The sequence below is a fragment of the Phascolarctos cinereus genome, unplaced genomic scaffold (genome assembly GCF_003287225.1).
Source record: "Phascolarctos cinereus isolate Bilbo 61053 unplaced genomic scaffold, phaCin_HiC Scaffold_7;HRSCAF=346, whole genome shotgun sequence".
Taxonomy (NCBI): Eukaryota; Metazoa; Chordata; class Mammalia; order Diprotodontia; family Phascolarctidae; genus Phascolarctos; species Phascolarctos cinereus.
The window spans coordinates 57,191,925-57,480,282 of NW_027556180.1; the positions used below are offsets into that span (position 1 = coordinate 57,191,925).

General features: G+C 37.6%; 3 protein-coding genes across 4 annotated transcripts; 2 read left to right on the top strand and 1 right to left on the bottom strand.

Moving 5' to 3' along the window:
- The first annotated feature begins 13,784 nt into the window (after window positions 1-13,784).
- Window positions 13,785-180,103, top strand: SPHKAP (SPHK1 interactor, AKAP domain containing). Of its 2 annotated transcripts, XM_020970972.2 has the most exons (12): window positions 13,785-14,077; window positions 65,088-65,190; window positions 98,850-98,957; window positions 143,695-143,754; window positions 146,288-146,422; window positions 153,401-153,656; window positions 155,173-158,977; window positions 166,891-167,082; window positions 169,568-169,654; window positions 172,090-172,142; window positions 172,230-172,414; window positions 178,022-180,103. In XM_020970972.2, exons 1-12 carry the CDS (start codon window positions 14,046-14,048, stop codon window positions 178,163-178,165), a joined length of 5,160 nt encoding a protein of 1,719 aa, XP_020826631.1. In that variant the 5' UTR covers window positions 13,785-14,045; the 3' UTR covers window positions 178,166-180,103. The 2 variants fall into 2 exon arrangements, with proteins under 2 accessions (XP_020826631.1, XP_020826632.1); XM_020970973.2 differs by lacking the exon at window positions 169,568-169,654 and having other exon boundaries at window positions 13,786-14,077.
- A 3,684-nt stretch (window positions 180,104-183,787) lies between these two features.
- On the top strand, window positions 183,788-186,255 carry MBLAC1 (metallo-beta-lactamase domain containing 1). The gene has a single exon (XM_020970942.2). It carries the CDS (start codon window positions 183,884-183,886, stop codon window positions 184,631-184,633), a length of 750 nt encoding a protein of 249 aa, XP_020826601.1. The 5' UTR covers window positions 183,788-183,883; the 3' UTR covers window positions 184,634-186,255.
- Window positions 186,256-206,245: 19,990 nt separating this feature from the next.
- On the bottom strand, window positions 206,246-254,809 carry DAW1 (dynein assembly factor with WD repeats 1). The gene is made up of 13 exons (XM_020970976.2): window positions 254,707-254,809; window positions 250,113-250,185; window positions 241,747-241,891; window positions 237,583-237,641; window positions 236,027-236,149; window positions 233,707-233,806; window positions 219,957-220,064; window positions 216,924-217,030; window positions 214,812-214,914; window positions 213,923-214,037; window positions 212,732-212,808; window positions 209,470-209,632; window positions 206,246-206,651 (listed from the first exon to the last, which is right to left on the bottom strand). Exons 1-13 carry the CDS (start codon window positions 254,786-254,788, stop codon window positions 206,617-206,619), a joined length of 1,290 nt encoding a protein of 429 aa, XP_020826635.1. The 5' UTR covers window positions 254,789-254,809; the 3' UTR covers window positions 206,246-206,616.
- Between the last annotated feature and the right edge of the window lie 33,549 nt (window positions 254,810-288,358).

Sequence of the window (288,358 nt, forward strand, 5' to 3'; positions counted from 1 at the left end):
GAAAGAAATCCTATTTAGGAAAAGGCACAAAAAATAAATTAAAGAGGAGGAAAAGGGGAGGCTTATTTGGCTAGGAGGGAGAGAAAAGGAAGCAATTAAAAAGAATCAAAACTACAAAACTAGACAAGAAATAACAAATGGTGTAGGTGGGCCTGAGGGTGAGAGGAGACTAGCCAAAGAGAACAGAGTTGACTTAAAGCAGATTAGGCTAAAACAATGAAAGAGGAAAAGTACTGTGTTTATAGAGAAAGAGGGGAAAATGGTAATTCAGAAAAAAACTACATTCAGACAAATGGAGGAAAATATAAGCTTCTCTTAACTTTAAATATAAATGGATTAAACAATCCAGTAAAATAAAAAAGAGTGATAGATTGGATAAGAAAACAAAATCCCAGGTTGGGAGCCAAGATGGCAAAGTACAGGTAGCAACTCAGATGAACTCTCACAACATTCTCCTTCAAACGACTTTAAAATATTCCCTCAAATAGACTTCTGAAGTGGCAGAGCCAACAGGATGAGACATTTTGGCAGCCCAACACAACTTAGGAGGTCAGCAGGGGAGGTCTGTGAAACAGGGTGGGGGTGAGCCCAGAGTGCAACACATACCATGGCAACAGTAGCAGCAGCACTTTTGGGAGTTCTCAGAGCAGAGATGGTGAGGGGTTGAGACAACTGGTCAAAATGAAATAACGTAGAACCCTTTTCTGGCACAGGGAGCAGGACTGTGTTGGATTGCCTATATGCAGTTTTGAGTCACAATTCCAGGGCAAACAGAAGCACTAGTGTTTGTGAACACAAAGGAGCAAGAGTCCTGGGCACAATTTCAGTGCCAAGAGGAGCAATAGTCCTTGCAGCTTTGGGGGAGTAGGGGCCCTGAACATAGTTCCACAGCCAAAAGGAAAGCTAGCATTTGTAGGTGCAGGGGAGTAAGGTCTCTTTTGGGTAAAAATCACAGCACAGTCCAGAAGAGCAGGGGCCACATTTCTCCTTGATCACACCACTTTAGAAGCATCAAAAATTCATAAACTCCAGAAATAGCTTTGAAAACAGTAGCTCAAAAAAACATACAGCTTGGAACAATGTCCTTACCACCCCAGGAACAGGTCCCAATTTTAACATAAAGTTAAAAGTCAAGAAATAGGCTGGAAAATGAGCAAACAATAAAAGAACTTAACCATAAGAATCTACTATGGTGAAAAGAAGGAGTATGACACAAACTTAGAAAATGTCAATATCAAAACAGCTACAGGAAAAGCCTCAAAAAGAAAAAAAATGAACGTAAACCCAATAAGAATTTCTGAAAGAGCTCAAAAAGGATTTTAAAAATAAAATGGGAAAATTTGGAGCAATAAGTTAAAGGTGCAAGAAAATTATGAAAAGAGAGTCAATAGTTTGGTAAAAGAAACATGAAAATATACAGAAGAAAAACAGAATTGGCCAAATGGTGAAAAGAGACCCAAAAATTTCCTGAAGGGAAGAATTCCTTACAAAGCAGAATTGGCCAAATGGAAAAAGAGGTACAAAAGTTCACCAAAGAAAATAATTCCTCAAAAATTACAATGGGGCAAATGAAAGATAATGACTCCATGAGACATTAAGAAACAATAAACTAATTTAAAGGAATAAAAAAAATAGAAGAAAATGTGAAATATTTTGTTGGGGAAAAATTGACCTGAAAATAGATAAGAATAATTAAAAGCCATGATCAAAAAAAAGAACCTAGACATCATATTTCAAGAAATTATTAAACAAAATTGTCCCAATTATCCTCGAATCAGAAGTAAAATAAAAATTGATGAAATCTACTCATCACCTCCTGAAAGAGATCCCAAAATTAAAACTCCCAGGAATATTTATAGCTAAATCCCACAACTCCCAGGTCAAGGAGAAAATATTGCAAGTAGCCACAAATAAATAATTCAAATTTTATGGACTTGGAATATGAAATTCCAGAGGGTGATGGAGCTTGAATTACAACTGGTAATAACCTACCCAGCAAAACTGAGTAACTGTGGAATCCTTGGGGGTGTGAAGGATAGATATTTAATGAAATAGAGGATTTTCAAGAATTCCTGATGAAAAGACCAGAGTTGAATAGAAATTTTGACTTTCAAATACAAGACTCAAGAGAAACATAAAAAGGTAAACATGAAAAAGAAATCATAAGGGGCTCAATAAAGTTAAACTGTTTACATTCCTATGTGAGAAGGTGATTTCTGTAACTCTTAAAAATTGTATCCTTAGTAAGGCAATTAAAAGGAGTAAACATAGACAGAGGGCACAAGAGTGACTTGACTATGATAGGATAATCTCAAAAAAATGAAGGAGTGAGAAGAGGGAATGTGCTTAGAGAAGGGGGAAGGAAGAAAAAGAATGGAGGAAATTATCTTCAGTAAAAGAGGTGCAAAAGGAAAAGGTTTTAGAGTGGAGAGGAAAATGGGGGGAGGGAGGATGAAAAGTAACACTTGAACCTCACTCTTATCAGAATTGGTTCAAAGACAAAATAAAATACACACTCAGTTGGGTATGGAAATCTATCTTACTCAACAGAGAAATAGAAGGGGAAGGGGATAAAAGGACAGGGGGATGGGGTGATAGAAGGGAGACTAGATTAAGTTAAGCAGTGGTCAGAAACAAAATAGGTTTTTGAGGAGAGACAGGGTAACAAGAGAAAGAAGGATAAATGGGTGGGGGGATTGGATGGAAGCAAACACAAAGTTAGTAATTATAACTGTGAATGTGAATGGGAAGAAATCATCCATAAAATGGAAGCAAATAGCAGAATTAGAAACCATAATCTAACAATGTGTTGTTTATAAGAAATACACTTCAAAAAGAGAGAGACACTAGCAAGATTACAGCTATATAGCAGGAAGATCATATACTATGACTAAGTGGGATTTATACCAGGAGTGAAGGGCTGGTTCAATATTGGGAAAACTATCAGCATAATTAACCATGTCAAAAACAAAAACAACATAAATCATATGATTATTTCAATTGATAGAGAAAAGGCTTTTGACAAAATACAACATTCATTTCTTCTTTAAAAAAAACACTAGAAAACAGGTACAAATGGAGCTTTTCTTAAAATAAGTGTTACCTATCTAAAACCATCAGCAACAATTATCCATAAGCTAATATAATAAAATGACAATCCTACATAAATTAATTTACTTATTCATTGTCACACCAAACTACTAAAAATTATTTTATAGAACTAGAAAAATATAATAACAAAATTCATCATATTTTTCTAGTGATCATGAAAACAACCTAGTACTAGCTAAAAGAACAGAGTGATAGATCAGTGGAATAGATTAGGTACATAATACACAGTAGTATTTGTTTGACAAATAGTAGTAGTAGTGTTTGACAAACCCAAAGATCCAAGCTTTTGGGACAAGAACTCACTATTTAACAAAAATTTCTGGAAAAACTGAAAAGCATTTTGACAGAAGATAAGTATAGACAAACATATCCCATCATGTAACAAGATAAAGTGAAAACAAATACATGAATAGACATAAAAGATATCTTAAGCAAATTAGGGAAGGATGGAAAATTTTACCTGTCAGACCTAAAGATAAGGGAAGAATTTATGACCAAACAAGAGATAGAGAGTATTATAGGATATAAAATAGATAATTTTAATTACACTAAATTAAAAAGGTTTCACACAAACAAAATCAATACAGTTAATATTAGAAGAAAAGCAGGAAAATGGGGGGGAAAACATTTTACAGCAAATTTCTCTGACAAAAAACTTATTTCCCAAATATATAGAGAACTGAGTCAAATTTACAAGTCATTTCCCAATTCATAAATGGTCAAAGGATATGAACAGTTTTCAGATGAAGCAATCAAAGCCATCTATAGTCATATGAAAAAAAATGTTCTAAATCACTATGGGTTAGAGAAAAGCAAGGTAAAATAACTCTGAAGTATCACCTCACACAGATCAAATCAGTTAATATAAAAGAAAAGGAAAATGACAAATGTTGGAGGGGATGTGGAAAAATTAGACACTAATTGCATTGTTGAAGTGGTGAACTCATCCAACCACTTTAGAAAGAAATTTGGGATGATGCCCAAAGGATAAAACTGTGCAAACCGTTTGCCCCAGTAATACCACTATTGGTCTGGATCCTAAAGAGATCAAAGAACAAGGGAAAGGACTTATATGTACAAAATTATTTTAGCAGCTCTTTTTCTGGTGGCAGAGAATTGGAAATTGAGGGGATGCCTATCAATTGTGGAATGGGTAAACAAATTGTGGTATGATTGTGATAGAATACTATCACACTATAAGAGATAACAAGCAGTCTGGTTTCAGAAAAATCTGGGAAGACTGACATGAACTGATGTTTAGGGAAGTGAGTAGAATCAGAGAACATTGTAAATAGTAAAAGCAATATCGTACAATGATCAACTGTGAATGACTTAGCTATTCTGATCAATACAATGATCTAAGACAATTCCAAAAGACTTAATGATGGAAAATGCTATTCACCTCCAAAGAATAACTGATAGAGTCTGAATGCAGGTTAAAGCATAATTTTTTTCAGTTTCTTTATTTTTCTTTTTTGCAACATGACTAATATGGAAATGTTTTATATGATTTCAGTGTATAAGTGATATAATTTTTCTTGCCTCCTCAATGGGAGGGGTGAGGAGTGGGAAGAAGGGAAAGAATTCAGAACTCAATTTTTAATGAACATTTAAAAAATAGCAAACTTGAAAAATAACATAAAATAAAGCCCCATTCAAATTCACTGTCTGGGAAATCATAAAAATAAAAGAGAAAGATAAAATCCTACAGTCATTTGTTTTCAAACCAATGGGTAGAATAGAAAAACTAGAATCTGCAATGGCAAGCTTCACCAAAGAAACAAGAGAGAATAATAGATTGGGAATGCAAATATACAGAAGTGAAGGCCAATCTATAAGAACAGAAGCAAAATACAAAAACAGAAAGTGTTAAAAGAAAATACACTTACCATACAAGCAAAACATACTGATCATGAAGAAAAGATGTACAGAGATAACCTAAAGGTTGTATGTCTTTGAAAAGAACAGAATAAGACAAACCACTTGACTCATTATGTGCTTCCAGACAAAGCCCCTGAATTGGTAAAGAGGTATATATATATATATATATATATATATATATATATACACACATATATATATACACATATATATATATACATATATACACATATATATATATATATATTTAATTAGTTGCATTGGCATTCATGTGATAACCATTAAGTAACAGAAGTTATTACAGTAGAAAGAGCATTAATTCTTCTTCTTCTTGATCATATGATCTTGGATCAATTACTTAGTTTTTTTAGTTCACTGTTTCTTAATCTGTAAAATGGGCATATAATATTTGCACTGCCCATTTCATAGGATTGCTGTGAAGAAAATGCTTTGTAAACTGAAGTACTAACAAATTGCAGCTGCTATAGCTTCTTAGTGACAAGCATTGTGCTAGATATTGGGAGAAGTAAAGAATTAATTGATATATGGTCCCTGCTGAATGAGAGAGAGAGACAGAGAAAGACAAACAGACAGAGGCTAATTATATGGGTCATGAATCAGAAAATAAGATTTAGAGTAGACCGAAAGAGGAGAGATAATGAAGAGAGTGAGAGAAATCCTTTACAGAAAAGAGTGCAAAAGTAAAATTTTAAAAACTAACAAATAGGAGTAGTTGAAAGAGAGAAGAAGCGGTAATGTACTTGAATGAGGGAAAAAAGGAAGGAAGAGTTATATAATCAAACAAAAGTAGGAGATTAAAAGGAACTAATAAACAAAACACCAAAAGAAAGGGATAACAAAATGAGAAGAGGGGATCAAGAATGAAGAGAAGAGAGGAAGTGGGAATGAGGCCACCTTAAAAAAAATGATTAAAGTAACTAAAGGAATATAATACTGTGTTACAGGAGAAGAGAGGGAGAAAAACCATAACTTGGAAAAATAGTCAATATTAAAGACAGAGGGAAGAAAATATAAACCTAACTCAAATAACTTTAAATGTGAATGGAGTAAACAATACAATAAAATGAAAAAGAGTGATAGATTGGATATGAAAACAAGACCCTACAATCTATTGCTAATGCGAAACAAATTTAAAAAACAAAGACATGCACAAAATATTACTGAGGGGGTGGGAATAGTCACTGTTGGAGGGCTTGTGGAAAGATAGACATGTTAGTGCATTGTTGGTGGAATGGTGAATCAGTACAATTTTAGAAAGCAATTTTACTATTTTATCAAGCTTCTCAAAAGTTCTGGCTGTTCGTATAGTAGTTCATTTTCTGTAGTACATGTTCATTTTCATTTTTAGGAGTATAGTTATTGTAGTATTTTTCAGTTCTGAAGACTTTTCTTTTTGGCTAGGCAATGGGGTTAAGTGACTTGCCCACAATCACACAGTTAGTAAGTGTCAAGTGTCTGAGGCTGTATTTGAACTCAGGTCCTCCTGATTCCAGGGCCAGTGGTCTATCTACTGTGTCAGCTAGCTGCCCCTACTTGCCTTTTTCTCTTAGCCTATCCATTTCTTAGTTGCATTAGCTATTTTTAGTTTGCTTATTTCTCTGGTTATTCAGTCCCATTGCTCCTCCTACCACTATGTTTTTGTGAGGTCTTCCTTGTGAAGATTTTGTTCCTTTTTCTCTCCTCTTTTGTTGATGATCTTTTACTTTATTTGCACATTTCTTGTTATTTTGAAGTGAGGAAGAAGTGCCTCAGTTGAAAATAAATGCATTAGAAGATTGTACATAGTAACAGCCACACTGTGTGATGACTAACTTTGATAGACTTAGCTCTTCTCAGCATTGCAAGGACCTAAAACATCTCCAAAAGTCTCATGATGGAAAATATCATCCACATCCAAAGAAAGAACTATGGAATTTGAATCCAGATTGAAGCATACTATTTGTTCTTTTTTTTCCCTCTTCTGTTTTGTTTTGTTTTGTTTCTTTTTTCTTGTGGTTCATCCTACTGGTTCTAATTCTTCTTTACAACATGACTAATGTGAAAATATGCTTAATAGGAATGTATATGTAGAGCTTATATCAGATTGTGTGCTGTCTTGGGGAGAGAAGTGGGGAGGAAGGGGGAGAAAACTCAAACTCAAAATCTTAGGGAAGTGAATGTTGAAAACTAAAAATAAATTAATTAAAAATAATAATAAAAAAACCCCCCAAATGCATTCTCATACATCTTGTCAAAGTGCAGTAGTTTCCAAACCAGCCTCACAACTGTTAGTATCTACATACACACACACACACACACACACACACACACACACACAGTTTTAGCATTGCTTCTAGACTACTACTTATTCACAGCTCTGCTAAGGTCATTGCTCTGCTCAGGAGACTTCAACAGCTCCCTATTACTTACCGAATAAAGCAAAATTCCCTAGCCTCAAGGTCCTCTACACTCTGGAAATAATGTATCTTTTACTCTTCATAAACCTATTACTCTGTGTGATAAGATCCTGCTCACTCAACTGTTTGCATTTACCTTGTGTTTTACCACAATTGCTTATGCTTAGAATGGTTCTTCCCTTACCAGCCAATTTCTGCCTGTTGAAATCCTAATCACTTTACAAGATCCAACTCAAATATTTCATCTGCCTGAAGACTCATGACCTCCACAATCAGCAGCTGAGATAGTCTTTCCTTCCTCAGACTTAAAGTAGCATTTACAACTTCTCTTCTACACTTATTATATTTTATCTTGAATTACTGTGGTTATACTATTATTGAATTATTACCACTCCTATGTTTGTGTATTTTATCTCCCATGGCTCTTTATCATTAGATTGTCAAATAGAAGTGGTGACAAAACATTCTTATTTCATCCCTAATTTTAGTGGAAAAAATTCTAATTTATTCTCATTATTATAGTGGTAGTTATATACTATATGGAGAATACGTACTAATAATTTTAAGGAAAGGCCTATTTGTTCCTATTTTTTCTAACATTTTTAACAGAAATAGATGTCATATTGTACATACCCTTTGGTCCAGCAATACCACTACTAGGTCTGTATCCCAAAGGGATCATAAAAAAAAGGGAAAAAGACCCACGTGCACAAAAATATTTCTAGCAGTTCTTTTTCATGGTAGCAAAGAATTGGAAATTGAGGGGATACCTATCAATTGGGGAATGGCTGAACAAGTTGTGGTATATGAATGTAATGGAATACTATTTTTCCATAAGAAACGATGAGCAGGCAGATTTCAGTGAAACCTGGAACTGATTTGTTACAGGAACTGATGTTGAGTGAAGTGAGCAGAACCAGGAGAAACAGTAAAAGAGACGTTGTGTGATGGCCAACTTTGATAGACTTACCTCTTCTCAGCAATGCAATAATCTAAGACATCTCCAAAGGTCTCGTGATGGAAAATGCTATCCACATCCAAAGAAAGAAGTATGGAGTCTGAAAGCAGATCAATGCATACTATTTGCTCTTTTTTGTTTGTTTGTTTGTTTTCTTTCTCATGGTTTCTCCCTTTTGTTTTGATTCTTTTTTCACAACATGAGTGATGTGGAATATGTTTAACATGGTTATACATATATAGTCTATATCAGATTGCATGCTGTCTTGGGGAGGGGAGAGCAGAGAGAGGGGGACAATTTAGAACTCAAAATCTTATAAGAGTGAATGTTGAAAACTAGAAATAAATTAATTTTTAAAAAAGAAATAAATGTTATATTTTGTCAAAAGTTTTCTTCTCACTCTATGGATAGAGTCATAAGAATTGTCATTTTGTTATAAATATGGTTGTTTATAGTTTTTCTAATATTAAAACAACTCTGCATTATAGGCATATATCTAACCTGGTTGTCATATATAATATTGGTGATACATTGTTCTCGCCTCTTTGCTAATATTTTATTTAAAATTTTTGCCCCAATTTTCATTAGGGACATTGATAGCTTAATTTTGTTGTTGTTGTTTATTCTCCCTGGTTTGTGTGTATCAGGATCATAATCGTGTCATAAAAGAAACTTGGTAGGATCCTTTCTTTTGAAATTTTGCAAGTTGTTAACATTGGAATTAATTAATTTTTGAATATTTGATGAAATTCACTTGTGAATCCATCTGGTCTTGTTTTTTTTTTCCTCTACTAGATCATAAACCTTCATTAGAACAGGGACCATATCCCAATTAACTCTGTACTTCTCCCAACATCTAGCACAATGCTTTGCACCAAGCAATAATAGCAGCTGACATTTATTGATACTTTGGTTTACAAAGCATCTTCTTAACAACAATCCTATGAAATGGGCAATACAAATGCTGTTATGCCCATTTTACAGATTGGGAAACAGTGACCTAAAGAAATTAGGTAACTGGTCCTAGATCATATGATCAGGAAGTAGAAGATTCAGTACTATTTGTACTGTAACACACTCTTAAAATGAATGCCAATGAAACTAACAAAAAAAATAGAAAAAATCCTCCTTACCAATAAAGGGGCATTATATGAATGCACATAATGAGGGGAGTGGTTGTTGTTGTTTTGCCAATTAATTGACCAGTTTGGGTATATGTTGACAAGTAAACACACCGACTACACCATTTCTTAGGAAGGAGATACAGGTGGGCTTCTAGCACCTCTGTCACTTGCAGGTTCGCTTTTGATCCTGTCGGACTGGAAGACAGGAATGGAGTCATAATAAGGGGTTAATTAAGCTTACTTTATTCTAGTCTAGTCTTCTCAAAGCGAGTTTGCTGATAATGGGAGCACCAATTCCTACAGCATGCCTAACAACCCTTCCTGAAGAGGCCTGCATGAAGGTGGGGGGCAACTACCCCTCATCTCAATGGGGTCAGTTGAGACCAGCACCATTTGTGCTCTCCCCTAAATCCCCTAAAGTCTAAATGGGAACCAGTCGAGACAAACACACAGATTTCCCCTCCCAAGCCTTGATGGGGGTCGATCAAGACATGCACAGCATTCAGCCTACACATTCACCTCTATGGGGGTTCCCAGTCACTGACCAGTACCCACTTGCTTTATAGGGCAAGAGACAAAGAAGGCACATTGCCAGCAATAGCCTCACAATTCTATATCACTTCATCCCTATATCTACTGCACAAGTGTGGTAGAAACTGTTTTGAACCATAATTGTGAGAACTCATATCTAACACCTGGGAAGTAGAGATTGTTATGGCTATGGATCTGGGAAGAAAACTCTAAGAAAAAAAATAACAAAAAAAAATCCACTTTACACACACTAAAATTCACCTTACTTACAGTATGCAATTAAAAATAATCTCTTATTTAATTAGTCCTTTAGATTCATACAATACATCATTTGATGGTCACAATACCCTCCATAAGGCAAGTGGCAAAGGTCTTATTCTCATTTTACAGATGATGAAAATAAGTCCCAATAAGGTTATTTTTCTAGGATTATATGACTAGCAAGTGATGATGAGACAGGAACTCAAACCCAGATTATTTGACTCCAAATAAATTGTTCTTTCTACTACACTATACTGTGTCTTTATAAAATGAACTGGTCTTATCTTTTATGTGCCATTAGTTGTTCTTATATAAAATATAGCTTTACCGTTTAGGTCTTAATCTTTTTTACCTCATGGATCCCTTTGGAAGTCTGTTGAAGCCTATGGACCCTTTCTCAGAATAATGTTTTATTTTTTAATATAATTAATTTATTTACCTTTAGTTTTCAATATCCACTTCCATAAGATCTTGAGTTTTAAATTTTCTCTCCCTCTCCTTATCCTCCCTCCAAAAATGGTGTGCAATCTAATATAGGCTCTACTTACACATTAATATTAAGTATATTTCCTCATTAGTCATGATGTAAAGAACAATTAGAACTAATGGGAGGAACCATGAGAATAAAGCAATAAAACAAAATAACAAAGGAAAAGGAGAGCAAATAGTATGCTTACATCTGCATTCAGATTCCATAGTTCTTTCTCTGGATGTGGCTAGCAATTTCTATCATAAGTCTTTTGGAGTTGTCTTAGATCCTTGCTTCAGAATAATGTTTTAAATGCATAAAATGAAATTCAGAGGATTACAAAGAAAATTAATTGTATTGGAAGACAATTATCAAATTTTTTTTTAAATTCACAGATCTCCAGATTAAGAATCCCTGGTTTCGGTATTAGGACCTTAAATTGGATTAACAGAGGAATTCAGAAGGTGAATAGAAGAGCCCAGATTCCGCATTGTTTTAAATGATCATTTGGGCTCTGCAATTGGGAATGTCATGGAACCCCCCATATTTGGGGTATTCATAGATTTTTACTGCCTCTTGGCAAAGTAACGTTCTACTACATAGTAGGCAAATTATAGATTGAACCCACTACCACGGAGTAATGCCATATCTTTCCTGCTATTTTGAATTTTAGTTCTTTAGAAATATGGAAGGAAATATACTGGGGCAGACATACTTTGGGATTAAAACTTTAATGGTATTTTTATGATTAGTAGGGTCCCAAGGGAACCTGGGACTGGGGGCAATTTTCATTCATGGACTAAAGAATTGATGTATTAGAGTGGAAGAGAGGGAAGAATAATGAACAGTTTCAGCTTTTCCTGAATGAGGAAAAGCTTGAGTTTAGGGTAGGAATTGGCAGCTTTGACAGGCATCCTTGGCTCCAAATGAGGGTGACACAACAAAGGAAAAGTAGAAGCTATAAGAGATTGGAGAAGAATGGGAGTGAATTCAGCAAGTGGGGCCCCTTAACACAAGATCTAAGATTTAAAGCTGGAAGATGGTATAAAGGTCTTCTAGTCCAACCCCTCCTTTCCTCAAATGAGAAAATGAAGGTTCAGAGAGTTTAAGTGATTATCTCAAGGTCATACAAGTAAGTGGCAAAGCCAGGATTTAACCTCAGATCCTCTCATTCCAAATCCAGCAGTTTTCACTGTATATTCACAAAGGATGGAGATCCTGAAATACTCCCAACTCATTTTCACAACGAGACCCAGTTTAAGAACCAAGAAACCCAGACACACCACTGTGAGAGAAAAAACTACAACTACCACCACTGAGAGAGAGAGAGAGAATGGAAAGAGAGAGAGAGAGAGAGAGAGAGAGAGAGAGAGAGAGAGAGAGAGAGAGAGAGAGAGAAGAGAAGAAGAAGAAGAAGAAGAAGAAGAAGAAGAAGAAGAAGAAGAAGAAGAAGAAGAAGAAGAAAGAGGAGGAGGAGGATTTAATAAGGATGAGATAATAACCAGGATGAGAGTATCTTATTAAGAAAAAGAAAGAAAGAGAAATATAGTGATAAATAATACAGAGTGTGGGAGGGAGTTCAGTTATAATGATTGAAGGTTCCAGAAGGAGTAGCAAGATGATACGGTGCAACATCTCTAATGGAAATGTTCCTTGAAAGAACAACTCCATCCATCTCTTTTAGGTTCCACTGGCTGCCCTGTCCCAGTCTACTAGTTAGAGGTATTTATTTAGAAATACATGTTTTTCAATGGGCTTTTAACATTTTGAGAAAGTACCAAATTCCTTTATCCCCATGGAATTAATAATTCCCTTTCCTCTACACTCATCCCCAAAATGTCTTTGATCTAGTTTGGGGGTTTAGTTGTTATTGAGGTTTTTTTGAGATGGATAATTCAAAGATGAAAACTAAAAATAAATAATGATGAAGAGATGAAAGAGAAACATGTTGTTATGGCTGAACTGCTAGAGGCTGAAACAATAGGTGCAGTTGCTAACACTTATCAATCAATGAATCAACAAGCACTATATGCCAGACACTAGGTATTGGGAATACATAGATAAAAATGACAGTCACTGGCTTCAAGGACTTACATCCCATGGAAAGAGAGGGATACGTACACATATGAATAAACACATGTGTGTGTATTTATTTATTTATTCCATGTAATTTCAAGAGGGGAGGCATTTAAGCTGAGACCTGAAGAAACTAGGAATTGGATATGCTAAAGTAGTGTTTTATTTTGTTGTTAGTGAAATAAGAGCAAGGGCATGAATTTCTCAAGATGATTCTGGTCATTGGCCACTAAAAAAATCTTTCTAGAAAAGTCTTTTTTTTAATGAGAGGTTTGTCATTTTTATAGAAAAAGGTATTGAAGTACACAGATGGGGGACCATGGAGTCAATCCTCTCTTTAGAAAGGGCCTTAGAACTGCTTCATAGTGGCCCCCTCAAGTATTCATTTTTACCCTATAGTCCAAAGCTATTATTAATGACCTAATAATTTTTACAAAAAAAATGAACATTCCATCAGGAAATGGACGAGATCCAGATGGATAACTGAAGAAACAGATGATCTGTCAGTAAAGGCTGGAGAAAGCAAAGGGGGGGAAAGTTAGGTGGTTAAAAAAAAGAAGAAGAAGAAGAAAGCCCAGAACACAGTAATCCAACCAACAACATTCCTTTAGATGGCAGGCAAAGAAAATTCAAAAGGGGATGGGGGTGGGGAGGAGAATGATGTATGAAGAGTCAGTAAATGTAAATATTGATAGGAGACAGTGAAATAAAGAGGAAGGACAAAGCATTTAAGGACTTTGGTTAAGGGTTTACATGAGAAAGAAAAAGGATGGAGAGCAAGGCAGAAAAAGAAAAGGGGGAAGAAGAGGGGCAGTCACAGGGGCAAGAGAATAGGGGATTGCTGAAAAATAACGACGAGCTCCTGAGACTGAGGAGAGAGGACTGGACAGGGGAGACACACACACACACACGCACACACACACACACACACACACACACACACACACACACACAACCCTGCGAGTCAGCAAGAGAGCTTGTGGGAGGAGAGGGTAATGAGAGGGAGGGATTTCGAGATGAGTATGGGATCAGCAGGAGCGTGAGCAGCTGGGTGGAGAGCAGCATAGAGCTGCTGCAGGGCCATGGGAAGAGGACAGCCCCTGGCTTCCCGGCTTTTTCTCTCCACCTCTCTCATGACACCGCCATTCCAGTGAAGGATTCTTGCTCCTCCGCCTGACTTCACAGTCTGCCTTCCCCGCCTCTCTGTTCACTCTACGATGGCTGGTAATTCCCTGCTGACAGTTCCGAGGTAGGATCCTTATCCCCTTGCTGTACGGGTTCCCTAACTCTTTTCTGAAGCTTCTGCCTCCGGTGTAAACTTGTCGGGGCAGCAGGGTAAGGCACCTTCGCTCGCTCGCTGGCAAGCTTGCGGTTCTTTCCGAGTGAGGTGCACCAGGTGGGGCTGGAAACTGAAGGCTCCAATACTTTCAGCTAAGTTCAACTCTGGCTGAGCGATTCGGCTATCAGGGGGTTTTGCTAATACTATTTATTGCCTTCAACTTCCTAATACAGGTAGGTGCTTTCGCTGGGAGGGGCGAGGTGAATGAACATCCTCCAGGTGGCGAATACTTGGCCGGGCTTTGGAGTTTCCAGGTCTGAAATTCACTTCCCCGAAGAATAGAGGAAAGGGCCTGAGGAGCCCCTAAATTGGTGCAGCACAGAGACTAAACTGACCCTAAAATCGTTAGGGTTTCTGGAGGAAACGAGGATAAGGAAGACAAGGGCAACTGGAGGCGAGAGGGAAACTCGCGGTATTCCTCCCCCTCCTCCCCCACGATGTTGGCACCCATTTGGGGCAGGGAAGTAGGCTTCTGCTACAGAGTGGAAAAGGGGCCCGTAGACCAAAGACAACAGGGACTTGTGTCTCTCATGACTGATTTAACTAGGTGCCTATCCAAGTACCAGGGCAGAAACCTCCCTTTGTCGATATATGCCACAGGCGATGTGCTATAGTGAAAAACAAGAACAAAAACAAAAACAAAAACCGGTCCATAGGTTACTAGGAACTGGGTTCGAATCCCACTTTAGACACTAAGTTGTTTAACCTTTGGCAAATTAACTAACCTCCCTGGGCTTCTGTTTCCTCAACTGCAAAATGTGGAGGCTGGATAAAGGATAGTGTTAGATTTGAAGTTAGGGAGACTTGATTCGAATCCTGCCTCGAACAGGGACAGGTAATTTAACATCTCTCGGGATAAGTTTCCTCATATGGAATAATAATAACACTTCCCTCTCAGGTTTGTTGTATGGATAAAATGAGATAACATACATGAAGAGCTGTGAAAACCTTAAGGTTCTATAGCAATGCGATGATGATGATGATGATGATGATGATGATGATGATGTCTCTGATCTTATGAAGTCCCACCGTATCACTAATAAATAAAACCACAAATACAAGTCTCACCATCACCATCCTCTTGTCAGTGATACCCAAATTTCGCCTGCAGTTGAGTGGGTTGTTGGGTCATAATAGACTTGGGGGGAGGGGGAAGCGCTGTGTGTAAATGCTTATTATCAGCCATAGCTTCCTCTTCCCCTGTCCTCCCCTTCCTTACCCACCAACCTCCTCCCCAGTATACACACACACACACACACACACACACACACACACACCCCACTCCCGTCTCTGTCTCTGCTCAGCGCCCTGGTCGTTCAGGCTCAACCCTCTGTTGAATTGCTTTGCTCTGCCCTCCAGTTCCGTCCCAATCAGCCCTTGATCAGTGCTGGAGCCCTCAAGAATTTGTGGCTGCACTCCAGTCAGGACACCGCTGAGTTATTAGGCAAGCAGCCTAGTTACCGCCGGCACGTGGGGCTGAGTGATGGATGCCCGGGTGTGCAAGTGGGAGGCGAGCAGAATCGTACTGTGGAGCCTGATGCGAGAACCGTAATACTACTGATCTCCACCCTCTCAGCCCCACCTCCCTTAAGAAGTCTGGGGTTCTGTGTAGTTGTAGGCCGTTGCAAACCTAGCCGCCCGCCCCGCCTTTTTCCCCAGCAGAAACTGAAGTCAGCTTCTGTTGGGGCAGCTCAGACTTTCCTGGGCATAGAATTTCCTTTATTTTGAATAAGGAATGGTGGAAGAAGAGATTTGCAGGTTGATGCACCCCGATGGTACTGAGATAATACCATGCCCCACCCCCAAAGCAGAGGCTTGAGCCAATTTGAGGTGTGGGGTGATGCAGACTGAGGTAGAGGGTGACCACTGTTACACCTAGTCATCCACAATAAATTCTTTGTAGCCCAAAAAGCTCCTTTTAAAAATCGTCTTATTTTTGTCGCTTGTTTTGTTTTGTTTTTACATTTCATTATAACGCGTAAAAAAAAAAAAAGAAAAAGACATCTGTTGTCTGGGGGCCTTGCCCTGCCACTAAGAACCTCTAAATAGGCCCGTTTTATTTTTAGTTCATTGTGAAAACAAGTGCTTTAATTTTTTGGGGGGCGGGTAACATTACTTTCCTAAATCTCTAGGCACAGGGTATCCTGAAGGTGAAATGAGTTGGACAACCCGTTTATTTCCCTGACAAAAAAAAAAAAAGACCAGGTAGTAGTATCACGATGCAATTAAAAGCACTTTCAGTTATTCACTGATCATTTGTTTTTCATCCATTTGTATGAGTGCCAAGCTAGCCTAGATTGAACCAGGTTTGTTCAGGCAAATGGGACACTTTTTGAAAATAATGGGAATGCCCTTTGGTGTCAAAACACAAGCTGTGTTTGAGATTTCTGTAGCTGGGCTAGAAATTGTTTTGGCAAAAGCCACCAGACTGCAATGGAAGTAGACACAGTGTATCATGTACAAAGCAGTGAGACTTCTCAAAGACTACTGACAACTGCAGTAAATCACACCTATTGCATCAAGAAATGAATATTCACAAGATACAATCTATTTCTACTTGTCACTGTGGAAAGACTTTGTTTCTATTTAAAAAAAAACCTTCAGTTAACTGCAATAAATTAATTGACTCCAATTATTCTACATTTTTTAATCTAAGAAACCAGATATGCACTAGGATGAACTCTGATTGGAGTCAGATTCTGATTTAAATCCTAGCTCTGTGATTGATGATCTGTGTGACCCTGGGCAAGTCATTTCATTTCAATGGCCCATAGTTTCTTCATCTATAAAATGAAATGGTTGGACTAATTCATTTTTTCCTTAACACATAGTATTTTCCCCTGGATTCTAGATGAAAATCACAGGATTTGTCATGAAACTTTAATTATCGTTAAAAGCAAGGTGGGAGAATATGGTATGTAAAAGCAAAATTCTTGTTTCTTAAATATGTCTGCATTTTGTTGTGAAAACTCAGTTTTAAAAACTAGGTATTTAATTTTTCAAGGTCTATTATAAAAGAAACACCTACAATTATTGAATAAGCTCTGTATAAATACAATCTGAAATAAATATATAATAAATAACTCAATATTAAATTAAGTCAAAGTTAAGTTACCAATTTTCAAATTCCATAGGTGAATTTTTGTGTTAAGAATTAGGAAATGATACAAAACTTTTGTGGTTTTATGCATTTTAAGTAATAAGAAAAGAAAGAATACAGTGTCCTAAATAATACTCTGCATATAATACATGACTATTAAACCAATTCACCTTTTTTAACCATTAAAATGTCCCATACACTAATAGAAATACACGTGTAAAATATATTTAAGGAAACTGTATGTATTACATATAATTATTAATTATGTAATATTTGATACAGGATTATATGTAATCATTTTTATTGGTAGCTTTTTTAAACAAAAAAAACCCCACAAATAATTATTCTGGGGAAAACATCTGGTTTGATGGCTCTCTGGATTTGGAGTATAGACCTGGAAGGGCACTGAGAAACCAACTAATCCCACTCCCTCATTTTATATATAGAAACTGAGGCCCAATAAGAGAAAGTGACTGGCCCAAGGCCACCCTGATAAATAAGTTTCAGAGGCAGGATTTGAATCTGATTGCTTTGATTACACTTTCCAATGGTGTACCCCACAGTCCCCCTATATTCCTTAAAAGAAAATGTGAATAGACAAGACCTTAGATATGCTTTTACTTCAATAAATAATTCTTTTTTTAAGCTGTAAAATTTAAATTTCCTATTAGGAAGAAATACACAAACAAAAAATCTCAAGATGTGAATTGTAAAATGGAGTCACTCTCACTTAGTCATGAGACAGTAAGCCAGATTTTTTTCTTGGAAAAAAATAAAATTAACTACATTAAAAGCTTATTTAAGCTGCCCACTAAGGGAATGTAGTAACCTGGGGTGGTCCCATGCTCTGGTTAGTTTACAGCAAAGCAGATATTTCAATTCAGGTAACTGAGAAAATTCTAAATCACCTTAGTCTTGACCTCCAGCCCTGGTAACTAACTTGGTAACTAAGCATTGTAGGAATCTAACTGAGCATTTCCTTGATGACTAAGGATCTTGCAATGCTACACTTCGGGTCATTTCTTTGAACACCAGTCTTCATTGTAAATTCCATGTAAGTACAGGAGATTAGAATGTACTGAACTGACCACAAGACAGATCATAGATAGAAGGTACTTTTTAAAAAAAAAAATACCCCACTGCCAGGGGTGATGGCAGCCTAGGAGGAGGCTGAGGCTGAATCTCTTTAACTTGGAAGTTCAGAGCTGCAGTAGGCCTGCAGATGGGTGTCCTTGATAATTTTCACATTAATATAGTGGTGAGGAGGGGGAACAGAGAAAGGATACTGGTGTTAGAAACGGGGTGGCTCATGCCTCCATGCTGGGTATAGCCCACGAATAACGCCTTCATTCCAGCCTAGCAGAGATAGGAAAACAAAGTACTTTAAAAAAGTTAATTGCCCTCCCTCCATAATTTTTCCCCAAAAAAGGAGTACCAGGGGAAAAACAAAAACAAACACACAAACAAACAAACAAAAAACCCTTCAGACTGATTAGGTGATTCCAATTATTTGATTTCTGCCTAAGCAGCATTTTATTATGCTTTCAAAATCTCCAGAGTGTTGAATGTTTTACATGAAGGCACATTTACATAAGTATACTCTAGAAACTTTTATATCCACTAAAAAAGGTTGGTTTTTTAAGTCCTTTGAGTGATTTTTTTTCTGCTTTTGCATTATATAATACTGCCTCAGTAAACCTACAAACTCATTTGTATTGAGTATTTTCTTTTTGGTGAGGCAATTGGGGTTAAGTGACTTGCCCAGGGTCCCACAACCAGTAAGTGTGAAATATCTGAGGTCAAGTCTGAACTCAGGTCCTCCTGACCTCAAAGCCAGAACTCAAGCCATTGTGCCACCTAGTTTGCCCTGAGTACTCTTTTTTTCCAATAAAAGATTATGTCATTTATGTTACAGATTGGGAAACAGACCCAATGTTTTAGATCTGGAAGAAAACTTAGAGATAAGCCAGTGAAGCTCCTTGTTTTACAGATAAAGAAATTGAAGCCTAGAGGAATGCAGTGGTTTTCCAAGATCACCCAGGTAGTTAGTAATAGATCCAGAACTAAGGTCAACATCTTTTGTTCACTGTCAAGGGCTCCTTCCTTCCACCGTCCCATACTTTCTCAGGTAATATAGATTTCAATCCATCCAAGCCTGTGGGATGTTTATCCCTATCCCCAAATAACCTTTCCACTGGAAGTCCGTCCAACATACTGGACTTCCTCTTTTAGGTCTCTTGCCATTGGGAGGATACCAATGGAATACATGGGCTCAATAATGCTTATCCTTCAGTCTCTACCTTCCTAAATTTTCATGAAACTGAGTAGCCTTTTTTACTTGAATTCAGGAGGTTTTATGTGTTTGCATTAACCAGCTAAAAGTGAGCATAGGGTGAAAACATATTTTATAAGCAAACAATCGTCATTCCATCAGAAGGCTGTCCCTGGTCACAAAAACACTGATGCAGTAAGAAACTAGGAGATGCATTTTAAATTCAGCTAGATCAAGAGTTCTTCACCTTTTCGTGTCCTGCATCCTTTTGGCAATCTGGTGAAGTCTATGGACTCATCCCCAGAATTATGTCATTTAATGAATAAAATAAATGCTAAAATAAAATAGAATAGATTTATAAAGGAAACCAATTATATTGAAAACTGATTGAATATATGTATATACACATATGTATGTATATATGTATGTATGTGTATATATGTATGTGTGTGTGTGTGTGTAAGTATGTATGTGTTTGTGTGTGTGTTCATATATGACAACCAAAGCTAAAAACCTGGAGCTAGATCAATGGCAACATAAAACAAATAAACCATCTTCTTTGTAGCTGACTGACATGGAATAGATTGCCCTCTGCATGAGGAAAGAATTTGTTATCTTAACCTTAAAAACACTTGGGAATAACCTTTCAAGGAATCCTGCATCACAAAGTTTTTCATCCTCTAAGTCTTTCCATGACAAGCTAAAATATAGTGAGTGGTTTTTTTTATATATATTTCTTCCTAGTTTCCTAGAATACCTAGAATTAGTGCACTCAGATTATTTTCTAAAATATTTTCCAAATGCCTAACAATGTCTTATGTAGAGTAGGAAAAATTTCTTTTGGTTTGAAATATTTGACTCTTAAGTATTAGTTTGTTTTAGATTTTGAATTAAAAGAAAAATTAAGCATCCTTGGGAAATAGAATGCATGGATTTTGGTTCACTTTTCCAGTTTGGCCCTTTCCTGACTATTTTGCCAGTATTTCATTGAAACAGATCAAAATCTATAATTTAAATCAATTAAAATGATAATTCTAATAGATATAAGAACAATTTTATGTCATCAACAAGATCGGTGAGAAATTAGGGCTAACATCAATATTCTAATGCCAGTGATCCTCCATTAAATGAATGAAATTGCAGAGAATATCAAGTATCACCTACACATTGCAAGTTGTCTCTAAAAAATTGGCATTGACAGATATCCAAATAAAAACTTTATTGTATAAACTCAGCCTTTGATTATTTGGGGAAATGGGAGCTCAAGATTTCTCTTAGATAGACAATCAATTTTTTTTTAAAAGTATGTTCTTTCAATCAGTTGCTGGGATATGATATAGGAGATAGCAAAAGTTTGTAGAGAAAATGCCATTATTTGTAGAAGATCCTGCAAAACCCTTACAATTTAGGCAGATGTTGGAGGTATGAGGAGCAAATAGTTGTCTGAATTAGCAATCCATTGTTCATTCATTTCAGAGGGGTCTGATTTTTTGTGGCCCCATTTAGGGTTTTCTTGGCAAAGATACTGGAGCAGTTTGCCGTTTCCTTCTCCAGTCAATTTTACAGATGAGGAAACTGAAGCAAACTGGGTTAAGTGACTTGCCCAGGATCACACAACTATTAAGTGTCTGGGTCCAGATTTGAACTCTGGAAGATGAGTCTTGCTGATTCTAGGTCCAGCGCTCTATCTACTGTACCATCTAGCTTCCCATAATCTTAAATATAGAATATTTTTAAATAAAAAAAGTTACTGCTCTCAAGTGCATAATGTAACTTAGTCTGAAAAGCAAAAGATCACTTAATAGGTACTTAATGAGACTTGCTTCAAATAATAAAATCAGAATTGTTTTATATAGATAAGAATTGTTTTATTTTTAATAATTTCTTATTTTTAATAGATTGGATAATTTTCAAGTGTCCTAAGTAGAATAACATTCTACCCTGCAGTTCAGTCCAGACTATTACTTTGCCTTGCTTAGTCTCTACACAAACTATCATGTGTTACAAATTAATGAAATAGTAGTTAAGGTTTTCTAAATGGAAAAGAGACAGCGATCTTCATACCCTTTCATGAGCTAATACATGGATAGTAAGTATTCTGTGAACTTTAAAGGACTCTACAAATGACTTGTTGTTGCTGCTATGCTGAAAGAAGAGAAGAAGAGAGGAACGGAGAAGAAAAGAGAGAAAGCTCTCAAGACAAATATGAAAAAATGTACAGTGAGGCTATTGATTATCTGTAGGACACTATTGTCAAAGACTACCATAATTGGTTGAAGTATAACAGTGTTAAATTTTGTCACATTCACAGGAAATGTAAAATAATATCCTTTGAAAACACATAAAAATAATTCAAGGCCTGGTGATTTTGCCAGGAAATAAATATATGAGCTTTGATAGCATCTGGTGATCTTGATTTGGCCTCACAGTAATATCATTCCCATAAATGAAGCTGTCATGAAAGACAGTATGCTCATCTAATGACAGTTTGCTAGAGAAAAAATTCAACTTGATGGGCTATTGGAAGGAGTCAAATTGGACCAATTTGACCACCATAGAGTATCTGGGTCTAAATAGAACTAGAATTCTAGAAAGTGTCTTGTGCTTTTTTCTTTGCAATACCTGCCTGAGATATGCCAACCTTTACCTGGGACAGCTGGTCATTCAGCACGTATGGAGCGTAGGGAAGGTACAGGGCACTGTGCTAGGTACTGGACAGCATGTACTTGTAATAAAGAGAAGATACGCCAATGAGTTTAATGTTTGGGAATTTCTTTGAGAATGAATGATAAAAGATCATTAGGGGAAAAGTTCCTAATTTTCGAACTTGGTTTATAAATAAAAATAGCTAGAATTTATGTAGCACTTTAACATTTGCAAAGTGGTTAACACGTTATCTAGTTTAATCTTTGCAACGTCACTATCATGTAGGCGTTATTATTATCTCCATTTCACAGATGAAACTGAGACTAAAGCTAATGGTCACACAGATCAGTGTGTAGGCAGGATTTGAACTCACATCTTCCTGACTCCAACTCTAGCTCACCATCCAGTGCCACCTTGCTACCTGAATAAAACAAAATCTGAGAAATGTTATTACCACCCACCAAATCAATACTTGTCTTGTTTCAGGATGGTATTGATTTATTCATGCTTTGCCATAAGTATCTGTTGTAGTTGTTCAATCACTTTGACTCTCTATGATCCCATTTAAGATTTTTTCCCCCAAGATTCTGAAGTTGTTTGCCATTTCCTCCTCCAGTTCATTTTACAAATGAGGAAACTGAGGCAAACAGGATTAAGCAACTTGACCAGGGTCACATGGCTAAGTATCTGAGGCCACATTTGAACTCAGGTCTTGACCCCCAGGCCTGGCATTCTATCCAATGTGTCACCTAGCTGCCATATATATACATGCATACATACATACATACATACATACATATATACATACACATACACATATATGTATGTATAGGTATACATATATATCATAACAAGAAAATTGTAATACATTATAATGAGCTTCTATTTTCAAGCAATCTTCATAGATGTTAATGTAGAGATGACAAGATAAGGTGAGACATGAGAAGGCTATTAAACATGGCCAAGGAAGGCAGTGAGAAATAAGAAATTCTCCATGACATACCTTTATTCCAAAGCAAAGCAAATCATCTTAATTCAAACACAAATGTCCATCTACCACAGCATTGTTGAGTATACTGCCCCATTAGACGTGACATGCCAACAGATACTTATTTCGCTTAATATGTTCAAGACCCTCCTACTGAGCCAAGGTCTTCTTTTTTGGAATCTGGCATTTAGCACAATGCTTGGTACATAGGAGGTGCTTAATAAATGTTTATTGATTGAATCACCAAAAGGTTTGAGTCTCTTTGGAACACCTTCACTGCCTCAAAATTTCTACTTTCTGCAATAAATACATCAATGAGAATCAGAAGATATTAAAAGAGCTTAAGACTTGGCCAGTAACAAAGAATAGAAATCTAAGAACAAAATGAATGGAAGCCGACGTGTGTCTCTGGATCCCAATGTCTTTGCGTGTCTCTACTGTCTATGTGCTGACTAATAGTCCCCACGACCTATGCTGACAATTTATATTAGTGCATGGTCAAAGTGACTATACACAAAATAAATATCTCACTTGATATTCAATTCCAGATGGAATGAGTGGGAAGAGGCCAGATGTCACCCTACATCTTACCCAAAAAGCAAGAATGATCGTTCTCCTATGTTTCTCTAGTAGAAATGATGCACAATTTGCTCAACTTACTGACTTGACATGTTTGCCCTCTGATTTCAAAAAGTACTACTAAGAACATAATCAATTTCTATAGACAGCCGCCAGGGTAACCTGTTAAAAGCCAGATGTCATAGATGTGGTTTTAGATTTGCAAGTTGGTACACTTAAAATTTTGCTTATGATATGTCTATACTGCAGTGAATGATAGGGTAATTTGACATGCCATATAACTTGGTATTAACGTAAGTCATCAAAAATGCTTTGGATGACTCTTAAGTTCCTTCAGGGATCTAATGGGCTGGGGGGTGGGGGGAGGGAAGGGGGAGGAAAGAGATGGGTAGGAAAAACTGACCCCCACTCCAAGTCCAGAATTTCCCCAAATAATTTGCCCTAAACCTACACTGGAAGACATCCAAGAAGGCAGTTAGATTCCAGGTACTTCAGGTGTTACACTGTTCTTAAGGATTTCGTAGGGGTCTCAGTTGAGTAGGAATCTTACTTAGTGACAACTTAACTGGCTTATTAAAATTTCTTTATGGGAGTGGGAATATGGAGAACATTTCAACTCTGGCTTCACCTCATATTATGAAATAATTTTGACTCAGTCTACCAAAGGTCAGTAATCACAATTACCAATGCATAATTAGTTCATTTCGAAAATGAGCTTTTATTTTTCAGATATGTCTAGCGGGTTTGAGTTGTGCCACTGTTTGGCTGTGGGTTCATTCAATTAGCTGGATGGGAAAAATGCTAACTTGTGAAACTGACAGGCTAACAAGAATATTGAGACACACTTTACATTTTGTGGAATAGGATTTTCAAAAATACTAAAATCCACCACTCCTTAAATCTGCAGTTTATTGTTGTCCAGAGATATTATAGGAAGTTGCACATTTAATAAATATTTAGAGATCAATTTTTGCTAGAAACTCCTAGGCATCTATTATTGTCAACATCATTAAATATTTACCAAACCAAATGATTCATGTTGTTTATTTATGACATCTTGTTTAAATGAAAGTTGAAAATTGGCATTCAGACATATTTAGTTTCTTGTATGCCAACAATATAACCTTCATTTTAATGTTCTTTTCAAAGTAAGTGGATAAAAAAACCATTAGTGACATTTTACTAAAATGGTCATAGATATTTTATGGAATTTTATTTTCCTATTAAGGGATACTAGTGAAGACAATCTTAATCCTATTTAATTCACTCTTAAACAATCACAAGGCTGATTGCATCTCCTCTAATAATAATGGAAGAAAAATAATAATGGCCAGTATTTATAAACCTCATTCAGGCTTGGAAGGAGCTTTACAAATATTATTTCATTTATCCTCATAAATGAATATCTACCTGGTAGGTAGATACTATAATAATCTTCACTTTAAAAATGAGGAAATTGAGGCTGTAACAGTGATTGAGTGAAATGCCTAGGTTCATACAGGTAATAAGCTTCTGTGGCCATATTTGAAATTTGAGTCCAATTTCAGTACTCCATCCACTGTACTACCTAGCTACCTAAGAAAGGCAACTCTTAGAGAAGATCGCCAAAAAGAAGTTCACCAAATAAATCCAGGAGAGTATCTTTATAAAGCTAGTGTTGGGGGACAGGATTAAGGACTATTACAACATGTTTCTTCCACATGTAGTTAGGCTGTTAAGGATATGACCTGCCCTTCTGAGTGAAGTGAGCAGAAGCAGGAGAACATTGTACACATTAACAGCCACATTGTTTGATGACTAATATTGATAAACTTAACCTTTCTCAGCAATACAAGGATCTAAGACATCTCCAAAAGCCTCGTGATGTAAAATTCTATCCACATCCAAAGAAAGAACTATGGAGTTTGAATGCAGATTGAAGCACACTATTTGCTATTCTTTTTTCTTCTGTTGTGTTTTGTTTCCTCTTTCTGGTGGTTCCTCCTATTGGTTCTAATTCTTACTTACAACATCACTAATGTGAAAATATGTTTAAAAGGAATGTATATGTATAGCCTATATCAGATTGTGCGCTGTCTGAGGAGGGTGGTGGAGAGAGAGGGAGAGAAAAATTTAAAACTCTAAAGCTTATGGAAGTGATTGTTAATTCAAAATAAATTAATAAAAGAAAAAAGAAAAAAAAAGAGGATATGACCTGAGTTGTCTGAATATGCAAAATAATCCAAAGGATATTGTCATACATTTTGGACTTTCTTTAATGACAGTTAATAACCATTGATTAAGCACCTACTATGTGCCAGGCTTTGTGTTAAGCTCTAGACTAGTAGACCATCCTGTTCCCAGAGTTCTCAGAGTAAGTGCTTAGTATATTTTTGTTAATTATTATAGGCAGCCCAGTAGGAAGAGTGTTCAATTTAGAATCAACAGACCTTGATTTGGACCCCAGTACAGGTACCTCCTATTTGGATGTGTTCTGGGCATCAGTTTCTTTAACTGTAAAATGAGTGGTCATGGTCCCATGAATGAATGAGTACAAAATTAAGAACTAGGATGTTTTCAGTGGATGTCTATTAAAAATTATTTTGTTCATACAGATGCTTTTAAGAAGATGTGTTTTTAAAAGGTTATTTCCATTGCATGAAACAAAGCCCTCAGTGAATAACAGTTGATCCAGGCATGATTATTTGTTACATATTTTGCCCCATTCTTAAACAGATGGTTCTTTTCATTTAGGTAACTATAACTGTGAACAGAAACTAAGATTCTCATTGACTTTCACTGTTTTAAAATTCTGTAACTCTCTCCCCAGATAAAGTGCTTTTTCAACATGGTTTAAGGGATGACTACTCATTTGGAAATAATACTAGTAAAAACTGACAATGACTGAGAGTCCAAAAGCCCTGCACCTCCTTCGATTTTCATAATAACTTAGTGGGATAAGTAGGTCTTATATATTAGGATCTATTTTACAGATGAGGATACTTGGGTATAGAGAGGCTAAGTGACAGCTATGGTTAAAGGCTAATAACTGGTAAGGTTAAAACTTAAACCCAGGTCTTCCTTTTCTAAAATTAGGATTCTTTCTATTCTATCTTATGGCTTAGAATTATTATCTAATGTTGCTTCTGTAAAGTGCTATTTCTTTAAGATTCTTTACACTTGGAGCCATTTAGTACTAAAAATGGCAGGAAAAAAAAGTTTGTTTAAAGGAAAAATGGAAATCAATTGGTAAAGGCCATAAGATATTACCACTCTTTTGGATGGAAAATTTGATGATTCCATGCAAAACACATCTGAAAACTCTGCTTATATAGATGTGATTTGAGGAATTTGGAGACAGAACTGTGGCATAAATATAATAACTTAAATCACTTTGTGAAAGATTTGAAATTATTCCCTATTTGTATTTGGGTGGTTTACTGGTTTAAAGGGACAAATGAAGAACTTTCATTTATTACAAACTGGGGGAAAGCATGAAGAAATAGTTTCAAGTGTACAAAATGAGTTGTTGGATCAAGTTGAGGACTTCAGCACTACAAAGCATTATGGAACTTCAGTTCATTTGCATCTAACTGTTATAGCTTCAGAGAGCAAAACTAAGAAAAAGTGAGAGAACATGCAAATATTTGGAGACTGATTTTAAAAGGACTGATGATTTCTTAAAGGAAATTTGGTGAGTTGTTATCTTTTAAATGAAAGCTGGTTTGGTTTGGTTTGGTTTTGAGCCACTGAAGTAAATATAGGAAGTAGAAGAGATTAGAGATAGGAATGGCTAAAGGGGGGAAGGTGGGGCTGAAGAGTCAAGAAGGGTAGGAGTGAAAGAAACAGCAGTGTGCCCAAAGTAATTTTGTTGGAGCTGTTTGAAGGGACAAGCTACAGGAGCAGTCAGAAAAAAAAAATCTTTGGCTCCTAGTTCCTGATTGACCGAATAAAGACTGCATTTATAGCTATTATCTCTCAGCTCCACCTATAGCTTAAAAGAGGTGAAGCCTCTCAGAAGTGAGTAGACCTTTTCTGCCCTCCTTTTGTTTAAGAGGAAAATGAGAAAGAAAAAAGATAAGTACTTTGGTTGCCTTGTTGTATGAGAAGTAGCTAGTCTGGTTTGCCCCAAAAGTCAAACTGGGCTGTTTGTTGTTCTGAATGGACAAAATGGAATCCTGGTGGGTGTATAGTTAGCTAGTCTTTGAGGCATAGTCCAGGGATAGGTAGACTGATTTGTTTTGCAATTCTGTGACTTACAGGGGAATGTTATTTAAATTAAGAGGTATGCCTTTCTTAATGTCTTTTTAAGGGTAATTGTAAGTAGAAAAAGATTGTAAATGCTACCTGAGAGTATAGAAATGCCAGCCAAATCTGGCCACTGCTTGTTTTTGTAAAGACTAGTAAGGTAAGAATGTGTTTTGTTTTGTTTTTTATATTTTTAAATAAAATTGTTTGTTTGTTTGTTTATGTAAAAACCTTTCTTAGCTCATAGACCATACAGAAACAGGTGGCCCTTAGGCCATAATTTGCCAACCTTGGTATAGAGAATAGAAGAAAAGAAACCTTGGCCAGCATGTAAATGATGAGGATCAACAAATAGGTGGTTACGGAGAGAGTGGATTTATAGAGTACAAATCTTTCTGGATGGGCTAATAACATTAAAGCTCACCTGCCATCCAGAATTATGAGTTAACTGAAGAATTCAGGTTTTTCTGCCATGTTTACTTCCCTACTAGATTCTCATAAGTTTGTGCTCACTTTCTCCTACAAGGATTGAGTGTATTAGTGAAAGCATAGCTTGGGTTTATGTGTGGATTGTGTTATATTTATCACTTGTGTCCTTGCTTTAATGTAAGTACCTATATCTTTTGTACTATTGTTAAATAAATAGTTCTTTTAATTTAAGTAACTTTAACTATGAATAGAAACTAATGAAAGTTATGAAAAACAAATTCCTACTGACAAATCAATTTTAACAATAATAAAAATACCTCATTTGCATAGCACTCTAAAGGGTACTTTTCTCATAACATTGTAAAGTAAAGCATAAAGGGATTATTATTCTCATTTGGCAAATAAGGAACATTAGAATCAGGGAAATTAAGTGACTTGATCATGGTCACATAACTTAAAATATCAAAACCATGATTTAAACTCAGCACATCTGATTCAAAACCCAGTCCTTTTTTTTGGTAAGTCAATAGGCTGCCCCTTATAAGCACTATACATTTTTTTTTTGGAGTTCAATAAATACTTGGTAGTAGATTAACATTGTAAATAATTTTGTTCAATAATGTATAGTTATATTAGTCCTTCAACTTTGTCTACATAGGAAATAAGTTAAACAAATTAGGTAGATAATTTGGAGATGAGAGTAAACTTGTAATATTTCTCAAATGAAAGCCTAAATCTTATATACTGTGCTTGTTGCTGACTCTTGCAACTCAAAATGACCGGAAATTTTTTATTTTAAATAATTTTCTGAACGAATCACCAATACTTCAAAGGTATGCATACTCCTCAATTATGAAATTATTCACAGGTTGGTGACCTGACTTGCCAATCTGCTGTTCCCACAGCCTTAGTTTTTGAAAATGTGAAAAGAAATGTTGACTTCCCGAGAAGCTGAGATCGTTAAGTGTGAATCACACTCTACAAGAAGTCACTGAGCTCTTCCAAGAGAAGAAGCTGTTTTACTAATGGACATAACATTAGTACTTAAAAGTCATGTCCACTCTATCAAGGGAAGGAATGAGGGTGAAATATCAATGATAAAAGCCTCCTTGGTGTCACTGCTATACTGTCAATATTCTCACTAAACTGGTTTGGGAGAAAGCATCTATTTTTCATGAGATTTTCAAATACTTGGGTGTGAGTGAGAAGCAGAGAAAGGAGACATACAATTACATTCATAACCCAAAACAAAGCTCTGAGAGTTACTAGAAAATGTAGTATTATGAGGTACATTCCATAACCTGATTTTTTTTTCACTAGTTAATCCTGGTATTGGCTAGCTATTATTTCCTTCAGGAGTCAATTCAAATCAACAAGCATTCATGAGATACCTACTCTGTGCTGGGTATCATGTTAGGAACTGGGAATACAAAGACAAAAATGAAAACAGTCTCAATCCTTAGGGATCTTTCAGTCTACTGGCTGAGATAAATTAATACAAATGATTTCAAGCTGCCACCATTATTCCCTGCTTCCCAAGGTGTCTAAGTTCTAGTTCCATTGTGGGGAGAACACAAAGGTTGTTTTCACCCTGACACCTTCCTATGCTCCTAATAAGAGCACCTACCTCTTAGGTGTTTGAAGGGCATTTACTATGAAGCACTATAAGAGAATACTCAGGAAAGGAGAGAACAGTGATAGGGTGAAGGAGGTAACAATTGAGTTTATAATACATTCATTTGCCACTCTTCTTAGCTCCCTCTTTCTGTTAAATCTCATTCTTAGTTTAAACTCAGTTCTGCTATCACATCTATGGGACCAGCTGGCCAAAGCCGCTGCCCTTCCCAAGCTTCTGGAATCTGTTCCCCCTAAATTCACTGGTGAAGTGGCCTCAGTAGGGAGTCACTTTTCATTGCTTTCCAGTTCTCTCTTTGCAGCAGTCAACTTACCTTCAACCAAATGGCCAATATTTGGGCAAGTCTATACTGGTCCCCTTACTAAATTTCCAGAAAGAAATGACTCTTCCTTATCTGGGTCCCAGAACTACCTTCCAGGTATCAGGCCTTTTTTGCCTCCTTCATGCTAGGTTAAGGGGTCTAGATGCTCTAGCTCCTTCAGAGACTGATTGCCTCACTTTACCTTTGTTTCTGGCTGGTCCCCTGAAGCAGATTTATAGGTGAGATATTTCTGCTAGTTCAGGCCATATTCAAAGCCTTGTTGAACCCAGGCCCTCCATGATCCTGAACAACTAGAGGGCTCTTGAGCCTATTCTTCCCCATTCAGTGGTCCCACCAGACTTCAAGGTTCAAGGGAGTCCTTTTAATTAATTTAAATCCAATTCATTTGCAAGTCATGACATCTTCCTGACGTCATGGTCCTCTTTGAGAACAAAGGACAAACAACAGACAATGACTATTAGCAGCTGCCCCACTGCGGACCCAAGTGACCAATTCCAGTTGAGCAATTCTTCCTTCTTTTTTTTTCTTCTTTCCTTCCCTCCCTCCATCCTCTCCCTCTTCACCCTCCTCTCCCTCTGTCCACACAGGGAATCATACCCTTACCTGCAGGTGTTCTGCCCAAAGGAATATAAATTCTGGTCACTGAAACCTAGCAAGATATCTTGGAGTTTATGGGCTAGATTTCTTTTTTTATGGGCTATGCCTTAGACCCAAATCACTCTGGCTTTCATTGATTGGCCAGCAATGGGTTTCAGCCCAAGCCTTTCTTGGTCATTGTTTATATGCTGATGTCTAAGAATAAGCAAAAATAGCAATTGTTTCTGTTTTGGCCAGAAATCCTGAGGATCCTCCCCTCTCAAATTGATTTTTTTTTAACTAAGTAAAAGAGGCCAAGTCCCTAGGAAGATTCTGAGGGCTAATCAGGTTCAAGCCATGGTCATTACCTGCGTGAACAGGTGTTGATAGTTCTGCTGGCCAGGTTCAGACAGCACTTATCATTATAGCTGAAACTTAGAGCCCTTTCATTCAAACTTTCTTCCTGCATAGTCTTCTGTGAATCCCATCTCCTATAGCCCACTGAAGCTAATGGACTCAGAGAACATTGAGCTGGAAGGAATTTTAGAGATCAAAACACTTAGAACAGTGGCTGGCACATAGCAAAACTTATGTGTTAGTTGTTGCTGTTTTTTGTATTATTATTATTAATTATTCTTATTGTTATAACTGACCTTTAGTTTACTGAAGCATTGCCCCTTCTCAGTTCTTAATTGTTGCCCCAGGCCTTCTGTTATATTTTTCATTAGACATTATAGAATCTCTGGGGACAAGGATTCTGTCTTGTGTATATTTTGCATCTGTCAAGCACTTAGCACGGTATTCTGGTGCAATACATACAATATAAAGGTTTATTATATTGTACAATTAAGGAAACAGGCCCAGAGGGGTAAAGTCACTTGGCCAAAACCATAAAAATTAATGGCAAAGCTGAAACTAGAAATCCAACTCTCCTGACTCTCATTGAAGTGTTCTTTCCACTCCCCCAAAGCATGGACACTTTCCCCTAGATCTTAAAAATTAATCACCTCCTCATCTCTGAGTCACAAGCCACTAGCGTTTCTAGGACATCTCCCCTATGAGAAAGGAGATTCCTAAGTACTACAATAACTTTATGAATACAATACTTGATGAATATAAAACATCACTAAAGTTCTGATGTGCCTTCACTCCTCAGTCCAGTGAGTGCATGGAACCTTTTCAGAAAGTTCTAGAGTATGTACGTAGTCAACTAGTACCTTGCATTTCCAAAATATCTTGCAGTTGCACATTCAATATTTCCCATGTTGGACATGACCTTCACAACGAACCATTAATATAACTAAAAGACCCATGTGATTGAAGCCATTCGGCATTCCTTCAGGTTGTGTCAGCAATGGCTAGATCATTCCTAGGACAATGAGGTTTAATAAGCATATGCTTCTTGAAATATTTTCTGCAAAGCCTTTGAGCAATCAAGTTAATGGTGCCATTAGAGCAATGAATTTGGTCTAAGAGTCTTGGTGGGAAAATTGTAGGTAGATATTAAAAACTAATGTGGTCTTGGGCTACATTAAGAGAGGCAAGGATTCAGATTGGAGGAATAAGGAGATAATGACTTTGTAGCATTCTAATCACATTTGACATGTTGCGTTCCACCTGGGCACCATTTATTAAGGATATTGATAAACTAGAGAATATCCATAAAGGGAGAGCAAGGATAGTGGAGAGTCTAGAATCCAGGCTACACAAGCTTTCAGATTTATTTCAGGTTCCTTATGAAGGTCATGACCCATAAGGAGAATATTGTATGAATGATTGCAAGACATTTTGGAAATGGAAAATGCTAGAAGTTCTTACAGGAGCCAATTGCTATATTTTCAGTGTGAGCAATTTTATCTTAGAAATCAGCAAATACTACAAATCAGGGCTTGATTTATTGTTCTGTTGATTGTCTAGACTTAATAAAGTAATGGAGAAAATGCTAATAATTCAGATTAAACTTCAAAGTATATCCTGTATACTTTTTTATGGGGTAGGGGAGGACAGTTAGTTGTTAACTTTTACCAGCACACGCTTGTATATGAGAATTGGTTGAAGGAACTGGGGATGTTTATCCTGGGGATGAAGAGATTTGTGATAGCTGTCTTTAAAAATTTGAAAGGCTATCATGTGGCAGAACTGTTAGACTTATTTTGTTCAACCTCAGAGGACAGAACAAGGGGCTATGGGTAGAAATTTCAAAGACGCAGATTTAGGCTCACCTTCCAGAAAGACTTACCAACTACTAAAGCTGTCCCCAAGTGGAATGGGCTACACAGAGAGATGGCAGATTCCCCTTCCTTAGACATTTTCAAGTAGAGGCTAGATGGCTGCTTGAAATGTCATGGTGGAAATTCCTTTTGGGTAGGGATTACACTAGGTAGCCACTGAGGTACCTTCAAATTCCCAAAAACTGATTCTCTGAATTCATTTTGACAATGAACAAATGGATAGATGGATGGATGGATGGATGGATGGACGGATGGATGGATGGATGGATGGATGGATGGATGGATGAAGTATTTATTAAGTGCTTACTATGTGCAAAGTACTGTGCTAAGCGCTGGGGATAGAAATAGAAAAGTAGGACAGTCCATGGTGAAGATAACACATATTGGAAGGTTTCAGCTATAAGTCAAATGAAAGGTCCATTGGTTCTTAAGATGCTATAGCAAAGCAGATGCTAATGCCTTATTACTTGTACTGATAAAATTATATCAGTATATAATGTTGTGCCAAGGACTTTGGTGGCAAGAACTTTATTTTCTGGGTCTTCAGTGAATGTGTCCGTAGCACCTGTTGGAACATTTGCCAGGCTGTATCTCCACAGAGCTTTCTTGCCAGAATTATGGCTACAGGCTCTGTCTTAGAAGCACTGCTATTCCCAAAGTCTTTGGGGTTCAGGGTCCTTGGGCTTTCTTCATCAAGGTACGAAGGAAGAAGGCAGTCAAGGCGTTGGTGGTGATTTGACTTTCCTTACACATGCTGCCTCCCATCTCTCCTACAGGATGTCTTATGGCTTCAGCTAGGCTGGTTCCCGCCCTCTGTGTGGCAATTGGTGGGAAGTTAATGAGGATGGCTGGACTCTTCTCCATAAGCGTTAGCTCCCTGGATAATGGCTGTGATGACTGGGCTGAAAGCAGGACCTATGATGAGGAGGGCGCTGCCACTCTTGAGGCTCTTGTGCTTATCTGCCTGTTGGTGGCAATCGGTCAGCAGTTGTTGCTGGTGGTAGCGGTGGGAAAAGAGGAGCTCTCTTCCACAACTGTCTCTTCCCTCTGCCTTTTCTAATTCTTATGTCTCTCTATCACATAGCACATGTTTCACGCTTAGCCAACATTAACTGAATTGAATTGAGTTTCTGGTCAGTACCCAGAATACTCTGTTTGGCTAATTAGAATGCCACCGTTTAAGAACAGATAAACTGGAGCAGGTTCATAGAAGGGAAATCAGAATGGTAAAGGGCCCTATGTCTATGCCATATGAGGATCAGTTAAAGGAAATGTGGCTGTTTATCCTGGGAAAGAGAACAATCAAAAGAGATAAAGGAGTTGTCTTCAAGTATCTTCAAAAGCTATCAATTAGACCTGATTTGTTGGAATCCAGAAAGGGAAAAAAAACATGAGCAATGAGAAGTCACATTAGGCTTGATGTTAAAAGAAAAAAAAACCCCTTCCTAACAAGTGAGCTATCCATACATGGAATGGACTCCCTTGGAAGAAGACATTGGAATCCCTTCAGTAGAAGCCTTTGGGGGAAAGCTAGCATGAGCAGTCACCAAGGGTATTATAAAAAAAAAAGAATTTTGTTGGGGCAGCTAGTGGTGTAGTGGATAGAGCACCAGCCCTAAAGTCAGAAGGACCTGGGTTCAAATCCTGGCCTCAGACACATAACACTCATTAGCTGTGTGACTCTGGGCAAGCCACTTAACCCTAATTGCCTCATGGGGTTGGGGGGAGGAAGAATTTTGTTTAGGAATGGATTAAACTAGATTGTCATTGTGGTTCCTTCCCACTCTAAAATCTATGATTCTATTTGGAGTATAAAATGGACTATGAAATGTATTGATGCTAATGCTATCTTGGTGATTGCAAATAATTTGACAACAGTCTCTAGAGAGTAAATATAAGACCACACTGTATATGAGTCTTTCTGGTGAAGAATGAAGCTTAAACCTTTTGTCAAATACTTTTGACTGAGTTGCAAAGGTCCTATTTTCCCTAGCCTGCATAAATAAAATCTTTAAAAGAATGAAGTTGTTTTAAAAAAGGATAAAAGACATCAAGTTTTAAATAGTGTTGCTATATTAAACCACAGAATCATTAGCCTCCTGCAGAATTGCAGGAGACATGTATAGAAATGCCAGAAACATCCCTGCATGTCAAGCTTTCCAAGGCTATGCATGACTGATAAGCTTGTGAAAGGTCAAAGAATATTTGTCAGAATGGACAGCACACTCCTCCTTAACTTAGATCATATCCTAACACAAAGCAAAGAGGAAGAGTGAAGCAATTATCTGGTGAGTTTAATAAATGCAGAAAGTCAATTAGGATCATTATTTTAAAAATTCTTCTTTATTTGCTATGCCCATGTTATCCATTATAGGTTATTTCCATATGTAGGCCTAGCCTTTCTCTCTGTTTTAAATGCTTTATGAACAGGGGGTTATGATTGCTCCCCAGGGAATATTTTCAAATGATTATCCACCACCAAAACTTCATTGGCCCCACTAAATTTTCCTTGTCTTTAATCACATCTCTTCATTAGAGTCCTACTCCTCATCATGGAAGATATGAAAATGGCACATCAGCCCTGGCTGATCATATTGAGATGAAAAGACTTCAAAGGACAGTCTGTATGCCTGTCGTCCAAGAACTTGTTGTTGTTGTTTTTTAATTTATTTCTATCATTGACTAAATAATCATCAACCAGCATAGACATCGCTATCCACAAAGGCTCAAAAAATGGAGATGGTACATGGAACCAAGTCTACTCTATATGAAGCTCCTAAGTTTAGAAAACATTATCATTAGGCCAGCTATGACCACAGTAAATTTTAAAGGCGATCTGCCAAGTTATTGGCATTGTGATCTGCATTTGTGGAGTGAAAGCCCAAATGGATATTACAGATTCTTAAAGTATTGTCCATACTTGTCACATAGACTCACCAGCACTCCTTCTCCTTCTTCCCCTAGTCCAGTCATCTCCACCTTCTTTACTCCTTTAATTGATTCCCATAGCAATAGGCTAAAATAACACTAGTATCTGCCTTGTGCAAAAAATACCCATTTCCCTAGAAACATCAATTCCCATAATATATAAACCAGCCAGAAATGGAAAAAAAGAACAGGAAAGTATATTCAATTGCTCATCAGGACAGCTGCTTCATAATCATTAGCTAGAGTCTGATTTCTTTGTGGCTGTGTCTAGAGAACACAAAATTGTTTGGATGATTCAGGCAATCATCTGGATGTTTTCTGAGCCTGATGCCAAATATCCAGATATTTGGAAACATCCATTTATTCTTTGGCATTGTGTGGGCACAACCTTAGGTTTTAGGAACAAAGGGCAATACTATCCTCCATTATTTGTCCAGTGTATTTTCTGTTGATTTCACTTTTGCTTTATTTAGCAACCGTTTAGGAAGTAAATCCTCTTGATGATCAGACTTTTAGGTTAAAATTAACTTATTTGTAGAGATACTACATTAGGAAATGGAAATGTATTGGTAAATCTGAATTGATAAGAGGTTTCATGATATATAACAAAAACTGTTTCTATATGTTCAGTAGCAAAACTATGCCAAATATAATATTCCATTGAAGTTATCAACACATTCCATCTCCACAGGAACTGAATCAGCAGAGACTTGAAAAATCCAGCAGACAGATTACAATGCCCTGCTTCTGTGTTGGTGGAGCAGAAATGTTTGAAAATGAGAATTTTTGAGGTCAAAAGACCTGCATAAGTCTTCCTACAATCCCTTTAAACAGTCCGATCCCTATATTTTTTTTCAGAGACATAGGAGCCTTATAAATATGAAGTGGCTGGCTCCAAGTCACCAGCTGGACAGAGCCAAGACCATGATTAGTCAAAAAAAAATAATTGAGAACAGTAGAGTAAATTCCCCACTTGGCTCCTAATTCTAGTTTCATTCCCCTTTCCATTCTGGATAGACCAATGCCTCAGATTCATGCCTTTTTAAATTATACTTCATGGCTAAAAGTGAGGTTGTAAGACATTATCCCACTTAAAGAGTTGAAGGCCCCAAATAGAAGTTCTGTTTTGTCAATTAGTTACATTTCTATAGCCCCATAACTATGTCTAGAGATGCCCCTGGTAAAACGCTTTTGCATATGGCCCAGGAAAAAGACCATTTCCCAGTTGTAGATACATGGACACAAGGGGGACACCTCAGTTGAATATGTCAGACATGTAGCATGCGTATAAGACTGCTGACATTCATTTTATCCATGGGTTTTCCCCAAGTTGTTGAATTTCCTTCTCTGACCACTCAAAAATGTGACCAGTGGTGAGGCCACTTCCTGAGGCCACAGGGCTGGGGAACCTGCAGCCTAGAGGTCACATGTGGCCCTCTGGGTCCTCAAGGGTGGTCCTTGTGAAGTTTGGATTCTCTCAAAGGGCCACACTTGAGGACCTAAAGGGCCACATGTGACCCACAGGTTCCCCACCCCCACCCCTAGAGAATACAAACACAAAATCCACCTTCCAAGCAGCAAATTCAAGTTATTTAACTCATCAGAAAGCTACAGAAACCAGCAATATACCATTGTGACAGCATTTTCCCACAGCAACAAAGACTACTACCAAATCTCTCTGGAACATGAACTGCTCTGCTCTGTTCCCTGTCACTGAAGAATGGCCATGAGCTAATTTCCAAATCATTTCTGGTCTTTTGAGAATAAAGCTTGAATTAAAATAAATACCTAGTGGCTAATCACCACATACTCTTCAGTGCTATTCCTTAGAGGTGTCTTTCTCAGGAGTCAGCACCTGCTTCCTCTCTTTCTTTTGCTCCACAAGGTACGAGTGTCTTGGCATCCCTGCATGCTGCTAACATCTGGGGAAGGAAGAAAGGAAGGGAATAAGTATTCATTAAGTGCTAAGAAACTCTGCTGAACACTTTGCATATGTTATTTCATTTGATCCTCCCAACAATTCTATTTTGCTTTGTTTTTTTACTGGATTAAAATACATTTATTTTGGTAATTTTCTATACAAGGTGTATTTTCAGTTTGGTAGCTACACCTTAAAAACTACATTTTATTTTCACTAACCTCTAACTGAAACTTCGTATGTCCTTCCAATTTTAAAAGCATTTTTCAGAGAAAAGGTCCATAGACTTTAGCAGAGAGCAAAAGAGGTACGTGACACACATATGGTTAAAAATTCTCTGCTATTATTAGTCTCAGTAAGAGCTAAGCTTATAGACTCATTGTTTCTCTCAAACTTAGACTTCAAAATGCTACCAATAATTCTGCTAAACAACTCTGGGAGGTAGGTACTATCATTATCCCCATTTTAAAAGAAATTGAGGCAGACAATGGTTGAATGACTTGCCCAGGATCTAGTAAGCTTCTAAGACTGTACTTGAACTCACCTCTTCCTGACTGCAGGTGCAATGCTCTGTCTGCTGCACCACATAGTTACTACCCAACCAGCTGGAAAATTTGACCATTAAGAAACAATGTTCTTCCCTCAAAGAGTCCCCTTTCCCAGGATTATCTTGACATGCGTCAATGCAACATCTTTCACTAGTAGAGTTATTTTTAAAGAATTGGACAAATCTTAGGTTTCATTCTGCTTCATCAGATAAATGAATTTCATGACCTTTGGGGGATTCTAACCTCAACATGAGGATGCTCCAGTAACAGTCACTCTAAAGCCTGAAAACTGCACCTGATCAGGTCATAAATACACAGAAACTTCTATTTTAGTTAGATGCTAACTTATTAGATTTGTATGCAAAGGGGGTTGATAGGTCTCTGAAACCTTTTAAAGTTGAAATGTAGTGACTGAATTTCAGTCATTCTGACCAAATTAGGCCCAGGAAATTCTGTTCTTGAATGCCTCCACTACTATTTGCTTGCTTGCTGCTATTCTTTGTTCAATCTTCTCTGTGGCACATAATGAGACATCTGGCCTAGGCCTGACATGACTTTAGCTGCATTATTCTAATCATGATGAAACATGCTCATCTGCTCAGTGAAATTCTGGGCAGTGAGCTATGGAAAATAATGAGATGTGATTTCCAAGAAAGCAGGTGCCTCTGGGAACCTGACTACTAGAGAGTGCATTAACTCACAAAGCCAGAAATGACTATTTTAATTGCATTTGGTTTGTGTATTTTTTCTTTGATACTTCTCAAACTTTTTGGAAATATATTAAAATGACTGGAGGCCAGGAGTGGTGGAGCACACCTCTAACCCCTGTTGCTGGGGGAAGCTGAGGCTGATGGATCCTTTCAGGTTGGGAGTTTTGAGCTGCAGTAGTTAAAGCCAATTGGGGTCTACCTGTGGTACTAACATAGTTAGCCCTCATAAAGGAAGAGCCACCAAGATACCAAGGAGGGGAAAATAGTCTACCAAAATGGAGCAAGTTAAAGATTGGATACCAATAAGCATTGGGATCAAGCCATGGTAAGTGGAAAGTGTATTTCCAGAGTGGGGGGAAATAAGGAGAGAGAGAGAGAGAGAGAGAGAGAGAGAGAGAGAGAGAGAGAGAGAGAGAGAGAGAGAGAGAGAAGAGAAGAAGAAGAAGAAGAAGAAGAAGAAGAAGAAGAAGAAGAGAGGAGGAGGAGGAGGAGGAGGAGGAAGAGGAGGAGGAGGAAGAAGAAGAAGAAGAAGAAGAGGAAGAGGAGGAGGAGGAGGAGGAGGAGGAAGAGGAGGAGGAGGAAGAAGAAGAAGAAGAAGAGGAGGAGGAGGAGGAGGAGGAGGAAGAGGAGGAGGAGGAAGAAGAAGAAGAAGAAGAAGAGGAAGAGGAGGAGGAGGAGGAGGAAGAGGAGGAGGAGGAAGAAGAAGAAGAAGAAAGGAGAAAGGAGAAAGGAGAAAGGAAGGGTAGGGGAAGGGGAAGGAAAAGGAAAGGGGAAGGAGAGGGAAGAGAAGAGAAAATTTACTGATGATGTCTCATCTCCATTCAAAATTGGAATCTGATTTGTGTGGGTGTTTATGGATTGAGTCTATTGGACTAACAATCTGTATTCTGAGTGCAGTCTTTCCTCCTGGTCAGTTTGCAAACGTGGAAGGTTTGTGAGGAATGAACGTTCTTATCTTAATGATGCTACTTCATCTGAGTTAATCATCTTGTTCAAATACCAGCACTATCTTTTCCTTTAGAATAACAAAATGTGAAAAGTAAATGTTAAATGGGAGAGAGGGAAGTCTCTAGATACTTTACAGTTTCTAAATTTTGAAAGGGAGAGAATGATAGGAGCTTTTATTTAGAATTTTCACATTTACAACCAGTCTGTCTCACAATAACCCTTTGGAAACTAAGACCCAAAGAGATCAAGTTAAAAGAGATAGCATCTATTATAGACAAGGATATATTTGTATTTCCTTCACATTCTAGAATAAATGATGGGATCCTTGTCCTCAAAGGGCTTATAATCTAATGGTAGTTATGAGAAACATCCATAAATATAAGCTGTTAAAGCTGAAAACTTCACTAAGACTTTTGGGACCCTCTCTTTCTCTCTCTCTCTCTCTCTCTCTCTCTCTCTCTCTCTCTCTCTCTCTCTCTCTCTCTCTCTCTCATATATATATGAGAGATACAAACACATATATAGATATAGTATAGATATAGAACCTTTAGTTATTATAAATCATCTACTCTCTGGAGCTCAGTTTTTTTATTTGTAAAATGATAGGATTAGACCCAATAATCTAGAAGGTCCCTTCCAGCTCTCAGATTCCCTGATCTCTAAGAACTTTATTCATTTAGGTGACAAGTTCTTTGTTCATTGGCAGAGCAAAACTAAACTTTAGCCTAGTTCAACCCAAGTGCGATAATCACACATTCTTAATTCAAGTCCAAATAAATGAGATTTCCCTGTATTGCTTACAGGAATAAATTTTCATTCAAGTTAATTGCTGCTGATAATGACAGCATAATCTCTCTAACATCCCTGGTTAAGTTGTGCTCTGAATGGTGATGCAGCTCAAATATTCTGTGCTTGAAATGGAAAATACAAAGTGCATGTCCCAAAGCCTGACCCAGTCTGTCTCTCCCAGGCTTAGGCATTAGCAGTAAGCTGGGCCTCAGCGATGAACCTTTCTCTTCTGGCTTCTTGTCGGTAGAATGAGTCATGGAATTTGGGATAAAGGAAAATGGCTTGTTTATATTTTCTTTCTCTAAATGTATGTCTAGCATCTTACTTAGGAACACAGCTGCCAATGGGGAAGGCACTTTGCATGCTAAAGCCTGATCATTTTAAAGTTGTTTTAACTGCAATAGAGTAAAGAGTCACAGAAAATTGTTCATTCTGCTTATCTCTCACTAACATATTGTGTTTTGCCCAATTACTTCCCCAAGAGCATCTCAGCATTCAGAAAATGTGAATTGTGGTGGGTAAGCAACTCAATTCCTACAAAGAGGTAATTTTCTTCCTATCTGCCTTCCATATTGATTTCAACCCATTGCTAGGTATAAGGGTGTTGTTTTTTTCTTCCTCCTGAAAAAATGAAACCCACCAACATGGTAGTCTGTTCTTTTTGTATTTCTTTTGTAATACACATCTTTAACCTTCAAAAAAGGAAGGAATAAACGTATTATGCATTCTGGGAATTGTTCACTTCTGTACATTTTATTAGGAGTTGTCTTATGAAGATTTTGGGTCTACACCACACATAAAGTTCCATATGATATCCCACTTTTCACATCTAAGTAAATTTCAACTCATCACTATGTACGTTTTTGTGATTTTCTTCTTTCTCTAGCCACATCCTTCCATTTTCCATCCCATTTTCCTATTACTCCATTCCATATACATTTGACTATCTAATACTGCCAGGGGAGATATTAAGTACTCTATGTAGAAAAGCAGCAAGGTGTAGTCACTGTGGTTAATGGAGGTCCTGGTTATTGACTCAGAAAGACATGGATTCTGCCTCTATGAGGAAGTCACTTAAATTCTCAATTTTATTCAGTCACGTCTGACTCTTCATGACCCCATTTGGGATTTTCTTGCAAGTATACCACAGAAATTTGCCATTTCATTCTCTAGCTCATTTTACAGATAAAGAAACTGAGGTAAACAGGGTTAAGTGACTTGCCCACTGTAACACAGGTAGTAAGTGTCTAAAACCAGATTTGAACTCAGGTCTTCCTGACTCCAGGCCTGGCACTCTATGCTCTATCTACTGTACCACCTAGCTGACCAAACTCTTAATTAGGCCTAGGAGAGATACAAAATTTCAGTGACAGGATTGGTGTTCCCTACTAACTTTCAGGGAACGTGGTGGAGGTGGGTATTACATATACATAAATATATATTATAAATGATAACATTTGATAAGTACAACAAAGAAGTGTGAGCATACTACTATGTGGAGTCCAGAGGTGGGGAAGTCATTACTCTAGAATTCCTTCATATGCTCATAATCCATCAGTCGATAAGAATTTATTAAGCACCTACTATCTGCCAATCATTATACTAAGCGCTTTTACCATTCCACCTTTTCCTCTGCTTTATGACCTCAAATTTTTCATCTCCATTGACTTCCATTCCCTCCACCTTTCAGTTCTTTCCTAGACCATCAGTTGATGCAATAGCTGCTTTCTCCTCCCTTTCCTACCTAGACCATTCAGTGAGCCAATTGAACTCTACACTCTCCTCTACTCTCAAATCCCCTTCCCTCTTTGCCTATTGCTGATCATGAATTGTCCAGACCCACAAATCTGAATTATTACTACTGAATTATTATACTATGATTATATAATATATAATAATAATTATATATTATGTATAATGTATAATAACACATTATACATAATCGTTATTTATAAATAATATATAATGACGTATAATTGTTATATATAATAATGATGTATAATTATTATATGTAATAATTATACATAATTATATAATAATTATTATTATACTACTGAATTATTACTCAGTATTCAGATGCTACTGAGTAAAGCTAGAAAAAATTGTGAAACAATACTGGGTCCACTACACACTTATGTTATCTAACCTTAACTTGGACCTAACTACAGCAAAGCAATCATTCTATTCATCCCCAGTTGATCCCTCATCCCATTCTCTGTTGAGTCTACTTTATATCTCCTTTTTCTTCATGCTTCACTCAGTACCCTGTCCACTTAACCTCTCTAAAGAAGACTATGCTTCCTAATACACACACACACACACACACACACACACACACACACACACACGCCTTGCATTCTCTCCTCCCCTGCTCCTATTCCCTCCGATATCATCTACCCTACCTCCTTCATTCCAATATGAGGTGATGAGGTAAAGCCAACCCCTCTATATGTATCCTGGATCTTATTCCATCCCATCTTCTCTTGCATATGATGTCTACTATCCTCCCCACTTTCTTTCTTATCTTAATCTCTCCCTATTTAATGGCTCATTCCCTGCTGCCTACAATGTCTCCCCAATCCTTGAAAACCTCTATGTGATCCAACTGCTTCCTCCAACTCACTATTTTCTCTTACCTCTCCTTTTCAGCCAAATTCATTGAGAAAGCCATCCTCACTAGATGACTCCACTTTCTCTCTCCTCACTCCCTTTTAAAACTTCTGCAATCTGGCTTCCAATTGAACTAGCTTTCAATTGAAATTGCTCTCTCCAAATTTACCAATGATATCTTCACTGCAAAATCTAATTTTTCTCAGTATCTATTTTCCTGACCTCTCTGCAGCATTTGACATAGGAATTAATGACCTCCTCCTCCTCCTAGGTACTCTCTAGGATTTAGGATCTCCCCACCTCTGGACTCCACATAGCAGTTTGCTCACACCTCTCCTTTGTACTTATCAAATGGTATCTTTTATAATACATATTTATGCATGTGTAATATCCCCCTTCTCCAAGTTCCTTGAAGGTAGGTAGGGATCTCTCTCCTCTCTAGAATTTAGTAACACTTATCTCTCCTAGTTCACTTCCTACTCGTCTGACCAGTCAGACTCCTTGCTAGTTCTTCAACCATGAGACTCATGTGGGTCTCCCCCAATGTTCTATACCAAACTCTCTTCTCTTTTCTCTTTATAATCTCTCACTTAGTGATCTCATTTTCTCCCATGTGTTCAACTATCATCTTTATCCAGATGACTCTCAGATAATTTATCTAGCCCTAGACTTTCCCCAGAGTCTGCGTTTTAGAGATTTTGAACTGGATAGTTATTTCAAATTCAACATGCCTTAAACAGGAACATTATCTCTATACCTCCTACCTGACCAGCCCTTCCTCTTCCCAATTTCCATCTTACTGTCTTATCAGACACCCAAGCCTATGATTTCAGTGTCATCCTCAACTGACCTCACTAACCAACACTGTACATTGGTATAACTAAGATGGATTAATTCAGGCTTTATCCCGGACTCCCAATATTTTGTGGGGAAATGGATGCTTTCTCCCCAGAAGGATATATTTTCTCCCTGAGATGGCTGTGCCCTTATTAATCTCATCTAGCAGTGTTCTACCTGCCGGTATTCCCTGCCTATTCCCTCTAGGGTCATATCGCTGAGGTGCCCATGCTATGGGATCAGCTCTCTGCCATAACCCCTATAGATAGAAAATTCAGACTGCCCCCTCTCTAGGTACAGCTGCACCCATGATCAAACTCTTCTCTCTTCCACTCCACCTTTCCTCTCAAACCACAAAATCTATTCAATTATTGTTTTGTCCCAAGTGAAAATATGCCTAACTATGGCTCTGAATAAGATCTTTTGAATCTTTTTCAAAATACATTTTTCATCATAAAAGTTAATCAGCTAACCCTTCTTGTGTGCTGCTTTGTTCTTAGTGGCCTTAGTTTGTTTTTAAACAATAGCTAACATTTAATTCTATCATCCCATAAAAGTTTCTACCACTACTTATCCTCCAAATCTGCTGATAGTTTTAAATCCTTTGAACTAAATATTGGTCCTCCATACCAGCCATATGAGTAGCTTAATGCCCTGCCTTCTTCTGACTTACCTTTCAGGAGCCATGTCCAAGAGATCTAAGTTGGTTGTGGGATGTGGGAGGGTAAGAGTTGAAAAAGCCAAATTTAGTAGTCATGGAGGTCAGCTCTAAGTATAGGTGTCAAGCAGATCAGGGTTTTCTGCACAACTCCATCACCTGCTTTCATTTAGTTTGAACCCTCGACGTCTACTAGTTACTCAGGGCCACACTGACTGGGCCTATGCTCTTTGTCCCTACTCCATTTTCTTCTTCCATTCTTTTCCATTCCCCCAAGTTCCCAAAGTGGGTAATACCACCCCCTGGAAGGTGCTGCAATGATCCAGGAGGCAGGAGTAGTTCAAAAGGACTCAAATTTTAAAAAGTTAAGGAGTTAAAGAAAGTCGATTTCCAGGGAGACTTGCATAATTTTTTTTAAAGGGGACAGTAAGCCAAATAAGTTTGGAAACCTCTGCCCTAGGGCCTTTTCTCCCAGAAAGTGGTAATAGGTGATGATGGATTAATAAGATTATCAGTAACAAGGATTTTTTGCTCCCCCTGGAGGATTTTGAATTTAAGCTCAAACTGGATGAAAAAGTGATTTTGGGCCAAGTGAGATTATTGTTGTTGTTATTGCTTGTTTACTCGAGGATTTTGCTTTTTCAGGAAAAAAAAAAGTTGGTTTAGAATAAAAGACATCGTACTTTGGCTTTAAGAACCAAACATTCAAATCCCCTCCTTTACTCTCATTAACCATGTGGACAAAGGAAAATCACTTTACCTCTCCAGGCCTCAGTTACCTCATCCAGGCATATAGTTATACTACCTACTTCACAGGGCTACTTTCAGGAAAGTACTTTGTAGACCTTTAGGACCTATATAAATATGTGTTATTATTTTTCCTGGCCCCTGGGATAGCACCAGGTAGACAGCCTCCTTTCCTGCTTGTACTGAAGCCCAATGTTGTGTCCCAGATTCCTTGTCTTTTCCTTATCTTGATTGAAATGGCTGCAACAGAAGAGCAAGAGTAGCCAGAGAGTCCTCTGACAAAGGACTCTTCACTGCTATTCTCTGCATATGAGATTCCAATATGTAATAGCAGCATCTTGAAATTACAGCACTATTCATGGAATAGCTATTTATGTTATGCACATGCATATTTTTCCGATGAACCTGAACTTAATGAGCATCATTCAGGGTTGGCCATCCTTGCTGAATTCCCTGATTTCCACGGTGCTCTACTAGTTCTATACCTCTTTGCAGAGTATAATTATAATTGACATCAGCTGTGTCTTGACAGCAACCTGGAACAAATTAGTCTGAGCAAATTTGCTTCCTAAAATTTAACACCGATCATCACTGGCTTTTGTTATCGCTGACACTGATTTCCCTAGAATTTCAAATCCCCATTGCTATCTTCAGTTCATTAATTAATGGGGAGGTGGGGAAAGTGCTGTGATTATGTGATACCTTTGACTGGCAATCTGGGGCAGAGGAGGGAGTGCTGAATGTGGAATCAGAAATCCTGGGTTCGAATCCTATCTCTGCCACTTATCATGTGATTTTATTCAGATCACTTCCATTCACCTGGCTTCAGTTTCCCCCTCTGCAAAATGAGAGATTTGGAGCTAAATGAGGTTCTAAATTTTTGATCAATGTATATCTATGACTATCAATATTCAATTCAGCCTCAAAATAGAAGTCTATAATGATTTCAGAACAAAATTACAGAAGCATTCTTAAAACCAAAACAAGGGTTCTTAACCATTGCTGTGTGTCAGATCCTTTTGGCAGTCTGGCAAAGCCTAGGGACCCCTTCTCAGAATCACGTTGTGGTTTTTAAAAATAAATTACAGTTGAAAGAAATGCTAAATATAAGTTAGAGTTTAGTGGAAATAAAGAGGTAACTATTTTTTTCCTATCTTAGTTCCCTGACCCCCTGGAATCTATCAACAGATCCCTCATCTGAGGTTGAGTGATTTGTCCATGGTCACTGAGTTAGTATTTAATAGAGGCAGATGTGAAAATGAGTTCAATGAAAGGAAGTAGAAGCAAAGAGGATATAGTGAGAGTAGGACTTGCATCCAGGTCTTTCTTGCTCCCAGGCTTGCCCTCTATCCATTCTATATTCTGTCTCTGCTTTTCAGGGAGGCCCTTTCCCTACTCCCTCCAGGTCCCTGAGCAGCGGCATTTGCAGTGGCTGTAGTGGGACAGGTGGCTGCTTCCCCACCCCCAACACACACTTCCTGGTCTTCATGGAAGAGCCAAGGAGGCAGGTGCCACGATAGAAGCTACAGCTAAAGTAGGCAAAGGTATAGCTACAAACATGAAGGAAAATTAATTCAGGTGTGAAACTACAGCTCAAAGAAAATGAATAAAACATTGGATTTCCCAGAACAACCACCCTTGACATCAGATATTAAGATATCTGCAGGGCAGGTTTTCAGGAGCTGGTCTCAAAAACACCCAAAGGAAGTAAATCAACAGTGTGTTACTTTCCATGAAAGCAATTTCAGGAGTAAGGGTAGGAGCCAAGAGCTTAGGCAGAACATAGAAGGCTGTTTTGATATATTTCACACCTGGAAATTTCCTCAAGGAGAATCTTCCTCAATGAGAAGATGCATCCTGAAGATCTATTCTCCCATATAGATTAAGCATACTCATAATGAAAGAACAATATGAAAAGCTGCTGTTCATTAGTATGATTTCTAAGAAATACAATGAAAACAATGTTCATATTATATAAAATAGCTTTGAATAAATGGAAAAAAAATTATTAGGTATTTTTATGTGCGAAACACCATGATAAGTGCTAGAAAAAACAATACAAGAAAGTAAGATAGCACCTGCCCTCAAGGAACTTACATTCTAAAAGGGGAAAACAGCAAGAGTTAAAAAGAGAGTGGAAAGTATGGAGATGTGGGGAGGTGGTCAAGAAGTGACATCATAGGTCTAGGGCCCAACCAGAGCCTACGATCCCAGAGGCTGTGGGAAATTTCAGTGGGAGAAGTCCATAGGGTAGGCAAAAGAGCTTGGAAGAGGCAATGTTGTATAGTGGATGGAGGGTCAGGTTTTGGAGTCAGGAATGTCTGAGGTCAAGTGTTGACTCTGACATGAGCAATACTACATGTGTTACCATGAGCAAGGCATTCAACCTCTTGGTGCCTCAAGCAACTGTCTCAAATAAGGGTTCTCAACCTGGGCTCTGTGAATTTGTTTATTTTTTAATACTTTGATAATTGTCTTTCAGTATAATTTGTTTTCCTTGTATTTTATTTTACGCATTTAAAAATAGTACTCTAGAAGGGACTCATAAGCATTGTCAGACTGCCAAAGGGAACTGGGACATTAAAAAGGTTAAGAACACTTAGTCTAAGAGACTACAAGTTACAGATGAGTTCCCTGTCTACACTGGGAAAGTGGGAGTGCTCTATATTAATGAAATCACAAGTCTAAAACCACAAAAATACCTCACATTACATTGTGTTTTGAAGTCTGCAAAACTTTATATGGTACATTATATCATTTGATACAACAAACCCAGAAAGAAGTTGCTATTATTAACCTCTTTTGAAATATGAGAAAACCGAGATTCAGAAAACTGATTTGCCCAGGGTCATACCCAAATCCAGCACTCCATCCACTATTCCCAGCTATGCAGGGCATGGGGAAAGGTGCTAGATTTGGAGTCAGAGGAACTGGGTTAAAATCCTGATTGCTACTTACTAGCTATGTGATCTTGAACCAGGCAGTTCACTTTGGACCTCAGTTTTCTAATCTGTAGAATGGAAGGTGAGAAGGTGTGTGGCCAAGTTGATTTCTTCTCTTCTTCTTCCAAATCTGTGATCCTATGGAGAGAATCCTTTGAGAGCTTCCCAATAGCTGTGCTAAGATAAATATACATTAAACTGTGGCATTGAAGAAATGGTTTCCTGCCTGACAATTACTATGTTATCAGGTATCACCTGGGCAAAGTTCAGCCAGATTTTAGTAATAATTTCTAATCCCCTTCCTTCAGGCTGAGTGGGATATCAGTTTCTTTTGAAAAGCATGCTCAGTCTTTGGACGTTCTAAATTACCAGTGAACCAGCACTCAGTCCGTTAAGGCAATTGAAGAAACCAAAAAGTCATTAACTCAGGCCCCTGGATCTCCTTTCTCCATCAGTGATAGTTGCCCCTTTCCAACTGATTTCTCTGCTGTTTATGGACTATTTCTCTAACCCAGAAACTCCATCTGGAGCCTCCTTCAATAATTTAAGTAAATCTCCTAAAAGCCACAGCAATGCAGAATTATTCCAGAGGATTTCCAAGCCTGCTGAGTTGACATCCGTTTTGCAGTAATCTCCATTTCACTTAAGTGCTCTCTGCGTAGGCTCTTGTCTAAGTAAGCCCCATATAGTTTCACAACCAAGTTATTCCCCAGGAGAAATTAGGGTTCCCAGGAAAGGGATGCAAAGATAGAAGAGATGAATAAACATCATCCTTAGTAATATCAGTGCTTTTGACAGATGGATAAAGCATTTATTAAGTACTTACTATGTGACCCACACACACCCCATTCGAACTAGTTTCTTTGCTATTCATAGCACATACTATGCCATCTCTCCCCTCTGTACTTTTGTGAGAACTGTTCCCCCTTGACTGAAATACTCTCCCTCCTCCCATCTGACTCTTGGAACCCCTTCAAGGTTCAGCTAAAGTGTCACCTCCTTTAAGAGATCCTTCTTGACTTTCTCATTAATTAATGCAACCTTTCCTCACCTGTATAAATCTTTGAAATCTATAGTCTAAATTTTGTATTTTTCTATCCATGAATATAATGAATCCTTCTCCCAATAGAATTCAAGCTTCTTGAGGGAAGGTATTGTCACATTTTTTTTCATTTGTATCCCCGATGCCCAGCATAGTGCCTGGCACACAGTAGGTCCCAAATAAATGTTTTTTGACTTGTGGATCATCTGTTGTTATCACTCTGCCATCCCACTTACTCTTCTACTTTACCTCTATTTGTTGATGTCTAGGGCTAGCAATACATGGCAACCTCATCCTATGTCCTTCCATTGTCCTTGAGTCACCTGAGCCTTTTATTATTCTAAGGCTGTGGTGTTCCATGCTTCTCAGAGGAATACAGAATGTAAGTGTTGAATAAATGCTTGTTGATTGATTGGTATGGACAGAAATGCACATGCAGTATACTGACTCCTTGCCTCTTGTGGGAAGGCCAACAAAAGCCTAACACTGAAACTGCAACTAGATCTTGAAGTGACAAATCATCACTCTTTTCAGAGACAGAAGAGGAAGAAAATGTGAAATCCAGCAATTCCTAATATAATACCTTTCAATGTAATTTTGAAGTTGGAATATTATACATATGTATGTGTATGTGTATATATGTATATATACATACATACACACACACATATATGTATATATATACATACACACACATATATATATATACATACATACACATATATGTATACATACATACACATATATGTATATATACATACACATATATGTATACACACATACACACACATATATATGTATACATACATACACACACACATATATGTATACATACATACATAATAAAGACCACAATACTTCAAGGAGCACATACCTGTAATTCCCTACTACTGGGTAGGCTAAGCGTGGTGAATCACTTAAGCATAGGAATTCTGAGCTGAAGTAGGGTTAAAGCCAATTAGATGCCCACATAAAGTCTACTACCAATATGATGAACCCCTAAGAGTGAGGAGGCCACTAAAGGATGGGTGAACTAGCCCAGGTTAGAGGTGAAACAGATCAAAGCTGATCAGCATTGGGATCAGGCCCACAAGTGACCACAGCACTTCTAACCCAGGTGAGATAAGGAGACTCAGTTTCTAAAAACAAGCAAAACACAATTCACAAATTAGCCTTATGGGTGGTGTAAAGGCAGTTTTCCTAACTGCAGTTATCTCATTCATGCAACAGGAATGTGCCATGTTGCAATTACATGATGCACAAATGTTAAAAGGATAAGACTTTAGATGGATGGATGGCCCAAATGCTGCTTATCTATTCTACGTGTAAAAGGTACATTTGTATAGATACATAACCCATTGTATAGTCTTTAGTTACCCTTCAATTAATTCTCCCCCAAACACATGAAACATCAAGTCTAAGATTGTAAGACAGCCCTTAATGCATATTTCAAGCTAATACTTTCCCCACTTTTTCCTCACTGCAGTAAAATCTCATTAATTCTGCTCCATTGATTTGAAATTTATGATAATTGGGGCAGGGGCCTGACATAAGCTTAGCATTGTAATATCTGTGCAGAAAAGGTTTGCTAAATATTTTCAAAGGGATAACCATGATTACCATAGGATTTTCTATAATACTTGACAGCAAACTTGTTTTCAAGTAGCAAGTGTCTTAGAAACACCTATTCACTTATAAATGATTGGCAGAGTAATTACTAACATCAGGCGATATCTTAATTGAATTTGAGTTATAGATATATATATTTATTTTTTTACAATTTCGTAACTCAGACTTTAAAAAAACTAGATTTCATTAGTTCGACTTATTCCCAATTAATCTGAATTTGTGAGGCTTTATTGTAACTCGGGGCGGGGGGGTAGGAATGTTTCTTGTCTAACATGTACTTTACTTTGCCCAATAACAAGCTTCTTAAGTGCTATTGCTGTTAACCCACTTATGCATATATAGGCAAGGTGACATAAATGGCCTCATGCAGCCTTGCCATAATGCTGTTCTAGGGACCTGAGCCTTTAGTTGAGTTACCTGGTCTTAATGATAATAAAATTGAAAATAAGCCCAGAAATGGCTGTTGCAAGGAAAAGAGAGATCGATTTGCTATCTGAAAGCCAGAAACGAATCATGGTAGACTGTGCCCAGTATGTGGGAGGCCTTGTGCCCCGGGGTGGTGGGGAACAAGTTGAATGCTATGAATTTATTCACGATTGCCCTACACATTATTCCCAATTTGGAAATCCAAGTGGAAGTGAGACCGGCATGAAAAAAGCCTCTCATGAGCTGTGTGCAATAGGGAATAGGAGCTCAGCAGCAGGAGACAGCCATCATGATGAGAAGACTATTAGCAGCGTGCCTTGGACACCAGCCAAGATCTGGAGAAGTTCGAAGGCCCCAGTTGAAGACCAGAGGTAATGGGAGGCTGCTATATGTTCAGTGAAATGAGGCAGAAATGGTTTCCTACCTTTTTAGTTCCAAGGTCTCAGTGCAGCAGCATTCAGTCATGTTGGTGAGACACTCTGGATGACTTATTGTAACTCTCCAAATTCCAAACCTACAGACTTTTCAGAACTTACCAAGCTCTCTGGCAATGCTGTCCTGTTGAGGAGCACACATAAATCCTTCTACCATCAAAATAATAAAAATGAGACTCTGCTGCCCTTCCGGCTAGAAGATGAAGCAAGCCATTGACCTGCTAAGGAGACTGACATTGTTTTTCTAGTATTTCTTATAGGTAGTGTCAGATCATCCATACTCCCTCCTCAGATAACTTTTCTGGTATGTAACCCCTCTACATGGATGGCTAGTATTGAAGGTACAGTTTGTGATGGTTAGATAGGCAGTGAATGATCTAAACTGATAGGAATCCCATGGAAGAGCCATGTTCTATTTTTGCCTTACCACCATGTTCCACCTAATTGTACAACTTCTTATGTTATATTTAGAAGCCTGTACCTGGTTTGACTTTTATATTGTAATCCAAGTCTTATGAGTGGCATCTGCTTATGATGAGATTTTCATATTTCACTACCTCTGGCCAGTAAATATTTTAAGGTTACCATAGATATAAAAGGATTTGGCATGACATGGAATTTATCCACTATTGGTCTTTATATGTCATATTCTAAATTAAGTAACACCTTAAAAATGTAAAAATCAAGGATTTGTTTTGCATAATTTAGGATTTAAATAGAAGGTAATTTGAAATAATTACTTTCTACTAAAAAGAGGCTATCATTTATGCAAATGCAAGTGACACATTTTAGTTATCACTGTTATTACCATTTAACATTATTCTTCAGAGGCAGGGGCAGCTAGGTGGGCACAGTGAATGCAGTGCTGGGCCTAGAATCAGGAAGACTTATCTTCCCGAGTTCAAACCTGGCCTCAGACACTTACTTGTGTAACTGTGGGCAAGTCACTTAACTCTGTTTGCCTCAGTTCCTCATCTGTAAAATGAACTGGAGAAGGAAATGGCAAACCACTCTAGTATCTTTACCAAGAAAACCCCAAAAGAGGTCACAAAGAGTTGGACACAACTGAAATAACTGAACAAATTTTTAGTAATAGGTAGAAATCAAATTCTTCTTCTATAAAATGAGGGGGTTAGATGAGGTGACTTCTGAGGCCCCTTCCAATTCTAGATCTGTGATCCTATTATCCTCAACCTTCTGTTTACATTGTCAATGGCATGCTTTATCATACATTTATCTAACAGCTACCACTTCATATGACACTTAAAGGTTTGCTATGTGCTATACATCAAACTCAAATAGAAATAGGGCTACCTAACTACATAGGGATCCATGTGGGTATATTGGCTTAGAAAACCACATATTAACATTATCTATGTTCTATTGTACTTTTATTTTGTTAAACATTTCCCAATTACATCTTAATTTTGTTCAACAGCAGGAAAATTGGCCATGTTTGACGATTCTCTTGGATATGTTACCTCATTTGATCCTCACAACAACCCTGTAAAGATAGTGCTAGCATTCTCATTTACAGATGAGGAAGGTGAGTCTGAGAGATGTTAACTAACTTGCCTAGGGTCACAGAACTGGTAAATATCAGAGGCAGAATTTGAACTCAAGACTCCAAGTCTAGGGATCTAACCCCGCTACCTGAATAAACTGGAGACTAAGAGAAAAGATTAAAAAGATTGGATTAGGTAGTAAGAAGAAGATCGCGAGATTTCAAGACCCTCACGTGATCTTCAATTAAATGTCAATAACCAATCCATTTTGAAAGTTTTCTTTAAAATTTTCTGCACATCCACTTGTCATACCTCACCCTGGGTATGTCTAGAATAAGGATACTTGGAGTCAGATGTCTTTCACGAATCTTGCTGTGCAAATTGAAGAGCATTTTTTAAAAATAAAAAGTATTAATAAAACCAGTTTCCTCTCAAAATGGCTTCTCTATGGTAATTCTAAGTTTTTCTTTGTCCAATTGCTGATACTAAAGTATTAATAAAGAAAAGTGTTTACAGTATTAAAACACGTCTCCCTAAGCCTATACTTTGTAGGGGTTCTAGCATAAATGAATATTATACTTTTTAAAAAATCTTTTTGTCTATCAGCTGAGATAATCATGTGGTTTTGGATTTTTTGTTTTTAATGTGCTTATGTTGATTATTTTCTGGTATTAAACCGTCTTTGTATCCCTGATACTCTGTATGAATTGCTATAGTGTTTTATATGACTTTATTTAAAATTTTTGAATGGTTATTCATTAATGATACATATATATAATGTATATATATATGTATAATGATATAATGATAGCTTATCATTCCTCTGTACTTTATTCTTCACTAGTTTAGATTTTAAGACCATATTTGTCTCATAAAAGGAATCTCTGCTTCCTGAATTTTTTAGAATAATTTGTATAGCATTGGTACTAATCATCCATTAAAATTTTATAAAGTATTTAACAAAAAAATAAAGTGTAGCCAGTTTTAACTGAATAGACTCAACAGAAGAAATGACCATGGGCATTTAATAGCAATGTTCACTAGAAACCTTCTTTAATAAGGAGCAAATACAGCAAATCCTTTTAAAATCTGATAATACGGTGCAGTGGATAGAGTACCGACCCTAGAGTGAGGAGGACCCGAGTTCAAATCCAGCCTCAGATACATGATATTCACTAGCTGTGTGACCCTAGGCAAGTCACTTAACTTCATCACCTTGCCCAAAAGAAAAAAAAAAGAATCAAAGGTAAAATCTGATAATACTACTTGACTTTTCATAGTGTTGGACCTTGACATTTCTGAAGCAATAGCAACAGGATCCATTTTCATTAGCATTATCCTGGGGAATTCTTGAAATTACCTTCTCTGATGTAACATGTAGTACCATATGGCACCACAGCAGGAAAATGATCACTAAACTTGGAGATTTGCTTGTGCTTAACACTTTTGAGTGAACCAGGACACAGTCAAATAAACTATAATGAATACAAGTAATGGAAAAACAGACAGTTTTAAAAACATTACAATTCCAGGCACGTAAGTAGCACAGTGGACAGAGGGCTGGGCCTGGAGGCAGAAAGACCTAAGTTCCAATCCTCCTCAGACATTTACTAACTTGACCTTGAGTAAGTTACATAATCGCTCTCTGCCTCAGTTTCCTCAGCTATAAAATGGGGGTAATGATAGCACCTACCCTCTCCCACCCCAAAGTAATTGTGAAGATCAAATGTGATGATATTTGCAAACACTTAACACAATGCCTGGCACATACTAAGCACTTAGTAAATGCTTGTTTCTTTCTTTCCTTCTTTGGGCCAGGTATGTTAACAAGATATATTGTGTAGCAATCTTTTGCAGGGTGCTAAACGTACAATGTGTCCTTTGCTTAGAACCTGTCCCTACTGAACACTCTCTCTTTATCTCCCTCATCATGCCCAGATTGAAAAAAGTTTCACACCACCTTTAATTGTACATAAGGACAGTTTGTCTGCTTTTGTGGTTTACCAGCAATCAATGTAGTTTTACCATAACAGGAAATTGTTCTTCTGAGTGTCTTCTACGAATGTCTTCTGTGTTTATTGCTTATATAATAGCTTTGTTCTTCAGAGTACCCAAGGACTGAAAAACATTCTTGACAAAAAAAAAAAATTCACAGGGCAAATTACTTGTACTAAAAAGATTTGATGACTTATACCCTTACACAAATCACTCTCTAAACAGAGCCTAAACAGAACTATAAACATTTTAAATACACATCAAACTCATTAAGGATAAGGACTACATTCTTTTCTATGTCTCTCCCCCAATGCCTAGTACAGAATGACTCAATTCAGATTCAAGCGTAGAGGGAATGAAAATAATGAAGTAAACATAAAACAAGATCTTAGAGGACATCTAGTCCTATCTCCTGATTTTGTAGATTGAAAAAATAAGATTTGGAGAAGGGAGATGATTCGAGTATCGAATTTGGAACCAGAGGATCTCATTTGAATGTGCCAATTGCTTTCTTTGTGACCTTGGGCTAGTCATACACCTTCCCTGGGTCTCAGTATCATCATCTGTAAAATGAAGGAATGGTGCTATATATATTCTAAGATCCCTTCCAGCTCAAAGTCTACAATCCTATGCTTCTGAGTTAGGTTTCAGGAATCATTGCTCCACTCTTCATGATACTGTGGAATAAACCCTTCATCACTGTTCAAAGACTGGATGAGTCTCTTTGGCTTTTGAATTGTTTTACATAGACTAACGCAACCTCCTACTGCAAGCATTGAAAGGTGTTTCCTTTGTTTGGGCCAGGGTTTGTACCTAATGCTTCTTTGTATCCCCAGTACCTGGTATAATGCTTTGCTTATAGGAGTGGTCAGTCAAGGCTTGATGATGATGATGATGATGATGATGATGATGATGATGGTGTACTGTGAGGAGCCTGCTTTGCTGAAAGAATCTTTTTGATCTTTTGGTTGTATGCATCAAAATAATTCTGGTAATGTAATTTTACCGTTCCCATAGGGCTTTTTTCAGTCATTTTTCAATTGTATACAACTCTTCGTGATCCCATTTGGGGTGTTCTTTGCAAAGATAGATACTAGTGGTTTACCATTTCTTTCTCCAGCTCATTTTACAGATGAGGAAACATAGGCAAACAGGGTTAAGTGACTTGTCCAGAGTCAGACGACAAGTAAGTGTCTGAGGCAAGATTTGAACTCAGGAAGATAAACCTTCCTGCCTCCATACCTGGCACTTTATCCACTGTGCCACCTAGCTGCCCATACTCATAAGGCTTATGAGGAGAGTTTTAGTCTAGATCTCAGGAAAAGCTGCCTAACCATGAGAACTAGACAAATGAGCTGCCTTTGAAGGTGGGAGATTTTCTTCTATTATCACCATTCTGTTATCAAAGCTCTTCAGACAAAAGCTGGATGACCACAAGGGAGTGATGTAGTAGAGATTTCCATTCACGTACAGACTGTGCTAAATGGCTTATGAGGTCTCTTCCAAATCTGAAATTCAGTTATTCTGGGATTCTGGGACCTATTCAAAGGTACTTGGAAGAATCTATACATGAACACTTAAGGTTTAGTTTTTAACATAAGAGGATCTGCTATTATACTACTTCAGAGACCACAGTTCATAAAGTCTTGGCCAGTGTCACTGTTTAGTGAGGGGGCCCTGTCCATGATGTTCACTTCACCCCAGGTCAACTCATTCATTCTCCAGTGCTCACCACCAGGTGCCTTGTCCTCCTGCAAATGACTCTGTAACAAGTCTTGGGATTATCAAGTCATTCCCTCCTCCCCAACACACACACACACACACACACACACACACACACGTCTTTATTCTCCAGGTCCTCTTTACGTTTTGTGCTCTCTTATTGGAATGTAAACTCCTTGTGAGTAGAGACTATTCGGTTTTTTTATTTTGTGTTTGTATCACTATCATCATTCAGCATAGCACCTGGCATATATTAACCATTTAATAAATGGTTTATCTATCCATGTATCTATTTAATACATAGTTTTATTTAGGTCATTTTATGTCATAACATCGAGTTGCTATGGAGTCCATTACCACTAAGAATAATAGCTTGCATTTAATATGCACTTCACAAATGTTATCTCATATCCTCCCAGTGACTTTAGGAGGTAGGTGCTATTATTATTCCCCTCTTATAGATAAAAAACTAAGCAGACTATGTGACTTGACCAGAGTGACATAGATCCAAAAAAAAGTCTGAGGCTGGATTTGAACTGAGGTCTTCCTGGCTCAAGATTTAGCACTCCATTCATTGTACCACCTATTTACAGCCACTATGCCAGTGGTAAGAGGTGTTATCCTGGTTATGTTGAATAGCTGCCATAATTCTAACATCCTTCAAGTGCCATGAACAAAAAATAATTCTCCCCCAACAGAAATATTCTCTTAGACTATTTTAACTGGCCCCCCTTTATTAATTAATAATAATCTACAATGTGAATTTTTGTTGTTCAAAGGTTTAAGTCCTGTCTGCCTCTTCATGACTCCATTCAGAGTTTTCTCGGCAAAGTTACTAGAGTGGCTTGCTATTTCCTTCTCCAGTCCATTTTACAGATGAGGTAATTGAGGCAGAGTTAAGTGACTTGCCTAGGGTCACACATCTAGTAAGTGACTGAAGCAGACTTTGAACTTAGGTCTTCCTGACTCCAGGCATGGCACTCTATCCACTGCACTATCTAGCTGCTCGTGAATGATGTTTGCTAATTTGGAAGAAGGATGCATCTTTAGCCTTGAAACCAAAAATGTCTTTGTGCAAACTCTAGCAAAAGATGTTCCACTATGTTCTCCTATGCCTCAGTCCTTACACACCAGCCACTGCTTTTCCCCCAGCTCCTAAGATTCTTGTCTTCTTAGAAAAGGAAATTACTTACTTTCTGCATCATTTACAAGGATGATGCTGAACCTGTTTATTCAAATTGAATGAATCATCGATGACTCCAATAGAGTGTTAATTCAGGTTCATATTTATATGTAATATCAGAATATTTCCCTCTACCAACCATCTTCCTCAACATGGTGCAGAGGCTTCTCTGGGTGCTCAAATGCCCAACAAGGTCCAAACTCTGACAATTCCTATCAAGTTGGAAAGGCTTCAAGTATTGGCAAAGAAGCCTATGACTGTTGTCCCAAACCAGCTTAATCAGATGCAGAAAGTCTCATTAACAGAAGTTTGCCCACCAGGTGATGAATTTTTTTCAGCCACAGAAATTCACAATAAATTCTGTCCAGAGGCAGGAGGTTTTTGATCAGTATCAGAAAGGGTATACTCCTTTTGACAAAACACTGAATCCTAGAAGTATCATAGATCAGAGAAATGGGAGGAAACTCAGAAGCCAGTTTAGTCCAATGTCCTCATTTTATAGATGAGGAAATGAAGCCTAGAGAGGTAAGGTAACTAGCTTTCCCAAGATCACACAAGTAGTGAGTTTTAAAGTATTATACTAATACACTTTAGGGTTGCCTCACTCTCCTAAAACACTTGAAGGGTGACTTTTCAAAAACCCACTTCAAAATTTGTTTTCTTGCCTTCATTTTTTGTCCTTTCCACTCTTGTTCTATCTTGTCATATATAACAGCCCTTTTTATGGTATTTTAACACCTTATCCTTCTGAGGGGATTTGCTTAATAAATATTAATACTCATCACAATTTTCTCAGTAAAGAGCTTGCCAATTTGCCCATTAGCAGTGAGTTACGGGGGCATACTTCAACTCCATGGCAAGCTTCTCTCTACCAAAATAAAGAGATTTTAATAAATAGCTTCTGGTCTCTGCCACCTTGGTCACATCATGTAGGCACAAGTATGCTGCTTCTCTGGAAGCTAAGAACATCATCTTCATAAACCCTGCAGAATTTCATTTTCATCTCAAAGGTAGAGAAACAGATTGTCTTATACATAAAAACATAGATAAAATAACCCAGCTACTGCGTGTATGTATGCTCATGTATGATGCTTAGCTAGAGAGAAACATCTTCTTCACATATGATTTTGTAAATCAGACATTGTCCAAAGCTTGTTGCAATCAGTTTCTGGTGACTTTAAATGGCTCCTATTTTTTAACTTGGATTTATAATTGAGTCTGTTCTTTTTGTTATCATATAGACTTCCTCCTAGCATGGAAGGTGGTGGGCACAGAGGGAAGGGAGTAGCAGCATGCCCAGGTACAGCCAGAAGTGGTACATTGAGGTATTCTGTTCCTATGCTTTGTGAGGCCATTGGGAGCCGGATACCTCCAGCTAAGCTCTCCACCTGGTCATTTCCGGTCCAGATTGTTCCCTCTATTTGATGCTTTGGCTCAGTAAAAGATAAAGGGGAAACAACACAATCGACATATGTCCTGGGATTTCATGTGATGAAAGGGATCTATCAGCCCACCTGGGGTCCCATAAGGACTCACTAGTGATAGAACACAATGGCTATTTTAGCATATGGCCAATTACCCTGCCCCTCCTACACACTACATGACCCTGTCTCCTGCAGAGACTAATTCCTCCTTCCCTTGGCTTGTAGACCACATTATTTCAAACTGAAATAATCTTTAATTTTGGTCAGTTTCAAACAAACTCAAATTTCCTGGCATATTGTGATGGATATCTGTTCTGTTTTTGGACAGAAGTCAGAAGCTCTCTGACATTAAGCTGTGTCAAAAGGAATCATAGAATCACAGCTTTAGAGCCCAAAGGGGCCTTCAAGATTTGCATGCATAGTGGTCTTTTTCGCCTCAGTTTTTCCACAACATCTGTGGAGATACATTGTTGTGCGGTACCTTCTATCTTTGTTTTTGTTCAGTTGTTTCATTGTGTCCAACTCTTCATTATCCCATTTGGGGTTTTCTTGGCAAAAATACTGAAATGATTTGCCATTTGCTTCTTTAGTCCATTTTACAGATGAGGAAACTGAGGCAAACAGGGTTAAGTGATTTGCCCAGGGTTACACAAGTAGTAAGTGTCTGAGGCTAGATTTGAATTCAAGAAGATGAGTTTTCCCAACTCAAAGGCCCAGCACTCTATCAGTGCACCACCTTTCTGCCCTTACATTCTACCTTAAATGAGCTAAATTCAGAAGATCTAACATGTTACAGAACCTATAAGGGAGTTCTGGGTTTGAAGTTAAGAGAACCTTGTTTAAAATTCTCGGTCTAACACCTACCTATATGACTTTGGACCACTTATATACCTTGGATATTGGTTTTCTCATCTGTGAAGTTAAGAATATTCCACCAGCTGACCTATGAGGTCCCTTCTATCTCTAAATCTGTGATACTACTATCAACTGCAGGATCCGCTCTTTTACTGAAGAAACAAAGTTTCAGGGAGGAAGTGCCTTACCTTAGGTGACACAGCTCATAAGAAGGAGATCCTGGAATGGTATTTGGATTCAAGAAGAAATCAGAACAAAACTTGGCTTAACAGGTTATATCCTCATTTAGCAGTGAGATATGGAGGAGTGGAAATAGGGAAACTTTGAGGGCACCCTCTACATCTAGCTCATATCAAATGCTATATTATTTCATAAGGAATGTGTTGTTATCGCTGAAAGGGAAACCAAAAATGGGTTGGCTCAACAGAAGAATAGAGTAGCTCCATATATGCCCTATTCTATTCCATGACTGGCTATACAAATCCTCTCCAGTGTCAACAAATAATGTTGCTGCATCTTTAAAGTTCATAAATGAAATCGGTGATATGACTTGAATTAATCTAGCCTCAGCCTGCATCAAGTCAACAAGCATTTATTGAGCATCCACTTTGTGTCAGGTGCTATAGGAAGCATATATCAACTACTGTTTAGATTTAATTTTTAAAATTTATTTTTACTAAATTATCCAAAGCAGAATTTTGACAGAATTGCCTAATACCTTCCAATTGGCATTTGTTACATATTACATCAAATTTTTATTTTGTTTTGCTCTGAAACTTTTATTTCATTGATATAGGGAACTCCTAGGTTAAGAAACTTCCTCTATCAATATCGAAGAAGTATCAACATACCTTCTGGGCAAATTATAATCTTAGACTTTCCTGGAGCACTGAGAAGTTCAGTGATTTATCCAGGATCACTCAGCCCATGTGCTTCAGAGACAGGATTAGAATCCCAGTCTTGATGGCTTCAAAGCAGTTCTCTATTCTCTCTGCCATATTGCCTCAATATATGTATGTATGTACATATATTTGTATATTTTATATAAAATATGTATTTTTCAAATATATGTATGTGTGCATACACATATACATATATAATGCATATATCTATGTGTACAATTATGTACATACTTATCTATGTATATCTATAATCCAGAAATACCAATGGACACTAGTTATAGGTCTTCATTGGTTTAAATGTGTATTAATAGAAAAAGTTCATGTTTATTTCATTAGTTATTTGACTCTGACCTGCTGAATTGAAACAAATTTATAAATGTAAAGGTAAAAATTTGGGCATGGAAATGCTATTCTTGAAATAAAACAATTAGAAATACATGATTCTTATGAAATACTTTTTTGTTGATGGTTTTTAGGGAAAAGTTGTGACATGTTTAGAACCACATGCAAAGTTACAAGAGTATTTGAATATTAGTAGATATTTTTCGTATACCTTGTACAGGAAAAATAAATGGTCGGCATCCAAGGAGAATTAAAGGTCTAATGTAGTATTTTAAATTGAAAATCACCATGTTTTCAAAACTAGGAGCTTTACTGTCCTTCAAACTGTCCTTTTTGATTAAATTCATTTTTTTTCAAATAACAAGCATGTATATTCTCTCCTTCCCCAATAAAAGAAAGAAAGGCAAACCTTTGTAACAAATATGCTAGTCAAGTCCAACAAAGTCTTATATTGGCCATATCAAAAATGTGTTTCATTTTGCATATATAGTCCATAACATCTTTGTCAAGAGATGGGTAGCATTCTTTATCATTTCTTCCTTGATATCATGGTTGATCATTACATTGATCAGAGTCCTTAAATTCCTCAGCATTGTTCATTTTTATAGTTGTTGCTTTATTTAAATTGTTAGTCTACATCAATTCATATATGACTTCTCAGATTTTTTTTAATCACCCTCTTCATCATTTTTTTAAAGTGAGGCAATCAGAGTTAAGTGACTTGCCCAAGGTCACACAGCTAGTACGTGTCAAGTGTTTGGTCTGAGGCTGGATTTGAATTCAAGTCCTCCTGACTTCAGAGCCAGTGCTCTATTCACTGCGCCACCTGGCTGCCCCCTCTTCATCATTTCTTAGAACATATGAACTATTCCATTAACATACCATCATTTGTTTAGCCATTCCCCAATTTTTTAACACTGCCTTAGGTTCCAGTTCTTTTCTACCACAAAAGAGCTGAGATAGATAGACAGACAGACAGACAGATAGACAGATAATAGATATAGATACTTTTACATTCAGGAACTTTTCTTTTTTCTTTGATCTCTTTTGAGTATAGGCCTAGTAATGAATGGTATTGCTGGGTAAAGTGGTATGTAGCATTCCATACTTTGGGGGTAGATGATAAATTACTTTCCAGAATAGCTGTACAAAAAAATTGTTGAGAAAATTAGAAAGCAGTCTGGCAGAAATTAGGTTTAGGCCAACACTTCACACCACAAACCAAGCTGAGCTCCAAATTGTTACATGACCTAGACATAATAGGTCACATCATAAATAAATTAGAAGAACAAGAAGACATTAGTTTTGCAGAACTGTGAGGAAGAGTTCATGATTAAACAAGGGATAAAAGACATTACAGAAGGTAAAATCTGTAATCTTGATTATATAAAGTTAAAAAGTTTTCGTGTAAACAAAACCAATGCAGCTAAGATTATAAGGGAAATAAGTAACAGAAGGAAAAGCTTCTGCAGCAAATTCCTCTGATAAAGGTGACATTTCCAATATGCATAAAGAACTGATTCATATTTATAAGTTTATGAACCATTCCCCAATTGATAGGCAAAGGTAAACAGGAAATTCTCAAGAAAAGAAATTAAAGGTATCTACTACCACATTTTAAAAAATGTTCCATATCACAAATAATTAAAGAAATGCACATAAAATCACTCTGAGTTTCTACCTCAGATTTATCAGATTGGAAAAGTTGATAAAAACAGGGGAAAGTAATAAATGTTGGAGGGGCTGTAGGAAAACAAGTACAAAAAACCTTTTTTAAGATATTAAATTTAATTACGTTTTAATTCAACCACCTAAAGTTGTAGTCATTGACTTTTTTAAAGTTTTTTTTTAATTTAAAAATATTATTTGCAAATAATGCTTTTAAAGCCTTAGGTTTATCAGATTATACAGTGACTAGTTTTGAAGATCAGAAGCATAGAACGAAGAATGTCAGACATGAAAAGAACCTCAAACATCATCTAGTCCAATTTATGTAGAAAAGTCTTCTCTCTACAACATAACTCATGTCTCTAGACAGTTGTGAGGGGGAAAAATGAGGTATCTTTGTGACATTTTGAGGCAGGACACAATAAAGAATTCAGTCATTGACTTTTTGGACATATCATGTCATCTTTCCGGACTGCAGCTTCCTATTTGGAAAAATGAGAGGATTTAATTAGTTGATCTTGAAATTCTGATATTCTATGAGTCTAGGACAAGAGTTCTTAACCTGAAGCCCATCAATTTGTAATTTAATATTGTAATGACTATATTTTGACAAAATTGCTTCTCTTTGTAATCCTGTGTATTTTAGTTTTGCATTTAAAAATATTATTCCAAGGAGAGGTCCATGGGCTTCATCAGAATGCCAGCATGGGAAAGGGGGTGGTCAATGCCATAAAAAAGGCTAAGAATCCCTGTACGACTGTTAATTTTAAGAAAAGATGGCCATGATACTCACTAGGGTATTATTAAAAGGCAAGCAGATGCAATTCTGTCCATCTAAGCATTATAGTTGGCTGCAGGCATAGATAGCACTGCAATTTCCTATACACAACAGGACAGCTCATGATGAGTCTACAAATCAGGAAAGCTGAGCCAAACAAGGAAATGCTCATGCCAGCAATGGATTTTTAGGGTTTGATGCAATCTAGAAAAGAAAAACATTTCTAACAAATTGTGTGATGGGTTGTTTTTTTTGTTTGGTTGGTTGCTTGGTTTTTTGGTCACTTTTTTTTTTAACCAATCCCGTGAATGACTGTAACTTACTGGGACATGTTCTCTTTTTCTGTGTTTTGGGTGCACTCACATCTTCATCAGCAACTTTGAATCCTCACTGATGTATGAAGTTTCTGAGCAACAGTGCAGTGGCACCGAAAGTTCAGGAAGCAGTCTGGGGAGCTCAGTCACAGCCTGTAAGAAGGTAACCTCTTTTGATGTTTACTTTCATCTCAAAGGGAGGACTTGGCAGCCAACCTGTGTCCTTTATCTTCTATAACTTTATTTAAAATGGGGTAGAGGGAAGAAAGGAAGCAAATAATGATAATCACCTAGAAATTCAATTATTCTTTAGTGAGTTTCTAAAACATAAATTTTCTAGTTAACAGTAATTTACTTTTTTTTTAATTCAATGCATGAAGCCATTAACTCATTGACAATCTATGCAAGACCTAGGACAATCTTTCAATATTTTCTTTGACCTTGACTAAGACTCCACAGAAGTTGACACCTGAATTACGTTCTTCCTACTTTGACATGTTTCCTCTCTATCACTTGTACCTTTTGTTGGTGTTGTTGATGAGTCATCTCAGTCATATTTGACTCTTTGTAACCTCATTTTGGGTTGTTCTTAGCAAAGATACTGGAATGGTTTGCCATTTCCTTCTCCAACTTATTTTACAGATGAGAAACTGAGGCAAAGTTAAGTGACTTGCTCAAGATCACGCTAGTTAATGTCTGAGGCCAGATTTGAACTCATGAAGCTGAGTCTTCCTGATTCCAAGCCCAGAGCATTGAGAGATATGTATTGAATTGAAGTGATACTTCGATAGACCTCCAATGGGTCACAATCCCTCCATGCTTTCTTCTCCTCTGTGGTTCTAATGCATGCCTTTCTATAAATTTTCATAAAGGCTCCACCCAACATAGACAGATTCTTCATGAAAATGTCATCTTCCTAACCTTCAGGCATTTGCACAAGCCATTTTTCTTACCTGAAATGTACTTTCTCCTTAACTCTGCCTTTCAGAAACCTTATCTTACTTCAAAGCTCCCATCAGATACCAATGAATATACAGATCACAGAATTTTAAAATTACAAAGGAAGTTAGAGATTATCTAATCCAACCTCACAATTTTATAGATACATAAACTGAGCCCCAGATAAAGTGACTTATGCAAGGTCATGTTGCCCTAAGACTAGAAACCAGTCTCCTTGATTACCTTTCTGGTCTGAAACTTCTGGCTACAGTGGAATCCTATATTTCAATGGTTTATTAAGTGACTAATATATACAATGTACCATATTGTTTCCCTAACTCAAGGTCCCAAGTCATAGCTCACACTTGGGTCTTCCTGCCTGGGGTAGAACCTGTAGGGTGGTTTTACAATAATTAAAAACATAAAAGCATGTGACAAATAACAATGTCAACATATTGTAACATGGTTTTAATCTCCCATCTGTTATGTATGAGTAGGGTAATTTCACCACATTTACCATTACCACACCCCCTCTGTTTCTCCTTATATGAGGCAGGGTGGCATAGTAGATAGGGTAATGGTCTTACTTAAGTCAGAAAAACCGTGGTTCAACTCTTACCTCTGATAACTTGAACAAGTCACTTAAACTCTCTCTGAGCCTGCAAAATGGTCATCATAATATCTATAGGACCTACAACATAAGGTTGTCATGAGACAAATGAAATAATGTATATAAGTATTGTGTAAACTTTAAATTGCTGTTAAAAGATATCAGTTATTACATATGTAACTAAAATTTATTAAGTGTCCATAACACCTCTAGGAGCTTTGAAATTATAATCAAGTAGAAAAGATGAGACAATCACAACTAAAAAGTGATGTGATAATACATGAAAAGTTAAATAACACTTAGAGGACAACTATGTAAGAGATGTCATAGGACATTATCAGATTAAATACCAAATAACAGTACAGACAAAAAAGTGCTATCAGCTTAGAGATGAGAGAGGTCACAGGACCAAAGAACATCAGAGCTGGCAGGAATCTTAGAGATCATCTCATCCAATCTGGTCATTTCAAAGCCTCAGGAAACTAACACCATGTCTATGCCGCAGTGGTCAGAGGAGACTCCATAGCAGAGCTAGGCTCTTGTAGTTGTACTTTGAAAGATGAATGAAAATTCAGCCAAAGAAGGCAAAGGCTAGTAAGCATAGCAAGAGTTTATGCAAATAATGTGGGTGGAGTTAATATGTATGGCTGGTAGGTTTCTTTTGTTGTTGTTGTTGTTGTTTTACAAGATAACAAAACTAGTAAATGATGGGAAGTCATTTACCTAGATTTTTAACAAAGTTCTTGATAAAAATATCTTGTAATAATCATGTGGAGAAGATGGAAGGATAAGAATTAAATGCTAATACAGTCAGATAAGTTCATATGTAGCTGGATGGCCAGACTCAAGAATATTTGTGAAGGGTTCAAAGCCAATGTAGCATGAGGGGTCCACTAGAGGATCCCACTGGAGAAATGAATGTAGATGACACAAAGCTGGAAGGGACAGCTGACATAATGGATCCGAGTTGGGATCTAAAAGGATCTTCACAGGTTCTAGCCTTGGAATGAATCTAACAAGACAAAATCCAATTGGAATAAATGTGTTATACTTGGGTACAAAAAATTAACACCCCAATTATAACACAGAGTTAGACAGAAATTGCTCTGAAAAAGATCTTGGTTTTTTAGTGACCTGCAAGCCCCATATGAATCAATAGTATGAGATGGCAGCCAAAATATGAATGTGAGGTTATGCAGCATTAAGAGACACATAGTTTACAGGAACAGAGAGCTGATTTTCAAATGAAAGGGAAATTGAAAAGTTAACTCCATAATAGGACCAAATTAGCTGTTTAATTCAAAGTTACAAATTTTTGAAAATAAATGAAATTATATTGCTTGTTTGACAACTTTACAAAAGTTAAAAAATTAAAAACTTAAATATATGAACTATTACAAGATGAGTATGAAATTGATTGATGTTATGTCAGTGTTGTAAAAACACATAATAGGAATGTGCATCCTTCCTAGGGTCTTTTATACTTTTAAAAGTCCCACAATGTGCCCTCAGAAAGGAATGAATTTACACTGATGGAATTTTAGGCAGTATAGTACTGAAACTATGGAAGAAAAATGGTGAGCGCAGTAGGGCCAATGCCCTCCAAATAGCAACAGAATCATTTTGCTTGACATTTCAACTACATTTTTTTTACATCCCTTGCCACTCTTATTAGATCAAATGAACAAGTTTTCAAATTAAATTATAAATGGGATTTTTTTTTGTATGCTGGAATCACAGAGCATTGGAACTTAATCTCATAGTGAAAGAAGCATTAATAAGCAGCTGTTTAGGTTTTCCTTGTTTTAAATTCAACAACTGAATTTAATAAAAATAAATATTAACTGGCTGCAATGTGTCATATGCAGGGGATACACAGATAAATGTCAAATGGGTCCTCCTCATAAAAAGGATATGATCCAAGATAGAATGACATGAACACAAATGAGAAATAGAGGCAAGGTAATAGGATAAAGCAAAGAAGGGATAATTCATTTTCACCTGCGGAGGCACACGACGGTTGCATCTGATTTGGACCTTGAAAGAAGGAAGGGACTTCAACAGAAAGAAGTTGGAGTTTGGAATGAGATGGAATAATCTAAAGCCATCCAAGCACAGTGTTGATGTGAGTAAAGTTACAGAGACAGGGGAAAATAATGCAAGAATGGGTGACAAAGAGAGTCCAAGTTCATTGTAACCTAAGGGATGTGAAAAATATGGGCCAGACCTCTTATGAGGTTCATTTATGCCAAGATCAAGAGGTCATACTTCATTCTAAAGGATTTTTTTCCTTAACAGAAGACCTTTCTGATCATAATCACACATTTAGAAGATTATTCAGGAAGCAGTGTGTATGATGAATGGGGCTGGAGATAGATAATAGAAAAGAAAACCAGTTAGGTGATCAGTAGAGTAATATAGGTGAGATATGATAGAATGGTGAATTATAATGGGAATGCAGAAAAGGGTCCTGGTGCAACAGATATTGTAGAAATAGAAACAAAAGGAAATAGCATCTGATTTGATTTGTCAAGTGAGAAAAAGGGAAGAGTCAAAGATGACGGTAAATCACAGAATCAGAGACTGTTGGAAAAGAAAGAGACCTGGGAGGTTATTTAGTCCAAAGCATACTTCAACTATAGGGGTTGAATTACATAAGGGGCAGGGGAATCAACAAACTACATGCCCAACAACTGATCATCCAGTTTTTGCTTAAAAGTCTTCAAGGAGGTATAAACCACTATCCTTTAACACAGTCTACTACATTTTTGGATATCTCTTAATATGTGGAATATTTTCCCTTACAGCAAAGCTAAATGTGCCTCTTTGATCGTTCCACCTAAGCTCCTCATGCTGCCCTCTGAGGTCAGGCAAAGCAAGGTTAATGCCTCTTCCCAATGCCCCAAGTTTATGAAGTCCATGATCTTGGGTCATTGGAGGATGGATGTCCCTTTAACAAAAATAAAGAAGAAAGGGGGAAATGTTTTAAGAAGAGAAGAAGATGAGTTTAATGTTGAACATGCTGAATTTGGAATGATGGGACTACAGTCTGGGAAAAAGTTAGAGCTGGGGCTCTAGATATGGTCATCAAATGTAACCTGAAAACTTTACTATGGCTCTGATTCTTAGTGCCAATGCAAACTCCCATTTAACAAAGGAAAGGAAATGCTTTAAAGTGCTGACCAGTAATAGCTTACATTTCTTTGGCACTTCAAGGTCTTAAAGCACAAAAATACTTCCCTCACAATAACTGTAAGGGGTAGAGCAAATATTACGATCCAATTTTACATACAGGGACACTGAGGATCAGAGAAGGGAGGTGTCTCGGCCACAGTAACACAGTTAATAAGTGTCAGAGGCATCTCTTGACAATGAATCCAGAGCCCTTCCCACTACTCTGCAGTCATTCTAAATGTTATTGTTGTTGTTTGTCCTTCATTTTCAAAGAGGACTATGATATCAGGAAGGTGATATCAGGACTTGCAAGTGAATTGGATTTAAGGGAGGCAGGGCTGTGCAGAGTCATCAGCCTCACTATCTCCTCCAGAACCATCTGGGTCCAGTGGCAAGACATAAATCAGAATGACTGGAGATGGCCTTCAGTGCAGGGGAAGACCTTGGCCTTTCTAAGCTAAAGTCTTTCCCAGGTCTCAGTTTATCTGAGGCAACACCCTTCAGTCATTAAGGCCAAGTAAAAACGAGGCAAAGAATGGCCTCTTTTACCTAGTCAAAAAAAAAATTAATCTGGGAGGAGAAGACCCTCAGGGTTTCAGGCCAAAACACAAACAATTTCTATTTACACTCATTCTGAGCCATCAGAACAGAAACTAGACCCACTGAGGCTTGGTCTGGGACCTATTGTTGGCCAATCAATGACAGCCAGAGTGATTTGAGTTTGATGCATGGTCCATGAAAAAGGAATCTAACTTGTAAGACCCAAGATATTTTGCTAGGTTTCAGCTGTTAAAATTTATATTCCTTTGGGCAGAGCACCCCCAGGTAAGGGTCAGATTCTCTATGTGGATAGAGGCTGAGGAGGGAGGAAGAGGAAGGAGGGAGGGAAAGAAGGGGGAGAAAGGAAGGAGGGAAGAGTAAAGGGATAGAGGGAAGGAAAGAAAGAAGGAAAGAAGGAAGGAAGGAAGGAAGGAAGGAAGGAAGGAAGGAAGGAAGGAAGGAAGGAAGGAAGGAAGGGAGGGAGGGAGGGAGGGAGGGAGGGAGGGAGGGAGAGAGGGAGGAAGGAAGGAAGGGAGGAAGGGAGGGAGGGAGGAAGGAAGGAAGGAAGGAAGGAAGGAAGGAAGGAAGGAAGGAAGGAAGGAAGGAAGGGAAGACATGAAGGTGCTGTGGTGCCCAACTGGAACTGGCCAGTTGGGTCCCCAGTGGGACAGCTACTGCTACTCACAGGTTGTTATTTGTCTTTTGCAAAGAGGACCATTCTAAATAATCAATAATAAAGGAAAGCCATTTTGCATATTGCAGAGTGCTGACCTGCTCAGTTTCCACTATCAAAAGGATTTTATTCAATTTGTATCTCTAACAACAGCCAGATATTTGTAGTCTGTGTTTTGCCCCTCACACTGCAGCTCTGATGGACAGGAGATACTATAACCAAGTTTCCTAATGAGATTTTGTGTGGAAAAAAAAATGTTGAAGAAAAATCAACACACCATCTCACCATCTTTTTTTTTTATCACATTAATTAAATCTGTTTAAACTTGGACTTATCAGAAGCATTGGACTGAAAACACGTCTGGGCTTCCGGAAGCAGGGTTTGATCTTACCATGCCATCTGATTAGGTCTTTCAAGTTGCTCCAGATGTTCTAGGCTGAAGTGGTTCTCTTTAAGCAGCATTAAAGATACTGCCTCAGGCAGCACAGATCCATTTGAAGAAGGGCCCCTCTGATGTCCCTTGACATCATCTTATCCTGCAAAACCCACTTTTGTCCAATCTCATAGCTTTCTGATAAGCTTGAATTAACTAAAGTAATTAAATTAATTTGTTCAGGCATCACTATACAAAGAGGGAGAGCTTGAGAGCTAACCTCCTATATAAAAAATAGGATCTATATTTTAAAGATTTTTTTTTTAGGTCAGAGTTTTATTGCTTTTGACTAAAAGCCATTGCAAGATTTCAGAATTTAAGGGAAGAAGATACTGCATAATGATTTGGAAAGTTTTACCACTTTGGAATTTTGAGTAATGGCAGAGATGGGCTTTTCCTTCTGGTTATAGATCAGATGGGTTTTGTGCTCTTGGGGACAATAGTTGAAGTAGAGCACATTTTTCATGTTGTGATACCTGCCTGAAAAATTCTCCTCTACAACCAAATAGGTTGTGGCCTGCTATCACATTGCAAGACCATTGCAAAAGAATGATGTTATGCTAACTTTAATTAGGAGGTCTCTTTTCTCCTTATGAAAACACACAAGAACGTTTTGAATAAGGTACAATGGAAATATCAGTGGCTCTTGACGTTGGGTTCAAATTTTGCCTCTGATGTTCACCATCTGCATGACTTTGGGCAAATCTTTAACCTCCCTGGGTCTGTTTTCTCATCAGTAAAGTAGTATTTGACTAAATGGGCTCTGGGGCCCCTTTCCATTCTTGAACTATGATGCCATAAGAGACATTGAAGGTTCTTAAACAGGAAAGTGCCCTTGAAGAAAATGTCATTAAAGAAAGATGGGAGGGGAAAGATGAACCAGAGGGACAGGAGTCCCTGGATTCAGAGAAACTAACTAGGAAGTTTTCATTCTTCAGGCAGGAAGTTATGAGAGAGATTGTAGAGAATTGGGGAGTTGCCTCATTTTCATCAAAGAGAAATAATGGTCTGCATATTTGATGCCAATGAGCTTGCCTTCTATTCCAGATAAAATTCCAGAATATATTATTAAGGGGAAAGTCAGGAATGGAAAGGTTGTCATTTTCATTCTTGAACTAAGAGATCCATTAGCATAAAGGAATATAGAGGGAAGTCAAAGAATAACAGTCTCTGAGGAATTCAAGTTACACACATGGCTATGGAGAGGTGTATAGTAGGCATGAGTACAAGGACTTGTGCAGAAATGGTTCAAAAGATATCATCAGATAAGAAATATATGTAGTTAAGTACTTTATATTATATGTCCTTGCTATCACCTTCATTAGCATGAAAATTTATTGTAAGTAGGGATTTTTCCTTCTTTGTTCATGCATGCTGAGTATAGTGCCTGGCACAGAGCAGGTTGTTAATAAATACTTCTTGATTGATGGATTGCCTAGATAAAGAAGTGAGCCTATAATGTAGTGAAAGTGAGACATAATAAGTAGTCAGCATGATCCCCTTGTATCCATTGTATGACAAGAGATCTAAATGAAGATGCATCTCACATGGGATGTGCTTCCTCTGCAGAAGATTTATGGGAGGAAGTAGACAATTTCTTCACAGAAGGAGAAGAGGTAGATGAGTTGAAGCCCGGACCATCCAAGGGAGTACCTACATTGATAAATTCAAAGACTCCCTATGACTTACCCTACAAGTAACCATCTAGCATTGAAGACCCTCAATCATGCAGAATCCACTACCTCCTGAAGTATCCATTCTACTTTGGAATATTCTTTAGGAAGATTTTCTTAATATAAAAATATAAATTTGCCTTTTTGCAACTTCCACTCCCTTGTTCCTTCATCTACTCCCTATAGACAAGAAAAACAAGTTTAATCCCTCTTCTAAGCAACACTTGGAGACAGTTATTATGCCCCATCAACCCAAATTTTCCTTTAGCTAGCCCTCTTCTCTTTTGCTTTCCCTTTCTCTTCTTCCTGCTTCTTCTTGATATGCTTTTCTGTGGTCATTGAATACCTACAACTTCCACCAAGTTATCATTTTGCCTTTTGTGGTTAAGGTTCTTATCTGCTTGGCTTATTTTGTACCATTGTTTCTTTCTACATAGAAAACATGCTTTGGCAAGGACGTTGCCATCTATCTGTAGCTAATTCTCCTGCCTATAGCCATCACCATTTCTGTCTGTATAGGATATAAGCCAGGCAGAAAGTCAAGCATCAGTAATCCTAATGTGCCTTGCCTTTAATGTGCCTGTGCCCTTAATGGAACCACTTATCTTCCAATATAAAAAAATTATCAAAGAAAGAGTTAACATGCCACCATATTACATTACAAAGATAAAATTGAAGGCCCAACTTCAAAAGAAATCTCTTTAAAATAATGAGCTATATAACTTTCAATTATAAAAAATGACTGTTTTTCATGTTTTCTATCTTATTCAACTAATATAATGAAGAGTTATTTCTTTCAGTTATCCAACAAAATTGTTTTTCATTATTTTTATAATTTATGCCCAGTGATTAATTCAATGTGATTTCATGAAGCGGCTTCTAGGTATTAGTGAGTGGGGCTTGGGGGAAAATAAATACACAAAAAGTTTCAGAAGTCTTTCAGTGCATGGAAGAATCTTTGAAAGGAAAACATTAACATTAAATTAAATTGTCCAAAGGAACAAGAGAAATATCATAAATTATGTCATTTTTTTCCTTCCATGCTACCATGTTTTCCCCAACCTCATCAGTTTTCACAGAATCAGAGACTGTCCAAGTTGAAAATTCAACCCATATCTGGACAAGAACCCCAAACATCTGGCCTTTACTTGAAGATATCTGCAACCACACCCACCTAAACCAGCACATTCACATAGCTTTTAGATAGGAGTAGTTCTTAGGAAGTGTTTTCCCCCTTGCAAAGACCTAAATCCCTTTGCAGATTTTTGCCTGTCAATGCTGGGGCTAAGGAGAACAAATTCAATCCTGCTTCAATGGGATTGCTTTTTGAATATTGAAAATAGCCATAGTTTTCCCTCTCCCAAATTCCTTCCACTGTCCCTTACATGGCATGGTCTCTAAGTCCCTCACCATCCTCGTCTTCTTCTTCTTTTTTTTGGACACTCTAGCTTAGCATTGTCTTTCCTAAAATGTTGCCAGAATTGATAACACTCAAGATGTCTTCTAATTAGGGCAAAATGCAATGGGACTATTATCTCTCTCATTCTAGACACTATGTCTTTCAAAGAAGCCAAATGTTGAAGTAGTATTTGGGGGGGAGTCAGGGATAAAATTGAAGGCCCAACTTCAAAAGAAATCTCTTTAAAATAATGAGCTATATAACTTTCATTTATAAAAAATGACTGTTTTTCATGTTTTGTACCTTATTCAACTAATATAATGAAGAGTCATTTCTTTTAATTATCACTTTGTTGACTCCCAATGAACTTGTAATCTGTTAAAATCTCCTCCCCCTACTATCCTTGTAAAGTTGACTTTGTGAACTCAAGGATAGAACTTTCTATTATCCCTACTAATATTAACTTATTAGATTCAACTTATTTCATGGGATTCTCGACTGACAAGATCTTTTGGATTCTAGTTCTGCCATCACACTTATTCATCATCCCTCTGGGCAGCTATGTCATACGCAGGACTGATAAGTATGCTATCTATATGATTTATGATCCCCACATACATTTCCTGTGGAATAAGTAAATTGTCCACTCTGAAGATTGCCAAATTGGCACCCTCCTATGAGTTGATGAGGTATAAATTACAAGAATAACAGATCAGTCAACAAGCATTCCTTAAAGAGCTTACTATGCCTGAAGTCAGGAAGACTCATCTTCCTGAGTTCAAATTTACCCTCAGATACTTACCAGTTGTGTGATCCTGGGCAAGTCACTTAATCCTGTTTGTCTCAGTTCCACAACTAAATGATGCCAGAGAAGGAAATGTCAAGCCACTCTAGTATCTTTGCCAAAACAAACAAATGAATGAACAAATAAAACCAAACTTGGCTACAAAGAGTTGGTCACAACTGAACAACAACAACAACAACAAGAACAACAACAAATGCTATGCATTGCTTGGCCCCTGAAGGAGCTCACCAGTAGTGGAATCTATCAGGAACACCAGATATACAGAAGCTCTCAGGTCAGGATCATATATACTTTAGGGCATTTGAGGATTCCCTGTTCCCATCATGGAGGTCCTTTGCATCCCTGGGCCCCAATTCCATACAACACGTTGGGGTGATACAAGGCAACATTCAAGAATTCAATTGTGTGTGCTGCTGAACATACATTCCCGCAGTGTTAGATGATGCATTTCTGCCTAAAACTTCTGCCTGAATCAGTTGAAATGTAAGGAGGAATGTGAAGACTTAGCTAGCGTCCTAGAAAGTTTCTAGGGACGCCTTGTCAATGGCTGGCTGAGCAGTCAAAAAGCATTAGGCCAGCTAGAGACAGTGTAATAACCTTTTCATTTAGCAATAATCACAGCTCACATAAGCCTCATTGGCTGTGATATGGCTGTTATGCCAACCAAATTAAAATTGATTCACAGCTCAGCCAGAAAATAATTATTTTTGAAGAGAGAGAGAAAGAAGGAAGGAGTTTCTCCTCTTATACCAAATTGCAATTTTAGAACGTTGACATAGACTAGAGCTACTATGTCATGGACTTAGTTGGATGGAGGTTCTGATACTCTGCCCTTCAAGACAGCGTAGGAATTGAGTGATCATGTCCATCATAGAAGGAAGAACATGGTTAGTATTTTCCATCTACTATAAGCCAGTGAGCATTTTAAGAGCCTAGTGTGTTCAAGGCACTATGCTAGGCACTGGTGATATAGAGATAAAAACTGATAGTTCTTGCCCCCAAGGAGTTTACATTCTGTCATGGGAATACAAGATATAAACAGATGAATAAATATATGATAGTTTGGGGAAAAGGGAGAAAACACTAACATCTAAGGCAATCAGGAAAAGCCCTAATGAGCTGCGCCTGGAAGAAAGCTAGAAATTTTAAGGGTCGAAGATGAGGAGGTGCATTCTAGGCAATGAGGAAAAACTAAACAAAGACATAGAAATGGGAGACAAGATCTCAAGTTCAGAAAACAGTAAGTAGGACTGGTCAGTTAGGACATTGAATGTATAAAGGTGAATAACATGAAATAGCCCTGGAAAAGTAGGCTCGGGCCAGTTCATTATAGACCATCATTCATCAGTGCATCCAGTGTTACTACTGGGCCTGTTCCTTCACAGGCCACATTACCCTCCCTTGTGTCCCAACTCTGAATATGTTTCACTCATGACTTGATCATAGCAGAAAGGAACAACATACTATGAAAGACAGTGACTTGTGGAACATCTGCTAATGATGAAGTCCAAGGATCTGGGTTCAAATCCTGTCCTTGCCATTTGCTACTTGTGTTTCCTTGAGAAAGTAACAACTTCTTGTCCTCAGTTTCCTCAACTGTAAAACAAGAACATTAGACTAGATTATCTCTAAGGTCTTTTTCAACTTTAATTCTACTATCCTATGACTACAACACTTTCTTTTCTTCCACATCTTTAGAAAGGCCTAGATTGCTATGGAGTTTAACCACTATTGATTCTATTGAACATTAGTTTTATCAGGTTTCATTTTGCCATCACTTTATTTTAAGTCATGGCAAATGGCAGTCAAAAAAAGATTTTGGACCTCTGTTTTTGGGCCATGCCAAGAAGCCTTTGGGAAAAACCTAAACTTTGCAGCTACTCAAGGGCTATTGGATGTCCTTAAATGGATCTGCCAGCAACAGGCACAAAATGTCCAATTTTTGCCCTTCAATCTGGTAGATCTCCCATAAACAATGAAGAAGCTGTGTTTGAGGAGAGCATGCTTCATTGTTCATATCTACACATAAGGCTATTTTGACCTCTGTCACAATAGCCTGGCAGGAGTTATTTGGATCTGTTCAAAACTTTACATACAGTTACCCAGGTCACTTGGTGGCCATAGATAAGACACCACGTCCATGATTTTTCCAATCCTATAAGAAATACCCTTGAGCCAAGGACCTTGTAGGGAAGCTGCCAAATTTATGATCTTTTTCTAACTCCTCTCCATCTCTGGGTTATGTTAACACTAGGTCATGCCCTATGCCCATGCTAAGCATATGATGCTAATCTGGTAATGGTAATTAACCTATCCAAGATAGCACACTGCTTTCCTCATACTGCTTGAATTCAAGACTTTTTAACTTTCTGAAAGTAACTTTCCAGCATCAAAATTACCCTTTCTTCTCATAGCACCTTAGAAAGGGACTCTAGGAAGCAACAAAATCCTAAGTACTGACCAGTCATAGAATGACAGAGTCTTCAAACTGGAAGGGACCTTAGAGGTCATTTAATATTACCAGTATTTGAACAAGAATTCCCTTTACAACATATCCAGCCACTGGCCATCCAGTCTTTGTTTAAAGACTTCCAATTAGAGGGAACCAACTACTTTGTGAAGCAACCCATTGTACTTTGTCACAGTTCTAATTATTAGGAAATTTTCTTATATTTAGTCTAAATTTGCCTCTTTGGAATTTTCACCTGTTACCTCCATGTCTTTATCTTGTGCCTAAAGATTCATTTGTGACATTGAAAGTGTTGGATCCCTGCCCCTATTTTGAATGGAATTAATTCCTTTCTATGAGTAAGGGAAATGGCCAAGGTCCAAGAAAAGAACCTCTCTGGGGAAAGACAGCATGGTCTAAGTATCAATGCAACAGAGTGAATAAGACACCATATTGAAACAAGGTACAGTTCATAGCACATCCAAATTCAGATGGGAAGGAAATTTGAAGCTACATTTCCAAAGCTTGAGAGTCATCATAAAGTAGATCAGAGCAAGTATACTACAAAGAGAAGCAATAAGCATTAGCGAGATGTCGGTTTGTGCCACCAAATTCTACCACCCAAATCTTATCCTGTTGCCTCATCCTGACATACAGAAAATGACTCTGGGTTCTTGAAAATTGTTCCAATTAAGTGTAAGCTCTAAAAGGTCTGAAGAAGAAAGAAAGATTTTGAGTGCTAACCTGGTAATGGCATATTTATCTGCTATCTCAGGAAGAGCCAAGCTAAAGTTAGAGAAGCTCATTACCAAAAGGGTCATTGGGTGATTTTGTTTCTGCCCTTGAAGGCCTCCTAAGTCAAGTGATCCATGTTAGTAGAGGATACATATACACTTACAAATGTATACATCATACATTTGAGGGGTATGTATATGACCCAGGAAAGAGTAGTGTCATGAAATTCTAGGGATCTGAAAGTTTTTAGCCAGGAAGTGGTGGTGAGGAAGAGGGAAAGGTCAGTAGGGACAAATGCTGCCATGATATCAGGAGGGATGAGGAGCATATTGGATTTCATAATCAAAAGAATTAAAAGCCTTGGAGAGATCACCTGCTGTTGAGTGAAGATTTGAACCCAGAATGAAAGAGGTTGAGAAGAAAGATGGAGGAGAGGGAGTAGAGATAAAGTAAGTGTGTGTGTGTGTGTGTGTGTGTGTGTGTGTGTGTGTATACATATATACATACATACATACATACATATATACTTATATACATATACATATATATTACACATCACTAAAATAAACAAATGCAAATGAATGTGAGTGGAAGGTAAGGGAATGGAAGCAGGGAAAATTGAACAAAAGCTCTTTGAGCAATTCGTTTGAAGTGGATGATTCTTTTTAGGAATCTGGAAGTAAAAGGGAGGAGAAATATAGCTTGAGGGGATGGCAGAGTTAAGTAGGGTTTTTTAAAGACCGGTCAGGAGTCCTTCTTGTCATGACCTGTACCTTTGATCCCTTTGATTCACTTGTCTCTTCAAGGAGACCCATCAATCATTCCTCCTTTTCTTCTCATTTTCAATATCTCCATATTACTGGCTCTTTCCCTGCTGCCTACATATATACAAATAACTACATACAAATGTACGTATACATACGTACCCCTCAAAAGCATGATAAATGGTTAACAATTGAATCATTGAAAAAAAATTTTAAAGCAAGTGTCCGAATGTTACTGTTGCTAGTGATTGTGAGACTAGCCCCATAATTCTGCAGACATCAGAGCAGAGATGGGTAAGATGTTCCAGGATCAGACACTGGGCCCTGATTTTGGATTGAACAGCACTGACTCTGCTACAGCTATGGTGAGCCTGTGATCCCAAATCTTCTCTTGCCATTTATGTAAGCTGTGTGGCTTCCTAGGGGCTCTCTCTTTGGAATCTCAAACACAGAAGGTTACTCCTTTTTGTGTGTACAGATAAAAGGCTTGGTTTGATTTTTTTTTTAATTAAAATTGTGTCCTCTTAATCTCAGAGAAATACCATCATAGTTTATTTCAGTAAGGGATAAGTGATGACTGTCAGTCCTCCAGAGTTCTGTATCAAAGATAGTTGATGCACAAGTCATCCCTAAACAGTGTCATGACTCTGATGGACCATACACTGCTCCCCTCTGGGAGTTCCTCTCTCCCCAGCTCCAGACACTGACAGCTTAGAAAAGTGGCACCAAGTAACAGCCCAAGTTGTCAAAATCCATTGGTAAACCGTCTTGAGGAGTTCTGTATAACACAGCCAGTCTATTGTCATCTTGTCAAATGCCCCAAATCTAAGGCTACAAGCTGTGAGTAATGCTTCAAGAATAATTGGTGCATTGAAAAACTCTGTTTATACTACTCTGGCTAAAGTGCCAGGATTTTCTGTCGTCCCTAAAGATATATAAATGAGGACAAATGTGAATATCCCTTTTCAACAGGTAGCTTGAAAAACTAGAAAACTTCTCCTGCAAGTAAGAAAGGATTTGCACTGTACCTTTTGGGGATCCAAACCTATAATTTCATCACTGTAAAGAATTCCAGATGGTATTTATTAAGTACCTACTATGTGCCAGGTGATATATTGAATACTGAGGATACAGAGAGGAAAAAGGGGGGAGTCTCTACTCTTAAGGAACTAAAAGTGTTCTGCTATTGAGGGTTAGGGGACTTGACCAGGTCCACATAGAACTTAGATAGCAAAGGCTGGTCTTTAACCCTTACTCCAAAAGGTCTCTATTCACTATATCAATTGAACAAAAGCAAAATAAAAGGGGATAGGGGCTATGCTAGTATTTTAAAACAATTTTTAAAGACAATTTGGTACCAAGTACTCAGAAAACAAGGGGAAATTTGCAATATTCATATGATGAATATTCATATCATGTTTATTTCAGAGAAATTGACATTATTTATGATTCTGATTTTCCTTTTTTATTGTTTTTTGAAAACAATTTTAAGAGGATGAAACTTTGCCTTGCTGAGAAAATCCAATAAGACATTTAATTTAATTTATTATTTAAAGAAAAAATACACAAAAAGATGCATCTTATGTGATGAAGGTTTATATTTATATATATATACACAGAGCTGCTTATACATACATATGTGTGTGTGTGTGAATTCTGAATGACTCAGAATGATACATCTTTAGACAAAGTTATTATTTGACTGTTCAATAACCATAATCATACTACATCCCGTGTTTCCTTTCAAGGAGTACAATAGTCTGGAAGCAACTGTTACTCATGGAGCTGATGGAGAGCCTTGTTTTTTGGCTTGTTTTATTTGTGCACAGTTGAACAAGATCTCATTTTGATGGTGATAGTCAAAGGTGCCCATGACAATGCTATTTACACAGTGAAAGGAACATCCTTTGTCTGAAAGAAAAGAATTCATAACTGCCCCTGCCAAAGTGGCCAACTTGGGGGGCTGTGTTCAGATCTGCCAACCAGGAAGCATCTCCTGGTTTTGCTTACACACATAATAAATAGTCTTTCTGCAGGTGGGAGAAATGCTGTGCAGCTTGAAGATTGGTCAAAATCTGGGTCTGGTCCTCCTAAAAACACTGCTTTGTGATATGACAAGTGTATATGTGATGTCAGGAAAATAAAATATTATGTCAAAATTAATTCAGGAAGAAAAATTTTGGAAACCACTCATCACTCCCATGGTTAAAATCAACAAAACTACCTGATGATAATTCTTGTTAAAAAAATATAAATCACTGAACAGTTTTTGGAAGTTAGTAATCTCTATTTGCACATTGGATCCCACCTCTTACATTCTCTTGAAGTGTGTTCCTTCAGTCAATCCCCCATCATTAATTTTCTACTTCTCCCTTTTCATAGGGCCATTTGTTTAATCTTTTTTAGTTATCAGTACCAATAGGTAGTTTTAGACTAACAAAAACATCTTAGTGACAACTGACAATTATAAATGGATTCATTTTTTAAAAGACAATTGCAGCAATCCTCTTTTTAAAGACAAATTAGTGTCTGAGAAAAAAATAACAGGTCTTAAAGATAGGTAATTACTTATGTGTTCAGACTTTGAGCCAGTGACTCACTTTGTGGTAAATTTCTATTTTACAAGCAAAAATGTCCAACTATCATAAAAGAATTCATGTCACTTCCATGGTACCTAACAGTCACCCAATGTCTACAGTGCTGTTAAAACTTACAATGGGCTCCAGTCATTGCAGAGTTCAATTCTTCCCTACTTTTATCCATCTCTGCAGATACCTTTGTCACCTACTTTGCTGAGGAAAAAAAGGGGTGGGGGGTGGATGCTATGAGTTCCCACACTCATGGAACATGGCCTCCACCCAAATTTGGCCTTTTATTCCTTTACTGCAGAGAGAGAGAGTTCTTCTTCTTGTCATGACCAATACTTTTACCTGTACCTTTGATCCCTTTGATTCACTTGTTTCCTCAAGGAGACCCATCAATTATACCTCCTTTTCTCTCTCATTTTCAATGTCTCCATATTTCTGGCTCTTTCCTTACAGTCTACAAACACTCCCAGCCTACTAGCCTTTCCAAAACCCTACTTAACTCTGCCAACTCAAGCTATATTTCTCATCCCTTTTACTTTCAGATTTCTAAAAAAAAAAAAATTGTCCATTTCAAATGAATTGTTCAAAGAGCTTTTGTTCAATTTTCCCTGCTTCCATTCCCTTACCTTCCACTCACATTCATTTGCATTTGTTTATTTTAGTGATGTATAATATTCGTATGTATCTGTAGATATGTGTATATATGTATGTATAGACATATACACATATACACATATAACATATATACTTTGTCTCCATTCTCTCTCTTCCATCTTCTCAACCTCTTTCATTCTGGTTTCAAATCTCATCACTCAACAGCAGGTGCTCTCTCCAAGGTTTTTAATTCTTTAATTATGAAATCCAATATGCTCTCCTCAATCCTCATCCCTCCTGACATCATAGCAGCATTTGTCCCTACTGACCTTTCCCTCTTCCTCACCACCACTTCCTGGCTAAACACTTTCAGATCCCTAGAATTTCGTGATACTACTCTTTCCTGGGTCATATGTGTGTGTGTGTGTGTATGTATATATGCATATGTATGCATATGTATATGTGTATATATACATGCATATGTAATATACACTTATAGATACAGATATATCTGTATAGATATATAGACAGATATAAATATAGCCATTTTTTTCTCAGTATCTATTGTATTATCCATGTGCTATGCTCCAGTCCTGAGTACATCCCCTCTCTGTCTCTGTCTCTCTGATTCTTTCAGCCTCTCTGTCTTTGTCTCTCTATGTCTCTGTCTCATACTGAGCTTGCAGTTCACTAACAAATAAAAACCTTTTTTTTCCAGAACAATCATTGTCTATCCATGCTTCTCCTATCTGATACTTGTGACATTGATTATTTTTAGCCCAAGACAAAACATCGCTTTCATCTCTATGGAATTTCATCTTATTTGATTCAGCCCAATCTTTGTTCTGCTTTTGCTCTATTAGCTATGAATTCTAGCTTTGTTTCATATTGAGATTTGATAAGCATACTATTTTTGCCTTATCCTCATCATTGATAAAAATGTTCAACAGCACAGGATAAATCAGGGGTCCCTGGGGTACTCCAGGAGAGACCTCTTCCCTTGTTGTTAGTGAACAATTAACAACTCTATCTACTGTACCACCTATCTATCTCAAAAAGTAAGGTTAGTCTGGCATGACCTATTTTTGATTAAGCCATGCTGACTCTTTGTAATTATCTCTTCCTTTTCTAGATATACACCAACCATCTTTTTAATGATCTCTTTAAGGATTTTCCCAGAAATCAAAGTCAATCTCACTGCCTATACTTTTCAGAAACTGTTCTCTTTCCCCTTTTAATTTTGTAATTAAAATTTCTAAATTGCCCTCCTTCAATTTTGATATATCTCTCCCAGTGGAAATATGGTAGAGGCATTTCATGATTAAAGATGGTCAGTAACCTTTGTTAGAGGTACTCCATCTGTCTGGGAATCTGTCAATCCTGTATTATAATCCCATTCATAAATTGTAAGTAGTAGACCTGGGGTTCAAACCCAAGGTCCTTGGGCTCCATTTTCAGGGCTCTGGGTATCACATGTAGAAAGCAAGTCTGCAAAGAATGGAGGAGGTTCCAACTCAGCTTTTTTAAACAGTATTTGATTTTTTTTTTCAGTTACATGTAAAGATAATTTTTAACATTCATTTTTACAAAACTTTAAGTTCCAAATTTTCTCACTCACTCACTCCTCTTCCCATTTCTTTTCCCCCTTCTTAAAGTGGTAAGCAATTTGATACAGGTTATATATGTGCAATCAAGTAAACATAATTTCACATTAGTCACATTGTGAGAGAAGAAACAGACTAAAAGGAAAAAAAAATACCCCAAAAAAGTGAAAACAGTATGTTTTGATCCGTATTCAGATTCCATCAGTTCTTTCTCTGGATGTGAATAGTGTTTTCTATCATGAGCCCTTTGAAATTGTCTTGGATCATTGTATTGCTGAGAAAAGCTAAGTTACTCATAGTTGATCATCACACAATGTTGCTGCTACTGTGTACAATGTTTTCCTGGTTCTGCTCACTTCACTTTGGATTAGTTCATGTAAGCCTTTCAAGGTTTTTCTGAAATCTGCCTGTTCATTATTTCTTACAGGATGGTAGCATTTCACTACATAAATATACCACAAATTATTCAGCCATTCCCCAATTGATGGACATCCCCTCAATTTCTAATTCTTTGCCACCACAAAAAGAGCTGCTATAAATATGTTTGTACATTTAGGTTCTTTTTGTTGTTGTTTGCTTGTTTGTTTGGCTTTTTTATTTTTATTTTTAGGCAATTAGGGATAAGTGACATGCCCAGGGTCACACAACTAGTGTCAAGTGTTTGGTCTGAGGCTGGATTTGAACTCAGGTCCTCCTGACTTCAGGGCTGGTGCTCTATCCTCTGTGCCACCTAGCTGCCCCTCTTTTCCTTTTTTTGATGATCTCTTTAGGATACAGATCTAGTAGTGGTACTAGATCTGGATGCACAGTTTGGTTGTCTTTGGGCATAGTTCCAAACTGCTCTCCAGAATGACTAGATCAATTCCCAACTCCACCAACAGTGTACTAGTGTCCCAATTTTCCCACATCCTCCCCAATATTTATCATTTTTCTTTTCTGTCATATTAGCCAATCTGATATGTGTGAGGTGGTACCTCAGAGTTGTTTTAATTTGTATTTATCTAATGCTGGTTTCAAGCATTTTTTCATATGACTATAGTTTTAATTTTTTTATCTGAAAGTTAGCTGTTCATATCCTTTAATTGGCAAATAACTGGGCAAAATATTTCCTAATGACTGCTTTAATTTCCTCTTCATTGGTGGTGAATTCATTTCATTTTTGATGCTGTAAATTTGGATTTCTTCTTTTAAATCAAATTAAACAATGGTTTATCTATCTTATTGATTTTTTTTCATAAAATTAGCTTCTAGTTTTATTTATTGGCTCAATAGTTTTCTTACTTTCAACTTTATTAATCTCACCTCTGGTTTTCAGGTTTTCCAATCTGGTGCTTAACTGAGGATCTTTAATTTGTTCCTTTTTTTAGATTTTTTTAGTTGCATGCCCAATTCATCGGTCTGCTCTTTCTCTGTTTTATTGATGTAAGGATTTAGAGAAATAAAATTTCCCCTAAGTACTGCTTTGGTTGCATCCTGTAAATTTTGGTATGTTATCTCATTATTGTCATTCTCTTTAATGAAATTATTGATTGTTTCTATGATTTGTTCTTTGACCCATTCTTTCTTTAGGATTAGATTTTTAGTTTCTAATTAATTTTTTATTTATCTTTCCACTGCCCTTTATTGAATGTAACTTTTATTGCATTATGATCTAAAAAGGATGAATTTAATATTTCTGCTTTTTTGCATTGGATGGTGATAAGTAGAGAACCAGTCTTAACAGTCAGTTAGACTTAGGTTCAAAGTTCTTCCTCTGATATGTACTGGACCTTGGAAAAGTCATTTAAATCCTCTCAGTGGACCCAGGCAACTCTAAGAATCTAAGCTGCATGACAGGTTTCAATCTTCATTAGAAAAGGGTATTCTTTATGCGTATGAAATCACAGGCCTGATCCAAAGAAATCCAATTTCTATGTATGATTGAGACTGACAATGGAGAGGATTTCTTAAGCTATGCTGAGGGCAAGAGGAGGATGAATGGCCACTGATTGGGAAAGAAGAGATACTTAAAATGGATGAAGGTAAAGATGAATTTCTAAACTCTAATTATGCTTGTATTTTCTCTTCTTCATAGGATAATGTTTAGATTGGGAAGGAGAGAACAAAGATGATTAGGAAGGAGTTGAAACCCAAGACAATTAAGGAGATAGTAAGAACACATCTAGACTCCCTCAAGAATTCCATGTGTTCTCTTTGACAATACGGCATGCTCCCTTTGTAGTCTTACTTCATATAACTCTCCTCCATGCATTTTATATTCCAACCTGTCCTGCTAGTTATTACTGGTACCCTCTAGGCAATTAGGTGGTACAGTCATTAGAGCACTAGACCCAGAGGCAAAAAGATCTAAATTCAAATCCAGCCTCAGACACTGGCTAGCTGTGTGACCTTGGGCAAGTCACTTAATCTGTCTGCCTCAATTTCCTTAAGAATAAAATGGAGATGATAACATCACCTACCTTCCCACGGTTGTTGTGAGGATCAAATAAGACAGTATTTACAAAGTGCCTAGCACAGTGCCTTACACAGGTCAGTTAATGAATGCCTGTTTCCCTCCTTCACTCCAGCCCCTGTGCCTTTGTATAGGGTGCCTCCTATCCTAGAATGCATACATTCCTAACCTCCTGCTTACAAAATCCCTACCTTCCTTCAAAGCACCACTTATCAGTCAATAAACATGTATGAAGTGACTACTATATGCCAGGCATTGTGCTAAGCACTGAGTATCACTTTCTAGAGTGTCTTTCCTGATTCCTCCAGCTGTTAGTGTACTCCCTGTTTAAATCACTTGGTATAACTTTACATATATTTTGTATTTATTTACAAATATATGTGTGTGCTTTCATCCTTTGTAGATGTAGAATGTAAGAAACTTTATGGTATGGGCTGGTTTTCATTTTACCTTTGTATTCACAGGGCCTAGTGAAGAGCCTTAGATGTTATACATAGTAGGTGCTAGATAAATACAAAAAAGAGATCAGGCAAACTGTCCAAGGAATATTTTAGGAGGGAGGAAATACTGTTAGCTGGGAGTTCATCTGCCAAAACAATCTTCCTAAGGCACAGATCTAAACTCCCCTGATCAAAAATCCTTAGTGGCTCCACGTTACCCACAGGCGTATATGTGTTATATACTCATATGGGCAGAAGCACCATCAGACCAAAGATGATGCCCTTCAGGAGGCTGAGGAAGGATCTGGAAGAAATCCGCCAGTATAGGAAGAGAATTTCTATAACATCCAGGATAAACAAGCTAATTTATTGACTTGGTGAGAGTTTACCATTTCTGACAACCCTCCCTTTGACTTGGGAGCCTTCAGAATCTAAATCAACTTCCCAGCAGAGCATCTATTCAAGTTACCTAATATCACACTGAAAATGAAACTCAACCATCCTTTACAAAGGAAAAAGAGCAAGTGTTTCTACCAGTAATTAGTGATGAAAACTGAAAGTTATCAATGAAAACTGACATCCAATCTCTCAACCAGAGTCATCTACTCTCTAAAAATAGTGGGAAATGATTGCCAAACTGAGCACTTCTTCCCAGCTGACCCACTTGAAGAAGAAATACTCTAAAGACCATAAATTTTTCTTTGAGAATGCTGGAGTTTACAAAGAAATGGGGGGAGGGGAGCAGAGAAACAATCCATGGACTGAAATGTTCCATGATTAATTCCACCAACTGTAACTGATATACAGAAAGGTCTATCTCCCATAAGGACTCTGGAAAATGAAAGATATCACTGCCTGCTGTTAGCTTATGGCAGTTATTAACTTTTTTAAAGTTTTCTTCATCAAGGTAAAGCAATAAAGAATTATCAGTTTACTATGTTCTTTTTCTTTTCACTTTGTTTTATTGTTTCTTTTTAAAATTTTTATTTTTATTCTTTTTTCCACTTAATAGTACTTCATTTTTTCCAATTATGTGTAAAGATAGTTTTCCACATTCACTTTTATAAGATTTTGAGTTCTAAATTTTTGTTTCCCTCCCCTTCTCCTCTCCCTTCCTTCCTTCCTTCTGCCCTCCCCAAGATGGCAAGCAATCTGATATAGGCTATACTTATGCAAGAAGAATCAGAATAAAACAGAAAAAACACAAGAAAGAAAAAAATGAGAAAATAGTATACTTCAATCTACATTCAGACTCCACAGTTCTTTCTCTGGATTTAGCATTTTCCATCATGAGTCATTTGGAATTGTCTTACATCACATAGCAGAGAAGAGCTAAGTTTATCATAGCTGATCATCACACAATGTTGCTGTTACTGTGTACAATATTCTCCTGGTTCTGCTCACTTCACTCAGCATCAGTTCATGTAAGTCTCTCCAGGTTTTCCTGAAATCCATTTCTTATAGTACAATAGTAATCCATTACTAATATGTTCTTTAAAAAACAAACAGAAACGCCTTAGCCTGGTGCCTGATGTCCTCCCCAATCCAGCTCCCACTTAACATTTGCATTTTTATTTCACTGTCCTTCACCTTTTAGTCAAATGGGACTCTTCAGTGTTATCACATATTCTCATAAACCAGCTACCATACCTGGAACACACTCCCTTTTCATTTCATTTTTCAAGACCTAACTCAGGTGGTACTTTCCCTTGAAATTTTCCATAATCCTACCAAACTAAAGTGACTTCTCCCTCTTGAAAAATTTTCATACATTTTATCTGGAATTATCTTCTTTCCCTTATCACATTTTATTTTATATCATACAGAAAACAGATTACAAGCTTCTTGAGGCCTAAGAATTCCCCGTGCCTAGCATAGTGCCTTGCGTATAGTAAGTAATTAATAAATGTAGCAGATAAATTTGTAAATTGCATTGAATGAAAATGAAGGGATTTATCTCTACAGACACCAAGAACTAAATATATATTCCTATTGATATTGGCAGAACCAGCACCAAAATCCTGGGCTACTTCTATCAAAACAGTCTTTCTGTAATAGAGTTATCTATTTACAAAAGCCTCCTGTTTACAGGGTCATTCTTCAGTCTTTATAATACACATACTATTTTTTAAAGAAAAGATGACACGTTAATTCAAACTTCCTATAGGTGAATATTCAGCATGTGTTATTATTTTATATAAGTGAAATTCACTACTAAAAATAGACTAAATAAGCATATGATCCAAAGTTTGGAGGGTTTTTTTTTCAGTAAATGATTGGTCTTAGCAGGGAGATTATATTCATAAAATTTCACAATGATTATGTTTTCAGGTGCTTATTCTTATTGCAAGAACTATTCATCATAATGGTTTTTCCAAGATCAACAAACAAAGATCTCTCCCTACATTATAATTAATTGGCACCATGATCAATGGTACCTTTATTTTTAAGTATGCATTTTAGCCCATTTGGTCAGATGGAAATATGTGTATTTATATATAGAAAGACAGATAACATGAAGAGATAGGCAGATAATGTATGTTGAGTTGGGGCAGGGACGGTTCTTACTGAAATATGAAGTATCCTATGTTAAGTGGTACAGTGGTTAAAGCGCTGGGTGTGAAGTCAGGAGGACCTGAGTTTAAAGCAGCTTAAGTCATTTACTACCTGTGTGACCCTGGGCAAGTCACTTAACCTCTGCTTGCCTCAGTTTCCTCAAATGTAAAATTAAGATAATTAAAGCACCTACCTCATAGAGTTGTTATGAGGATCAAATGAGATAGTATTTGCACAGCACATAGTAGGTGCTTCATAAATGTTTGTTTCCTTAGTGAACTATCTGGCTTAAAAACTCCTCCCCTCCATCTATAACTTAGAGTGTTGGAGAGTTGCCTAGACCACAGGGAGGTTAATTGACTTACCCAAAGTCACACAGTTAATCTGAGTCAAAGCTAAAACATGAGCCAGATCTTCCTACTTCCAACAGAGGCCACTCTGCCATACAGCCTCTCACACCACATCGTGAGGAAAATAGTTTTGTTTTATAACTTGGCTACTAATCTGAAATATCATTTCATTCCTTGAGGAACAAGTTTGGAATTTAAATTGAGTATAATCTGGTAAAAGCACAGCTTTTTTTTTCTTTTGCTGTTTTCCTCCCTGGATATAATTTCAGTGGGAAGAAATGATTGCAAGAGCCTGACAGAGAAATCATGGAATAGTAGAGTTGAAAGGAATCTTGGAAGCCATATGATACAACAGTCAAGGCAGCTAGTAGTGCTGTGGAATGAGAATAGGGCCTAGAATATGGAATATTTGAGTTCACATGTGATCTCAGATAATTACTACAGATAAGTCATTTAACCTCTGTTTGCCTCAGTTTCTTCAACCACACAGTGATGGTAATAATAACACCTACCTTCAGGATCGGTGTAAAGGTCAAATTTCATAATATTTGTAAAGAACTTGGTACAGTACTTGGCATTTAGTGGATACTTAATAAATGTTTCCTTCCACCCTCATTTAGAAGATGAAGAAGCTGAAAACTAGAGATTAAGCCATCTTGCCAGAATGCCCCAGTTAGTGACAGTGTTAGAACCAAAACTGATGACTCAACTCCAGGTCAATTAAATTAAACAAGCACTTATTAAATGCCTATTACATATAAGGTACTATGGAAGGCACTCAGTCACTCATTCTTTCCAGTACATGATGCAACCTTAAATTTGTCACCAAAATGTTGCTGTGTTTCAATCAACTTTCAACTATAGATAGAATTGAAATAGGGACATTCTATGCAAACCTATCCTTTTAATAAAATCTGTAAGTACAAAAACAGCTTACCTGCCTGAAAGAAGTATTTGGTTTGCTTAAGTCTAGAAGTGTTATCTTTGCCATGCTTTATGTCCTTCTCTTGTGTAGCATCACACCTGAAATAAAATAGTCTGATATCCTAAACATAAAGAACTAATTTCTTATGAGCATCTTTTCTAGCACTTCAGAATATTCAAATGAAAGAACAAATAACAAAATTTACTTGAGTGAAGAGCTCTAATATACAATGAATCCCTTGCCTTATTTCGAGTCAGTATTCTTGAAAGGAGGGGTCAAAAGAAAAGCATTCATTCATTTGCTACATAAACCCGATTTTGTTCATTTCACCAGGGAAGTCAAAGTGCAGAAAACATGGAAAGAAATTGTGACAGAAAACAAACTCTTCCTTTGAATCCACCTACTCTTTAGACAGTTCCTGTCTGCAGGTATAGCAATCTCTGTTGGAGCCATCAAGCTAAGAACATCTATTGACACCTCCTCTTCTACTTTGAATATACTCTTGGGTCTCTCTTCATCTTCAGAAATCCTGACAACCAGCCTCCATTTTGCCAGGAAGAGACAAGTGAAGTTGTGACTGACAGCCCCTCCATCATCCTCTTAAAGCCAAAGCTAAATCATGAATAACCAATCTGCTTCCAAGAGAAACAATCGCTATTCCTACTGATATTAATTATAAGACACTATTACCATTGTTTGATGAATTTAGATTTTTAAGACACTTAGCAGATATGCTTCTGTTAAAATATAAATTAAATCAATAAACCTTATTTGGAGGAAGGGAGATTAGGAAAAGGGGGACAAGGGGTGACCTGGCTATTAGAAACTATGTGAAATCATAACCCATTGCTTACATTTGCAGTAGTCTGATGATCGCACTGCACATAATTAGTTATCTGCATAAGGCAACTTTAGTTAATCGTTGTGTTCTGGATGTTGAAAATATAATGGAGTAAAATGGGAGAAGGAGATGTGGCAACTATGTTGGTTTTGTCTGAATGTTTGCTGTAGGGGATGTGCTGGTGTGTCTCACTTTGGGAAAACCAATGTTTGTTTAATCATTTTTCAGTCATGCCTGACTCTTTATGACCCCATTTGGGGTTTTCTTGGCAAAGATACTGATTTGCCATTGCCTTCTCCAACTCATTTTACAGATGAGGAAACTGAGACAATCAGGGTTAAGTGACTTGTCCAGGGTCACCCAGCTAGAAAGTGTCTGAGGTCAGACTTGAACTCAGGAAGATGAGTTTTCCTGACTTCAGACCTGGCACTCTATCCTCTGCACCACCTAGCTACCCTTAAGAAAACCAATACCCACTCACAGCATTATGAAGCAGGCAAACTAGAAGGTCGATATTTTATATTACAAAAGGGTTATTGTCTTTACAAAAGAATTTTCAAGAAACTTCCTCTCAATAAGGACATTCCATTGTACTTCTAGGATTTGCTTACAAATCTTTAATCCCAGGAGAGATATGACCCAAGTACAGAAAGCAACACCCATGGAGAAAAACAATTTTAAAAAATAAAAGTAAATAAAATATGAATAATGATAAATATAATTATATAACATAATTATAAATATAAATCAAATTAAAAATGAATAAAAATGGGAAATGAGTCTATCTGAAATCATACAGAAAAGCAATGAAAAAAGGAAGTCATTTATACAAAGTGAGATTTGCATGCAGATTGGAAGGTGTGTGGTGTACTACAAAGTTTAGGGGAATGTTGCCTGAGAAAGGTACAAGCCTGAAGTTCCTCAGATCACAGATTCATAGCTCAGAAGGAGCTTAGAACCCATTTTGTCCAACCCTTCCCCATTTTACAGATAAGCAAACTAAGGGGGGGTCAAGAGAAGTTAAGTGATTTTTCCCAGGGGCAAAAAGAGAGTATGTTTCCCTGCTTTGAAATCCACTGCTCTGATCACTAAACCACCTAGCATGCTTCAGAGACATAGTAGTCCACAACTGTCAGCCAGGTACAACCCCGAGAAATTACTGATATTAAAAGACAGACCTTTATTTCCAGGAAGAGCTTGGTCTATTTAAAAGCACTGTATAGTTTCCCACAGTCAGTCCAGGCCACTTTCTTCTGCCTGTGCGTTGCTGGGCCCAGGCCATTCTTCACAGGCAGCATCTGTCCAAGATGCATGTGCTTACCATACAACAATCATTCAATCACACAGTAGGCATTCTTTAGCCACTTCTTTGATTTTTTCCTATATGAAGCTAGACCACGCCCATTGAAATGAGAAGAACACTGGGCCTGGAATCAGGAAGACTCATCTTCCTGAGTTTAAATATAGCTTCAGACATTTACTAGCTGTGTGACTCAAGGCAAGTCACTTCACCCTGTTTGCCTCAGTTTCCTCATCTGTAAAATGACCTGGAGAAGGAAATGGAAACCACTGCAATATCTTTGCCAAGAAAACCACAAATGGGGTCACAAAGAGTCAGATGTGTCTGAAATAACTGAACAACAAAATACAGTAGATATTGAGAGAAGCCACCACAGCATTCAGGGGCTTGATTCAAACAGCACCATGTTATCCACAAATAGGAGTATCTTAAAGAAGGAATTCACAGTCAATGGGGAATCCCTTTTCCAACTGAACTCTATGTGACCACCTTCTATGACAGTGATAAACACCACTGTCAAGTCATTTTATGCCTCATTTGACATGGATAATCAGAAAATTATTGCACAAAATTACTTATCTGCTTCCACCTACTTCCAGGAATTTTGCATGATTTTGACATACTCATGAAAGACATCTTATAGAAATTTTGTTCTGTTAAACTGAAAGCTTTTTTTTTATAGTCACTAAACACTAAGTGTACCTGAACCATGCATTCTATTAACTGCCATGTAAAGTATGTGACTGTAAAGATGTGGTATGACAAAGTAATTTCTAAAAATATGCCTGTTCATTTATTACATTCAACAAGGATACCCTCAATACTTCTGTTAGTCTCATAAATATTTTGTAGATTTGGGAAAGTGGGCATGGAGGTCTACAGTTATTGATGCTTTTCTTAGTGCAATTTTTGAAAGAATAATGTAATCTGCATAATTTATGTTTTTTAAAAAATATCACATTATTATTATTATTATTACTAATATACATGAATCACCACATACCAAGGTAGACTTCAAATGAAGTATTGAGGGTATCCTTGATGGGTGCAATAAAAGAGAACAAAGAATATTATGAGGGAAATAGTTAATTGGGGGCAAGGGAGGACACCTTTGTAGTAAGTTTCTTTGATAGATGTCTCATTTCTAAGACATATAAGGAACTGATTCAAGTCTATAAAAATAATTGCCAATCTTTAATTGATAAATAGTATAAATATGTAGAACAGGCTGTTCTCAAGGGAAGAAATCCAAGCCATCTATTGTCACATATAATTATAGAAATGATAATTAAAATAACTCTGAGATTCTGCTTGGCAAAACTGATAAAACAAAGGAAATGAAAAATTGTAAATGGCTACAGGAAAATGGGAACATTGATTCACTGTTGGAATTGGCCCAATGATTGTGAAAAGCACTTTGGAATTATGCCTTCTTAGCCCTGTGATATCACTACTAAGTCTATACCCCCAAGAGAGCTAAGAAAGAGGAAAAGCTCCTTGTATGCAAAATATTCATAACGGTTCTTGTAGTGACAAAGAACTGAAAACTATGGTACCCATCAATTGAGGAATGGCTGAATAAGTTTGATATATGGATGAAAAGAATTGTGAAAGACTTAAGAAAACAAATGATCAACTAGGATTCCAGAGGGCCAATGAAGAAGAATCCTACTTACCTCATGAAGGAGCATTGTTGGACTAATATGAGAAATGCATTTTTGGACATGATCAACATGGGAATTTGTTTTGTTTGACTATGCTCTATACAGGCTCTACACTTCTTTGCTTCTCTTTCCTTATTTCTTTTTTCAGTGGATGGGTGGAGGGAGGAAAAAATAAGTTCTTGATAACTGAAAAAAATATATTTTTAAAAATATAGCACTTTAAGGTTTACCAAATGCTTCTTCACAATAACCCTGTAAGGTAGTTAATAAAAGTATTACTATTCTCATCTTTCTAATGAGGAAACTGGTTTGGTGAGGATAAGTGACTTTCCAAGAACATACAGCCAAAAAGGTCCAAGGAAATGAAGAGATGTACCCCCCCAATTCCCAACCCAGCCCTTTTTAACCACACCCCAGTGCCTCTCCATAATTCTCTTTATGAAATATGTTACAAAATTATTAAGGAGGTTTGTCATAGTCAAAATTTTATATATTCAAGTATTTTATATAAGGCCAGTTAGGTGGCCCAGTGGATATAGTGGTGGGACTGGAGTCAGGAAAACACATCTTCCTGAGTTCAAATCTGGCCTCAGACACTTAATGACTGTATGAACCTGGGCAAGTCACTTAACCGTGTTTGCCTCAGTTTCCTTATCTGTATAATGAGCTGGAGAAGAAAATGGCAAACCGCTATAGTATCTTTGCCAAGACAACCCCAAATGGGGTCATGGAGAGCTGACGTAATTAATGACTGAACAACAGCAACAACGTTTTGTACAATGTCTGATGTGATTGCTGGTTTGAAAGTGGTAGTAGTTTCATTCATAGAACTGATGCAATCTAAAAACAACAGGGATTTTCCATTTTGCACAGACAGCCATCTTGTTGACAGGAAGTAAAAACACTTCTATAATGAAACAATCATTTTTGCTTAACAGATTAATGGACAGGGTACTACAGTGTAAAGAATGGTGATTCTGGACCTGACTTTAAATCCTGCCTGGGATGCTCACTATCTCCATGTCTTTGGGCAAATGATGATGCCCTTCCTGGGGGTAGGGAACAATACCCTTCCTTATTTGTAAAATGAGGAGTTTGGAATAAATGGCCTCTGAGGTCCCTTTCAGCTCCAAATCTATGTCTGTTTTCATCTTTGCTTCTAACTACCTTTGTGTTCAAATTAAAGCATAATTAAATTAGAGGAGGAAAACTTTAAAGCCTTCTTCATTTAAAAAGACAAGCTATTTCAGGACAAATAACATTCTGCATATAAGTATACATAGAAAGTTGGGCCCTAAAGGCAGGGGACCAGTGGTGACGCTTGCTCCTGATGGTGCAGCTGCACTCTGCCTATACCTTAGGGGAACCTCTTATTCTGTTGTAATGACTTTAAAAGGGAGACCTTCTGGCCAGTGGACAGAAGGTTATACTTGGAATCAGGAAGACCTGTTATCTAAGTCCTGTTTCTGACACTTACTTAACTGTGTCACCAAGTGAAATTTAGTTAACCCCTCAGCACCCCAGACAACCCTTTAAGACCAGTGGTATCAAACTCTAATATAAATGGATCCCCATAGGCCACATTTTTATTTAGAAAACCACATACAAACATAATCTATGTATCGTATTTTATTTATTCTATTAAACATTTTCCAATTGAATTTTAATATGGTTCCCTCTGCAATTTGGAGTTTTGAATGTCCCATGCTAAACCCAGGTTGGAAAAGACTATAAATTAAAGATGAATTGCCAATCTGCACCTGTGGAGCACATTTCCACACCAGGAGATCCCTGTGCAATTATTACTAATAATCATCACTGACATTCATATAATGCTTTAAAGTTTGCAAAGCTTGTGTGCTTGTCTGAGATGACCCTCACAACCAACCTGTGAGGTAGGTACTATAAGCATGAAGATCTCCATTTTGCATTTGAAGAAACAGGTTCACAGAGGTTCCACACAGCTAAGCATCAGAGGTGGGGACTGGATTCCAGGTCTTCCACACTTCAAGTCTAGTCCTCTATCCATTGTGCTACAATCATAGGCCTAGGTCGAGGAAAAGAAATTATTTAGTACCTCATTTCTTGTGCTTTTGTAGAAAACAAAAGTATCTGTGCTGCCAATGAAAAATCAGAAAGATATGTCCTCTCTAGTAATGACAAACATGTACTCTGTGGGAGAGGGTTTAAAAATAAAAATATTACTCAGCTAAATCAGACAATGTGCATTCTAAATGGGGCCAGAGCAGTGTTCAGCCAGACCAAAAGCACACCGTGTAAGCATGCAACTAATAGGACTAATGCGAAAATAAATTTGTTTTGCTTTAAAAAAAAAAAGTAGAAATCTCTCTGGCTGCAGAGTCATTTTTTTCAGGTACTTTAATGAAACTGATTGAATTGGCTGTGCTTTTAAACTGAGGTCAAACATAAGCCATTGTTGCAGCAATACAAACCTCATATAACATTTGTCTAATAATTTAATAGACAAGACAGCATGCTGCCTAAAAGGTTCTTATAAGACAGCATAATCAAAGCGTATTTGTTCGCCGAGGCATAAAATCATCTGTTTTCCTCTGTTTCTTCACCTATTAAAATAATATGACAGCACTGGACTAGATGATCTCTTGGGTCCCTTCCAGCTATAACATTCAGTGACCAAGACCTCTATAACAAAGAATTTGAAAAGTGTTATCATCTTAAGTTTACTGATTCCTTCTTTCAGTCATTTTTCAGTCATGTCTGACCCTTTGTGACCCCATTTGCGTTTTTTTTTTTTGGCAAAGATAATGAAGTAGTTTGCCAATTCCTTCTCTAGCTCATTTTATACACAAGGAAATTGAGGCAAACAGGATTAAATGACTTGTCCAGGGTCACACAGCTTGTAAGTCAGATTTGAACTCAGGAAGATGAGTCTTCCTGACTCCAGGCCTGGCAATCCATCTACTGCACCACCTATATAGATGCATTGGAAAGGAATTGGCTAAAAGGGGTATACTCCTGAAAAAAAATTTACACCTGGTTTTGCGTGGAAAAAGCCATTATTATTTTTCTGTTTTTGTTCATTTTTTGACAAATTTGGCCTTTATTTGATATAGTATCTAGGGCACTTCAGCAAAGCTATACCTAAAAAACATTTCCCCTGAGCCTTTGTACTCAATAAACTTCACTGTTCTTTATTACCTTTAGGGTCAAATACAAATGCATCTGTTTGGCACTTAAAGCCTTTTCCCAGCCTGACTTCAAGATGCCTTTCCAGTCTTATTAAATAGTATTTGACTTTGATTCACTCTGACCTTCTTGCTCTTCCTCTCCCACAGGCCCCTCTATCTCTTCTCTATGTGTCCCCTTCAGGTGGCAGGCTCTCCTTCCTCATTTTTCCCTCTTAGAAAACCTAGTTGTCTTCAAATTTCTGTTTGTGTCACCTGCTCCATTAGGCCTTTTCTGATTCTGTGTCCACAGAGATTCTTGGCCTTCCTTATGTCATGGACCCCTTTGGCAGTGAGCCTGGTGGAGGCTACGAGCCCCTTCTCAGAACAGCGATTTTAAATTCATAAAATAAAATGCATGATACTACATAGGAAATCAATTATACAAATGCAGCTCTCAAAATATTTTTTAAGTTCACTGACCCCAGAGTAAGACTCCTGCTAATTGTTAGTGACTTTCCCTAAAATTCTATTGTAGTTATGTATTTATTTTGTATGTGTTTGTATGTATTTCTTTTGTATGTATTTGTATGTATTATATTTTGTGTTCCTTGATCAAAAGTAGCCTCTTTAAGGGTTTGGGTTTGGGGGGTTTGGGGGTTTTTTCTGTCATCTTTGTATTGCCAGCACTTTGCACAGTGTCCGACACAGAGACATTTAATAAATACTTGTTGAATGACTGCTGATTGGTTTTTACTGTAATACAATTTTCAGAAATGATGTTAGACAAAGACACTTATTTTGTGTCGAAAAACATGAAAGGGGAGATCAGGAATGAAGGGTTCTCTGAGTTGCCAGTTAAGCCATCCTCCACATGGTTCCACCCTCCCCATGACAGATCATCAGTAGAAGTATTGGAGTTTATGAGAAAGAACACCCCCATTTGCATGCCCCCAAATGAAACAGAGTATGGCTGATTCTTTTGCTCATGCTGGTAATGATACGCTGCTGCAGATTTTTGCTAATATCCAGGAAACCTGCTGATGCTCTAGGAGAAGGAAAACACTTATGGGTCATTGAGAAGAGAGCTCCTGTCAGTCCTTGATGCTTGTTAAAAGGAAAAGCTTAGAAGAAAAAGCATTAAAGAAAGGCTTCTCTGTCCTAACAGGTCCTTTGCAGTAATAGTCTACTGGAATCAACGGACTACTGGCTACAGAATCAGAGGACCCTGTGCCAAATCGGCTTTGTGGAAGACAAGTCTGAAAACTGTGCATCCGTGAGTAAATAAAACATTTGGGTTATAAAGCCCTGTAAACAAAAGACAATACATAACCAGTACTACCTTTCAGAAAATATTGTTTTTAATTTGCCAACTATATGCCTCTGGGAGATTTTATTTTTGAAATTTTAAGAGGGCTAAGGAGGCTCTGAGACATTTATTGACACAGTAGAGATGAAAAGGACAATATTTCTGGTTATAGTTTTTCAAGTATAATTGTGTTTATTTCAACATATGAATTCTGTCTGTTTATAAGAGAAAAAAAAATTTTCAAGCGCCCAGAGGAAAACAGAGAGATATGGAGCCTTCATGGTAACAATCAAGAATAGCTGACCATTTAAAAGGCTATAATACATATTGTTTGAAAATGTAGAAGAGTCACTGTGTGGATGGATGTTATTCTTATGAGAAGTGAGTATGGATGGGCCTTGAATCAGTATAAAATGCTCTGCATTTCTCTCAGATTGCAGCTATACTGTGACAGAATTGTTACTAAGCCTGAAAAAAGAACTAAGCCGAAGTGAAATGAAATCTATTATATCTTTCGAGTTTTATGGACAAAGCCCTTTTCACTTAACAAAGGAAATGCTTTGCATAAATTAGATACCTTCAAGTTTTCAAATATGGAAATAAGAAATTATTTAAATGAAATAGGTTCTGTGTTCCACATGGCTATTTTAATTGAGCTGTCAGTTCCCAGGTCTGGTGGGATCATCATTGAACGTGGGAAGGAGGGGCTGGGAGTTCTTTCCAGACCACGGAGAAATTAAAGTTTGAACTGAGAGAATTGGCTTTGTGTTATTTCTGTTTATAAGTTGCTTGCCAGCATTTCTGTCAAGAGTGAGAAATACAGTGAAAGCTAAAAATGGAACGAGTTGGGGGTTTTATCTATAAAGAGGACAAGAGGCCATCAGACAGCCACTTTATCAGTTTCACATTCCAACACTGGAGAATTTCAGGGCAACAATGATGGAGAATGCACAACCATTTGACATACTTAAGCCCATGTCTTTCCTTAGGAATACGGTCAGGGTTAGGACTAGATTGTTTCACAGCTTTAGTGCCTTGTTTGGAAAAGTAGTGCCTGGCTAGGAGGAGATGAACAGGGTTTTTTGTTTGTTTTCCATTAAGGTATCAGGTAAATAAGTGCTACAATGTTTTGAAAATGCAAAAGGGAAAGGAGTTGTCAAATGTCTTCTGACAGATCACTTTTGATACAGTTTTAAATTGCATCTAAAGAGTAATGTAGAGTCAATGTTATCTGAATGTAGATACATTGTGGCCCTAAGCATCTCCCAAATAACTAGTGCATTAAAAGGAAGTTCAAATAAGATTTCTCTCCCTTAAGTATTTTGCAATGAATAAGAATAGCCAATATTTACAGAGTGTTCTAAGATTTATAAGAATTTACATACAATCATTTGATCCTCCTAATAACTCTGCCACATTTTATAGGTATTTCTGTCCCAGGAAACTGAGACTCAGAGAGTAAATGTGATTTGTCCAGGATTACACATCAAGAGAGATTCATAGGTAGGGTTTGAACCCAGATATCTCCTGAGTATGAGTCTAATAGTCTCCAAAAATCAGGCCCCAAGGTGTATGTAATCAACCAATAAGAAGCTGGAAAAATGTGTCATACATCTCACCCTCCTTTCAATTACCAATTGTTAAAAATGACTCCAATACATCTACACTGACCCTTACCTCCCATCAGAGGGGTGGAGTTGATGGAAAAATGTCAAAGTAGACCCCAGATTTCCTGAAAAGGATGAAATGCATGGGCTAGGCCAGTGAGATACAGAGGGGTGAGGGAATTAACACTCACTCACCATTCAGGACAGCTCAACCCCAGGGCACAGAGTTCCAAGGATGAATAAATTAACTCACCCAAGGAACTTGCACAGTTATGATCTTTGAAAGTCAGGTGACATAGATGGCTGGCTGTTCCAGGTGAGACAAAGTGAAAGAATGGCAGCTCTAATGACAAGGCAGTTGAACTTTTCCATTTATGTTCATTTTTTTTTTTGAAGAATCCCAAACTGGGATTCAGAGCATACAATTTCTAGTCCTTCATACTTTTGAAGAGAAGTGCTGCCAAGGGTATTGCGAAGTGAGGTATTTCCAAGTAACAGAGATGTTTCACACTTGCCAATTGGTCCTTTTAGCTCTTTACAGAAAGCTGGAGAAATTCTTACAAAGGAAAGGTCATGGTATGTGGGAGATTTATTTCTCCTCACCATTTTCCACCTACTGTAACCATGACTAAGAACAGAAATATCTATTGTCCTTTGACCCCCAAGAGTTTAAATAAATCTCAGAGCACCTCAAGGGAACCAGACATGAGTTCTCAAAAGTATCATAGAGGAAAATAAAAACCATAATAAACACTAGAGGCTTTAAACCACAGATAAATCTTTGGGCCTTTTTTATTTTTATTTTATTTTTAGGCAATTGGGGTTAAGTGACTTGCCCAGGGTCACACAGCTAGTAAGTGTCAAGTGTTTGGTCTGAGGCTGGATTTGAACTCAGGTCCTCCTGACTTCATTCAGGGCCGGTGCTCTATCCACTGTGCCACCTAACTGCCCCTGGGGCCTTTTTTTTTAAATCTATGTTTCAACTATACCCCTCCCCAGTTGTCTCCCTTTTCCTATCACATTTCTTTTTTTCCCCTAAAATCTCATACACTAATTTGCGTGTTTTCCTACATGTTATGATCATGGGATGATACACTATTTAGCCAGAAATGGTACTTTGAGCTCACTAATCACAGATGAAGGAACTGTGGGCTAAACAGATGAAATGACTTTCCCAGAGTCACCTATCTGGTCAGTAGCATAACAGGCACTGGAACTCAGTATTGATGGCTCTCAATTCAATGTCTTTGCTTTATAAGATAAAATGCAATATTGGGACCTCCAAATCACTATCTGCCTTTTGATTTAAATTCCAATCATCTTTGAAAATGTTTCTATTAATCTAGGATTACTAGATTTCCATTACTTAAATGAAAGCTTATTAAATCCATGTTAAAGATGTACAGTAATCTTCCTAGATGATCACTAAATTAGAGCTGGAAGGGGCTCTTAGAGATGAGCTCAACTGCTTCGTTTTATAGGTAAGGAAATTGTTCAGTATTACCCAGGTCGGAATTATAGAGCCTGAGATATGAATCCAGCTCCTCTGACTCTAAATCTGTTGTTGTTGCTGTTTTCACTGCACCATGCTATGACCACCTCCTTGTCTGGTCTTATCTTACTACAGGGAATAGCTTTAAAAATGTCTGGATTTTGTCACATAATTCTTTAGAACAACCAGTCCTATTGCCTGGGGAGGCAATAGAAGATAGTAGAAAGAGAAAATGGCAGAGAAGTTCGAAGATGTGAATTGTAGTCCAGACCCTTCTGCTGACTGGCTGGTTGGCCATGGACATGTCTGTGAACTTATTTAAGCCTAAGTTTTCCCAGAGGAAGTACATAAGCACATCTTCTCTATCTCCCAGGGCTATCACAGGGATCCAATAAGATGATGAAGGTGAAGCACTTTGTAAAATGCTTTAGAAACTTCAGGTCTTACTAGAGAACAAATCTGAACAACTTGGGGTCCACAGGGTCCTTCTCAAGACTGTTAGTCTTGTATTTATCAATGCTTCCATGTATCCATTGTCTCAGTGATTATGCACTTTCTCCACCACTGCAGTTTTATTTGCATTCATTCATATGCAGAATGTAGAGCAGAGGTGTCAGACACATAGCTGAGGGCTACATAAGACCTACAACACCCCCAAGTATGACTTGAACTGAGTTGATGTGGAATTGGGAGATGTTTAACAAAATAAATAAAAACACAAGAAATGCAAGAAATAGTACATTTTCAAACTAAGTCAATATATGGTCCACAGGAATCCTTATATCCAGGTTAGTGGCATCTCATTTCTATTTGAGTTTGACATTACTGATGCAGAGAATCAGGAAACGTTAGCGCATAAGCCATGCCTTGTTCTAATAAAATGTAAATACTTCTGCCCTAGAATTTGAGCACAGTAAAGAATAGGCTGATAAGTTTAGTGATAAAGTTTGATAAGAAGATATTATTGTCTTTGAGGTTTTGCCAGGACTGTTCAGAGAAAGAAGATTTGAGCTCAAAAAATGCCAATGTCATTAGAAATAGCATTTCTGAGCAGATGTAAATGAACAAAGAACTGATGTGAATACAAGAGTTTTCAAGCTAAGATGGTGCATCTGACCAGGACCTGGGAATAGGGAAATATATTTCACAAATGGAATTAAGCTTTAGGTTATAAATGGTTTTGTGAAATTTCTACATTTGTCATTGATAAAAAACGTTTAACAATACAAGGCCAAGGACAGAACGTACTAGAGATCTCCTTTCAGTTGGACAAAGGTAATCTTTGAAACCATCTCAGATATAATTAATATGAAAACTATAAGACATTAGGCATTATAATTACTAAGGTAACATCTGAGTAGACAATTGAAGGGATAGTTTATCAGCACTTAGAAAGGGAAGCAGTAATCACTATAAGCCAGCTTGGTTTCATCAAGAACCAATCACGCCAAATAAACCACATTTTTTTTACAGCATTGCTAAACAGCTAGATCAGGGAAGTTTCACAGACATAATATAACTAGATGTCAGTGGGGCAAATAAGAAGAACTTACAGTTGTATGGTTCTTTAATGTTTGTGAAGCCAATGAGGAAGCATTCATAGAAGTGTCCAAAATGAGGGATGGGAAAATTTCACTATGCAAGTGCTCTGATAATACTATATCTAAAACATTATGGCCAGTTCTGGATGCCATATTTTTTGGAGGAAATATAAATTTGATATAATGGGGAGGCACATTTCAGCTGAAGAACTATGCAAAAATAGAATTGATTTCCTTGGAAGTTACTCAGTTCATCACCAGGTTTTTAAACAGAGGTTAAATAATCACTTATCAGAAATTTAATAGAAATCCTCTACGTTTCAAGCGGTAGTTATACTATCCAACTTCTGTCTATCTAAAGTCACTTCCAACTCTGAGACTGTGAAAATTTGGTGATTTTGCCAACTAGGTAAACCCATCCATTTAAGATTTTTTCTTCTAATTTGCAAAATGCAAAATTGTTCCTAGACTTTCAATGATTTTTAAAATCTCATTATTTTAAATGGTATGAAATGTATTAGGTAACAATAGGATTAGAAACTAATATACAAAAATAATTAGCTGAGATGTTTATCTTAATAGAGATTCTAGTGGTGATAGATGGAGTTAAGGTTCCTTTGTAGTCTCACTTTTTGATATTAATTACAAGTTAATTATCCCCTTTGCAATCTGCTACCACCTTTTCCTGTTTGTTTTAGTTTAATTATGGATTTCAAAGGGCACTTTTTATGACTTGAGGCTTCATCAAAAATTATTTTCATATTTCATTGTATTTTTAATATGTAGTCACTGTCTACTCCTTTGCAGGTCATTCAGCTTTGTATATGAGTCTAAGTTATTGCAAATAAAAAAAAACCACGGTCAACTTCTAGGGATATTTAACATTATATAAAAAGAAAAAGGAGAAATACTATGATGGCTTTTAATTGTGCTCAGACTATCCAAATTATAATTTTTTGTGTTTTAGAAACTTTATTTTTTAAAGGTCACATTCTATAATTTAATATTTTCTGCTCAATTACATGTAAAAACAATTTTAACATTAATTTTTAAAAATTTTTGAGGGTAGCTCAGTGGCGCAGTGGATAGAGCACCGGCCCTGAAGTCAGGAGAACCTGAGTTCAAATCTAGCCTCAAACCAAACACTTGACACTTACTAGCTGTGTGATCCTGGGCAAGTCACTTAATCCTAATTGCCTAAAAAAAAAAAAAGCCAAAAGATTTTTTTGAGTTCCAAATTCTCTCCCATGCTTCTTCTCCTCTCTCCTCCCCAATGAGCAGGTAAGAAATTTGGTTATAGGTTATGCATGTGTAGTCATGCAAAATATACTTCTGTGTTAGTCATGTTGTGAAAGAAAATACAAACCAAAAAAAAAAAGAAAAGAAAAATAAATAAAAAGCATGCTTTGATCTGAATTCAGACTCCATCAGTTCTTTCTCTAGAGATGGATAGCATTTTTCATCAAAAGACCTTCAGAATTGTCTTGGATCATTTTATTCCTGAAAATATCTAAGTCATTCACAGTTGATTATCATATAATATTGCTGTTACTATATACAATGTTTTTCAGGTTCTGCTCATTTCACTTTGCATCAGTTCATGTAAGTCTTTCCAGGTTTTTCTGGGCACAACCTACTCATCATTTCTTATAGCATACTAATATTCCTTCACAATTATATACAACAACTTGTTCAGTCATTCCCTAATTGATGGACATCTCCTCAAATTTCAATTCTTTGCCACCACTAAAATAACTGCTATATGACAAAATGGAAATGCCAACCTTGAATAACTTATCTTGAATTACATCTTTTTTTAATGTATATCTTTTGTTTTTACATAACCTTAATTTCCAAATATCTCCTTCCACCCCTTCTATACTCCAAGCCACCTTTTTTTAACAAAAAAAAAAACCAGAAGAGTGATATCATAAGCAGTTAGGGGAACATTCAATAGTTTACCTGTCAGACTTATGGATAAAGGAAGAACTTATGACCAAACAAGAGATGAACAGCATTATGAGATATAAAATGGATAACTTTGATAATAATAAATTTAAAAGATTTTGCACAAGCAAGACAAATGCAGTCAAGGTTAGAAGGAAAACAGAAAATGAAGGGAGAGGATTTTACATCAAGTTTCTCTGATAAAGGCCTCATTTCTCAAATAGATAAGACAATTGAGTCAAATGTATAGGAATACAAATCATTCCCAGTTGACAAATGGGCAAAGGAAATGAATGGCAGTTTTCAGAAGAAATCAAAGCTATCTGTAGTCATATGATAAAGTGTTCTAAATCACCAGAGAAATACAAATTAAAACATCTCTGACCTACCACCCCATGCCTATCTAATTAGCTAATATGACAAAAAAAAGGGGGGGGCAGGGAATGACAGGTGCTGGAGATGATACTGAAAAATGAAACACTAATACATTATTGGTGAAGTGGTAAACTGATTCAGCCATCCTGGAGAGCAATTTAGAACTATGCCCAAAGAACTATAAAACTGTGCATATCTTTTGACCCAGTAAAACCACAACTAGGTCTGTACCCTAAAGAGATCAAAGAAAAAGAAAAGAAGACCTATATGTACAAAAATATTTATAGCAGCTCTTTTTGTAGTGGCAAAGAATTAGAAATTAAGGGGATGTCCATCAATTGGAGAATGGCTGGACAAACTGGTATATGATTGTGATGGAATGTCATTGTCTATAAGAAATTACAAATAGGATAATTTCAAAATAACCTGGGAAGACTTATATGAACTGATGTAAAGTGAAATTAAGAGAACCAGAAGAACATCATACACAGTAACAGCAATGTTGTACGATGATCAACTGTGAATGATTTAGCTATTCTCAGAAATACAATGATCCAAGCCAGTTCCAAACGACTTGTAATGAAAAATGCTATCCACTTCCAGAGAAAGAACTGATGTAGTCTGATGCAAATCAAAACATACTTTTTTTAAACTGTCTTTATTCTTATGGGTTTTTTGATGGGGCAGTTGGAGAGAGGGCTGGTTTGCTTTTTTTTTTTGCAATATGGCTAATATGGAAATGTTTGCAAGACTGCACATGTATAATCTATATCAAATCACTTGCCTTCTCAAGGAAGGAAGAGGGGAGAGATGGAAAGAATCTGTAACTCAAAAAAAAATTTAAATAAGTATTAAAAAATTTTGGTTATATATAATTGAGAAAAAATAAAATTAAAATAGAGCAGAAAAAAATAGAGGGAAAAAAGAAGGGGTGAAAGCAGTTCAGTAAAATTAACAAATACATTCATCAGTTCTGATAGCATATACAATATTCCCTGCTCTGCAAAAGAAAGGAGGGAGGTAAAATTTTTCATCACTCTGTCAAGGCCATGCTTGATCATCATCATTCCATAGCATTAAAGTTTTGTTTTGTTTTGTTTTCCCTTCACAATTATATTGTTGAAGTCATTGTGTATATAGTTTTCCTGGCTCTGCTTGCTTCTCTGCATCAATGTATATCTGCCCATATTTCTCCATATTCTTCATAGTCATCATTTCTTATGATTCAGTAATATTCCATTGTGTCTCTATACCACAGCTTGTTTAGCCATTCCCCAATCTATAAGAATCTACTTTGTTTCCAATTTTTGCTACTATAAAAAAAGTATTATTAGGTACAGGTAGGTGGTGCAGTGGATACAGCTCTGGTTCTGGAGACAGGAAGATCTAAATTTGAATCCAGTCTCAGTCACTTATCAGCTGTGTGACTCTGGGTAAGCCTCTTTCACCTCTGAAAAGTCAGCCTGAATAATATTTTTCTGTGCCTAGGAGGGGAAAAAAAACCCTTGCAGTATTTATGCAATTTCTCAGCTGCAATTTGGGGAAATTCTTTAGCTGTTTTGACAAAATGACATATACTATTAAAATATCCTCGAACAACTTTCAGATACATATTTCATACAATTCCTGCCTCATTCGCCACTAAATGAAAAGTTTATCAATCAAGAAAAAGCAATGTTTCTCATTAGGATATCATTAGACTTCAGAGGGACTGACTTCATAATTTTCTTTTTTCTTTCAGCAGAATTATTCTTTTCCATTTAACATGTCAGGGTGCTTTGCATCTTTAATTAGTTTTCCTTTGTAGCACCCCTATGGAATTAAGAGAATGGTAGTTTTTGTTTTACAACTCAGAGACCTGACATTAAAACAGTTCTATGATTTCTGAGAGCTCACTGTGGACATCTGCTTTGCATTCTTACAGCTCTTGAATAACAATGAGATACACTCCCCCAGTCAGATTCTCAGACAAACCTGTAGAGACTTATTAGGAAATGAAAAGATGCCATAAGCAGACTAGCTGCCTTATCTGGAATGACCATTCTTACTAAAAAAAATACTTTGAATATTTCATTGCTAGTTCATGTATGGTTTTAACTCTTGCAAAATCATATCTGCCATCTCAGGTACCTACATGGATAAGAGTCAAGCAGTCTGAACCAAAATAGTCAGTCAATAAGCATTTATTGTGTTTACTCTGTGCCAGGCACTGTGCTAAGCCTTAGGAATACAAATAAAGGCAAATACAAGATAAAAGAGCACACAATCTAATGAGGAGAGACAATGCACACAACTAACTCTCTTATTTCTCTCCTCTCTTCTGTCTCTCACACTTCTTTCTTCTCTATATATATTGATAGATATATAGACATATCTATATCTATCTGTATATACACATATATACATACAAGATATATAGTGTAAATGATAGGTAATCCCAGAGAGAAAGAATTAGCATTGAGTGCTAATAAGTTCAGTTTTGAGTTTGAGATATCTGTAGGACATCCAGTTTGAGATGTCCAATAGGCAGCTGGAAATGTGAAGCTAGAGATCAGCTGAGACATTGGGGCTGGATAAGGAGGTTTAAGAATCATCAGCATAGAGATAATAATTGACTAATAACGACATCACCAAGCAAAGCAGTATAGAAGGAAAAGAAAAAAGGGCTCAGGATTAATTATTATAGGTTCAATTCTATGGACTTAGTAGATAACCTAAAGCTATAGGGATTCCATTACCCTTCACTCACCTGACGTCTCATACCACCCCTCCACACACAAAGAAGTGAACATCAATGACACACCTTTTTGGTTGGTCCACTGCTCAAAGACAATTCAGGACTCTGCAGTATTACTTTCCCTCTTTTTATCAGATGTTTCATTTCTGCCTTTGAATCCTCAAGTGACTAGGACAGTACCTAGCATTTAGAAGGTGATTAATGAATACTTTTTGACTGATTGGTTGACTAAGAAAACATAAAGACCAGGAAAAGGAGAAAACAATGATAAAAACCAGAAGGTGGAGAAAGGCAGGTCAGAACACCCTTTCCATTTGTTGACTTTAGCTTGATGATGATCAGATAATGTTTTTTTCTTTTTTGTTTGACTAGCTCTTATTATAGTGCTTGGCACATAATAAGGGTTTAATAGATGCTTGTTGACTGATAGGGCCTGGGAAATATCATTTTTTATGGTCTTTTTCAAATCACTCTGTGGCCTAATTGTAACGAGCTAACATTTATATGGAACAGCTAGGTGACATGGTGGATAGAGCGTGAGGCCTGAAGTCAGGAAGATTCACCTTCATGAGTTCAAATCTAGCCTGAGACACTTAGTAGCTATGAGACCTTGGGCAAGTCACTTAACCCTGTTTACTTCAGTTCCTCATCTATAAAATGAGCTGAAGGAGGAACTGGCAAACCACTCCAGTATCATTACCAAGCATCACAGAGACAGAAATGACTGGACAACAACAAAAACATTTATGTAGAACTTTAGGATTTGCAAAATGCTTTACACATATTAACTACTTTGATTATCAGAACAATCTTATACAGGAAGTACTACAGGTTTTGTTATCCTTATTTTATTGATGGAGAAATTGGAAGTGTGAGAGGTCAAATGACATTCACATTATCACAAGCTAATATGTGTCAAAGGCAGAATTTAAAGCCAAAAACCCCCAACTCCAAATCGAGAGGTCTACAACACTATAGGACCTCTAATCAGGGGCCCAAAGTCTAGCCTGAGAAACACTACCTCCAAGCAATCACTTACCGGCTCTGTTGGTTAGTTTTTCAGATTTTAATGATGCCTCATTGAGAAAATATGTTGTTGATGAGATGATTTTTTGAATAATATATTGCTTTGGAGTTGACATAACTCTTATAATAGATTCAAACAATGATTTTCTAAAAAAAATTTAACTAGCATATGCTAGTGTGTACAGATTAAAAATTCACAAAACAATAACATGATTAAAAGCATTAGAAAAAATTTTTAAGTATTAGAAAAATCAATGTAATATATTTGTTAAAAACAAAGGATGACAGCAAGAAGATTTAGACAAATAAATAATATTCAGATTATCTGCTTTTTATGGTTATACAAAACTTCTCTATTTCTCTTTTTTCCAATGAGTAACTAATGCCTAATTCCATTATTTCCAGAGAGTAAATAACACCTGTACAAATTTAGGATAGGTATGATGTAAGATACTTTCTATTTCTATATTTGCAAAAGAAAGAAGAACTTTTAAAAATCATCTAACTTCTTTCTACACAGTAATTAGAGATTATTTTACATTAAATTGAGCACCAGACTTGAAAGACACTGGGTTTGAATTCATCCTCTGACACATTCTAGTTTTATTATTAAGTCTAAGTCACTTAATTTCTCTGATCTATTTCCGTATCTTGAAATCGGGATAGTAATCCTTCTGGCTTCTACCTCAAACTGAAGTAGTCAGGATTAATATATAAAATTATTTCAAAGCCTTAATGTGCTATATACATGTCAGCTATGCCATACTAGTTAGAGAGGTAATTCTAGGGTTAGAATAAAAAACAAATACCAACTGTACTTTGAACTGGGTGACAGATAGCAATATGTATATAACTGTTATATATCTTTAAATCTTGCATCAAATGACATTTTCTTCATATTAAAATGTAAACATCTGAGTTTATAGTCAATATTTACTTTTATTAAAATATATTTACATAGAAAATCAATGTTTCATCTACGCTATCAGAAGAAAACTCATGTCAATAGCAAACTTTTGAACTTATGTTATTCTAAATAGGCAAAATTTTATGGCAGGTATTAGGAAGAATTCATTTACTTCTAGAGAGCATATTTTGCACTAATATACGTATTACTAATGATGGAAGAAAACATAAACAATCACACATTATTAGTGAGGCCTATTACTACTTACCCCTCCAAAGGAACAATGAAAAGCACCAATATAATTGTAGTGGAAGTTGAAAGGTTAAGTAGGGCTTAAGTGCAAGCAGCAGTGTATTTTAAAAGCTACAGGTTTAGATGAAATGCAGAAATTTGAACATTTGGGTCATTTTTCATGCCAATAACCAGAAATTATGAAAATGCCCTTTCCAACCACTTTGTAGTTTTCAGTTACATGTTTAAAAGCTAACATTCAGTGCTAAAAAGTGTTCTGAGTTTGCTTTCTAGCTAATTCTCACTAACCATAATTGAAAGTGGCATGTATCCTCATCTACCACTGGAATATACTCTTTTCATATCATTTTAATAGTCCGGGAAAGCTTCATTTTAGAAATCTCTGAAACATTTAATGTTAACTGAGGAAAGTGCCTTTAGGAACTGAAAACAAAAATGCACTTTTGATAAAAAGTAATTACTTTTTCATTACCATTTGCATGTACTCAACTTCATTCTCCTTCCTGGCATCTCCTCTTTCAAACATCTCATTGTAGCACTGTAGTCTCTACATTAATAAAGAACTATTGATGTCTTGGGAATTACAATGGATGGGAGAAGGGCATCTTCTTATTTCAACTCACTGAAAGAAGACTAATTAATGGTCTTAATGCAATTTAGTGTTTCCAGGAAGAATAACAGAGGTGTGGCAATGATAGAAGGATCTTTTTAATTGTTATGAAGATAAACTCACATTATCCATTTCAACTTTCCTTTTGCCCATATCTGACCCTGAATTTTACTTTAACAGATCAAGCATAAGGATGTCACCAATCAGCACTGCAAGAAGGTTATGTTTGTCATTATACAGAAATCAATAAAATAATGCTTTTTTTGATTGAATTACCAAATCCTTCAAATATGTTATTATTTCTTTTTTTAATAGCTTAAGCAACTGGAATCATAAGTTATCACAATGGGAAGAGGTTTTATAGGCCAATCTTTCAGAAATTTTCTAGGAACAATTTACTTCCTAAGACTTTGAATTTCATTAGAAATTATTTAACCTGTATTTATATCTATACTTCAGGTCTTGATTAGTACAAATAATGAATCCCTGGAAGTGATCTCATAGATTTGAATTCACACTATTAGAAGTTCTAATTATATAAAATGAGGTATTTGTTTCCAGCTATGAAGTGTGTGGGGTAGCTAGGTGGTGCAGTGGATAGAGAACCGGCTCTGGTGTCAGGAGGACCTGAGTTCAAATCCAGCCTTAGATACATAACACTCACTAGCTATGTGACTCTGGGCAAGTCACTTAACCCCAGTAGCCCACACACACACACACACACACACACACACAAAGCAGAAGAAGAAAAGAAAAGAAAGAAATATGCACTGCGAATTCAAATAATGGGACCAATCCAGGATATTTAATTCACACCAATTAGGACCCAGATTATGTCAAAGTTTTTTGGTAGGAACCCCCATTATTTGATATCTGCTTTTATCATAGTGACCAAGCCATTATATTGACAGGAAAGCCTAGACAGAAATTGGTTCAGATCCAAGGACTGGCAGATTAAATGAAGACATTAGGAAACTTTCTTGCAGTCTTTGCTTCAAAGGGAATATTCCAACATTTCAGCAAATATTATTATCCCAGATGAGGACCCACTGGTTTATGCAACAGAGAAGAAAGAGGTCTTAGAAGGACAATAGCAAGAAGATTTAGGGTTACCCAAGAGCCCAAAAGAAACTGGGATTTAGAAGTAAGGTGTCTGACTGTAAAATGTACTCCAGTTAGCTTAAGGTTTATTGTACATATGTGGATAGAATTGACCCTTTGTTGTGGTAGGAAGTTTGTGGGCAGGAGCATTTGGAGACAAGATAGAAAGCTGTTAATGGGGAAACCTCAATGAAAAGACACCTTCCTCTGATGGAAGAACTAGAGAAGAATTATAAGCTTTGTCTCTAGTTTTGAAAGAGGTTTCTACTTCAGCTCCTTATACTTCTATGAACTAGTTATGGGGAGTGAGGCCAGTAGACTATGGCTATGGCTGGTGTGAGGGACAGCAGTACAGATCTCACCTCTCTACTGGAGCCTGGCTGCCTCATTCCACCTCAATGACTTTGGTTGCCTCAGCCAGCTGGTCGATGGTTATTTGTGCCCTGTTTGGTTTTATATCACAGTTACATTTATTTCCTAGTTGGAAACATTTAAAACCAAGTAATTTTGAAATTTGTTTCCAGTGAAGACTAGAAAACAGATTCCCACTTCTAGAAAATTTGATTCAGATTCTCAGAGTAGTCATCCCAAAAGACCAGTCAGATGGAAGGAAATGAAACTCCTCTATAATTGGGCAGGTGCTACCTTTCATTGCTATTTGAAAAGAAGATCAGCAAGTAGGCCTCGCCACTTCTAAGGATAATAATACTTGTAGACTTGGCTTGCTAATGGGTAAAATGAGAACAATTCACTTATCTTTCAGAAATCTAGACTCTATTTGCAGCAATTGCAAAACTAAATAGTAAAGGCATTTGTAAATGGTTTGCTGAATATTATCATGAGTATCACAGTTCTCTAATGAATATAACCATATCATTAAGAAAATGTGTCTAGGGCACATACTACCGTTTATAGTAATGACATGTTTGTTACTGTTGTGATCACAAACCCAACAGGAAAATCTTACCAATAAAAAGGAAAACTTAGACACTCTATTTTGTCATAATAGAAGCACCAAAGTCCATGTTGCATACCATTTGATGTGAGGCTAGCTACATATTGATTTGCATGGGGTCTTCAGGCTTCCTGTAGGCTTTGGCAAATGGTCTTTGGTACTCTGGGTATCTGTGCCAACGTTAGTATGTGCTATTAGCAAGAAACACAGAGGAATAGACAGAAGGATGTCAATAAACTCTCTACAAATTTATATTCTGTTCAGTTAAAGACTCTCAAAATAAGAGACTTAGATTTGAAACAGACACTGTATTTGCTCAGTCACAGTTGAATGGCTGAAGTGGTGGAGGGCTTGATGAGCTAACTGCCAGAGCTTCATGGCACCCTACCCGTGACCTGTAGAGTCATGCCAGGAATAGGCATTTTTCACTAGCCTCACAGGGGAAATAATCAGTACTTATGAAAATTTAGGGTCTTTTTTTTTCTCTCTCTCTGTCTGTGTGTGCGCGCACGCGCGCTGTGTGTGTGTGTGTGTGTGTGTGTGTGTGTGTGTGTGTGTGTTGAGCTCAGTTTCCTGTACTTGTAAGAAAACCATGGGACTAATGACATTATTTGTAGAGGGAAAAGTAAAAGATGGTGAATGGTCCAGGAAAACAGAAAAGTTCTAGCCATCTTCATGAATGATATGAGTCAGCAAAGAGGCGCACTCTAAGATAAATGAATATGAACACAAAAAAAGTTGAGAATATTGGGACCATGAGCTATTCCATTACATTTAGCTTTGCTCAGTCTTTTAGTAGATGGTCATACATACACTTCATGGTTTCATGACCAAAAAAGAACTTGGATATTTCAGAGAGGACTCAAAGGAAAACAAAGCAGAACTAGGGGTTTTATCAGCCTAGTAGTGATCCATTTATCAGGTGAACAAATCTTCTGTCCACCTCAGCAACCTGAGAAAAGAAGCAAGAACACCTAGAAACAGAATGGAAACTAGCTGTTGCAAAGTCCGTGAATTTTCTTTTTTAAAAGAGAAGTATGGTCATTCTCATGCCAAAGCATTACTAGCCATATGACCACTGGCAAGTCACTTCCTCTAGCTGAGCCTCAGTTTCCTTATCTGTCAAATAGGGACAGTAATATGTACGTATAATCTCAAGAATATTAAGTAATATTCATATTTTCCGTGAAGTATGAAAGTTCTGGGTCCATCATCATTCTGTTGTCTTCTGAGCCCTTCATTAATAATAATATGTTTTTATTCATTTATGAGCATCTTAGTGATAATCTCAAGAAGAGATTTCAGAAATGCTTCATATACTATTTCTTATGCCATAGAATTAATTGTAGGACATGAAAAAGGGACTTTAAAGATCGTCAAATTGTACTTTATTTTATAGATGAGAAAAAGGGGGCTTAGAGGGAGGTGAAGGGCTTTGTCAAAGATCACCCAGCTAATCAGTGGTAAAGCCTAGATACAGAACCCAGAGCTCTGGATTCCTAGTTCAGTGCCCTTTCCACCATTACACCATTCAAAAATAAAAAAGCAGAGGGAAGGAGAGGAAGATACCCGGCACAGGTGCATGTGGCAGAAGTCCAGAAGAGAATAGAAATGAAGAGGTATGAGAACTCCTTTATAATGGCAAAAGCTTTCTCAGACTCCTATGATGTAGTTATAATACTCATATCCATTAATCAAAAAAGTTCATCGTGTAAAAAGGAGATATAAATTTGATAAAACTTATAAATGAGTTTGACAATTATTGAGAAACATCTCCATACATTATTACAGCATCTCTATACATTTGAAAAATGATAATACATACATGGGGCACTAGGTGGCACAGTGGATAGAGAGCCAGGCCTGGAGTCAGGCAGACTCATCTTCCTGAGTTCAAATCTGGCCTCAGACACTTACTAGCTGGGTGACTCTGGGCAAGTGACTTTTTGCCTCAGTTTCCTCATCTGTAAAATGGTCTGGAGAAGGAAATGACAAACCACTCAAGCATCTTTGCCAAGAAAACCCCAAATGGGGTCACAAAGAGTCAGACACGACTGAAGCAAATGAACAAGAGTATATATGTGAGGTATTTTTATTCATTCTATATAAGTTATATTTACTTATTAATTATACACATTTATGTAATTAAGTGGACCCCAGCAATAACTGCAGCTCCCAGGCCCACAGTTTGACAACATTTGCTTAGCATGATTAAAAGTAAAGAAATTTGAAAGGAGATAAATATGAGAAGACCTGAATATGATCACAGAAGTGCTAACCCAACTCATTTACAACAGTCTTCCATTTAAAAATTAGATATGGTTGAAAGTAAATACATTAATTCTGACAATGACCATTTCCTAGAGAAGTTTTACCTGTTTCAAATGCAAAAGAATCCAGAAAAGGCTTCTGACACAAATACTTAATTTCCTTGCCAAGTATAGAGTCACAAAACCAAGGGTAGTTCCAGTTCAGAATATAAGTTCATCTGCAAAACTTTATGAAGAAAAATGTCAGGAAACTATATTGTTTCAGAAGAGCAATGAAAAGCTAGTGAGGAGAAAATAAGCCTGCATGGAGTTTTATGTAATAACCAATTATGCCATATTATTTCATAAATATTTGTAAATTAAGTTTGCCTACATCCCCCTCTGGGGCTGTTTCTAACTCTTGGAACTTCCAAACTATGTCCCCTCTAGTGTTGGCCTCCTTTGCCTAGAACAGCCCACACTCCCTAAGGCTTGCTTATCCTGGATTATTCCTCCATAAGAACTATCCCTGGCCCTCTCTGGCTTTCCCATCAATGAGTTCCTCCTTGGGCTTCCATTTTGTGGAGAAACCCAAGTCAACCAACTTTTATTTCCCTCCCAGTCTTATTCCTGTCCTTGTGAACTTCAAAATCATGCCCTACTTTTAGACCTTTGGTAGGCTTTCTCCTATCAGAATATATGCTCTTTGTGGGCAGGAACTGTTATTCTTTTTAACCCCAGCTCTCATCACAGTTCCTTGCACACAGTAATCACTTGATAAATGTTTGTTTTCTTTCTTCTTTCTCTTGTTCCTTCCTTGACCAAAAAAGATAATGAAATAGATGTGAGATTCAACAGATCTGCCAGCATTTTTATAATGAAGATATTTGCACTATATATCACCTCAATACCCAGTGGATTATGAGCATTATGGAAGTGGTAATGGTACTTGCAATAATAAAGTCAGGAAGACCAGTTACATATAAATCCTACAGTGAAAAAAAGACATTCTGTTTGCAACATAATTTTAGAAACATTCAGGAATCACTTTTCATAATATCCCAAAGGGGTCCAACAATTTCTTTTTTTAAAAAAGTGTTTTTACACATAAAAAGTGAACAAGAATACATTAGCAACTTCCAACCCATATATATGCTTTCAAATCTCTATAAAAGCTTTATGAGAATGAACTATGAATATTCTGAAGGTATCCTGGATATAAGAATATGAGAAGTGGAATAGACAAGATATTTACAGACAAATATTTACCCCAGACCATATCTTAACAGAGTAGATAATATAAGAACCCATTGTGTACATAATTTATTGATTTTTAAAAAATCATTTGACTCAGTGAAATGAAATTCAGGATGTCTTCAGACAATGTTGCTTTTACTTATACTTTAATCAAATGAGCTGGACCAATGAACTAGGTGCATGATTTTATAAAAGTGGAGGCTCAAGTTCAAATCTGGGAAACTGTGCAGTGCTTTTAATTCCATACTCTGCTTTTGCAAAATAAATAAATAAAAACAAAAGCATTTTCTTTAACTCCAATAATCTTCTGATGAAGCTACATATCTATGAGTTACAAACCAACACAGCCACAGAAGGATCCAAATTATAAGTAACCAAAAGAGCAAAGAAGAGATGCATGGTCTGCAGCATATCAATCAATCAGCAAGCATTTATTAAGCTCCTAATATGTGCTAGACATGATGCTAAAGCAAAGAAGGCAAGAGACAGGCAAAAGATAGTCCCTGCTCTCAAGGAACTCACAGTCTAATAGGGAAACAGTACATAAATAACTATGTACAAACCAAACACATTCAGAATAAATTGGAGATATTTAATGGAGAAAAGCACTAGCATTAAAGGGGAGCAAGAAAGGATTCTTACAGAACACAGGAATTTTAATTGGGGCTTGAAGGAAGTCAGAGAGGCCAAAGGGCAGAGATGAGGAGGCAAGAGTGTTACAGGCTTGAAGAATCGCCAGTAAAAATTCCCAGGGTCAAGAGATGGAGTGTCTTGTATGAGGAATAGGAAGGCCAGTGTCACTGGGTTGCAGAGCACAGGAGGAAGAATATTTTTTTATTTTTATAAACAATATATTTATAAGTGATTATATTTTATATAATATAATAGAAATAAAATACAATTTTAAAAAGTATAAAAAATATTTTACAAGACTGGCAAGGTAGAAATAGATGAGGTTGTGAAGGGCTTTGAATGCAAGGGTTTCATATTATATTCAATAGGTGATAGGGAGCCACAGAAGTTATTGCTTGGGGCAGGGGGAGAAAGGTGACATGATCATATCAAGTCTGTGCTTTAGGAAGATTAATTTGACTGCTGAATGGAGGATGAACTGGAGTAAGGAGAGACTGGAGGAAGGGAGATGAGCCAGCAAGCTATGGCAATAGTCCAGGTGTGAAATGCTGAACACCCGAACCAGGGTAGTAACATTATCAGAGAAGAGAAGGTTGTATACAAGATACATTACGAAGGCGGAAATATCAGGTCGTGATTTTGATTTTATATGGTGGATGAGAAAGAATACCATGTAGATTACAGACCTGGGTGACTGAGAAGATAGTGGTATTCTCCAGAGTAATAGGGAAGTTCAGCAGTGTAGAGATTTGGTGAATGGGAGAATCCACTGAGTTCGGTTTTAGACACATTGACTTTAAGGTGTCTCTGGGTCATCCGGTTTGAAATGTCTAACAGGCAACTGAAGATGAGAGTCTGGAGATGAGGAAAGAGGTTAGGGCTAGATAAGTAGATCTGAGAATCATCAATATAAAGATGATGTTTGAAACCATGGGATACTCTTCAGTAAGTCAATAGTCATTAAGTCCTAACCATGTGCTAGGCAGTGTGCTCAGCACTAGAGGATGGGGGGGGGAGGAAAAACATGGTCCCCATCTTCAAGGAGATTACGTTCTTTTTTTTTAATTCCACAAACACTTATTAAGTGCCTACTGTATGTAAAGTGGGATGCTTGGTGATGGGGAAATGAAGATAGATGTGACTCAGTCCTTGCTTTCAAGGAACTTAAAACCCACAAAGCCAGAGAAGATGGAAACAAGCATGAGGGAGGGAGAATGAGGGTGGTGCAGAGGGTAGGTCTGGGCACAGAGGCAGGGGAAGCTGAGCAGGAAAGGAACTCAACGCCAGAGGCCCGAGCAGGGCCATCTCTCTGTTAAAGAGAAGCCAGATAGAGAGATGCCTCTCAAAAAAGAGGAGATTACATTCTAATTGGAATTGCTTGTATTCAAGCCTGTCACAGAAGGCACAATTGAGAACGTGCACGACCTTACAAGGGGTTGGTTGGTCATTACTTCCTATTCTCAGTGTATTTATCTTGTACATACGTGATTGTTTTCATGTTGTTTCTTTCATTGGAAGAGAACTCCTTGAGGACAGGGACTATGTTTTTGCCTTCCCTTTGTATCCCCGGAACTTAGCACAATATAAGTACTTAATACATGTTTTTTACTGACCAACTGATCATGTGGTAAAAATGAAAGACAGCAAGCAACTTTAGTTTGTAAAGTAGTACCCCCAAGATATTAGAAGAAAAAAGAGGAGGTTTCAAATGTGGTGGATAGATCCTCTTTGGAGGATTTAGAGGGAAGCATGCATGGCAGTGACATAAGATGAGAAAGTGTAGAAGAGTTAGTTTGCATCAGTAAAGAGAACAGTTAGGTTGATTAAAAAAAAAAAGTATAGCTCCAGCAAAGATTTCCAGTTTGGAGGAAAACAGGGACATAGTTATCCTACTGTAGTTTGTACTGCTAAGACCACGTATAATGTCTTATATTTAGCTCTGGGCATTATATTTTAAGAGAAAGAGTAACTAGAACATGTTCAGAGAAGGGTAACGGGGAAAGAAATGAGTCTGGGAAATGTGTCAGGTGAAAACCAATGGAAGAAACTTGGATATCTACACTGAAAGAGAAATTAGTTAGCTGTTACACAATAACTATTTTAAAGTATTTGAGGCCTTTTATGTACAAAACAAATTAGTTTTATTCTTATATATCCCAAGGACCACTGGGTTAAAGTTAGAAGGATGAATTGTGTATCATCCTAAGGAAGATTATTTTAATACTTAAAGCAGCATTAAGATGAAGTGGGCACCTGTATGAGTTAAAGAGCTCCCATGTCTCTAGTCTAGATCAAACTCAGGCTTAGTGATTACCTGCCAGAGATACTGTAAAGAACAACCCTACAATGGATGGGAGAGTGGACTATATCATTCTGATGTTTTATCTTTGGTAATTGCTTCTAACCAGGGATGTGCTGGAGCTAGCTCCTACTGATTTAAGAGATAATTGTTAAATTTTTAGTATGAGTATCTATGCCTTGGAAATTGACAAATCCTATAAATAAGGGCTCAGTTGCACATACATTATTAGTTAATCTGTTTTCTACAATTACCTAAGTCAGGGCTCTGAGACAGATAAGGTTTAATAGGGACTATTATTCTTGTTTTTTGCAAACACATGGGATTTTCTGACAACAGAAGATGGTGGCAGGAGACTGACTCTAAGGCTTTTCTCCCTTTCTCCCTACTCCACCCCCAGAACCCATAGTCTTCAAACACAGGTCACACCAGGATTTTCAAAAGTCAATCCATAAACATTTATTAAGCATCTACTATGTGCCAAGCATAGCACTAAGAGCTGGGGATTCAAAGAAAGGCAAAAGACAGTCCCTGTCCTCAAGAAGCATACAGTGTAATTAAGAAAGACACTACAGAAAAGGAAGCTGAAAATCAGGGGTGAGGAGGAACACCTCCCAAAAAAGAACATAGTAGTGTCAGAGTTATGCCTTATCAACATGTTCTGAGCTTTTCAGAAGAGCACACTAAAGCACAATGACAATTTATCAAACCAACAATCAAATAAAAATGCTCCACTATAGGCCTCTTTGTGAAATGTGAAATTGTAAAATTTTAAGCAGTGTCCTATTTAACTTCCTTATACTTCAGACAACAACAAAACTTTTCATGTGAAATTGCTCTGTCGTTATTGAAGCAGAGAGGCCAGGGAAATGACATCCTTGGCTTGGGAGACATTAGGGTAGAGAAAAAACAGCAGTAGTTTTGGTGTCAGAGATAGATCCTAGGTTCAAACTTGTGACCTTGGGTAAATCATTTTTCTCTTTGTAATTCATTATTTTCATCTGTGCCTACACTGCCACACTTACCAGCTTATTGTGAGGATCAAGTAAGATAATGTATGTAAAACATAAGAAAATCGCATTAGAGAGAGGAAGTGTGAAGGAATGACTAGGGAGATAATCACCCTCAGAGTCAGGATGACCTGAATGAAAGCCCCATCTGCACCACATATTGACCATGTGACTGTGGAAAGTCACTTAAGTTCTCAGTGCCCAAGCCAATTTATAGGTCTGGTGGGGGGAAGAGGAGGAAATCATGTAGGTATGTATATGTGTGTGCATGTGGATAATAGTATATGTGTCCTATATATGCATGTATGTACAAGTATGAACGTGGATATATGTGTGTATATAATTTTTCATTATTGGTTATCAAAAATTAAATTTAGTATAAATGTTAAGCAGGTTTGACACATTTATAATTCATATTAAAACAGGATAGATTCATACAATATGGCTTCAGGAACACATGTATCACACAGTTAACAAAGAGTATGTCTCACATGAATAAAAAGCTGAAAATAAATTTTAATTGATTTTAATCTGGAAGATATGTTTTCAGATAGACTGGTATTTCTCTTTTTAAAAATGACATATAATGTCCAACTGCAGTAATGCACAATTCAACAAGGAAGTATTATGATTTTTTTTTGAAAACTCACATTTATCATAATAGCCAGCATTTTAAAGTTCACAAAGCACTTTACAAACATTTTTTTCATTTTATCTCATTTTAACCTCACCACAATCCTGGAAAGCAGGATTAGTATTCCCACATTCCAGATGAGGGAACAGAAGCAGACAAAGACTGGCTCAGGGACAGGGTCACACAGCTAGTAAATGTCTGAGGTCCTGTTTGAACTTGTCTTCTTGGCTTGAGGTTCAGCCCTCTTTCCACTGGGCCATCTAGTTGCTGATCTCACAAGAAGAAAATGACTTTTTCCATCTGATTTTTCTCTTATTACCTTTTCCTTGGGAAGAGGTGGAAAGGGGGAAGGGGAGACAATCCAATGATAAGGGGGTTTTCTTCATTTCTGATCTGACAAACATTTGCAAGCGTCAACTCAAATCTCTTAGAAGAAAATTGATTCACATGCCTACCAAAAGCAGATTGTTTTTATTAAACACTCCACTTAAAGTATAATTTCCTTCACTGTAATCTTTTGTAGCTACTAGAAATCTGTTCTGTCATCAGCACAAATTTATCACTCCTTTGTAACAGGAATTACAGAGGAAGATAGATTGTAGACAGAAAGATTAAGTTATTTTCACAGTTCCTTGTCATGATTAGGTAGAAGTAGTAATTTGGGCCTCAGGGAATTTTCCCAACTAACCAATAACTCCTTCAGTCAGGAAGGCAGGGAAAGAGGAATAAGCACTTATATAACACCTTCTCTGTGACAAACGCTTTTAGAAATACTATCTCATTTTATCCTCAGAGCAGCCTTGTTAGTCAGGCACTACCATTGACCTTATTTTCCAGTTGAGTAAACACAGGTTCTGTGACTTGCCCAGGGTCAAACAACTAATAAGTGTCAGAAGCTGATTTGAACTCAGGTCTTCCTGACTCCAGGCTAGGCATTCTAACCACTGAGTCACCAGATGCTTGAAAAATACAAAAAACTAAATTGTGCACCTCTTTCTGTTACCACAATCAGGTGAGTTGAGCAGTAGCTGCTGCCAATAACCCCAGCCTGTCTCCCACCCTGAGGTTCCCTGAAAAGGCAGGCATCAAAGCAGAGAGCACTGGGCTTCTCAGGCTGGTGCTTAGAACTGCTCTTTCTACTGTGGCTACAAAGATGATCTTGCTGAAAAAGGAGCCTCGAGGGAGTCTCTTCAGTTGGGCAGCATTCTTGGCGTATCTAGCTTTGTTTGCATGCCCTTATGTTATTTGTGACATCAGAAAAGTCTTGTGTGCTGGATATGCTGTAATCTTTGAGATCTTAGAAAAAGAGTCTAGGGACAGCTAGGTGGCGCAATGGATAGAGCACCGACCCTGAAGTCAGGAGACCTGAGTTCAATCCAGCCTCAGACCAAACACTTGACACTTACTAGCTGTGTGACCCTGGGCAAGTCACTTAACCCCAATTGCCTAAAAAAAAAAAAATTTAAAAAGAGTCTAGCAGAGGCCTGTAGCACAAGGTGAGCAAGTTTATTGTAGTCAGTGTTATGACATAGCACCCAAAAACCAAATGCCATTTTGAAAAAGACAAAGGAAGTAATAGTGCTATAGTACTCATCCCTGGTCAGACCACACCAATAGGTCCAAAGGAGCATGGTGAAGGGCCCTGAGATCTTACCATCTGAGAGTCAGTTAAAGAAATTCTTGATGCTGAGCCTGGAGAAGTGAAGACGTGGGGATTGGAGAAGGGGCACGATCCTAGCGTTCCAGTATTTGAAGTACAGTCATGTGGAAGAAGGATTATAATTGTTCTACTTGGTCCTAGAGGGCAGAACTAGGGGCAGCAGGTTTACAGAGCAGCAGATTTACACTTAAGTTAAGGAGAAATACATTTAAACAATAAGATGTTTACAGATAGAACAGATTACATTGATTGGTGGTGGATTCTCTCTCTCTAGAGGTCTACCAAAATCTCCAGGTCTTTTTCCAGAGTAACTATTATCTAACCATGATTTTCCCATCTAGGCATTGTGACATTGATTGTTTTGAAGATAAATGCAAGATTATAGTTTATCCCTATTTAAATACCATCTTATTAGATTTGCCTTTAGCAGTCTAACCTGTTGTTTCTATATACCCTGCTAACTCTGCCATCCAATATGTTAGTTATTCCTCCCAAGCTCATGTAACCTGCAAATTTGATAAGCTTTTTGTCCATGATTGCATCCCAGCCACTGATTTAAAAAATGCTAAACAGCACAAAACTAAGGACATATCCCTGGTTCACTAAAGAGCTCCCTCCACATTGATGGAGATCCATTTATGAATATTCTTTCAGCCCAATAATTCAGCCCATTCCAAATCCATCTAAGTGTATTATCATCTCAATAACATCTCCCCATCTTTTCCACAGAATATCTTCAAATTCTTTGTTTGTCAACTGCTTTGTTTAAATCTAAATTATGTCTATGGAATGCCCCTGATTTGCTCGCCTAATAACCCTGTCAGAAAAGAAAATAAGGTTAGCCTGGCAGGTCCTGTTCTTTTTGAAACTACTATGTTGGTTCTCTGTGAACACTGTTTTCTTCTCTGTATGTTCAGAAGCCATTTCTTTTGATGTGAAACTTTTCCAGTGGCAGACTCCACTCTCTTCTCTTTTTTAAAAGAATTAGATTTGCCCTTCTTGAATTCCTTCAATAACCCATCAATTCTCCGTCAGCTTCCAAAGATCACTATCATTTCTCTACAATCATATCTGTCAGATTTTTCAGTATTCTAGGATGTAGTGTGTCTGGGACTGATGACTTATACTCACAAGGACATCTATGTCCTTTCTTATTTCTCCACATTTATCTTAGATTTTAACTCCCTATTAGGTATTTTTGTCCAGTCTAAAAACCGTTCTCTCTGGCAGAGAAAATCCTAGCACCTAGCAAAGTGCCTTGGATATAGAAGTCACTTAACAAATGTTTGTTCAACTGAACCAAATTCAAGAACCCTGGTTTTCCCTCCTTCATCTATTAATGCTATTCCATTTATCCAAAGCACTAGTTCTCTCCTTTCTTATCATTCTCTTTCCCCTAATGTTTTTTGCTAGATCTATGATTTCATCAATGTAGGGAGTTCCCAATGAGGAAATTCTCCTACCAATGTAGATCAACACTTGCTTTGAAACTTTCAGTCTTAAGGTATCATCTGGGAACAAGGAAAGATTGACAGATTTGCCCCAGATCACACAGCCAGTTTATATCAAAGATAGGACTTGAACCCAGGTCTTTCTGATTACAGCATCAGTTCTTTATCCACTATGCCATGCTGGTTTTCATTTCTTCCAAAATTAAAATTTGGAAAAAAAAATACCCTTTTTGTTGTCCTTAGTATCTCTTGCTGGCCTCAGTTCATTCCAAGTTTTTGCATTCTTGATATTACTCTTACAGAACAATTCCATGTTTGGGTATCCATCTTCTATTATCTGGAAGTAATTCCAACTAAATTGGTTGATAAGTTTCCTGTGCAGCTACAAAGGACTCAAGTCAATTCTCTCTCTTCTTCCTCATCAAAATCATTCCTCTTTGGGTCTTCAGAATTTCATTCTTAAGAATGAATCTACATGGCTGGAAGTCGTGTAGAATTTGAGTACAGTTGAATCTAAGTATCTGGTCTCCTAAAATCAAAGGTCATAGCAGGCTGTTCCCAGCTTTCCTCTTCATCTCTATCTCAAATTCTAAAATAGGATGGCCATTTTCTCCTAAGGTACTCACCATTTCTATTTTAGCTGCCAGTTCTTCCTTGAATTTTTACTGTTAACTTTATATAGTCACTTCTTACAATAACGTCATAGCTTTACCTGCAAAGGATTACTAGTCATAGCCTTTGGTATACATAATAGTATGTTTTTATTAAAAAAATATTCTATATAACATTTCTAAACTTCTTGCACTATAGTACAAGAGTAACCCTAAGACAAGACGGGAGATAGAAATTAATTTCACAGTTCAGTCATGCCTACCTTCCTAATCATGTAATGACATTTGGAACTTTGAAAGCACATCTTTAAGTTGTCAAATGAATCTACTTGATTCATCTTTCTTGTGCCAGTAAATGAGACAAATGAAACTTTTTTGAGTCTGGGTGATGCATGAGTTCATTTTTCACTAACCACAGGAATAGACATCCAGGCTGCTCTCAGAGATCCTACTTGACTACCCAGGATTAAAATTATAACAACATAAACATAGGTAGTCAGATAATATAGAAAAGCCAGAATTCCAGTATGAGGCATAGGGAATACCAGTGTTATACTATCTCATCGGTGCTCAAAGATGTCTGATAACTGCATGTAAATTTGTCAGCCAATATAGGAAATGCTTTTATTAACTATAATTTATCACATATCAGAAACATAGGTTTTTTTTCCTAGATCTTGCCTATGTATTTTCAGAGCAAAGACATTTTAACGAAACAGCAGAGGAAGATTTTTCAACAGAACATTCCATATGTAAAACCTAGGACACGTTCTCCTACACACATATATACCATCAGAAGACAAAGTAAGTGTGTACTCCACTTCTAGTTAATCTTCCTTGAACCAAGGCATTGGGCAGGGATTTCAGTTTTTCCAAACAGGTACAGTTGATCCAGGTCCTTCTTCATGCCCACCCCAATCCTAAATGGGACCCTTAAAGATCCCTCCTCAGCCCCTTCTTTTGGGGAAAAAAATGAAGAAAGGTAGATATTGCTGTGATCTCTCTGTTAGCCACTCAATGCTCCATGGATTACAAAGAAAAGAAATTGTTTGCCAGCTTTCTATTTGCTGCCTTAAACTGAACTATCCTGCCATGAAGGCCTATTCATCATAGATTTATAAATCTAAAACTAAAATGGATCTCAGAGGTTATCTAGTTCAAGCCCCTCCTTTTACAGAAGAAGAAAATGAGGTCTAGGGAGGCTACATGATTTGCACAAGGTAGCACAGGGAGTAAGCATCAGGGGTGTGATTTGAACCCAGGTTCTCTGATTCCAGAGTCAGTGTTCTAAGATTCAAAAGAAGTTCTGAACTGTGATCAGCTGGCAAATTAATTTAGCCAATACTTCTTAATGTAGTGACCTCCAAAGGAAGGGCCACGGGCCCCTAGAAGCAGCCATAGCCTGACTCCAAAGGGAGTGTAATCAACCAATGTGGGGGGAGGTAAGAAAACAGGTCACATGTCACCCATCCCATGACAGCCAATCAAGAGCTCATCTCCAGCACAACTGTAACACCCCTTTCATCCGTTATCACTCCATACTTCCCCATTCCAGCCTCCCCATTGCTGGGCTCCATTGATGGAACACACGATCAAAAGTGTTTGGAGACCATTACCCTATTAGAGGGTAAAACACATTTTAAGCAAAATATAGGGTACTTCACTTTCCCATATTTTCTAGAGTCTCTTCCTATTATCAAGAATGCCTAAACTTTAATTTTTAGTGTATCAGATACTCTTAACTAAGAAATATCCACACATATTGGACCAATGTGTCCCTGCTTATGTTATAGAAATATATAATTCCCTTTTTTTGTTTTTGTTTGTTAGTTTCTTAAAATCATTTATAACCAGCTACCTTTAAAAATGATTTTACCAGGACTGCTTGGAGCACAACTGCACATTTTATATTTCATTTTGTTAGCCTTTGAATTTGGAATATGGTAGTTGGCAAGATAAACAAAATTGAACATGAAGAGCTCTGGTCATTATAGGAACATGCACATCCTGGCTCATTTGATTGTGCCTAGACAGTGATCATTCTTCCTGAACCCCAACTGAACACCAGTGATTTGGAGCTTCTTCTAAAGATAGAAAATGAACATTTCACCTCATACTTTGAGAGAGGGATTTGAGAATCTCATGCAATAAAACATGATGTGACCCTTCTCCTTGCCCCTCTCTAGTAAGCACCTCCAAATTATGATAAGAAGCCATCTTTAGCGCTCAGAGAATGTAGAATAAAACTTGCTTAAAATTAAAGCTTCAAAGAAAACCAGCCTGATCATTTTCAGCGGTTTCCTAAGAAGGTAGAAGGATGTAAAACTTTTGTAGGACTTTGGATCACTGAGACAAAAAGTAATGAGTTTTTCACATCTGATTACAACTGGAGCAAAAGTAATGTGAAGTGTTTGCCACGGTTACTAAAATGCTGGAGGTAAGTTGATTTTTCACTTTTTTGTCACAAAGGTAATAACCTCACCTTGTGGTGAGATCACAGAAATTAGGAAATAGATGACTTTTTACCAACAAGAACAAAAATTTGAAGAAAAAATAACAGTATAGATAGAGATAGACAAAGCACTAATCAAGGGAGACGGGGGTCTATGGCTGAAGATGTTCACAAAACTCAGTGGAGGACTGGAACCAAGCAAGACCACGCCAAAGCTGGCCTATCAAAGCTCAGGGTAGTTCCAGGGGTGAAGGCCCCTCCTCAAGGTGGGAAGGACCAAACACAGAGCAAGAAGTACTTTGAACCAATGATAGCTGAATTCACACACCAGGATAGGGGCAAATTCTAGCATCATACTACTTTTCCTAATCTTTCATAGTAAATGTTTTTTTTTTCTCTTGGAATTTTTTGTCTGGAGAATACTTCCAGCAAAGTTTTCTTTTGATACCTTACTATACCAATGGGATACAAAGGTCTGGCATATTTCCCATGTGAAATATTCTATGAATGGGATCATGATGACTACACATCTAACCTCTGGGAACCAATCCAGTCACATTTGGGGAGTTTCAACACTAGAGAATTAGCCACCAGGTGGCAAATTCTCTTAGACATGGGAAGTCATTATACTGTCTCCTGAGGCATGGAGGTCCCATAGGATCACAGGATTTACAGCTAAAAGAAACTTTAGATATCACATACTCCAAGTCTCTCCTTTTACAGATTAAGAAACTGAGATCCAAGAGAAGTTAAATGACTTATTTTTTCTTAACAATCTACAGAGCCATGACTTAAACCAAGGCTTTTGGCTTGAAATTCAGTTTTATTTCTGTTTCCTTTAGATTGCCAATTACATTAGTATAAGGATTACCCAAACAAATAAATGAAGAGAAGTGAATTGAAACAAGTATCGAGAAGAGTTTGTTTTCCAAGTGCCTGTAGTTAATAGTCAGTGGTCAGCAATGATTCCATGCTGTTTTGAAAACTTTGCAGTAAGTGATAATTTCATATAGATTAATTAGTCTCCTCAGGTCCTCTCAGACCAATACTGAAGTGTGACAAGAGAAGGTATAATTTGACAGAAAAATCTGCATATGATTTAATATAGACCGGACTGTGCCGCCACAGAACTGCCAGAGGATTAAATAAACTCAAGTTCAAGAATAGTTCAATAAGTAGAGGCATTCAATTAATACAGTTTAGTCCAAAGGTAAGTAAAAATTCCTTCGTTCTCCACCTCCCACAAGTAGCAAAGTTTAAGACCAAAATGACCTAAATTGCTGCCTTAAATAGCCATTTTTAACATCATAACATTGCTTCTAAGATATTTGACAATTCTTCCTTGTTTTATTTTTTTTTCCAATACACTAGAAAACAGTGATGACAACTAGAATAACATTGCGACACCCCCTCCAATTTCATTCTCCACTAGCACTGACAGGCTGGGTCCCCAGAAGGTGACTATAGCTTCCCTCTTGTAACCCTAATGGGTTGGAGTTTCTAATAATTTCACTTAAAAGACCCCATCCTGTGTTCCCCATTACCAATCTACCAACAGAATTCACTTAGCTTTTAGAAAAGAGAATAACTAATAAAGTAGAGCAAGAACAACAGTTATAAAAACAATACTATCCCTACCCCCATGCCAAGGCACACTCTCCCTTTGCACATAAAATGGTGGACTCTGCTACTGATGCCAATAGCAGGTTACATTTGGGACCCCTGATGGATCAGATGGCTCTCCTGGCCATTTGTATACTGCTTTTCAGAATATTCAGTCGCCTAAAAATAAGGAAAGAATAAACACAAAAGAAACAGGCAACATGTGCTTGTGGACACAGTGATAATATTTGGTCTACCACCAGCCTGATTTTGTCCTTGATAACAAGCCACCAAAACAGTATTTTGCCCTGCCCTTGATATGCAAATTGGACAGCTCAATGCAGGAGGGGCAGAGGTGGGCACCCAAAATCAGAGTATAAAAACCCCACTCTCAGAAAGGTACCTTGGAGCATAGCCTCCCCTCCAGTGGGAGCACACCTTCTGCTGAAGCATGCTCCTACTGCTAATGGACCCATGACTGTGTGCTCCCCAATGAAGCACCACTTTTATGTGAGTTATACTCTATGTTAGTGTATGCATCTGAGTTGTATATCAGGTCCCCCTTTTTCCTTTCCCCCACTGCTTGCAATAAAGTTTTACATTGAACCATTCTCATTGTTTTACATATTATTCTTAGCATCTAAACTCATTAAAGGGTTGTTTTCCCTGATGTCTCTGGCTGGCCCATGGGCCTCTCCTTAGGTATAAACTGGAAACCAGAACAAAGACTTGATCTATTGACAGCTGCACTTGCACCAGGAGAGCATGACACCATAAGTCCAACTGTAGAAAGCAAGAATCAACAATGGAACCCTTCATCTTCTCAGGAGGGATGCCTTTATGCCAGACGATATCAGAAAACACCCTGTCACACTAGAAATGAAGTACAGAAAAGGTTTCATTTTGGTGATTGTAAATTGAGAGAAATGATTATTTTCTCACATTAATAGCCTTGGGGCTATATTATCACACAGTCCATACTTCTTTATCTTGTCCACAATGATATTCTGGAAGCCTTTTGTTATATGCAGAGACAGGGAAACTTAAAGCATGAGATAAAATATCTCTTTAGTTGAATTAGAAAAGTGGAATGTATCTCAACATTGCATGGCCCAACATAAGATTAAAAGAATGGGATGCCTTCCTGAAGAGAAATTCAAATGTACTCTGTCTATGGCATCCCCTTGATCTATCAGTAAATGAACTACATCAAAAATAAATAGATAGATAGATAGATAGATAGATAGATAGATAGATAGATAGATAGATAGACAGACAGACAGATAGACAGAGAGAAAGATAGATAGATAAGCTGAGTCTGACATGACTCGCTTTTGATGGACACATGCTGAATACTACTTTAACCTCTACACATTAACAAAACATCCCTGTAAAAATAAATTCTAGAATTTTGGCAGAAATCACAAATGAAGTTCAGTAACCAATAGTTTAAAGAATCTGCTGTCTTCCATTTTTAAAAAATCAGGACAGCATTTGATTGTCTCTAGATATATGTCATTTATCCCATTATTTGCAAATGTTCAAAGATCAACAGCAAACAGCTCAGGAAATCACAAGAATTTTGTGTTGAATACACTGAGATACAGTTGTTATGGGCCCAATGACTTGAATTTATTAAAGAAAGATAGATTTATCATATCATCTTATTGTCTCCACACTTATCTGAGAGAGACAGAGAGACAGAGGAACAGATATAGAGAGAGACAGAGAGAGAAGCAGAGAGAGACAGACACAGGGAGAGACAGAATGACACACATACACAGAGAGAAAACAGATAAATACATGGATGATAGAGAGATAGATAGATAGATAGATAGATAGATAGATAGATAGATAGATAGATAGATAGATAGACAGACAGACAGACAGACAGGACCTGTAAATCCACACATATAAGGAGAGCAATGAAGATCAGCAGTTCTTTTGTAATTTATAGCCTGAGAGAATTGCCTGCGGCACCAAGAGGTTAAATGACTAAAACCCATGATCATGCAACTAGTATATGTGAGAGGCAGTACTTCTACCCAAATCCTCCTAACTACTGCGCAACACTGTCTGTCTTATAAATGTACTCACATACGTGTTTAGGTGCTGATAGATATATGGATGCATACTTAAATTTCTTGACAGTTTTCCATCTCCCATGGGCCAACTTGCTGTACTGAATTTGAGGCCATGGAATCTTCCCTGTCCTCTGTCCAAGCTCTTTGAAATAAGCTTTCTCAAAATCTAAAGTAGTGTCAGGGTTATGTCCAGATTTTTTATCCTCAATTAACATGCAAATTTCCTCCCAAGATTCCCATTATTTCTACCTCAGCAACAAGTTCCTCATTATTTGTCAGAATACGAAATCTCTATCTCTTCTATGAGCAGGAAAAAAAAATCCAATCCTTCTTACATATGACACCTTTCAAATATCTGAAGACAGTATTTGACCCTAAATCTTTACTAGTCAAAACCATCCTAGTTTCATTGTAGGTCTGAATTTAATATATATAATAAGAAATATATATTTAATATATATATAATAAGAAATATATATTTAATATATATATATAATAAGAAAAGGTTTTAGCCCAACAGGAGCCAAGTCTAACTTAAAATACTTCAATAAATATTTGGTGTTTTTCAACATATACAGATCAACCTGAGCCTTGCTGGCAAAATACCAACAGCTTACTGCTGAGCCACTTTCTAGATATTATTGAATAATTACCGATCATGAAAAAACATGTTATGATATTTTACATACAAAACATCATAATTACTACTTTGCATATATACTCACATATTAAGTATTAAAGGATATGTAGCCTTAATTTGGAGGAGTTTCTCAAGCTCTTCACAGAATTTTCCTACCTCCTCATCTTCTGCAACAGGTACTAGTGGATAAGTACAATTATCTTCATACCTGCTTACAGGAGTAATGCAATACAGACTAACTAGAAACAAACCACATGGAACAATGTTTCCTAGTGCCATCAGACATATGACAAAAACCAATCTGCCAATTCCTTATTTGCCTCTCTAAGAGATCCAGTAAATAGCATCCTGCTATTTAGAGATATCTTACTTTTGTGTTCTGTTTTCATGTATAGGAGAGAATGTCAAGATATGATTCTGCTCTTCCTGTAATACATCAATTCATTTATCACTAAACAAGGTCTCACTAATTAGAGTTTAGTTTGGACAATTTAATTTAGACAATTAGTTTAGACAACTAAATTTATGTTTCCCTCTCCTGTGAATGTGTCAATATCAAGCAAATTTCCTTGAAAGATCTAAAAATGGAGACCTTTGCTAGACAACCCTCTGATTCCTAAAATCAGTTTAGGCACAAAATAAGGAATGTTGACCAGAGACAGCTAGGTGGTGCAGTGGTTAGAGTGCTGGGCCTGAAATCTGGAATACTCTTCTCCCTGAGTTAAAATCTGGCCTCAGACATGTACTAGCTGTGTGACCCGGGCAAGTCACTTAACCCTGTTTGTCTCAATTTCCTCATCTATAAAATAAGGGGGAGAAGAAAATGGCAAACCACTCCAGGATTTCTGCCAAGAAAACCCCAACTGGGGTCATGAAGAGTCAGTCATGACTAAACAACCAAACCAACATCATGGCCAAACAAGCTTTGGTACTGTCATAACAGGCAGTTAGCTGAGCACTCGTGAAAATGAGAGTGGGATAAGAAAGACGACATTCTTTTCTTTAGAAAGCATAGTATAACAGAAAGAGTGTTTGGACATGGAATCAGGAAATCTGACAACAAATCCTATCTCTGATAAACACTATGTGACCCTGGGCAAATTGTTTAGTCTCCCAGTGCACCAGGAAATTTTGAAAATATAATAAGATGGGGAACAGGTTTTGTTCTGTATTAATAAGGAAAGTTTCCTAAGTAGAGTTTCTATACTGATGAAATGATGATGATCATGATCATGACTAGCATGTATGTGAAGAGCTTTGCAATTACTCTCTCATTTGAAATCCTGACAACCACCCTGAGAGATAAGTGACATTATTAGTCCCATTTTACAGATGAGGAAACTGAAGCAGGAAGAGGTTAAGTGACTTGCTTATTTACATAGCTATTAAGTGTCTGAAGCTGGATTTGAACGCTAGTCTTCCAACACAGTTCTTGAAAACACATACACATACACACACATGCATACACATATGTGTGCTTTGTACAAACAACTACTTTGTACAAACTTGTTGGGAGGAAAGTATTTTTTTTAAATGTTAGTAATATTAACATTTTTTGTGTCTTCTGTCTCCAAAGAGATATCTGGAAATAATGATCTCAAAGCCCAGGCTCTAAAAACGCCCATTTGAAGCCTTAAACTTTGGGGGTGGGGGGGCATTGTTTATTTTATAGACATTCTTTGTTTTCTATTTTAGAGTAATAACTAGAATGTAGTAAAATTGGGGGAGGAAGAAGGGAATGAATATGACTGATCTGCTGACAAGTAGCTCTGCTGTAGAATATAGGACAACCTTGTGACATGACAAAGCTAATGCATATATGTATGTATGTACATAAATTCCCAATTCAATTAGTATCATTGTAAGTACATTTAATGTATTTTTTAAAAGTAACTGATCAAGTATCCAGAGCCTAGATTTGGAGATACATTGGCAGGCATCTTTGAGCTGGTTGGAAAAAAATAAAATCTTTCTTTTAAAGCTTCGAGGATCAGCAGCTAGATATCCATCAAACCGAATAATCCTGCCCATATGCTTATACAACCAGATGGCGACATGGTTAGAAGCTGCTGAAAAGGATATTTATTTGCTTTTCTTCTATTATAAACCACAAGTCTGCACTACGGTCATTTTGAAAACTCAAAAACCTCACATGTCTTAAAGCAATTTGGCATCTTGCCTTTTATGAAAAATCTCCCTAGGGGTTAGTTTAATTTGCCTTCAATTGACAATGTTCAAAAGAACACATTTTCATAGTAGGTTTTAACTGATTTTAAAAAAAGATGAATAGTGAACAGTTTCGCTGTGATAAGGTACCAATTTTCATTCTTTTATACCAATGGTGATGACTTATACACATCCCAATTAGGCCAGCCTTCATCAGATTTAAATAAATAACTTCCTCTAGAAAGAGTTCCAATCAATCAACAAGCATTTATAAAGCACCTACTACATTCCAAGCACTCAGCTGGTACCTCATTGATTGATTTTTGTATTCTGAGGGTTGGATATTTTCCTTCCTACTCCCTGACCACTCTGCACAGGTTGGTAGTAGCTGGTGGTAATGAGTCAAAGGGATGGCATCTAAGCAGTAAATCTATCCTTTGAGATTCAACATGTTGGCTTTGCACTCAAGATCACTTCCAATACTTATATCTATACATTTCCAACATCTTATCAAAGACAGATTTCTTTATCAAAATAACTAAACTAAAGCAAACTTTAGCCATCTAAGTAGATCATTCCTTAGAATAATCTTTAAAAAACAAACTCCTTAGATATAAAGGATCACAGATTTAGAACTGGAACAGACCTTAGAGGCCATCTAGTCCAACATGCATCATTTTACAGATGAGGAAGGGAAGGGAATAAAAAATAAATGAGGAATGAAGAGGGAAAGGAAAGAAAAAAGGAGTAAAAGAATAAAAGATAGTATTGAAAAGCAAAAAGGGACAGAGGGAGAGAAGGATTTTCCCACATTTAAGGGAACAACTGAATTATGTTTACCTGGTCATTTTGAGGGGATGCTTGGGACAAATCCTACATTTGACTCTTTTTATGAAGAAAAAGCTTCAGCCAGAAAATATCTACTGCATTTCTTCAAATAAGGATGAAAGTAAAGTGGAAAAATGAGAAGGGACCTGTAGTACAAAATTGAGGTACATCACTGTTTACCAGTAGGGATTGAGATTAATTTGGATTATCACCAAGCATCCAATGTAGTTTGGGCAATTGTCAAAAAAAAAATAGAGTGTGATTTTACTCCTTTGTGATAGGATTTCATCAAAATGTACTAATAGCAATATTGTTAAAAATAGTTGAATCAGAGCAATGTTGTACAGGGTACCACAGAATCACAGCCTCACAGAGTTGAAAGATACCTCATGGATCATTTGATCCAGTCCATTCCTGAAGAAGAATCTTCCCTCTACAGCATCCTAGAGAAGTGGTCATCTGCCTCTGCTTGAACTCTAGTGATGGAAAACCCATCACAATGCAACCCATTCCCCATTTGGACAGTTCTAATTCTTAGCAAGTTTTTCTTTTTATCAAAACAAAAAGCTATCTCTGTGCAACTTCCATTGCAGAGTAAGTATAATTTTTCATCATTTGAAGGATGCTCTCACATTCCCCCAAGCAAAACATCTTAGCTGTTTCAGACAATCCTCAGAGAGTATTATATCAAGTCTTTTCACTATCATGGTTGCCCTCCTCTGGACTTTCTCCAGCTGTTCAATGTTTTGGGGTTTTTTTCATAAAATACATCACCCAAACTGAACATGGTACTTTAGACGTGTTCTCACCAGGGAAATGTATGCTGCCACCTTCATTGTCCTAGATACTAGCCCTCTCTTAATGAAACTGAATGATGATGATGATGATGATGATGATGATGATGATGATGATAGCTGACATTCAAATGGTGTTTTAGGATTTATAAAGCATTTTATATATGAAATATCAGTGACATCAGTATGATCAAGCTTTATATACGATACCTGTCTATGATCAAATTAGTTTACATAGAGTTTACAGTCCTAAATCCCTCAGATGTTTTTCACATGAATTGCTGTTTGTCCATACTTCTTCCATCTTGAATGTGGGAAGCTGACTTTTTAGCTTAATAGTAATGCTCATTAAATTGCATATAATTAAATTCATTCTAATATTATTGCCTTTCAAGGTCTTTTTGCACACTGAGTCTATCTAACATGTTAACAATACCTCCAACCTTTGGGTTATTTGCAAATTTTCTAAGAATGCTGTTCAAGTCATTTATCAAAAATGTTCAGCAGGAAGCCACAGATCCCTGGGTTCACTAGAAACTTCTTTTGAACTTGATGTTGGACTATCCTTTGAGGTTCTAGTCATTTTTTGTTGTTATTCAGTCATTTCTGTCATGTCTTACTCTTGGTGACCTCATTTGGGGTTCTATTGGCAAATATACTGGAATGGTTGGCCATTTCCTTCTCCAACTCATTTTACAGATGAGGAAACTGAGGCAAACAGGTTAAGTGACTTGCCCAGGGTTGCACACCTAGTAAGTTTCTGAGGCCAGATTCCAACTCTGAAAGAGAAGCCTTCCTCATTCCAGGCACTGCATGATGCCTACTTCACCACCTAGCTGCCCTAGTCATTTCATCAGCTTTTAATCAATCTTGCTGTGCTTTTTTTATCCTAACACACATTTCTCTAACTTGTCCTTAAGCATAGTATGAAAGAACAGTGTTTTTCTTATGTTTTGTTAAAAATCTAAATAAACTGGTATAGTGAAAAAGAGCCTTGGATTTGGAGTTAAAGGATCTGGGTTTAAATCCCAGCTTTGACGCTTACTGGTCATGTGACCCTAAACAAGTTACATCATCTCTGGGCCTCAAGATTGTTTTTTAACTGTAACATAAGGCGGTTGCACTAGATGGTCTCTAGTTCCTTCTAGCTCTAAACTATAATTCTGTTACTGTATATCTACATTGTTTCCACCATACTGGCTTTTGTAATTACTATTTCCTTTTCTAGATACTCACAGACCATCCCTTCAACAACATAGTCTATAATTTTGCCAGGAATCAAAACCAAGCTCACTACTTCAGAACTTGCAGATTCTACTCTTCATTCTTTATTATTTGCCCCTTTTTTGAAAATTTTTTCATTTAAGTAAGACTTTGATTTTCCTTTGCATCCACATCAGTTTCTTTAGACAAATCTTCTTTTCATTCCAACTCCCCTTTTCCTCATTTAATTGTTTCATTTTATGCCTTCAGAACATCATTCTTGAAAGCTTCTCACCCTTACTCAGCTAACTTCCCCTGGAGAATATGAGTCTACAGACCTTACTTCTTTCTTGGAGCCCTTCAAAATCAACTCTCAAAATATGTAAGGTTCACATTAGGTAGTATCATGATTTCTTCTCTTCTACCAGAAATTCTACAGCTGGGGCCTGAGTTGTGCTCACTCATGATTTATCCTTTGGAGGAGTGGAATGTGATAGAAGAAAACAAAACAAATAAACCAAACAAAAAGAAAGAGTTCCTGCTACATCTGCAATCCAATTTAATTCAATAAAAGTTTATGAGGTGTAGAGCCATGTGGGTATGCACATGTGGGCATATACACAGTGTTGTTGCAAGAAAAGCACTTCATAAAACCTGTAAAGCACAATATCAGGGTGAGGTATTGTTATGATTAAGCAAGTGAATGCTGGATGAGAGTTTTCCAGATAGGTGTGTTTGTAAATATGAAATAGCCTTTCCATATTTAAATCAATTTCAATATTTGCCTTATCATACCAAACAGCAGGCATTTATTATACAACATTAGTCAGTAATTTTTTTTTAGAAAGCACAAATATACTTTGCACCAGCTAATAAAAGAAGTAACAACTGAAAGAATATGATCTCAAGAAATCTTAAATACTAGACTTAGGATATTATATAAACATAGGTTTGCTTATGCCACTTCCTAGTTTGCCTATATTTGCATGGGATTAACTTTTTTAAAAGCATATTGTTCTAGTCTATGTTCATATTGAAATCTTAATGTGGTTTATTTTTCCTTTGTGATATTAATTAAATTTTTAAAATTCATTAAATTTCTTTCTTAAGTAGGTAATAATGGCAAAATCTCTGTATCTGAGTCTGGGTGAATATGGTTTATGAGAGTTTTTTTTTCTTATGGGTGGGGAAAAGATCCAGACGTAGTCTTTCATTGCTATAGTGAAATCCCAGTGACTTTCTCAGGATCACACAGCAAGTATGGGGCAAAGACAAAACTTGAACCTACATATTCCTGATTCTGAGGTCAGCCATCCACTATGCCATGCTGCCCCTCAACAACAATAAGTTGTGTTGAACGCTCGAGCATGCACACATGCACACATGCACACGCACACACACACACATGCATACACACACACACACACACATACACTCTTTCATTAGGCCCTGAGTTAAAAGAGTGTTTTCAACTGCTGAGACTGGCTATTTCTAAGGATGACATAAATGAATGCACACATGCAGATATAAAATGTAATTTAGCACATGAGAATAAGTGAGGCCTCAGCTGAATACTGACACATTCATTCTAATCACAAAGTGAATTACAGCTCTTTTTGATACTTCTTAATGAATCCATGATCCACGTGACCAGTATCATTTTAGTTTTGACCAATCACTGGGTACTTATTAACTGGACAGATTTTCCCACATCCTTATCTGTGATTCCTATACATTCTCCTAAATTCTTAATGGAATAGTAATAGGGCTGAGACACTACTGTGATTCACTAGTTAGCAAAAGGAAGCAATTATCCCAGCACTCTCTTTGTCTACCATTATCTCTGATAACACAATGATCACGTCCAACAGAGCACTTCCATTTCTTTGAATAAAATTAGACCTCTCTGTACTTCAAAGTTCCATTATTTTATCACTATCTCCATCAATGGGTATCAAAACCCTTCAAGTCCTTGCTAAAAGCCTTCATTAGCTAGTACAGCTAAAAGAGCAATACAAAATGTGCCACCTATTGGCAACAGCTGACAATCTTCTCTGCACTAGGATAGACTCATCCTCCTCTGATCACAGCCAAGCCCTTCCAGCTTCATGGGATCCTCTAGAGCTTGAACTACAACTGGTATTGACTCCAAAAGTCATTGTCACATCCACAATGAACCACTGATGGGGTTTAGCAAAAGGAAGAATTCAATATAAAGGAGCTGGAGAGGGGGAGAGGTGATGAATAAAGTCCATGGATTATTACCTCCCCCAATTCTTGTTTAGAAGAGGTAGCAGATTCTAATAAATCCACACATACTTGTGTAATAGGTATACAAATAATACTCACACCAACTATGTCTTTGCCTACCTAGTACCCACCAGAGCACCCAACACCTAGTTGTTACTGAATAAGTATTTATTATTGAATGAATAATTACAGGGGGAAAGAGGATATTCTACAAAGCATAGACTCAACACCCTAAAGCCAGGTACCTTAAAAGAAACCTTCAAATTGCCCCAAACCCACTAGTAACAATCATCCATTTTGTGAGTTCAGAATTATAACAAATTACTTGTGCTCATGTATAGCACCTTAAAGCTAAACAATATTTTCCTCACAAAAACTCTGAGAAATGTATAATGCTATTATCTCTATTTTATAAATAAGGGATCTGAAGAACAGAAGGGTTAAGTGAGTTACATTGCTCCTTTGGGAGGCACTAGAACTTAACCTTAAGTTTTCTGACTCTGGATCCATTCTTTTTCCCATGCCTTGCCAGATTAGCTCTTCTACCCAACAAACAAGTATTTCATCTTTGCATGTGAAGACCAATTTTTGGTCAGTGCCTAAATCTTATGCCAACATTCTAAGGACACAGAAAGTGGGAAAATGCTAATTATGAAATACCTCATTCATCATGACTGTTTGGCTTCACTAAACCCTAGAGAGCATCTCTTGTAGACTCTGTGTTCCCTCAAATTTTGAAATTAAAACATATCAGTCACTGATAGATTGATAAGTAATAGGTTGAAGCCCATGGCAAGTTTAAACATCTGGTTCAGCAGTTCTCAAAGTGCCCAAGAACTCTGGGGGTCCAGAGTCCACAAGGTCAAAACTATTTGGGGCAGTTAGTTGGTTCAGTAGATAGAATGTGGGGCCTAGAGTCAAAGAGACTGAGTTCAAATCCAGCCCCAGACACTAACTAGCTGTGTGACCCTAGGCAAGTCACTTCACCATCAATTGCCTCAGTTTCCTCATCTGTAAAATAGAAATAATAATGGGACCTGATTTCTGGAGTTGTTGTAAAGATCAAATGAGACAATAATTGCAAAGTATTTAATACAGTTCTTGGCACATAGTAAGCACTATACAAATGTTAGTTATCATCATCATTATTTCCATAACATTACTAATTCATAACAATACTAACAATACATTATTTGTCTATCAAAATATCCTTCTTCTTTCCAACTATATATGTGTATGAGGCTGAATTTTCTTCATATATTTCAATTAAAACAACATATCACAACAGATGGAGCATAGAAGTAGATATGAGAATCCAACTGTCTTCTATTAATCCAGAAGTTTGCAAAAATATGTAAAACATTGCTACTCTCCTCACTAAATTTTCTTCCCTTTGGAAAATATACTTATTTTTCATATATGTTATGTTAACATGTAATTGGGTTTACTGTTATCCTAAATAAATTTATAAATATTTTTTAAAGTTTATCAGTTTTGACATGGTAAAAATCAATAGATAGAACTCACATAAATACAAACTCTTTGGAGTCCTCATTAATTTTTAAGAGTATAAAGGGAGTACTGAGATCAAAAAGTTTGAGAACTGCTGATCATCTATGTTTCCCTTGCCCATTTCCCCACAGTTTCTACATTGCTGCAGAAAAAGCAGCCAGTCTCCTCAAAGCCAAAAAGGAGCCCCTCCCTGCTGCCACCACCTCAACCACAGCACTCAAGAGATTAAATGCATCCTGTTCAAAACATCCAATGCCTTATTTGAAGGAAGATTAACCTACTGTCAGAGATAAAGGTGTCCCTTCCCCACTCCCTCCTCCCCACTGTCATCTGGACCAAAGAGTACAAGAGATGCCAAGTGGGGTTGGGGGTGGGGTGAAAGATAGAGGGCACTAAGTAATATACTATTTTCTTTAAAAGACATATAAAATAAATACAGAATAAACATTTCTAATGAGATAGCTGCAGGGTCAGGTTAATGTTACAGATGTGTCCCAGTCATTCCTAAGTCAGAAGCCTGATTCTCAGTAATCACACTGAGTAGAATCATCTGCACAGCTTTAAGCCTTCTCATGTCATGAGTCCCTAATCACTGAACCATATGGTCATGATAATAGGATCACAACCTCAGGGGGCAGTGAGAAAGTACTAGATTTAATATCAGTGGGTCTAGGTTCAAATTCCCAGTGTTCTCTCTTACTACCACGAGACCTTGGGAAAGTTTCTTTTCCTATCTGGCCTCATTTACTGTAAAATGAGCAAGGTCAGAGGAAATTCTAAGGTCCTATCAAGCTCTAAATCTCCAATCCTGTTGTAACACCTGCTTATAACAATTAGCTCTTTTCACTCCAAGGGGTGAGATACGGATTCCTTAGGTCCCCGTGGTTCTATTCTCTTCTGCTTTAGACAGTTTAGACAAAAGAACAAGTACAACCATTCTGAACTCCCAGTTAAAGAAATTTCTAGCATTTAGGCAGAAATGTGGCTCTCTGCCCTTGCATTTATATCTAACTCTAGTTAACCCCTCACCTCCTGGTGGTTAAGGCAAAATCAGTTACTGAAAAGATTTGGGTAATAATGCAGTGTTGTGTTTACCTTGTCTGTTGGTTGATAAACAGACACTGGAAGGGGAAACTGGGTAAAGGGCAGACCTTTTCTATGGAACTTTTCTCCATCCTTGAGGAGGTGGGTCCAAATAGTGGCTTCAACCCAAGTTTTCTGATCCAAGTGACCTGTAGGGCCATGGCCCTCATTAATATTTCCCTTCTTTTCCTCAGTTCAGCCCTACTTTCTCTCACTTTTACTGGATGGCCCTGGGGCTGCCAGTTCTCTCTGATTCAGCTCTGGATATCTCTATTCCCTCTCCACTGTCAGACCCTCAAAATCTCTACTCCAAATCTCTATCTTGCTATTTTACACTGGTCTGACATTTTATCATGGGACTAAGTTTCTTCAACCAATCTGAATGTACTACGTGTAAAACCACTTTGGTTTATCAAGGGACTTTTCACCCTTAATCTGAAGTCTTTGATTGGCTAGTTGATTAAAAATTGTTCTCTTTAGGTACTGGCATCTTATTACTTACTTTAAGTAGGATGGGAGTGACTTTATTGATAGCCGCTGGGCAGGCAATAAGGACTGACAAGTCTTCAATCATGTATTCTCAAGAACTGTCAGGTCCTCGATGACCTTTGTCAATCACCCAGCCTCCTCTCCCTCTCTCTCCCTCCCTCCCTCTCTCTCTCTCTCTCTCTCTCTCTCTCTCTCTCTCTCTCTCTCTCTCTCTCTCTCTCTCTCTCTCTCTCTCTCTCTCTCTCTCCCTCTCCTTCTCCCTCTCCCTGTCTCTCATACACAAACACACACACACACACATACACACACACACACACACACACATATATACATAGAGATTAATATCTATATCTATATACATTTCTACATACACTGGCTCCCATGCATCCCTAATCTGACACACTGACATACCAAGTCCCAGTTCTGAGATGTCAAATCTGTAGGTTAAACTCACATTAGTACTCATAAAATTGAATAAAAGAAGTGTTCGTTTCCTTTTAAAAGGGTGGAGGGGGGGTGGGAGGAGTAGTCTGCTAGAAGTCATTAACAAGTCTTCTTACTTCCTGGCATGTTATGGGCTTCTGAAGATTTTTCACAAATCTGAGTAGCAGCTACAGAATCTTTGGAACTCAGTAGATAAGAGTATGAGGCCAGGTGGCCTTTCGGATCCCTTTCCTATAGAATTCATGTTTACTCTCCTAAGCAGCCTTTTTAGTACTGAGGGTCCATGAAAGAGAGTTTTTCTGGGAGCGTTAGCCTCAAGGGGATACCCCCAGGGAACTTTTCTTTCTGTCTCTGAACATCAGGCCTCTAAATTAGGAATCATTCTCCTCCATGTAAGTCCCTCCCAAAACTATGTGTTTGATCAATGATCATACATCTTCCCTAATAAAGAAATTCTATTTATCTGAGGTATGAGTAATTCATTCACTTATTAAGAATGCCCAACCAATTTCTGCAGAAGTAGCACCAGCCTAGGAGACAGCAGACCAGATCCTATCACTTGCTAGCTAGGCTTATCATATCACCTCTTAGGCTCTGGTTTCCTTATCTCCAAAATGGGAGCAATAATAACTGGGCTTCCAACCTCACAAAGTTGCAATGGGGATCAAAACAAGATACTATAAGTGTGATTTGAAAACTGTAGTGCCCTACAGAAATATGTGTCATCAGATTTTTAAAGGGTCTGGCACTCTATTTCTATACACATGTGAACCTCTTAAATTTCTTTTCTCTTTTCATTGTAGGTATGTTTTGTGAACCTGGATGTCACCAAAGAAGACTGCAACAATGAGCACCTACAACAGGTAATGAGCCAGGGTTACCACTACATCTGTAAGCTAGCACAGCCCAGGAGCATCCCCACATCATTTGTTTCCTTTTACCTTTTACAAGTGCTGCAGATTCCAAAAGACTTCTGAGGGAAATGATGATCACAACAAAGTTCCTCTTTTACCATCAGGCAGGCATATGGTCATTTTGCTTTGTCTAATTAAGTAGTGCCCTAAGGTTTCTCCAATTTCCAAATCTGTGTCCATCTCCTTCCTGCAGTCCCTGGTAGAATAAACTTGGCATTCCCGAATAACTGATCTTTCACCTGCCTTCTGATATGCTTATTGGGGATAAACATAGTTGATGGTCATGATATAGACCAAACCTCTAAAATGAGGCTTCTTTGAAGGGGAGACAGACAGACAGACACACACACACACACACACACACACACACACACACACACACCCCATGTATAGGTATGCACTAACAAATACTACCTGTTCAGAGCTGTTTTGTTTTGTTTTTTAATTCAGTCTACATGTAGATCAATAAAGTAACTAGTAAATTATCAGTTCTTCACAGATGACAATACTGTTGCCACAAAGAACATAAGCTGACATTTTAACTAATCACATTAATGCTCTCTCTGGAAGAATGCTAGGAAAGAGCAAAATTTTGTTTCACTTTCTTTTCTCTTATGTACCTTCTGGTCAAAATGTTACTGAAAATGCCCACTGTCATGAGCAAAAGACAGGCAGTAAGAGGGCCTGGCTCCCTCCCAGATCAGCACCTGTACAGTTTCCACGGGATAGTGATAGCTTATTGCCATACAGACCCTTTCTTCTAGCAAACTCTGTTAGTCATTTACATGGTGGTAATAAAGGTCATTTTCATGTGCCATCGTACTAATTAACAAAGGATAATTCAACATGGCAAGATTCCAATCCACTAAGAGCACCCAGGACAATCAATGGAGACACATGCAAGAGAAAGGGAAGCATTTTATACAGATGCAAAGAGGAAAGGATGTTATTTTGAATGGTTATCTCAAATCTCATGCTTTGGAACCTCAAGCCAACTTGTCATCAAAAGCTTTTCTCTTATTGCTTTTGAGCATTGGCAACTTAACTTTCCTTGCTTAAGTTGATCTCTTTACCACTTGCCTTAGGCTATTAGAAATCATTAAGTCAACAACCTTAGTTTGATTTCCTAACTTCCAGAGTTTTGCCCATTTCCCATAATTCCTACATATCCTTCATTAGGGAAAGGCCCTATATCTGTCTAGGGCACTGCCATTTTCCTAGTCAGATAAGTTCACAGCTCTGTGAGCATCACTGGCTCCTCCTTCTAACTCACCCCACATGTTCAATTAGTTATCAAGTCTTGTCCTTTCTAGCTAAGATATCTCTTGTTTCCATCTACTTCTCTTCTCACAACCACCACCATGGTTCAGGCACTCATCACCTCTCACTCAGACTCCTGCAATACCTTTCTAATTGGTCCTCCTGCCACAAGTCCTGCCATTCATGGTACAGCAGCCAAAGTGATTTTCAACAAACTCCGGTGACTCCCTAGGTTCAAATCTGAACTCCTCAGTTTAAAATTTAAAAGTTTTTACAATCTGACTCTAACCCATCTTTCCAACCTTATTACTCTTCTTCACCCAAGCTATAGTTTCACCACAAATCTTTGTTGATTGAGTGGTTGATTAAAAAAGCTGGGAGACTTTGGTCTCAATGGCATCACGATGAGCAATAGAACTGGAAATTTCTTTTTTCCCCAACATAAGAAGGTTATTGACTAACCTCTTAGAAAGAAATACCCATTTGTCATTTCTAGCAACCAGTTTTACATAAAGAATCAGACACAAACCGCTTTAGAAATTAGATACAAACTGCCACCTAGCCAGCCAAGTACTATAATGGGGAAGAACTTGAAATCAGAAAGACCTGAATTCAAATCGAACCTCAGACATTTTCTACCTGTGTGATCCTAGGCAAGTCATTTAATCTTTCACCTCAGTTTCCTCATCTGTAAAATGAGGATAATAATAGTGCTCACCTATTGGGTTATTGTGAGGATCAGAAGACATTACATATGTACAGTGGTTTGCAAATCTTAAAATTATTATATAAATGCTATCTATCTATTATTATTATAATTATTTAAAAACATGTTCCTTATAACCTGGACTTTATATTTAAAAAAACAATAATATTTGAACTTGAAAAAGGTTTTAAAGAGCATCATTTACATCAATATGTTCTAATTTCTCCGGTTTTACAGTTAGGAGTTTTTTTCCTTAGTCTAACTGGAATGCGCAGGCTTCAATTCAAAGCTACTTCTACTTCTTCTAACCTCAGCAGATTCAAAAAAGATTGTTCTTATGCCTATTAGTAGATAAATGACTTTTACAAATAAAGTAGCTTTGGGACATTGGGGTAGGGGGAAAGGGACACAATTTAACTGAATGTATTTTGGTTGAATAAGTCATTGCAAGAATGCCCTCATTTAAATAATGGAAATGCTATAAATCTCAACTAAATTAAGATTCTCACTCTACAGAAGTTGGTCAGTGTGTCACCAGATCTCCCAAAGCTTATCAATTCTATGAATGTCCAACAACCAAAGGAAAATGAAATTGTCCTTCTGAGTGGATTATCTTCAGGAAACCTCCATGCTGATTTTGAAGCTTCTAAGGTAAGAATGATAAAATCATCTTGGTGGGGAGAGAAGGAGGGAGGTGGAATCTCCTTCAGAGACAAACATATTTTTTGCAGATTAAATTGAAAATCAGAGCTTACCTTATTCTAATTCCTCCAACGTGCACCAAAAAATGCATTTGTGAGCAGTACCAAAAATACCAATGCTCATTTTTGAAGACTAACAGGCTTAAACACAAAAGCAGATCACAAGTGAAATTTCTTTAGGTGTCGAGATCAAAGAAGTTTTATCTGTCTTACTGAACAATGTTCATTCATTTGTATTCATACTGCATATTGTTGGTGTGCTATCAAACACTTTTTTAGAGGAAGAACCTTAAACAAAGCCTAAATGTAATATAATTTCCTTTAGTCCATACAGAAAGTTATTGGTAGGTCAGTCGTACGTTCCAGTAACCTCTGCTTCCTAGTAGATAATCACTAGAGGATAGAAAGTGGGGAAAAGAGAAATGAGGAGAATCAGAGGGGGCAGAAAGGAAGGATGAGAATTAAGTCATAATCCTATGCAATTTGCAATGAGACAAGTGTTTTCTCAGTCTTGGTGCCCTAATATATCAGAGAAAAGTTAATCATTGGTGGCTTTGTTCATTTTTACACATGCAAACCTTCAAAATCAATATTTTTAAGTCCATGGTTAATTAGTAGATCTCCCCACTGGGTTCCAGATTTTTGTCTAACTCAGAAAGATCAGGGACCATTTCATAGTTAAATTAACTTAAAATGTTGGGAATGATAACCTTAAGGATTACATTCAATAGAAATCTGCTATAAAACATCTCAAATTGGTAGAATCAGGTCCTAGGAATTACATTGCTAATTGGTAATTGGCTCATAGATGCCTAGAATCATAGAACTGGAAGTGATCTTAGATGTCATCTAACCTAACCCCCCAGTTTGATGCAGTACTACTTACTGTCTATAACATCCCAAGATGGTCATCCAGACTCTATAAACATTGCAAGTGAGGAAGAATTTGCTATCTTAGTATATCTAAGCTGCCCTTAAGATCCCTAGCTTCCTTCAAAGCTCAGCTCCAGCAGGGCCACCTCCTACAGAAGGCCTATCCCAAGCCCTTGCCTCCCACTACTCCCCTCCCCCATACACACACAGTTGCTAGTGCTACCCCTCACCAGAAATTACTGCATATCTATTTTGCTGATATTTTATATTACTTTTTGGTGGACATGTTGTTTCGTCATCCTACTTTTAGCAGACTATGCATTTCTTGAGGGCAATGATTGCTTCTTTTTTAAAAGTCTTCTTTTTGTAGTTTTTAGGCCATTTTTAGTCTTTGTATAGAGCAGACAGGTGGTGCAGTGGATAGAGCACTAGGTCTGGAGTCAGAAAGACTCTTCTTCCTGGGTTCAAATCCAGCCTCAGACACTTACTAGCTGTGTGACCCTGGGCAAGTCACTTAATCCTGTTTGCCTCAATTTCCTCAGCTGTAAAATGGGTTAGAGGAGGAAATGGCAAACCATTCCAGTATTTTTGCCAAGAAAACCCCAAATGAGTCAAGAAGAGTCAGACACCACTGAAAACTACAACAGCAAAAGTCTTTACATCCCTAGAGTCTAACAAAATATCTGCCACATGGTAGGTGTTTAATAAATTTTTGTTCATTTAATAACATTGCTACTATAAAATATAGTGATTTCAAGTCTGATAGAAAAAGTTGGGGTATTTTATCATTAGATAAAGGGTAACCTCAGGTCAGACTCAAGAAAGCTGAAATAGTGGAATGTAAGGGAAAGTGATACTGTAATAGCATCTCTGATCTCTGAGTCCCTTTATTAGCTTAAGGTCTTTGAGTCTCAGGCCCAGAATTGAATTCCCACCTCCAACCCCAGCCCCCCTTGCCCCCATGATGAAGCAACTAAAAAAAAACTGTAAACACCTAACTCTCCAGGATGTAACATTAACCAGAGAATGTTACTCACCTTAACAGTAAAATTTCAGGTGATATGGTTATTACTTCCAATGTCAGGTGAATTTAGCAAAGTTGAAAGTTGTTTTGAAGTTACTCATTCCCACAAAAGCTTTCACAGCCCTATTGTTGATATCCTTTACTTTATTAATGTAAGTTCAGTAAAAAAAAAAGATTTTTAAAAAATATTTCCATCAAATAAGTCATTTGATGGAGAATGCCATTTTATTTCATACAAAAGGAAATGTTTAAAGTCCTGCTTAATGTCAACTCGACCCTTGTAATCATATGAGCTGCTCAGGAAACCACAGGCAATAAAACTCCTTTACATTAGGGAACAGAATACACCTGGCTTTGATGAGCTCACTAGCTTTTACCCGGCTTTAGTGGTATGGTCAGGAGATAGATGTCACTGAAGGAAATCCACCAAAGGGTGAGCTTGTTACAAGGAGGCAGTAATGTATTTGACTGTGAAAATTAAAATCTTTAAAATGTTTGAAATTCTCAAATGAGTTTAAGATGTCACACAACCCAAAGTGGTAATGATGTAGCTTAGCACAGGGCTGACAAAGTCAAGCTTAGAATAACAGATGTTTAAAAAAAAAACAACCCTGCAACTGCAATTTGAAGAAACCAAAATTGAAAAACTGTTCCCTCCAAAAGAAAAACCAAACACATAGCACATCTGGCCTCCAGGAAGGTCTTGAATTATTTTTTTCTTTCCTCTATATTTCTCATTTCCAGAGGAGTTCTCATTTATGTGGGGAAAAGATGAGTAGGTTGGTAGGGCTGGACCTAGGCAAAATTATGCAGTAGGCAAAAGTTGTTTTCTTTGATTCCCTCTCACTGGGTTTTTGGGTTTTGTTTTTTGAGCACTCTGCCCTCTTCTTCCCAAATTCCATGTCCTAAACCAGATTCTCAATTTTTGCATGTTTCAGCCCCCCTAACACTTATAGTTACCCCAAGCTGCACTATATCTAGGCTGAGTGTTTAAATTCCAGACTTCTTTTACCTTATGTACAAGGGTAGACTGTCTGACATCACTAATGGGTTCCAAGAAAACATCATGTTAGGGAAAACAATGATGCAGGGGCCAGTTGGGGACATTTGATCAAATGAAGAAGCAACATGGTGCGATAGACAAAGTGTCAAGGTTTGGAACCAGAGCTGTTGGACTTCAGCTCAAAACCTTATTTATGTCACTTCATTTGCAATCATGGGCAGGTCACAAACTCTTTAGGTCTCCATTTCTCATATTTAAAATGGGCAGCAATGTGGACTAAATAATATCTAAGGTCATCTCCGCTCTAAATCTAATAGCCTATGTTCTTAGTGTGACAGTGGGATTTTTGTGAAATTAAAGTCAGGTTTTGTTACAATATAGTAAAAAAAATTACTGCAAAGTGATATTGTTTGGGGAACTTTGGACACAATCATAAAGACTGTGTTCCAATCTGTATACCACATTTTAAGAAAGACATCAATAAAAAAAAAAAAAGAAAGAAAGACATCAATAAACTGCAGTGCCTGGAAAAGCACAATCACAAAGGTAAAGGGCCTTCAGATAATTCCATAACATTTGAAGGAACTGGGGATTTTTTGCCTAGAGAAGAGACATGAGAAGTGTTTTTGGAGTATTTGAAGAACTATCCCATGAAAGAGGGGTTAGGTGTTTTTTGTTTGTTTTGTTTTGTTTTGTTTTGTTTTTTCCTGCTTGGTACCAATAGGAAAAAGGCAACATCATGCGTCAACCAACTCCTCACTCCCTTTAAAGTTCATTGTTCACCTTATACATTTAGAGATACCCAAACTCCCCAGAGGGAAGGCACCAGAGCACAGAACTGGGAATGATGGGTATCCGGTTCAGAGAAGCAAAAGCAGTCTTGAGACTAGGAAAGGTTCCTAATAATTAGAGCTATTCACAAGTGGAAGAGTAGGATGGACTATCTGGGTGGGTAATGGGTGCCTCTTCACATAAGGTCTTCAAACAAATGCTGGATGACCGCTTATTGGAAATAATAAAGATAATAATAACAATAATAATAGCATTTATGGAGCACTTTATGGCAAATTGCTTTACAGAAGCTTTCCCATCTGATCCTCACAAAAACCCTATGAGATACATGCTATTATTATCTCTCTTCTTACAGATAAGCAAACTTAGACTGAGAGAACTTAAGTAACTTGCTCAGGGTCAGTGTCTGAGGCAGGATTTGAATTCTGGTCTTTTCTGACCCCAAGTCCAACATGCCATACATACTGGGCCTCCTACCTTTCTCTGTACATGACAGAGGTTGTGCAAGTCACCAAAGAAAAGAAGATGGAAGGACTTTGCTCCATACTTGAAGACTGTATAGTATCTGCAAAAGCAGCTAGAGTTCCTTAATCTAAAATCACTATCTTTATCCTGCCATATGGAATTAGAGGATTTGTGTTCAAACCCCAGCTTTGGTCTTTGTTACCTCTGTGACACTGAGCAAGTCACTGAACCTTCATAAGCTGTTGCCCACGACTAAGTATTGCATCAAACGGAGGGGTGTGAAATGAGACAGGTGGGCCAGGCAGGTCAATGAAAAACTGAGCCATTAATTTTCCTGAGGGTCCATATTATATAGGGAAAGCTAACAATCATCCCCGAGACATTCTCACCATTCTTATGTGACTAACCCCAGCCCTTATGTGCATCCTCAATTGTCCACACCTGCTTACCATCAAAGTCTAAGGATCAGAGTATTCTAACCTTTTAGGCACTAGAAAGTTGGTGAGGTAAATGGCCTGAATAATTAAGCCTTTATGGTAGGAAAAGGGAAGAGGCAAACTCTAGCCTAAATTCCTAATCCCATATTTAGACTTTTCCAGCTCTGGCCCTCAATAAGCCTCTGTTTCCTTGATGGCAAAATGAAAGGATTATACTAGCTAACCTCTAAGATCTCACCCAACTAAATCTATGATTCTATGATCAGGACAGAGTGCATGCTTCATTCTGTGCACATTATGGGAAAAGATTAATTCTAATTTTGATTCTAGCAATACATTTCACTATCCATAATGACTTCCATATCCATGAAGAGAAAACAGGAGTTAGTTCAAGAACTTTAGGTTAAATAACTAAGGACCACTTGTTGGTTGGTTATACTTGAACCAGTATTTGAAAAAAAAAAGATATGCTAAGGATATTTTTTCCTAATTAAATATGGCAAACATTAATTATATGCCTAGTATGAATTGGATTAGTGGCCATTTGGGGCATATTTAGGGTTAATGAAAAATCTCTTCTTTCTTCAAAAGATTTTTTTTATTTTTTAATTATCCACAGATTACATGGCATCATGTTTACAGACTAACAATACAATAGGGTGGGAATTCATTTTCCAGAAGTATTTACCTGCACAGGAGATTTCTTTGAAGACCTCCTATTCCTCCCTTAGATCATTAATGGATTGGAACCAAAATGCCTTCTCCTTATGCTTTTCTTTTTCATCTTTGAGAGAAACTCATTTGAAAGATTCTAACTGACATCCAAGAACCCCTTGGCAAACTAATGCTGACATTGACTAGGCCTGATTCTACAGCTGTATGTGCCTATCTTTAACTAATCACACTTGGGCAAGGAGAGTTTGAAATGTAAAAAGTTAGTAAAAGATTATCGGTCAAGAACTCATTCAAAATTCTGGGCACAACTTTTCATGTTTACCATAATACCTTATTAACTAGCTGCTAATACACCCTTTTCCATTCTCCTACTCCTGAAGGATTCTTATCATCTTGTACACCTCACATCATCCTTCAACCAAATCTGCACTCCCTTTAAAGTTCATTGTTCACCTTATACATTTAGAGACACCCAAACTCCCCAGAGGGAAGAGCACTCAATCTGGAGTTAGAAGAGATAATTCTGCCCTTTGTTAGATCCTAAGCCAAATTTGTTTTAATGAATCCTCATTAATCATGTAGTGGTACAAATGAGAGATAAATTGGGGAAGAGAAAAAGGGGAGAAAGAAAAAGGTGGCACTTGCCAAGCCCAAACCCAATGGGTATTCGTTAGCAAAGCCCTAATGCTTCCTGGGAAAGATAATGAAATTCTTTCCTTTTGCATGACCTCCTACTAATCGCAGGGTTCATTGCTCAGCCATTCTAGAGCTTGATCTTATCTCAGATGGCAACAGAATGTATATGCAGAAATTAGTATTCTCATAAATTCATTGAAGGATAAAGATAGAAGTTGGAGGAAGATTATTATGGAGAATTACCTCATCTTTGACCTCAGGCACACAACTGTGATCCAGGACCCACATTTTTGCGGCCATTTCACTTTCTCTCTATTTCTGTTTCTGCACATGGGCGGTAAAGGAAGTAATCTCTGCCTACCAAGTGCTTTGAAAATGAAAAATGTTCATTACCTGGCTATAATTAGACACTCTGGGCCTTGTGTAGCTTTAAAGGAACAGTAATAAAGGTCACCAGCCACAATCTTTGTTCATGGAATTGAACAAATCCAACACACCCACCCAGGCATCACACTCACGACATCAGCCTCATTAGTACCATATTCTACTCAATTGAACTAACCTACTTCAGATAAATAATGAGGATCTTTCAGAGATGGATGACCTACTTCCAAGGGATTTCTATAAGAACCTCCTCATGAGAAAATGGAAGTCTATTATCACTTGCAGAAGAACAATGTTTGACTTCAAATAAATCAACAATGTTCCTTAGTGTCACCAAAATAGACACATAAAATGCTAAAGTGAAACAAACTGGAACTTTATTCCAATTAAATGAGGAATCACATTGACATACAACTGGCTATTTCCCATATATTAAATTATCTCCTTGGCACTTTATCTTCCCAAGCTTCCTTCTTCATCAATTAGCTCATGAGTACCACCATAAAGGATACTGCACATTTCCAAACCAAAGTTCCATTTCTGATCCCAGGATCTGCCACAGAGATCTGTGAATGGACAGGGTAAAAATCAAGCGAGGTTTTGATTTTTCTTTAACAGTTTCTCTTTTTTTTCTCCTAGCATCCTTGGCTGCCAGACATATGCTTGGTGCAGTGTGCGAGGGGGAACAGACAAAACAGTACCAATTGTATCATCTTTGAAATCAACAAGTTTCTGATCGGCCTTGAGCTGGTGCAGGAGAGGCAACTACATCTGGAAACCAATGTCTTCAAGCTGGAAGATGACACCAACTGCTCTGTGTCCTCAATAGAAGAGGACTTCCTCACAGCATCAGAGCATTTAGAGGATGAGAGCGAGGTGGATGAATATAAAAACGGTAAAAGTCACCAAACAGTACCACAGTCACTCAACTGAACTAACATACTTCAGATTAATAAAAAGGATCATTCAAAGATGTCTGACCTGTTTCCAAGGGACTCCAATAAGGATGGAATTACAAACTTAGAAAGAAAAAAAAAAGTCCACCTTAAGTCTCAGAGATTCTGAGCATGTCACTGATTTTCTGTTCATAGAAAGGATGTTGCTGATGACAGGAAGTACTGACATCAAAATGCCAATGAAATTAATATAGCAGAATGAGTTATACCCCCACCATCATCTTTTACTGGAGTTAAAGGGCATAGGTTAAGGGAAGTATGAGTTAGTATTGTTTATGAATTTAGTAGCAACTGTAAAATGGTGTGGGTGGTGAGATGCTATCTTATACCAAGAATACTTTATGTATATCACAATATCTTATAGATTTAGAGCTGAAAAGGATCGTTGTTGTTCAGTCATTTAATTGTGTCTAAAAATACTCTGTGTATTATTATAGTATCATATAAATTTAGAGCTGAAACGGATCATCGTTGTTGTTCAATCATTTAGCTGTGTCCAACTCTCCAGCACCTCATGCACCTCCAAGGTGTTTTCTTGGCAGGAACTGAAGCAGATAGGGGTTAAGTGACTTGTCTAGGATCACACAGCTACTAAGTGTCTAATGTCAAATTTGAACTCAGATCTTCCTGACTCCAAGTCCGGTTATCTATCCACTGCATCACTTAGCTACCCTGAAATGGATCGTAGAAGCCATCAATTCCATCCCCCTCACTTTACTTATAAAGGAACTAAAGCACAGAGGCTAAATGACTTGTGTGAGGTCGCACAATTAGTGAGACCAGATCTGAACAAAGGACTTCCTAACTCCAAGTCCAGTGCCCTATCTTTAAGGTACAGATGAAGCAATATTTTGTAACTGCCAAGATTCTGAGGGTCTGATGAGAAAGGAGGCATACTCTACTACTGATTTCTCCATAGCTTCTGTAACCACAGATAGTGAACCTCCCCTTATCCTACCACTCTCCTGCTACTCATAGAGGGGAGCCCCAGAAGCTGTTGCTAATATTCTTAAAGTTTATTTCATGAAAGATTCAGAGCTAATATCTGTAATGAGTCAGAAACTCTCTGTAGCAAGACTAACATGTGTAGCCATTGTCAGCAGTCAGGGGTGGGTGGACAGAGGTGGGGGGAATACAGGACCATGATGCTCTCTCTGGCAGCCTTCTAAAGGATCAAGCTTGTTGTTTATCACACAAATAATTTCTAATGTCCAGTTTAAGTATATGTTGGACCCTCTGATAAAAGCTATATTATTGCTTGGCTTTCCAGAATCAAAGATAGAAAATTTCTAAGTCTAGTGTGTTTTCTTCTCTCAAAGGACACCAAAAATGCTATTATAATGGAAATTATCCAGCCTACTGCCTCATAGGCATTTTTTTTTGTTCATCTCCTTGAAAAAAAAATGACAACTTGATATCCAAAAGCTAATGGTGACTCCATTTTCTTCTCTTTAGGTTATGAAAATGTAAATATCTCAGTCAATGTTTCAGAAAGTAAGAAGTCAAAGGAAGCTACACAAGGGGATCTGAATTGCAAAAAGGGCAAATTACGTTATGCTTTCGAAGAAAATTATATTTGCAAAGATAATGCCACTTCACATAAATCCTCAAGGTATCTGGAAGGAACACTGAGGAAAGCAGCAGAAATTATTTTGCCCAGTACAGATCAATTGGCCCAGCAACTGCGACAGAAAGGTGACATATCTGGGGAAAAGGGACCACCCACTAGCAATTTTGCAGAAAGCTGTAAAGGTCCAGTGGAAAGTTCTCATGCCTTGCAGACTCTGGACAAGAGACATTTGGACAGAATGGTTAAGGAACAACTAACATCTGTACGTGACACCACCTTGAAACATAATGGAAACCCAGACCTTGAGGAGAGTCTGAAGAATAAAGAACAATCTCATCCTTCTCTGCGAGACGAAGGCACAACAACTGGCGAGTATGCCACAAATCTGGCAGAATCTGTCCTACAAGATGCATTTATTAGGCTGTCCCAGTCTCAGCCAACAGGTCCTATGAGATCTGTGGCAAATGCCCCCACTAAAAAAGCTTTGATTTCAGAAGGCTGCACTGCAGAAGACGTAGACCTCCCTAGGTCATGGCAGGAACTTCCCAAAATAGTCATTGTACAGAGTCCAGACAGCGGTGAAACCATATCTGAATGGCCTGGGACAAACCCCCAAAGCTTCAGCCACTGGACACAATCTGATCCTTCAGCTGACATTTCAGGTGAACTTCACGAAGAGAAGTCCATCAGACCTCCCCAGAGTGCTCTAGAAGTAGCGTTAGCTTGTGCTGCTACTGTTATTGGAACTATTTCCAGTCCTCAGGCCACTGAAAGATTCAGATTAGAGCAAGAAAGCTCAGCAGCTAATGGTCAAGTGTTAGGGAATGAGGAGCTTCAAAGACCAGCTACCCAAGTACTTCAAGATGCTACAAGCATGGAATATTCATTTCCATCAGCACTGTGTGGCATGACTCAGGTGGCTAGTGCTGTTGCTGTCTGTGGTCTTGGGGAAATGCAAGAAGATAAGTACCCCGTGGCATCAAGTGGCCTCTTGTCTGCAGCAGAGGCCTCTACAGCAGTTACCCTCCATGGTAGCATAGCCATGGGCAGTAACGTGGAGACCTTCAACAGAAGCATTGCAGAGGCCCTTCTCAAAGAGGCATCTGTGGTTCTGACTAAGCCTAATAACTACAGCAGCATTGGAAACTTCATGGAATCGATGAACAGAAAGATTATTGAAACCGTGTCCAGGCCTCAGATCTCTTGCTTAGACAAAATCCTTGGGGATGAGCTAGCAGAGGATTTATCCAATGTTATCCTGAAGCATTCACTTGAAGAAGTTAACCGGAAAAAGAAAACGATCGATTCTGAGGCCACTGGGGATCCAGACAAGAATACCCAGGACATCCTCATGGAGACTGTAAATGAACTGCTTTTCAATGCGATGTATTTCACTTTCAAAAAGATGAGCAACATCACACAGTTCAGTGAGCATCCCCCCATCTTTTCTAAGGAGAACAGATGGAGAGGAACAGAAATAGACCATCAGCTAACAGAGACAGCAGCTAGTCAAACAGCCCCAAGAGCTCCTGACTATGCCAACAGTGGCACAATTAATAATTGGTACAATGCTGGTGCTGTCAAAGATCTTGTAGATGTCACACATCCAAAAAGGGATAATAATAGCAGAGGAATGCCAAACATTTTTGAAAGCCCCATGCTTCCATCAGAACTGCCTTTTAATACTAATGCTCATAATTCATTGGCTGCAAAAGCATCTCCTAAGAAAAGATACCCAAAACAAACCACTGGAGATTACCCCAGAGTTCCTAATCAGAGGCTCAGTCACAATAGGAATGGACTCAGATCCTTTTCAGATCCATTACCAGGCAGTGGGATGCAAGAACTGATGTATTCTGAATCCATCATCAGCCCAGACACCCAAGAAAAACGCAAGCATGACAGTCTTCTCAACACTGAGGTTCAAGTTAACACGTCTCAATTGGGGAGCAACTTGATGCTTTCATCTCAACCTATGCTACAAGTTGAACATTCAGCAGATAACTACTGTGTAATAGACTTTGCTGAAGAATTAGCAGAAACTGTTGTCTCTATGGCAACAGAAATAGCTGCAATCTGCCTGGATAATTCAAATGGAAAGCAACCCTGGTTTTGCGCCTGGAAAAGGGGAAATGAATATTTGATGACACCAAGCTTGTCCTACCGAACCCTGAAAAGAAAGAAGGAAACCCAGGCCAATGGATCTATTGTTAGGAAGCACAAGCCCCCTCGACTTAGTGAGATAAAAAGAAAAACTGATGAGCACCCTGAACTTAAAGAGAGGCTAATGAACAGGGTCGTGGATGAGTCTGTAAATCTCGATGATGTTCCAGACTCAGTCAACATCTTTGCAAATGAAGTAGCTGCCAAGATTATGAACCTGACAGAGTTTTCTGTGGTGGATGGAATTTGGCAAGCTCAGAATCATCCTCGAAACAGGCTACTAGGTGAAAGGTTGAATCGTGTGAAAGCATCTAGCTGTGAAAGCATCCCTGAAGAGGATTCAGATTCCCGAGGATTTGTAAACAGCTTGGGTTTAATGAATACCTTGAGTCAGCCAGTTAGCAGAGCCAGCTCTGTCTCCAAACAGTCCAGCTGTGAGAGCATTACAGATGAGTTCTCCAGGTTCATGGTAAATCAAATGGAAAATGAAGGGAGGGGATTTGATTTACTGCTGGATTACTATGCTGGCAGGAATGCAAATACCATCCTAACCTCTGCTCTGCAGCAGGTGTCTCGAAAGAACGGACACCTCAGTGTGAAGCCCAGCTGTCCCTCTAAGCAATCCAGCACAGAAAGTATAACTGAGGAGTTCTATAGGTACATGCTAAGGGACCTTGACAGAGAGAGCAAAGATAGCATATCCTCTAGCCGAAGCAGCCAAGACTGGGACACCAGTTTGTTATCTCCTTCTCCCCAGTCCCCGTTTTGTTACAGACAGTTCTCTGTGCCAGAAAGTAGGTCTTCTTGTGCCAAGCTAACAGTGAATGCTCCAGTCAAGGCAAACTCTCTGGATGGCTTTGCTCAGAATGGCCAGCAAGACTTCTTGAGTGTTCAGCCAGTCAGCAATGTGTCTTCATCTGGCCTTTGCAAGTCTGACTCTTGTTTATATCAGAGAGGAAGGACGGATCAAATCACAAGCATGTTAATTCATGAGACATGGACAAACTCAATTCAAGCCCTTATGCAAAAAAATAAAATAATAGCAGATGAGACAGAAGCAACAGATGCCGATCCTGTTTCAAGAGGTTCTCCCTGTCATGTAAAACAGTATGCTAACAAATCAGGTGCAAGCACTGAGGAGAACGGAAACATTCTGCTGGTGGTTCATCAGGATTCCTTTGCTTACACAAATAAAGACTCAGTAACAGAAAATAGACATCTTTCCACTGCAGCTCCAGACCAAGCAGCAACTCCCATGGAACAAACACAAGTAGATTTTAAAAAAGGGCATTTCTCCAGCCATGACACTGGTCTAGGGAGTCACATAGGTCCATCCTCTTGCTCAAGGGAAGTACCTTTGATTCAGATTGAAACTGATCAAAGGGATGACCTCATTGAAGAATCAGAAGCTGTTCTTTCCGAAAATATCTGCACTGGAGAAGTAAAAGAAAATGACGTCAACAAAGAAAAGGACCCTGAAATGGACAGTGGCAGAAACACAGCTGCAAGCTCCATCACAAACAACAGGTGGGTGAAGAATACTATGTGTACTATACCATGTGCATAGACTGGGCTTTACAATAAATAGCATTTCACCATAGATGTTATGGATGAGAGAGGATTCAAGGAATTATCTGGTCTAGATTCCTTGCCGTTAGGCAGGTAATGCCTTCTTATCCCCATCTCATAGATCAAACAACTGAGGCCTATGTGGGTTTATTGTCAATCCCTATGGTAACTTTCTTTTTAGATTTACTACATATCCACAAGAGTATTAAATACAAACTCATTTCAATATTCCTTTCTCTCTCCTATAATTGAAGTCTTTGAAAGCAAGAAATGACAAATGTCCTTTTAAAAGTACTTAGGAATTGGAAAGATGACTTCAGATTCAAAATCATAGAGTTCTTCTAATTCATAATACTTCAGAATCAAATAACTCAAAAGTCATCTAATCCAAAATCTTACTTAAGACAAAATTTTACCCTTCTATATCATTTCTAACAAGTAGTCACTCAGCCTACCTGAGTACTTCCAAGAACAACAAACTCACTATTTCATGTGGTAGCTCTGGACACAGACATTTTCCTTACTCAGAATCAAAATCTGACTCTTTGTAACTTCCATCTATTGGAGCTATTTTTGCCCTCTGGATCAAACAAAGTCTAACATGGATGTCCTTCAAATGCTTAAATGCTGAGAATAGCTCCCTAAGTCTCTGAGAGTAAAGATCCATAGTTGCTCTGTTCTTCATGTAACCTGGTTTCAGGTACTTTCACCATCCCAATCACCCTCGTCTGAATGTATTCCAGTTTGTCAGCATTCCACTAAAATCCCATACCCAGAACGGAATGTAATAATGTAGATGAGGTTTGATAAACAGAATGCTAGGACTTACTTCTATTAATATAGCCTAAGAGAACATTAGCAGTCTAATTTAAACTTGTTACAGTTATGGATATTCACTGCTTAAAAATAAGAGAATACTTTTTTAGCACAGACGTGACTTTAAAATCATAAGTCCCAATAGACAGGTTGAAAATATCTTGAATCAAATTTTACCATTCTTGAAAATATTCATCCATGAGCACTTCTCACACCTGCCACTAGAGGAAAGCAATCAAACACTTAATAGCAATGAACACCAATTCTGCAAAGAAGAAGTACAGAAATGGCAGGGAGAGGGAGGGAGAGAGGAAGGGGAATGTTTTCTATTTTTCTAACTGTTCTCATCTTCTTACAGCCACCTTTTTCCCAGATTTAGTTTCTTTTTGTTTCATATAGGAACTATTGTATCCCTTTTTCACATGAATAAACTGGGATACCTAAGGATACAGAGCTAGTAAGTGTCAGAGGTAGACTTTGAACCCAAGGCTTCCTGGGTTCCAATATTAACTGCTATCCCATGCCACTTCTCAGTTTGGGAAAGGCATAAGTACATGGTTCATCTGAAACAGAACTATGCTTTGCTATGTCTGTGACTTAAGGGTTGGAAGTATGACTTATTAAAAGACTTAGAAAATTTTTGAGTGATGGACATGGTTTCCAACTTATGAAAGCATGACTTCTTTCACAGGATGAGGAATAGCTATTGTCTATTATCAAAAGAGGGCAGAACTGCAGCAATGTAGGTAAATGTGTCTAGTGTGTTATCAACAGGAATAAAAAAAAATAAGGGGGAAATTCATGAGACATTTTGAAGGAAATAAAGGAATAAGGAAGAGTCAAAGAAAATCCTAATTACTAGCCTGAGAGAAAGAAAGACTAGCAACACAGAAACAGAGTATTTGGAAAGAAGACTAAGTTTGGGATGAGGTTGGGATCAGAGGGATATAAGAGCTTAAGTTTAGACTTGTGAATATTGAAATGATAGAGTGATATCCAAACAGACAGAGACCTGGGGTCAGAGATCAAGTGAAAAATGAAGACTGTTTTGAAAGTTGTCCACAGGGAGGTTATAAATGAAACCATGACAATGGATGAGACCTTCAGTGACAGCAGCAGCATAGGGCAACAGAAAGAATACTGAACCTGCAATCAAAAATCCCAGGGTCATTAATAAAAGTGCAGCCCTGGGCAAACCACTCTGACCTCCAGTTTCTTTATCAGGAAAATGATTGTCTTAAAATACTTTCTCCCTTCTAGCTCTTACATTCTCTGATTCTGAAATACTATGTAAATATTCAAGTCATTGATCATTATTAAATACCTGCTGGGTGTGAGAGACACTATACTAGGTGCTAGGAATGAAAAGATAAAAAAGAAACTGTCTCTGCCCTATAGGACTTTACATAGTGCTGCAATGGTGGAGAGAGGTATAAAGAAAAGAGAAGACTGAGGGCAGGGTTCTAGGAATACCCAAAGAGGAGAGGAGAGAGAGATAGAAGCTAGGAAATAAGAAAAATAACTGCTAGAATTTTAATAAAGCTAGAAAATGAAATGGCATGCAAGGTAAGAATGGGGCAGTTTTGTTTTGTTTAATTTTAAAAGGCTGGTAAACTTTCTCAAAATGCTGCAGAAATAGGAAAGGATGAAGACAGAAAAAAGAACACTGGATTTGGCAAGATGGGGGTCAGTGGCGACCTTCCATAGATCAATTTCAGTAGGCTAGTGGGACCAGAAACCATGTTATAGGAGCATTAAGATGGCAATGTATAGGCAACAGTGTGATGGAGTGTAGTGTTTTGGAAAGTGAATTTTCTCAGAACTCAAAGGACCAGGGTTCAAATGTTGGCTTTGCTAATTGCTACCTCTGTGACCTTCAACTATGGGTCTAAGTTTCTTTATACTTAAACTGAACAGGCTGGAGTAGACCATAAGATCATAGGTTTGGCTTAGAAGCCATCAAGTCAGATATCCCTTATTATACAAATGAGGAAACTAAGGTACAGAGAGGATAAGTCATTTGCCCAGAGTAATATAGCTAGGACTTGTCTGAAGCAGGATTTTAACCCAGGTAGATGTTCTAGACTCCAAGTCCAGAGCCCTATCCACTACACTAAACAAATTTTAATACCTATGAAATCCAACAGTGATAGTGAGATTCCAGAAAGAAATGGGGTTCAGGCATAAGTACTCCAGTTTTTCCATGAATCAATGGTCTTATCAATATTGGTACTCAATGCATGTTACAACCTATCCATGCCTATTCATTCTCTGTGACTCTGGTCAATAATCCTTGTTGTATAAATATATCTTAGAATATCTACTAAAGATGCTAAAGGACTTCCTCTAGGCCCTAGAGCCAAGAGCATTTAACATTTTACATGTATCCGTACAACACTCAGGCTCCTGTTTTCCTTCATTGTTGTCACGTGACCAGCCCATCTCCTTTTCTGATCATATATTTCTTGAATAATATCCCTTACACCACCTCATTCATGAAAGTCACCATCACACACTAACCTATGTACGCCCATCCTGAGGCTATCCACTTCCTCTGAACTACTCATAATTTTGATTTTATAGCATCACCAGGAAGAATATTGGTGTTAAAAAGAGGTTTTGTGATACAAGGAACATCTTGGAATACCTGGTACAAATAAAGGAGTTCATTGATACTTTTTTTCTCCAGAAATAGAGGTTGTATTAAATTAAAATGCTGAGTTAAAGGAAAGACAGGAGACTAGAGAATTTTTCCATAATGTTTTCAGCTGCACAATTCTATGTACGGAAAACTTTACCTTTATAAAAAATTATTTAAGCTGATAATCAAGGTATATTATCTAAATAATTGTATAAAAACATTCACATCAATTTAAAACCCATAGGTATATATGACCAAGTCAGAAATCATAGATTAGAAGCAACATGGAAATTGCAACAACAAGAAAATTTTAGAATGTATTGAACTTAGTTGAGTTAGATCATGTTAGGTTGGAATGAAATTAATTGAATTGAATTTTTAGATGTACTTAATAGTCAGTCAGTCAATAAGCATTTAATAAGTGTTACTACATGCCAGGCATTGTGACTACTGCAGAGGACACAAAGAAGGCAAAAACAACCTATGCCCACAAGGAAATCACCTTCTCCTAGAGGATGCAATATGTAAATAACTAGGTACAAACAAGATGTCTACAGAGGAAATGGAAAATTATCTCAGAAGGGAAGGAACTTGCATCTGGAGTGAGCAGGACAGGCCTCCTGAAGAAGGTGGTATTTGAGATGAGGTTTGCATGAGGTCAGGGAGCCTAAGAGGTAAAGGCGAAGGGGCAGAGCATTCCAGGGATGGGAGATAGCCATTGCAAAGGCATAGTGTTGATGAATAGAGTGCCATGTTCAAGGAATTGTAATTAAGCTGGCACAGCTAGACTGTAGAGGGTGAAGAATGGAGTAAAGTATAAAAAGCTCAAAATGATAGGAAGGGGTCAGGTTGTAAAGAACTTTAAATGACAACCAGAAAACTTTACATTTTATCCTAGCCTTTATGGGAAGTCACTAGAGTTTAATTCATTGGGGGAGGTAGGGAATTGGTTAGTCCTATGTTTTGGGAAAATAACTTTGGCAACTAATTAAAAAAAACAGACTTAAGTGGGAGATACTTGAGTAAGGAGGACCAATTAAAAGACTTTTGCAATAGTCTAGGCAAGAGGTGAAAAGAGCCTGAACCAGTCTGGTGACTATGTGAGTGGAAAGGGAAAGACCTATACAGGAAATGTTGTAAAGAAGGAAGAAATGAAAAGTTTTGACAATGGCCCGAATATGTGGAATGAGAGTGAAGAGCTAGGAACAACACTGAGCCTGGGTGACTGGGAGAATTGTGGTCTTCTCAGTTGTAATAGGGAAATTTGGAAGAGTGGAAGGTTTAAGAAGAAAGACAGTAAGTTCTGTTTTGTACATGTTGAGTTTGGGATCCCTACAGAACATCCATTTGGAGATGAGCAAAATGCAGTAGGGAACGCAGCACTGGAACTCAGGAGAAAGGCTAGGGCTGGCTATGTAGATCTGGCAAATCATCTGAAAAGAAAATCACTGAACCCATGGGAGCAGACAAGATCATCAAATGAGGTAGCAGATAGACAGTGAGATAATAAAGTAGAGATTCTTGACCTGAGATCCATGGATTCCTCCACAGAGAGAATTCAAGGTGTCCATGAACTTAGATGGGGGGAAAAATTTAACATTTCTTTCACTTATGAATTTAAAACAAACCATCAATCTGAGAAGGGGTCCATAGGTTTTAACACACTTCCAAAGAGATCAATGACAAGATTGAAAACTCCTGTTACAGAGTTAGAGAGTATTAATAGGAGGGAAAGAAAGACAAATCCATGCAAATAATCCAAATCCCATTTACTCATTAGGAGTAAAAGAAACCAACCAGAAGCTAAGCTGTTCATCTTCTCCTCTTCTCTTTCATGTCTTTCACCTGGAGCTTGCTGTCCACACTATTTGCTTTAATGTGGTTTTTCCTTCTCACTGAGACAGAACTTTAGAAATTCAAAAAGTGCTAAGTGAGCAGCATTGTTCAGGATAGGCCAGAAGGTTTTTAACCCAGAATTTTCTTTTTACTAGTATCTTCCTCTGAGGAATCTGCAGTGAATTAAGTAGTAGTTTTTCTAGAGTGGAAAATTCCCAGGATTTGCAAGGGCAAGGGATCAGCCATATCCTGCACACAAAGTTATTAGGGCAAAATTTTGCATGTAAAAATTGAAGTTCACTACAAAATACAACTGAGTATACAATAAATTTCACTCAAATCAGAGAGGAAGACAGGTAAGACTGGCACTTAGCTAAGCCTGCCATTTCAGAGTTTTTCATAAAAGGGAGACATTTTTTTCTTTCTCTGTGTGGACAAGTATATTGTGAAATTTACCCTCTCCTAGGGAATACAATATGTCAATAACTAGGTGCGAACAAGATACATACAGAGTAAATGGAAAAATTATCTCAGAGGGAAAGGGACTAGTATCTGGAGTGACCAGGACAGGCCTCTTGAAAAAGGTGGGATTTGAGATGAGGCTTGAATGAGGCCAGGGAACCTGAAAGGGAAAGGAGAAGGGTAATTGCAGAATGAAGTCAGAACATACTACAATATAGTTCACTCTCTGGAATAACAGCAGGTTGCTGAGGACCCATCATTCACCACAGATTTGGAACAAAGTTCCAAACAGGATAGGGTGATAGGGGCTTTGCCCCAGAGAATGAAAATTTAAAACGTACTTGACAGAACTGAACTTGGCACCTAAGACAGCAAGAACAATAAATTAAAATACGAAACTACAGATAGTATAGCCCAGAAAAACTCCTCCTCAGTCCAGCCCTACTCTGCTCCTTTCCTTCTGCCTACCTAGCAATGGCCTAGGAGCCCTTCCTCTCCCCAAAAGGGATACCCAAAATCTTGAAGATCTTTTTTGCTCCTTGCCCCAGGCACTAAAATATCAAAACTAAAATGTTTGTTTAAAATATCTACTACATTTTGCAAAACAACCCCTGAAGGAGCACCTTTAATAAGGCTTAGGATTTATTTGTTTATTCTTTATTTAGCCCATGAATTCTTTTTTAAAATTTTTATTTAGTATTTTATTTTTCCCCAGTTACATGTAAAAATATTTTTAACATTCGTTTTTAAAACTCTAAGTTCCAAATTCTCTCCCTTCCTCCCTCCTCATCCTCTCCCATTGAGAAGGCAAGCAATTTGATATAGGTTATACATGTGTAGTTATGCAAAACATATTCATAATAGCCATGTTGTGAAAGAAAACATAGAGAAAAAAAACTCAAGAAAAATAAAGTAAAAAAAAAGCATGCTTCAATCTGTATTCAGACACCCTCAGTTCTTTCTCTGGGGATGGATAGCATTTTTCATCATAAGTCCTTCAAAATTGTCTTGGATCTGTCAAGAAGAGCTAAGTTATTCACAGCTGATCATCTTACAATATTGTTGCTTCGTACACAGTACATTTCATTTTGCATCAGCCCATGCAAGTCTTCCATGAATTCTTATTAAGAAGAGGTTTAGATAAAGTAGATCAATGATAAATCCTAGTGCCAGTTCTTTTCTCATCATAATTTATGAACTCTCTAGAAATACATTTGTATTTCTACGTATTTCTACTTGTATTGCTATGAATCAATAGTCATGGAATGTTCATGGAACATCTTTGCCCGGCACTAGGTATAATACAGATACAATATAAGACAGGCTCCCTTTCCTCAAGTTGCTCGTTATCTAGTTGGAAAGACGAGACGTTAATACATAGGAAAACATTATAAAGCACTGAGGTGATAAAATATGTATTACAGACTGAAAGGGGCAGAGTCTCACTGCAGGAATCCATGGAAAAATATGAAAAAGGATAAAACATGATGAAAATATGCTGATAATTTGTTATCTGCATCAATGGAGAGAATAATAATAACTATCATTTACATAGCACTTCAAGGTTTGCAAAGTGTTTAACAAATATTATCTCACTTTATCCTCACAACATCTCCAAGAGATAAGTGCTATTATTATCCCCATTTTACAGATGAGGAACTGAGGCAGACAGAGGTTAAATGTCTTGCCCCAGGTCACACAGACTGAGGATGGATTTGAACTCAAGTCTTTCTCATTCCACATCTAGTATTCTGTCCACTGTTGGAAAATTTCACGTTGCGCTAACAGGTCCATTAAAATATTGTCAATACTTCAGATGTCATTTTTTCCACAAAGAAGTGAGAAAAACTTTTGTTCTGTGATGTCTTATTACTCTTTAATTATTTAGACACAAAATTTGAAATACATCCAAACAGACTGACAAATTCATCTTTTAGCCAGGGTGTCCAATTTTAAATGCTGAGTTTGAACTTTAAAATTAATAAGAAATGCTCTGTTTCTCCCAATTACATAAAGTAGCACAAATTTATAACGTGTTGACCCAAACAGTACCCTTGGGCTTAAGGGAAACTTCAACTTGGTGTCGGCTGTCTCGGTAACATCTTGTGTTTCACAGTGTTGACCTTAGTGCCGAAAATGCTCCTGACCCTGGAATGTCTGTGGAAGTCCGAGCCCCAGAGGAGTCCCTGAACCCTCAAGGCAACAGCAGCAGTGATGAGAGCACAGGCAGCTGGTCACAGCTGGTCAACGATGAGGACAATCCTGATGACACAAGTAGCTATCTGCAGCTCAGTGAGAGATCCATGAGGTAGCTGCTTTTTATTTTAGGTCTTTTGGGAACATGGACTTAGGGCAAATTCCACAATCAGGATGTATCCTTTATAAATGTGTGTGTGTTTGTGTGTGTGTACATACAAGAACACCTGATGAGCATCTAATAGAAACACCAAAAATAAGTTTCCTCCAGTCTCTATACAATGAAGAAGACTTTAGCCTTTGCGATGATATCTTCTAAGATACCTTAACATCTTGCCATGACCTCATAGCCTAAGCTAAGTCCAAGGGCTGCCTTTGTTCCCTGATGCAGTGTTATATCTAGTTTGCTGGATGCCAAACCCTGTGAATTATGTCCTGATCATTTATCAGGCTAGGTGGTGCAGTAGATAAAGCTCTTGGCCTGGAGTCAGGAAGACTCTCAGGAAGACTCATCTTCCTGAATTCAAATCTGGCCTCAGACATGCTAGCTGTGTGACCCTGGGCAAGTCACTTAACCCTGTTTGCCTCAGTTTCCTCACCTGTAAAATAAGCTGCAGAAGGAAAAGGCAAACCACTCCTGTATCTTTGCCAAAAAAAATGGGGTCACAAAGAGTCAGACATGACTGAAACAACTCAACAACAATAACAACAACAACATTCATCAGGGCACAATTCACAGTGTTTGGTATATAGCTAACTAGCTATAATTCTCCGTATACATATATATATATATATATATATATATATATATGTATATATATATATATATATATTGTATGTATATATGTACACACACACACATATACACACACTATATATGCAGTCACACATATGGAGGGAGGGAGAGGGAGAGAGGGAGAGAGAGAGAGAGAGAGGGAGAGAGGAGAGAGGAGAGAGAGAGAGAGAGGGAGAGAGGGAGAGAAAGAGAGAGAGAGAGAGGAGAGAGAGAGAGAGAGAGAGAGAGAGAGAGAGAGAGAGAGAGAGAGAGAGGGAGAGAGAGAGAGAATTTCTGATTTTAATACTTTCTCCCTTAATCCATTACATTTCAGGGGGAACATAGGCTGGGTTTACATGAAGCGAATGCTTCCTGACTGTACTATATATTGTTTGACCTAGTTTCCCCCACTCTTCCTTTGAGTATCATTGGGACAAAAAAAAAAACCTAGAGAAGGTGTTAAAGATGAAGTTTTGAAGGAAATAGACTCTTGGACTATCCAGGGCTTTACTATACAAAACATTCCTCTGCCAGGTAGAAAAAAGAAAATGAACAAGTTTTCTAATTGAAATGCTGTCACCCACAACTCCACAATCTGCCTCCAGATTTCTTGGCTACCCTACAGACAAAGCACAGGCTTTCCTAGAAGACTAACTGGAAATTTCAACTCAAAGACATCTAATCTAGGTCACTTGGTTTGTTCACATACAGAATGACAAACTTCCCAAATGTTATATACATTGTGCTTAAACTTCAAAATCTTAAAAGAAAATGGTTGTAAGCATGAGGTGACAAGAATGGCTGAGCAGCTGAGGCAATGGGCTTGGTAGAAAGGATATGGCAGTTGTCTTAATGAACAGATTTTGCTTTGTGTTTCCATCCTGGATTTCTCCCAATCCAAGAAGTTAGTACCTAGGTAGCACTATAACCCCAAAGAGGAACAATTTCCATAATTTGTACCTTAGTGCCCATCAATATATCACACTTGGCAATTGCCCTTTGAAAATCATACTTGCAAGAGGTATCCTTCGAAAATACAGAAGGTGTGAGAAAGCTCAGTGGGTTTAAAGAAACTGGATTGCTTCCATTTCACAAGTACAGACAGAGCTTTAAAAGTCTGGCTCAAATATATGTTTTTCAATAAGTATATGCTGGGCTTATAGATATACCATATGGTGATTGTGTAACCTCTAAGGATTATGCAGTATCTACTACCTTCTTCTCCAAGGCATACAAGGTGACAGGTGTTTTTTAAGATGCTTATGATAAAGGAGCTGTGCCACCTTCATAGTACCAGTTTCTCCTTCGGTGTTGTGACTTATTATAAAAACAAAGGACCAGGTGCACGTCCTTTCTAACACCACGTGGGAAAATCCCCACCAAATAGCCAACGGTGAATATTTGATGCACTACTTTCTGTGGGAACTCAGATCAATTTCCTATGTCCCCAGAAGGTCACTGAAGGTCACAGCCACTACAAGTGTTCAAACATTTCCCTCATGCATCATGTTCAGAGGTATCTGAATCTCTGCAAGCGTACCCAAGACATCTCTAGCTGCTTGTTGACAAGAGCTTCTAACACAAGGAGGAAAAAAAATACCCTTAATACCTATATTTATTTATTTCCCTGTACTTGGAGCTGTAGGCTTACATGCTTGATTATTTTCTTCATTGTGGACACACATAACTGAGGGAAGCAAAGGTCGGAGCAGTAATCCCCCCCCCTCCAGGGAAGTGTCCTCAGAGAGTACCGAATGAAAATGTTGGCAATGTAGCCAAATGGTGGAGACTGGCATTAATATTTAAATTTTTGCTTTGTCAGCAATGGCAACAGTAGTACCACTAGCAGTCTTGGCATTATGGATCTGGAAATTTATCAGGAAAACATGCCCTCTTCTCCCATGATTAAGTAAGTAACTTCAAAACTGAACTGATACTGAGAAACTCTACTTTAATTTCATCTGAAAATCCATTTGTATCATTCAAGAATGCACTCAACTATGGATTAAACCATGTCCACACTGCTGTTCTAATCACATTGTTTGTTAATGGGAAAATGCGTTTAAAGCTTCCCATGTAAGTAGTAAAGTATAAGGTTAGAATTAGGTCCTCCTTCATCACTACCGGCTTCCTGGCAACATAGCTTAAAAGGGCTTTCACATCCCCAGCTTAAAATATCAATGTTTTGGACGAAGGTAATCAGTACAGTCAGAGGTTCCTCTTTATTCTCTCTAGTGTCACACACAGAAGCAAAAGTCCATTGAAATTGGACCAAGCCAAATCGTTGTCTTCTTCACCAGAGTCTGGCTTTCCCTTTACTTGCTTCAGGCATACTCTACCAAGCTTGCTTCCCAATACCAGTCTGTTGCCATGAAAGGAGATGCGTGAGTACCTGCCCAATGATTCTGTTACCTCAAAACATGAGGATACCTGAATTTACATGCAGCATGATGCAGCAGAATAAAGGAACATTTAGAAACATGATGCAAGAAATCTGGGTAAAATACCAAGAAATGCCAGGGTAACATGGGTCAGGATGACTCCCCAAACCTGCATTCAGTTCCCCCATCAGCTGAAATGAATGACATCTATTGTTAGGTGTCTATGTGTCCTCTTATTATTCATGGGCATCTAGATCTCCAGAAAGAATGAAGAGTAGAGTAAGAGCAATTGCTTTATGACTTATTTTCTCAGTCCCCATTTGAAGCTAAAATGTTTTTAAAGAGTCAGTTGATCAGGTCTCTGGCTTATAGTTTTACTCAGAAGATCAATCTTAAATTTTTAGCAATTCAAATCCGTCACTTAAACTTCCTCTCCCTGCTTCCTCCCAGACATTAAATAGAATGCAGATAGACACCAGATTATAAGTTTCATCTTTCATCAGGAAGTAGAGCTTGGGAAAATTCCTTTGACCTCAGTTTAACTCTTTCCTGAGCAAACATTCCTTTACCTACATTTTCTCCTTTTTGCTCAGGTCAATGGGCCCAGAAACCTATTTCGTATCCTGGAAATGCAGAGATCACCATGGATCTAGAATCTCCTGCCTCCACAACAACAAAAATTGCACTATATTCTTTTCCCATGTAATATTATTGATGTTAGGAAGCACCATTCTTCTTCAAACAATTAGGCATTAATCAAAGTACAAGATACCTGTCACTTTCAGGTTCCTTCACTTTTATCCCCTTGACCTTACCGAAGAATGGAAATGGATCTTATTAACCAAAGCCATATCAACCAAAGTCACAGAGAAGATATGGAAATATTTTTTAATCAATAGGAATTACATTTTCCCATGAAAATGGCCTTCCCAGGTTCTAGCCAAAAAGGTAAAGGATAAACATAGCCTATACACCATGAAAATATCATTCACTTAAACCTTGTGCTGAACCATATTGACATTAGTCAATCAATAAGCATTTTAAAACCCCTTGCCAGACACTGTAATAGGCAACAGAATTTTGACCTGATAAATGCCACTGAGTTTTACAATTTAGACTCTGTAGTCCTTTGACAGCCTTTCCCCTTTTATTATTCCCTGACTTTTATTTTAGATAAAATCAGTGTAGAAGGAAGAAAGAAGTATTTTCCAAATTACAGGGACTTTTCTCTTCCTTCCATGTAATGGAAGAAACAGATTATTGCAAGGCAATGTACATACCTTTGGGTGTTTGTCAGTGAAAATGAGATACCCAAACAAAAAAGCTCAGTCACAGAAACAGGAAAAATATCTACAAAAATATAAATAAAAAATATTCTCTTCTGAAGAGCATCTGTATAGAGTAGACAGGGAAAAAAAAATAGAACAGAGCATATCTTGCAATACCCTACCCTAAAGTCATGGGGTTTTTTTCACTTTATTTTTCCCCATATGGTGTAAAGTTTGCTAATAGTCCAGTAGTTATCCTTGCTATCTAGGCCAGCTTTCTTTGACCAAATGGATTCAAGGCTCCTTCTCGATCTTCCCAGTGATTACTGTTATGTGATAATAATACTAATTCATAGTTCTATAGTTGCTTAAGTTTTGCAATACACTTTCCTCAAGGCAACCCTGGGAAGTCAATAGGGTGAGTTTCATCATCACCATTTTACAGCTGAGACAGAAAGGGGAGAAGTGAGAAAGCTGTGATGCCAAAGCTAGTAAGTGTCAGAGCCAGCTTCCAAGGCCTGGTCTCTTTCCATTATATCATTCTGCCTCTCACAGAATTCAGAATTTAGAGATGGAAGGAACCTCAACAAAAAAAAAAAAAGGAGAAAAGAAACCCATCATCTCATCTTCCATTGACTATCTCATTCTTATGTGTTACCAACTGCATGTTACTGTTGTTGTTTTTCTCCCTAAAGTGAACTTGTTGAAGAAAAGGAATGCCTTAAAGAACCATCAGAAAACATGGAGGGTAAGACAAGGTGCCATAATTTGACACAAAATTGGCTTTTTTTTGACACTGAAAGCCTGGTAAATCTTTGCTTGTCTCTATACTCAGAGTGTACTTCCAAACTGTCTGTGGGAACAGCCAGCTGCCAAAGGAACCTATTGGTGATAAACTTTGATCTGGAGCCAGAGTGCCCTGATGCAGAACTTCGTGCCACGCTGCAATGGATAGCGGCCTCAGAACTTGGAATTTCCACCATCTACTTTAAGAAATCTCAGGAAAACAGAATTGAAAAGGTATTTTTCCAGGTTTTTGGATAAGGTTCCCCAAAAAAGTTGGGTTTTAATAATATGAGAAATACAGTGAAAGCTCAGTAAATATAATACATTATTTTAGCCTTGGATATTTGAATCGCCCAAATAGAATGTAGAGTCAAAATGGCCCTTGCAGATTATTTTATGTACTCCATTCATTTTACTAAGGAGGAATCTGAGGTTTCCAAGAGGTGAAGTGTGGCAGGAACCATGTCATCTTTACTTTTGCATCCCCAGGGTCTAATATAGGGGCACACATATAGCTAAGTGCAAAATGTTTAATAAATTGAATTTGTTTGTATAAGATCACACAGCTAATTAGCAGCAGAGCAGAAACCTGAACCCAGATCCTCTGAGTCTAAATCCAATGCTATTTCTAACACAACATCCTAATTCCTTCATGTGGAGATTCTTATATGTCTATGGCAGGACATATGTCTCTGGCAGGACAATGCAGTTCATTTTATCCCTTGATCCCAAAATTGACCAATTCTGAAAAATCTCTTCTCTTCTCTCTGTAAGTCTAGTGTCTGGCATAAAGCAGGTAATTAATAAACACTTATTAAATTGAATTCTTCAGCTCTAAAGTGCCGCATTCCCCATTATATCATGAAAAATGTCTTGATCTCTTTCATCATGGGACACAAAAACTTACAAGAGACCACAACTTCCCATGATATATTTTAAGGATGTAATTCAGTTGCTCTGTTAAATGAGGAAAAGTCTGAGGATCTTTTGTTATAAATGTGCTTATATTGCAAACCATGCTTAGAATACTCAAATTCACAAAAGGCTGTTTCTCAGGGACAAAATGATAACTTTTTTAATTTACAACCTATATAAAAGGGGAAGACTTTCACAGGATCTCAGATTTGTTGTCTCTTCCTCGTAGATATAGGGCCACAAAGCTGGGAAATACATCCTTAGGCAGAGGAATCCAAAACTTTAATTCCCCATGTTGTATCCTAAGACTAGGCTCTACAGGGTACTGCTCTGTTAAGATAATGCTATAATACAGAGCCAACAGTATGCATCAAAATATCCCAAATATCAAATGTACTATTAGCGTTTGAAAACATGTTACAAGAATATTGATATTATTTTATAGAAGAGCACAACTCACATTGAATGAATTTGACCTAAATTCCAAGAGATCTCAAAAAAGAAAAAAATTTCTCAGTAGCTAACTGCTAACATTAAAATACATGTTTCAAAAGTTAAATATTATTTTCCCACATCTACTCCCTACTCTTCCCCATGTGTCTTAACACTAATGGCTTAACCATCTCCATAGTACTTACTAGCTCAAATTGGGAAGAAAAAGAAGCTGATAGGACTAACACTAGACAAAATAAGAGTTCTCCTACTCATGTTTAGTGTCTCCTCAACCTCATGATTCACTACTCCAGTATCCACTGCTCCCACAATACCTCAGTGGTTTCCTCAACCTCCCTTTCAGTATCCCATGCTCCACGCTTTTCATGCTCTCTTCCTCCTATCAACTTATATCTCTTGGGTTCCAATCTCCTTGGGCTGTAACTTCTGATTTCACAGTGACAGATAATTGGCCAGTGAACTGTCTCCAAACTCCACCACCTAAGCATCCATCTGTTTTCCTGGAGAAGGACAGTCCAAAGTAGAGAAGCAATCCAATCACACTATCTCTTCCCAGTCTGAGAGCCAAGTTGAGAGTATTGAACAGACGTACTATAAGAATGTATGCTTATCCTTCCCTGTGGGTCACTTGTCTGAAGAATAAATATGAACAAGCTGGATGGTTGTTTCTTTCAAGCCCCAATTCCCCAACTAGCCCATGAGCAAAGCTGTAACAGCAGCAAGAAGTATAAAATGCATTACTTGTTTTTTAAGAAAACACAGCTTTAGTCATGATAATTTTTTTAAATGACCCAATGGAAAATTCTAATTGCAGCTATGTCTCATATACTCCTGCATCACCCCCACAAAAGCAACTGTCCCTTTAGCAACTCAGATGAATAATTTATCATTTATTTACTTAGGACCATCCCTCCAAAGTATTCTATCCCAAACATGTCAAGGGCTGAGACTGTCATCTTTTAGAGTTCCTTGGAGCCTACCAAGACAAAATTATATATTAAGATAAAGAACTAGGAAAGGATCTTCGAAATCAGAAAGATGAAGTCACTTGCCCAAGGTAATATGTGTAGAAAATGCCTTAGCTAGGATTTGAACCCAGGTATTGTGACTCTAAGTACATCACTCTTTGCATGGCACAGTGAACTGCATGTACAGTGGCAGCTCAAAATCATCAACCATTCCTCATGTTGCCTAAATAAGAGAGTTCTTGGCATCCTTCATCATTCAGCAGTGCATCTTAGAACCTCATTAATTCTGATTGTTTTTTAATTATGTGAGTTATTAAATGGCCATTGTCAGGTACCAAGGGAGTGAAAGAACATTATCACAAATGTGTTACAGAAGGGCAACAGCTCCTCATTAGTTCCTCATCAGCTCTGATAAGGTGGCAGAAATTTCTAAACCAAAGTCAGAAAAGGTTATTTTCATGTAACTAACTCCCATTGGGTACTCTTTCATCATCTTTTTTATCTTGGCTTTTAACTCCCTAGCAACTATTTTGTTCTATCTTTTCCAAACTAAGAATCATTCTATTTGGCAAGAAAAACAGAAGCAAAATAACAGTTAAACAGATAATAGGGTCATTCATTTACAGCTAGAAAGGATCTCAGACGCCATCTAGTCCAAAGGCGTTATGTGACTTGCCTTAAGTTATACGGGCAGTAAGCATTAGAAGTGGGATCTGAACTCAAATCCCAGGGGAATGCAGGGAAGTGATGGATCAAGGTCCTCCTACTGCAAATGCAGTCCACCCTTTCCACAATTGTCCATTATCATCATGCCATCCAGTATAATCATTATGCTTTGTTCTTTCTGCTCCAAATTGCTTTTAAAAAATGTTCCTTACCAGCCTTAAATTCTCTTTTTATAGGAGAATGTTATTCTTTTCTAATAATCCTCTAGTATCTTCTCTTGCTTCCATCTTCTATACATTCCTTCTGACCATTTTAGACTGCCAGTGAGTTCCTGTGAATCCTCCTTAAGCTTCAGACAAAACCCCCTTTTCTTTCTCTTTATAATGGTTTCTTTTTTCACTTTCAGCTTCTAGGCTGACTTCCCTCACAGGCCATAGAATCCTATTTCTCTAACAATGGGTAGGAAATAGAAAGAGAGGTCAATGGAACAGAGAACAAAGCAAGTCATACTGCTTTGAAGATAAAGTTGATCAAGTTAACAGGAGTTGAATATTAAGTTTTAATTAATTAATAAGAAAAGATTCACTTCAATCAATATTTTACCAAACATGATTTATTTGAGAATATTTATGGGAGGATTATTTTGTACGCACTTCTAAAAAAAGATATTCTATCATCTCCTTTCTCCATGTATGTTATCTGAAAATCATAAATATAATTTAAGCTCCATTCGGTCACGTTTCCAAATGATAACATACTAAGAGAGCAGCTACCAGTTTTTTTCACTGGATTCTGCAAACAGTTGACACTGTTGATAAAGTGCACCAAGAAGAATAGAGCTTGTCCTATATACAATACTATTTTTCAGTTGCAGGTATTAATTATATGCTACAAAAGTTTTTATTAAGGTTAGAATTGGACATGCAAATAGCATATAGCTCTCCATAATCTGCTCTTAAGGATTCAGATGCTGCTACACATGCAGATACCTAATTAGTTATTGACTGTGACACTGAAGGACAGGAAAAGCCCTGGTTTTCATTTATTGATAGAGAGAAAAGATAACGGCAGGTGCCTGCCACTCGAGGCTCATTATTAAAATGCCAGGACACAGCAATGGGCAGTTGTCATGAAAGATTTGAAGGCAAGTGCTCAATAGAGCAACAAGACCCTGGCTATAAGAATGAGCAGGAAGTGTCCTTGACCTTCAAATCCTGACTCCTCAAATTACTTATGCCATCTTCATTTTTACAAAAGAAATCAGCTTTCTGTTTATCAGCTTGCAGGTGTTTCAAGGTTAGAGCTGTCCAAGATTAACCACCACAGTCTACTGAGTTCATTATTTTTAGTTGTGTGCTAGCACAGTCTTGAAATCTGCCATGTCAGGAAATCAGCTTGGATTCAGGAATCTTGGGAGGAATTCAAAGGCCAAGCCTTTATCCCAAAGGCCTCAAAGAATGAGAGCAACAATATTTCAAGTTCACATGGTATTTAAAAGTTTACAAAATGTATTCCACATAACCCTGCGATAGGCAAAGACTTTCTTTTAAATACTTGGATTTTTGTAAAATTTAATGAAATAGTATTCCAAATCATAGTCATATGAAGTACATATTTATCAAAAAAGCCACACCATTTACTTGGCATCTCTGGCAACTTCAAGCTTTCTATGCTTTATCTGTATTGGAGATCCATGCTGGTGTCAGCCTTTCTTCATTTCTCTTTAGGTAACCTCTCTCATTTTGGGGGGTTTTTGTTCTGGCTTTGGAGTTGTGACAGGTGAAGCAGAAAACTGTTATCTCCTCTGTGTTTTATTCTTAACCTTAGTCTTATTTCTCTTAGCATCTCCTTCACCCTGAGATCTGTTTTCTATTCATGAGTTTGTCATGTATAATGATCCCCATTTTACTGATAAGGAAACTGAAGCTCAGTGATATAAATGATTTGTCCATATTTATTCAGTCAGTAAATGGCAAGACAAAGACTTGAATCCAAGTAGCTTCATCAGTCAATATTAAGTCATTTGGAGTAATGAACTCTAATAGCAATTGTTGCAGTGGCATTTCCATAGTTCTAGGCTGCCAGCACCAGCAAGCCATCAGAACCAGAAGCCCAGTCAGTTGGATTCCAAATAGTGATACACGGAAGGCAACCATCTGCTACCACTCCAGAAAATACCTAGCAATTCATGTAACTTGAAGCAGAAACACAAGTTGAATGAAAGTTCTCCAGAACTCATGTTTTTTCCCTCCTTTACTCTCCCTCTACACGTCCCACCGCTTGCAAGTAAGTAATGATTCAAAGGAAGAAGTCAATTTCCTTAAGATACTAGATATCTTAAGATAGATAGATAGATGGATAGATGGATGATGGATGGATGGATGGATGGATGGATGGATGATGGAGAGTGAGATGATAGATAGATGATGGAAATACAGACATACATATATACATACACCTACTCATCTTATAGCCCCACTGGCATTCCAAGACCTGTCACATGTCACATGTCACCAAGACAAAAACTAGAACAATTCACACTCTTTTGGTTGCCATTAAATTCCAGAATTCTCTCTCTTTCCCTCTGCAATAGCAAAAGTGAATTACGGGGCCATTTGTGAACCCAACCAAGTAAATAATCTAGGTGATTCCCACAACTTTCTCTTTGTAACCATAGCTACCTGGGACAACTTTTTGAATTTGATCTCTGTGTTTGGAAAAGAAAAATGACCCAAAAGATAGAGAACAAACCAATGGCTATATCTATTGTCACGCAATGCTTTCATAAGTCAAAGAAGATCCAATAAGTAATTGAACCTAATGCTCTACTTCTTTGCAGTTCCTGGATGTTGTGCAGCTAGTTCATCAGAAGGCCTGGAAGGTGGGTGACATATTTCATGCAGTGGTCCAATACTGCAAGCTTCACGAGGAGAGAAAGGAGCTGAAACCAAGCCTATTTGACTGGCTCCTAGAATTGGGATAAGGCAGCTGTCCCTGTAAAGTCTTTTCATCTTTTATTCCAGCTTAGGTTACAGTGGTTTGTGCAATGCTATAAGTTTTCCCATAACATTAGCAGAATTTAAAAAAAAAATCTGCTCCCAAAGTGTATTACATATGGATATGCTCAAAAGAAATGAAATTAAGAAGTTTTTATTTATCATTAGACCCTGCGGGTGAGTTTTGAAATACTGTGCTTTAGAACATACTGTATCAAAAGGGAAACTCTTCTTTGCTCTGATATAGGTAAGCTTGTGAATAGGCTTGAACCAAATGAAGATTATTGTGGCTACATATTTATATAACAAAATGTCGTGAATATCTTTATTTACATGAATCAACTTAAAATTAATATTGGTCAAAAGAATTTTGTAAACAATGGTATTGATTTCTTGTAACCTTTACATGGTAGTCATTCAGAAGGTAAGCAAAAACCACAGGAATACTTAAGAAATGATGGCAGAAATTCTAGGTCCCTTTTAGGCTCAAAGGGGCAGCTAGGTGGCACCATAGTGCACAGAGCACTGGGCCTGGAGTCAGGAAGACTCATGTTCCTGAGTTCAAATCTAGCCTCAGACACTTACTAGCTGTGTGACCCTGGGCAAATCACTTAACCCTGTTTGCCTCAGTTTCCTCATCTGTAAAATGAGCTGGAAAAGGAAGTGGCAAGCCACTCCAATATCTTTGCCAAGAAAACCCCAAACGACGTCACAAAGAGTTGAACATGACTGAAATGACTGAACGACAACAAAATTAGGCTCAAAATGTCTCTTTCAGATCTGTCTCAATAGACCTCACCCACAATATTTCCAAGGCTTCCACTGAGATATTTCTATTTCTTCAGTTAATCCACCAGCAACTGCTGCCCTTCTTCTAAAGCATCTGAAAACTTCTGTAATTATAAAAATGCCAGTTTTTCAGGGTAAAATATTGACTTCTCTAAATAACTTTACAATATGATTATACAATCCCTATTTTAAGAACATACTAGAAAAAAATGCTTTGAGGAAATCACCTCAGAGTTTCATTTTATTTTGACTTCTGAACTCAGTGGCTCATTTTGAATATGAATGTTTTAGAACAGTATGCTATATTGCACTGCTCCTATCAAGACATTCCTATGACTGGTATAATGTCATATGCTGGCCCTGACATGACCAGGTTGTAGCACACACTTCATTATTCATTCTCCTGACTCTGCCGAAGAGATTGGCAATGAATTTGGGGTAAAAAAAAAATTTGTCATCTTCAAAGAGTTTAAAAAACAGATTTGCTGCCATGGAAAACAACAGTGCTCATCTCCCACAATAATGTTATTACACAACAAGAATGCTGCCTCTGCTCCACCAATATAAAGTACTCCATACCTTTTATTTTTGCTCAAAGTTTCTCAAAGGAATTCTTCAAATATTCTCCTTTTGTACCAAATATTTTTGCAGATTCTGAAATTTCTGAATTTGCAGATTCTAAAGTTTAAAATAAAGGATGAAAAAGAGTCATATAATCAAAACGATTGCCCTGAGACCTATTTCTATCCAAGCCCATGCTGAAATGGCCAGAAAGGTTCCCTGCCTGACTTTCTTTCTCCAAAGCATCTTTTCCTTGGCTATACAGGCTTCAAAGGCCCATTTGATGGTCCCAGATGATTCAGATCACAGAATTCACATTATGCCCAATGTTCAAATCAAAACTGAACCAACATACTTTGTCTAAACCAAAATTACTTTGTCTTGTGAAATAGAAAGAGTGTTTTTATTTTTCAGAATAACTCTTAATAAGTATATGTAGCCTTTATTGTGATAGAATAAATGTTTACTTATCTTACAAAGCACAAATTATATGACTGGATTGTAAAAGTGTGATGCTGTTAAATATGTTGTACTTAATGTTGCAAATTAATCAGAAATAAATTTAAGTTACAGAATTTTACATGCTTAAGGGGTCTTTTTCTCCCCTAAAAGAATATGCTGTGTTTTTTCATATGAGAACTGTATTTGTCACTTACTGTGAATTCTTGGGAAAATCACCTTACTTTTCAGGGGTTTGGTTTTCTTATCTGCAAAATGGGCCAGATGAATGTTAAGGATCTTTCTATTTCTAAAATTCCATGAATCTATGAATAACTCATATTGAAAAGCTTTGGCATATTCCCCTATTACTCTAGGGAAAACATAATTTGTTGATAATAAATAAATGTTTCTCCATAACCTTCCTCAGTAGTACCTTTAGATTTGATCCCTTGGTAAGAGCCTTCCTGATTATCTCAGACTATTCCCCTCTACCTCCTCTAAAAGCTAATGTAAATTTTGTACATCCTCTAGTCATGGCTGCACACAGTAAGTGCTTGAAAAATATTTGTAATTTGATGTTTTTTTCCTCTCAACTATAGCATATTACTCTGATGACAACAATAATTAAAAATCTCACTAACATCTTGTGGTGATCTCCTCTGAGAACAACAAAGCATTTCTTCAACATGAATTTAAATCAATCAATTAACCAGCATTTATTAAGTCCTTACTATATTGGTGGGGGGGGGGCATTCGTGGGAGCTAGGTGACATCATAGTGCACACAGAGCACTGGGCCTGAAGTCAGGAAGACTTGAGTTCAAATCTAGCCTCAGACACTTACTAGCTCTGTGACCCTGGGCAAATCACTTCATCCTGTTGGCCTCAGTTTCCTCATCTGTAAAAATGAACTAGAGAAGGAAATGGCAAACCACTCTAATATTTTTACCAGATATAACTGAAACGACTGAACAACCACATAGGCCAGACACTGTGGTAATTATGAAGATACAAAAAAAAGAATAAAGCCTTTCTTCAGGAAGCTTACAGTTTATCTGTTGTACAATTGGTATGAATTTCCAAACTTTTAATATTCTGTCCACTGGTCACACTACTGTTACCAACGAACAAATCTTTTCATGTTTCCATGCCAACATTCTCCACACAGTCCTGGAAAGGAATTTCAAGACTCACTCTTTCCTAGCCAACAACTCTCAGCTATACCCACCTAAGGTCACAGCAGGCCAGTCGATGTTTTGGTATACTAAACCTCACTTAGTTGAAAAGATTTTACTTTTCTTGGGGTAAGAGGCAGTATTACAAGAACATTTGCAAGCTCATAGACTGGGAAAAATTCCTACCCTAACATAAACATGTAAATCTAACAAAATGACTTCTATGAATAGATACTATTGGTGACATACTCTCTAAGATTACCTTCCACCTGGTCTGTCTTCATCTTATAGGTTCTGATTTCTACGTCAGTCAACAAGTTTTTGTTAAGCAGGTATGTGCTAAACATTGAGGACACTGATGGGGTGCTTGGATGCCTGTGCTCAGACCCCAATTCCAAGACCATATTTCTCCCTACACTCAAAAACACTATCCCTAGCAGTTTCTCCCTAGACCAAGGACACTGCCCAACAATTACTCATGAGTGGACCCCAGCAAAACACTTACCTCTCTCCTTGGCACACTCGTAAGAATTATTAGTTTGAACTGCCTTTGTACTGGCTCATAATGATATTTGGTATCCACTGGACTATCTATACCAACTCCCCAAGGGCAGCTAGATGGCACAGTGGATAGAAGTCTGGCCTCGGAGTCAGGAGGACCTGAGTTCAAATCTGGCCTCAGATGCTTGACATTTACTAGCTGTGTGACCCTGGACAAATCACTTAACTACACTGCCTCACTAAAAAAGCAAACAAACAAACAAACAAAAAAAGAATTTGGATGCCATACCAACTCCCGACCTTATTATATGCATCCTAGACTCCTCATTGTGTGTATCCTAGACTTAAAACACATGTACTATCTCTACATCTATCTTGTCAAACAAGACATTGATTAGTGTCAAACTAGACAATCCTCAGGGGGACTTGACAGCTAGTTAACTTAATGACTTAGCAGACTTAAAAAACCACACCTCCCTGTGGCCCCTACTTGGGCTTTTCCTCGTGAACTCTGGGTAAAAAGCCTGCAAAGTAGATACAAAAAGTGCATGTCCCTTTAAGAACTGACCACTCCTTACCCAATCCCAAATCCCACTCTGAATCACCTAATTAGCATACCTGACACATGGTTTACTATAGTTTTTCCTATATAAACTTTAACTATACCCATCTAAGGTCACAGGTTTCTTTCTTAACTTTTGCCTGCTGACTAGCATAACAATGAACTTTTGCCAACTTGACTTTAAGTGAATTCTTTCCACACGACCCTGTCCTGTACTTCCGTCCTTGAAGGGTCCCTGGATCCTTCAAACTGCATCAGTACCAGGAGAGCAAAAACATTCCCGGACCGACAATATCAAGTACAGTGTAACAATGTACGTACAATAGATACAGTATACACGTATTCCACCTCCATCAGAAGGTGTGCTTCTCAAGGTTAAGGATTCTTTTGTTTTTTCTTTGTTTTCCCAAGACCATAGGATCTTAGATTTAATGCAGGAAGGAACATTAGAGGCCATGCAATTCATCATCCCCTCCCTCATTTTATACATAAGGATACTAAAGCATAGAGAGGTTAACATTTGCCCAGGGTCATCTAACTAGTGTGTGCAGTGGCAATGAACTCAGGTCCTTCTGTGTTAAACACAGTGCCAGGAATATGAGAAGGGAATGTTGTTGAATTGCTACTATGATTCTTACCAAGACCAAAAATCGAAAGACACACAAATATTCATAAATAGTGCAAGGCTTGACATATAGTACAGACATATAGGTGCTTAATAAATGTTTGTTGACCTATTGAACGAGGTTCCAAATGCACCTCTCCTAGGGCCCTGCTGAGGAGGGTCAGGTGGTCTATCAGCCCCAAACTAAGCACGGGAGGGCAAGGAGAAAGCCTGTAGTACAGACACTGGCTTGGGGGTCCAGAGAGAAAAAGAGAGGGGTGGCAGCGGAAAGCTGCTCTGCCCATTAAAAAAGAGGGTTTGGGGGTGACCCATCCTGCTTCCCTCTGAGGAAGAGAGGGGTGAAGAGAGGGGCTAGCAAGAGAGAGAGAAAAGAGAGGGGAGAAAAAGAATGGGGGGAAGGGAGAGAAAAAAGGGAGAAAATGAAAGAGAAAAAGGGAAAGGGAAAGAAAAAGAGAAAAAGGAAGGAAAGGAGGGAGGGGGAGAAAGGAAGGAAGGAAAGAAGGAAGGAAGGAAGAAGGAAGGAGGAAGAAGGAGAAGGAAGAAGAAGAAGAAAGAAGAAGAAAGGAAAGAAAGAAGAGAAAGAGAAAGAAAGAAAGAGAGAAAGAAAGAAAGAAAGAAAGAAAGAAAGAAAGAAAGAAAGAAAGAAAGAAAGAAAGAAAGAAAGAAAGAAAGAAAGAAAGAAGACACGTTTGGGAAAGAAGCCTAAGAACGCGGCAGCATTAGCTGCGCGAGTGGAACGAGGGGTGAGCAAGAGTAAAGAGCTGATCGCACGGGGCGGACACTCTTCTAGGTTCTAATTTCACCTTCGGACCAACTTCCGCCCTTCTGTCACCGCCCCGTCTGCGCCTGAGCCTGCACCAGAAGCCTAGTTTCAGTTAGCCGGAAATTACGTATACAAGACAGATTTCCGTACGGATGTCCGAGCCGGAAATACAGTAGACATGGGAGTCGCCATCTTGGCAGTCCGCTCCCGGAGATACGGATCCTGAGGGAGGTCAAAAGTCTCTGGCGCTTTTCAAGCGTGCTCGCTTCTTCTTTGGCTGCTCCCAGCCATGAGTTCGCGGGTGCGCACAGAGCCCCTGCGTGGGGACCCGCCGCTGTCGATCCCAGGGGACCCCTACTCGGTGATAGTGCTGCTGCGGGGCTACTCGGAGCCGCAGGGGACCGGGGGCGCGCAGAGGGCGGACGGCTCCGTGACGCTGGTGCTGCCCACAGCGTGGGAGCCGCGGGACGCGCGTGGGGACCCCGCGGGGCTGGACACGCAGGCCGCCCTGGAGCAGGCGGGCTCGGGCCCCGTACTAGTGGACACGGGAGGGCCCTGGGCCCGAGACGCCCTGCTGGCCGCTTTGGCCGCGCACGGCGTGGCCCCGGACGCCGTGACCCTCGTGGTGGGCACCCACGGCCACTCGGACCACGTGGGCAGCCTGGGGCTGTTCCCGCGTGCCGCGCTCCTCGTCTCCCACGACTTCTGCCTCCCGGGGGGCCTCTACATGCCCCACGGGCTGAGCGAGGCGTGCCCGCTGCGCCTCGGCCCGGGCCTCGAGGTGTGGGCCACGCCCGGCCACGCGGGGCTCGGTGACGTCAGCGTGGCGGTAGCTGGCACCTCCTTGGGCACAGTCGTAGCGGCGGGAGACGTGTTCGAGCGGGAGGACGACGGCGACACGTGGCGGCAGCTCAGCGAGGACCCCAGAGCCCAGGAGCGCAGCAGGCAGAGGGTGCTGGCGGCTGCCGACGTCGTGGTGCCCGGGCATGGCGGACCTTTCAAGGTCTTTAGAGAGCCGGGAGACCGCGCAGGGGACTGACCTGGGAGCGGGGGGGTTGCAAGCACAGTCTCAGGACCTGCTGCTGAAGAGGGAGCCGTGCCTGGCCCAAGAAGCCTCCCAGGGCTAGACCAGCCAGATCATCTCTGAAGAACCCCCTACCCCCCGGGGCCGTGCTGAAAACACCCCTGGACCACTGTCAGTGCTGCTGAGACTTCCGTGGCCAATCTCTGTTTTGGGAGAGGGAAATCTAACCACTTTCACCCCCGTCTCTTAAGTCTCATTTTCCTCTCCTCGGAAATGACGGGAATACTTAACTGTGAACATCAGAGGAAATAAAAGATAGAAAAGTGTTATCCAAATGTAGTGCCCTAAGCAAATGTCAGATATTCATGTTGGCAAGTCATAATACATGACTGAGAAAATCTGAGCCTTTTTTCACCTACTTAGATTCAAGGTTGCAGCTGTGAGAGAGAGTAAGTGGGTATGCGTCCTCAACATCAGGGTGCTAGTTTTTCAAATATATTTCTATCCTTGTCTTTTGTTTTTGCATTGACTAAATACCTCCCAGTTAAAGAGAGCCTCCCATGGAACAAAGTTTTTTTTTTTTAAAGAAGAAAGAGCAAAACTGACAAAAAATCTGACAACATATATAAGATACCCATGAAGCTCTTCCCTCCCCCCACCCCCAACCTCTCTAAAGGGCTTGGAGGGAAGTGTCTTCTCATATCTCTCTGCTGGGACCAAGTTTAGACTTTGTAATTTTCCCTGTGTTCCATTTTTCATTGTTTTCTAATTACTTTTCTTTCCATTTACATTGTGTATAGTCTTGGTTCTCTATATCACTGTATCCATTCATGTAAATTTTTCAATGCTTCTCAGTATTCATAGATTCTTACATTTTTTTTTTTGGATTAGGCAATGGGGTTAAGTGACTTGCACAGGGTCACCCAGCTAGTGAGTGTTATGTGTCTGAGGCCCGATTTGAACTTAGGTCCTCCTGAAATCAGGGCCAGTGCTCTATCCACTGAGCCACCTAGCTGCCCCGATTCTTACATTCTTAAAAGAATATTCCATCACATTCATCTAACATAATTTGTTTATCCTATCCCCAGTTGATGGATATCTACTTTGTTTCTGTATTTTGGTACATATGCGATCTTTCTTTTTATCAATGACTTCCTTAGGTTATATGCCTAGGAACGGAATCCCTGGGCCAAACATGATGAATATGTTAGCAACTTTCCATCCAGGTGCTATTCTTGCCCACCCTCCAAGGCTTAAACTGTCTTTAAAAAAAAAAAAAGCCCAAGCATCTCAGACCTAAGTTGCTTGTATCTTTCTGTAAAGATCCTCTGAGGAAATGGCTGCTCCTGGATCTTAAACACATCACCTGCTATCATTATATCACATCCTGTTTAACACTAAATCTAATATGGATAACACCCCTAGTACCCTGCCCCAGGAGCAAAGTGAATACATGAGAGCAAGGATGAACTAATTCTGAAAACACACTTAATGAGCTCAAGGGTACTTAATGGTGCTTCTCCCCACTGCCAGCCTTAGCCCCAACTAAAGAATGTTGTGTCCTCTGTGGGTGCTCAAGTCTGATGAGATAAAATACTGTTACCCTAGTCAACTTTCTAACAAAGAGAGTGTCTGGATTCCAAGTCCAAGTTTTCTTGCCCTTAATGTGCTTGGTGGGGGGCAAAGGAAAGAAACAGGCTTGCCTTATTGCAGGCATCTGGTTGGATGTCAAGTATGGCTGGATTGGTGGTCAAACACCTACAAGGCAAGGCAGCAGAAAGGAAGAGGCAAGAGGAACCAACGAAGCTAGAAGGTGGTCCAGTTGCTGCTATGCATTGAGCTATAATCAGTGTTGGCCACCTTTATCACCACCATGAATGTGGGAAGAGCATGGGCTAACCTCACCATAACTTCCCAGTGTCCCACCAAGCAGTAGGTGAAGGTGTGTGAAGAGAAACTGATGAAATAGGATCCAGGCCAAGCACCGCCACAGTCCAATTCAGGGTTTCAGAGTCCAATAATGCCACAAAGGTATGGACCAGGCCAACCACTGATGCACCCTTGACACCTCAGTGCCATCACTGGGACTGTGGGGAGGTTACATGCAGACAGATGGTCTTCAGGAATAGGGAATAAGAAGGAAAAAAAGGTGGGGTGAGGGAGAAGTCAGGACACCCAAACAGCCCATTCTAGCATATACACAACACATTCTCATTCTACTTTTCTATAGGCTGTTTTCTCCAGTCCAGAATATTCTCCCTGTTCTTCCCTGCCCATCTACATCCTTCAAATCCATCCGATCATGATAATAGTTTTTGTTTTCATCTTTGGATCTCCAATGACTCACATAGTAACTGGCACATATTAGGACACAGCTATCAACCTTGCTGGTTGATTTTTTAAATTACTCTGAGAGAAAAACCTCAGTCACAAACCTTGTAAGGCCCCCTCACTCCAGCAGGTGTTGATGCTGCTAACAAATAAGAAAAATTACCTCCCTTCTATTTCTTTCTATCCTTTTTGAAAATAAAATAATCACATCCAAATTTGTCCTCTGTGTTCTACTTGCAGTTCTTGTAAGGCCTTCCTACCTCCAGCTCTCTAACTTGCACAAATCTTCACTGAAGTGAACTGAGTTTCTCACTTCTGCTGACCTTTCATTGGGGAATATTCCCATTAACTAACTTTTCTTTAGCTTGCCTCTTCCTTCCCTCTGCCCCCGACCCTGCCCATGCCTAATGAGTATATTTGATCTTATTTTGTTACTTCTTTTCTCCATTTCTGCTTCAGACCCTGAAAAAATAGGACAGATGGCAGGAAGAATCAGGTGCACTGAGAACAGTTCCAACAGTCTGACCACTGTGCAGTTGGGCCAAGAGAAGGAAATACTCTGGCCCTTATCCCACGAAGAGAGGAAAGGGAGGGAACAGCATTTATGAAGCACCTACTATGTGCCTGGCACTGTGCTAAATGGTCGTTATCTCATTGGATCTTCAGGATTAAGAGGGAAGGTGCTGTTCTCAGGGTTTAGCACTGGCCAGTAAGAGCTATGAACTGAGGGACGTGAATAGTGGTTGATGCAAGGTGAGAGTCCAGCCCTCCCGTAATTGTGTGCCTCCCCTGTACGTTGGCACCCCAGGGTAAAGCCCAGTCCTCTTCTGGCTTCTTACAACTCTGGACTCCACTTACACTTAAAGATCCACAGGAATTATGCAAGGGAATCACTAGATCAGGAGGAAGACTTGTTGAACAATTTTCAGGTTTACTTTTCTAAAACCCTGGAATAAAACCTTGTGTATGCCCCATTAATCCTAGTGTCTTCCATCCCATGTCCAAATCAAGATTGAGAGGTTTTCCTTCATGCTCCTTGAAAAGAAGACAGAAATTGCTGTTTCTGAGATAGAATGGTTCTAAGTGATCCCAGATGAACTTTTATATTAAACAAAATGAATTCATCTTCCCAGTGCATGGGTGACATTTGTGAAGGTTACTTTGTCATGCAGTTTGAAATAACATGGCCATTTGTGATGACCCCAGCAACATTTGAGGGAGGGGAAAATCAGTAGTCCACAATATGACCTTTGGGAAGTCAATGGAAATTCCTAATTAAAACTGTGGTCTATTGATTTGTTTCTTATATCTCCCTACCTTTAAAAAAAAGAAGAAGAAAAAATATGAGAAACTTGTAATTTAGTGAAAGGAGAATCAACTGGGAAAAAAGAAGTCTGGATTCTATTTTTTTGCAACTGTGTGACCTCAGAAGATTCACTTAACCTCTGGACTTCAGTTGATATACCTATAAAAGAAGTGTTTAGACAGATGTCCTTTAAAGTCCTTGCTAGATTTACAATTATATTTTTGTGCCTGTGTCTGTTAAGTGTGATGGAGATGATGTCAACACAAGGCACTAAAATTTTAACCATCTGGATCCATAAATTTATTAAAGTCACACACACATGCCCCAAAAAGGTTGGATTAAGGCTCACACCCTTCCCCCCCCCCCCCGATTTAAAGCAACATCAAATTTCATCTTCCCCAGTGGTTTCTTTGTTTCTGGTTATTTCAGACTCAGAAGAAATACCTTGCTTTGGTCACACAGCTAAGAAAATGGCAAAGGCAAGATTTAATCCCAGGTGGCCCCTGACTTCAAGTCTTCTTTATTGAAATAAACTCTTTGATTTCAAGGATTGTCTCAACATAGATTCATTTCAACCTAATATTTACATTCCAGTGGCAAGGAATACAGGTACACAGAAGACTATATGCAAAGTATACACAATCTAATAAAGTATAAAAAGTAATGAAACACGATTTCAACAGAGTACTAAAAATAAGGATGGGGTGGATTTTTAGCATGTATGAGGCATTGCCAGAGCTGAGCTCTTTGAAGGACACTTGAGAGTAGACATAATGTTGACTATCTTCAAATGTTTGAAAGGCTGCAAGTAGAAGAGTGATTATGCTTGTGGAAGGGAAAGAAAAGTGGGAAGAAAACAAGCATTTATTAAGTGCCTACTGTGTGCCTTAATTCTACTAAATGCTTTACAAATATTATTTTATGAGCTCTCTTAAGAGGTATTTGCTTCCCCATTACTGAAAATCTTCACCTGAAGGCTCAATGACCACATACTGAATGTTGTAGAATGTTGCACGAATTGTACCAGACGACTTCCAAGGTCCCTACCAACTCTTGAGACTGTGATTCTCACCAGATGACTCCTAAGGTCTACATCCAGGAAATCTGCCCGAATTCCTCTACCTTGTGTTGAAGATCCTAGTCCTAGATAATATAATTATCTCTTATTACTAACCACCACAAATATCAAGTAATCCCCCCCCCATATTATTCTATTCTCTAATTGTATTAGCCATCACAGGACACACACACCAAAACAACATAGACAAGTTATTGATCCTCCCTGGGTCCGGTTTCTCCATATGTTAATTTGGGGTGTTAGACTACCTGTTCCCTAAGGTCCCTTGATGCTCTTCAGAGGTGGGGAACCTGCAGCGTGAAGGCCACATGTGGCCCTCCAGGTCCTCAAGTATTGCCCTTTGACACTCATGTGGCCACAAGGCTGCAGGCTCCCCACCCCTGCTCTACAATGATCTATGATCCTATGATTCTCAGGCATAGTCCCTACTCTTAGGGGCAGGAAGGGATAGATGCTAAGTCTAGTTGGGAAAACAGAAGAACAAAAAGACTGTATTTGCCACACCTATATAGCCCAGCTCTCAGAAGCAAAGGGAATTTTAAGGTAAGCTTCTATCCAGACTTCACCTGAGCACCTAGTTCTTTCATCCATCCATCCCCCAGTTTTTTGAACTTCAGTTCCCATTGTGTTCCTTGGAGAAGTTTTCCTAAGGTCATTAGTTTAAGCTGTCACAGCTTGACTTGTTTCCCAAAATCTGCAAGCTAAGGGCTCTGTGACTGCCCAGGCAGACTATTATCCTGAGTCATGAAATTTCTTCTTTCAGAATGTCAAGAAAAATGCTGTAACAATCAGAAACTCTCGCTGAATTAATACACACGCTGTACAAATTCAAATACATCTCTCTCTCTCTCTCTCTCTCTCTCTCTCTCTCTCTCTCTCTCTCTCTCTCTCTTCTCCTCTCTCTCTCCTCTCCCTCTCTCTCTCTCCCTCCCTTCCCTCTCTCTCTCTCTCTCTCTCTCTCTGTCTCTCTCTCTCTCAGAATCCTGAGCACAGAAATTTTGACAATTGACCAATAAGCATTTGTTAAGCAACTGCTAGTTCCATATGCTGTACTATGTTATCAGAATATGAAGACAAAAATTAAATAGCCCCTGACCTCATGGAGTTTATATTCCAAGAGGGGAAAAGAGAGTGGAATATACAACATGCCCTTTTCAGCCTTTTATGTGTTGTCTTTCCCCATTAGATTGTAAGTTTCTTGAAAGCAGAGATTGTCTTTTGTTTTTGTATTTGTATATTCAGTGCTTTGTGCAGTGCCTGGTACATAGTAGGTGCTTTATAAATGTTTGTTAACTGATGCCTGACATAAATATAGATAAATAAACATAAAACTGTATCAAAAGGAAGAAAAGAGGGGTAGCTAGGTGACACAGTGGATAGAGTACCAGCCCTGGAGTCAGGAGGACCTGAGTTCAAATCCAGCCTCAGACATATGATACTCACCAGCTGTGTGACCCTGAGCAAATCACTTAACCCCAATTGCCTCAAAAAAAAAAGAAAAAAAAGGAAGAAAGGCTTGACAGCTAATGGAACCAGGGGATATAAAGACAAAAATAAAATATTTCCTGCCCTCAAGAAGATTAGAGATAAGATGTACACATATAAGTACAGCTAGGTTCCAATTACTATGAGTGATGAATCCCCTGAACAGGTTGCATGTATTTGAACTTGCACTAATCAAAGTTATAACTTTGTTAAAAAAAAATGGTCGTTGGTCCTAGCCCAATGGAAATGTGCAGTACAAATCTGAATAATGTAGCCACTTCAGTAGGGTTTATTATTGGCATTAATTAGAACTTGTCTGTATATGCAATATACATGAAAAATAAATACAAGATTATTTTGGTGAGGAGTCACTGGCAGTGGAGGGGAACAGAAAAGGTCTCATTTAGAAGGGGAGGTTTGAGTGAAGTAAGTTAGGAAGGCCTGGGCAGTGAGTCCCCCAAACTCCAAGTCCATCCATAGCCATAATAATAATAGCTTACATTCATTTGGACAGCATGGGATAGTGGGTAGAGAGCTAGGTCTGGAGTCATAAAGACCTCTGGGTTCAGATACCATTTCTGATACTCACTAGCTCTGTGACCACAGAAAAGTCACTTAGATTTTCTGATCTCTACTTTCTTAATCTGTAAAATGGGATTATAGTTATATATCATAATATAATTTACAATTATGAGAATCTACCTCACAGATGATGATCAAATGACATAATGCAGATAAAGTTCTTTCCAAACCTTAAAATGCTATTTGTGTGTATACACACACACAACCACACACACACACACACACACACACATACACGTATATAGTATTATGATTAAGAACTATTCACATTTCTATGGCACTCTAAGGCTTTCCAAGATTTTCCTAGCTATAACCATGTTAAATAATTAGTGCAAGTATTATAATTCACATTTTACAAAATGGGGAACTAAAGTAAAGTGATTTGCCTAAGGTCACAGAGCTATCAGAGGTAGATTCAAGTTCAGATCTTCTGACTACAAAGTCAGTGATTTTTCTACAACTCTATATGGCTAATCATCAAAAATGTATTGAGTGCCTAATGTGTGCTCAATATTTTGCAAGGGATACACGGAAGTATAAGATACAACCCCAGACCTAAAACTTACAATCTATTTGAGGGATATATCTATGAATGTATGTATGTATGTATGTATGTATGTACATGTATGTATGTATGTGTATATACATATATATGAATTGGATTTTTTAAGCATAAAAAGGTAAATAGTTGAAAAAATGCACCTCCCTTTCTTCTTTGAAGAGGTAGGGGCCTACGGGCACAGAAGATGTCATATGTTCTCAAATGGACATGTGCTGGTTGGGTCTGCTGAATTGCTTTTTCTCCTCTTTTTCATTTTTACTCTTTATTGTAAAGGATGACTCACTGAGTAGGGGAAGAAAGAAGAATATATTTGGAAACAACTATGATATACACACAAAATCTCTCAAGAAAATTAAGTGTAACAGTGAATGTTCCCCTGGGATATTAATATATGTATATGTATATATATATGGCTGGGGAATTTCTCATGGAATGATGGGTCTGAGCCACTACCATTTCAGAGGATAATGACAATGACCTAATCATTGATTCCTTAAGGGTTTATTACACCTGGATTCATGCAACATGCAGACAATGCTAGTAAAAACAGCAAAAAGTGGACTGCAATACTTTCCAAGCTCTCAAGCTACTATTGTATTCCAATCATTCTAGAAGAACTATTGGAGGAAAATACTTTGACAACCTAGAGAGAAGTTTAGACCTAGCAGTATTAGCAATAAAGACAATTCATTATCATGAGCTTGAAGATCCCTAAAAAAGTCATTGGCTTCAAAAGAAAGGTGAACGCCATGGTTCTGGCATATCCAGTTCTAACAACTCTCATTTCAGTATAAACACTGATTAGAACCTATTCCAATCTATTTAAAATATTAGCCGATTCTTCAAACAGCAAGATGGGACCCAATACCTGCATACTTTGACCATATATCCTGTGCAGAGGCCTACTGAGAATGGTTATAAGTGGTGACAGTACACATCACGAGAAAGCTGACTTTTTAAATTCAGGAATGGACCCTGAAGTATTTGACTCTGGTGATCCCCTAATATGAGAAGAATGGAAGTTGTAGCAGAAACTCAGCAAGAGGAAAGGTGGGATGTTAACCATGAGTCTGTGAATTTGTTTTTTTTTTAATATATTTTGATAATTGTATTTCAGTAAAATTGGTTTCCTTTGTATTTTATTTTATACATTCAAAAACATGATTCTGAGTAGACCATAGACTTCACTGTGTAGGTGGGATGTTAGATGTACCGAAGAAGCAATCCACAGAATCCACCAATTCATTCCAGGCACAATATAGGAAGACTCCTTTATCTGTGATTGAAGACCTCAGAAACATCTGAAACAACCGCTGGTCAGTGGCACCACAGAGTACAATAAATAGCCCCTGTGTGTCTTTAATGCTAGTGATACCAAAGAAGAATATTAAAAGGGGAATGTGTGTAGACTAAGAGACTGTGAAAACTAACGTGGGCCAGTATACTATGATGTAGGTTCCTGATTCCTTGAACCACTTTTCTAAGCCATTTCAGTCTTGGATTTACAAAGTGGATACTGTCATATTTCCTGTGGCCGAAGAAAACAAAGAGATAAAACTTTCATACACTCACTTGGATTTTACCAATTTAGGGATATGCTCCAAGGCATCTTGTGGGCACCTGCCACCTTCCAAAAGCTGAAGGAGGAATTAGTTGGGAGACTTACAAATATTGGTATATGTAGGTGACCTCATAGTCTCTGGAAAGACCCTGGAAAAACATGAGGATAGATTGATGGCAGTGTTGTATCAGCTAGTACAGGGATGTTAACCATGAGTCTGTGAACTTGGTTTTTTTTTTAAATATATTTTGATAATTGTATTTCAGTATAATTGGTTTCCTTTGTATTTTATTTTATACATTCAAAAACACGATTCTGAGTAGACCATAGACTTCACCAGACTGCCAAAGGGGGCCATGACACAAGAAAAGGCTAAGTAAGGCCCTCTGATCTAGATGGTGAGGTTGATGGGACTATTTTAAATTATTAAAGAGCCCATTCAATGCAGGGGAGGAGGCAGGTCATGTTCAGGTGATATTAACATCAGTCAGCACAAGGAAAAATTTCCAAAGCTCTACAGAATTCATGATGCCCTCAGTCTTGGAGAAAGCTGAATTATCAATTTCATTCTAAGCTTGAGAGCTTTTGATCAGACTTTTGACTTCATTGACAAGTTTGTTAGGTTTCCCACTTGAAGTTTTTGCTTTTTATAGCTTACTTTTAAAAAAATCATTTCTTTGAATCATTTCAGTTCAATACTGCTGTGCTATTCATGTGTTCATAATGTAGATTATACAGGGAACTAAAGATCAGAATGATTCAATGCCTAGTAAAGATAAAGTGCATTAGTCAAGTTCAGTGTGACAAAAATGAATAAGTCATAGGAAAAAGGGAATGAGTGTCTTAATATCCTAGAAAATGACTTCTGAATTCAGAAAAGATGGAAAATTTAAAAATAACATCCATCCTCACAAAGAGCAGCAATTAGGAGCTTACTGGTCATTTGGAGAAAGCTGCCTCAGTTCAATGATGAGGTCAGAAGCCAGATAGTAAGAGGTTAAGAAGACAGTGAGAGAAGAGAAACTGGAGGCACCTGTTGTAGATGGCCTTCTCAAGGAATTTAGTTGTATCGTTGAAACACATTCCCTTCTGACCCTGTCAAACCCGCCCCACCCCCTTGCTCAGACCCTGGTTTTTTTTTAAGCACATAGCAGAAAGAATAGCCCTACCCCCGACCTAAACAGTTTACCCTTGCAAAACTTCCCACCTTTTTGTTGCTGGGGAAGATTTCCATGAATAGATTGTGCCCCCGAAGCCCAGTCAGGGGAAGAGGGTTAGGGAGGACAAGCTTGTGCTGGGGCATAAATAAGCCTTGCTTTCTGTAACCAACTTGTACTCCCTGGTCGTACTCCTAGGCAGGTGCCATTAGTGCGACGAGGGGCTGTACCTTTTCTCAGGAGAAAGCAATAAACTCCTTTCTGCTTTCGAGGTATCTAAGTCTTTGTCTTGATTTGGAGTAGTGATCTCTGTCCCACACATCCTCAAGAAGAGAAGACCTGAGGGTAATGTGATAGCTTTCTTTGAGCATCAGAAGCATTTAGTAGAGAAAATTGATCATTCTATTTGGCTCAGGGTCACATAGCTAGTAACTACACTCTGGAAGATCAATTTGAACTCAGGTCTTCTTGACTGCAGACTCAATACTATAGCACACAGCCATCACCGAGCTCTCCAAGAGAGTAGAACTAGTAGTGAGGGCTTGATATTGCAGAAAGGAAGATTTAGGTTTGATGGGAGGGAAAATTTCCTAACAATTAGTTCCCCATCAGTGGAATAAGCTACCTCTGGAGGTAGTGAGATCACTATCAAAGGAAGACTTTAAAACACCAGAAGGGCCAGATGTGTCATTGGATACAAAAAATTTGCTTGGTCCTTTGAGTCCTTCTAGTAATTAAGTAAAAGCTGGATAACCACTTGTTGGCATGATGTCAAGGGATTCTTCTTCAGATATGGGGTAGGACTAGATTGTCTCTTAAGCAGAGCTATAACTAGGAATTTTTTTTTCTGAAGCAAAGAATGAAGGAGGGACTCAGGAGAGAGAACAATAGAGAGATTTCACCTTGGGTGCAGCTTCACAGAGGAAGCATGCCCTGAAGTTACCCTATGGGCATCTTCTATATTTGGCCTCTGCTGGCATCCTCTAAATTTTGTCACCACAGGTCAAACATCAGTCACCCAATCCTACATAGCTGTACTCTGAAAACTCATCTCTGAGATTCTGTGACTATAAGACAGAAGAACCAAGCAAAATTTTTTGTTCTAGATATATTTGCCTCCATTGGGAAAAATACTACTCCCAAAAGCAGAATTCTTGAAAAAATGTATGCTGTTTGTATATACACATCTATTCAATCCTTTGACATGTTAGTTTCACAATCCATAAAGGAAATGAGACAGAGTATCATTGACAATTTGATATGAGGAGTTTGGTGTGCTATGGGGCACAAAGATCAAGGGCATAACTGGCATTTTGCTCTAAGAATAAAAGATTCTCCTGGGATACTGCAATTACATTATCATTTCCATCTGAGGACTTATGAGTATTAGATAATGGGAAGTGGTCTCATGTCTTTTGGAACAAGCTAACCCGTAGTGATAAGAGAAAGGAGAATGTCAGGGAAGAGGTGGCCTTCATGAGTTGGAGAGACTGATTTAGTCATCTCTATATCTTCCTCCCCTTGTATCCTCCCATAACGGGGTATGGGAAAAGGCCATGGGAGATGTTCGTGAATGCTTACACCAGTGCTCCAGAACCCATTTCCAGCATACACCAGAATTAGTGAAGTAAGTAATAATGAAATTTATGGTCAAATCCAACCTTCAGCTGCCTCTGAATTCTACTATCTGAGCTTATTCTCCATTCTCCATCCTTAGAACAGTGGGTTTAATTGCAGATGAGGAAAACATATTGGAAGAGATTTTAGGAATATATCTATTCACACACACACATTTTACAGAGGAGAAAATGTAGACCTCAAAAAGTGAAGGGATTTCCCTAGGTAAGAAATATAACCAGGGCTGAGTATGTATAGTATGTGCGTGTGTATATATATCTATATGTGTATATATGTGTATGTGCATATATGTATATAGAGATAGAGATAGATAGATAGATAGATAGATAGATAGATAGATAGATAGATAGATAGAATTTATATTTTATCCTTTAGCTAAGGCGGCACTACCAGCCTAGAATGAGATTGGGGGGGTGGGGCAAGGGGACATTTCCTATCCTGTGAAGAAGGAAACACATGGATAGCACAGGTTTATCCAGGGCAGGGTGGAAAATGCCTTGACCACCACACACATGAAACTACTAAATTTGTAAAGGAGTCTCGACTGAGGCTTTGCCTCAGCTGAACACAGAACATTCTACTTATCAGAAATCCAGTCGGAAAATGATTCTCCTGTTTAATTTGACACTAATCAAGTAAAGAAAAGAATGACTGATGAGGGTACAGAGAAGTTCCCCTCTCCTCCATGAGAGAAAAAAAGAAACAGAGAGACTGTATCTTGCTGTTAGTCTGTTTTACATTTTAAGCAATTAAATTATCTTCCCCAAAAGGATTTGCAAATGTTCTCAGTAATAAAGTATGAATATTGTCAATAAAATAAAGAGTTAATCATCTAAGTGAATTTTAGTCTTCATATATTCCTGCTGTGCATAGGAGAGGGAAATTAAACTGTTCTCTAAGTAAATTGACTGAATCAGTTTAAATATATGCATGTTATTTTCTTAATTCTCTTGGTACAAGCTAAATATTTGTTTTTAAAATATAATTATTGATTATAGTATATCCAATTTCAAAACATACTACTCAGATGCATTAATATAATGTAAAAGTTATAGTATCCAGCCTAATGTCTTGAACATAATTCAAATTTACTATTCAAATAGTCAACAAGCACTTTACTGTGCATATATGTATTATATATATATATGTGTGTGTGTATGTATACACACACACACACACACACACACACACATATATATATATATATATATATATATATATATATATATATATATATATATATATATATATATATATATATATATATATATATATATATATATATAACCAATACAATAAAAAAGTCCCTGACTTCAAGGAATTTACATTCTAATGGGGGAAGGCACCATGTAAAGGAAAGTTGAAAGGAGAAATGGATGGAAGGAAGGAGTTGGGATAGTAGAGAAGTCTGGCATGCAGCTTGTTTTGAAATAGATGTAGCTGCCCTGGAAAAAGTTTCGGATCACTCTACTTAAAGGAAATCCAGCCTATTCTCCTACTAGAGCATATATCATTATACAATTTATAAATAGATATAGAACATTTTAAAATCCTGCTGTGCACAGATAACATAAGCTTAGCATGGAGTCAAGAAGTCCTGAATGAAAATCTGGCCCAGCTACTATCTGTGTGACTCTGGACAAGTCACATAATTTCCATTTGCCTCAATTTCCTCAACTTTAAAATGGGGATAATAATAGCACTTACTTCCCAGGGTTCGTATGGGATCAAATGAAATAATATTTCTAAAAAGCACTTAGCACAATGCCTACCACATAGTAAGAGCTTAATAAAAACTTTTTTTTCATTCATTTGCTTGCTTGCCTAGTATCTGTTTATATTTTTAAAAATTTAATTTGGTAGAGCAAAATGTTTCCAAAAAATTCTCTTCCAACAAGGTGTTTCCCATTCATATGACAAAATTATTTAAGACTCCTTGAAAGACGTAATATTGCCAAATAGTATCAGGTAAGGCATAAAAGTGGCTTAAAAAGCATTTGGTTTAGCCATTCAAAGGGAATGACGTGTTCTCTAGATTAAGGTATATAGTTAGATATAGAATCTCCAGGGCTCAACATCCCTCAGTATGTGTGTATATGTGTTTATATGTGTATGCATAGATATGTATATATGTGTGCATGTATGAGCATGTGTGTATGCATCTATTGTATATATGCATGATATATGTTGAGTTGTAATTTAATAGGTATCCATTCAAATTACTTGAGTCTCTCGAGCTTGAATAAATACATCTGAGCTCTTTGTGGAATATTTTTATTATTTAGTTTTTTATAGAAAATAGATTTCTTCAAGTCTCTAATATTTATTTTCCAGAGAATCTAGAATCAGGATCTGAGAGTTGATATTGCATACCATCTACTCCAGCCTTTAATGCCTTTCTTCAAGATATCTCATATGTCATTATCTAACTTCTGCTTAAACAATTCCAGTGATGGGAATAAAGAACTCATTACCTTCTAAGGAGGCTTATTCCATTGTTGGAAAGTTGTAATTATTAGGAAGCTCTGTACGTAAACTGCTACTACCCAACCTCTTGCTTGAGGCTAACTCAGTTACTAAAATACGGATGGCCAACCAGACTCTGCTAGTGACGTCAGGATTTTTGGTCATTCCCATTCTGACTATAATCATGATGGGTATATCACCCATTTATTAGGTATATTACCCACTACTATATTACCAAATCCAGAGAAGCAGCAGCCCAAAGCAGAGTCCAAGCAGGAAATGTGGACACCCCCAGTAACCTTCCAGAAAAGGATCTGGCTTTCTTATAGCTTGCTCTAGACTAGTTCAAGGGAAAAAAAAAAACTATAGAGATCAGAGCAATATAGCCCTCCCCGCCCTGGTCCTCTGACCAGGAGCAGTGGGCATCTTTGTCATGCTCTGTGGTTCCCCTGTGGTAGCCTGTGATTCAATTCAGTTCAGTTCAGTTTAATTTGACAAAAATATAATAAATGCCTCTAATGAGCAGAGCCCTGTGCTCAGGGCATGGAGGGAACTTGAATAAGACATAATCCTCCCTACCCTCATGGAGCTCAAAGTGTAACATAGATAAAATGTATATTTGTTTTATTTGTACAATTTTTTTAGTTTAATGTAATCAAAATTATACATTTTACACCTCACTCTGCTCTCTATATCTTGTTTATTCATAAATTGTTCACCTGTCCATACAGAAATAAGTGACAATTTCATAGAAAGGTGACAAAGTATTTAATGAGTGCTGATGGGATTGGGGCACACACAATTTAAAAGATACCATTTGAATTGATTTTTGAAGATTAGGTAGGGAGACTTCTGACAAGATGACAAAAATTAAAAACTCACTATCATCATATGAAAAAAAACAAGTTAATTAAAAGAACAACAATAATTGAAGAACAACCAAATCCCCACAAGAAAACAGACAAATTGACTGAGGAACTGAGTAAAAAAAGAAAAGTCGGAGGCAAAGAAACTCCCTCTATCAATGCCAGATTAGTCTGGCACCTTCTCTGCAATTTATAGTGTTAGTTGCTTAGAGCACTGAAAGGTTAAATGTTTTGCCTCGAGTGACAGAGCCAATATATGTCAGAGACAGGACTTGAACCCAGATCTTCCTGTCTTCAAGGCTGTCTCTCTTGACACTACACCACACTGACACAGAACACTACATAGAATATCAAACTTTTATGATAGCTGTTAGCTTTTCTGTACTGCTTTCCCTTCTTTTTTTATTCCTTTCATAAGAAATGGATCTCTGGTAAAAAGGGAGAGAGATACATTGGGAAATGTTGGTGATATAAAAATAAAAGCTATAAGTACAAAAATTTTATTAATAGTTGTATGTTAGACTACAAATGACTATAACTATGACTATAAATCATTTTGATTTCTTCATCTGAAAACTACCTATTCATATCCTTTGGCCATTTATTGATTGATTGATTATTGACTCGAATTCTTATGGATTTTACAGTTCTTTATATACTTGAGATATGAAACCTTTATCTGAGAAACTGCCTATAAATTTTTGCCCTGTTTCCTGCTTTCCTTATGCTCTTGGCTACATTTGTTTTATTTGTACAATTTTTTTAGTTTAATGTAATCAAAATTATACATTTTACACCTCACTCTGCTCTCTATATCTTGTTTATTCATAAATTGTTCACCTATCCATAAGTCTGGTAAGTAGTATGTTCCATGTTTCATTTATGGTCATATGAAAAAAATTCTCTAAATTGTTATTGATTAGAGAAATGTAAATTAAAACAACCTTGAGATATCATTTTACACCTATCAGATTGGCTAAAATGATTGAAGAAGAAAGAGACAAATGTTGGAGAGGAATATGGAAAAATTGATACACTAATTCATTGTTGGTGGTATTGTGAACTGATCCAACCATTTTGGAGAGCAATCTGGAATTAGGCCCAATGAGTTATTAAACTGTTGACCCAGAAATACCACTACTGAATCTATTTCCAAAGATTGGGGAAAAAACAGAAAAGACCTATATGTTCTAAAATATTTATAGCAGCTCTCTTTGTGGTGGCAACGAACTGGAAACTTTGGGGAAGCCTGTCAATTAAGGAATGGCTGAACAAGTTGTGGTATATGATTGTGATGGAACGCTACTGTGTTATAAGAAATGATGAATTTGATGATCTTAGGAAAACACACTTGCACGAAATAATGAAGAGCAAAATGGGCAGAATTAAGATATTGTATGCAGTAACAACAATATTGTTTTGAGAGACTATATTTGTGTCTAATGTTAGATTCCTTGGAGAGGCTACTGATGTAAAGTAGGTGATATCATGTTTATCAGTCATTGTGAGTTGTAAAAAGAAGTTTTAAAAGCATAAGCAGATTGATCTTTTCCTATCCTCCGTCTCTACCCATTTGCCCACTGAAATCTGTCCACACCAATAAAGATAAAAATATTCTATAGACTCTCCATATTAATGAGTTGTTACACTGGTTTCCTGAAAGTCAAGGATTCACATTACAACCATAATATTTTATCTATTTCCCCCATAAAAATGATCTGTACTAAAAGCTTTCCTCTATCATATCAATCCCAAGCAATGTACAAAGTTACATTGCTCCCATTAGGAGCCTACCATGATGCCAGTAGATAAACAGCACCACCTGGTGAGACAGAAGGACAAACAAAAATGATGGGTGCATCTGATTCTTTAAAATTTTTTCTTTTTCTTTTTTAATAGAGAATAAATGATTTTATTCAATGTATCATCTTAAAATCTTGACTCATTTTTACAGGATTAGAATATGATTGAAAGGGATAAGAGGTTCAAAAATAAAACTCATTATGTTTCACAGGAAGCTGCTGCACAGAAATATCAGTTCCCTAAACTCTTAAGCTCCAGTTCAAGCCATATAACCAAATGTGAAAAAGTAAGCACATACATTTGTCCTTTCAAATATACTATCTTTTACACTTATCTTTGAGATAAGCATATGACAAATGAACTGTTGGGGTTATAGTTAAAAGGAAATATATGTTTAATGGGAAAAGGTGATATTGAAAGTAATGAAATCATCCATACACCAGGCAATACTTGGAAAATATGCCCACTTTCCACTGGCAAATGAATTATATGATAGAATCGCGTTAATTAAGTGTAGTTCTTTATTTGTCACAATTCTCATTACATAGGCCACCTAAAGACCTGTAGCGCTCCAATATGCAGGGACTGCCAGACAGCTCCAGGTTATGAAAATCTTGCTGCAAAAGCCTTCTGCTTCCTGGTGAGGCTGAGATCTAATTAATAAGGCAATGGCTGATGGTTTTAGATGCAATGCTTAGCATGTTGATATCCTTCATTGACAGATATTCCACAATTATTTTTGAAAAGCTCCAACAGCAATGCTTTAAAATCCCCAACTGTTAATAAATTTTGATAATCTCAGCCAAGTTTGTTGCAAGAATGGTTAGATCATCAGTTGCTACAGCTGTTTTTCTGGATGGGAATTAGCTTCACCTTGATTCCCAATCAGAAATAAAAGTCATTTTCTAATTTTCAGTAATACTGATGAAAACTACACATAGCAAAGAAAACCATTTCCCCTCCTAACTCTTCTCCCCTCTCTAAATTTGCCTTCTACTCATTCTGCATGTATTTTAAATATAGTTATAACAAGGAACTAACCACTAAGCCAAGTCCTTAGGAAGAAGCATAAAATGCCACTGATGGCATTTCCCATGTGGAAGAGGCTGGAGAGGTACAATGATGTGTAATGGAAGGGCCCAGGAGACCTGTGGGTAGGTGCAGATATTCAGTCAGTGGTTCCAGTGATGGTTCCAGAGGCTTTAATGTATGTTTTCCACTGGTCCTCCTGAGGTAAGAGATTACTGAATGACAGTGGTTAGGAAATCTGACACTTGTTTGATTTAGGCACTATGCTTGACACAGAGTAGGCACTTAATAAATTCTTGTTGATTAATTGATTATATTTGTGCAGAAATAGAAACATAATAGTCTATTTTTAAGAAGGTGAGAAAATGAGTTTCTATATATTGCAGACAGCTTTTCTAATTTATGATGATATCACTTATTTCCTCTCTTTGCAACCCCTCATCAAATACTGAATGGAGGCAGGAGTGCTTAACTTAGATGACATCTTGAGGAATGGGATTGGGGAAACTCAGGTCTAACATTGAAGAAAAACAGTACCAAATTACACCAGAAGGTGGCACTAGGTTGACAAGTTAATTGTCTATTGTCTAATAATAATCTATTGATCCACTTCCAGATTCCAGGAACTGTTATCTGAATTCTTCTCTGAGATTTCCAAGTCTTTGATGCCTACCAGTAGACTCTAAGATCTATGAGGGCAAGATTATGTCCCAACTGCCTAACACAATGTTGTGCTCAAAGGATAGTTAATATTTAACTGAATTTAATGAGCAATGAGGTGATGCTAATTGCTTAGCACAGTGCCAGGCACATAATAAACATGCTCACTAATGGTTTTTCTTATTCAGCAACTGTTTCCAGGCTATTTGGTGACATGGCCTACATCTCAGAAGTTAGGAGCACGTTTGGAAATAATGCAAGTATGAAGGAGTTGTTTTAGCCTACAGCCAGTCCAGGCTTGATACAGTGATGGAAAATTGAGACTACTTAAAGTCCTAATCTATCCCTAGCCCTACTTTGGGGGAAGAGTTTCAGGGAATGAATGTGTAGAGCCCCAATCAGGAAAAGGAAAAGTGAGGCAAACGATCCCACTTAGGGGAATTTTAACTCAAGAAGATGAGTCTTCCTGACTGCAGCAGGCCCAGTAGTGCATCTACTGAGACACCTAACTGCCCTAAAACTGAGAGAATTTAAAAACAAGGGAACAAACCCTGGAAAGTCAATTGAAAAGAGAGCCAGTAGAGTATTCCTAGAGGTATAAGTGAAGATAAAGATCATTCTTATCTTGGGTGCACTGAGGTGGGAAATGGGATATCATGTATGGCAAAGAATAATGAGGTCAATTTAACTGGAATATAAAAAGTATGTGTAAGAGGGTGGCACAGGGTAATTAGTGTAGAAATGAATGAAAGATGTAGAAGGGAAGCAAAATAATTTTATTCAAGTGGGTTTTTCTATCATCCAGACATGTTCCTTTCAGGTTTGAGTTCAATTTCCCAGCTGTGAATTGCAGAGGAAATGAAGGAAGTTTCCATTTTGATACGTTAAATTGCACTTGTTTTTCATCTCTCAATGAGAAATTAGATGATTCTCTAAAATGTTACATTTAAAGAAAATCCAATCTAACTGAAAGCTTGCTTTCTCCTGAAAAGAACTACTTAAAACATTTAAAAAATAGAGATTCGATAAATAAAGCATTTACTACAAGCTAGGCACTATACTAAGCAGTGGGGATACACAAGCAATAAAGCAAGATTATCCCCACTCTCAAGACGCTTCCATTCTAATAAAGGAAGACAACAAATGAAGGGAAATGTAATGAGGGGAAATTCTATAATCTTTATGAGACAGTTTGGCAATTTAGCATAACCGATGCTATATACCTTCTAGTAAAATAAATTATATAACCTTAATAAGACAGTTTGTCAAGTTAGTATAACTGATTCCATTTTTGCTTTATGTCTCCATTTTGTGATTGAGTTGTCTTACATATGTTGTTTTTCCACAATAAGATAAGCACCTCTGTACCATGTAGTAGTAAACTAGTCCAAACTGTTTGAACCAGTTTGGTAGGTTACAGCTGGTTTTAACTGGTCTAAACCAACCAATTAAAAAAAAAAACCTGTCAAAACCAGTCTAAACTGGTTCAAATCATCCAAAACCAGCTTAAAACTGTCGCAACAAGTTTAAACCAGCTAAAACCAGTTTAAACTGGGGTTCAGACTAGTTTAAACCAGATAAAACCAGTTCAAACAGGCCATAACCAGTTTAAACTGGTTCAAACTATCCAAAACCAGTTCAAACCAATTCCAACTGGCAAAAAAACCCAAACCAGTTTAAACAGTCCAAAATGAGCCCCAAAAAAGTTCAAACCAGTTCAAACCAGCCAAAGCCAGTTTAAATTGGTTCAACTGAGTTTAACCTGGCTAAAACCAACCAGCCAAAAACAGTTCAAACTGGCCTAAATGTGTTCAGACCATTTCAAACTGGCCAAAACCAGACAGACTACCAATGTGAAAATATTTTGAAACCTTAATAATTATACTGAACAAAATCACCAAGTTATCAGTGAACAACTCTAGCTGAAAGTATAAAAGCTTACCTAGCACAGTGTCTGCATACAGCATGAACACAATAAGTATTGTATGATTGAGGAGTATAATTCAATGTAAAGTCAATATCCATATAGTTCTGGCATTTCTCTTTTTAATCAATCAGAAAAATATTAATTGTTTGTAATAGGCATTTAAAAGGATGTTCAATAGCACAGGGGCCAACATTCACTTTCCATGTTCCTACATGGGAAGAACCCTCGAAAGTGACCTATGAGGAACTGGGTCACTCTGGTGGTTGTTATGGTTCTTACTGTAATGTTGGTAGGCATACCTGCCCGTCGGCCTACTTGGACATTATGTTATTTCCTTTGCAGGTAACTTACTGGTGGTTCCCCTGAGAACTCTCAACCAGAATTTGAATTTCTTGGTCTAAATATACCACTTTTCAAATTACTGGGAGACAGCTCCCAGAGGGAAAGGCATCCATGGTCCATCCAAGGCTCAATTCTTTCCCTGAACCATATAGAATTACCTGCCTCACAGGATTATTATGGGTAAAGGACTTTGAAAACCTTAAAGTACTATACAAATTTAAATTATTTCAGTAAAAGCCATTAAGATTGGCTAGTATTTTCTCACTGCAGGTAAATCTTGCTTAATTAAAAATTTCCTTGGTGAGATTCTAATGTTCTTTTCTTTGTATTTGTGTATCACTTGTCCTAACGTGGGCTTCGTATTTATATTGCAGAAAGGATGCTGACTAGCAGCTCTCACACTGGAATCAAACAGCTATCTTATTAGGACGCTAGTTCATCTATATTTTAACCGAACTCATCTGATGCCTGCTTATATTCTCAGTTAACCACTTATATCTCTGGATAATTGACCTAAACATCCAGCTTTTAATGTCATGCATCTCAAATTCTATTCACTATGTTTATACAGCTGAACCTTCCTATATTCTTACTAATCCTCTGTCAGTAAAGAGCATGTTTACTTAATTATGGAGGATATCTACTTTCCATATATACTATCCTAAAGAGAACTGAAAGCTTGGAAACCCCTGCTCTGTATAGGCTATCTGACTAACCTAATACTATTTGTAGAATCCCCAGCTCTTAGCTGCAAACTGCAAATAAAATTCCCTACTTTCAAATCAATACTTTCCCCACTGAGTGGTATGAATATACACATGTAATGTTGTTTTCTTTAAATTTTATTAAACAAAGTGTTACAATGGTACTTGAAAACAGAACCTTGGAGAGATTCAGCTACATTAGCCAGTTTTCACTGAACAGTAACATGATGCTATTCATAACTATTTTAAAAATAAGAAAAAGAAAGTAGCGACCCATGTCAAAACATTCCATTAGTCTTGTTTTCAGTAATTCTCATCCAATAATATGCACACAACTACCAAGCCCACTTATTTAGTCTTTTTAGTCATACCTGTCAAGCTAAGTACAATACATGTAAGTAGCCTGCTTCAGAGAAATACTGAAAAGAGAAAGTAGATGTTGCATCAGAAAAACCTTGCTTGCATGTTGAGAAGCTTGTGTTCTTAAACTCATTTCACCAGTCAGCGCCAAATCCTACAGGTATTATCCTTGCTGCCTGTAGTGCAAATGGCATATTGTTATTTATTGTTACTTTTCATGAGTTTATATTCTTATCTTTTACACTTCAGACTTTTTCTTAATTATGATAAAGTATTGAATACCACACTAAATACTCCCAAGGCATCTAGGTGGCTCAGTGGATAGAGGGCCTAGCCTGGAGTAAGGAAGCTTCATCTTCCTGAGTTCAAATCCAGTCTCAGATACTTACTAGCTATGTGACTCTGGGCAAGTCATTTAACCCTGCTTGCCTCAGTTTCCTCATTTGTAAAATAAGCTAGAGAAATACATGGCAAACCAGTCCAAAAAAGAACCCCAAATGGAGTCACAAAGACTCGGAGACAACTGAACAACTACTAAATGAGCCAGAGCTTCAAATTAATGACTATTATTAATAACTACTAATTCAAAATGACATATTAAGTATTTTGCATGATTTTAATTAGCTCAGTTGGTCAATACTAACAAAACCAAAACCATGGGGTCAATTTCTCTCTAGACCTGTTGAGTGCCACAATGGATTAAGAGTTGGGTCTGGAGTCAGGAAGACCTGAGTTCAAATCCAGCCTCAGACACTTACTAGCTGTACAACCTTGATAAATCACTTAACCCATTTGCTTCAGTTTCTTCATCTGTAAAATGAGGATAATGCTAGCACCTACCTCTCTGGATTGCCATGAGGATCAAATGGGATTATAAATAAAATGTGCCTAGCACAGTGCCTAGCACATAGTATTATATAAATGTTAGCTTCTATTATTATTATTATTATTAGCCGCATTGTAAACATTGACTGAATTTTAAATCCTATCCAGTGTTCTCACAAAATTCATGGTGTTAATCCATATAACCCCCAGTGCTTTCCTATAATCCCCCTTAAATATGTGTAGTTTCCAAAGAGAGAAATCTTTCCCTTCCATGGGTTCCTGATATTACCTACCTGTGAATTAGGTTGATCCTGTGGTCTCTTTGGCATGTCTCTTCTAAGCCTTTCTTCTCGTCCCCCTCTCCCTGCCCCTAGCCTTGCTCACCTACACACCCACCCAAGGTATCCCAGTACACTCTTACTCTCTTTTATTCTTCTACCCAGAAAGTCAAAACTACTTTTAGAAAAGGAGCTAGTGAGAACTCTTTCTCATTAAGATGAAATGACTATGCTACCTGCCCTGAGGCTGTTTATTAGCTGGTGGTAGGAGTAGACACAAACCTTTATACTAAAGGAAGAAAGTCTCTAGGTGCTGGGAATGGACTTTAGCAGCCAGGGCCTTTTTTCTGCTAGCCCCATGGGCAAGGTCCTATTCTGCCTTTCTGAGTTTAAATTACAAAAATCATCAATTCAAAGGCAATTTCAATCACTCCTAATTTTCAAACCCTGACAAAATGAAGAATGATCCCCATTACCACATAACTAGGTAAGTTAACAGAGATCAATAGGTATAGAGCCTGAAGAGAATCAAATCACATCTAAAGAAATTAATCTGTGGTTATGTCTATACCAATACTTGTTCTGAATGAATTCCATACTTCAAAATGTATTGCAGATTTTAAAAATCAAAATAATGAAAAAGGAAACTATTTGTTTGAATTGCTCACATTTTAACTAGTTAAACTTGTGACTATGATTGAGTCACCGACCCCTTCACTAAGTCCCAGTTTTGACACTTGGGATCCTTGGCAAGTCACTTCCCTCTCTCAATGGTCCCAGGCAAATTAGACTAAAAGTTGCAGAAAAAAGTGCTGATCCACATTGGGAGAAGTTGTTTGCTGGTAGCTCAGAGCTCTCTCTTCCACTGATACCACAGGCTTGAAAAAAGCAACTTGGAATCATGAAGCAAAGCCTGGCCTCTACTCACCATATGCACCCCACCATAGCAGCCAAGGTTCTTACAGGACCCTTTCTAAATGGCCAGAATCCTCTAGTGGAGGGACATCCCCCCGCCCTCACCCCATATATCCTAACGTTACTTTTTTTTTCATAAAAATTAACCCTTCCTAGGTCCTTTTCCCTTAGTCCTTTGATAATCTGATAAACGAATTCACATTGATATTACATGATCACTGGGAAGAGCCCTGGACCTGGATTTAGAAAGCCTGGTTTTGAGGCCTGGGCAAGCCACAGAAGTGTTTCAACTTCAGTTTCCTCATTTGTAAAATAAGGAAATCTCTTCTAGCTTAATTGTCATGATGGCTTAATATGTCACCATTACTTCAGGTATTTATTTATATTTCACATAGCACTTCTGGGGGAAGAAGTCTGTCTTCTCAGTCACGGGATTTCGGGAATTATAACAAGCCAGCAGGAGTGAGGGTTGTGGACTGGATGGTTGTTAGACGTTGCCCCCCAAATCATATCAGATAGGCTGTCCTCTGCTTCATCTGTGTGAGGCTGGATGCTAACATAGGTATTATGCAGCTACTTCAGGGAATGAATGTTTATTAGCATCAGGTAAGGAATTCCCATTAGATAAGTGGAATTTTGAGAAAGGTTTATCAATATTTAAGTAGCTGGAAAAAGTTAAGATAAGCCAACTTTTTTATGTCAGGGAAATTTGCCTTGCAAATAATTTACCCAATGTCACGCAGTAATCCAGTTGTGAAGTTTTCTCCAGTTCAGCACTTTAGCAACCAGATCATGCTGTTATTAAAATTAACAACTAGAATTAAAATGGCATGCCATGAAGGTATAGTTATGGGGAAGGCATTTTAGCTAGTTCTCTTGGAACTATGCCACATATTTCAGTCAAGGACACCATAATGTTGATTGATAAAGAAAGCTTATTTTAAAATTAAATCAATGACTTGTATTCTTAACCTACCTGTAATGATTATATTGCCTTTATAGTTGAAAGCACAAGAGAAGATTTCATCTGTGTGGCCCTCTAGAATCTGGAGGCACTGTCCTGTGTGAGAGTCCCATATTCTAGCTGTTTTATCAGAGCTGCCTGTCAGAAGACGATTTCCTTGAGGATTGAAGGAAATCTGAAAAAGAAAAAAAAAGCACTAAATGTGATATTACTAATGGGAAAGCACACAATGCTCCTAACAACAACATTCCAAGTTCTAGGGTACATGTAATGTTTAAAAGTGTTTTTCTAGTATGTATTTTTAATAAGTAATTTATTTATTTTTAGTTTTCAACATTCACATCCATAAGATTTTGAGTTTTAATTTTTCTCCCCTTCCTTCTCCTCTCCCTCCCCCAAGATGGCATGCAATCTGATATAGGCTCTACTTACACATTCATATTAATTTTCCCATTAGTCATGATGTAAAGAACAGTTAAAACTAACGGGAGGAACCACGAGAATGAAGCAATAAAACAAAACAACAAAGGAAAAGGAGAGCAAATAGTATGCTTCAATCTAGAATCAGACTCCATAGTTCTTTCCCTGCATGTGGATAGCATTTTCCACTGTGAGTCTTTTGGAGTGTCTTAGATCCTTGCATTGCTGAGAAGAGCCAAGTCTATCAGTCAGTCATCAATCGCATAATGTGGCTGTTACTTTGTACAATGTTCTCCTGGTTCTGCTCTTTTCACTCAGCATCAGTTCATATGAGTCTTTCCAGGTTTTTCTGGAGTCCCCCTGCTCATCATTTCTTATAGCACAGTAGTATCCCATTAGATTCATATACCACAACTTGTTCTCTAATACGTATTTTGATAACCTAAAGATTACCAAACCCAGGTCCTCTTCCTGATTATATTCTCTTAAATAGCATACAGCATTGCTATGAATGTGAGTTTTGTTTCACAATTGAAAGTGAAAGTAACTGCATATGTAGTTTTCAGTTATAACAAACATTTCCCATATTTTCCTATGTTTTCTTTTAAATGTAGACTATTATAGGCAACATTCTACTATTTAATAGCCATGTAGTGAATTATAAAATACATTTTCAACTTGAAAAATAAAATGAAGATGGATTAGCTAGTTCTGGATCTCAGACCTCTGACTCTTAATTATTTGTAAGCAGAGGCCTTAAAAATCCTTTCATTATAAATGGTCAGATATATTTTCTCCATCAATAGCAGCTAATAAAGTTGTTAAGTATTTCTATCTTTTGTTTATGCTATCTTCATGACAAACATATTCTTATCCTTACCAAATCCATGCCTATTAAGAAAGATTTGTGGTCTTTCATCCCAGAATACTTATTTTTAAAATATCAATATTAATTTACATACACAGTAAGAAAAGTAAAGGTTATGAAATTTCAAACTTGAGCCAAGTTGAAATTATTTGCATTTACAATACAGCAGAAAAACCTGGCATACTTAGAGCATAACTGTTTAAAGAAATTTGGTCATTATTTCTGACTTACTCCTCCAACATAAGATTTCAGAGAGAAATACTGGCATATACAACAAAACACTAGTAGGATAATCTGTGGCAACTGTATATAAGTAGACAAACTGACTTTTTGTTAGGTAGTTGTGAAGCAATTTATAAATATGAAAAGCAAAAATAAGAGTGAAAATATTTGTTTTAATCCACAAGAATAGTCCTGTGCAGCTCCTTTGGTCAGAGAAACTCTATATTGTAAAGATACAGAACTGATCGAATCTTCTGAATCTCCTATGCGCTACTTTGCATAGTCACATTTTCCCTTTACACTCAGACCTTTCCTTTCTCAAACTGGTCCCACACACTTGCTCAGTTTTCTCCCTAAAAGCCCACCCTCATAGCCTGGATTGCTATTATTAGGAGCAATAATTGTGAACAACAATCTGAATCAGAGATTAAGAGATGTTCTCAAGGTATCTGGCCTGGACTTGTGGAGAAGCCTCAAAGAAAGCAAGAGTGTTTGACCAACACAGTGTCATAGAGGCTCAATTCAACAAATATTAAATGTCTCAGTGCAAAACTGAACCCATGGACAAGGGAGAAGAAGTCAGGGTGAGCCTGGTTGGGGATAAGCACCAAGTCCTAAAGCACACTAACAATCTCCACAGACCTGGACCATGGTTGAACAAATAGACACCAAAGCACTAGGACATGTGTTTTACTTGGTTTGGTCATTAGTAGAGAATATAAAAATAAGCTTTGGCATTTCTTAGAATTGAAGAATTTGAGTATACCCATTGTTTTGACTTACTATTAATTAGTGGTTATTAGTTCAATGATACAAATGCGGTATTGATTCAATGAGCAGAATATTTACCACATGACATGATTTCTATAAAATTATTCAATCATGTATTTGCTGTAAATGGGAAAAGCCGCTTAAGAACTCATTATATTGCTTCATCAAGTACTTTTGGTACACCAATTTTTAAAATTAATTTTTATGGTTTTCCTTTACTTTTATATTGCCTAAATTTCTCCTTGTATCTTCCTCCCTCCCCCTCCAAGAGAGGTATTTCATATAACAAAGAATTTTTAAAAGAAAAAAAAAAGAAATATAGGAAGAGTAGACATCAACAAAACTGGTTAATACAGTTTTTTTAAAAAAAAATACAATGTTCCACACCTAGGGACCTCTCACCTGTGCAATGGATTCAGAGAGGAGAGGGAGGTATCGTCTTCTCTTTGAATTCTGCAGTGTTCTTTTTTAATTGTTTCATTGTGGTTATTCTTTCAGTTTCCTATGTCATGGTCACTGTATTTATTGTTTTTCTGTCTCTGCTTACTTCACTTTGTATCAATTCATGTAAGTCTTTCCAGGCTTCTCTGTAGTCATTATACTCATAGCACAGTAATATGCCATTACATCAATGAATCACAATTTGTTTACCCATTCCCCATTTGTTAAGTAACTACTTTGTTTTCAGTTCTTTGCTGCCATCCAGATAATTTTCTATGGCTGATGTGAATGTTGTTTTATGAAGGAAAATTGATTTTACTCTTCAATCATCATGTCTTCCTTGAGAATACTCTTATAAAAATGTGTACTATAAAAAAAGTGTGGTAAATTTTTTAGAACAGTATGAGAAATTGAGCTAAATTTAGTTCCTTTATACCTTACGGTTTTTATTTAAGTAATTCATTTAAGATATACACCCCCTTGGATTGACTGAATTATTCTCAAAAGATATAAATTCTGATTAAATAGTTGTCAAAAGAAAAGCCAACTTACCTTTGAAATTTCACCTTCATGACCTTCTAACTTGGTAATACATTTTCTTGTAGCAGCACTAAAAACTCTTGCTGTTCCTTTGTCAGAAGAAGAAACATACATTCAGTGATGTGTGTGAACATCTGACTTTTGTTTTTATAATCCTCTATATTGGTATGTAAGATAATAATCCTTATGTGCCACATATCAAAGGGGCCCTATATTCCCTTATGTCTTATGCCTAGGAAGAATAGATGGATTCTGATAAGTTTCATCCATTTCTTTAACTACATACCAGAGAAGTGAGAAAACAGTAAATTGGGGTGGGGCTTTAGTGGCAAATGCTCCAGCAACTAAGCATGAAAGTCCATGAAAGACCCTGCAAACATTAGTAGCTCTTCCTTTGATTTCTTGAGAGTGCATAGAAATCAGCATTTAGTGCAAAGCTTAATGGGCCAGTACTGAATAGGCCAAAGATCCAGGTGACTGGCCCCTGACTTCTCCAGTCTCCATTCAGTAACCTAAAGCAGGATGCCCACTCTCATCTCATGGGCAGGGAGACAAATGGCAAATATATTAAGCTGCTATTTGCTAAGCCTGAGGCAGTGTTCAAAATTGCCCTATTTCTGGAGTGTAAGGAACAAGCAAAGAAGCCAGAGAGAAGGATATTGCTTGTTTCTGGGTGAACTGGGGTCCACTGAGAGACAGACATTTAAAATCTCTTAAAATGAAAAATATCCTGCAAAATCTTGAATGAAACATTTAATCCATACATATATAAATTATGAATACAAGTATTTGGCAAGAGATTCACACAAAAAACACTCTTTAAAAAATTCATCATTTGTTTAATTCTTCAGATTTTACTGCAAGTATTTTATGTATTTTACATATCATATTTTATCACCTGCCAAAAAAACAACTGTGCTTATGACATAGGATGTCATAAGTGACAGCGTTGTGGAGTCAACAGAATTTTAGCTTTGGAGTCTGTAAGGTCTAGGTTCAAATCCTGTTTCTGAGTGACTTTGTGACTATCTACAAATCACTTAACCTCTCAATGGTCTTGACAACTCTCTGAAACCATAAATTATAGATGAATTGTTGCTAACTTACATTGTTGGAGGAAGCTTCTACAATGGTGGACTCACAGATGCAGAGTAAAAACAAACAACTTTTCTCATAAGTAAAATATATGATCAATTTACTTACCATCAGCTGAAGCAGTTGCAATAAGCTGTCCTGTATAATCAAAACAGATATCTAATATTTCATCATCATGACCTGTTAAAGTTGCAATACATTTCCCATTCAAAACATCCCAGAGCTGTAATGTAGGGGGGGAGAAAACAAACCATGAATTTCGATTTAAGAAAACTATATAAAGTCAAAGTCAAAAGCAATCTTAAGGATATAACTGTAACTGGTGGGCTCAGTTGTTTAAAGCACTGTGCCTAGATCATGGATTTGCTCCTTCAGTTAGCTTCACTCTGTTCAATGGCCACACATATCTCTCCTAGGGCCAGCTGCCCTTGTACAAATCCAAAGGTGTACCAGCTAAATGGTGTGAATGAATCTCTACTATTGGGGAAAAACTCAAAGTGCATGGCCCACTGTAGGTATTAAATACTCCATATGTAGTCAATCAATTAGGAGTATTTTTGTCAGATTACCAGCTCTTACTGAAAATATGAGCTGTCATATAAGAATATCAGGGTGAAGAGCATTTAGTCTAAATTCACAATCCATTATGTTATATTTTCAAGGTTAGGAAGTATAAAATATATTATTTTAAATATTTTCTCTTAATTTTCTTTAAAAATGAAAATGACAATATTTTCCTTGATTATATTCTTATCAAACTTTCCATTTTCCCTTATAAGGCCAAAAAATTTCAGAAAGAGAAAATCAGAAATAAAGTAAAAAAAATAAAGTAATGCCATTGGTTTACAGACATTCATCATTTGCTATTTAGAGAGAAGAGGAAACATATTTTTAAAATTTACTTTTCCGGCTCCCAAATTTAATAATGTCTTATTCTGAAAGTTTAATACACACATGGAGAAGGAATTTATTAGGTGAAGGACTTTATTTAACTTACCATGCATGTTTTGTCCATAGATCCAGTTAAAATTAGAGAGCAATCCCAATTGAACAAAGCACTACTGATCTCTGCACGATGACCTATTAAAGTATACACCTTCCTAAAAAAAGAGAAAACAATGAAAGCTGATGACATATTAAATAATGTCAATTCCAGACATTTAAGCTATTGTAAAAAGACCAACAATTGTGATTTTTACATGGCCATGATCTGAGTGAACATGGTGGCATCTTAGTCAAAGGAAATCTTTAGCTTGAACTAGTCAATGAATTCCAAAGTCTTTGCTTCATGTGGGCAGTACGAAAAGTCTAAAAATATCAATATTGACAGCAATGAATAAAAGAGTCCCTTCATCTCAGAAAAGAGTGGAGGCTTGTGAAAATAATGGAGTCAGTCTAAAATCCAGAGAGCTTGAAAATATCCTCATGCTTGATTAGTGAACATATTGCCTATTCAGAGAACGAATAACAAATTTGTGGAGAGGTCTTTTGTATCTGCTCACCTTTTAGAGGAAGTGTGTTGGACAATTCCTTGCTGTTTAGGCCCTTCAACAGATTAGTAATTGCAACCAAGGCTTTTACAATAGAAATTAGCTAATTTGGTTAACTTCTTTCTGACTAAGACAAAAAAAAAGCTAGAAAAAAACTGAAATGATTTTATCAAATCAAATTTAATGAATTATCTATATATTTCTTTTAGAATATGTTGATATTCTTAAAATGCATAAGAAGTTGATTGCATAATACAAAAATAAACAAACTAAACCATTATGCTAATTATATTGTCCTTTTTAAAAAAAGTTACATTATTTCAATGAATTTACAGAAGATAGATATTTCTGTAAACATAGAATTCATAGGAAGAATGGGCCAAGCAAGGGGAAATGAGGATCATGAAAGATAGAATTGTCTATTTTGATTACATAAAAAGGTTTTACACAAACAAAACCAATGCAGCTGAATTATAAGGGAAGAAGTTAACTGAGGAAAAAAATATTTGCAGAGAAGTTTCATAAAAGTTTCATTTCCAAGATAAGTAAAAATTTATTCAGATTTATAAAAAAATAAAAGCCATTCTCTCAATTAGTAATTGGTCAAAACATATGAACTAGCAATTCCCAAAGGAAGAAATCCAAGGTATCAACAACCATATAAAAATGCTCTAAATTTCTAATTAAATTAAAGAAATTCAAATTAAGGCAACTCTGAGGTACCACGTCACACTCATCAGGTTAGCAAACATGATAAAAAAAATCAAAATGACAAATGTTGGAAGGGCTTCAGGGAAAAGGGCACATTCATACACTATTGGTATTAATCAGTCCAGTCATTCTAGAAATCAATTTGGCACTATATCCAAAACATCACTAAAATATGTTATGTCCCCTCATCCAATGACATCACTACTAGGCTTATTCTCCAATGAGATCAAAGAATAAAAGGGAAAGAACCTTAATTTCAACAATATTTATAGCATCTCTTTTTGTAGTATCAAAGAAATGGAAACAAAGAAGGCACTTATAATTTGGAGAATGGATGAACAAATGATGATATATGAATGTAAAAGGACACTACCATACCTGGAGAGATAACAAAAGAGATAATTTCAGAAGAAACTGTGAAAATTTATAGGAAATTACACAGAGTGTAGTGAGTAGAAAGAAAGCAATTTATGTAATAAACACTACCATAAGGTGAAAAACTTTGAAAGACTTAAGAATTCTGATTAATGCAATGACAAGCCACCATTCCATGTAACTAATGATGAATCATGCTATGCAACTCCTGAGAGATGATGACGTTAAGATGTGGAATAAGATATGTATTTTTGAAAATGGCAAATGTAGGAATTTGTTTTGCTTCACTATGCAGATTGTTACAAGTTTCGTTTTGTATCTTTCCTTCCCCCCTCCCCCCACCCCCAAGGTGGGAGAAGATAGGAGGGAGAAACTGTGAACTGAAACATACATAATTTAACTTTTTAAAAAATTGATATATGTGAGTCAGTGTGTTCTACTGCTGTACTATAAAAACCATAGGTTAGCATTAAATTCATGAATAGTTGTGGTCTATCAATTTAATACCTTAATAGAGAAACAACTACAAATACCTTCCAGTCTCAACATCCCATACAGAAACTGTATGATCAAAGGAACCAGTGATAATTCTGTTTCCTGTGGTGTTAAATGACAAGGAGATAATTTCAGCTGAATGTCCCTAGAGAAAAATAGAGCATATATCAATCTTTTCAAAGTTTTCCCATACTGACTTCACAATGCCCCAAATATAGAAATTCTTATCTAAACATGGCAATTGGCACTTGATGGCATTTTGTTTTATTTTCAAATCTTTAAACCTTAGGAGCACTTTGTTTCCTTAATTGCAAGATGGAATTAGAAGAGGCTATTATACATGTAAACTGAAACATCATGGTCTTGCAACACTAAATACTTAGGCCTAATTTAGTTGTATTTTTGTATTACTCAAATTACTTTTTAGTATTTTCCATTGCTATAATTATTCTTTTTAATTGTGCAAAAAAATTTTAGAAGAGACTTAGCTTTTAAAATTAGTTATATAATTCATCTTAAAACATAAATCTCATTCTTTGAGAGCTTATTTAGGCTTAATAAACTTCAAAATTGAGATTAAATTTTTTGAACACAATTCTATAGTTCAGTAACAAAAGAGGAGAATTCACTCCCTTGAAGCAGATAGGTACGCAAATATGTAGTATATAACTCATCTTTTCAGATCCATTTAGGTAAAGGTAATGGAAGTCATATTTTTAGTTGTAAGCACAGGCATTAAGGGGGAACTTTAACTTCCTCTTCTCTTGAAAACAATTAGTGACCCATAAAATAATGAGAATTAATGGCAGAAAGTTTTTACCCAAGTGAATAATCACAAGGTTTGGGAGGGGGGAGGGAACAATGGAATTAAAATTGGCTTTATGATTTCCAATAAAGCAACAAAATCTTTTTTTTTACTCCAAGATTGAAATACATTTGCTTAGAATAGGAGTTGTATTCTTCTTCAGCCTGTGTATCACTTTTGGGGGGCCCAAAGATCTCAGTGGCTCACCAAGCCCAAATGGTCCTTGTTGCCAGTATTATATCAGTGTGGTTGCTGGAGTGTAGTAGTACACAGAAAGGGTCTGGAGGAGTGAAATATTAGGGATTAATTCGCCTTGTAGAATGTTATCCTTTAATCCATTCTTCCTTCATGCTTCAGGGAATAGGAGCAAAAAATCAAAACTGAGATCCTAAAGATCAAGAGTAGAATGGCAAAAGGAGAGAAAGACAAAAGTGCCATATGCAAGCTTTAACAAAGCTTTCTGGGGCCTCTAGGTGGTGCAGTGAGTAAAACTCTGGCCTTGGAGTCAGGAGGATCTGAGTTCAAATTGGACCTCTGACACTTGACACTTCCTACCTGTGTGACCCTGGGCAAGTCATTTAACCCCTAATTGCCTCACCAAAAAGGAAAAAAAAAGTTTTCTGCATTCCCTTTCTCCCATTTCTTCTTTCCATGTGTTTAGGAAATTTGCATTATTCAAAAGGAGAGAAGTTGGGATTCAATTATTTTGCTAGTTATATCTAAACAGGAAGCTGCAGCAATATCTGTCAAGTGGAGTCAATGGAAAATGACTGTGTTTAATTTAAAAGTATTGAAAATTAAAATTACTAATTGTAAATGGACCTGCCTTTTTTCTTTTCTCTCTGTTTTAGATTCACCAGAACCCAGTATATCTATTCTTTAACTTTGAAACAACAACCCACAAACTGGAGAACCTTTATAGCCTATACTTTGAGAAGTGCAGCTACCCACATGGTCTGAGAGTTAGCAGTATGAGAGGCACTGGTGAGGTCTCACAATCATATGGCCCCAGGAGAACCCTCGAACCCAGAGTTCTGCATACCAGTTACAGAGAGGTAGTGGTGGTGGATCTTTCAGCCTAAGACATGGTAGTTATGGAGAGGGGAACCATGTGGCTCAGTGGTGGAAATTCCTGAATTCCAGCCCCCTTGATTGGCGAAGAGGGGATTTCTTTGATGATAATGAATTTCTGGAGAGTTCTAGCACCTAACCTCCCAGAGACAGTAGGGACAATTCCTGGATGTTAAGTTCAGGTAAAATCAGAGATTCAGCCTTCAAAAGACAGGAAGGGAAGTCCTTGATCAGTGCCAGTCTCTGCATGTGGCAATTCATCTGGAAAAGCAGGAAAAGACTGAGGCAGACTATGAGGAATCTAAAGACCTGGACTTTGCCCTCCATAATCACTATGCATTATTTGGACTGGAAAGATGGGAAAGGGTTCGCTTTGCTAAGTAACCGCAAAATTTGTTTCCTTCTAGGGGAAGTGGAAGCCCTTAGGATAATGCCAAAAGGCTTCAGGTCTGAATGGGTCATGGGAGAAAAGCTGGGAATCACAGGAATATCTTTTTGTTTTCTTTCTGAGGGGAGTCCAAGCCTTTAGGGTAGTGCCATAAGACCAGGGGTCTCTGAGATAAAGAAGGGCTCACCAGAATGTCAGAGGATTGCCTCTCTTGAGATAGCCAATTTTTTTGCGTCTAAGAGAAATCCAAATTATAGGGTGATGCTAATAAGTCTGGGAGCAGGACTTGGCAAAGAGGAAAAGAGAATTGTTTCAAATGTCTATGGGCTGATATATGATGTTTTCTGCATGCTGTCTGTGAGGTAGAAAAAAAGTGCATAATGTAATAAAAAAACGTATATTGCCTTGAGGGCTTTTTTATTATCTGTGAAAACCTAGATACAAGCTCTCTTTTGAGATTTACAGAAGAATCTCTAAGTAAGAACATAACAAGACATATGTGGTTTGGGAGGAGGTTCCTCAACATTAAACCTAGTCTCTGTATATTCAGACTGTGAGGTTCTGGGCCATTGGTTACATATATACTTTGACTTTCCTTATCTGTGACCATGCTATATCTCATCCAGCAACATGCAAACACTCCCGAAGGGCAGTAACTTTCTTTTTTTGTCTTTGTGCGCCAGGTGCCAGGTACAGTGCCTTCTATAAACCAGGTGCTTGTTGAATTGAGTTGAATCTGAAACTTAGAATACATCTGATAACACGCTTATCTTAGTGACTAATAAAAAGGTGAAATAATCGACGTACACTTAAGGTGACAACTTCCTCTCCATTCCGAATGTCCCACAGTTTGGCTGTAGTATCCATACTTCCAGTAGCTACCAATGTACTTTGAGGGTTAAATGATAGACACACCTAAATCACACAGAAGGGGAAAAATAGCAACAAGTTTGCTCATATGGGAAAAGGCTTGAAGATTCATCATCAAATTCTGGTTGTTTGTCACCTACAAAGGAAAGAAAAGCCACTTTATAAATGTGGCAACCAGACACTTCCACATAAGCAGAAGGTCCCAAAGCAGCAACTCACCACGAATCTTCGAATACAGGAGCTCGATTACTTTTTAAATTATTTACAAATTATTATTTATGAATGAATGCTTGGTATGTGAAATTTTATTTAATGTTTTAAAGGAAAAAAAATTGAAAAAAATTACTAGAATTTTGAAAGAATGCCTGAATAACAGTGCAGACCTACATAAATATCAAAAAATAGCCCATTTAACCAAAATAATATGAACAGCATATGTGAACAATAATAATAGCAAAAGAAAGACTGACTCAAGCATTTTAATCTAAGAAGTGTGTGTGTTTCAAGAGGTGCTTCATGTTATACTGGACATAAGCCCTAAGAAAGCAAGTTAAATTTAGCCTTGTAGCCAAGAGAAAGACATCAGTTTGGGGTAACAAAAGCATGCATTAAAGTGCCTTTGATTTATTTATTTATTTTTAGTTATAATGGGCTTTAATACTCATTATTAGCACAAGATTCATAACCATAAATTATACACTCCTCTATTTCCAGGACATCCAATGTTAACAGTCTATGTGTGTTTGGAGAGGGGCACACACAAACAACCCTGTTGGCACTGGACCATGGCAGTAACCCAGGGCCACGGTGGCCAATGGGCACGCAGGGTGCCAGGGCCCCCAAGGTCTGCCTCCCCTTGAGAAAACACAACCTGCTCTTCCCACAACACACCTACCCAAGCAACCCTCCTTGACCAGCCCCCAGGGGCTCCCTCCAGGCCTTCCACCACCTAGGCTTGAAAGTGCCTTTGATTTAACAGAGCAACGTTCTTATGTTAAATTGAATCTCATTTCAGAAAATATTTACATATACACAAATAAATACACACACAATTTCTAATATATCTATTTCTTCTCCTAGCAAAGATGGGATATGCAACTTTTCAGTCATTGACTGTAGCTTAGAATCTCAAGCTGAATCTATGACATACTTCAATTAATTTATGGATCCAAAGTTCTAATCAAAAACAGCATTTTTATTAGAATACAACCTGCTCCCCTTCAAATTTGCATCAAAATGGACCACAGAGGTGGCTTTGATGTTACCTGGAACCCTACATGCAGCATTAATGACTCTATGAATTATGTGTTTATAATTCAAATAAAGGAATTAAAATGATTTAGAAAATATTTGCTAACTCCTTTACTCCTGATTCCTTTCGGGTACATTTTGTACAGGAGGCACACCTATTTTCTCACTTAGGTCTGTGGTCTCTATCTAGGAAATATAGATTGTTGGTCCCAGAAAGGCAATGATAGGCAGGAATGTCTCTTTAAAATGCATAAACATGGGGCAGCTAAGTGGCACCATAGATAATGCACCACCCTTGGTGTCAGGAGGACCTGAGTTCAAATCCGGCCTCAGACACTTGACACTTACTAGCTGTGTGACCCTGGGCAAGTCACTTAATGCCATTGCCTAGACAAAAAAAACAAAATAAAATGCACAAACTTAAAAAGTAGAAAAGGACCTTGAATCAACAAACAATCCCTAGTTTCATTCAACCTGAACTAGTACCTGTTGTTCATCTCTGTTGGGACCACTTACATGGGGAAATATTAGGACTAGGGTGGATATAACAGTCTAATGTGTCAAAAAATTTGTTAATAGCCACAAGGCACAAACTTAACTTGCTAGAGGGGGATAAAAAGAGAAAAAGAACTAGAGTTTAAAAAAGGAAGTTGTAAATGCTGACCTAGCTATTCTAATCTATATCTACTAGCAAAATTATTGAGAAGGAAATCAATGTCTTATTGTGAAATGTATATTGGAGAAAGCCCTAACAAAATTCCCAGATAATATGATCAGCTCATAAATTCAAGAGGCAGAAAGAACTTTTAAAATCAACTAGTCCAAACTCTTCATATTATAGATAAAGAAAACACTGGCCAGAGAGGTCATAAAGATAAGTAAGTGGAAGAACAGGATTTAAACTTGGGATTCCAACACAATACATGATGTTCTTTCCAGGAAGAGGAAATAGAAAAATAATATAGGAAGAGAGATTCCACTCTGCAGTAAATCAGTGTATTCATTAAAAAACAAAAACTATTGCTAGATTAAAATTGTAGTAATTAGGGGCAGCTAGGTGGCACAATGGATAGAGCACTGGCCCTGGATTCAGGAGGACCTGAGTTCAAATCCAGGCTCAGACACATAACACTTACTAGCTTTGCGACTCTGGGCAAGTCACTTAACCCCACTGCCTAGCCAAAAAAAAAAAAATGGTAGTAATTAAAGTGATCAGCAAGATGACAAAACAACTTTTTGTCTCAAATTTCTCCTCTACCAAAACCCTAAAATAAAGAAATTATGCTCTAGGTAAAGAGTAATTCTAGCTGGATCTACAATATAAGATAGAACCCCTGCACAAGGCAAAAATTTCAGGAATTAACACAAGAACGCTTTAATATTTAGCACTCTCATCCCCCCCGACTTCATGCCACCTCACACTGAGGTAAATAAAGTTCTGAGACTTGTGACCCAGAGTCCTTATGTAGGGATTCCTCCATGGCAATGAAAAGAATTCAAAATCCTTTGGCTTCGCAAAAGATGGCCAACACTGATTATACTCAGCCATGAACAGAAAAGAGACAGAAACTGTGGGGGAGAAAGACAAAGGGGAGAGTTGGATAGGGTGGAAGACACTTCTGGTGCTCAGAGTCAAAGGGAAAAGAGAAATAAGAATCAGACCTGAGGTAAATGCAACTGGAAATCCAAATAGTAGAGAGTCCTATCCCTATCCCCACCAGTCATGGAGATCCAGGACTGAATGATCCCTGTTCTTCCAATGCAAGTAGCTTGGGGGAACTATGAATGAGAATCAGGGATTCAAGGTGAAGAGTGAGGAGGATTCTCAAAGGAAAGTGGTTGTAGATATAAGAGAAAAGCTAAAATGTCAAAATATGAAGAAAGAAAGCCTGAATAAAAATACAGCATACAATTAAACCAGTAAGGATCATAAAAACAGGAAAAAAGAATGAGTACAATTTCAAAAGAAAAATCTTTCCATTTTAAGCAAGTATTATAATATGAAAAAAATGAACCAATATTACTCAATGAAAAGAAAGAGTCCTGGAGGGGGAGCCAAGGTGGCAGAGAGAAGCCAGGAAGTTGCCTGTTAATGAACATTAAATCAACTCTCTAAACAGAATCTGGAGCAACAGAACCCACAAAAAGATGAAGTGAAACAATTTTCCAACTTAAGATAACTTTGAAGGACTTTAGGAAAGGTCTATCTCATTTGGATTAAAGGGGATCACAACCCAGTGCAGATGGCCTCAGGGCAAACCAGGAGGCTCTTAGCCACAGAACAGATCAGCAACTGAGGCCCCTCAGATCTGGCTCAGCAGGGTAGTGGCACAGCAGGCCAGCTGTGAAGCCTCCAGCCCTAGCACAGAAGGCAAACTGCCAGTCCTGGAACCCTGGCATAACAGGTGCAACCAGGCTGGGCTACCCTGGTGCAGTAGGCAAGCCACCAGCACCTCAGGCTCTGGCAAAGAAGGCCAATAACCAGGTGCCTGGGCCCCAGCACAGGAAGCTTGGGACAGTGCCCCCTGTGACCCAGGAGCAGAGCTCAACTTTAAAAAAATGAGCCAAAAAAAAAAGAAAGAAAGAAAAGAAAGAGCCCTGACCATAGAAAGGTACTATGGTGACAGGAAAGATCAAAACACAAATTCAGAAGAGAAAAACAAGGTAAAAAATGCCTACATGCAAAGCCTCAAAAGGGAATATCAATTGGTCTCAAGCCGAAAAAAGCCTTCTTGGAAGCATTCAAAAAGGATTTTAAAAATCAAATAAAGAGAAAGAAGAAAAATTGGGAAAAGAAATGAGAGTTATGCAAGAAAAAGTCAACAGCCTGGAAAAGGGAGGACAAAAATTGATAGAAGAAAATAATTCCTTAAAAAATACAATTGACCAAATGAAAAAAAATAAATAAAACAACTCCTTAAAAAGAAGTGGCCAAATGGAAAAGGAGGTACAAAAACTCACTGAAGAAAATAATGCCTTAAAAATTAGAATCGGGCAAGTGGAAGCTAATGATTCTATGAGACATCACGAATCAGTCAAACAAAATCAAAAGAATGAAAAAATAGAAGAAAATGTAAAATACCTCATTGGAAAAACAACTGACTTGGAAAATAGATCCACGAGAGATAATTTAATAATTATTGGACTACCTGAAGGCCGTGATCAAAAAAAGAGCTTGAACAGCATCTTTCAAGAAATTATCAAGGAAAACTGCTCTGATATCCTAGAACCAGAGGGTAAAATAATCATTGAAAGAATCCACCAATCACCTCCTGAAAGAGATCCCAAAATGAAAACTCCAAGGAATATTGTAGCCAAATTACAGAATTGTCAGGTCAAGGAGAAAATACTGCAAGCAGCCAGAAAGAAATAATTCAAATATCAAGGAGCCACAGTAAGGGCTACACAGGACTTAGCAGATTCTACATTAAAGGATTAGAGGGCTTGGAATGTGATATTCTGGAAAGTAAAGGAGCTTAGATCAGACAAACAAGAATCAACTACCCAGCAAAACTGAGCATAATCTTTCAGGGCAAAAGATTGACATTCAATGAAATAGGGGACTTTCAAACTTTCCTGATGAAAAGACCAGTGCTAAACAGAAAATCTGATCTTCAAATACAAAGCGCAAGAGAAGCACACAAAGGTAAACAGGAAAAAAAACACATGTTATTCAATAAGGTTAAACTGTTTACATCCCTACATGGAAAAATAATACTAGTAACTCTTGAGAACTGTATCTGTATTACAGCAGTTATAAGGAGTATACATAGACAGAGAGTGAGGGTATAAGTTAACTTTGATGTGACGATATAAAAAAAAATTAAGGAATGAAAAAGGGATTGTACTGGGAGAAGAGTAAAGAGGGAGGCAAAATAGGGTGAATTATATCACAAGAAGAGGCACAAAAGACCTATTACAATAGTGGGAAAGAAGGGAGGAGGTGGGCATTGTTTGAACCTTAACTCTCATTGGATTTGGCTCAAAGAGGTTGAGTATCATACTCAGCTGGGCTCATACTCAGTTGGGTATAGAAATTTATCTTACCCTATACAGAAGTAGAAGGGGAAAGAAGAAAGAAAGCGAGGGGATGATAGAAGGGAGGGCAGAAGTAGGAGGGGAAAGGGGAAAGGAAAAGGAGGGAGATTGATAGAAGGGAGAGCAGATTGAGTGAGGCAGTAGTCAAAAGCAAAACAGAAAGACAGGGTGAAAGGAGAGAAAAAAGTATAAACGGGAGGAAAATAAGATGGAAGGAAATACACAGTTAGTAATCGTAACTGTGAATGTCAATGGGATGAACTCTCCCATAAAACAGAAGCAGACAGCAGAGTGGATAAAAACCAGAATCCTACAATATATTGTTTACAAGAAACACATTTGAATCAGAGAGATATACACAGATTAAAGGTAAAAGGCTGGAGCAGAGTGAATATGTGTGAGTGTCTATATATGTGTGCATGTATACATACATATAGACATATGCATGTACATATATACATACACATATACATATGTGTGTACATATATACATACATATATGTGTATATATATAAATATATGTGTATATATAATGCTGCAGCTGAAGTAAAAAATGCAGGGGTAGCAATCCTGATTTCAGACAAAGCAAAAGCAAAAATAGATGTAATTAAAAAGATATAAGGAAAGGAAATGCATCTTGCTAAAAGGTACCATAGACAATGAAGTAATATCAATAATAAACATATATGCACCAAGTAGTATAGCATCCAAATTCTCAGAAGAAAAGTTAAGTGAGTTACAGGATGAAATAGATGACAACACTGTACTAGTGGGGGATTTCAGCCTCTCCCTCTCAGAAGCAGATAAATCTAACCACAAAATAAACAAGAAGTTAAAATGGTGAATAGAATTTTAGAGAAGTTAGATATGGAGAAAACTGAATGGGGATAGAAAGTAATACACCTTTTTCTCAGTGGTACATGGCATCTACACACACAAAAAAATGACCATGTATTAGGCCATAAAAACCTAACAAACAAATGCAGAAAGGCAGAAATATTAAATGCATCTTTTTCAGATTATGATCATAAAAATTACATGTAAAAACATGGGCAGGTAAAAAAAGACCAAAAATTAATTGTAAACTAAACAATCTAATCCTAAAGAATAAATGGGTCAAACAATAAATTATAAGAACAATCAATAATTTCATCAAAGAGAATGACAATAATGAGACAACATGCCAAAATTTATGGGATGCAGCCAAAGCAGTTCTTAAGGGAAATTTTATATCTCTAAATGTTTACATGAATAAAATAGAGAAAGAGGAGATCAACGAATTGGGCATCAAATTAAAAAAGCTAGAAAAAAAATTAAAAATTCCTAATTAAATACCAAATTAGAAATTCTGAAAATCAAAGGAGAGATTAATAAAATTGAAAGAAAACTATTGAGCTAATAAATAAAACTAAGAGCTGATTTTATTTTACTTTTTTTTTTTGGCTAGGCAATGGGGTTAAGTGACTTGCCAGGGTCACACAGCTAGTAAGTGTTACATGTCTGAGGCTGGATTTGAACTCAGGTCCTCCTGAACCCAGGGCTAGTGCTCTATCCGCTGTGCCACCTAGCTGCCCCAAGAGCTGATTTTATGAACAAAACAATAAAATAGATAAACCTTTGGTTAATTTGGTTTAAGAAAAGAAGAAACAAAATTACCAGTATCAAAAATGAAAAGGGTGAATTCACCACCAAAGAAGAGGTAATTAAAGCAATAATTAGGAGCTATTATGACCAAACTGTATGCCAATAAATCTGAAAATCTAAGTGAAGTGGATGATATTTACAAAAATATAAATTGCACAGGTTAACAGAAGAGGAAATAAAATACTTAAATAATCCCATTTTAGAAACAGAAATTGAACAAGCCATCAATGAACTCCCTAAGAAAAAATCTCCAGGGCCAGATGGATTTACAAGTGAATTCTATAAAACATTTAAAGAACAATTAATCCCTATACTATATAATATATTTGGAAAAACAGGTGAAGAAGAAGTCCTACCAAATTCCTTTTATGACACAAATATAGTACTGATACTTAAACCAGGAGGAGCCAAAACAGAGAAAGAAAATTATAGACCAATTTCCCTAATGAATATTGACGCAAGGATTTTAAATAATTAGCAAAAAGATTACAGCAATTTACCACAAGGATAATACACTATGACCAGGTGGGATTTATACTAAGAATGTAAGGCTGGTTGAAGATTAGGTAAATTATCAGCATAATTGACCATGAAGAAAACTAACAGAAGTCATATGATTATCTCAATAGATACAGAAAAAATTTTTTCTCTCATTCCTATTAAAAACACTAAAGAGTATAGGAAGAAATGGTTTCCCTTAAAATGATAAGCAGTATCTATCTAAAACCATCAGCAAACATTATATGTAATGGAGATAAGCTAGAAGCATTCCCAATAAGATCAAGGGTGAAACAAGGATGCCCATTATCACCAGTGGTATTCAATATTGTACTAGAAATGTTAGTTTTAGTGATAAGGTAAGAATAAAAAATTGGAGGAATTAGGCAATGATGAAACAAAGCTATCACTCTTTGCAGATGATATGATGGTATACTTAGAGAATCCTAGAGAATCAACTAAAAAACTACTTGAAACAATTAACAAATTTAGCAGTCTTGTAGGATATAAAATAAATGCACAAAAATCACCAGCATTTCTATACATTATCTAAAAAAAAAAAGCCCAGCAGGAAAAGATAAATTCCATTTAAAATAATTGTAGACAATATAAAACATGTGGGAGTCTACCTGACAAAACAAACCCAGGAACTATATGAACAGAATTATAAAACACTTTTCACACAAATAAAGTCAGATCTAAACAGTTGGAAAAATATCAATTGTTTGTGGGTAGGCTGAACTAATATAAGAAACATGACAATTCTACCTAAATTAATTTACTTATTCAGTGCCATACCAATCAAATTACCAAAAATTATTTTCTACAGTTAGAAAAATAATAACAAAATTCATCTGGAAGAACAAAAGGTCCAGAATATCAAGGCACTTAATGAAAAAAAAATGCAAAGGAAGGTGGCCTCGCAGGAACAGATCTGAAACTATATCATAAAGCAGCAGTTATCAAAACTATTTGATACTGGCTACAAAATAGAGTAGTGGATCAGTGGAACAGATTAGGTACACAAGACAGTAGTATATGATTATAGTAATCTACTGTTTGATAAACCCAAAGACTCCAACTTCTAGGATAGGAACTCACTATCTGACAAAAACTCCCGGGAAAACTGGAAAATAGTATGGCAGAAATTAGGCATAGACCAACTTCTCACACTCTATGCCAAGAGAAGGTTGAAATGGGCACATGATTTAGACATAAAGGGTGATACCATAAAGCAAATTAGGAGAACAAGGAATAGTTTACCTGTCAGATCTATGGAGAAGGGAAGAATTTGTGAACAAACAAGAGATAGAGAACATTATTAAATGCAAAATGGAAAATACTGATTAAATTAAAAAGGGTTTGCACAAGCAAAATTAATGCAATCAAGATTAGAAGAAAAGTAGAAAACTGGGAAGCAATTTTTATAGCCTCGTTTCTCAATTACATAGAGAACCAAGTCAAATTTAAAAGAATACAAGTCATTCCCCAATTGATAAAAGGTCAAAGGATATGAACAGGTAGTTCTCAGATGAAGAAATTAAAGTTATCTATAGTCATATGAAAAAATGCTCTAAATTACTATTGATGAAAGAAATATAAATTAATACAACTCTGAGTTACTACCTCATACCTGTCAGATTGGCTAATATGACAGAGAAAGAAAATGATAAATGTTGGAGAACATGTGGGAAAATTGGAACACTAATGCATTGTTGGTGGAGTTGTGAACTGATCCAATCATTTTGGAGAGTAATTTAGAACTATGCCCAAGGGCTGTAAAACCGTGTATACCCTTTGATCCAGCAATACCGCTACTAGGCCTATAACTCAAAGAGATCATAAAAAAAGGGAAAAGGAGCCATGTGTGCAAAAATATTTATAACAGCTCTTTTTGTGGTGGCCAAGAATTGGAAATTGAGGAGATGCCCATCAATTGGGGAATGGCTGAACAAGTTGTTGCATATGAATGTAATGAAATACTATTGTGCTGTAAGATTACTATTGTGCTATAAGATGAGCAGGCAGATTTCAGAAAAACCTGGAAAGACTTATATAAACTGATGGTGAGTGAAGTAAGCAAAACCAGGAGAACATTATACATGGCAACAGTAACATTGCGTAATGATCAACTATGATAGACTTAGATCTTCTCAGCAATATAATGATCTAAGACAATTCCAAAAGACTCACGATGGGAAATGTTATCCACATCCAGAGAAAGAAATATGGAGTCCAAATGCAGATCAAAGAATACTATTTTTATTTTTGTTTTGTTTCTGTTTTTTTCTTTCTCATGGTTTTTTCCTTTTGTTCTGATTCTTATTTCACAACATGGCTATTGTGGAAATATGTTTAATGTGATTGTACATATATAACCTATATCAGATTGATTGTTCTCTTGGGGAGGTGGGAGAGCAAGGAGGGAGGGAGAAAAAAATGGAACTCAAAATCTTACAAAAATAAATGTTGAAATCTACATATAATTGGGGGAAAATACTATTAAGTGCAAAAAAAAAAAAAGAATGAAAAGAGAGTCCTATGGACTCCCTAAAGATTGTAGAACAATACCAAGAAACTATAGAGTGGCTCAGAATGGGGAAAAAATCTAAAAATAAGAAATGAGGGAAGAATTTAAATAATAAAGCAGAATTCTTGATAAAAATTTTTTTAAATACAAAGAGCAGCATAGGATGGAGAATCTTTCCAAAGATGCATAAGCTCTGAAAGAATAACAGATTTGAAACACAAAAATAATGAAGTTGAGAAAATTTTATCAGCAGAGAAGTAAAAGGAAACAATATAAAACCATGACCAATCAAAAAATCTGGATACCATAAAACAGGACATAACAGAAGAAAAGTGTCCAAAATATCTGAATACAGACCACAAAGCAGTGGTAGAGAGATTCACAGATTGTTTTGGCAGGAAGATGGGGTGGGTGGGTGAGGGGAATAAGAACTATGTTTCAAATTCCAAGGCTTGTAGCAGTGAAATGTAACAGTTTCAATAATAACAAACTTTGCAAACAGTCAGGAGGAAAATCTTCAAATATGAAAGAAAGGCAATTCAAATAACTTAGAATTATTCTGCATTCCCAACAGTTTATAAGGGAGTGGAATTATATTTCCAAAAGAAGAAAAGGAGCTCAAGCTGCAACCCAAAATAATGTATCCAGCAAACCGAAGGCTAATCATCAAGGGAAAAAGATGGATGTTCAACAAAATAGAAGCATTTGAGGCATTCCTGCCAAAAAAGAAACTGGAGATGAGTAGATTGTTCAACTTGTAAAAGAGTCACAATTATGCTACTAAATAACGCATAAATGGCCAAGAGTTGTCTTTAGACAACTTAAGGGGGATTGACTTTTAGAGTGCAAAGTCTGTTCATAACAAATTCAGTTTTAAGGATATTAAAAGTTACTGATGCTCTCTGTTGCTTAAACCCATGGCCTTTCCTCAGTCCTCATTCTACTAATCTTCTGCAGCTTTTGACATTGCAGACCAGCCCCTCTTCTAGAATAATCTCTCTTCTCTTGGCTTCTATAACAGTGCTCAGTTACTATCTGTCTGACTGTTCCTGCTCAGCTTTCTTTACTGGATTGTTATGCTTTCACCTCCCCTTTCTCTTTTCTCTGTACTTCAATCGTTATCCCTAATAGATGACATCCAAATAAATGTGTACAGCCCTGCCCTAAGCTCTCTCTTGAATTCTAGTCTTGCAATGCCAATTGCCTGCTGGAAATCATCTGGATGTCCCATAGGCATTTCAAACTCAACATATCTGAAACAACTCATTCTGTTTCCCCCTAAATCTATTTCTGCTCCTTCAGATTTCCCCATTGCTCTTGAGGCTACCAAGACCCACCAAGGTCTACAGTCTCAGTCATCCTTGATTCTTACCTGTCCTTTAAGACCCATCTCTGCTGACCTCCACATCTCCCATCAATTTCTTTCTCTTCACTGACATAGGCTTTATCATAGCTCACCCCTTATCTCCTCTTGCTTCGATTACTGCAAAGCCTCCTAATTTGTCTTCCTGCTTCCAGCTTTTCCCCTCCTCAATACATCCTCCTCACAGCTGCCAAATTCATATTCTTAAAACATAGTTCTGAACATGTCGCTCCTCAATTTAAAAAAACCTTTAGTGGCTCCTTCTTCTTGTTGTTGTTTGTCCTTCATTCTTGAAGACAGCCAATGACATCAGGAATGTGATGTCTTGACTTTTAAGTGAATTGGATTTGAGTGAGGGAGGGCTGTGCAAAGCCACCAGCCTCACTCTCTCCTCCAGAGCCATCTGGATCCAGTGGCAAGATATAGATCAGGACAATTGGAGATGACTTGGATGTAGTGGAAGACCTTAGCCTTTTTAAGCTAAGGTCTTTCTCAGGAATCTGTTTGTCTGTGGCAATGCCTATTCAGTGATTAAGGCTAGGTAAGAAACGAAGCAAAGAATGACCTCTTTTACCTACTCAAAAAAAAAATCAATCTGGGAGGGAAAGAATCTCAGGGTTTCTGGACAGAACAGAAACAATTGCTATTTACACTTACTCTGAGCCACCAAAACCCCAAAAATGACCAAGTGAGGCTTGGGTTGGTGAATCAGTAAGAATCAAAATGACTTGGGTTTAAGGCACGGTGAAGTAGCTCCACTTTAATTCCAATGGGCTTTATCAAAACCTTTTTTCTTTCCAGTGCTATATTTCAAGAAATCATAAATGAAACTACACACATGAAACTACAAAAGTTAATTGTCCCACTTTTAAAAAAATGATAGAATAGGGGCAGCTAAGTGGCACAATGGATATAGAGCACTGGCCCTGGATTCAGGAGAACCTGAGTTCAGATCCAGCCTCAGACACATAACACTTACTAGCTGTGTGACCCTGGGCAAGTCACTTAATCCCATTGCCTAGCCAAAAAAAAAAAAATGATAGAATAAACAAATAGGGAAGAGAAAAAAAATTAGCCCATTAACCCCAAGATATCTTGCAGGGTTTCAGAGATCAAAATTTATATTCCTTTGGGCAGAGCATCCACAGGTAAGAGTTTGATTCCCTATGTAGCTCCTTAATGCTACCAGGAGGAGATACAAAATCTTCAGTCAGGCATTTAGAGTCTTTCATAATATAGTTCCCAACTAGACTTCTAGGCATAATTCATATCATTTTCCTTCTAATGCTCTGTTTCAGTCAGACTAGCTTAGCTGTTTCCTAGAAAGAATATCCTCTTATGTACCTCCAAGTCACTGAACACTTCGCTCTTCACATTTGGCAAACATTCCCTTCTCACCTCTGCCTCCATAATCTGTAGCTTCCCTCAAAGCACAGCTCAGGTTCCACTTCCTACACCTGACCATTACCGATCTTCCTAGCTGTCCAGCTGTTAAGAGTTCTCTTCTTCTTGAAATTAATGTGTATGTACTTTGCACTCACTTTGTGTTTATTATTGTATGTGTATTCTCCAGTAAAATACTCATTGAAGGAATGGACTGCTTTCTTTTGTCTCTGTCCCATAGTGTCTTGTGCAAAGCAGGTGTTTAATAATAGCTCGCATTTACATTGCATTTTAAGGTTTATGGAGTTTTGATTATCAGAACCACCCTTTGGGGTAGAGGTTATTATTGTCCACAGTTTAAGAAGAGAATAGTGAGGGACAGAAAGGTCTAGGGATTTGCCCAGGGTCATGCTGCTAGTAAGTTTCTGAAGAAAAGGATTCAAACCCAGTACTTCCTGACTCTAAGTCTGGTTCTCTATCTACCATGCCATGCCACCTCACTTAACTTTTATTTAATTAAACTTAACTGAATACTAAGGAAATACTCAACTCATCAGGGGACACTTTTTATAGGCTTTTTACACAGTCCAGAAAAGTTATTTTAATAATCTAACTTTTAGAAAACCAGCTGTCTACTGAAAAGAAAGATAGAAATAACATATTCTTATACTCATTCACTATATATCACAGAGCTCTTTGAAAGATAACAAAAATAATGTTAAGCTTAAAATGAATTAGATTTAAATGGTATTGGCATCAGTTAGCTGCAGTTTGTATTCATACAAAATGTTTATATGAGAGGTATTGCATAGAACAAAAAAATCATAAAGGTAGAAAATAGAATGTTAGAGTTGGAAGGGACCTTAGAATCATTAACCATATTTTTGTAACACAGCAACATGCTAATTTCCATGGGAACCTCTAAAAAAATCACAATGTTTAAAAATACAATGCAATTAAAATTTAAAAAGTATACTCACTATTTCTGCTGTATGGCCTCTAAAAGTATGATAACATTTTCCAGTTTCTGCACTCCATAGTTTACAGGTCTTATCAAATGATCCAGTGGCAATTTTGTCACTAAAATTGAGGAAATTCTATTTAATAGCAAAATATAAATTTCAGTGTCTATAAATTATTTAAAGACAAGGAGACATAATGTATGATTCTGGCACTACTAATAAAATATAAGGAAAAGTACCTTATTCATAGACCTATAAATAGTACCCTAGATTTGTATCTGACACATAAATTAAATCTATTTTATAAAAAGGTCTGCTCAAATATAAAATCTATTATTTGTTTTGTCTAAAAAGACTGAAAATTCTTTAAATAATGACTGCTTTGATTTTTAAATGTGCATAAATAAAGGCAAAAATTCTATCTGGAAAGCTGTTACTAGACAGATATAAAATACGGTCAGTGTAGCTATAAAAGAATATATTCCCCCAAAGTGTCTAAAAGAATGATAAATAATTTATTCAAATAAAATGAATCAGAATTCAAAGAATCAGAGGATAGAACAAAATTCTGAGGTACTTACTACTCTCACCCCTTGAGACAAAACTGTCAAAATTGCTATTTCCTATTAAATGTCTACCATCCAATAGAGAGGCCAAAGTTTATCTCTAAGTCTATATATCACAGATGTCAAAGGAATATTTTGAGGAGAGAGGACACTAGCTTCTTGTGTGTGTGTGTGCATGTGTGTGTGTGTGTGTACATATGTGTATACATGTGTGTGTACATATATTCCTCTCTTCTTCATACTCAAAAGGGTGTTTTTCCAGGCACAAAGAAAAAGAGTTGAGTAGTCTATTAAGAGGAATGTCGATGGATGTGGTGCTAAAGTCTAGAGTATACACAATCAAACATTTTAAAAGATTATAATTGAAATAATAATTATTTAAGAAGTTATGAGGTATCTGCTATCATTTCAACAAAACTTTCTTCTACAATTTAGTGTAATAATATGAAAAATTTCTTTTTCTTTGCTTTAATGAGCAAAGATCGATCAGAATTAAATTATCTGAAATGTAACTGAAAGAATTTAATCATTTTTCAAACACACATTAAATATTGACACACTAATTAAGTTTAGGTGGGCCTTATTTCACAATTAGCTTCATTACGTTAATATCTAAGGTACAAAGTTTCAGAAAAATGTTAGTAGAAAATTTCCTCTCTCTAAGTACATCAAAGCTTACAAAATTCTTTGCCATTCCTACCGTCCCTACCTGATGCAGGCCCTTATTACCAGATCTTTATTATTCACAAAAATTTCCTGAGTGCTTTCTCGTTTTCAGACTTTTATCCTTTGACTTCCACCCCTCACACCTAATTCATCTTAGTAGAATGCTACTTCCATTATGCTACTCCCTACTGAAAAACTGTCACTGGCTGCCATTCCTAATAAGGTAAAGTCCAAATCTGTAAGCCTAGTGTTTAAGGCCAACCGCAAATACAACTCAAATCTATACTTCCAGTCTTGTTTCTCAACATTCAAAGCCCTCCACAATCTAACCCCAAATCTGTCTTCACAATCTGGCCTCCCCCTATTCCCTGACAGGAATCCTCTATTACATATACTTGAGTTTACTTCTTGTCTCCCCAACAAGGCTTATTGATTCTTACTTCTCTAACCTGCTTAATATTTTCATCTCACCTGCAGTGCTTTCCCTACTCCTAACTATCCAATCGTACCTATTATTTAAGTCTAGTCTCAAGTGCTCCCATTATCCACTAAGTCTTCCCTAACCAAAACCAATCAGGGTGGTAATTGTATATGAACTCACCATTTCTTACCATTATCACTCCTCTGGCCCTTAATCATCTACTACTTTGTATTCTTATTTAACTTTTCACTTGTCTTATCTTCCCATTGAGATTCTATGTAAAATCCTCTAGAGGGAGGATTTGTGTCTCATGTTTCTTTGAATGCCCAACAGGCCCTATCCTAGGTCAATCACACCCACCACCACCCCTAAAACCCTCCAAAGCTAGTGGCCACTCTCCTCAAATACTCTTTGACATCTGTGATGTATACACTTTGGCCTCCCTATTAGACCATAAGCTCCTCAAGGGCAGAGACTTTTTCCAGAGACTTTTGTCTTTCCTTTGTATCACTAATGCTTTGTACAGTGTCTAGCCCATCGTTGGCTCTACTTATGAAACTGAACAAAGCTGTATCCTTTACCAGGTTGGAGTGTCTGTCATTTGCTTTGCCTTTATACAGTGTCCCAAAAATCTTATTGCAATTTTAATTCAAATACAAGAATGATTGAATTAAATTACACTTACCCATAAGGATTATTGAACGCTATGGCATACACCACATTCCTGTGACCCTCCAGCGTGTGCAGCTCCTCCCCAGATGATGTGTCCCAGAGTTTGCATGTTCTATCATAGCTACCAGTAATAAAGCTAAAGAGAGAGAGAGAGAGAGAGAGAGAGAGAGAGAGAGAGAGAGAGAGAGAGAGAGAGAGAGAGAGAGAGAGATGCAAGGAGATTGGGGTGAAAATAATATAGAATCCCATTTAACTCTTTTTTAAAAAATCGATAGAACATAAAAATGTTTTTTTACTTTGGTTCCTCAATGAAATTGGTTTAATTAGCTGCACAAGAGAACCAAAACTAACTCCCAACTTCATATCTTATCTGAAAAGCACTAGTAATATGAAAGATAACACTACCAAAGAAAATACCACCTAGAATTCTACTTATGCTTAGGAGGGTGGGAGAGGGGTACAGAGCAGAGGGGGAAGATTAGCACTAATAAATCACTATTTCCTAAAATATTTACATACTTTATAAAGGATTATGCCTTCTGCTATTATTTTAGATAAATATCCATGTAAATTTTCAGTCTGGAAAGAATGAAGCTGGGAGGGACTGATCAATAAAGCAAACATTTCCTAAGCACCTGCTATGTATGTGCAAGATACCAGGCCAGGGGCTGAGACATTTTGAGGAAACAAAATAAAAAAACCAAAAAAACCCAAAAAAAACAAAACAGGCTATGCTCTCCAGGAGCTCACATTCTACTGGGGGACACAATATATACAGATAAATAAATTTCTTCAAAATCATTTCAGGAGACAGAAGGCACCAACAATTGGGAAGATAAGGAAAGGCTTCAGGCAGGAGAACACCTGAGTTGCAAGGGAACACACATATATATTAACACCCTTATGGGACAACTCTCTCCCCCATATGAGAAGGAAAGACAAAACAATCATTATCTATACATGTTTGATTCAGATCCAGCATGTGAGCATTCTTCCAAAGAGATGCTTTCCCTCCTCATCTCTGCCTCCTTGCTTCCCTGGTGGATTTCTTTGAGTTCCAGCTAAAATCCCACCTTCTAAAGGAAGCTTTTTCCAATCCCTCTTAATTTTAGGAACTTCCCTCTGTTGATCATTTCCAATTTATCCTGTAAATAGCTTGTTTCTACATAGTTATTTGCATGGTTTCCCCCATTAGACGGTGAGCTCTTTGAGAGCAGACTGTCTTTTGCCTTTTTTTGTATCCCTAGCGTTTAGCACAGTGCCTAACACATAGTAGGTACTTAATAATGTTTATTGACCAACTGGCCAGTACTGAGAGAATCTAGTCTGCTTAAAGATAATATCATTATAGTCCCCTCGAGGTCAGCATTAAAAGTAGTATGAATTATATGTTGCAAAACAAAAGTCATTAAAACTAGGGCCAGAAGGTTTTTTTTTAAAAAAAGGATGTTTAATATAATAAACTGAAGCACATTTTAACATAATGCACCAGCACAGAATTCACTTAACAACAGATAATCCTATAACTATAAATGACAAAAATATTAAGAACTAAAAAGAAAAACTTACCATGAACCTGATTTGTTAAATGCGACATTAGTCAATGGTAGTATGTGTGCTCTGAGTACCTTCAATACAAGAAAACATACTTTATTCCATAACAAAATCAAACTACTAGAAAATGAATACATTCTTTTATTTATGCCTAGTAAATACAAAATAATGAATGTCTGAATAAATAAAAGTGAAATATTGTGATTTTTCTAAGACCAATAATATATTTTCCAGGTATAAATACTTATACAAACACAATGAGCTCATCTGAAATTGACTGTCAAATGCCAAAAAAAAAAAAAATTGAGTCATCCGCAACACCTTGCCACTACGTTGGCTTTACTATTACAGACAGATAGATAGATAGATAGATAGATAGATAGATAGATAGATAGATAGATAGATAGATAGATAGATACATTAGATAGATTACAGAAACACACAGATATAATATATACATATCACTAGATCAAGAATGGGAAGATGACTTGAAAGATGATTATATCTATTCTTCTATTTTAAAGATGAGGAAACTGAGGTCTACAGAGGCTTTTTAGATAATGAAGAGTATAATGATAGAGTGGAAAAATCATTGTACTTGAAGTCCAGATGGACCCAGGTTCAGATTTTGCCTTGAATATTTACCAATTGTATGATTACGGGTAAATAAATCCTTTAACACATCTGAATCTCAGTTTCCTCATATGTAAAATAGAGACTATAATAATACCTCTAGTACTCATCTCAAATGGTTGTTGAGAAGATGAAATGAGCTCCTTTCCATAAGACCCACTTACAAAAAGCAAACTACATAAGTATCTATTATTGTTATTAAGTAGCGGGAATATAATTAAAGCACATCCTCTGACTCCACATCTAGTGTTCTTTCTTTAGTGCTACATTTCCTATCCTCAAATTCCATCATTATAAGTAACATTGACTATAGCTACTCATTATCCAGGAACCAACATCAATTTTAAATTTTGGTTTTTGTTTTCTAAATGTGTCTGTGTGTATGTGTTACAAATGAAAAAAAACAAACTTCAAGCTCATTGCCACTCGCAAATCCCTCTAGAGAGCAAGGGCTGGATTTTATTCATCTTTGTGTCTATTACAGCATCTAATATGGTCTCAACTATTAGCATTTGCTTAATTAAGGAACTAGGAAGGAAAGACAGGTTCCTAAACCTGATCTCTGAAGTTGAATGTTGCCACCTGCTGGAAAGATCATGTCAGGACAAGAGGAATGAAGAAAAAAATTCATTTACAGTTATGTACCTTCATAGATCTATTTTTATTCTGCTGGTTTAAATTGTTACTTGTATCTGAAAAAGAAAAAGATTGCTTGTGTATGCTGTACCTAAAAGAACATGTTTAGTGTATGAACAATATTGTTACGATGAGTGAAATCTATCCCCTCTTTAAAAAAAAATTGTTATATAAATCAATAAATAAACAATGCAGAAGCAAAACTGTGAGTACATTGACTCATGTAATTTTAAGTTTCGGAATCCGAAGGCTCTTAGAAACAATCCATTCCAACCTCCTAATTTAACCCTAAGTAGTAAGTAGCTAAGCTATAATTTGAGCTAAGGATTCTGACTGAAAATCCAGTGCTCTTTCCAGCAGACCACACAGACTCCCCAAATCTCCTTGCCATTCATATGTTGTTATAATTGTATGCAATTATCATTGCATTTGGGATCATTGTATTTAGAGCTAACCCACTGATTTTACAGATAAAAAAACTAAGTTCCAAAGAGAGTAAGTGACTTGTCCAAGGTCACACAGCTATTAAGGAGCAAAACTTGGCTCTGTCCTCAGTCTATTGTGCTCTTTTTACTATCCATCATATTCACTACAGGTATAGTATAGTAGATCCATCTACTGCACATTGTATTTTTAAAATTCCCATAGAAGAAGGGAAAGATAAGGAGGAAGACTAGGGAGAAAAAAGAAAATGGTTGTGGGGATGGGGAAGGAGAAAAAAATTGATATTTAAGTCTTAGGGATACAGTATAGATTTTTTTTATCAAAATTCATTATAAAATAGCATATATTAATTTTATTCATTTTCAAAGCTGGACCAAAAAAAAAGAACCTATTAAAATTTTATTAAAATTATATTTGTCATTATAGGCAAATACGATCTAGAGATAATACAGATAGTATGGAAGCAGAGAACACGAAATTTTAGTGAATTAAGAATATCTATTTCAATATACCACAAAAATTTAACTTCTAAATATAACTGGAAGACCTTTGCCCTGGCTCTGCCCCCTGCCTGGCACACTCCTCACCTCTGCCACCAGACTCCTCTGGCTTTGTTCAAGATTTAGCTTAAACCCTCCCTTCTGCACTTCCTCAGCCACTTTTTTATTGCTCTCCCTCCTTGTAGGTACCTTACCTCAGAGGTAGCTAGGTGGTGCAGTGGATAGAGCTTCAGACCCTTGATGAGATCTCTTTAGTAACTGCTATTTTGTTTTAACTTCCAAGAAATGAATAATGGTGTCTGTCCACGGACTAACTAAATTAAAAATTTCCCATATCTTAATGTTCACTTGAATGTTAATATCTATCCATTTTGAGGTAGTTAACACATGTGTGTTGAATGTTTACATGAATATTGTAGTTAACATATGTGTGTTGAATTTTTACATGAATGTTTGCATAGGACTGGATATTCACATTTTTTCATATAAATAATGAGTGCTCTAAGCTTTCTAAAATGTTAAATCTGTATTTCTGCACAACTGCATTGCAACTTTAGCTTCTTCATATTTAAATGGGGAGAATACTATTTGTACCATCTACCTCAATGGGTTTTTAAATAAAATGTTTGTAATTGGTATGAGCTGCTATTATAACAATGATATATTGATATTGTTAACAATAGTAACTGAGTTACAATAAAACTGTTAATATTTAAATCAACAGAATAGAGAACATCTAATGTACTCATTGAAAAGTTAAAAAGGATATTTCTTTTATTCTTGCTGTGACAATTATTTTTTTTTAATGTCAGGTCTTCCAGTATCCTGATCCAGTCTATATACATGCCCTGGAGAATAAAAAACTGCTGCTGCATTGTAGTCATGTTCAATTACTGAGACTGTTGTTATCATCTGCTTTGCACCTAGTAAGCACTCATAAAGGGCTTGTTGAATTGAACCAAATTATTAGAATACTTGTTAGCAGGATGACCAGGCAGGCCCTGCACACAGGGGGCAAAGGACAAAGGAGAAGCACAGTGAGAAAGGAAGGCTGAATACAGAAAACAGAAAAGGGAATAAATAGACAAGGAAACCTGAGAGCAACCTCAAGGGAGGTCCAGAAAAACTATGATGACATTGTATATATAGAAACTATATTATTGAAATGTTAAGTGTCTTAGAGCAAATTGGCTGCATTGATGTCTGATATTCACTTTATAAATAAAGACTTGAAAAGAAAAAATTAAGAGTTCATTAGTGTACGGTATCAAGCAGTACAGATATGATAGATAGATAGATAGATAGATAGATAGATAGATAGATAGATAGATAGATAGATAGATATATACATATACATATATACACATATATATGTATATACATGGATGGTTATGTAAGGAAAGGAATTGTTCTTGTTAGACAAATATTTCTGGTCTACCTTTAGTCTAACAGACAGCAAAGAATAGCAAGCCCTTTGAAAAGCAGCTACTGGAAGAACAGACAGCACAGATACTCAAAGGGAATGAGACATTGGTTTTGACAGCCACATCTGAATGCACAAATTGTAATATACCATCAATTAGAATCATTCATTCATTCATTAAGTAACAACATCTTAAAAAGAAAAAAAGATCCTAAATATTTTAAGTCACTGTATTATTGTTGTCTGTGGAATGATAAGTTTGCTAAAATCTAGTACTATAAATAGTTCCCAAAATTCAATTCAAATTGCTATGGGTACAGGGCTGATAAAAGCCTGCTACACTCTGAAGAGCTCCTTATCATATTTTGATAAAGAGTAGAAGAAAGTGGAAGGGGTGAAATAACATTAACGAATACAAACTGAAGTTGAAATTCATCTTTATTTCATTCACCAAAACATTGTTCATTTCAACTGAAAACTAAAAGTATATCTATAGTCAATATTTCATCAAAGTTATTCAAGGTATTTCAAAATATTTATTACCTTAAAAAGGTAGAATTTATGGTCACCCTGTTGTCCAAGTTTATCTTGTAATTTCAATATTAGGTGTTTGACCTGATCTGTTCGTGATGCTGTGATGAGAGGCTCTGCTTTCTGGATCTCTTCTACTAAGGCACTTACATCTGTACTGTAATACATAAGAAAATATTGATTTTTCTATATACATAAGAAAATATTGATTATTCCATATGAAAACAACATTGCACATACATTAAGTAAATGCAAAACAATTATTTTATTAAGCAAAATTTTGACAAAATGATAAGTATATAATCATCTTCGAAGGCAGAGATTGTAAAAAAAAAATCAACCAGTAACAAATCATATTTTTCTTCCAATAATTATCTCTGTCATGTTACTAATACAAATAAGATGAAGTGATTGCATTGGAAAATGCAACATTGGTATAGTATGATCTTATTTTTAGTCTTTACTATTGAAGGCAAGCACCTTGAGTTACCTTTTAGTAAACTGAATTTTTTATTTATCCACACTCATGCAATTAAGTCATTAGCCTTGTCACGTCATTGGTCCTCTTTGAGAATGAAGGACAAAGAAGAAGAACAACAACCCTTACTATCTACCTGGCAGCCAATCTAGTACAAGATTCACCTCCAATCTGCCTAATATTAAGACAACATACAATGACATCAATTCAGCCCAGCATGGTGGATAAAGAGCTGACCTCAAAACCAGGACAATGCCAGGACCACATCCCATATTTGATACATCCTGGCTGAGCGACTGTGATTAAGTTACCCCATGACTCTAGACCACTCTATAAGGTTATATAAAAGTTGAAGAAAAGGTGCTGACCTGTACTGGTAGAGCAAATTTCCTCCCCAAGGAAATCCCTTTATCAAGGAAATCACTAATCTTGTCCCTATCCATACAATGCAAGATCATAGGATTTAGAATTGGAAAGGACCTAAGAAGTCATCCAGTCCAACCCAAACCTTTCAATTTACAGATAAGGAAACTGAGGCACAGAAAGGTTAAATGACTTGTCCAGGGTTTCACAGCTACTGAATAGGAAGATCAGGATCCAAATTCAGGTCTTCTGGTTCTGAATCCAGTATTCAACCTACGACCTCCTGTTCCCTCTTACCATTAACACACATCAACTGAACTCTTACCATGTGTGAGGCACAGGGCTACTGGGCACATGACAAGGAGACCACTGGAGCAACAAAGAGTAAGTCGACTTCTCTGTTCCAGAAGTCGTTCTTCAAGTATTTGAAAACATTTATTATTTTTTCTATAAGTTTCATATTCTCCAAGTCAAACATTCCTGGCTCCCTCAAATTTTGCTCAGTTTGAGATGACTTCCAGACACCTCAGAAATCTAGTCACCTTCTTCTGGATATTTTCTGGTTATCAATGTCCTTCTCAAAGAACTAGACACAATCTATTATGCCAGTCTCATCTGCCCAGTACACACTGGCATTCATTCCCTCCCTCTTAATATTCAAGGAGTTGAAGTGAAGACTACTGGGTTGAGACTAAGGAAACCTGACCGGTCATCCCTCCTCTTCCTCTACCTTATGACCTTGGGTCACTATCTCTATCTAGGCCTCAGATTCTTGGGGTGAGAATGAGGACAGATCAGCTGCCTTCTTAAAGGCATCTAAATAATGCATAGATCCAGTGTGAGGCCTGGAGTCAGAAGAATCATCTTCCGGAGTTCAGATCTGGTCTCCAGACACTTACTAGCTGGGTGACCCTAGGCAGGTCACTTAATCCTGCTTGCCTCAATGTCCTCATCTATAAAATGAGCTGGAAATGGAAACGGAAAACCACGCCAGTATCTTTGCCAAAAAAAAAAAAAGACCCAAACAAAACCAAATGGGGTCACGAAGAGTCTGAAACAACTGAAAAACAACAAGATGACTTCTAAAGGTGCCTTCCAACTCCAATCATCTAATTTCTGAATGCTATACTTATATTAATATATATGCATGCACACACCCATATGTATATATACACGCATACATATATATAAAACACATATACATTTTACATAGACACACTAGTACCACAGTTGCATTCATTGCTGAATACTATACTTACATTACAATTGACTAAGATTGCGCTGGCTTTTTTTCCCATATTTTTCACTAATATTGAGCTTGCGGTCAACAGAATCCCAAGTCTTTTTCACATGAATTATTGTTACCCAGGTTTCATCTGTTCTGTAAATATGTAACTGATCTATTTAACCTAAACATAAATTTCATCTTAGCAGTTTTGTCCACTGTTCTCACTTCCCAAAATGATTTTGAGTCCTGATTCTCTCATTTAGTTTAATACATATCCCTTCCCATCCTTTATCTTTGAGGTCATCTTCAATTCCACAAGCGTGCCTTCTAGGCCATCCTGCTGTTCCTTGGAGGCAGCTAGGTACCGCAGTAGAGAGAGCACTGGGCCTAGAGTCAGGAACATCTGAATTCAGATCAGGCCTCAGACACTAGGGGTATGACCATGGGCAAGTCACTTAACCTCTGTCTGCCTCAGTTTCCTTAACTGTAAAATAGTCATAATAACAGTGCCTAGTTTGCATGCTTGTTTTGAGGACCAAATGAGATAGTTTTTGTAAAGCACTTAGCACAGTACCTGACACATAGTAGGTTCTATATAAATGCTATTCCCTACCCTTTCCCCTCTCCCAACCCCAATGACAAAATTGAATATGACATGGCCAAGGGCAGAGAACCTTGTGACATGCCACTATTCAGCCAATCCATTAATGAAAATGTAATTCTATCATCCATCACATAGAAATAAAATGACTTTGCCATTTTTTTCTACTTAAATCAAGATGTTCTATGTCTTCAGCATTTTTTTTACCACCCTCTAACCTCATCCAAAAATTAAAAAAAGAAATGAGGTTTTTTTGACATCATACTCTCCAATTACATGTGAAAACAATTTTAGCATTCATTTTTAAAATTTTGAGCTCCAAATTTTCTCCCTCCCCCCTCCCTTGAGAAGGCAAGCAATTTAAAATAGATTATATAGGCATGACATTCTCAATGACCCTGATTCCTAGTGAGCAGCTCTTTTTTTCCCTTAAGTGCTTACAAATCATCTCTCTAATCTAATTTTGAATTTTGCTGAGGACTAATTTCCAATATTATGATCATTCTTCTCCTTCACGGAAATGATGAAAACATAACAGGAATTCAGTACTTCTGTTTTCTCTCTGTCATCTGCTAATGTTTTTCATCTTCCCCAAGCAGTGGTCTATCCTTGACTTGGTTAGTTTGTTTGAAACTTAGTGTTAAAATATCTCATATTTTTGTTATCTTCTACATTTTATCTAAAATCTCAGCCCATTATGGGCTTTTGCCTTTATGCTATTAGTCTTAGACCTTTGTAACAGGGATTTGTTCTAAGCTATATGTGCTTCCTTCATCTTGTGTGTGTGTGTTTTAATCTGAGCTCAGTAGAGAATTATGTATGTAGCCATGTTATTTTCTTTAGCTTTCTTCCCCTTCTTGTCCTCTTTGAGATTATTTGCAATTGTATAGTCAGAAATGCATTCTGTAGAATCTCCCATTGTTTTTAACCTTCAGTTTTTTATGGAATCAGGTCATAGATATACCCAACTTTTCATTAAATTTTTTGAAATCTGCTTTCCTAGTGTCTAGGGTACCTAAACATTAAAATACAAAGTTTAACAAAACCCAGATTTCTTTCCTTCACTATTAGAAACTTTGAGACCTTCTGCAAAGGGTGGATTTTGATCCTCATATTGAAATGGTTGGGGGACAAGCTGTGATAGGGAGGTTAGAACCTCAAATTGAGGGAATGACAGCAGGTAAACGTGCCTCTGATCAATTCCCTATCACACTTCAGATACCAGCTATGTTAAACTTGCTCTTCTCTCCTCAAGCTCCCAAATCCCCTCTCAGCTCCCTCTCTCACCACAAATGAACTTGTCATCTGCTTTACTGAGATTAAGACCCTCCATTTCATGCTTCTGTAACTCCCACCATGCTTAAAAAGCTCTATACAACTTCACTCATTCTCTCCTTCTCTCCAGTTTCAGAGGTTGAGATAGCCCTTCTTTTAGCTAAGGCTAGCCCTTTTGCTTGTGCCCCTCCTTGCTTCTATCTCCTCTTGTCTCCTTCAGGGGCTTTACTGGACCCTTCCCATCTGGCTACAGATTTACAAACTCATTCAGTTCTCCCATTAAAAGAAACAAATCTTCCCTTGACACTGTCATCTCCTGAAGCTATCATTCTATATCATTTCCCATTTCCCTGAGAAATTCCTACAAATAGTGCTCTGTACTCACTGCCTCAATTTCCACACTATCCATTCACTGCTTGGCTCTTTGTAATCTGGATTGCCCTTGTCACCCAAGTCCTGCCTTTGGACTTAAAAAGACTTTCCTCGATGCACAGACTTACCATCTCACCCTGGAACATTCAACTTGCCCTGTGATTTACTCAAGCAGGAACATCCCTCAGCAAATGGTGTCCCCTTGTCCCATTGGTGAGTTCCTCCTGGGGCCTCCATTTTGTATAGGGTCCCAAGCTAGCCTTCATGGTCCTCCACTTTCCCCATCCCATATTCCATAATATTGTGGGACAGCATAATAAATGAAATGGGAATCTTGGGGGAGTTTTGTGGAAGCCACAGATGCCACATGAAGGCCAGCAGATGACATAGGGCCTATGACCAAATACTTAACCCAAATTTTACAATAAGGCATGGTAAATACCCCCTTAAAAAAATCCAGACTTCTTCTCTGGTATGAAGGGAGGGCCAAAAAATTTTATGTGGATTTTCTACATTGTGGGGGTGCTCCATCCCTAACTCCTGAGATGTGGAAAGGATAACTATACTTAAAACTATGTCTTTGGCACTATGTCCTTCATCTCCTAAGCTCTCGTGCTTTTTCTGCTTCCTTGTGTGTGCTGTCTTCCCTATTAGAATGGAAGCTCCTTGATGAGGTGGACTTTCCTTATATTATATACCTAGCACTGAGTACAGTGTGGAGCTCACAATAAGTGCTTAATAAATGCATATTTCCTTCCTTCCTTTAGTCTTTACTGTTCTACTGAAGTTGTTGTTTCAAGAATGATTAATGACCTCTCTTTCTTGCTCAACTGAATAGCTTTTTAAAAATCTTCCTTCTGTATATTTTTGCAACACTAGATGCTACTGCCCCACTCCCCCTACACTACCCAACCAGGCTCACCTCCGGTCCACTCTTGTTTCTCCTCCTACCTGTCCAACTACTTCTTCTCAAACCTTTGATGGTTCACTGTCTTTCTTCCACCACCTGAGTGTGGCTATCCCCCAGTGTGCTCTCCTAGGCCTTCTCTTTATATACCCTCTTTCTTATGGATTTCATCTACTTTCATAGGTCTAATTAAAACCTCTATACAATTGCTTCCCAATCTACACATCTAGTCTTCATCTCTCTCCTGAACTCTAGTACTACACCTTCTACTGCATGGTGGACACTTCCACCTGGGGAGCCTATAGAAACCTCAAACTCCCCAGTCTTTTGTCAACCTGGCCCTCCTTCCAGCTTCCCTGTTTCTACTGATGGTACCACCATTCTATAGATCAGTCAGGCTAAAAACTCCAGATCCCTCTTCCTCTCCTCCACGTGTCAAATAAGTTCCTAAATCTTGGTGGTTCCAACCCCACAACACTTCTCACATCCCTCCCATTCTCTCTATTCATGCAGCTGACACCCTAATTCAGGCCTTCATCTGATTTTGTACTAGCTTCCTCAATGGTCTTTTCCCTTGAGTCTCCCCCCATGCTACTAACTCTTCACATGGCTACCAAAATAACACAAGCTTCCTGTGAGTAGGAATTGTTTCATTCTTTATATTTGTAACCCTAATATCTAGCACAGTGTCTGATGCATCCCTCATGGTCATTAAAATGTTCTTTTACTGATTGCTTGATTCCTATAACACCACATCTGGCCATATCTCTCCTCTACTCAAAAATCTCCTGGTATCTTTAATGGCTCCAGGATTTAATTAAATTCATCAGGCATTTATTAATTGCCAACTATGCAAGGCACCAAACAAAGTTCTCTCTCTTCTCAAGGAACTCACATTGCAGATTTGTGTGGGAGATGGAAGACAAAATGAATATAGAAAAAGTAGGTAAAATGTACATACAAAAGTAGCCCAAAGACATTTTAGGGACAGCACTATCAGGAAGATCCTGAAAGACCTCCCATAGGATCTGGCACGTGAGCTGAACTTTGAAGGTGAGCACTCTAAGCCATTAAAAAAAAAAATAACATGGAGGCAGGACAGGATTATTCTTTATATCCCCTATAGCATCTAGAAGAGTGTTTTGGAGGATGAAATGTCTTGCATAAGTGTCTGGAACAGAATGAATTCTGAATATAACACAATGACCAAGAAATGCAAAGGAAGGCTGCCTGCTCTTTGGGTAGATCCTCTATCTGTGGAAGACTTAAAAAAAAAAAAGATGAGCAGGAATAACTCAGGATGATAAGGCATGTGCGGGCTATAGCATTCGCTGGTAGAGGGAAGATCCCCATCAGTGGGAAGAGAGATAGACTGATGTATAAACATGTGGCCCAATGAGTGTGCCAAAACAGAAAACTAAGAAAAGTGTGAATGAGTTATTAATTATGTTATGATTAAAGGCATAATTTTCTATCCTTAGAAGTTTTTTTCTACCATCCTTTCTGCTACCTGCCCAGTTAGGATTCCCCACTGATCTTTAGCAAGACTAAAACTTTGACCTCATCACTAAGTCAATGCTAATGAAATATGAATATGAAAATATGAAAAATTCTTAGTCAGCAGAAGAACAATCACATACAATTTAAACTTTATTCCGTTTACCCATCCTTCAGTTTTCCCTACAAGTTCTGCCAGTCAGCCAGTTGTGTGTGCTGGTGCTGAGTAGGAGTTTCTACTAAACCTTTTGTGCTCTGGGGGATTCCAGAAATAGGGAGGAGCCTTGCAAGATACTCTTGCAGTGAGAGCATTTCCCTGAACTGAGAGTCAAGCCCTGAGAACAGCTCAACTCAATTCGTTTCAGTTGGCACCCCAACTATATAATGATTTGGTATGATACAATGAAGAGGATGGCATCATTGTCTATAAGCTAGACATACTCCATGTACGCTCACAGCACAGCCCCAAATGGAGATGTGGCCAGAGAAATAATCTTCGGCATAATTATAATGATTTCCTAGTTCAGCAGCCAAGTGTAAGCCCTCTTCGGACAATTCTAAGACCACAATAGGTACTAGTAATAGAGATGTTTGTCAGTCTCTCCCTTACCCCAACAATGAACATGGAAAGATCAATATCATTTTTAAAATGGTCTTTCCCATGCTGCCTATGATGCTTGGAAGTGACCTCTGACCCTCCCCAGATGTAAAGCTAGTACAAAGCTCTTGTGAAATAGCAGTTCCAAGGACCAGGAGGGGATCTATCGTTACTCTACAGGGCTTAACAGAAATGTGGGAGAGGAGTCATTTCTTTGATCAATACTCCTCCTGCTGTTCTCTTCTTACTGTATGGAGGTGTGACTATAAACTAATGAAACACATTCTCGAGTCAGTAGCATGGAATATGAAGGTGTAAACATTCATATTTATATCCACTATGTCTCTCACCTAAGTTACATTGATCGTTGAACATTAAATCTCCATTATATGACAGATTTTTTAAGAGATCACACCTTGGGCAAGCTCCAAGGAACATGGTTGCTCTGAGTTACATGGGATTCATGGTTTTTCGTAGGGAGCACAGCAATCTATATGAACCCAATTTATATCTCCTTATGATACTTTTAATGAACCTGGAAGTCCTATTTGCACAGAATGTTGACTCTGAAGGGACTCTAGAAATCAGCTGATGCAAACCCATAATTTTATAGTGATGAAACTGAAATCCAAAGAGGCCGTAAGTTGACCAAGGCCATGCAGCTAAAGGAGCAGCCCCGGGTCTCTGAAATCCCAGGACAGTGCTCTTTCCACCTTTTGACTAGAAGTTATGCAGAAAAGTCAGAGTTTTGTTTTAGGGGGGTTTTATTTGTTTTTATTTTTGTTTTTAGCAGTTTATCACTTGTATCCAGCAAGAGACTGAACAGAAATGAAAATATCAAGGGAGAGACACAAAGAGTGCCCCTTCTCCTAGTGTTCCCTAAAACCCATATCAAAAGAGGAAAAGGGAACATGATATCCCCATTTGGATTTTATTTGAGGTTTATTCTGTATGCCCATGGATCATCCAAAGTCTATTAACTAATATAATCAACAAGTAGGGTTTTTTTTAAAAATATTACATGAACTTACATGCCATCATGTTAACTAGATCACTTACTTGGGACTGAGATCAAGTAAGTCTATGGATTTGGTCTTTAGCTCTCCACGTTTTTCATATTCCAGAATGATACCTGTAAAAATAATCACAATTTAGAATATTGCTGATACTGCAGTAGATACTGTCTTTGACTTGGAGTCAGGAAGAGAGACCTGAGTTCAAATCCTGACTCAGATACTTATTAGCTGTTATGACCCTGAGCTAATCATGTAACCTCCTTCTGCCTCAATTTTCTCATCTGAAAAATGGGGATAATAATAGCACCTACATCACAGGGAAGTTATGAGGATGAAATGAAATAACATAATAAAGTATTTTGTAAACCTTAAAGCACTATGTAAATGCTAACTATTATTATTATTACATATTTTCATTACTAATTACTCATATTTCAAAGTGGAAGTCTGTACTGGTATAGCCTTTGAGAATCCAGAATCATTTCCATGTGACCATGATGGGAAAAGATTCTAGACTAGACCAAGTAAACATAGAAGGCCATAATAGAAGAGATACATTTTTAAAGCATCAAAGAATCAATTATTAAAGTACCTCTGAACAACAGAAGATACAAAAATGTGTGGGGGGGATATCTTAGGCCTTATTATTACCCTGACACCCCCACAAAAATGACTGAGAGAATATAAATAAGCACTAATCCTTCCTACTGTAACATTTCTTTAAAAAATAAAACCCTTTTTCTGAGAATAGTCTGTAAATTACCACATCTTCACTTAAGTTACAAACTCATTTATGACCCCCAGCTTTCTATGAAAGCAAAGCCTTATTTTTAATGCTAATATTCTCCTGATGTTGCTGTAGGGTAAGTACACAATGTTTTCCAAAGAATTAAAATAAGCATCACACAGAATGTAGTGAATGGAGAGCAGTATGGTGGGCATGGGAAGGGTGCTACATATAACAAATGAGGGCCTTCAAAAGCTATGAGAAAAAGATGTCATCAACCCTCGGAACATTGTAGAATGACATCCATAAAGACTCAGGTCCCTTGCTCAACATCGTCCTGGTGGTCCTGGTTTCCTCATTTGAAAATAAATGGTTTGTGGGGCAGCCTCCAGAACAGCCCCTCACATCCTAAAAACAAACCATGATATGTAGCAAATCACTGGACTTTAGAGCCAAAGGAAGCCCTTCAAGAAAACCTAGTTCAGCTTGCTTTATCTTACAAATTAGAAGGTGCAGACCAAATGAACTGAGCAAGATCACACAGAGTCAAGACTACTCTATTAAAATCCATTTGCCTGACATTCAAGGCCCTCCACAATCTGCCTCCAAACTTCCCAGCCTTATTTCCCAATCTTCACTGTGTCTCCTCCTATCTGAATGGTCTACTCACTGTCCTATCAACTAGACTCAGAAGACATTGATATGCAAACCAGAAAGTCCACTGAACTTTCCTACCTTTGTTCATACCATTATTCCTACTTGGAATGGCCTCCCTTCCCACCTAACTAAATACTCATTCTTCAAGTCCCATGTCATTGGCAAAGCCTTCTCAAGCTAATCCAACCTACACAGATCTTGCCCTCCTCTGAGATCATACCCTTGTTGTCTCTATCACTCACTTAGCAATTAATTAATCAAGTCCTGCCTGGTGACATGTTGTGTGTTATTGTCTTAGGCATCATTTAAATCTTGTGTTAGTAAAACTTTTCTTGTAAGCACTGAACCTAAGAGTTGTGACATAGCTTCCTTACTCTCTATATGACTTTGACTTTTAATTGTTCTGGGATTCAGTTTCACAACCTGTACTGTTCAATTCAAATAATTCACACTTATTGAAACTGGATTTAATAAACCTGCAAGAAGTTCTAGAAAGTTCCTTCAAGATCTAAAAGTCTGTTGATGTTTTCTGTATATATGTCTTCTCTCCCTAGTTAGCTTGTAGTCTTATTGAAGATATGCTTTTTTTCCATTCTCCTACAAGACCAAATACTGCGTTTCATACATAAATAGGTACTAAATACATGTTTGCTGATTGATTAGATTTAGATCCCACCAATATAACATGGTAGGGATTTATTAAGTGCCTTCCAAGTGGAAGGTACTGTACCTTGAATGTATTCATTAATTCGGTTACAAACATATACATATGTATGTATACATGTATTCATGTATATATGTATACATAGTCAGGCAGAACCCTCAAGCAACATCCTCAAGACATCAGAAGAAAAGGAAGAAGGTCTCCACCATATTGGGTGGAATCCCTAGCAGACTTATAGGAGACTGTGGACAAGTGAAGCCTAGGCATAATAGGTTACACTATGTATCATTGGAAGGAATACCCACATCAGTGATATCACAGACATATTTATATACATGCATAATACAGATGTATACATATTTATATATAGGCATACATACATGTGTGTGTGCATGGATGCATATATACATGGGCAGCATGGCAGTGGCTAGAGAGATGGGTCTTAAGAGCTTAAGAGTCAGGAAAACCAAGATTCATGTTCCACTTCTGGCATTGGCTATGTGACCCTGGCCAGGTTGCTTAACTTCTCCATTCCCTGGTCACTTTGCTAAGACTGTAAGTTGCAGGGCAGGGGCTGGTCCACATTGATAGAGGGAAAGTTTCCTAGTAGAGTTAGAGTTTCCTGATCAGGAGTTCCATATAGCACAGATGTGGTCCCAAAATGTAGGTACATCATTATTCTCTTATTATACTTGACATACACTGGCCTAGGGAATCTAGCCTGGTTTAAACAAGAAAGCATGCCCACCTTTTACTCTACTTGCATTTGTGAAGAGCTGATATCATTGGTTCTCAGTGCTGGAGCTGGAGAAACCTCAGTATCCACTAGTCCAACCTCCTCCTTTTACAGATAAGGACCTGGAAGTCTAGGAACATAAAAATGGCTTGCCCCCATGTCACAAGTAAGTGTCAGAGGTAGGATTTGAATCCAGGTCCTCCAGACTCCAAAGCCAGTATTCTTTCCCCATAACCTACATGCCTTCTTTCAGTTCATCAAACAAACAAGATGTGTTGTACACTATTTTTTTCTTGTAATCTCATCTGTTCTGTGGTCCTGGTTTCCTCATTTGAAAATAAGATGGTTTGTGGGGAAGCTAGGTGGTGCAGTGGATAGAGCACCACCCTTGGAGTCAGGAGGGCCTGAGTTCAAATCCAGCCTCAGACACTTGACACTTACTAGCAGTGTGACCCTGGGCAAGTCACTTAACCCCATTGCCTAGCGAAAAAAAAAAGATGGCTTGACAAAACCTCAATTTCCCTTCCAGTTCTACACCACACCTTTGTATACACCCCCATCTTAACGGTTGGGTATTCATGTCTGTTGGAAGAGGGGAGGAGTGGCTGGGCAGGAGAACCACCTTAAGAGGAGATAGTATAGTCTCTTCACTCCCTAGCCTAAATAGTGAATCAGGCACCTTTAGTGTCATGTAGAATAAAATAATACCATCTTCCTAGACCTTTCTCAGCTTATCAGCTCCTCCACCTCTCCAGCTCTGGACTTGAAATCAGGAAGATCTGAGTTTAAATTCCACCACTGACATTCACTGTTCAGTGAATCAGTGAACCACCATTTCTTTAACAGCTTACCTCTATGTGCCAGGCACTGTGCTGATAGAATTGACACAAAAAAAAGCAAACACAGAATACCTGCCCTCAAAGAGTTTACATTCTAATGATGAAGACAATATGTAAATTACAAGATATATACAAGATATATGTAGTATAAACTGGAGGTAAATACAGAGGGAAGGCTCTTGAGAGGAAGAGGAGGAGGAGTGGGAAAGGACTCCTGCCAAGATAGCATTGAACTGAATCTTGAAGGAAACCAGGAGGCAGAGGTGAGGAGGAAGAGCGTTCCAGGCACTGGGGTTAACAAGCTACATAAGTACATAGATAGAGAGATAGATAAATAGAAACTACAAGTGGATGGACCTTGCTGGGTCACTGAGTTTTCAGAGTGAAGTATAAGACTGGAAAGAAAGGATGGGGCCAGGTTGTGAAGGGCTTTAAAAGCCACTTAGAGCATTTTATATTTGATTCTGGAGGTAAAAGGGAGCTTTGGAGATTATTAAGGGTGTGGGAAGAGGGGAGGTTGACATAATCAGACCTTCGTTTTAGGAAAAGAGCTTTTGCAACCAAGTGGAGGCTGGATTGGAGTGAGGGGAGAGACTCTTGAGCAGGAAGCCACTGGGTTTGTCTCAGCCTCAGTCTCCTAACCTATAAAATGAGGAAGTTGAACCCAGTACCCTCCAAGGTCCCTTCCAGCTCCAAACCTACGAGTTTAAGTCCCTTTACCTCTCTGGGACTCAGTTTCCTAGCCTAAAAAAATTTTGGGGGGACGCTTGTGCTTCCCTGCTTCCAGTCGGGCCAGGGGCTCCCCAGTTCCCCCTTTGCCGCGATGGCCTGGACGCCCCCTCCCCAAATGCTGCCTCCCCTCCGTTCCCTACCCCCTTACCCTCCTACCCCATCCCGCCTCCCGTCCCGCTAGGGACGCAGCTTTGTCGTCTGACTTCCGGTCGGGGTCCCCCAGGACTTTTCCCCTGACAGGTGACTCCCAGTCTAGGGTAAGGAGACTGAAAACGCCGGTACCTGGTGGATAATATCGGAGTAGGAGCCTCTTAAGCTTCATTCTCTGGCTCACGGAGCACTGTCCAGAGGCCTCCATCACCATGGCAACCGCCTAACAGAAGCTCCCCGGTAGGTCAAGGCTTGCGCATGCGCTCAAAAGGGCGCCCCTGACTGCGGGTGGTGGCTGGTGGGATCTAGGGCACCTGTCCCCGGATTCCCTTCCTGGAGTCAGAGGAGGGCTCTCAAGCCTACCCTGAGTACGCTGAAGGCGAGGGTTCGTCCCCTTTTTGGGGATCCTGGACCCCTTATGACATTACACTACTACAGCATCCTCTGGAACCCTTCTCAGAATTCTGTTTTAAAATGCATGGAAACCAACTATGTTGAAACGCAGTTTCCAAAATGCTACTTAAAACAAGTTCACGGACCCCAGGTTAAAAACCGTCATCCTAGATGTTGCTGGGGGAAGCCTCTGGAGGGTCTCTACGTGCAAAATGTCCCTGCCCCCCTCACTAGAGAGAAAGATGATTTCCTCTCCCCAACCCTACTTAACATTCTAGCCTAAGATCGAAGTCTGGAGGTGTTTGCTATGGACTAACCCGGTACGATTCTGTTCACTGTGACCACAGTTGTGTGACCTTTGCATAACACCTAAATTCTTTGTACTTCGGTGTAACAATAGCGCCTATTTCCCAGGGTAGTAGGAAGGATCTAACAGATAATACAGGGTGTTCCAAAAGTCTTAGTGATGTCTGAATCTATTACTCCAAACTCCAAACATTATTATGACTTTTGAGGCATCGTGAATATGTAAGGCACTTTTCAGATCTTAAAGTATATAATTCTAGCTGCTATTATTGTTGTTATTATTATTGTTATCCCAGGATCTTAGATTGATAATCATCTCATTCTGCAGAAAAGGAAACTGAGGCCCAGAGAGAGAATGGAGTGAAGCAGGATTTAAACTGAATTTTTTATTTTACCTGCAACTCTCTAGTCACTCCACCTTATTACTTACTTTGCTTATTCAACCGAGCTGGCTACACCCAGGACTTGGGAGTGAGATATCTGAGTCTCAGATCTCTGAGCTTTGGATTGTCGCTGAAAATTAATCGAGTTTATTTGGGTACCTATTAGGTGTGGTATTTTTAGGTGTGAATTTTTAGAAGCAGAACATATAGAGAAAAGAAAACTTAGAGAACTTATTTCAACCATCCCTCATTTAATAGATGGAGAAACTGAGGCCAAAGAGAATAAATCAGTGAGTTTTCAATTTATATTTCTAAGGAACTGCCTTTCTTTGGGGTAACCCCAGTCCCCACTCAGCATTCTCTTTCCATGATAAAATAAAGCTCAAGTATAGACTTGTGGAATAATCAGAAATAGATCCTAAGGATAGGAAAGGAATATTGTAGTCAAATCAGTACTAATTATTCCATTCATTTATCATCGTTTTACAGATTACAGACTGCATTTTGGCTCGCTCACAGCTCATAAGACTTTGGGAAAATTCTACTGGCAGGGAAGAGGGGAAGATAAATAGAGGATCCAGAGATGTTTACCAAAGGATGCTTCCTCCTCTATAAAATAAAAAAATATTGGACTATGGCCCCTTAGAGATTGTGTGTGTGTGTGTGTGTGTGTGTGTGTGTGTGTGTGTGTGTGTGAGGGCGCGCGCGCACGTGTACTTCTAATAGCACTCAGATAAAAGGTGTGAATAACGGAGTGTGAGGTGGTGAAACTCACCTGAAAGAAAGTTTAGGTAGATTTCTTTGTGGTTTTAGGATTTTTTTTCCATAAACTTAAGTTAGATTATCAAAGATAATAAGGAATTGTAGCACCCAGTTTGTGTGCAGATGTGATTAAGAACCAATAGAAGCATAGTTTGCAAATCCAGAAGACTTTCCCTTGTGGTCTTGATTTAAACTGTGGTTAAACTATGTTATACTGACTCACCCCTGGTTCAGTTCCAATCTCTACCTACCCATTGTCTTTAACTTGCCCATCCACTCATTACTTCATTCTTCATCTAAATAGAGAGTCATTCACTAAGAATGTCTGTCAGTTAGGAGTGAAAAGTCCTTTTACTATTCTGATCTCCACATCCCTAACAGGAAATCAGCAACTTTTACTTTGTAAATAAACTACAGAGCTGGAGAAGAATTCATCTCTCATGAAATCCCAAGTCACAGGTAGTACTTTGGCAATTTTCTGCACGTCATTCTTAGCCATTCATTGGAAAAGCTGGAAACAGCAAAAGAATTAGGTGTAGAAAATTTCAAGTGTTACCTGAAGATTCACATGGGAAGACTTCTCACTTCACAGCTGATTCACCAGGTCACCTTAGAATGTTGTTTATTTCCTTGCATATTGACATATTGAGGGTTCCAGGTAAGAGTTGCAAAGGCACTTTTAATCATTTGTTGACATCATTGATCTATTTCTTCATACACTGTGAGGAATTTATATGCGTATATATTTAAATACTCAGGTGGATCTATGAGCTCATAAGTTTGGGAGCTTCCTCCAATGATTCCTACTCATCTTGTCCATCTCCGCCCCAAAGTTCACCACTCCGAGTACATCCAACAAGCTAGAACCTTGCCTCAATTTCCCTTTCTCTTCCTTCCCCATTCTGGCCACCCAGATCACAGATCCACTACTAGGACTCCTACTACTAGCTATTATTTATATAGTCCTTACTATGTGCCAGGCACTATGCTAAACACTTTACAATTATTATCTCATTTGATCCTGCTAGCCGAGAACAAAGTCCAGAACAGAAATATTTGAGAAAGAAGCAGAGGGAAGGAAGAGATGAAAAAAGCATGGCATACTCTCTGTGTATCTGTAAGTTAAACAAGCAAATAGCAGCTGATTGGTCAGAAAGGAGGCAGTTTCCAGATAAGACATGTGAGTTGTATGTGTACAATGGGAGAAAACTCCTCACATTCCTTCTATCAATCTTTGGATATGTCTGGATTTATAGTCAGCATAATGTAGGTCCTGAGTTAAGCATTAAACAAATCTGATCCCCAAGCAACAGATGTGATTTCTCTGTTGTGCAGAGTTAGGTTCAAATGACGCAAGAAAGTTTTCCCCCAATCCTCACAGCAGCCCTGGGACATAGGTGCTATTTTACAGATGAGAAAACTGAGGTAAATGGAAGTTAAGTGACTTACCCAGAGTCACATAGCTAGTATCTGACACTAGATTTGAACTTAGGTCTTCCTGATTCCAAGCCAAGCACTCTATCCATTGTATCACCTACCTGCCATCTGGGTCATTTGACTGCTCATATCTATTGGATAAAATGGCATTCATCAACTCTATTTCTTCCAATGAAGTGGAAGACCACTAGACCTTACTGTCTGTATGCCTTTTAGACCCTTGGGCATTTTCATCTGATTACTGATGCAACCCAGGGATAGTACAGTCTTGTCATCAGCCCTAAGGACTTCCAGGTTTTTCCACCTGCCATCTACCTGAACTCTCTTCTATGTGTTGTCTCTTCCAACTAGATTGTGGGCTCTTTGAGAGCAGAAACTGTGTCCTTTTTTTTCTATTTGTAGCCCCAATGCTTGGTACACACTAAGTGCTCGTTAGATGTTTTTTCATTCATTCATTCATTCATTCATTCATTCATTCATTCATTTAGAGGTACACATGGAACACTTCTGGTTCCTTGTGTCACCCCTCACTCTTGCCACTGGGACCAACCCATCTTCTCTTCCTATCATACAATTCCTTACAACATAACAAATCCTGATTAGTGGCAGTATTTGGGCAGAAACTAAACTAAACCAACATCTATCAGGTGTTTGATGATGATAACCTCCAATGTTACTTGCAACCTACAATTTCATGATTTTTATTGTTACGGTAATATCTCACCTATCTGGAATGTAATTGAAAAGTGAGAAATAAGAATACACATACCCACCCACATCATAGGGACACATATCTACCCGTAACCTGCCCACACACACACCCAAGTATCTGAGCAGTCGAAATGTCACAAAATCCACATTTAAGTGCATTTATTTACTTTGCTCTTTGCTCTGAGGAAAGTTGCTATGATCCTCATACAGAGCCTACTACTACTACTACCACCACTAGCACCACCTCCACCCCCACCCCCACCACTACTACTACTGCTACTACCACCAGCACTACTACTAGTACCACCATCTCTACCACTACTACTACTACAACTACTACTACAGCGCACACACACACACACACATACATTGTATTGCATCTTGATCATCTTCCATCTTCCTCAGGATCTAGCACAATGCTTTTCACATAATAGGCATTGAAAACAAAAATTCTGTGAGACTTGATGCAAGCCTGATGATCTGGTTCCCCAGCCCACAGATTAAAAGCCAAAAGCCAGAAGGGAAAATAGAGGTTTTTACAGTTGGGTATCCAGACAGCAATGAGGCATAACAACTGATGGCAAATTCAAGAGAAGAGGGAGGAAAAACTACAAAAGGAGTTTCATAGCAGAGCCCAGCAATCTGGGATGAATTAATACAAAGACAAATAACTCTAAAATAGTTTCAAAGACCCTGATGTTGAGAATGACCTTCAGTTATCAAATATATATATATATATATATATATATATATATATTATATATATATATATATATATATATATATATATATATATACACACCCTTTTTCAGTCTGGTCCTGAACCTATAAAGACAAAAAGACAAAAATGACATCCCCTGCGCTCACGGGGCTTGCAATCAGCTGGAAGTAGAGAACTCTGTTAACACATTTTAGAAAGGTTTTAATTCAAAGTCTCTAAGTCTTTTAAAGTTGTAGTGCTTAAGGAGACAAATCCTTGACCATTCATAGTGATTTATTCTTTCAGAGTTCTGTAGAGCAAGTCAAGTTGACAAGCATTCATTAAGCACCTGCTATGTGGCATAATCAAGACTTTTTTGTTCCTGAATGGAGTCTCTGCTTGAGTCATCCCCTATGAACGATATGTCCTTGTGCTTCCTTTTTTTTTTTCTATCCTAATACACATCACTTTTAAAAGTCAGTCCAAAATCCATCTCTTCCAGGTTGTTCTCCCTGACTATCATGTACCTCTCAACACTTATTTGTGCATCTTGTGCTCTATCCTGATGCCCGTTATGCTAGGGCAACTAAGTGGTTTTGGGGGATAAAGCACTGGTCCTGGAGTTAGATCTGAATTCAAATCCATCCTCAAATACTTAATAGCTGTGTGACCCTGGTTGTCACTTAACCTCAGTTTCCTCAACTGTAAAATGGGGATAATAATAGCACCTACTTCAAAAGAATTAAATGAGATGCTTGTAAAAAAAATGCTTAGCACAGTGCCTGTCACATAATAGGTGTTATATAAATGTTTATTCCCTCTCTTGACCCCTCCCAACTTGTTTGTCAGGTTGCTTTGCAGTAATTCTCTCACAGAATCATGTGTATACCTTTTGTCACAACAACCAAATAAATTACAAGCATTTGCCTAGTGGGCTTTAAAGCTCCTGAAACACTTTCCTTTCAAATACACAGCTTAAATACATTCTCATTTTACAGATAAAGAATAACTTTCCCAAGGTCACAAAGATAGGAGGAAAACCCCCATTTCTTGACCTTGAGTCTACTGATCTCTGATGAGGAAGTTCAACTCAATAAAAGATTGTGAAATGAAAGGATAAACAAACCAATGAGTAAATGGATAATGAGTAATGGGAAGGAAAATGCCCCAAGCATGTACTTTGCATCAGGAAAAAGTCCATCTAGGATGAAATCTACAGTTGCTTATAATAATCAACAAATTAAACAACCAGCATTCGGTTAACTGAGGCTTGTCATTATGGACTGCTTAATGGGCTACTTAATAAAAGCTGTGACTTCTCTTTTGTTCCATGAAGCCCATGGCTTCCTTCAAATTTTTATCCAAATTCAGTTAACCCAAACCAACACAATCCTTAAGTAATGATATGATTCCATCATTGGCAGTATTGGAGCAAAAGTTGAATGACCTCACTCAGAACCTATTATCCCATAGACATCTAACTATGTAATTAGATTTTTTATGCATACAAAAGTGTCTAAGAAGTATGATGCTCTCTCAATAAAAGTCATTTTATTCTATATACTCCAGCTTAGCATTTAAGACCCTATAAAACTTGCATCTACTTTTCCAGTCTTGTTTTCCATCACTCCCCTGTTCATGCATCTACCATTTCAATCAAACTGCCCAGGCTAGTTACTATTCCCAATATACAATAATGTATCTCTTACCTTTATCCCTTTTCATAGGTGGCTACATATGTCTAGAATTTGCTGCCTTCTCCCCTCATGTCGTAGAATCCTTAGCCTCCTTCAAAGCATAGCTCAACTGGTATCTCCTAAACTAGTTTTTTAGACTAATCACCTTAATTTTTAACATCGCTTCTCTCTCTTGAAATAACTGCATGAAGCTGTGTATATTACATATTAACTTATCTGCATATTCATGTCTGAGCTGCTAGGTGGTACAGTGGTTAGAGGACTGACCCTGGAGTCAAGAGGATCTAAGCTCAAATCTGACCTCAGACACTTGCTTAGTTGGGTAACCCTAGGCAAGTCTCTTAATTTTTCTCTCCCTCAGTTTCCTCATCGCAAAATGTAAATGATAATAGTACCTACCTCTCAGGGTTGCTGTGAGGATAAAATGAGATAGTATTTGTAAAATGTTTTGTAATCATAAAAGCACTGTATAGATGTTTTTTATTATTATTATTAATTATTATCTCACCAGTGGAATGAAGTTCATTAAAGGTAAGGACTGCATGATTTTCAATTTTGAATCTCCAACACTTATTACAATGACTTATACATAGCAAATATATGTTTGATGTATGCTGGTTAAATTTATTGAATGAATATTGAGGGACATTTGGCTAAACTGGATTATTTATTTGCTAAATGACTCAATGGCAGCAGAGGGCAGCAGTGTACACATTTACTAATAAAGAAAGGGATTTCCTGCTGAAGAGGAGCAGATCAGCAAATATGTGGTAGAGGGCGAGTTCAGAACCCCATGGATCCATGATAACATCCTTGTGGCTTCCTGCCATCTGTCTTTGAAGATAATAGTCTTTTAGTGGTTCCAAAATAGGAAATAGGAGAGTCAAAGATTCTTGATTTGTTTCTCTAAAGCATTTTCCATTTGTTTGCTTTTAAGAGATTTTTCCTTTGTTGATTTGATTTTCTTTGATCTCCCCCTTTTATATTTGGTGTTCCTAGAATGTAAATACTCTACTCCTATTTATTGTTTAATACGTTTGAGACAGGAAACAAAAAATCCTTATCCCTTTTTGAAAGTATGTGCTGATGAATTAAAAAATGCTTTTGAACAATCAAACCTACTGAACACATACACACATATACTAACCAATATTTTCTCTTATCTTTTACTTCCTTCATGGTTTCATAGTCTTCCCTTTTTATTTATCATTGGTAATTCCCATAGCATGTTTGCTTTTCTTATACTTTGTCAAAGAATACAAAACCAATTGTCTCCAGAATCAATACTCTTTTTTTTCTCTTTAAAACGGTAGTTGCTTCTTTGTCAACAAATATTAACCGTAGTACTACTTCCTCATTTTCAATTTACTGTACACAAATCATAAAACTCTACTGTTCCCTCCACAATTGTCCAACATTTGTATATATGATGATAGCTTGGGCATTTTCTGACAAGTTATCTGAGCTTATCAGCTAAACAGAAAACATACTCAGAAAATAATATGGGGGGGGGAAACCTGGCATTAGTTTCATTTCCTTGACAGAATTATAGGACCATGAGATTTGAAGCTAAAGATACTCTGGAGATTATCTACTCCAGCTTTCCTCATTTTAAATCTGAAGTCCAGAGGGTTTTGTGTGAACATGTTCTGAATTGTATTATTATTTGTGTCTACACAGATATGTGTGAGTGTGTGTGTGCGCGTATGTAGATGCATGTGTGTTGTAAAAGGGTTTAGACCTGTAATTTCATTATTGTGAAGAGTCGCAACATGCAAACTTCCTTCACTGACGCCGATTATCTGCTATTCTATAAATCATAGTCTTAAAGTATTACCTGAAGCCCTAAAAAGTTAAAAGGGTTTACCCTTGGCCATAAAGTAAGTGTATGTCAGACGTACAATTTGAACTTAGGTCTTCCTCAGGTCTGCCCTCTATCCTCTATGCCTCTTTTATTACTCATTATTATTACATATTTGTGTAGGTTTTAAGTTATTTCAATTCCCCAGTGTGTGAAAACTAGAATTTTTGTTGATAGATGTGGGAAGACAGAAATGAGAAATGCACATTGGAAGGCACAAGATAAGAAGAATCCCTACTTTCCCCTCAGGTTTCATCCTCTCTTCATCATCGCTTGACACACCTGAATCATTTGACCTCCTCTTTCTGGTACTCTTTTGTCCCTCTGTTTCTGAGACTGTGCTCCTGGTTCTCTATTAAAGGCTCCATCTCTGTTTAGTGCCTTAGCTTATTCCTTCTAACCCCTAGACGTGAGCATTCCCCCTCTTTTTGTCCTTTGCACACTTTCCTCTCTATGCTTTACCCATTAGTGACTTCTTCCACGATTTCAATTATTGTCTCTATGAATGATGAACAGATATTGAACTCCAGCCCCAAATATCTTCTCCAGTTCTCACAGAATCATAAAATCGATTGGAAGAGTTGGAAGAGGCATTAGAGACCATCTAATCCAACCTGTACCTGAACAAGAATCCCTTCTACCACATCTCCAAGGCCATTTACTATTCACATAAAGCTCAACTTCTCTGGGCCTCAGTTTCCTCATCTGGTAAATGAGGGGACTGGATTAGATAAACTCTCAGGTCTGTTTCAACTTGAAGTCTGTGATCCCATGAAATAGCCAGTAGTGTCAATAGATTGAAGACCAATGAAGGCAAACCTATTGCTTCTTGATGTCACACTTTCCTCTTTTGAACGTCTCTGATTGTTAAGAAATTTTACTTAAATCAAGCTGAAATCTGCCTCTCTGTAACATCTATGCACTCCTCCTGGTGCTAACCCAAACTTCAAACCAGTCAAATTTAATCCTTTTTCCTTTCCAGGCTGTAATCTCAACTTTCTCTATGATGCCACCAAGCCAGGTACCTTCATCACTCCCCAACCTTGCTTTCAGCTCCCTTTTGTGTTTTGTCTATCCCTAACACCTAATAAAGGCTTGTTGACTTGACACTGAAGCTGTCCTAGTACTTGAAGTTTGGTAACAACTGTCCCAAGTTTTCTCTTCTCCAGTCTAGCCGTTCCCAGTTCTTTCAACTGAGTCTCCCATGTTATATTCTCCCATGTTATATTCTCCAATTCTATCACCTTCCTAGTTATCATGTTTATGCAAGCCAACAAGCACTTATTCAAGCAATTACTGTGTTCAAGGAACTGTTTTAAGAACTGCAGATAGAAAGGTACTCATTATGGATACTGTTTATCTATTTCCTAAACTGTGTTGTTCATATATAATGCCATGCTCTAGATGTAGCCTGACCAGGGCAGAGTGTAATGGCACCATTACTCCCTTCATCATGGACACTATGCCTCCCAATGTACTCCAAGATTACATTCAATATGTTTTTTTGTCCCATACTTCCAATTTGCCACTGAACATTTACACCTGGATATTCCACCAGCACTTTAACTTCAACACATCTAAAAACAAATTCATTATTTTCTCCCTTACCCATCCCCCAAACACCCCAGTTCTTCCCAGCAGACCCCTATTTCTGTTAATGAATCCATCATTCTCTCAATCCCCAAAGTACAAAACCTCACTCATAGCCCTCACTCAACTTGTCTCCCACTTACAATCAAGAAGTCCTAGTCTTTCTTACTGGAAACTATTTCTCATTTCTTCTGGGCCCACTAATATTACCCTAATGAAGGCAAACCACCTCATTCCTTCACAATGATGAGCATTTATTAAGCACCGACCATGTGCCAGGAACTGTGCAAAAAATAGCCTTCTAAATGATCCCTTCATTTTTGATCTAATTCTGCTCCAAAACATCCTCCTGTCTAATTCATTTTTCTGCCATAACATTTTGATTGTGATCAAGGGAGATATTGTATGTAGCATCAAATGCTTTTAAAAACCATACAAGGTTATTTTTTTTTAAATGACAGCTATTACTTTCATTTTGTAAGGAGTGTGTATGGTGGTTTGATGTATCTTATGTCAGGGACAGCATTAATAGAGGAAGACAGTTTATGCTCCCTATTCTTCCCTCTCTCTTCCCTCTCTCCCAGTCAACTAATGCCTTCTTGTAGCTTCTTATCCAGGACCCTAGAAAATTTGTGGGCCCAGGCACTAGTTCCCAGGAAGATTTTAATGGAAATGAGAAGGGGCACAATAAACATGGCTTCATCCCCAGCCTCAGAGGTAAGTAATGACAGGTGTAGACCCTCCAGGGATTCTGGCTTCTGTAATCTGAAGTGAAGAATGTAAGATTCAGAACACATTCAGCCTAACCCAGCTGGAAGTAAGGGCTAGGGAACCTCTGATGAAGGGAACAGATAAGGGGGGGAAGACAGAGAGAAGAGATGATGCAAGCTTGTTGCTATTGGAGAAGCATCTTTTGGTGTGACATAGGCACAGCTGCAAGGCATGTAAAAGACAGCCCTGTGGAAGGTGGCGTGTAAGACCTAATTCTAAATGAACATTAGCAATACTAATGGTCACCCCCAAAGTAACCTAGGAAGTCAAGAGCTGAAAGAACACTTCTCTACAGAGAGATGAGGCAGGCAAAGGAGGGAACATGAGCTACAGTAGGGTAGTTAGCTGTGGCTGGCAATGGTTGAGGTTTACGGTCAGCTAAAAAGTGAAGAAACTCTGTAGAAAGCTGCTCCAAGGCAGCCCTTCCTATCTCATATTCTTCATCTTCTTCTGGACCTTTTCCCCACTAATATGTACTTTGTGAGGGAAATTGTTTTTCCTTTGTTTATGAAGGGTTCAGAATGATTTTACTGCGTGAGATTTCTTTGTTATACTGTGTTCGGCAAAATATTTTGATGCTAGGTCTCTGTGGCTTCTCTAGTCTATGAAAGAGTCTGAATTAGATAGGGGCTCAAGCTATTTGTCGACCTGCGCATTGAGAGGAAAAAATAGAGGGCTATTTCAGGAAGGTGCTGGTTAACTGTTGGGTGGGAGGGGGCAGTGTAACTTAGCTATGTGTCAATGTCCTGCCAGCATAGCAAATCCCTGTTCCATTTACATTTGTTATTGTTAATCTTACTTAAAAAAAATCAGCAATTACTCCCATGTTACTTCCCAATAGGTATCCTATACTCAATGGTATGCTAGTAAATGTTTAACAACCAGCTTTCTAGAACAAATGTAAGTGCAATACACTTTTAAGCTTAATCTACATTATTAAGATTTTCTCCATCATTTTATTAAGTCTAGACTATCAAGAAAACGACCAAGCAAGCACTGATTTGTAGTATTTGCCAATTTCCTAGGCATAAATGCTCACACCAGAAATTTAACAACTGGCTCTCCTGTGCCACCCCTGCCTATAATCTAGCCAAACAGACTTGTCACCCCAATCTTCCTTTCTAACCAAGTTTTGATATTTGAGGGGGGATGGGTTGATGCTATTTAAGGCCAAATTTGAGCCATGTTCTCAAATTTCAATACAGCTGCCTTGCTTTTAGTAATTTATGTTTGTGTCTCCTTGGATTTCTTACATCACTTATATCCAAAAAGGGATGTGCAAGTTTCAAAGCATTTATACATCGGTTATATCTTTCAGTCCTTACAACTCTGTGAGGAAGGGCAGAACTGGCAATACTCTACCTACTTGCCAGTGAAGAAACTGAGGGTCAGGGTGGTTAACTGCTTTGCCTAAAATATATAACTAGTAAGTCAAAGGGACAGGACTTAAACCTAGATCTGATTTTAAATGCATTACATTGGATTTAGAGCCTGCCAAACTCTGGGAAAATCACCTCCTCTCTCTGGGTCTTGATTGCTTTATTCATCAAGAGAGGAATTGGATGAAATAATCTCTCACATCCCTTCAGCTCTGAATCCTACAAGGGAAGAGAACTACACTGTTGACAAGAAGTATTGATAATCAAGGGGCAATACAGTAGCTGCTGAGATCCAGCCCCTTTTTCTGTAGGGGCAGAGTGATTATGGGAACTTAGAAAAGGAGGTGGGGCTGGTCATGGGGCAAGGGCTACATGATAGGTAGCCTAAGTACCCCATTGACACCCATAAAATGTAAAAAGGCCAAAAAGAAAGCTTTAAGAAAACAAAAGGTGTAGGAGCAGATAGCAAGTCACATAGGATGAGATGTGATCCTGATGAGAGAGTGAGTGGAGGAGATCACAGATCTGTCAAATTATTGAATTGTAAGTATAATCCCCTTTGAAGAGCAAGTCTAATGTCCACCAAATCAAAACGGCCATATCATAAAGTCAACTGCATTCTATTAAATGACATCCACACTTTGAGGGCTCATAGGCCCTAGAACTCTCTTCTGATGCATTCCCATTCTCCTCTTCTATTTCTACTACTCTACTAACCCTGAAGGAGTATTTTATATTTTCAATAGCACAGTGGTCATCCTAGAATGACTTTTTCGATGTAGTAAACTTTCCAAGTGAAGGCATTAAAAATCTGCTGTTACATGTCCTGTGATTTCGTGTCAGAGCAGAATTATTGGAAAGCTTTAGCAGAGAAATTTACCCTGGCTTTCATTGCCAGAAACTATAAAGAAGACAAATAAAAGCTATTTTTATTCACAGTGGAAAGCCCCACAATTTAAACATTTACACAATACAGACTGTTACAGATAATTATGCTGCTGCAGCTATCCTGTGTGGGTCACTATCATTTTAGAAATATAGGCATACAATCATCCAGAAACAAAAGAAGTTTGTAAACCCCAATCTGGTCCAATAACATTAGTCATATCATATAGAATATCTGCTGTGTTTTCTAGTATGCGTGACACATTCATTTCCATTACCTTGGCAAGCAGAGAAAGTTCACCTTCTTTTTGAACAGGGGTAGGAATTTTTTTTTTCCTATAAAAGTCTTTTTTTTTTCCGTAAGTCATTTTCTTGTAAAAATGAAAGTAAAAAGTGGGGATTTTTAAAGAGAAATACTTGATATTTTTTTAAAATGAAGGCTAGGGAGTGGGTCAATGTACCAGGTATTTAAAGATACAGTTTAATTGTATTTTATGGCTACTTAAGAGGGATGAGATTGGGGAAAGAAAGTGAGAAAAAGGTGAAGAGAGGAACAGAAAAAAGACCAAGGAGTAGATCAGTCAACAAGCATCTTTTAAGTGCCTACTAAGCACCAGAGACACAAAGAAAGGCAAAAAATAGCCATCGCTCTTGAGGATCTCACAGTCTAATGGGAGACATCATGCCAACAACTATGTACAAACCAAGACATAGATTATATGCAGCAGATTATATAGATTATGTTACATGCTTCTACATCATAGATATATTATGTTGAACATTAACATAACTGAGTTATGTTAAAAATAATATATTTATGTATCTTATACATAATTTATATTCTCCCTGAGATTACTTCCAATTTATCATGTATATTTATTTTTCAGTGTATAAACATACACACACATATTATATATATGATAAATTGGAGGTGATCTTGGAGAGAAAGCACTCAAATTAAGAAGAACTGGGAAAGACTTTTTGCAGAAGATGGGCTTTTAATCATGAGAGACAAATGGACAGGAAGAAAGAGGGCCACAAGAGAGATATTCAGTTCAATTCAGCAAAACATTTAATAATCACTTTGAATGTGCCAAGCACTTTCTAGGCACTGGAAATACAAAGAAGAACATGAACCAGTTCCTGCCTTCAAAGAGCTCACCATTGTACGAAAGGAATCCAACACCTATAAAGATAAATAGGTTAGATGTTGGGGGGAAGGGGAGAGTGGAGGAGAGGAACCAATATCTGGGTGAATTGGGAGCACAAGACAATGTACTTTCAGGGCATGATGTCTGAAGTGAGCATTGAAAGGGATTTGGGAGTATATTCCTGGCAAGAGGGCACAATGTGGGCAAAGGCCAGACTCAGGAAACAGATAGGAGTAGACAAAGAGGTAGAAACAGGTGGAGAAGAAGCAGTAGTAGAGAGGAAGAGAGAGATACCATTCCAGGGGTCCTCTCTTTGCATTGGATTGTGCTGTACAAGGTCCTTAGTAAAAACAATTACTTTGAACTCAGAACAAACTTTTCTATAAAAAGAAAAAAAAATTCACAGGTTGTAGTCAGATCTCTGGACCAGTCTACCAAAGCTCTTTTGCCTACAATGCAATGATGGTCCAGAGAGTTTAGTTTGAGTTGAATTCTGGGTTTTGGGAGCAGGAGTCTAAGACATGGAAGAGAAAAATGATATTTTGGGGGGAAATGAAACTAAACAAAATGTAAAGATTGACTTTGGTGGTCTCCTGGAATTTTTGAGTATTCAACACTGCCCCCACCCCAAGCCTACAGTGAGCTTCCTTCTTATCTCCATCTCTTGGCTTCCCTGGCTTTCTCTGAGTCCCAGCTAAAGTCCCACTTTTTGCAGAATCCCTTTCCCAGCCTTTTATCTTACTTCCTTCCAAAGACTAATCCGTTTTATTCTGTATAGATGTTATTTGTGCATAAGTGTTTGCATGCTGTATGCTTCATTAAACTATAAGCTCCTTGAAGGCAAGGACAGTTATTTTCCTCTCTGTGCCTTCGGTTCAAATCCCACCTCTGAACTCACTAACTATGTGATTCTGGACAGATCACTCAAAACTTCCTAGGCTTCAGTTTCTCTGTTTATAAAATGAGAGATTTGGACTAAATCATTTCTAAATAGCCTTTGCACTCTAATCACTAAGAGAGAGAAAAGTAGAAGTCACAAAGGATGGCTGGATACAAATGAAGGAAAAAGAAGGTGAAGAAGGTGGATGCAAAGGAGACTGAAAAGTCAGAATGTTTGGCAGAGAACAAGGCGAGAGCCATGCCACTGAAAGAAAGGGAGAAGAGAGCAACCAGGGGCAGGGGAGGCAACAGTGCTCAGCCTCAGAAATTTGGCAATTGAGAGTTCATAATCTCTGAGAGAGCAGTTTGAGCCAAGTGGTAGGGAGGAGAGGCAGGGTACAAATCACTCCTAAAAGTTTAGCAATAAAGGAGAGGAAAAATTCAGGCTAACAGCTTCAGCGAGGGCAGAGTCAAGGAAGGGGTTTGGGGATTGTTTGTGGAGAGAAGGAACTGGAAACATTCTTATGCCAGGAGGAGGAGCCAGTAGAGAAAGAGAAAAACCTGAACGTCAATCAATCAACAAGCATTCATTCGATACTTACAAAGTGCCTGGCACGGAGCTAAGCGCTGGGAATACATAAGGCAAAACATTCACTGTCCTCAAGTAGCTTATATTCTAACGGAAAAGAATCCCTTCAACATATGGAAAACATGTATATAAGTATACACTTACAAAATACATACAAAGTAGAAAGGGACAGACTCAGGGCTAGAAAGAGAGCACGATCTCCCCAGGTGAGCTAGGAGGAGAAAGGATAGTGTTGGCCCAGAGGAGAACTGTCTCATTCTTCTATCACCTCCGTCCCCTAAATCCAAGTTCTTGACAAGTTCTATGGATTCTACATCCACAGTCCCTCTGGTCCACTCCATTCTTTTTGCTTCTGCTGTCACCATGTTGGTCCTAATCCCTCTCATTTCTCGGTTAGATCTGAAATAACCTCCTAATTGGTCTCCCTGACTCCAGCCTCTCCCATCGCCAATCCGTGTTCCACATTTAAAAAGACAGTGAATAAATGTTTGTTTAATCAGATTGAATTAGGATTGTTGGTGGGATGTACTGCAGAAGTGGAGGGATAAACACTAGTGCTGCCTACGCTTCACTGGGATGCTAAGGAGGGAAAGGGGAAGGAGAATGGGTAGAGAAAGGACAGAGGAAAAGACAGAGAGGAGGGACAAGAGGAAGAAATGGGAGACAAGAAAGGAAAATAGAGAAGATTATAAAAGAAAGAGATGTGGGAAGAGAGAAAAGGATAATTTCTAAATACTAAGCACTGAGGAAGGAGGAGTTTCTAGGAGTTATCCTTTCTAAGCATTATTTTCCTCTTACGCCAAATACAGGCATATTGGAAAGGGACAAGAGAGGAGATGAAGGAGAAAGAAGCTCTGTAGATTCCGAAGTGTTTGTCAAATCAACTCCTTTTATGCTCTGAGGTCCAGGAGTTATCACCTCTGAGGACTGCTCTTAGAAATGTTCATTGGTTAATTATCCAAATTTTTATTTTTCATTTTTATTTAATTTATCCTCAACTGGTCTTTCTCCTTATACTAATGGTTTCAATCTTTATGTATAGATGCCCCTCTTTTATATAAAAAAAAATTTTGTGCTTGTGCTTTCATAAAACAATCTATGTGAACAATTTTCTCAGCTAATAGTCAGTTCAAAGAAAATTAAACATTTATTATAATTTTATAATAACGTACAATCACTATTAAGCATACAATAAAAATAATGTATACAAATATTTATAAAATCCTATTTTGGGGATTCAACTTACTATATTGTACTTGTCAAAAATGAATGGCATTGAGAAATATTATAGATATTATATTACTTTTAATTTCATCACAAATATTGTTTAACTTCATATATCTATATTTCACATTCAAATGTAGCAAGCATTGGTTATATACAATTCATCCCTAGAGTCAGCCTCTCCTAAATGATGGAGCCTCCCCTAACATCATATATTATTACTGACAATTCTAAGTGTTCCAATTCAAATTTAACCTCATTTGGTCATACTGTATTAAACAATTGTAACACTACTTTTCCTGTTGTTTGACATGAATTTGTTTGTTAGTCTTAATTCGTTATCTTTGGTTTGAACTGTGTTCATTAGGAAAAGGAGGACGTATTTATTCAGGAGTTGTTCTCAAAAATACCCAATGACTCTGGTCATTGATTTATATCAAGCAGAGACTGGGTTGGAATGGAAGGAAATGCAGCCTAGTCATGTTCAAAGTCTCAAATATAAAAGATATATATGGGAAATAGCCACTAATCCATTTTGGCTGAAGCAGAACTGCCATGAAATGGTTCTGTTGGGGAAAGACTGAAAAGGCAGGTTGGCTGAAAGGGAGATGTTACCTGGAAAGCTGTTCCAGTAGCAACACAAAATGGCTCTCCCTGGTCTATAGAGTCGAGGTAATTAGGTAAAGAACTATAAGGGAACAGACGAAACTAAGGATAGGTCCAGTGAGTAGAGGGCAAAGAACAGTGTCAGTCTCTATGAAGGGATCAGAGAGTTGAAAGTTAAAGAGTGTGTGGTCAGGAAACCAGGTTATGGACCTTGGAATAATTCTAGGTGGCAATAAGGTCAAAGATCTGCTCATTCTACTGAGTGGCTGGAGTGAGGTAGAAATGAAGGCCATCAGAACCAAGTTTGAGGAATTGTAAAGTTAGAGTGTCAGGTAAACATTCGGCATGGATGCTATTTATTCCCTTCTGCCCTTTGTGGCTAAACTCCCTGAGAAGGCTGTCTATGATAAATGTTTCCACTTGCTCTCTTCTTATTCTCTTCTAAACTCTTTACAGTCTGACTTTTGACCTCATCGTTCAACCACGACTACTCTTTCCAAGGTGAATAATGATCTTGTAAGTGCCAAATCCAATGTTCTCTCCTTAATCCTCAATGTTCTTGACCTTTATGCAGTATTTGACACTGTGGATCACCCTCTTTTCCTTGATACTCTCTTCTCTTTAGGTTTTCATGACACTCCTCTCTTTTTCACACCTTCTCAGTGTCTTTCTGCTGGATCTTCATACAGGTCGTGCCTACTATAGGGCTCTGTCCTCAGCCCTCTTCTCTTCTTTCTCTGTAACATTTCACTTATTAATCTCATCAGCTCCTGTAGATTTAATTATCATCTCTAACCAGATGATTCTTAAATCTACTTGTCTAGTCCTAACCTCTTTTCTGACTTTCAGGTTCACATCCTTATCTTTCGAACTAGAACCAGCAGACGCCGTAAATTAAATATGCCAAAAACTGTACTCATCATCTTTCCTTCTAATCCCTCCTCACTTCCAAATGTCCTTATTACTGTTGAGGACACCACCATCCTCTTAGGCCTCTAAGTTTGAAATTTATGTGTCATCCTTGACTCCTCACTATCTCTCAACCCCTATGTCCAATCTGTTGCTAAGGTTTATCAATTTAACATTTAAAGCATCTCTTGACGTTGCACCTTCTCTCCTTTTCAGGGCTGCTCATCCACCTTTGGCATCCACCTGTCACCCACCTCTCATCTGTGGCTCCAAGAAGCTACAGCACGCACAGTGGCCCCACCCCAGTAAAACCATCTCAACTGAGGACTCAGACCAGACTGAGAGTAACCAACAGGCCTCAAACCCATCAGTGAGTTAGGGGGTGTCTACCTAAAGCCTGCGAAGGTCATCCACTGTATCCCAGGCCATAGCCAGTCATCCTGACTTTTGTCTTGCCATTGAACTTCAATTACTCTGGAAGAGAGAGTAGAGCTGATGACTTTGTGCAACTCTGCCTCACTTAAATCCAATTCATGTACAGGCAAGACATCACTCCATGTTGCCATTGATCCTCTTCAAAAAGTAAGGATGAACAACAACATTGTTACTGAGGATAATACAATAGTAGATGATGTGGGAGAGAGAAAAATCCTAATAAATAAATACCCAGAGCAAGAGTTTCACCTGTCAATAAAGTTGATCAGGTAATTTGATGAAAAATTTTGTTAAGGTTAGGTGGTGCCACACATCACTGAATGCTGAAACAGAGTGAATCAATAAACCTTTATATCTTCTAAGAATCAGGCAGTATGCTAAGTACCAGGGATACAAAAAAGAGATAAAAAATAGTCCTCGCTGTCAAGGAACTTGCCATCTAATTACTGTGAAGTAGAAAAAGTACTAAATTTGAGTTGGAGGACTTGGGTTAGAATCCTTGTTTCTGCCATTTATTATGACCTTGGATAATTCACATGATTTCTTTTGACCTCAGTTTCTTCATCTGTAAGATGGGAGAAGGGGTTGACTAGATGCCTCTAAGGTCCCTTCGGGCTCTAAATCCACTACTTTATGTATTTAAAACAAGGAGGCAAGGTTTAGAGAATTAAAATGAAAGTTTGGTATCTCATGTGTGGTAGGATACAATATTTGTTAGTTTTCAGAATTTTTTTTAGTTTTGTGCTAATGCAAAATCTAACCTTTTAGTTGAATAAAGAATGTTCTATAATTCTCTCTGAGGGGGTGGAAGAGAAACTGAGTATTATAATAAAAAAAAAAAGAGCCTGAAAATTATTTTACTTGAAAGAAAGGTGGTTTTAGGCTTCCTTTAAAAAAACTGCATATGACCCAGTTTTCAACTAGGTCAATATGTGGTAGACAGAGTTAAAACATCAAAGGCTCAAATTAGCCTAAAGCAGAGGAAGATTTTCATCAAGTTACTTCCTATCTGATACTTTTGCATGATTGGAACCTGTCTTTTCAGACAGTTCAGTCATGGGTATGTAAGGAGGGGGAGGGGAGAAAAGGGAGAGTCTGATGAGCATGACATTCCTCAACTTGGTTTTCCCCATCCCCCTCCCAATCTTTACAAGGTTCCCCATTTCTTCCTGCCCTGTTTGGTTTTCCCTGTGTTGATTGTCTTGGAATAATGAAAATAGGGTGTCCTCTGGTCTGTTTTCCTCCTTTCTCTCCTTTTTACCTTTCTTGTATTTTTAGAAAAGTAATATATAATCTTTTAGACTAAATCATTTAAATCTTATGGTATTTGTTTTCTTTTTAAAAAAAAACTTTCATGTTTTCTTCTACAAACTAATTTTCTAAAATTTTGTGTTGTTATTTTTCTGAAACCTTTACAGGACTATTCTTTGCAACAACAACAAACTTGCCTGAGGTCCACTTGCTATGGTGAATAGATAGAATGTAATTTGCGGACCTACTTTATTAAACCTGGCCTTGAATAAAGGCTCATAGATAACATGTATAAAGCTATAAATAGCATGCTTTTCAAAATGGTAAGTCATACAAAAGTAGGAAAGAAAGCTAATTCACAGAATGATGAAGGTAGGATCTAAAAGGATTTTTACAAGCTGAAATTTTCAACTAAACTTAATAAGATGAAACTTAGTAAGAATAAATACAAAGTCCCATGCTTTAGGTTCAAAAACTCAGTGGTCTGAGTAGAATAGAAGAAAAGAACTGTTAGGTGGCAATTCATTCAAAAAAGATCTGGGGTTTTAGTTGGCTGCTAGCTCCAAAGTGTGGGTGAACAGTGTGAAAAAGAAGACAGAAATACTGTTATCTTGGGCCTTGTGAAGAGAAGCAGAGTATAGGACATGGGGTAGTAGTCCTGCTGCACCCTCATTCTTTACAGACCTCCTCTGCATCACTGTGTTCAGTTCTGATGGTCACAGTTTATGAAGAACATTACAAATCCAAGGAGTGTTCAGATGAGGGCAACCAAGACACTAAAAGGGCCTCAAAATCATCTAATTCAAACATTCATTTTCATCCATGTTTGTCAGCTTCATTTTTAAAAAATAAACCATTCAGGAGGCTGCTAGGTGGCGCAGTGGATAGAGCACCGGCCCTGAAGTCAGGAGGACCTGAGTTCAAATCTGGCCTCAGACCAAACACTTGACACTTACTAGCTGTGTGACCCTGGGCAAGTCACTTAACCCCAATTGCCTAAAAAAAAAATAAAAAAATAAACCATTCAATTCCATTCAATAAGCATTTAGCACCTACTATGTACAGGTCACTGGAGATAAAATGAAAAAGTCCTCAAGGAGCTTACATTCTAATGGGATTGGAAGTGGGGATACATGTATACAAGTAATATATATGTGTGTGTGTATATATATATATGTATATGTATATATAATATGTTATTGTTGTTGTTTGTCCTTTGTTTTTGAAAAGGACCAATGACATCACAGGGTGATGTCTTGACTCCTGATTAAATTGGATTTAAGTAAGGCAGAGTTGCACAAAGTCATCAACCCCACTCTCTTCCAGAGTCATCTAAGCTCAGCGGCAAGACAAAAGTCAAGATGATTGGCAATGGCATAGGATGCATTGGATGATCTTGGCAACTTCAATGTCTGACCAAGCTCTAAGTGCTCCACAGCGTCTGCTCCAGCTGCCTTCATGACTGTTGGAACAAATTGTTCTCATCTGCCCAATTTGCTAGGGGAAGTCTCCACCTGTTTGGGGTGAACTCACTCACCAATAGGTTTGAGGCCCATCAGTTACCCTCGACTTGATTTAGCCCATCTGCTGAAATAATTTACTGGGGTGTGGCCACTGTGCATGCTGCAGCTTCTTGGAGCCACAGGTGAGAGTTGGGTGCCAGGTTGACATCAAAGGTGGATGAGCAGCCCTGAAAAGGACTTGGCAAGTCCTCCCAACAGAGGTGCCAATCCTTGAACAGCTCATACACCCCAGTAGAAAGGTAGTAAGAAATCCAAGAAATATCAGGGGCATTTAAGTCAAATGAGAAGAGAGTATCTAGGAGGAGATAATGATCAACAGTGTCAAAAATGCTGCAGAGATGAAACAGTGATTGAGAAATTGCTATTGGATTGAGTAGTTAGAAGATCTTTGGGTAATCTGAGAGAAAGTGGTTAAGTAGTGGGGTGAAAGCCAGATTTCAAAGCTTTGCTAAGTGAATGGGAGGTAAAAAAATGAATCCAGTGAGTATAGATGACCCTTCTATTAGTTTGAGTATGTAAAGGAGACACGATGTGAAGTAGCAGCTTGAGAGAATACGGAGTGAAGTGAACGTTTTTTAAGACTAAGGAGACTTGGACATTTTTGTAAAGACTAGGGAAGAAGCCAGTGGTAGAAGAGTTTGAAGATGAAAGAATAAAAGAGGATGATTAATGGAACAAGCCACTGGAGAAAAGAAAAGGATATTTTTTAAAGTATCTAAAGCACAAGAGAAGGAGTTGGTCTGGACAAGACAAAGGTCCACCTCTTCATCAGAGACTGAAGCAAAAAAGGAGAGGAGAGATGATGAAGAGGGGTGTGGAGTAAGGATTAGTAACCACGCCTTACTAGCCTATACCAATGTGTTCTTTACTATGTATAAAGTATGAGTACTGGTGCTTTCCTGAGGAGGACCTCCTGCTGTAGGAGGTCCAAGGAGAGGTGGTTTAGAGAGTGTGATAGAGATTTTAATCTAGAAAGAATAAAAAGGTTGCCTTGCAATAATGAGCCCAGTGGAGATTAGCTCAATTTCTAGTCATCCCATTGAGCCTAGACTCTCTGGAAGCATTCAGCATCCCATGAGTAGAACAGAAAAGGCACCTGGTTGAGGTCATCCTGGACTGGGATTTTGCAAGGCACAAGGGAGCTAAGACAAGGAGGAAGTCAATCAGTATTTAAGTGCGTAATATGGTGCTTACACAGTATTAGAGATCCCAGTACAAAGCATGAAACAATTCCAGCTCTTGAGGAGCTTATGCTGTAATGAGGGAGATCACAAAAGTACAGAGGACCTCCTACTTTTGCTTCTGGTGCAATGAATCATTCAGAGTGTGAGGGTTCGAATAATCCATCACTTTAATGAAAATATATACAAATATTCCCAAGTATCAACAGTTTCCAAGGCAACTATTTAAAGAGCAATTACAACAGTAAAAGAAAAAAAATCTGCCATCAAGAAAATCAAAAGCAATGGACAAAGAGGTTCTCTGGGGTCTCAGAAGCTCCCCACCAAGTCCTAAAAACTGTCTCTTCCAGAGAGTCAATGGCTAGATTCCAAGACAATCCCCACCTAGGGACATATTTCACTCCAACTGTCCCTTCTGCACCATGGCTTCTGTGCTCACACTTCTAGCTGGTGTTGTGGGGGACTAACTCAAACTTCCCCAATTCTACCAGTATCCTATCCCCAACAAGATATATCATAATGGCGGCAGTGAGGTGGCGCAGTAGACAGAGCACTGCTCCTGGAGTCAGGAAGACTCATTTTCCAGAGTTCAAATCTGGCCTTAGACACTTACTAGCTGTGTGACCCTGGGCAAGTGACTTACCCCTATTTGCCTCAGTTTCCTCATCTGTAAAAAAAAAAGAGCTGGAGGAAGAAATGGCAACCCATTCCAGTATCTTTGCCAAGAAAACTTCAAATGGGGTCACAAAGAGTTGGACATGATTGAAATGACTGAATAGCAACAACAAATTGGGGGACTGGCGAATGAGGGCCCAGTTCTCAAAACATGGATCATATCAGCCTACTGCTAATACACATGGAGGGTTGGCGAGCATACTTCTAGAAAAGTATAATGGAGGGACCCTTTCCCCATGTTCACATGTCAAAGCATCCACAGTTATTCTGTAGCTGTTTCATCTTGCCTTATTTCATGGTGATGAGTCATATCATGACAAGTAACATTTATTAAATACATCCTAATATGACAGGCACTCCACAAAGCTCTGGAGATGCAAAGAAAAGCCAACAAACAAACGAACTAAAAATTGTACTTGCTCTCAAGGAACTCACAGTCTAATTGGGGAGAGAACATGAGAACAACTATATACAAACAAGATATATAGTGGGAAGGTACTAAGATTAAGGAAGACTGGGAAAGGCTTGTTCCAGGTAAGTTGATGAAAAGGATTTTAATTGCCTGTTGAGCCAAAACAAAATGAGGATTGAACAGATAAACTCTTTCCTGATGATGAGCGAGGCTTCTCTAAGCCTCGAAATGGGAGAAGGGAGCAGTTTCACAGGGTGAGTTTGGGAATGAGTCAGAAAATGGGAATTTTTGAATTCTACTCAAAATTCAGAAGAATAAAGATTGTATTCTACTTAAAGTTTGGGTCCCAACATAGTGGTTTTATGACCACACTATAAAATCATAGAATCCAAAAACTATAAAAGACCTTTGAGATCACCCAGCATAACTCCTACTTGAAGCAACAATACAATATACTAGTAAAGAGTCTCAATAGCAATTCATCACTTAACATCAATTAGCTTTTACAAAATAATACTTACTTAGAAGAGAATAGAATCTATCAGGAAAGAATAAACACAACAGACGCAGAAAAAACAAAACAAAACAGCAACAGCATTTGTTCATGAGCAAATGGCAACCCAGTAGTAAGATAAGACAGAGAATGGAAGGCCACTACCACACATACAAGGAGCAAGCAAATCAGTGACTCCCAATTCTGTGAATCTTACTGAAAGACCCTATATGTAGTGATTTGATAGGTGTCAACTTGGAAAAAGTGAATAGGTGTCCGTTAGGAAAGAAGCCATGTAAAGGTTGATTTCAGTGTTTTTTTTCCTTAAATGCAAGTAAAGGAATTACTGGGTTTTTCCCTCTGGTATCCTGTTGTATACCTTCCGTATCAATCTGAGGTTTATTTACATAGCGTGGTTGGTTGTAGAGATGACGTTGAGAGCTGTGCAGTACTAAAGAGCAAGTATTTGTAAAAGCATGTTTTGGATTTGGAAGAAAAAGTTGCCATGATGTGTTGCTAATGAAAAATTCCCTACCTCCAAACAGATTCTCGTCCTTCATTCAAATACCATTAATAGATTTAAAATACACGTGCACACACACGCACACACACACACACACACACACACACACACACACACACACATGAGTTTTAGTTCTCCTTGGTCATTCTTACTCTTCAAAATTCTTATAATGTCTCTTTCACCTTTGATATTTTTATTTCAGAGTGTACCTCTCAGAAATTACTTTTTTCTTTTTTCTTAGCACATTTTCTTTCTTTTTTCCAAATTTTTAAAACATTTTTATTTCAAATTTTTAGTTCCAAATTCTATCCCTCTCTCCCTCCCTCCCTTCCCCCTGCCTGAGATGGTGAGCAATAAGATATAGCTTATACATGTGTAATTATGTAAAATGTTCCCGTATTAGTTACTTTGTAAAAGAAGACTTAAATAAAAGGGGAAAATTGAAGGAAAGTGAAAAATAGCATGCTTCAGTCTGTATTCAATCCATATCAGTTCTTTCTCTGGAGGAAGATAGTATGCTTCTTTACTAGTCTTTTGGGATTGCCTCGGATCATTGTATTTCTGATAATAGCTAAGTCATTTACAATTCTTCATCAAACAATATACCTGTTACTCTGTACAATGTTCTCCTGGTTCTGTTCACTTCACTATGCATCAGTTCATGTAAGTCTTTCCAGGTTTTTTCTGAAGTCATCCTGCTTGTCATTTCTTATAGCACAATAATATTCCATTACAATCATATACCACAATTTGTTTAGCCATTCCCCAGCTGATGATCATCTGTTTGATTTCCAATTCTTAGCCACCACAAGAAGAGTTGCTATAAATATTTTTTCACAAATAGGGTCTTTCCCTTTTTTTTGGATGTCTTTCTTTGGGACATAGACCTAGCAGTGATATTGCTGGATCAAAGGGTATGCCCTTTGGGCATAGTTTGAAATTGCTCTCCAGAATGGTTGGATCAGTTCACAATTCCACCAACAGTGCATTAGAGTACCAGTTTTCCCACATCTCCTCCTAAATCCAACATTAGCCTTTTTTGTCATATTAGCCAATCTGATAGGTGTGAGGTGGTACCTCAGTTATTTCAATTTGCATTTTCCTGATCAATAGTGATTAAGAACTATAGATTGTTTTGATTTCTTTGAAAACTTCCTGTTCATATTCTTTGATCATTTATCAATTGGGAAATGACTTGTATTTTTATAAATTTGACTCAATTTTCTACATATTTGAGGAATGAGGCCTTTATCACAGATACTTGTTGCAAAAAAATTTTCTCCAGTTTTCTATTTTTCTTACAATTTTGGCTTCATGGATTTTATTTGTGCAAAAATTTTTTAATTTCATGTAATCAAAATTATCTGTTTTATATTTTGTAATGTTCTCGATATCTCCTTTGGGCCTAAATTCTTCCATAATCCATAAATATGACAGATAAACTCTTCCATGCTCTCTTAATTTGCTTGTGGTATCACCTTTTATGTGTAAATCATGTCCTTATTTTTAACTTATCTTGGTATATATTGTGAGATGTTGGTGTATACCTAGCTTCTGCCATACTATTTTCCAGTTTTCCCAGAAGTTTTTGCCAAATAATGAGTTTTTGTTCCAAAAATTTGAATCTTTTGCTTAATCATACACTAGATTACTGTGGTTATTTACTACAAAGTAATTTGTGCCTAATCTATTCTTCTGTTTCACCACTCTATTTCTTAGCCAGTACTAGATTGTTTTGATATAATACAGTTTGAGATCTGGCATGGATAGACCACCTTTTTTTCATTGATTCCCTTGATATACTTGACCTTTTATTCTTCCAGATGAATTTTGTTATTATTTTTTCTGGCTCTATAATTTTTTTTTGGTAGTTTGATTGGTATGGCATTGAATAAATAGATTAACTTAGCTAGAATTGTCATTTTTATTACATTGGCTTGGCCTACCCATGAGCAATTAATATTTTTCTAATTATTTAGATTTGACTTTATTCATGTGAGAAATGTTTTATAGTTGTGTTCATATAGTTCTTGGGTTTTCTTGGCAGGAGACTCCCAAATATTTTATGTTATCTACAGTTATTTTGTTTTTCCTTTTGCTTTTTTTGGTGAGGCAATTGGGATTAAGTGACTTGCCATGGGTCACACAGATAGTAAGTATCAAGTGTTTGAGGGTGGATCTGAACTCAGGTCCTTCTGACTACAATTATTTTAAATGAAATTTCTCTTTCTATCTCTTGCTGCTGGGCTTTGTTGGTAATATGTAGAAATGCTGATGATTTTATGTGGGTTTATTTTATATCCTGCAACTTTGCTAAAGTTGTTGATTATTTCAAGTAGTTTTTTAATTGATTCTCTAAAAAATTTTAAGTATAACATCACAGCATCTGCAAAGAGTGATAATTTTGTTTCCTCATTGCCTATTCTAATTCCTTTAATATCTTTTTCTTCCCTTATTTCCATAGCTAACATTTCTAGTGCAATATTAAATAATAGAGGTGATTATTGGCATTCTTGCTTCATCTCTGATTGTATTGGAAAGGCTTCTAGCTTATCCTCATTACAGATAATGCTTGCTAATGATTTTAGATAAATATTACTTATCATTTTAAGATAAGCTCGATTTATTGCTATGATCTCTAGTGTTTTTAATAAAAATGGGTGCTGTATTTTTTTCAAAGGCTTTTTCTGCATCTATTGAGATAATCATATAATTTCTGTTGGTTTTCTTATTGATATGGTCAATTATACTGATAGTTTTCCTAATATTGAAGCAGCCCTGCATTCCCAGTATAAATCTCACCTTTTAATAGTGCATAATCCTTGTGATATATTACTGCAACCTTTTTGCTAGTATTTTATTTAAATTTTGCATCAATATTCATTAGGGAAATTGGTTTATAATTTTCTTTCTCTGTTTTGACTTTTCCTGGTTTGGGTATCAGCACCATATTTGTGCCATAAAAGGAATTTGGTAGGACTTCTTCTTTGACTGTTTTTTAAAATAGTTTATATAGTATTGGGATTAATTGTTCTTTAAATGTTTGATGGAATTTATTTGCAAATCCACCTGGTCTTGGGGATTTTTTCTTAGTAAGATCATTGATAGCTTATTCAATTTCTTTTTCTAAGATTGGGTTATTTAAGTATCTTATTTCTTCTTCTGTTAATCTGGGTAATTTTTATTTTTGTAAATATTCATCCATTTCATTTAAATTATCAAATTCGTTGGCATATAATTGGGCAAAATAGCTCCTAATGATTGCTTTAATTTCCTCTTCAGTGGTGTTGAATTCATCCCTTTCATTTTTGATACTAGCAATTTGGTTTTCTTCTTTCCTTTTTTTAAATCAAATTAACCTATGGCTTATCTATTTTATTAGCTATTTCATAAAACCAGCTTCTAGTTTTATTTTTTAGTTCAAAAAAATCAATTTTGTTAACATCTCCATTGATTTTTAGAATTTCTAATTTGCAGGCAGCTAGGTGGCTCAGTGGATAAGAGCACCAGTCCTGGATTCAGGAGGACCTGAGTTCAAATCCTGCCTCAGACACATAACACTTACTAGCTGTGTGACCCTGGGCAAGTCACTTAACCCCATTGCCTAGCCAAAAAAAAAAAAGAATTTCCAATTTGGTGTTTAATTGGGGATTTTTAATCTGTTCTTTTTCTAGTTTTCTTTTAGTTGCATGCCCAATTCATCAATCTGTTTTTTTTTCTTTCTATATATTATTGATGTAAGCAATTAGAAATATAAAATGTCCCTGAAGTACTGCTTTGGCTGCATCCCATAAATTTTGATATATTATCTCATTGTTATCATTTTCTTTAATGAAACTCTTGATTGTTTCTATGATTTGTTGTCTGACCCACTCATTCTTTAGGACTATGTTATTTAATTTCCAATTAATTTTTATCTCTCTTCTCATTGTCCATTATTAAATGTAATTTTTATGGCATTAAATCTGAAAAGATAGCATTTACTACTTCTACTTTTCTGCATTTGGTTGTGAGATTTTTATGTCCTAATACATGGTCAATTTGTGCATGTGTGTGTGTGTGTGTGTGTGTGTGTGTGTGTGTGTGTGTGTGTATGTAGGTGCCATGAACTGCTGAGGTAAAAGGTATATTCCTTTCTATTCCCATTCAATTTTCTCCAGAAATCTATCATATCTAACTTCTCTAGAATTTTATTTACCTCCTTAACTTCTTTCTTGTTTATTTTTTTGTTACATTTATTTAGTTCTGAAAGAGGAAAGTTGAGGTCCCCCACTAGTATAGTTTTATTATCTATTTTTTCCTGTAACTCATTCAACTTCTCCTTCAAAAATTTAGATACTATGCCATTTGGTGCATATATGTTTAGTATTGGTATGACTTCAGTGTCTATGGTACCTTTCAGCAAAATATAGTTTTCTTCTTTATCTCTTTTAATTGGATCAATTTTTGCTTTTGCTTTCTCTGAGATTATGATTGCTACTCCTGCTTTCTTTGCTTTAGCTGACGTATAATAGATTCTGCTCCAACCCCTTACCTTTACCCTGTGTATATCTCCCTGCTTCAAATGTGTTTCTTCTATACAACATATTGTAAAATTGTGGATTTTAATCCACTCTGCTAATTCCGTTTTATGGGTGAGTTCATCCCATTCACATTTGAAGTTATAATAACTGTGCTTTTCCCTCCATGATATTTTTTGCTTGCTTATCCCCCTTTCTGTCTTAGCCCTTCTTCCTTCCTCACAAGTGTTTTACTTCAGATCACCACCTTCCCCAGTATGCCCTTCTTTCTATCAGTTTCCCCTCCCCCTTCTTTTATCCCTGTCCCTTCTTACTTCCTTATAGGGTAAGATAGATTGCTATACCCAACTAAGTGTGTATGTTATTCCTTCTTTGAGCCAATTCTGATGAGACTAAGATTAAACTTTTGCCTACCCCACCGCACTCCCCATTTCCCCCTCCATTATAATAGCTCTTTCATGCCTCTTTCATATAGGATAATTTATCCCATTCAATGCCCCCCCCTTCTTCCAGTATACTTGTCTTTCTCAACCCTTTATTTTGTTTTTCTGGGTATCATCCCATCAAAGTGCCCTTATATCCACACCCTCTTTCTACATATAGTCTTTCTAATTGTTTTTATAGTAATAAAGTTCTAAAGAGTTACAAACATTATCTTGGACATAGAAATATAAATAGTTGGGGCAGCTAGGTGGCACAGTGGATAGAGCACCGGCCCTGAAGTCAGGAGGACCTGAGTTCAAATGTGGCCTCATACCAAACACTTCACACTTACTAGCTGTGTGACCTTGGGCAAGTCACTTAACCACAATTGCCTACACACACACACACACACACACACACACACACACACACACATATATATACATACAGCTAAACCTTATTGAATTTTTGTTTTCTCTTTTTTACTTCTTTTTTCTTTTCATGTTTATATTTATTATTTCTTTTTATGTTTCCCTTGAGTCTTGTATTTGGAGTTCACATTTTTTTATTCAGCTCTGGTCTTTTAATCAGGAATGCTTGAAAGTCCTCTATTTTGTTAAATACCCATTTTTTTTCCCTGAAGGATTATTTTCAGTTTTGCTGGGTAGATGATTCTTGGTAGTAATCCTAACTCCCTTGCCTTCCATTATATTATATTATATTCTAAGCCCTCTGGCTCTTTAACAAGAAGCTGCCAAATCTTGTGTAATTTTGACTGCAGCTCCATGATATTTGAATTGTTTCTTTTGGGCTTCTTGCAGTACTTTCTCCTTGATCTATGAGTTCTGGTATTTGGCTATGATATTTCTGGGAGTTTTTATTTTGGGATCTCTTTCAGGCAGTGATCTGTGGATTCCTTAAATTTCTATTTTTTCCTCTCTAGTTCTAATATATCAAGGCAGTTTTCCTTGATAATTTCTTGAAGGATGATGTCCAGGCCTTTTTTTTTCTTCCTGATTATGGCTTTCAGGTAATTCAATAATTATTATATTATCTCACATTTTCCTCTCTTCTTCTACTGGTTTGCAGGAGATTGGGGCCTTGTTGGTAGATTGACCCAGGCTTGGAGTCTTGCTGCAGGTCCCCTGTTGTGAAGCTGGCTGCTGCTCTTGAACCTCACTCCCATCCCACCCCAGTGAAACAGATCTTTCCTGCTGGGCTGGGAACCTGCTTACCTGCTCCTAGATCAACTCTGAGGTGAGTTTTTAGTTGTTTGGAGGGGAATTTTGGAGGGTTTCAGAGGGTTCCTTCCTCACTCTGCTGTCTTGGCACCAGAAGTCCAGAAATTACTCCTAATAATAATATCTGACATTGATATAGATTTTTTTAACCAGACCTATAATTTTTTTGGTATTGGTCTCCTGGTGAAGAATTCCCTCTAGCAATGTATGTTAACATCTTCTCTGAAACTTAAAGTCTTAGGTAGATTCCTAGAGCTAGAAGGAGTTCTTTACCTTTTTTATGTCATGACCCCCTTTGGCAGTCTAGTAAAGCCTCTGGACCCCTACTTGAAATAACATTTTTAAATGCATAAGATAAAATAACAAGTTCACAGACCCCACCCTAAAAACTATGGCTGTATAGTTTTAAGAATGATCATCTTTATACATACAATTCCAAGTTCTCTATCTCCATCCCTAGATTCTATTGAACTCCAGTCTTGCATTGCAAGATGCCCTTGGACATCTTGAACTGAATATTTCATAGGTAACTCAAACCCAACGTGTCCAAAATAGAACTCATTCTCTTTCTCTCCCAATCCTTCTCATCCTGGCTCCCATATATCTAATCTACTGCCATTTCTATCTTCACAACAAATCTTGTATATGTGTCCTACTTTTCACTCACAAAGCTACCACCCTACTTCACACCCTTATCCCCTCACCAGGACTATTGCAATATCCTTCTAATCGGTCTTCCTACCTCATCTCTCCCCATTCCAATCTAACCTCCACTCAGCTAACAAAGTGATTTTCCTCATGCTTAAAGATGTTGAAACCAAACAACTTGTTTTCACTATATTATACAGCTTCTTGGCATAAATGGTTCCATGAACAGGGTGTACAAGATTAAAAGTTAGTCTTTTTAAAATATACTCATTGAATAAAAGAATCTTGGAGATCATTGATTCAATTTTTCAACCAATGAAAATATCCCAGTGTTGATATATATTTCCCATAATGCCCCTACAAATTCCTACTTCTCAGTTATGAAAACAGTACATCTTTGGTAGTCTTTATCTTTCTGTCAATTTATCAATTTACTATGATCAGGCACTCTCAACCAGAAGAAATATCAAGCCAACTTAGAAAAGAGAAACAGTTAGCAGAACTACAATTTTGAAAGATACATTAGGGTTAATTTGAATTAGTGTCCATATTTTGTTTTGCACCTTTTTTATCCACATATATTTTTAAACATTTGATAGCTTAAAATACTTTCAAGTTGAATAGCAATTCACTGAAGTCAACACAAGACAAGGATTATTATGCCCATTTTGCAGATGAGGATATTGAGATACAGAGGTCTGGAGAACTTTATGCAAGACCCCACACTGAATCATTGCTCAAGCCAAGACATGACTGTATTACCCCAGATATGGTACTTAGTTCATTAAATTATACCACCTCCATACATTTACATAAATATTAACTTGTCTTTCCTGAGTATTTATTAAGCCTTCCTCATGTGAAACTCATTTACTTTAGTTTACCAGTCTTACTGTTGACTAATGCTTGTCTAGCCACAACTGATCATTAGTTAGCTAATAAATAATAAGATTTAAATGTTGAAATAATGAGGATCTGTAATTCTAGTGGAGGTTAGTAATTATGTAAAATTATTTAAATTATTTTAGCAAGGTTAGGGAATTGGGTCCAGAGTTTCTTATTTTTTTTTTCTGCCAAAGACAAGGTTTATTAGAACATCTGTCATATTGGGCAGACTCTTAAAGTGTCTATTGACACTTTATTGACTTAATTGAGCTATTGGCTAGACTATAAGAATCTGAGCAGTGGCTAGGTTATATGAATCTGAGCAGCAGCTAGATTGTAAGAATCTGAGCACCTTAATGGAGACAAGATGGATGTTATCTACAGAAAGACTGTGGGAGGAATCTAGGAGTGGCCAAGTAGTTTGGGGTGACTGGAGGAGGGGTCTAAGGAGGATCTGGATGGGAGTGACCAGTAAACTGGGGTGAACAGAACTCCTGGGACCTGGACCACATAGCCAAGTGAGAATGGAGCCTAGCTAGGATTAAGGGTGGGAAGTGGCCAGGAGCCATAGGGAGGTAAGACAATGGAGGGCTAGGCTAGATTAAGGGTAACAGAATTGGGAGATTGGGTGTAGCCACAATGAAAGGCCAGCTGATGGGATTATAGCCTCAGGTGAACACTAGAGATTTGGCCATGTGGGAAAGTCCAAGGTTTTTCCTTTCTGGAGTCCAGATTCCCAACCCCATCATTCCCCCCTCAAATAAATGGAACCCAAATTCTTTTGGGGTAAGGGAGGAAGGTCTCAGCTTCTGAAACTGCTTCCTGTTGGCAAGGGGCATGGAGCTGTCTCTACCTCGAGAGGGTCCCGAAGAGGAGGTCGACTGGCACTGAGCACAGGCTGCACAGGGAATGATGGGGGGACATTGGCTAGTAACCGCTGTTTGCTATCAACTGTAGGTGAATGGCTTGTAGTGTGGAAGACACAAATCTAACAGAAAAGACTACAGGGCCCAGATATAGAAGTAAAAAGTGAAAGTGTAAGAGCCCCATTAAAATCATTTATATTTGACATGCAGGATTATCTAATCTTGTTACTTTCTTTGAAGTTTAAGTAACACTTTTGCAGGTAAAAGTTTTCCATCCCTGAAGTATCAAATCCACCTCACTGCAGACTCAGGAATAGCCAGGTGGGTAACATGTCTTTTCAAAGGAACATAATGGGGAAACTGAGCAAGGAGTATCCCATCTTAGACTGAGGCTAAAGTTGTCCTCTCAGTTTTTCCCGATGCTGACTTCCCACCAGTATCACACTCTCTGAGTAAGTTGTGGCATATCTCTCAC

Bases quoted from the DNA above. Each gene is read 5' to 3' on its own strand.
- DAW1 (XM_020970976.2), bottom strand. From the start codon at position 254,788: ATGGTGATGGAGGCCTCTGGACAGTGCTCCGTGAGCCAGAGAATGAAG. The intron at 212,809-213,922 runs GTAAGTAAATTG...CTTCTGACAAAG, and splicing joins TGCAACTGCTTCAGCTGATG to GAACAGCAAGAGTTTTTAGT. The intron at 209,633-212,731 runs GTAAGTTGGCTT...TTTCTTTTTCAG, and splicing joins ATGAAGGTGAAATTTCAAAG to ATTTCCTTCAATCCTCAAGG.
- SPHKAP (XM_020970972.2), top strand. From the start codon at position 14,046: ATGGCTGGTAATTCCCTGCTGACAGTTCCGAG. The intron at 98,958-143,694 runs GTGAGTAAATAA...TTTTCATTGTAG, and splicing joins AGTCTGAAAACTGTGCATCC to GTATGTTTTGTGAACCTGGA. The intron at 172,415-178,021 runs GTATTTTTCCAG...ACTTCTTTGCAG, and splicing joins AGGAAAACAGAATTGAAAAG to TTCCTGGATGTTGTGCAGCT.
- MBLAC1 (XM_020970942.2), top strand. From the start codon at position 183,884: ATGAGTTCGCGGGTGCGCACAGAGCCCCTGCGTGGGGACCCGCCGCTG.